Source organism: Larus michahellis, chromosome 9, assembly GCF_964199755.1.
Source record: "Larus michahellis chromosome 9, bLarMic1.1, whole genome shotgun sequence".
Taxonomy (NCBI): Eukaryota; Metazoa; Chordata; class Aves; order Charadriiformes; family Laridae; genus Larus; species Larus michahellis.
In genome coordinates, this window is record NC_133904.1 from 10,182,307 (window position 1) to 10,470,664 (window position 288,358).

A 288,358-nucleotide genomic window follows, 5' to 3' on the forward strand; every position below is an offset into this window, starting at 1 on the left:
AGTAGATGGAGCACTTAGAAAAAATGTTGTGTCCATTTTTTTTTACATATTTTCCTTATGTAAGTTCTGACCAATAATATTAGGAAGGAGAAGAAGGAAGGAACAATCTCTTTAACCAGGGAATCTGCGTACACAGTTATTAGGTTCTGGTGTTCATTTTGAAGTTGACTTGCTCAGTTTTTCTCACCAGAATTTTTTTAAAGGTTGACGTTGTCATGTTGTGAGGATGCAGTACTCGGAATCTGCTTTTCAGGACTTCTGAGCTCTAAATTGCATTTCCAATATTGGGAGCTGTGATTATGTAAAAACTCCTGTACACTAAATTTAAAAAGTATGAAAAAAACCCCAAGGCATCTGAATAAGGGGATACTTTTCCAAATTTTGTTTTTAACCTTTTGTAAATACATTAAGCAGATGCAGTACATTCCTGTTCCACATAACTGCTAAGCTTCCTGAGTGCTGGTGTATAGCAAATATCATAAATATTCCTCTACAGCCTTGAACTGTGACTCATTTACATGAATCAGCTTACCAATAAACACAGTCAAAATTATGTAATTGTCAGAGACAACATTCTTTATTCATAGTATTGGTAAATGGAGGTGACTAAAATTTAATTCTGTTATACGTAAAAAACTGCAAATTGGTAAAATACAAAGGTCCATATTTGGCTGTGTCCCCACACCGTCTGGGTCTCTCGTATGGCAAATATCAATTGTAAGAGGAATTACCCTGATGGCACAGGCCCCTGGAATGACTCTCTACTACTTGCTTAACTTTATTTTTTGAAATGCCGAGGACAAGGGAGTGGAATGGAATGTATTGGACAGGAGAATGTGTCTGACCTGAGGGCTAAGCATTTGGCTGGTCTGAGCTGTTAAGACAGTTGTGTTGTGAACTGATAGGGTGTAAAATGTCTCACTGTCAACGTACAACAGTCTGAGTGATGCAGAGCAATGCAGGCTTACACTAACAGTAAATAAAAGCATTTTATTTGAATAAGAATAGTTAAAATCAGTGTAAAAATGTCTGTCAACTGTCTTCCCTTGTTTTATTTCCAGGCAAACTCTAAAATGATTATTACTCATTGCCATACTAATCGGAGCTTAGCTGTTCCAAGGAACTTTTGGACATGGTAAGAATAATTTATAACTGGCAGGGATGTGCGTAATGATGTGCCAACATCAAGAATTACTGCAAGAAGCAAGATAGTTGCTTTAGGAATGCACTGAGGAAATGGAAAAGAACGAAGAATGCACATTCTCCTTTCTCTTATTTTATTTCTGGGCTGTAACATGTGCCTACTGTGATACTGCAGACAATCAGCTCAATTGTATTTGTTCTTTTTTTTTCTTTTAATTCATATCATATCATGCTTCTAGCCTTCTCTAGTTTCTTGGTAGTTCTCCCTTTGAGTATCTTGAGCAATTAGTTTTTTGTTTGTTTTTTTTTTTTTTTTAAGAAAAAAATTATGTACTAAGAAGTGTAAGGAGTAAGAGAACTAAGTAAAAGCACACTGCGTAAAACTGTATATTGCTTATGTCCATATGAATCAATCTCTCAAGAAATTGAAGTTAATCCAACGATTCAAGTTAATGTGCATGCATTAAATTAATATTGATTAAGCATTGTTAGAGTATACCAATTGTTTCCCATTAAATTCTGAAGATCTGACTGAGGACTTGTATCAGGTTTTTGAGAATGAAACAAGGTCTGAAAGTTTGAGGCCAAAACAGTTATTAAGTAGCCAGAAGCTTCCTCAGGCACAGAGAAATGGCGATGTGAATGGTGATGAGAACCTAACCAGCTGTACGTACTGAGTTGGTGTGTCAGTGCCTTATACTGATGGGGTTGCTTTAGCTCTGAAGCTAGAAAGGTGGCATTTCCCTTTGATTTCAAATTCCTAAATTATTCACAGGAAACAAAGTGGGCTATTGTGTTTCTTCTAAGGGTCTGATATTTGAAAGTGCATGGTGATATTTCTGAGTAAGCCAAGAGAAACACAAGAAAACTTTGAACAATTTGCAGATAATGCAGATTTGCAGAATTTCTGTATATATTAATTCCCCCTGCCTGTCCCCTGTTCTTTGACTTTGCAGGTCTTATTTTGGGAAAGAATATGAAGTAATTTGTCACACTTATCTGGACTCCCATAAAGCTGAAGAAGATAAGAATTACTGGGTAATAGTTACAGGGAATCCCAGTAATGAGGATGGTACAATGATTGATAGACCCCACCCTCACCCAAGTGGGATCAGAAAGAATGAGTTTTGTGAAGAGACATAGAATATAAAAATCCCAGACTACAGCCGACAGAGGTTGATGCAATTCCAATTCTTGATTTTTCTTTTCAAATTTTAGTTTTAGACATTTTTGTTTTAAAAAATGGAAATGGAAGTCTACTATTAGTAATATTGCATAATCTCATTAACTCATCGAGGTTATACAGTGGGCAAAAACTAATAAAACTTGATGAACTATGCACAACATCAAAAATTCTTGAATCAGGAAGGGTTCGTTTTCCCATTTTTATGTGCACTGATGGCAAAAGATGTCAGAATCCAGGAATTCTAATATATTTTCACTATATTACTAGCCTTCAGAGTGCATTTAACCAATTCTTCCAAAACCAAACCAGTGTCACACTTTTTTAAGACGATGAGTGTACGGTTTCCAAAACACTGAAAACCAAACTCACACAAGCTACCATGGGATATTTTGACATTTAAAGTTCATCTGAAAGAAAATTGGTTGTTAGTCTTGTTCCATGCTGTGTCTAGCACAATGTTGCCAATTATTAAAAAATCATGAGTGACGTCTCTATCTCAAGATTGGTTTCAGATTTATGAGAATTAATTTTAAAAGGTATAAATTGAGTTTTTTACCTTTGTCCATGTATTCTAAACATTTAAATGCCAAGTAGTCAAGAATTTGAGCACAGTGATACAGACTAGAGACTTCTGACAGCCTTATCCATGGGTCACCATGTTCCATTTGCCTCCCGCCCTCAGAATTTTTCAATCCATAATCATTTCTACCAAGTTTGACAGCAAGGTAAAATTGCCAGAGAAAATTGAGCCTCCACAAGTTTCATGAAAATAAATGCCAAAGTAGAAAAAGAATAAGAGACACTGTGAGTTTATCCAATAATAAAAAGATTGTAGTCTATGTTCATACCTAATTAGACACCAGAGAATCCACAAGAAAAAAAAAACGGTCCAAGAATGGTAAAAATTTCAGCTGGAACTCACATTTTCTTATACAACAAAATAAGAGCAGGAGATGAAAAGGCATAGAAAACAGATGTCATTATTTCATAGTTACCTGTCTTTATATGGAAGCTGAAACAGCACCACAGAGAATCTTCTTATGCGACATTCCATTGTATCCATTTAATAAAGCTACATGTATACGTATTCCATTTCTTACTGTACCACAAGAGCGGGCTCTTTCTGCACAAAGTAAGTGAATTGCATGCAGGGTCTTGAAGCAGGAGACGCATTACAGTTCTGTGACATGCAGGTTTGCTTTGGGGGAGTGTATCACAGAGGACAGTTTTTGAATCAGACTTGTGTGCAAACCTTCAAAGGTCAGTTATAGATGAGGTATTATAGAGGAAATTAGGAACTTTTCCTTTCACTTTCTACATAAAGATACAAAACCTGATGTATGGCAAATAACGGATGTTTTTATAGAGGCACTGTTATTACTCCAATTTACAGAGATTAAAATTCTGCACATTTTCACAATTGATTGACATAATTCTGCTTTTATTTGGTAGGTATTAAACTAGAAAAACTTAGGCTGTGTGAGTGCACAGCAGTGTTTGTAATTTGACCGCTGTGGACATTTATTGGTATTAGGGATAGCTATTTTGAATCTGGCAAAGTCTCTTTCCTCTTGGTTAAATGTAAGAAACAAGAAGAGGCCTTAAACCAAAACCATTACTGAAACAAAGCTTCGTGTGAACTCATGCAGGAATGAGAACTGTGTGGGCAGAGTGCCTTGCCTGGCTAATGTTATGGATAATAGTGTTTGTGTGAGTGTGTGTGCGCAGCTGTGGGGGAGAGAAGCAACACAGGCTGTACAAACCCAAGATTTGTAAAGTCTTAGAGATAAACAGATACAGAAATGAGTCTGTATGGACATCAAATGTTGGAATTACGTGCTCATTAAAAGTGGCTTGGAGACTCTTGTGTGTATTTTGATCAGTCTTTACTCATCGGAAGGGACTTCCTGAGCTGTTGGAAAATAAACAGGATTGAATCAACAATTCCTGATTCCATTATTAATTTTTCTTCTTACCTAATACTGTTTTAAACGCACAGATTTTTACATAGCTTCTTATATCATATAGTACATATTTATAATTCATCTGATTTGTGACATCAAATACAGATATTTATCTGTTACCCAGTTTTTCTTTTAAAAACTGTATTATACACTTCTTAATATTGTCCACATGATGGCACCATATTTTTCCAAACAGCACAATTATTGCTACATGTGTAAACTGACCTGAAATGTTTAAATCCAAATGAGTCTCTGATGCAATGCCACAAAAGCTAACCAAGTTAAATCAGGCTTGAATTCTGGGCTAGAAGATACCATTAATGTTTTATCCTGTTTTTTGGAAAATAAAGTTAAGCAACAAAAGTAAATAGGAGAATGTAGAACATTGTATATTGCATACAATCAACTTCTTAAAGCTAGTTGGAATATTATTTAATTTTTACCCAAAACATACTTAGAGGAAATTGTCTTTAGGAGCATTTTCTTTCACTTTGTATATAAAGATATGGAACCTGATGTGTGACAACCGATGCATGTTTTTATAGGGCAATTGTTATTGTTCCAATTCGTAGAGATTAAAATTCTGCACATTTTTCACAGTAGGTTGACATAATCCTGCTTTGATTTTGTAGGTATTAAACTAGAAAAACTTAGGCTGCGTAGAATACCCTGCAGTGTTTCTAATTTGGCCATTGGGGACATTTATTGATAAACATAAGATTTAATATCAAGAATTATGTGACTGAATATTAGCGCAGAATCTGAACAAACCTGCAACTGCCAGTTAGAGACTAGTGGATAGGGTAACGGAGATCTGAACCACACTCCAGACCTGGCCATTGCATAGCGAAGCACTAAGGCCATTGCGTAAGCTAAGCACTGTAATTTTGCTTTTCCTAGTATTGCATATCATGAAATATGAACAGTGATGCTTGCCTCATTTGCAAAGCACTTTGACATATACCAAAGAAAAGCAAAATCATATATTAAGAAAGCTTTTAATGCTTCTTCCAAATTAGACCCAGTATGGATAGCTCTACGAAGTACATTGTGGGAAGATAAAACTCACTTTGCTTCCATTCCAGGCAGCTCAAAAGCTGTTAGCATGAAGCTGATCCTGAGCTATTAGTCCTTGCTGAGGGACAGGGTGCATTAGTTCAGATTTAGTGCTGTGCTAATATAGCTTTTCATAGGCCTAAGGCACAGAGAGAACTCACATCTGCACGTTTTGTTGTGCAGATGTGTGTTAACAGCACAATATTGAAGTAAAGGTACAGAGAATTCAAAGAGTCAGCGAAGAAAAGCATCTTCCTCCTAATAAACTCACACATTCGTAACAGAGGAAAATGAAAATCCAGTTTTAAATCTGCCTTTTTTACTTTCCCTGTTTTGCATGCTTCCCCAACCTATATTTCACGTCACTTCTCCTCTGCCATGTCATCAAGCTCAAACTTACTGATTTGCCGTGGTTATAAGGTGCTCTTCTAGCACTCAGCACAAGTCCCTGTCCCCTCTGCCAAATCACATCAGTATCTTCAAAGGCTGCTTTTCTTTCCAGTGATTGTCATGAAGTATTGTTTAGTTCAGACAGCTGATCAGAGGAGGAGGCCATATGCAGGTTTAGTAACTGGAAAACAACTGAGGGGGAAAAAAGCAGCACAAAAAAAAAGCACAGAGAACATTACAATAAGAAATTCCATGCAGCGGTGGAAGAAAATACCCAAGTACTGGAAAATTTGGTGGAGTTGGCAGGTAAGAGGGTAATTTTGATAACATGTGTGCCCACTCACCCTAAATTAATATTGCATGTCTGTTGTAATTAGGGGGGGGGAGGAGGAGGAATGTTCTTTTAAAAGCATAGCTGTTGCTTTAGAAACACTTTTTAATGCATGAAAACTAAATTAAGGGGGACACAAAATAAAAATGCAGATATGAAATGCAAAATACATTAAATACAAGTGGAAATTAGAAAATCTATGCATCATTTTGTCAGCTACACCTCTCTTCTAATTCTGTTCTGGTTTAGGCTTTGTCCCTGGTCTTGCCTCCATTCTCTGCCTGACCTGCCTGATTTCCCTGCCTGTACAGAAGAGGGCAAGTTTGCTGTTTGCTGGCACAGAGGAGCCACAGTTTGCTGGCTCCTCTCTTTGTGCTGGTTTGGCTTCACTCTGGAAGCCGTAAAAGTGAATCTAATCCTCAATACTGCATTCCCCTGAGTAACAGGAGTGGAAAGACCTGTCACCTTGCTGGATGTGTGCTATTTCAGCTGGGATATGAGCAGCCATATTAATGTCAACTACATGATTTGCATGGTAGGTTAGCATTACTTATAATGAGAGAGACCACTTGCCAAGCTGACAGCTTGCCAAAGGAGACCCACCCATTTTGGTTTGTTTGGTTTTGGGTTTTTTTTTGTCAACAGTCTGTATGGAGGTTATGTAATAAAACAATTGACACTTTTCTTCAGTTTTTTTCACTGGTGGCCTTGTACAAGGCAATGTCTTTTATGCAAGAGAACAAAACCATCAGCGTTGCACTAGAAAGCATTCCTACAACAGAGTCCCTTAGCTTTCTCTAGAGAAGTCTCTATATTTTCTGGCAAGGAAGACTCAAAGCACAGTAGAATAGGCACAAACATTAAAAAATGCCTGATGACATTAATACCCACATTCGATGATGAAATTAATTCATACACATACATCTCTGCTGTGTGTTTATATGAGAAGCTCAGAGAGTTAATTTCCCAACATCTGTTAAATGCTGTTTCATACAGTACGTCAAAACAAAACTAAACAGACCATCCAGTTACAGGCCAGCTAGTATATAAGTTTCTATAATGCTGGTCTTGTTTTAATTATAGGCTCCTTGGGGCAGGGACCATATCTTCATATTATTTTTCTTAAATACGAAGAACTACAGCAGAGAAGTTCAGTAAGTAATAGCATAAAGCTGTTGTTAAAAATGATTGTAAGACAACAAGAAATTGAAGCAGATCTGGTGCAAATAAGCAGAGATACAGACACATGAAATCTGCACATAATACAGCATCATCTAGTAAACTCTTAGTGTGGGGTATGAAGATGGAGCTGCCCAAGTAATTCTGACGTTAATAGCAGTTGCTAGGAGAAGAGCCCACAAACCACAGTCCTGTCCCTGTGGGTCTGACAAACCCACAGAGGGGCATAAGAATTACACATGGCAGTATTTATTTTTATATATATATTTAGTTTTTAATTATATGGCATGCTAGTTAAAAATACCTAACCAACTGTTAGTTTAAGTCCCATTTGCGAAAGTGACACTGGTCCTGAGAAACTGAAAAGCTGTTTCTGCAGCTTGTTCACATTAAAACCATTAAGAATTAGGTTGTACGTACCTTTGGAGATCTTAGTCTGACTAAGAAAATCACTTTCAAAAACGGAATTTAGCTGTTTCTGAAAATGTTACCTGTAGAATTTACAAAAACATTGAATCCCCAAGCAAAATGAAAGCAACAAACTAGTGAATAAGCAAAGCACTGAATTAAAATTGTTACGTGAGTTATATTTCCTTTACGCGCAAAACCTCTCAACACTCCTAAAATGTTAATTAGCGTGGATTATTGTTATAGGGTCTCTAAAAGATTAAACAGCAGTTTGTGAAATCCCCATCAGACAGCAATTTCTATCCTTCCTCCCTGGTTTCCTACCACTTGTCTTGCTTGGACTTTCTGCCTCTTCTATATCCTGAAGAAACAACTGAGCAGTTGTTTGGGGAAAAGTATAAGGTTCATCAGTTTTTCCGGTCTTTTTGCTGACAATTTTGGCAGCATCAGTTTACCCAGAACACCCAAGATGTATTATAGTTTTTCAAATAATCAGTGAATTTAACTGACCATGAAAAGAGGTATATTTTGCCATATAAATACACATATACATAGAAATAAAAACGAATTGGCACTATATACACATGCACGCACTGAGTACTTTAATGCTGATGCAGAAATAACATGCAGTTCAGCATGTGCATGAGAACAATCTTTCCTCATCTGAAAATATCGTTTTCTTTTGAAACTACCTGAACTAATTAGTTCTTTCAGTGTAATATTTAGTAGTCAGGGACATATTCAGGTCTGATTATAAATGGCCCCAAGGTAGAATCATAGAATAGTTTGGGTTGGAGGACCTTAAAGATTATCTAGTTCCAGCCCCTCTGCCATGGTATCTCATAGTAATCCAGAATAACAGTCTAGCTACGCTTAATGCTTCACCATACCCCCTTTTTTCTTATCCATCGCCATTCGCCTTTCTGCTTGCTGCACAACTCTGTCCTCAAATCCAGCCGACCTAAGGTTCTACTCAGTGTTACAGGGAAACTAAGAAGTTGCGTGGAGATGTGCTATTTTATGAGCTGCGCTCTTTGTCCCTCCTAAACCAGTCAGTGTGATTGATAATTCTTTCTAGAGCATGTTGATTAGAGGACCCAGATCACTTTACTGTGTGTTCAATAATTCATAATTGTAATAAAAGCAGCTTTTAACCTCGGTGGCGTAAGTTCTGTGATAAGGTCCCAATTAGGACAAGAGGAAAAATTTTCACAATGAGAACAATCAGCCATTGGAATAATCTCCCCAGGGAAGTGGTGGATTTCTCAACATTGGAGACTTCTAAGATTCAGCTGCACAGAGTGATGGGCCACCTTGTTTAGATTGTGCTTTTGCCAAGAAAGGTTGGATCAGATGATCCTTGAGGTCCTTTGCAACCTGGTATTCTATGATTCTGTGACTCTATTTTACTGAGTTTTCTGAATTTTCTGCCAAAAGGGCTGTTGAATTCTGCTCTTCAAAACTTTCTTATTGAAACACCAGTTTTGGATCAAACCAGGAATTCTGGCGGAAGTCACCATATTGTACAGAAATATTTATTATATTAATAGAATAATTGTAATATATTGTACAGAAATATTTATGACCAATAAAACATTTTTAGGCCTTAAATTGAACAAACATTAATAATTTGAGCAGGTTGCTGTGGTATTGGTAAAACGTTTTTTGGGAGTCCCAAGCAGGCATAGTTGAATCCATGAGCATTCGAACTCTTTAACAGAATGTGCAGCTTGAAAGGTAATTAGAGAGGGCCTCCAGCCTTGTTGTCTGGAGAAGGGAAACAGGATAAAGGGGAAGGTCTGAGTACAAAATTGCAAGCCTTATAGACTTAGTGCAGTTAACTCTGGCCTAGCAAGCTCTTGAAGAAAGCGGTCAGCTATGGTAAGCCCTGAGACCAGCATCAGAGGAAGAGGCAGTCACCCAGTGATTAGGTGGTCACATAGCTGCCTGGCGTTACAAGTTCATGCTTATCCCTGTTGTGAAGTAAAATGTATAACAGATCATAATTACAAAAATGAGGGGTGCACTAATTTCTTCTGTACATGGTAAATAGGTGCAGCTCAAGTGAGGGGCAATAGCTAACTCTGTCTTGTTTTTTGGCACCATCATATATCAGTGATCATAGTACATAGAGGTAAAGAGCAATGAGATTACCCAGGCCAAAAATCCTCTGTGTTTGAACTATGTACCTCTGTTCACTGTTTCAAACAAAGACAAAACTCCTTCCATTTCCCTAGCTAAAACAGATAATGGTAATGATAATTCTGCACTTTGTCACACATGTATCATGTGCCTTTTCATTCCTCATTTATCATATCTGCGAATCAGCATCCCTCCCTGTTAAACGGGCATAGATCTTTCCTAAAGGAAGATAGTAAGAAGTATTTTAGGTACTCATAAGAACAAGACAGAAATATTACAAAGAAAATGTTATCATTGTTCTTAAGTGTCTTGGAATTCTAAAATTTACCATAAAATTTGTCTGCATATATTTGATCCGAAATGGCACCAAATTTTACAGGTTGAATTAATAAAGTTATCATTTTGATTAAGTTATTAATTTATCCCTACAAAAATCCTCTGGATCTATTATCTTTCTCCACATTCCTTTTTGAGACACAAATGACAATTTGTTTAAAAGGGATACATGTAGCTATCTCAATAATTACGATCTATGGCCTTGATACAACATAGCTTAGTGTTCTCACTGCTCACTGAAAATTTTGATGCTTCCAGAAGTACTTGTAATTCACCATTTTCCTCTGTCCCATGCTAATTAATGTCTAACTGCATATCAACTGAGTGTGCCATGTTAGGCGGTTATGGAATTTTGTCCTTAAGTGCTAACTGATTTTAAACAGTATCACACTTTGGGACTAGTGAATGGCTTCTACTGAACACTAGCCTTTATACAGCATTCAGGAACACCAACACAAATTCCTGCTTCCTGTGAAATTAGCTTAACAAGGATTTGGGGAGTAACCATTTGCACTATATGGTTGATGTGTGCAACCTTTTCATCTAAGCAATTATTTCTGAGAACAGAACATTCATTCATCACAGAAAGAATTGAGGCAAAGTCGATTTATACCACATATTTGGCCTGTTACATGACACAAACATCAGCTGTTTGGTTTTAGAAGTTAAGCTTTACATATAAGCCAAAAAGTGGTGAAGGTTTTTTCGGTCAGCCCATGTAATCTATAGCAATTTTAGGTTTTCTGCAATAATGCAAGGTTCATATTGTAAAGAAAGATGTTGTCAGAATTGGTATAAATGTGCAATAATGATTTGTCAAACGTATTTGAAGCTATTCTATGAAAGACAACTTATTAACATGCTGGGGTAGGGCAGCAACTTTTCCAAATGAGCAGTGTAATTAAGTGAGCACAATCCTCCTGTGTAACTGTCATAAAGAGAGTATTCATCACCTAGAGTTCTTGTGCCTGCAACATAACAGTATTGTTGGCTAAGACAGGCTTCCTGAGGGTGGGACAATGAAGTTGATACTGAACTGATAGGCAATGAAAGGAGTTCTTAAAGGGTTCAGAAAACACATCCATGAAAACAAAATTACAGAGAAAAAGAACACCAAAAAACCTAAAGCTGTTCAAAATATATTTAAACTTGCAGAGCTATCTGTACCTGGGGAGAATCCAATATGATATTAAGCTTCTGCAGGAAGCAGGAACATAGGTTATTTTCCCCACAGAAATAAACAATGATCATCTTTACAGTTTAGTAGTAAAATATAGCCATAGTTATATTCTTCAATAACAGTCTATGAAGTTTTGTGTTGATACTTTTCTTCCTTGTTGATCAAAGTTGAAAAATTTCAACTGAAAGAGTGTTTTAGAGATAAAAAAAAATATCTTTGCCATAGTTAAAAACAATTTGCCTCATATAGTTCCTGTTGCTGCAAAAGGATGCTGGTATGACAAAGCCACTGGTTATAGAATAAAAAGCGTATTGGGTTTACATCTCAAAATTCATTAATCTATGTAACATTTGCATGTTGAGTACAAATCAGGGCAACACCTAATAATTTATAATTAATAGCTTCACTTAGGTAAAGAAAACAAACCATTAGTGAGGTGAATCTATTTTACCTGATTTTGCCAATTACTACATTACATTCTTCCAATCCAGAAGGACATTAACGCAAAATATGAATGGCTTGGCAGACTTTTGAAAAAAGAACTAAACAGAAAAGTAGCTCCCAAACTTGGTTATGAGAGTATTAACTGTTGAAATCAGATTAGCCACTATGCCCAAAACAGTACATTGCTGCTGTGGTAAATTGAATGGAGCAGAATAAACATTCCAGGAAGTTCTAATTACCTTAATGATGAACTTTCATTTAGCCACAACTTTAAAAAAACAACCCTAAAGGAAGGGACTGGACAAGATGGCAGCTGAAATTTAGTGTAGGTAAGTGTGAGGTAATGTGTATTGAAATGAACAATTCGAACTATTCATATACACTGATGGTTTGCAAAATCACTCAAGAAAAAGATCTAGGAGTTACTGTGGACAGCTTAATGGAAACTTCTACTCAGTGCACAGTAGTGGTCAAAAAAGCAAACAAGATGTCAGACTATATTAAAGATGGATTGGAGAATAACACTGGAAATAAAAACAATACCAACAAATACATCAATAAAATATTCTTCATTTTAAGATTAGCTTATTTTGCTTTCATTATCTGAAAAGAAACAGGAATCACCTGGAAAAGGGAATGAAAAGGGATTTAGGGGCATAGACTAACTTCTATAAAATGAAAGATTTTTAAAGGGTGTCATAATCATGACATCCTTCAAATTAAGGTGTGGGGTTTTTTTTCTCTAAACAATTTCTCTGCTCCTCAGTTCATCAGTTTGTAAACAAGGATAGCGGGAGCCACTGACCTTTGTCATACCGACTGAGATGAATGAATGAAAAATGGCATACAAACTGTGGATAAGCTTCTTTTGAGCACAAGGCCTGAATGTAATTTCCCGGCTGCTCCAGAGAAAAAGGAAAAGGGTCAGTTCCTCACAAAACCTCTTCTCTGCTCCCCCCTGAGCCCAGTCTGTAGAGCCCAATCCAGCACCCTGTTTTATCCAGCTTAGGCTCAGCTGATGCCTATACCCAGCACCTTCCATTCAATCTTTACTCACTTCCTCAAATCCAGCCTAGCATCCTAATTCAAGAACTTTCCTCCTTCACATATTTCTTTCCCGCACTTACATACCTGAACTACTCTCTGCTGCTTTCAGTCTCACACCAGTTATCCCACTACTCCCCACACGGCATTAGCCCACTTTCCCCTCACGGCAGGCGCAGCTCACCAGCTTGGTTCCTTCAGTGTCTGCTGTCAGGATTATCAGCGCTGTTGGACATCCATTAATTTGCCTCCCCTGCAGTAGCTACACAGCAGGTCACTTCCCCATGTTCTACAGACGGCTGATAGAAGCGCATGATGCTGGTGACATTATCAATTACTATCCATGGTAAATGAGAAAAACTAAAATCAGAAGTTAATTTACAGCAGAGGAACACCCCCCACACACATACACACCACCCAGCCTAGGGCTATAGCTTGCCACAGTGCATATATTGCTCAGATATTAATTAAGGCAGGAGGTTTCTCTCCTAATTACTTGACATGCCAGGTTGAAAGCTGCCCCGTGGATTATGGACAATGATATACACCAACCTCTGTTTCCTAGGGTAGAGTGCTTGCTATAAATAGATGTCAGATTTGTAAATTTAACATTGTTTAGTCTGAGGATAAGTGAGGAAAATGGGAAACTCATTTGCCCAGCAGCGGGAGGGTGTGGAGTGTTGTTTTCTGCTGAGGATTTTTATTTTTATTACTAAACTCTTGAGAGTCTAGAGATGTCACAAGGTCCTTTTGCTGTTCTGGGCTGTGAAACCGGGAGGGGAAAATATGAACTGATGCAGTTTTATATAACTTACAAATGTGTTTAGCATTTTCTGTGACAGTGAAGGCAGTCAGAAAATTTAACTGTTTCCTTTGTGAACTTAATTTTATTTGTCTGGAAGTTTGCTCTGTTCCAGCAGAACTGTCAGTAGTCTTGTCCAAACCAGGGGCAGGGCACTTTCCCACATGAGCAAAATAAATTCTAATTACAATAAAAAGGGGAGGAAAAAAGAAAAATTAAAGTTATGCGGTGAAATTGCATTATTACCTCTCTAACAGGAAGCATATGGAATAGTAGCATGCACACAGGTCTGAGAGCCAGGAATAAATCAGTGCTAGTCTAGACATGCTGATTCCAGCTGTGGTCCTGAAACAAGCTGTTAGGGCTAGAATTTGATTAAGTCTAATACCCATCTGGAGAGGATGATGAACGAAGGCAGAATAACACTATCCCATCAGAGGTGTGCAAGAGGTACTTACTTTATGGCTGTGACACAGGCAGCAGAATAAGGGTCGCCCATTGTAATTCCCACTTTCTGACAGCATCTGGATCCACAGCCAGTATCAGAAATCAGGGTGGTACCTCCTATGGAACAGTGACTTATCACATAGCCCTATTCACTCCAGTATAGAAAAAGGACCAGAGGAAATGTCTTTACTCAGTCCTATTTTCCACTTCTTAGTATGGCACTCACTCATGATTTCTGTTGCGCTCTCTCCACTGTGGCTATAACATTTAATTAACTAATATTTATAAGTACCAAGAAGATGTAAAGCCTACATATTATCTATTTAGGGTGAGTAATTACCTCACAAAAAGACATAAATAAACGTTGATAAATTATATAATTTCAGAGAAAAAAGCACTAGCAGAGCCTTACAAACCCTCACAAAAATACCTTCTCCCTCCTCCACTCACTTCTCTAAAACAACGAATCCCTCTCAAGTGACCTGATGTAACATTTGCACCTCCTTTACTATTATCTTATTTTCACACAGCAAAAGGATCCTAGTTTGTGCCTGCTTTAGCTTGATTTCAGCCATTCTCAGACAAAACTCTTCCCTCCACTACACAGACTTTATTCACCAAAGAAAAACCTCCCAAAGCCCTTGCAGACCTTATGAAAGGCGTTTTCACTCACTTGGGTTAAATGAGCACTGTGTGTTTTCTTTCTTCTTCTTTTTTTTTTTTTTTTGTGCGGGGGGGGCGTGTGTCTGTAAAAAGTAATAAATGAATCATTTCAACTTTGGGCAAGAAATTTAGGTGTTGTATTTGTACCATGCAACTACATAAACACAGAACGAGCCAGTTAACCAATGAATTGCAGGAATGAGAAGCCATGAGATGATCTAAAACATTTTAACACATTTTCCATATATTAGCCCTTGGACTAGTTGTGTTTTGCTTTCTTACAACAGACACAAGTCAGTAAAAGTCCAAAAGGAAAGTCTGAGGTTTTACATTTCTGTTTGTGGTACAGGAAAAGGGTTACGATCTCAGTGGTTGATTCAGTGAAATAACATCTCTTTTATACACATCTGCCTAGCAAGTAGGGCGGTAGTTGGAAATACCCAATCTAAAGCATTAAAGATTTGCTGGCAAATAGCAAGGCATTTTCTGCAGAGGAAAAGTTGTTACATTGAGTAGTCACTTTGAATGCTTAGGAGTTACAGTCAAATATCCAAACACTGTGGAGTTACACTGCATTTATTATTTTGCCGAGTATTTAACACACTGGGAATTGACTCTGCTGCATATTTCATAACCAAGAAGGCATGATAATAGTGGACTTAAATAAGAAGATACTTGGCAACGGTAAGTGATATTTTTATAGCAAATTATTTAGGCATCATACAGTCAGCTGTGTTTGCATGTCAGTATGTATCATTTTCAACTGTTTTAATTTAAGACTTTAAAAGAAATGTGTGAACAGATCAGAGGTAAAAACAGAGGTGTTTCATCAACTATGTTTTTGTCTGTCTATTCACTGTCATTGCTGTTTTATTTTTAAATTATGTAGAAATTTGTTCAATTATCAGCATTATGACATAAAACAGAGATGCTCTACATGGAAGTACCTTAATTTAGGGCACTTACTGCTGTATAATATTTCTTCTATTTCTCCCGACACATAAAAAACCCAGCAGAGTAGACCAGAGATTTTTGTGAGCTCATAACTTTCCTCAGTTTTGAAGGCCTCTCTAAACCTGGAATATTATAAAAGGCAGAAAAGAAACAAAATCACAAATCAAATTATTCATTACTCATAAGCACTTTAAATCTATGAAATCTTTCTTACTGGCAATTAATCTTCATAAATAAGAGAAATGAATTAATTTCAAAACCAGATGGAAAGGAGAGGACACAGGAATATTTTTTTTAGCTTTTGCTAAGTCCATTTCTTTTCCAGAATTGTTTCTAAACTTTCTACTCATTTCAACTCTGCTGTGTAACTGCAGGCTATATTCTTTAAATATTTTATTTTTCTTTAAAGAAGTAATGCAAAAAATGCATTCCTCCATGAGAGCTGCATAGATGTAGCATCTAATCCTCTGAAAACACATACACATTTCAAAACCATTTTAAAATTAAACATTAATATGATTATCTACTACAGTTTCAGAGCATAATTCCAAGCAAGACATCCAACTGCACTGTTTACTTGAATCTCTGTATGAACTAGCCTATACAGGAAATCAGTAAATTGCTCCAGAGTCTCAGCCTCAAAGGGAATACGTATTTGTTTAGTCATATACTATAAATAACATCTGTAGACTTGAAACCTTGCCAGCATTATTAATGCAGTGTTCACTTAATAGTACCCGTTATGATGAGCCTCATTAGTAACTGATTCATACAGTATGAGCCCACAGACAAAACATGCAGGCTAGTATAGCACATATATGTTGATGCTATATTAACCATAATGCCAGTGTAACCTCATTTGTTGTGGAGCTGGTGTGCTCTGAGCTGAGCACATACCTCCCAGCGAGCAGCCCCTTGGGAGACGCAGTGAGCGCAGAGGCTTGTGGAGCACCCCACGCTGCTCCTCTGCAGGGGGATTGCCGTCAGGGTGGAGGTGGGGACAAAACACTCCCCTCTTCCCCCACTGTACCAGCCTGTGGCTGTGAACAGATGACATAAAGCTGTGGGGCTGTCAAATTACTTCAATTTATGCTGAAGGACTGACCCAACAGACGGTGGCCTCCTCATCACTTTTACAGCTCTTTGCTATTAGAGAGCACCAGTGAAGTGATCTGCTGGTTTTATTTGCCTAGTGCTGTTATAACATAGTATTTATGCTGTCTGTATTACAGTATGACACATTTGGCTGCCCAGAGAGGTTGTGGAGTCTCCTTCTCTGGAGACATTCAAAACCTGCCTGGATGTGTTCCTGTCCGGCCTGCTCTAGGTGAACCTGCTTTGGCAGGGGGGTTGGACTACATGATCTCCAAAGGTCCCTTCCAACCCCTACAATTCTGTGATTCTGTGATACTATACACTGTAAAATAACTTGCATGATCATATGAAATAAACTTTATATGTGATAGATTCTGCATAATATGAGATGGGTTGGTATAGGATATCATTACTTAACACCGGCAAATTCTTATTGTTTTCTAAGAGTACTTGTTAATAGTTTTGTGCATTTTCCCTTTAAAAAAACCCAACAAAACATTTAATTATCTTACAGTTCTTTTCCTCAGAGAAACCCAACCCCACACATTCAAGAAAGAAGGTGACACCCACAACTCATTTTCATTGACTAGGACAAGGGTTCAGAAGTGCGTGAAAGTAAACCTATCTAAGGTCAAAACAGAAGGTCGCTATCAGAGCTGGAAGGAGATCTCCAGACTCAATGCAGTGTTCTGTTAAAAAATGAGCTGGAGCAGATTGTTACTGCTTTATAGTGAGTGGTGTGTATTAGATGTGGTTGGTAAGGTTCAGTTATAGATAGTTTATGCCTTTGCCCAAATTAATACTGAGCCTAAACTGATATTGTCAGTATCTTAACATTTTTCCTCTACCCATTTTATGCATTTAGAGTCCTTTAAGTAAGTACCTACTATCCAGTAGCCCTGCACTACAGACACTGTGGACCTAACTGTTAATTCCCCAATGTTTAAACTGAGATCATCACAAAAACCCCAAAACAATCAAATATTAGGTCATGCAATAAAGTTCCATGACACTGCCCACCCCCCATGGTCCCCCTTTACTGATCTTCACAAAAAATGCTAGGAAAGTGATCATGGGCCTTTATTGTGCCATAACAGTAATAGTCAAGATCTTTCGGACAAATACAGAAATAATAGCAAATGAGTATCAGGACACAGTGATGTTTAAAAGAACTAGAGTTCTTTTAAACTAACTAAAAAAACTAACCAGAGTAACACTGTATCTGAGGATATAGCAAGTTTTCAAGATTGGTGAAATAATGTCTTTACATTCAAATTTGGTGCATATTTTAAAAGATGTGCTCTACCTGCAGAGGTTATTGACATCAGTGCAGGAATTACAGGTTAAATTTTTTTTCTCTTTGACAGGTCAATTAGACTAGCTAATCAGAACAACAACTCCTGGGCTTCAAACCTTTGATTCTGTAGGAAAAACAAAGTCCAAGATCAGGAAATCCTCAGCTGATTTCTCTCCGTCACTACCTCTAAGCTATTTAACATTAGATACTGCTCTGAAGGTGTAGGTTGATTTCAAAACATGGAAGAAAAGTTATCTCCCAAAGACACTGGATTCCAGACCGTTCAGTGTGCTACCGCTGACTCCAGCACCATCTATTGCACCTATGAGCATGGTGTTATCAGATCTCATGAAGTACCAGAAGCATTGTGTTTTGTGTCTTACCAGGGAGCTATTTATGTGAGAGATTATACTGTTTCACCCATAAGAAGCCTGTAAAATATAGTCTAGTCTCATTTTGGTGTCAACAATAACGCTTGTGAGTAACATACATAGTGCGCATTATGACTAAAGTTAGTGTTAAAAGCTACAGTATTGCAGAAGTTAAGAGCAAGAGAGCTGCCACTGGAGCTTTATACTGTTATCTTCAACACCACAAATAAAAATCATCCACTCAGTTTCATTCTGATTGTCACAGCCTTAGAGATAAAGTAAAGCAGCAGAAATGTGAAGGGTCCTCAAGACTTGTTAAGTGCAGCATTAAGCAGCAGCCTGTACTAAGTAGCTTTGCCTCTGCCAGGCACCAGGAAAGACAAATCCTCAGAAGTAGCTACTGTTAAAGCCTTGAAGTTGAAACTACAACTGTACTTATAAATGTGGTAAAGTCATCTTATTCAGGCATAGATATCCAAGAAAAGAGATTGCATAATTCCTCATCAATCACTGACAATGCTAATTAAAACCAGAACAAAACAAAAAACTCCACAACACCTCCCCTCAAAAACACCCCAAAACCCAAACCAGCAAACCAAGCAACGAAGACAGAACCATGCATGCTATCTATGAAATACTAAAGGATAATAAGCCCCTGACTTCAGTGAGACTGAGATCAGACTACTGTAGAAAGTGGTGCCTGTGCCAGAGCATGAAATACAGAATAAATTCTGCCACTGGTACTCAGATGGACTAAATATATTCACCTTTTCAGTACTTCCATTCATTCATATCTGGCTGTTCATGGAGATGCAGTAGCAAGGAACATGACAGAATCCACCACAGGCTCACAATAAAACGTAAAACTAGACAGGTCTAAATACACCTCTTATACTGAACTGATGAAAAATACAGAGAAAATTTTCATATGATTTTTGCATGTAGAGTAAGTTCATTTTTCTTTTGCCCTTTACTTTTTTCCTGATAAATCATAGTTTTGGCAATTGGTAATTCTCCTTTCACTCAACCTAAAGGGCCCCTTATGTCAGCCTACAGTTCAGGGGACTATAAATCAAAAGGAATGCAAAGTCAGATGAAAAAGGAACATTATGTGACTGCAAATATGGAAAGAAGAGGTAAAGTCATAACTTTTTAAAATATTTGTTTTAAATTAGAATGACACCATACAGGGGAGCTCACATAATGTTTTTACTACTCTGGTGCTGCAGTAAGTTATAAAATCCGTATTGGTCAACAGCCTTAAAATTGATGGACCTTCTCTTCAGTACCAGATATTTAGCAACTTCATAGCTGACACAAATATTCTGTAGTGTTTCTCTAAGCCCCAACATAATCGCTTACGCACAGTCTATATACCCAGTACAAAAATAGTAAAACAACAAACACAACCCACAACACTCTGTTAAAAGGGTACCATTTTTGCTATGCCTCATATACCACACTGTAGCTACAGTCAATGCCCTTTACACTGATAGTGCTGTTATTTTTTCCATCACACACTCTTAACACAATACTTATGTAGATCACATGGGCTATTTTTTTCTGTAAACAAAGCATTGTATGTATACGGTATGTATATATTGAAAGAATTGTATGTATTCTTCATAGAGTTCCAGCATACATTCTCAAGATGAGGTAAAAATACTTTTCGATGAGTGTACACTTGGTATTAGACTCTTTTCCATGGACCTATATAAGCAATACTTTACAGCTTATCTCTATGGCACTCCAACAAGTAAGGACACTAGAATAAGGTCAGTAATCATGCACAGTGTGAGTGCATGTCATGCAACACAAATGTATTTGGGAAGACAAGGTCTAGGAACTTTTATTAACTCACAGGAAGGCAATTAACTGGAAAACGGTCTAGAAGGCTGCAGAGCTGGACACCATTATGAAAGAGTCAGGTAATAAAGTTCACAAAGGGAAGTGGATTTTTAAAAAAGGATCTGAAGAAAAAGGAGGAGATCCAAACATATGAAAGCAGCATGAAGCTAAGAGAAAGGAAGGGCAGAAGAAGAAAAGATAAAAGTACGTAGCAGACAGAGGATGACATCAGTGCAGAGATCAATGAGAAAAGGATTCTATGGAGACTTGAAGATACGGATATTTTTCCTAGTACAAGAACTGAACAAATCTTAAAGGCAGTGAATTTAATACAAGGAAGTACATTTTTATGTAACACATGAAACTCATTGCCTCTGGATACTTTTGAAATCAAAAGCTTAATGTGAGCCAGAAATGGATAAATTACAGTTACATTACACAGGATTCATTTCATCTGTAGAAGAAAAAAAAATAAATAATTCCTTGTGCTTCCTGGCAAAAGTTAGGTACTAAGTGACGAAAGGAATTAGAAAGAGATTTACTTAATTTGAGATAATGTAATACTTATCCATTATGGGGTAGCTGTAGCTTCTGCTAAAACAAGACTATCCAATTGTAATGTAAAAAGCTCCAACAATTTTGGAATACTTACAAAACCTCTGAGTGCCAGCCTACCGTTACCAATAAGGTACTCAGAAAAAGCTCTTCCTGAAAGCAACCTCTCTCTTGATTCTTTTTTTTTTTTTTTTTTACAAGGTAATTCCTTTGAAGCAATTGCTGTTAGCCATTGCTGGAGAAGGATACTGGATTAACTGTGTTTAGAGGGTGATTCAATGTGCCATGTTGCTATGTTTTGACGGATGGAAGGGCAGAGTGAAAGTTGCGAAACCCAAGACAGAGATGACTAATCCAGTCCTGGCTTAGCAGCAACGAGGGGATGGATTATCCTGTGCAACATAATTGTTTTCTGGAATATGGTAACATGTGAAAATTGTGACTGTGTTTAAGGTAAAAGTAATTCATCAATTTGCTGAGCAATGTAAGGACAGGGCAAAAACTAGAGCACTACAAATTATTGGCTTTCTTTCCTATTAACATAAGCAGTATTTGGTGTTGGGTGGAGATCAGGACTGAAGCTAAGTTCCATCATTACTTAGATTTGCTTTGCCCAGTACTAATGTTCTGCTTAAATTTATGTGCTCCTTTTTGGAAAAGGTTATCACCAGTAGCAACAGGCAAAATATTTAGTACTGAATAGTCTGCGTATTTGTCCTCTAGAATCCAAACCTTTGGATATGGAAAACAATTTTGGAAAAAGAGAGATCAGCTCCTGTATCTGCCATGGTTCCAGACGCATCCTGATTTTAGTCAGGCAAAAGAGAAGAACTCTCATAAAAATTAAATACAATGGCTCCTCTACTTCCTCTTCCCACCTCCAATAGACACTAACTCCAGACATCAGAAAAGTTCCTCTATTTTATGGTAACTAGGACCCTATCCCAGAGCAGAAGTACCACTCTACCTGTGAATGGTACCATTTGACTTTTACCCTGAAGCAAGAGTTTCTGCCCCTTCTGCATGCTATTCCCTTTAACTGCAGGTATTATTTTCATCAACTCGCCTCTTAGGGTGAAATCTCTGTCCCACTGAAATCAAAGACAAAACAGCTAACTTTAAAATGCTCGTGATTCCTGCTATCTTGTTGTTCCACACGTTAATTATGCTTTAGGTTTCAAATATTTCCTTTTAGTTATTTAAACTTTGTTTTACTGCATTTTTCTTTTCCTGTCCCTTACACGAGAAGGCGGTAAAGAAACCCAGCCAATTTTCCTTAGAGTACCTATTATCTCATAAACCTTTATCAATGCAGCTCCTGTCTACAAAGGAGAGTCCACATAACTTCAATCTTTTAATACAAAATTCCTGCCTCTGATCAGTGTTGATTGCCCTTTTCCTGGTACAATACCTTTGAGCTAAGTAATGAAGATTGACCATAGTATCCAATATCAAAGCATACCATTAGCGCAACATGGCAGGCGCAGCAGAGGTTCTCTCTCTCTCTCTCCTTTTCCTTATGGCTTCTAAAAATGTGCTTTTCAGTTCACCACTGGCACTGAACAATTACTGTACAGAGAAGATGGAAAAAACTGCAAAAGGTTAGAGTGAAACAACATGAAAAAACAGCCCCTCCTTGTGATATTTATGTTACTGCTGCTGGCCCTGGCAGAAGTCCAGATTCTGAATGAACAAAACTCCCAGTGGCTTAGGGACTGCAGTATTCAGCCCATAGTCAGGAAATGCAATAGCATGTGACAATGGGAAGAAATAAAAAAAAGCTTTCCAATGCTTTTGAGCTTCCAGCTCAATCAGTTTGGATCAAAACTCACGGGCTGTTGAGATTTTGTGTGAATGAGTTCTCTATTGCTAAACAAAAACATGTGTGTGTTACAGCGTAAGACAGTTAAGTGGTAAACAGTATGTGGCTTTGCTTCCTCATTGATATTTCATTTTTACAGTACTAACACTATAAAACCCCATTTTATGTACAAGGCCACTGTCCTCTTTATTTAAATAGTGAGGAACTATTTCCCAAAACACAAAATCAGCTCCCTGTTTCTCTTCCTTTCCAGGAAAGCTAATTGATAACTGTTGTTCACTACTCAGTTTCAAATCATGGTTTTTCTACAAGACTAGAATTTAAAAGAATTGGGTAACGTTCCACGTTTATTGTCATCAGTGATCCAGGTTAAAACCATTTCCTTTACAACAGATTTCCTTTGGGGAACGAGTATCCTGAAAACTTAATTGTTGGGAAAATAATGTTAAATTCTTTCCTTTTTGTAAACACTTAAAATAGAAATTACCCACAAAGGCATTATCAGGGTCAGAGTATTTCAGTGCTCCTGCAGACACTGTACAGAGGAGAGATTTCATCTTCACTTTTTCTCCCCGTACATACATCATTCTCATGGTGCAGATGCTTGTCTCCACAGTCCATGTTTTATCCAGAAGTCACAGGACCACTAAACATGAGACCATACTAGTTTTTTTAGCAATATTTAGCTATTTTTAGCTAATATTTAGCTAAATTTTTAGCAACAGTTATTTATTTATTTATATTAAATATTTATAAATATTTAGCAATATAAAATATTTAGCAATATTTTAAACCGATTTTATAATTTCTCTCTCTTTTGCAAGTTTAGTGACAGACCAATAAAACCAGGACCTTCAAGCCACAAAACACAGAGGGCAGGAGATGTCTAAGTACTCTCTTGTTGACCATTTCCACGACCAGACAGGGCCAGGTGTAAAATTCAGGTTTCTGTTTACATTGTCCTGAAAAGTATAGGATCTATAGTTTGTGAGAACATTCCAATGAGGCCTCACTATTTCAATAAACTAGCAAAAACTGTTTCAGAGACAATTCTTTATGTTATGGAACATTTTTTTTTTAAAATTTACAAATGCCCTATGTATCTTATCACACATATCCATCAAGATAAAGTAGGGTTCTGCAGCAAGATTGTTTTTTGTCAGTGTGAGCAGGGCTGAGGGTTGACAAGTGGGGACTGACACATCGATCTGTGTGATTGATGAAAATCAAATAAGCGTGCCCAGGGATGTGGCAGAAAGGTGGCTGCCTGTTCCCACAATTGATGATAGGTGCAACTCAAGCAGTGTTTTGTGGGGGGAGTTGCCACAATAGTAGAATAGACTGTGAACCATTTACTTTGCAGCAAATGAAAGGTGTAATTGAGGCAATTTAGAATCCATGGCATAGTTCTCATTTCCCAGATGCTCTATGGAAAAAGCAACAATTTTTTGAGTCCTTGATCAGGTTGGATCACAAAGTTGCAGTCTAGCCCATAACGGTGAGAGTATTTAAGAACTTATAGGTTCAAGAGACCATGCCACTCCATGGTACCCACTACAAGGGCTTGGCATTCAAAAGTGGCTCCTATTATGTTTTGCTCCTGGAGCAGAAGTGGCCTATGAAATTCTTACTAGCTTAATGTTTAAAATATCTGCTAAAAATTATGAGAAACATGCTTGCCATCTCAGCCTCCAGCAGGAAATCCTGCACTTGATTATCACGGATTCTGGCTGTCCCCCCCCACCTCCCCTCAACTAGGTTTAACATGCCCGCACCCCATCAATCCTAGGACCAGAGAGTGATGGGTAAAAACAAATGACACAAACTCCTTAAATGGTCTTGCCTTCTCTGGGTAGCTGGGAGCCTGCTGGAAAGAGTTTCCCCAATACTGCATCCCATTGCTTTTGTTTATCTATCCTTGCTGACATTTTCTTCAATTAGGAAACAATAGCTCCGTTCCAATGTACTGAGCAGAATTACTGAAACCGAGTCACGTGACACCATGAGAGTGTGTTTTCAATTATTCACTCTGTCTTTTTTTGCCAGGCCTATGAAGAGGAACAGCATTCTGCAGGAGTCAGGTTTGTCTGCCTCGCTGTTGTAAGTTCCTCCTTTTGAATTTTTATATTACAATTAGGGATTTTTAATTTTTAAAATTTTTTAGCAGTATATTCAACTCTTCAAGAGTTTCATACTCTTTATTAGAAAACTTCCAAACCTCTAACTCTTCCTACTGCCTGGAGATCCTAGACTTCTGCAGTAGTTCAGTGCTAATACCACTGCTCAGTAATGAATCTGACAAAGATCACAAGATCTAGATTAAAATGGGATGCAAGATATCATGCTGTTAGCACTTGGTAATATAAAACTCAGCTTGTTCTTGCTAGTAAAGCAAAGTTCTATCTTTCCTACTGTCTGGTTAACAGCAGAGCATTCGCATTCAATCTGGGAGCTACACCAAATTATTTGCATCTTGTAAATACTCAGTTTAATATCCAACCAAAAATTTGAACCAAATGGGCACAGCTCAGATCATGTATTTTGTTCGCAGACTGAGTTAGGGCTTTTTAGACTTAAAGCTGGAAAAATAAAGCTTGGGGGAAAAAAAAAAAGAAACAGAGAAGGAACATTTGGTTTGCATTACAAACCACAGACAACTTCCATCAGGCATGCTGGAGGTATAAGAATGGCAAGAGAAAATGACAAGCAGTGAGTGCACTGGAAGGAGAGATAAATGGTTTGGAGAACTGACTTTGAAGTAATTGTCCATACCCACAATACCTTGAATTAAATTTAGTGGAAGATGGAAATGAATCATAAAGCTTCTCTGGCACTTGTGATATTGTTTTCTGTGTAAAATAACATTTCTGGATATTTTTATTGGAAAACTTATAGACTATGTTTTTGGTACCTCCTATATTTCTGTCACTTATGCAACCCTGAATCAGCAGCTCTGGAAAGGATGTTGCCTTAGTTAAGACTTGGGTTGTCTTAACTAAGACTCTAATACTTAGAGCAAGAGCGAGTATTTAACTGGAAGTCTTCAGGTCTACTGGGTTTATTTTCACCTCAGCCACTGGGTTGCTTTGAGCTACTAGGTAAGTCATCCAGGGTTAAACTTGGTCTTTGGAGCTGATGGAGCTCTGGTGGGGCTGGGGGAGGAGGAAATAGATAATACAGCAGGGCAAAAGAGATGTTCTCTCTGCATAAGCTAAAATTCCTCAGGAGCATTGCAGAGAGGTGGGATGGCAGAATGCACTTAAAACAATGTTTCCTTCACTGTTTCAACAGGTGCTTCTCTGTTCTCTGCATCCCAGATGCTCAGAATAATCAGAGAAGCATCTCTTGGAGCGTTTACTACTGATGGCAGTGCCCTCTCTTAAGAGCGTAGCAGCTTCAGGCAGAGTGAGAAAGGGCTCTTGCATCTCTCCATCCTTCGTTATAGTCTGCCAGTCTCGAGAGAGCTGTATTTTGACCATTAAGCTATCAAGTCCTCTGCTTACCCATGTGCTTAATAGCTCTTTTTTTAATTCTTTCTCTTTGGGGAAGTAAGAGTGCAGTAAATGTTTGTAAAACATTGAAATCCTTGAATGAAAAGTGCTATTTCTTCTAATTTTCCCCCATAGGCAAGATTGTTTGTGTCTGAATATGCAACTCAGGCTTGTTTCTGGCATACTTATTGCTAGAGTGTAATCGAGATTGCCAGAATCACAGAAGGAGCACCGGTCCCTGTTGCAGATTTTCAGGTGATGCACTTTCCACACACCTTCAGCAAGTTAGCTCTGTTGCATTCTACCCTGGTGCTGAGGGGAGGTACTTGCATAAGTTCCCGTCACCCTAGCCATCCTATTGCTTTTTCAACTCCACACTCTGCTCTAACGGGCCAAATTGTGATTTTACCTACCTTCAGACATGCAGGAAAAGCAACATCAAGCTTTACAAGATTAATTTCCTAATACACCGGGAATGTTAATAGGGATTTCCCAACTCAAAAATTGCAATTAAGTACATACCTACTATGGCAGACTAAACTTCTAGGCTTACCAAAATGCTACAAACTGACTTTTTTAAAAACAAACACACAAAATCTCCAGACCTTGAAAGCCTTTATATATTAGTAGGGATAAGTGTCAGTCAGCTTTTAACTAATATAATCAACAAAAAAAGCATATAAAAATTTGCAAATTTGTAATGCTAAATTACACCACCACCAACTACTTATTTCAGTTGTCAAAATTGTTTTTCTAATATAATTCATAGCACTTTTCTTCTCTGTACTTCAAAATAAATTACCGCATAGAGGTTTGAAAAAGTAGCTTCTCTCAGTAGTGCAGGAAAGGAGACTAGTCCTAGAGAAATAAGACACTGTGTCAACCACAAAGTCCACGTGTTAAAGCTGAGCTTCCATCTACATCATACCTTTCCCCATCCCCTCTGGCCCCCATGTCCTTACACATAGGCTTAGATGCTCTTTTATTGAGCGTGTGCTCTGTGTCACAGGAAGGGAGTGCATCTGTGCTGTTGGGCAGTCCTCCATCCACACCATGGCTGCATTCAGCCACATTTGCAAATCTTGTTATTCACAAGAAGAGAGTCTAGTCTGAAAAAAGAAAAAAGTAGAACATTCTGTGTGTTGAAGGGAAAGAAGAATATGCTAGTTCAGTTTGACCCTGAAAGCTTCCCTCATGCCACTGTGGGGAAGGCTGGGAGCCCAGTGACTTCGGTGCCAATGTCAGATTCTCCCACAGGAGCAGAAAAGATCCCAAAGACACACAGGAGAAGGGCAGAAAACACACCAGCTTTGTGGAACTTGACATGTTCTCTGGATACTTTCAAATTAAACTTTGCCCTGGAATAGCGTCCTGCTAGGAAATCTGACAAGTTCCAATACTCAGGGCACGAGTTTCTGAAGTGTTAAGGATTTTGTTTTGGAAAAGAGACGTCAGGGAGCAGAGCAATATTAGGACTGGTATGATGGAAAATAAGTTATGATGGAAGGCTATAGGAGCATTACCTATCAAAAACGCCAGGAAGGACTGCACAAATAAACATCCTTCTCCCTGGGAGATGAAGGGACCTCTTTGCTGCTCCTGAAAAAGCTATGTGCAATTTTTATTTTTTCTTTTACAAATCCAAACAAATTCAGATTCACGCTGAATGGTCTATTTCTCCAGCAAGGCCATACAGCTCCTTTAGACAGGTACTCAATGGCATAATGTTTATCATCTGGTTTTGTTTTTCCTGGTTATTTGTTTGAGAGAGAGAAAAAAAAATAGAAAGAAAAACAATCCTGCAGATTTGTTATAAGGTTAACTTGGACTTATTATATGAATCTAGCTTGGTCAGAACTTGCAGGCCCATGATTATTGTTGTGGCTGTTACGAGTCTTCAGAAAATCTGCCTTTTTCTATTCCTGTATCACCAGTGGCATTTCAGGTACAAAGTGCATACATACATACCTAATTCTGCATAGTAGCAGGGAAAAAACCCAAACCAAACCAACCAACCACCCAGTTTAGAGCACAATGTACAAACTTTTTCTCTCAATAGTATACTTGAGAAGTGCTTTTCAAATTACATTGATTTTCAATTTTGTGTATAATACCTATAGCATCTTTGATTTATGCAAATCCTTTAGTTTCAATTGGTGTTTTCTCTAGAATGGCAGCATACACTATCAATTAGGTACTGTGAAGAGAACAGAAAAGTTTGTGTAATAAATATGACAATAAAACCTAAGTGAGAAAGCCAAAGTAATTAATTTAGACTTCTTCTTACTGAATTTTCAGCACTGACATGTACCTACTAAAATATTTCTAGAAAACCTTTTCTGAGAGAAAAGGAAACAGTTTAACAAAGCTCCCCTTTGTTATCGTAACATGCTCATTACTCTACTCATTTTACAAAAGCTCCAATTTTTGCCACATTTTGATTGTATAGCATTTCTTCCATCGTCTCTTAATTTTGTATGCTGAATCATACGCTGAAACAAACCATTTCTGTAATGGGACACTTTTTGATGGATGTATTGGAGCTATATTCCTTTACAGAGTTCAATCCCTAATCAGATATTCACATCTTAAGTGCTTCACTGGATCTCTCTGTTACTGTTAAATGCACGGTCTTAAGTGAGTTCTGGTCTGCAAAAGTAGGAGTTTTATATCAGCCTGACATTCCTTACTCTCTCATGGCTAAGATCTACTTTTGCTAAACCACTTACAAATCAGATGTGCCAGGCGGAGAACTTAACCTCGACAATTTGATTAATCTTCTTTGAATTATAGTGGTTTCATGAATCAAACTTCAGAAGGAGCTTCCCCTTTCCAAATAACGTTAGAAGGATAGAATAATGCTTTTAAAGTAGCTTCCTTTTCAATTTGGGATTGCAACATGCAAATTCAGCAGAAGCCCAAAGGAAGCAGCACAATGGAAGCATCAAAAACATTTATTAAAAGCACTCTGTTGTGCTTGGGGAGCACGGGAAGAGAATGAAAAGGTGAAGGAGAATTTAGTAGAGCACTGCACAGAAACAGAATTAGCAAGTCATGAGATATCACGTGGCTGTTAGCAGACTGAAAGGCTCTGTTGATTCGATTATTCATTAGGGCTTTTCAGTAGCGTAGGTTATTAAGTGGGAGAAAGTGGGGTATATTACAACTTACTTTTTATATTTCCTTTCCTGGAGGATGTTTAGCACCAGAGAAGCGGAGAAAGTTATTGAAAGTATCATGCCGCATAAATGGGAGAATGATAGGAAAAAGAGCAGCACCACCAGCTCTTTGAAGATGGATCGAAAGAGCAATTCTGGGAACAGGAAGTCAAAAAAGTTTCGCTCCATTTCAAGATCACTTATACTTTGCAACGCCAAAAACAGTGACGATGGGTCAAGTCCTGATGAGAAATGCCCCGACCCCTTTGAGATCTCTACCAGTTGGGTTCAAGAGGATTTTGACTGCTGTCCTAGAACACAACTGCCATACACATCAGAGACAGAAGACAGCCCACCTGATCCTCCGCGTGTGATCACCAGCATGGTCCAGTCCAAAGCTGCAGCAAATGAAAACTGCAACAACATGAGAAGAAAGTTACTCACCAAGGTAGGCAACTCAGTACAGTGTATTGTAATGCTTCCCATTGCAGTAGTTCCTAAATGGATTGATATTTCTCGGGAACACAGAATTCTACTCGGCTTTTTCAGAGTCTATGAGCCTGCAGTGTTCCTGCTCTGTATAAACAGCATGAAAATGTATTAGCTTTCCTGATGCGCTCTTGCACTCTGCTGATTGACATTCTGCTGAAATCAGTGACTGCTAGGCCACTCTCCATGCTTTCAACCTATAATGTAACATTCAGGTCAGAATATAAAACTGTCACTATAATAAAGTGCATTTGTAAAGTGTGATACCATGAGATTTCACAAGCTGTGCAAGTATGAATTATATTAATACTATGAAAGACACAGGAGATTCAGCAGAGAGATGTTCTTTCTCTCCAATTCAGGAAGGAGGTAGTGATGGCTCTAAAACCACCAGAGATGTCACTTTTTCCTAGAGATGCAAAACTCTTAACAGCCTCATATTACAACATTATTGTTTAATCAAGAACTAACTACATTAACCCTAAAGAGCTGGACAATTTTTCAGTCTGAGCAATATATTTTAGATGCTTTTAAAAAGTTACTTTTCAGTGACATATCCTAATTTTTCCACTTTCTCTCTACCTGTTGGTGAGATGCGTAAAAGGGACCTCACTGCAAGTACGACACGTCTTTCGATACAGTTTGTGTCCTCCTGGGACCTCCCTTATTATATGCCTTTTACCTGGGAAAATAGTGGCTTATGTGGAACAACTGTTTCTTTCATCTGTAATATTTCTTCCTTATATACTTCCTTATATACTCTGTTTTACCTCAAACCAGGACATATACTTTATTGTATTTTGCATATCTTCAACAGAAATTGGCTAAAACTAGACCTCTACATCTAAAGATATGGCGTTACTGAAAATCAGAATCTCCCCATACCCCTTGAGTTTCTTGCTAATGATCACAGCATGCAGCCCAATATTGCAAAGACTGCAGCAGGACAGAGATCTGGATGTGAGGTGTTTCAGCCCTTGGCAAAGTCCCAGCATGAGGACAAAACCAAACCAATTTTCTGCTTCATTCTGACAGAAAATATGAATAGGTGACGCTTACCCAAGTCCCAAAATACACTCAGTCACCTGCGAAAGCACACCACCCCCTCCCTTTTGGAAACAGTCCATATGCACCCTGCGGATTTCCTTCTGTGAGTGAAGAAGGAGCTGGCCTCTGTGGACTCCCCCCCCCTTCTCTTTTAACAAGGCTGAAGCATTTTCTTAGGTGTGTGTCAGCTGCCACAGTCTACTTGATTGCGTACCTCCAAAATATGTGGGGCTCCAATAAGTGTTGTGATCCCTACCCATATGAAACTACTCAGTATCTTATTGCAGACTGTAAGTTTAGATCATTTGCTTTTATAGCTGCCAAGCAGCTCAAATAGGGATCTGGGGAACAGAGTAAGTTTCATAACTAATGCCATTGCACAGATAAAATATAACTGCTGAGGGTATAAATCCACTCTTAGGCTGGAGTGTTAGTGCCACTGAATAGGATGGGTCAGGAGCCTGGATGGATAGTGACATAAATTAGTCAGCAACGCAATCTCTTACAGCAGCATTTGGATTGCTTAGTGCCATTGTAGACAAGGGGTACAGTAAATTACCTCTCCAGAGGTCTCATAGCAATATAAACCTCTTCAGATGCTACTTGCTAATCTTCCATACCTTTCAGAGCTGTGGACCAGTAGAGTGATTCTAAAAAGTCTTATCTCCTCATGCTAAATAGGATGAACTTTGGTAACATCTACACTGACTTATCCTGTACTACTGTTGCCGAGGCTTTGCCCTATATTATGAAAGCAGTGATCTCTATCATCCATATGGCACAAGCCTGACAGAACAATCTTCCTGTACCACGTGCCTTAGAGAGTTTAAGCTTAAAACCTCTCTCTTTAAGAAAGGAGTCAACAAGCATTTTTCAAGTCCCAGCCTAACACTTACTCTCTCCATTTCCATGTGACACTTCAGAAATTCATGATGTGTGACTCAGAGCTGAAGGATCCTTGTCTTTGTTCAAGAAAATTGATTCCATTCTTTCTGTGGTGTTGCTGAGGATATTCCGCTATTATTCTGCTTTCCAGTGCCTGCAGCCCTAAGCATGACTCTGAAGGTGCTAATAACTCCCACAGAACTGAACAACTTAATTTTTGTTGCCACATTGGAAAGAGAGAAGAATGTTTAAAAGTGCTACATGATTTAATGCTCCCAGTGCATCTCTTCTCCAGAGCTAAAGGGAAACCTGGAATATCAGTATTCCAAATACCAGTTCCTCTCTCTGTTCAAAAATTTAAGTATCTCTTTGAGCCATACTCTGCTGATTGCATGGGATTCACTATTGCATAAACCACGAGCAAATCAAGCAGTGTTTCAGGACTTCTGCATATGTATTAGAGTCACATTTTCCCGATTTCAAAATCTTTAGGATTACCTACAACAAGGAAATGAGAGGCAAGAGGAGGATTTTTGAGGAGAGGGCATCTATGCATCATGACATCAATTCCTTTCACTTCAGCGTTCAATAGAAAACGCTGATGTAGACATTGAGGGAAGCACTGCAGCATGAGCACAACCTATATTAGAGTCCAGACAGTCCCCACAGAAACACTTTGTTCTTATTGCACTACCTGTAGAAAAGACTTTGAGCTGGAATTCAGATCACACTATACAACAGAGAATTTCAGAAGGCTGAAATTCTGATGATACCAGGTTTTATTCATTCTTCTTTTCACCAAAAGTTGCACAGGTTTTGGTGCCAGCAGTACTACCCTGATTGGGATGGGACCGCAATTTGATATCACTGCTCCTCTATAATCCTACTGATACCGCAATGCTAGCATGTGTGTGGGAAGGGACCACAACCTTGTATCTTGGGTAAATTTGGCTCTTGTGAGAAGTATTGCAAAGGTTGGCCCACAGATGCAAAAAAATATCGTGTACCTGTGCAGATATTTTTGTTTTTAACCAAAGCATCCATAGTCTGCATTTACACCACTAGTGAACCAAAAAGGCAGAGGACGGACATTATTTAACTGTGATGCTGCCTACCATTTTTACTGTGATGATACGTGGGTGGTACCAGATGATAGGGGTTTCAGTTCACAACTGTATCTTCTAGGCAACTTCTTTACAACAGTATGTGGCATGGTGGCACACTCAACATGTAAAACTGCAAGGATTGACCTTTCATCTGTACAAAAGTTATAAACAAGTGGAAAGAAATCAGGTTGAGAGAAGACTTAAATAGGAGCCCAACAACAACAGCTATTTAGTTGTTCATTACATTCAGAGCAAAAACCTCAGTCAGTGCTACATCTGTATGAACTATGCAGATACCTCAGACATTTGGATGACCAGATGGTCATTCAGATCCTGCTGAGACACGGCCACTCTATGTCACACAGGGCCCTGTGTAACAGTCCTTAGTGGTTATGTCCTTCTTTGACCTCAGCCTACCCTTATGCCACAGATATCTCACTACCCTGCTGGAGTCCTGTTTCCAGTCGTTTTTTGTGACAGAAAAGCTGCTGCCATGACATACAGAGAATGGAAGAAAATGGGAGACAATTTGGGAAAAGGAAGAGAGAGTGTGGAATTACAAAGACAGGAAAAGAGGAAACAGTTGACCATGGAATACTTCAAAGCAAATAAAGTGAGGGGAAGAGAAAGCAACAGTCAGGAAAAGTGAAGGAATTGTATCTGCAGCAAAGTGCATCACCTTACTACTCCCCACTTGCTATTAAGTGACACATTTTTCCTTCTTTTATTCTCTGTGTCCTCGGCACATTTTGTGCGTTGCAACAGCAGCTTCATTCATCTGCCTGTTGCTCAGCAGAAAGGCAAGTAGAGATGTTCCCACTAACGACTATTACTTCATAAACTTCCCAGCCATTTCTCTCCTTCTGCCTGGCTGATTGTACAGGAAAGCAGTAGAAGCAAATAATACATCACCATGTACACCCAGGCAAAGAAAAGCTGTATCAAAATCTTATAGCGCATAACAACTTATGCTTTATGAGTACCTAGGAAAGAACGTCTCAGTCTTATCCATTAATCTCTACATCCTCTTCAAAGTATCTCCTTTCATTATATATTCTAAATAGCAAAGATATTTTTTTTCCTTCTCTAATGTATTGTCAGCAATGATGAGAGCAGATGAACGGTCTTTTAATTCATTTGGTTTATGTGTTCCAATATTCACTCGTATTGACTATTGCTTATTGTGTCTAGAGCACCCAGGATTACTTGGGTGTCATCTGTTCAGCCAGGTCCTGGACCATTTAGCTTCAAAGATGAGGTGTGCTTAGTCTGGTATGAACAGAACTGGAGCAGCTTGTCTGTGTATAAACAAGCAGATCTCCTTTATAGTTTGCTTCTCACAAAATCAGCAACTTTCATGTGGCCTGAAAGGAAAAGAAAACAAAAAAATTGTAAGCAGTGTCTGATACCTTGTGCACTGACACAGCAAACACCGTGGAAGATGGCCTTTCCTGTTCGTATCACTACAAAGACTGAAACTATGCCAGTTGTAGAGGTAACAGACAGGACTAGGTAATATCAACTCCTATTCTTCAGAGAACAGCAGTCTCTGATGGGTTTGAGAGCTTCTTCAAGAAGCGTTCCATTACCTCTTCCCTGCACCACAAGTGCCCTGGGAAGCACAGAGAGTTACCAGCCGGAGGGGCTGCTAGCAGGACTGAAACAGCACCTAGAATAAACTGTGGCAGGAAAAGGCTGACTCGTTATACAAACATTGGATCCAAGCTGATCTGACTGCATAGCTCCATTCAGTTCTAGAAACTTCTCTTTCCTTGCTTCCTTTGGTCCCTGACCCTCTGCTTGAAGGACGAAAAAAGCAAAAGGTCATTTTTCTCCCTTGGTCATCACCAGAATATATTTTTATTAACTCGCCTTTATGCAAACACGAGTTAGTTGGCCCTTTGGTACCAGGACAAGTATTACAGCAACAGACTGTAACGTCTAAAACATGAGCCTATGGGCAGGATGGAAAAACAAAGCCAGGAAAGGAGACTGCATTTATTTAGACATTTATGTGTTCTCTTCCCTTTTCCTACTTGTTCCCTCTTTCTGTCTTCCTGGACTTCTTGCTTTTGTGACATCGGGGCCATGTTATCCCCAGAGCAAGTTGGGAAAGAGGCTGTTATATTAAGACAGTGCGTGCTGCAAGATGTGGGCCAGGGAAAAGGCTCCCAGAAAAACATACCAAAGGCCAGATGATGGGTGGAAAGGTCCGTCTGTAACATTTGATGTGCTGAATCGTCTATCTAGGGCAGAACCATAATCCCATGCCCTGCTTCTTGCATCATCCAAAGGCTTTCTAACTTCTGCCATTTTATAAATTGCAAAGGGAATATGCTGCTGGGAAAATGTATTACATCTACTATAAATATTTTGAAAAGACCAAGACATTGGCCAGGATATGTCAGAATCGGTGGAGTCATGTCAGTTTATGCCAGAGAGACTCTGGCCCTTTCTCTGTTAGAACTGATACAGAAAAAAATGCTTCTAGAAGAAAATCCCCAAAGACTCTATTCTCTTAATCTTCCACTTGGAAATCCCAGCCATTTCACAATCAGGAGGCCAGAAAAGCTAAATATTTAAATTCATTATTGTACTGTTGTTAGATTTTTTTTTTGTTTTATTTTTTTTTCTTTTTTTAAAACAGCAGTCAATCAGCTCATTGTCATACGCTTGGTTAACTCAGTCAAAGACCTTAGTTGAACTAGCCTTGTATAACACTTTACTTCATTTCAGGGACAATCTAAGTACTGTGTCTTACGTTTAAGAGTGCACAAAAGTTTTTCAGTTTTCCACAGATGCCATGGTTACCCTTATTTCTAAACAACATCTGGAATTAGATGTGTTGAGATGGGACTCTGGGCAAGAAATGTCTAATGAGAGCATGAAGGGAAAAAGAAATCTTTTAAATGTCAGATAGAAAAACATCCTCAGAAGCTTTACATTTTACATGACAAAAAAAGGGGAGCAGAAGGAGAGAGCTGGCCTGGACATGCAAATTACTTTTCCAGAACTGAACACATGAAAAATTAATCTACTCTCACCTGTGACAAAAATGCATTCAAGAAGGCTCTTGAACTCCACCTTCGATTTTTACCATCTTTCAGCCAAGCAGATTCAGTTTAAAGACAAATTTTGCGTATAATGCACTCCCACAGACTTTATTCATTTTGTTTTCACAGTGACGAGTGGATATTATAATACAGATACAAGTTTCCCCAGAGTCTTGAAGTACTTGGTGGCAAAGCCCCTTATAAGCAGAAAGATTTTATTCACTGGCAGCAAATACGCTTTTAAACGTATGTTCTAATAATAAATAGGCAAGGTTGACCTAGAATCCACCTGCCCACACACAAAACCTACCAACATTTTAGCAAATTTTCAGCATTCACTACATGCAGTGCTATAAAGCACCTTTCAAAGTGAGCAGGACACCTTAAAAAAGAGGAGGATGCAAAATAAATACTGTATTTACTCTTGGAACCATCATCAGTATTTCTATGCATAAAATAATAAGTGAGACAGGAAATAAAACATATTAAAGAAAAAAAACCAAAGCAAATTGACTGTTGGCACATGAATTGGTCAAATGTTTATTTTTCTAAAGAACAGCTTTTATTAATTTTCTGTCATGTTGCAATAACTCGGATGTGAATATAGTGATCTATATCCAGGCCCCAGAAAAGTGCAGATGCTGACAACATACAGATATTTGCCACATGTCCCTCCCTACAGACCAATAAAACCTTTTTTTTCTTTTTTTTTTTTTTTTACTTAAGTAATTCACATAAATGAATTGCAGAAACGATTAACACACAGAGCTTATTTGAAATGTAGCTCAACTTGGTAAGATGACTATAGATTTAAACAAAAATTGTTTCCAAGATTTTTTTTTGCAGTGTACAATAGATTTAACCTCTACTTTCCTTCTGACTAAGTGCATGCAACTAATTGCTCTTAGAAAGAATACTCATAAAAGTTTTTATTTGGTGTCATTTCACATGTATGTCCCAATACAACCCAGAATTTCCAGACTAGCATGTCTCCCATTGTACAAAATACAATGTCTTCCCCAAAGGACTTACATGGTGCTGCTGCAATGAAAAACCTCAGAGCCAAACCCACTGCACCCTGTGATGTCCTGTGAAACTGATGAGAGCCAAATCACTTTTGGACAATTAACTATGAAGATTTTTATAAACACCATGAACATAGCAGCTGTACACTATGAACAAGTTGCAGGAAGGGCATAAGCATGAATGTGCTCTTAACAGAGATGAGTTGGGCATAGTCTGAAAAGGCACACCATTAAGTTAAAATCAAGAACAAAATGAAGGATAAAGAACAGCTATGCAAAGTTCTGCCCGTGTGTCTGACCAGTATCTGTGAGAAGATATATAGATATTTCAAGGGAGTAGTACACAAGAGCAAAGACTCCTAAAGAAGAGAAGTTGGCAAGTCCAAACTTGAATTCTGACTACAGAAAAAAAAGGAAACTACTTTTTTTTTAACCGACTCTATAATACTATTATTCTTTCACAACAGCCCCAATCCATCATCAGCTGATGTCTCTAAATACTTTGCCAACCAGCAGAATAATTGCCAAACTTTAATAGCTATCTTGCATTTCTCACGTTTTAGAACAAGCACACTACCCCGTTGAAAACCCTCTGAGTTTAATGGATGCTTCATGTATGCAGAATCTGACTTGTAATTTCTTACTGATACCTAAAACAAAGGTCCAATACAAACAAACAGAAAAGGTAGCTCACTTTTTTTGCTACACAAGATCTGAAATTTTAAGACATCGTAATTCTAGTCTTTCTTTTGTTACCATGCCGAAGAATTCAAAGCACTGCCATAAGATAAAAAAGAACATAACATAGTCCTGATTTCAAGTACGTACTTCCCAAGATCTTTACCATTGGTGAAAAATAAATATAGGATCGCCAAAACTAATACTAGAGTTCAAATGAACTGGTTTAAAATAGAATTCTATCCATGCTTATACACTTACCTGTTACTCACTAGAAGCACTCTTCATGAACAAAACAGGCTTCGTAAAATTCAGACACTCCTCATTAATGGCAGACAATCTGGAATGTAAGCAAACCCACAGAGTTAACAAGTCAGTTAATGCAAGTATAGCCCCTACCTACTGAATTCAGCATGCAGTGACCCTAGGGCTCAAAGTTAAACACTTCATTCATTCACAGCCTTAGATTTACTCTGGCAGGTCTCAGAATGGGAGCCAGGCTTCAACAGTCAGCCTGGAAGATAATGACCTTTACTGACATTGCTGTAAAATTTGCAGTTTGTGTTTGCTGTCAGTCAGGTATGATGTGATCCCTATTGATTTGTGGTGAAAGGGCATAATGATTCTAACCCTCAGGGCCGGAGGAACTCTGCTTAGGGCAGAAATGAAGCCCTACTGATGGCGAAGAAGGTTTCCTTGTGCTGTCAGAGGACTACAGATTACTAGAAATACTTCATCCCGCTCTGACCAGAGGACCTGGGAGCAATACAGACAGTTGACCACTGCTATATTTTGTGGCCTGTCCTAACATATGAAATTTGCCTCCCCTTCAGAAATCTATACCTCAGCCATACAAATCTCTCGTGAGCAAGCCTGGATCCAGGATACACTGAGAGCCCCCTTCACTATGTGGAGTATGGAGAGGCTGTCGAGGGCAGAGGAGGTGGGTTCATGTGGGAGAAAAACGAGTGAATACTTGAATTAGGAGTTTTACTAAGCAAATGGAAAAGAAATTGTGTGCTAACTTCCCAGCTGTCCTTGTCTCTTTAAAATTTTAATTGTTCATGCATTAGTGCTGCAGGAGTGTATTTCCTAGACAAATGTGTCGTCCTTGATGTGCTTACTCAATCCATTCTTTGCTTTACTTACTCATATGATTTAAGACATTATTCTCCTTCTGTAAGTCCATATGTTAATGATTCATAACCCTATTAAAAATGTGCTTACAATTAGTCCTCCAGATGCAACACACCGACTACAGCAACCTCAACCAGTCTGGAGTGGACAAAGAATCTTCCACTGCTGCAGTCTTCTCTGCTCCCCTGCCCCCACTTAACAAGTCAGCAGCAGGGGTGGAGCTTCTAGTGTTTTGTATACACTTATTTTCCATTCAGACCTCTTCTGTTTTCCAGAGTATTTCCTTTTATGGCATATGTTTATTTTCCTGCCTGTCTTGTCTTAGCATAGGCAAACTTGTCCAGTTACTATGAAAAGTCTATTATCTGCTCTCTTCCCCTCTATGTAAAGGGGCACTCTATTCTAATACTTCCCTCTTGTAGCCAGAAGCCACTGAAGTCCTAAGGAAAACAACTTTTAAACACTGACTCTGTAATACAATTATTGTTTTACAACTGCACAGTGTTAAAGCCCTGTTCCTGTTCTACTCGGAGGCAATCTCGTTCTAAGAACAAGACCATTTTCTGCATTTCTTTAAAAGGCTCAAGATAACTGTAAGTAACTTTTAACATCCTTGGTACATTTTCTTTCATGCAACCTTTCATCTTCTGAATCAGGACAGCTGCATCTGCAGGCTGTGTACAACCACAGGGAACAGAAGCTCAGGAATCAAGCTCTCTAGGAGTCCAAACTGCACATCTCTCTGGAAAGGGTTCACGGGCAGCCAGGTGCCTGCTGGAGGTGCAGCAAACAGGTACAGCACACATGGAGTCAGCAAGCTTATTAGGGAGCCAGTTGTCTGCACGGATTTTTCAGAGAAAGGCAATGATGTTTACATTTCTTACAACACTTCCAGTTGGAGAGACAGGTCTAGATTCTAGAAAAATACAACTGTGACCATTCAGGGATCTAATGCTTCTCACTTGCACTAATGTATAAACCCTGGAAGAATGAAAGATTGAATATAACATGACATTTTCAAATGCTGTTTTCCTGGTTGCCCTATTAAAGGGCAATGTCATTAGGGTGTTACCAGCATAGCAAGGCCACTGGAAAGCAATGTGAACCAAAATTCCTGAAAGGGAGTAAAGCGTAGCCTCTGATCAACTTGCAAATGCAAGATGGTGAGAAAGGAGGAATATTTTGCCTGGCTTGGGCTATTCTATGCTGTCACTTTAGCCTGGATGTAAGCTGTATGTGGAAAGGCAGCCATTGATCGCTAGGACTTAGCAAGAAGAGAGCAGCAACAGGAAAAAATCCTGGCGGGGATGGGGTGCATCACACATCAAGACATCTCATGACAGTTCTGTTCAAAGCAAAGGGATGATTGCAGCTGACACCTCAGCTAGCAAGACGTGTAGCACAATAGTGCCATATTGTTCTTTGTAAAATTATATACAAGCATGTTCCTTTTTTCTTTTTTAAAGGGTTGGTCGCCTGAGCCCAAGGGATGAACTGTTAACACTAAATGGACAATCACTTAAAGATCCATCCAGCAGGGAGGCTGAACCTCTCATTAACCCAACAACGCGGCTGTTGAACATGATGGTGGCTAGCAAAGTAAGCATGAAAGTAGCGGTCCCCTCTCACAATGGTGGTGTGATTTGAGAACGTTTACTTGAGAGAGAAGGGGAATTTGTGCACCAGACATTTGAAGAACATGTTTTTGAGCTTCCTGATGAAATCCCAAACCTCTTGTGGTCAGACTCTGGTGACTTTCAGCATAGCTTTTTCCCAGATAAACAGAGACTATGGGGAGGCCAAGGCCCTGGGAAATTCTAGCAAGGGCTGTAAAGCCCCTCCTTTTAGAAACACATAGGCTTCCAATGTTAACTTTCCATTTGCAAGTTAAGCAAAGACAGAGGTGGATTTAAGGAAAGATTCCTTAAATCCCCAAGCTTGCAGATGACACCAAGCAATGTGGTGCAGTTGAAATGGTGGAGGGAAGGGATGCTATCCAGAGGGACCTGGAAAGGCTTGAGAGGTGGTCCCATGCAAACCTCAGTGAAGATCAACAAGGCCAAGTACAAGGTCCTACACTTGGGTCAGGGCAATCTCAAGCACAAATATAGGCTGGGCAGAGAATGGATAGAGATCAGCCCTGAGGAGGAGGACTTGGGTGTATTGGTTGATGAGAAGCTCAACATGAGCTGGCAATGTGCGACTGCAGCCTAGAAAGCCAACCACATCCTGGGCTATATCAAAAGCAGAGTGTCCAGCAGGTCAAGGGAGTTGATTCTGCCCCTCTACTCTGCTCCCATGAGACACCACCTGGAGTACTGCATCCAGCTGTGCAGCCCCCAGCATAAGAAGGACATGGATCTGTCACAGCAAGTCCAGAGGAGGGCCACAAAGAGGATCAGAGGGCTGGAGCCCCTCTGCTGTGAGGACAGGCTGAGAGAGTTGGGGTTGTTCAGCCTGGAGAAGAGAAGGCTCTGGGAAGTAGCCTTCCAGCCAGAGAGAAGGCTCTGTACTGAAGTCATTTTGTGGATCTAGGATTTATAAGCTAGAAAATTCCTATAGTGAATGTTACTGGAGTCTGCTACAGAGAGAAGGGAGGCAGCATTAACAGGTCAACAACCCCAGGTCATCACTAAATCTCTCGGTGGAAAACCCTTTTGGTCTTTCTTTCAGAGTCCATTTCATTGGATTAGTCACATTTCATTTCAGGCTTCTTGTCCTCTCATCCCCACCCCAAACTAGATGGCAACCAAATGCTTTTCACTTGCAAATTCTGGAGGAAACTTGAGGCTGATGACTAGACAGAGTTAGTCCTCTACCACACATTTACCACTTTAAAAACAAGAGACCTCAGCCAGAGATTTGTTGCAGGCTTCAGATCTTCATAATCAAGGAAAAAAGACAGTTTCTGCTTGTTATCTATGATAGGGTCACACAGAAAGCTCTGATATAATCATAGACTGAGAAAAGACCCCTGACTGGAGCCGCTATCAGGTCTGAGTAGAGTGCTCCTCTTTCTAGGATGGCACTGAACTTTCCCACCCAGACGTCTGCTGGATTCTGCCAAGATTTTTGTTTATTTTCTCTCCTTTAAATGCCTAAGTGGACGGAGATGACCTGTATTAAATATTTGTAGCATAGTACCACCCAAGAGGCAGCCAGGCAAACTGTGCATTTAAGACAAGCCTGCACCAAATTAATTAAAGGTTAATAGCAAAGGCTTTTCAAGTTAGCTATCTGGTTAAAAGAAACACTGCAAAATAATTTTCAAAATGCCCCTTTAAGGATCTTTGCATTTCTTATTCTGACAAGTTCCCTAGGGGAATGGGACTAGAAAGCCCTAGCAGGATTTTGCTACTTGGCAATACCTCCACCTGCTGTCGAAGAGGAAAATTACCATTCATTAGTTCTTGAGGTATCCCCTACAGCACTACTAAAACCAGGCTTCTGGAAGAAAGTGTTTGTCTTGGTTGGCTTCAGACGGATTAGGACATGTAGATCCTGTTCTGATGCTGCTCTTGTGGCCTTCTTAGCCCGTGGAGAATATCACTGAGCAAACCCCTTTTATATTTTGAGTTTTACTGTGTTTCAATCAGTTTCCATATGCTGTTTGTATTTAATACTATTTTTCCTTTAACGACGACTTCCTCAGGATCAACGTCATTCCCTATGTCACAACAGAAGCAGGACTTTCAGGAACAATACGCATCCAGAAATCATACCTAACATCAACTGTTACTTAGATGGGATCATTTATTTATTTTCAAACCGGTCTAAAAACCTGCATTTAGAAACCTGAGTGTTTTATGCACAAGTGTTTAAACGCTAGAATTAGCGTACATATTTTCAAAAGCAACTACAAGTTTCCAAGTTGAAGAGGATGAAGTTTTGGAAAACACTAAAGCCTAGTCCTCAAAGGTTTTTAAACACCCAGATTGTATTTTGACTACAAACTGTCCCTCTGAAATCAGGAGAAGTTAAACACCTATCCACCATTGCAAACCTGGGCTTAAGAATTTTCCTCTTGGAAATAGCACTCTTCTAAGGTGATGGAAACAGAATACCTAAAAGCACCAGTTATCCCAGAAATTAACAAGCATGGCTATAGTTTATCTATATATCAACATATGAATTTGTTTGAACCATCTGGGATGTCCAATTAGTTTTCTGTCTGTTTTGACTAAAGAGAGGACTCTATTTCTATCTTATTACTTTGGCAAGTTATAATCATGCTTATAGCAAAGTTTTTGACCTGCATTCTCCTTTATCATCCTAATTATTTAAAATAATTAATTTTGCTCCATGTTTTTTTGATTCAGGCTGAAATTAGTGCAAGTCAAATTAGGAGAAAGTTTGGTTTTGAGTTTAGATCACTTTCAAGAATTTCTTGCATAGCACTAGCTTGTTTTTTTAATTTATTTCCTTTCTTTCTTTTTGTTTTTTTTTTAGGAAACGGCAACCGGTAAGGAAAGGCCTTTGGAAATACAAAATGGCTTTTTGCACAGTAAATTTGCATGTCAACGGACTCGCAGTAACTCCACCAGTAAGTTGCAAAGAAGTAATCTTTTCTCTTGTAATATTCAGGGAGTGCACAGCACAGCACTTCACTGTGTGATGATATTGCAGTGTTGAAAGAAACTGCAATTATCGTCCAAATTTAGTCTGGGATCCTCAGTTAAGAATTGCTGATATATCAAAGCATCAGCTTTTGTATTCTCAATATCCTACAGTCAGGGGTTTTGTGCATAAGCATTCAATTTCCTGTTTTTTAAGATGTATTCTAAACAGGCCAATGCTTTTTTGGTAGGGAATGTTTGCTTTTCGCTATATTTCACGTCAATGGTCATCCCCACAGTGAGGACTGAAAAAGATCACTCCCCTCACAGAGAGATTTACAAGAGAAAAAACATTTCTAAGTAACATTTACCTCATAAAATGAATATGCAGACACATCCAACGTTTGAGAAATAACTCAGCCTCTCTTCCCCTGTCCGACAGGTGTAAACCCGTACTGGGCAGGGGAGATGGACTGCGCGGCGCCCCGGAAAGCCGTGCCCTTCAGAGACCGTCAGCCCCACGCTCTCCACACCAGCCGCAAATCTCTTTCCCAACAGCTGGACTGCTCTGGTGGGAGAACCCCAGTAAGTGCTACAGGAAATCAACCTGAAAAACAGACAAAACCATTTCCATTAAGAACCTCTCAATGACCTTGGCAGTCACTTTCCCTCCAAAACCTACCTTCCTTGCAGGCCCTGTCAGGGAAGATGGCGCATGCCTGCTTCCTCCGCTTTTTAACCACATCCCTACTCTGCAAGGAGCAGGAAAGCGGGAAAGGCTCTGCACCAGCAAAACCCCATTTCTTCAGCAGCTTCTCCCTCACGTTACCCCAGCAGGTTTTACAGTGTGTGTAAATCCTGCTGTGTGGTTCGCCCCACCTCGGTAACCACCTCAGAGCTCACCACTGAAGAGGCCCTTCCCCGGTGTCTCCCGCCGCTGGCCGTGGAGATGCTCTGTGCACATGGCCGATAAAACCCCGGCCTGAGCCTTGGGCCCCACAGCCGCAAGCCTCCCAAGTCACCTCCATTGGCCCAGCCATGGCCACAAGCAGGTATGGACTCGCCTCATGGCTGGCAGTCACTGACCCCAGCTGCCTGAGGCAGCCCCCTTTCTCCCCACAGTGAATCAGACATATTTAAACAATCCCATTAATGTAGGCTAGAGACTGTCCGTCTCTTGCTCTCCTGATGGATTTCAAGTGATTCACCAAAGGCTGGGAGAGTGGAGGTTGGGCAGGGTAGAGAGGGTGTGGGTATTTATGACTGAAGGTCCCCAGGCTCAAGCCTGGAGCAGGGAGATGGAGATGAAGCTCCTCACGCTCAGCTGCCACCTCCCGCCCTGCCTGAGGGCTGGCTGGGCATCTCGCCACTGCTCCCCTGCCTTTTGCTGGCCAGTCCCTCACCCTGCGGGCACCACAGCCTGACCTAAGGTTCTAATGGGGGTGAGGAGGTGGCAAAATGGAGCAAAAAACCCAACCAAACAACACCCGTACAGACAGACTCTGAGGGATTTGCTGGGTCTCTTCCTGCCTGAAGGTTCTGTGTGGGCAGATGCTGCCCGTTGGCAGAGGCTCTTCAGTTGCATCCTGGTTTTGGGTGTCGTTACCCACTACACGCAGAAATACAAAGTACATCCCCCCACACCCAGAAGCAAAAGAAATTTGAAAACTTCCAATTTCAGATTCAGAAGACCCACAGCAGAATAAACTGATCTGGCAGAGGTATACTTTTTGGAGAATTTGTTTTTGGTATGGAATAGACATTTCCCTCTAAACCATGTTCCCAATCCCACGTTGAAAGAATAATCTTGCTTTCATGTCAAAATCAAGACTTATTTTTTGCATATGCAGAAGCTGAAATTTTGGCTGATGTTCCATACATTTCAACACCGGTTAGTTTCACTTTGCTGCATTAAAAACAAAGTGTTGAACTCTCTTGGACTGGTAATGAGTGCAATTAACTCTGGCCCTACCGAACTTCATGTATAGTTAGCTTTAGATAATGACTTTTGTCATTGCTTAAATTAGTTTGTAATACCCAATTTCATGTTCAAATAGGAGGTTTCTCATTAAACATTTCATTAAAGGTTCATTAAAATGGGTCAAATCTCAGAAGCTGGAGTTAAGAAATCCACCATCTGTGGAACGGAGGGAGGACAAGCACTGAGAAATTGCTTGTCTTGGTTATCAAACATAAAGGATGCGCTTCACCTCTCTCAGCTGTAGGAAGAAGCCAATGTGGTGACTTAACGGATGCAGTGCAGGGTAATTCACAGTCTGAAGAGCTTTTGTGAGCACTAATTCATATTTTTGAGGAAATGCTGAAAACAGGTTCTATATGTCCCAATATAAAGTTATTTAGTGGCAAGACTGGGGAAGAAGTTAGAATTTCTTGTTTCTTAGTTCAGTTCTTAGAGGAAATTATGATAATACTTGTTTAAGACCCCTAATAGCTGCAAATGGGATTTTGACATGGAGAATCAAGTGAGAGCACAAATATATCTTTCTACACCACCGCACCACTTCAAGGGCCAACATTCTAGTTTTAATCTAGTTCGGTCACTGCAGGACAGTTTCAGTGAGCAGGTCTTCAGAGTTTGAGTCTTGAATATTTAAAGAAAGACAAAATCAGAAAAATTTATCTTCAGGCCATTAACTCCTGAATGTATCATGGAAAAAGTCTGTTTCAGCATAAAATGTCGAGACTACTCAGCACGGTCATCAGTTCTGTGCAAACTGATTGAGAGAATTGATAATTTGTTTTTAAACAGTTAGTACCATCAGTTATAAGGAGGAAAATTTGAAATAAATAAGTTGTCCTAATGTATGTCCAAGAATTTCTGGTTCTCCATTAAAACAATTTTTTTTTTATGTTTACAGGCAATTTCAAGGCCATCTAGATCACTGAGTACAGCACAGTTAGTGCACACATCCTGCGTCTCACAGGCTTCAGTAATCTCAAACATCGTATTGATGAAAGGACAAGGGAAGGTGAGGTCTCTGTTGTTTTACCATAGAGTTCTACTTCATTTCACAAATGTAATCTGCAAAGTGCAGGGAAGAGAGTACAGGTATTAAGGTTGCTACTTCTGGATTGCCAATTCATATCCAGTCTTTTCCAGGAGTGATTAGTTATCATCACTTGTTTCTTAATAAACTTCTGAATATCTCTTTGCTGAAGCACAGTCTTCAGATTCTATTAACACATCCCCATCAAGCTAGCAACACCAACACTGACATTCACTGCTACCGGTTTTGGCAGCTGGAGGTAGGCTTGAAATCATAGACTCTGTGTCATCTGTGAGCTGCACCAGCATAGAAACCTTAGAGCTTCCTCCAAGTCAGAGTTGAGCCGTAAGGACAGTTCTGTTGAGAAGGAGAACAAGAGCTACCAGGAATACACAGGACCTCAATAAAAAACAATAAACTTTTGCAAAAACCATAAGAAAGTCTAGAGAAAGACAGAAGATAGTTGCATCTACAAAAGTAATGTAATTGAAGGTGCTTAAAAAGAGAATACAGAAGTTATAAACTTAAACACATAGCTTTCGAACTTGTTGAATAAGGTTCTAAATTTGTTCATTAATAACCTTTTAAGTTAAAATATTTAATATTATAACTATTTAAGCTGTGAGATGATTCTCAGAAATTGTTCCATGAAGTGTCATCATTATTTATCAAATAATCATTTGTTGCCTGTATTTTGGGAGTCTACAAGGGTGTCATCAGCACTTTCGCTTTTCATTTGAGGGATGTGGCAGGTAGTGTTTGACTTTTATATAAGGGGAGAAAGGCCAAAGAATAAGTAGATGAGAAGTATTTCCCTACAAAGGTCTATTGGTGTTGCTGAAACTTACAATACACACTAACTCTGTTTGGTAGAGGGTAAGAGAGAGAAATCTCCATCTGTGTGCCTGAAATCAGTAGTAATATTAAGATCTTATATGGTGGCTTTTATTAATATCATTTATGGGAAAGGAAATTAAGGAGAATAGATAAATTAATCTCTCAAGGCTGCCTGTTGTTTCAAGGGGAAAAAAAAAACTAATTTAGACATCTTCCTGTGTGTTTATAATAGTGAATTAATTTATTGAAACAAACGAAAAGCAAATCGTAAGGATATTCCACTGAAATTTTCATTTGCTTTTACTACTGGCACGTGGTTGACTATTTTTTCATGGATTGTACTACTTTCTTTACTAGTACTGCTGATGTAGGTAATGCAGAAGAAACTGCAAATGAACTACTATGAGAACTGAACATGGGCTCTCACACACACTGTTTTTCTTCCATAAATTAGGGTTTGGGCTTCAGTATTGTTGGAGGGAAAGACAGCATTTATGGACCAATAGGCATCTATGTCAAAACCATCTTTCCTAGTGGAGCTGCTGCTGCTGATGGAAGGCTACAAGAAGGTGAGAAACGTCTCTTCTCTCCCTTTTCCCACTCCAGATTCCCAAAGAATGATACCTAAAAGCAGATTAAAGTGAAGCTGAAATGAGCCATAAATGACTTTTACACCTGCATTTTACATTATTGCATTTGCAAGACTCCTTTTCCGTACATGTATTGTGTAACTTATTGCACAATACAGTAATAGTAACATAGTACAATTTTTCTCTTTAAAAACAGGTGATGAAATCCTGGAACTGAATGGAGAATCCATGCATGGATTAACACATCATGATGCTTTACAAAAATTCAAGGTTACGCACACTCCTTCCAGAACAATTTATGTCTTTACACTCAATGTGCATGTGAACCCAACCTATTCATTCGTTATCTTTTCTTTCTAGCAGACCAAAAAGGGCCTTCTAACACTTACAGTCAGGACAAGCTTCAGCACGCCTCATTCTGCTTCCAGCTGTCTGTCACCCCACTTGTGTCAGTCACTGAGCTCTAGTACATGCATAACCAAAGAAAACAGCTCTTTCAGTTCAGAAAGTGCAGCATTCTCCTTAAATGCTACAAAGCCCAATGACAGGGTCATAATGGAAGTTACCCTAAACAAAGGTAAGCACTAAAATTAACTGAGCACTGTCAAACAAGGCACTGATTGACAAAACACTGCTTATTTTCTCTCTGAATGTCTTTCCTCACTAACTTGATTCTTCCTGAAATAAGTTGGGTGTTTTTTTTTTTTTTTTTAATATAGCAAATTAGATCTTGGAGTCTGCTAGTGCTAATAAGTATCTATCAACAGCAGGATTTTGAATACTATCTGTCCTCAAGAGCCAATCATTCATTTTTTTTCATGAAAACATTAGAGTCACATTCATATCCTTCATGTGAAAAAGTAAACCTCTTGGCAACAACTACCAATTATTAAGCAGATTATGCAACTCTTACCGGTATTATGCAAGCAGTTCATTTCATTCTTGAAAAGGCTTAAAACCAAATAAAATACATATCTGTATCTTCTTGTAGTTCTTTTACCTCCTCTCCAACTGTCATCTTCTATTTATAAACAACCACTGGCATAACGAAATAAACTTTTAAGTATGGGAACATCAAAGCAACAAGCAAAACAAAGTCTCTATGAGGTGACGGTATGATTTACCAAACACACAGTATGGGATCTGACGTCAGAGCGATTGTCCAGGGCAAAGAGGGTAAATTCACAAAAAATGTAAAGCTGTAGTATATAAAACAGAAAGGGGATTGAGATGTTACAGCAAACAATACCCACACATCCTTAATTTCTGATTGGGGTTTTTTTCCTCCTTAATTTTTGTTCTCCCCCCTCCTCTCTCCTTGTAAAGTCATTTGAATTCTTTTGTAATGATGGATATTTTGCAAAATAAATCTGCATTGCATTGTGTCTGTGACACACCAGTAATGAATTGCAAACAGATCGGAATTGGAACCATACAAGCACTATTGGTGTGCACTCACTTTAATCACGAGGGGGGAAAAATAGGGGAAAAAAAAGAAAAGAAAAAAGCAGTAGGAGCAGCAGTGAATATTGAACGTGAAACATTCATGAACACAAGACTTGGGTTCTGGTTTGTACAGAAAAAATAATAAAATTGAAGACATTTTTAAAAAAGGTCTCTCCAATGTTTTGTTTTGACTGCTTCTTATGTCTTTTTTAATTATTATTAATTCTTTCAGAGCCAGGTGTTGGCCTTGGAATCGGGTTATGTAGCATCCCTTACTTCCAGTGCATTTCAGGGATTTTTATTCATACCCTCTCACCAGGCTCAGTGGCGCATATGGATGGGAGACTCAGGTAGGATGAGAAAGAATGTCTGCTTTATAGCACAAGTTTTTCATTGCTCTGTTTTATGGGTTTATTATTGACCCGTTTGGGTAGGAAATCTAGTGCTTTCTGGGAGTTTGGGGTTTAAAGCATATGTGGTATTCTGAGGGTATGAGCATGCATATTTTGGATATGTGGGATTTCCAGATATATAGCAACCCAGTGAAATTATTGTCTCTTGTCCAGGCTGGGCTAGCTTTGTGGGTCTTAGACAAGCATATAGCATTCTTCCTGGAGAACATTTACAAATGATAAAGTATCTGAAAAACTCCAAACATATGGCATAATCTGGCTTGTTTGAGCACTGGTTTTCCCTGACAAACTCCTCCAATTCCATCCTGTCTTGCACAATAGAAATACAGATTTGCTGAAATGAGCTTTAGTGGGAATGTAGAGATTTACTTTGTAAGATTTATGAAATTATGATTAGTAGTGTTGAACATATTTAGAATTTTTCAGTGAAGGCTTTTCTATTTAACTTTAGGTGCCCTGTAACCCTCCTCTCTACGTGTCTAAAACTTTAGCTGGGAGAACTGTGGCCTTACGCTATTTGAAAGTTTGTATGATATGAATCAATGCCTTCAGTTGGCCTCTTAATGTGCGTGGGTATTTGCAGCAGAGTAGAGAAGGGCAGTATCAGTTTCCATGGGGGCCAAGTTTGGATTTCATCCGGAAAGATTCAGTCTAGCAGTCAGTGGGATTACAATAGTTTGTCACTAGAATTTTTCTGTTAACAAGCTATTCATATGTAGCAGAAACAGAACATCCTTTCTGACCTTAAATAACACTGGCAGATCATAAAGATGTGAAAAGTGAAGTGTTAAGTTAAAAGGACGGAAGATGTAGGTGGAAGCACAGTAGCTGAGCTGCATACAGCAGGAAGATCACAGACACAAAGTGTGCATAGCTGAACATGAAGAAAGCTCAAAGGCTGCATGCAATAAGGCAGATCTAAAAAACCTTGATGTACAACTCATTCCCATTCTATTTTCTGTAACAGAAACAGAAAGGCATAATGGTTTAATTGATGATCAAATTAGAGGTCAACAACATGAATTTGCTTTTTGTATATTTCACATGGGTGAGACAAGGTTGGGAGAAAAAGAAAATCTGTTTTGTTTACATCTTCTCTCTTTTTTAATATCTCTGTAGGTGTGGAGATGAAATTATTGAAATTAATGAAGCTTCAGTACAAAATATGACTCTTAATGAAGTTTATGCTGTGTTAAGCCATTGCGATCCTGGTGCAGTACAGATTATTATTAGCAGACACCCTGAACCACAGGTAGCACACTGTATTCTTTCCAACTTTCAATAAAGCACATATTGAGAACGAAAACTAAGTGAGGGAGCAGCGCTAATCTAAAACAGGTGGAAAAATTTTAATAACAAAGATGGTGATCTCTTTATAAGCATTGCTGCACGCAAACAAACCTAAGATAATGCACTTAAATATAACCACGTAAGATTCAAAGACCACTGGAGACAGTCTCGCATGAGTTTCTGTTCTGTGAATAAGGAAACTACAGAAATAAACTTTAAGGAATAAACCAAAACATATTTTTTATTCAAGAAAGAATTCCCAATAATAAGAAAATAAATTGAAAGTGGGAACATAGCCCCCCAAAAGAAAGAAATGTTTATACACTTGTCTTTCAGTAATTAAAATTTAGGTCTTGCACAGATAATATTCATAATTAAGTTAATATTAAAGTAAAATATTTTATTCTTGCAAGGTTTTTCTACAAAATGCTTCCTCACACCAAATACAGTATAAATTATTATCAAGTTTAAATTGTTGCATAAATTATCATAAAAAAGCAGTCTTAAATTACCTTATACTGGTAAATCCAGAACTCCACTTCTAGTGAAATACGCAAAAGAACATTTACCTTTGAAAGATTCCATTTTACCTAAACAACCAATATAAACAGCACATCCATAGATATACTTCGGCTATACTGGAATATATAAAAATATAATGGTGTGCACTTACTTAGCTTTAACTGATGTGTGATATCACTAGGTCTATTCCTTTCCATTAGAGGACTTGCGGGACTTGGAAAACTTTGTGAAAGGAATAAATGTTTCAATGTTACTCACCCCACAGCAATTTCATGAGAGTAAAATGGCATGATCATGATATTTCCTAGGTGTCTGAGCAACAGCTAAAAGAAGCTGTTGCACAAGCCGTGGAAAACAACAGATTTGGAAAGGAGAAACACCAATGGAGTACTGAAGGTAAGGGAATAAGTGCATTCATTGAGACATGGTAATTTTGACTTAAAAGATCTATAGGATGAGTACCTGCTGTATTAGAATCCTTGGTAACAGTGAAGAAACCCAGAGCAGAAAGGAAGAGGAGGAAACCTCACAGGACAGCATTGCTAACGTGCCTCCTAAGATACGTTACTAGAGTGATGAGAAAAGATCACATCTGTCTGACCGCCAGAAAAATTTTTTGTGCAAACTTCCTCTCGCTGAGATATATATATATATGTATAGGGTAAATGTAACATTATTTTGCCGTCCAAGAATGTAACTGTTGACTCTTTAATCTACAAGTCTTTAATGTATAAATCATACCTTTGCATGAACTGATGGTACTTAGCTGCAGATTTTTGAAGTGAATCTTTGAAGTGACCACTTTGCATGTATCTGATTAGACATTTTGAACATGTTCCTGATACAGGTGTTAAAAAACTAGAAATGAGCTGGCACGGAAGACACCCATGTGAAAAACACATTGAAAGGAATGCTGTGCATTGCAACCGCAGGACACAGAAGCTAATGACCCGCTCCAGCAGTGACAGCAGCTACAACCCCAGGTCCTCCTGTAATAATGGTGCTGCATACCAACTGACTGACTTGAAAGCAAGAGTACATAGCATTGATGTACCAATTACCAGACAACCTGGCCTCCTGTACTCATTGTCTGGTAATAATTCAGAGAGAAATTCCCCTCCTACTTGCAGTGAGGGAGGTCGACCTTTGCAAAACACTAAGAAATCATCAGAGATCCTCGTTAGAAAGCCTAGATCATCAAAGCCAAAACCTCCACCGAGGAAATATTTTAAGCAGGACTGTACATGTAATGACCAGTGTAACGCAGATGGAAAAGAAAACCTTGTATCAGAAGTGGCTGTATCACCTTCTGCAAGCGTTCAGGTAAGGAAAAATTTGGAAAATTTTTCTTGTATTTGCATATCTGTGAGGCAGGGGAAGGAGGATGGCTAAATGACCTTGTATGATGGCAGGAAGAAAGGCAGGAGAGAAAGAGAAAGTGTGCACAAATATGTGAGGACTGGGCAAAGGGGATGAGGCTCTTCTATTTTGAAAACAACGTATATGTCTTAGTGAAGCCAGTTTAGGTCAAAACGTGATGTTCAAAGTAAGATCAGAAGGCAGAGAAGTGCCTGAAGGAAATTTTCTTCCATATCAAGGAATCTGAGTTAAAATCTCAGTGAGAGCAGCAGCAAGAATGAATCTGAGTCCGTCACTATCATTCCTGTGAACGTGCACCACTGGTGGTGTCAGACACTCTGGTTCCAGCGTGACTGGAACAGGGATGTGCTCTGGGCTGGGACTGGAATTTGTACAGCCTCTGGTGTCAGCTTGGTATGGTTGATCCTAACCTCGACACTTACAGAGTCAATCACTTATGAAGTAGAGAAGTTGTGAAACAATTTCTGCGTTTCAGTAGTGGATTTCTATTGGAAGAAAGCACTAACTTTATGTACAGCAGGTAGTCTTGGGCTCATATACATTTCTTGAGACCAGTAGGTACTAAATAAACCCATTTAGATTGCAAGACACATACGTATTTGTGGATGACCTACAGTATTTGAAAACTGAGTGTATATTTGTACGTTACTAAATTTCAGTTCCCTGTCTTATCTAAGATAGAACCGAAAGACGGTGTTTCACATTTGCATGAGTGTGAGGGATTGTGAGATCTGCATGTTGAAACAAAGTTGTGGTTTGTTCAAAATGAAACCTCTTTCCCCTGGGTTTAGTAATATGCGAGCAGAAACGAGCAGATCTCAATGCAAAGCAAAAAAAACCCACCTCAGTTCCCAATCTGCAGAGGTGAAAATAAAAAAAGTACAGCAGAGACTGAAGGTCGTGTATAAGGTTAATACCCAAGAAAATTTAAATTTAGCACCTCATGTAAGGTCATTCTTCTACCATCCCCTAAGAAGAGAGCAGTAGAAACATATTGATCGACAGCTACTAGAAAATCACCTTTCTGAAATTAAATTCACGGAGAGAAGTACTTGTTGAACTTATCGCTGCATGTAACTTATTCTTCAGTACTCATTTATTTTAAATAATAAGGAGAAAAAAAGAAGAATCTTAATATCAATAAAGTCTAAAAAAAGTCAAACTCTGTTACTGAAGATAACTTCCTCTAGTAAGACAGTCTGTATATCTCAGGGCAATAGCTCTTTTAAGTCCCCGGGAGAAAAGGTTTCTTGTCAGAATATACTTCAGATCTTTAAGAGAAGGTTTTATTACTGGTTTTAAATTTTTTTTTAACCTTCATTCCTGAAACATTTCATATTAGTCAGTTTGAGGCCTGCATACCACATTTTTTAATGGGGGTTCTGCAGACTGTAAGGTTGCTTTTTCATAACCAAGAATGCTTAATTGATATTTTCAACTGTGTTTTAAACTGCATCAGTAAAAAGGTAGGTATAACTGCCATCAGTAAAGAGTAAGAGCAAACTGTATGTTTGCAGTGCTTCCAAATCGTCTGCTTCACTTACTGAATGTCTGATGTCCACATCTTAACAGCAACAGAACACAAGTGCAACTTTCAAGAAGGACCGTGGTAAGCAGGGGATGGAGAAAGGTTTTCCTAGAATAAGAAAGTTGCATAACAAACACCACCTCATTACAGAAAAACTAAGAAATGGTTCTATTACTGATTTTTTCGGTAATAGATCTCATTTGTTTCAAGACCTTCACACTCTGTTCCAGTTTGGTTTTGGTTCTTATTAGTAATTCTGAAGCTTAACTACAAAGCAGAGAGCACTTCCAGTGTCACAGCAGGGCAGATGTAACTTGGTGTCATTAGTTACAAAGGAACCAAGTAGTTCAAGAGCATGTGTTAATGACATTGAGAGTGGCACTTACTGAAACCTCAAACTAATCCTCTGACTCTATGTTTCCAGCCAAAACCAACAAAGGGAGAGCTCTGAAACTGCAGAAATAATTTAACATGTCTAGCTTGTGCTTAAGGGCAAAAGGCTTCAACAGAAAAGAGAATTTAATATGAAGTTTGAGGAAATTTGCTTGACTGGTTTGCAGAAGTCTACTGAATGGCTGATTTTTACAAAAATTGAAAATGATAGTAGCCAGTCTTCTAGTTTATTACTAAATTTTTGAGATGTTAATTGCATCTTTTCATAGTCTGTTTACAAGTGCAACCAAAAAGATATCATGCCAGTGCTCTTGAAATATAAAATAAATTAAGTCCCATGAGGATTACGTCCCAAGCAGAAGTGAAAGCTTTATTTCTATTCAATATTTCTTTTCAGTTTAAAACCAAATGAAACTATGGGGTTTTTTCAGATTCATATATAGGGTGGTTTGTATAATTACATTCTGACACATTTCTGTTTCCTGTTTGTTCAGCAGGAAGTTGGAGAACCAATGCTAGAGGGACATCAAACTGATGTAACCCACAGTGTCTTTACCACTTCTCCTACAGCGTGTGATACTGAACACAGAACTGCTTGTCCAGCGGGCAGAGATCAAGAAAGAAAAGCTAATTTAGGTATGTTTAATTCCATGAACTTTTTTTTTTTTTTGCAGCTGAACCTAGCATTTAGTTTGGATTCCAAAATGGGTCTCCAGCTGACTTCACCTTTCTCTTCAAATGTAGACATCAACCCATACCTGTATATTTTGGGGTGAAGAGATGAAATTTCAAACTATTGATTAATCTTTGAAAAAAAGGAGAAACTATAAGAAATCAGCATAATAGATGATTTATTGTAAAAAAGAGCTAATGGACAGGTATACTTCTGCTGTATTTCTTCAGATGAAACTGCTTATTTATATTGAAAATTTGATATTAGAGGTTAGATTTAGCATTTCTAGAGGACTTTTTTATGCATAGTTTCAAGGCTCATGTGTTGCAATGTTACAAACCACTGATAATAAGCATCTTGTTGTGCTAGACACAATTAAGGAAACTTAGTGTTAAGAAAACTAGACAATTTCAAGAGGTCTTTTATCTTACAACCTATACCGTTACATGATTCTGTAACTTCTCGCTCAGATCATTAAAAAAATAATGGTGCCTTAAAAAATATCATTTATATTTACACTGAAGCAGATAACAGTATCTGTGCAACTGAACAAACAAAAGTTTGCTGCCATTCAGCTCTACCGTGGTTAGTATTAAAATGCTTAATTTGTCTGTGATGTAAAAAATATTCTTACATTAGAATTAAGTTTTTATGTACTAGAAAAATACAACTGGAAATGCCTGCACAAATTTAAGGAAGCATGAATATTAATCAAAGATCTTCATGGAAGAGTCTTTTTAGAGCAGGATATACTTATAAAGGTAGGAAAGAAAAAATATTTTTTGAAAGAATTTACGGTAACACCACCTTTTCACTAGGCTGCAAACAACATTGCAATTTTAGCCTTCTATTTTAACTGTTATAGCCTAGGTTATGACTTCAGCACCCCAGAATTTCCGGTTACCTTTAGAAGTTGCAGGCCCTTTAGAAAAGGGATCTTGTGTATAAGTACAGAAGAGCCTTATTTTTTCAGTTAATTTAAGTGTCAAGAATAGGAACTTGTAGATCAAGAGTTCCGAATTTTAAAAAATTTTAAATTTTTAAGAAACTTTAAAAAATACCTATTGGAGGCCTGAATGAAATTGAAGTTTAATGAATTATTAGCAATGCATAGTTAAGGGATGAAGAAGGAGAATTAGAAGGAGGCCTGTTTATAATCAATGTTTCTTTAATACAGGGAATCCACTTTCATCAATACAAAGACCTATACTTAAAAGACAAGCACGGGTAGATTATAGTCTTGATACAACAACAGAAGACCCTTGGGTTAAAATTTCCGATTGCATAAAAAGCTTATTTAATCCTACCATGACTGAAGACAACGTCCACTTAGATTTGCAACCTGGCATCAACACAAACAAAGAGAATCAAAATCGAAGCAGCTCAGAGACAGTTCTGAAGAAATCAGAATCAGAAACAGTTGGTTCAAAAGTGCTAAAATCAGATGAAAATGACAGTGTGAAAAAGGGACCTCCTGTTGCACCTAAGCCAGCCTGGTTTCGCCAAAGTCTGAAAGGACTGAGGAAAGCAAATTCAGATCTAAAACCACAGACAGATCAAAGTCCTCCTGACCTTGAGAGTATTTCCAGCAAAGAACTGCAATCCAGTTTATCCCGCGGCTCTCCTAGGGGATCATCAATAAAACAAAGAATAAGCTCATTTGAATCCCTGAGTGCTCCACAGTCACCTGAAAAAATACACCGACGGTTTAGCCTGAAACCATCAGTCCAGAAAGAACACTCTCCCACTGCAACAGGGTCAGAAGTGGCTCCAGCCCATTTAAACCAAGCCTTTCTCCAGTCCTGTGAAACTAGCCAACAACAGTCAAAGTCACCTGTGGTCATGGGTACAAAGAGCCTAGATAGATCTTCCTCTCCCAGGGAGGTCCTTGCGGCTCGCTCAGAGAAAAGCAACAATGGCAACACTGAAAATTCCTCGGGTCTCTCAATTACAGAAGACATTGCAACTTCCCGTCTTGTATCGGTAGCAAAAGCACACAGCCTAAGATCACGAAGCTTCCCACTTACTGCTACTCAGTCTTGTGAGATCATGAAGGCATATGATGAAAAATGTAGCAAAATCTATTCCATCAGTAGCCAGGTGTCATCTGCTTTAATGAAATCTTTGCTTTGCCTTCCCCAGTCTCCAGTCTCTTCTGGAAACAATGCCTGGGAAGCTCTGGACACATTGTCCCAGTCCTCTGTGGAGGAAGATGGGACTTCTCCCTCACCTGCAAGTGAGAATCATCACCTGGACACTGGGTTTTCACTAAAGTAAGATACCGTATTTAAAAACCAGATTTGCAGATCAGCATTGGTGAGCATGTGTGCTGATCTGCTGACAGATTAACATTCTAAGGTAGTAGCACTCAGTAGTAAAGCACAGACTAAGAACTTTTTTTAGAGCACAAATGTTAAATGACTTGCATGACTGTTACACTTGTTTTAAATTTTTACCATATAAGTGCATGCGTATTTCAAGCTTCCTCCTACTTAAGGAGGAATATTTCTAGTATCTCCATAATAAAGGAGATTTAACTCTGTTTTTGCCAGGGGCCAAGAGATTGTGCCTATTTATGTGGTGGATCCTACTTCTGTTAGGCTAACAGGAGTAATTTACATTTGTATGTATTTATAATACTTATTATAGGAGCTACCACGCCAATTAAATGCTGGTAAGATCAAAAGATGACTGCTCCAAAATTGTCTGTACTATGCTCTTGTGCGTATGTTCTTTCATAACTCAACGTTTCTTTTTTATTCTTGTCACAATGGGACAGCCTCTCTGAGTTGAGAGAATATACTGTGAGCCTAGCAGACAATGAGAAAGAGGAAGAGAAACAGGAACACGGCTCACCTCAGGCATCCGGTGCGTCAGGGCAGTCTGTCATCTCTCTGCTTTCCCCTGAAGAGTTAGCAAAGCTTATAGAGGAAGTCAAATCGCTAGACGAGGCAACCTTAAAGGTAAATTTACTTTTTCTTTTTGTGCGTGATTTCCAGAAAGCTGTGGAGTGGATGCACCCGGTTAATCTTTGCAACTTGATTTTATAAAAAATAAAACAGTCATCTCAATATGTAGCAGTAGTAACGTTTAGCTCTTATGATCAAAAATCTTGAAGAAGTTTTCAAAGATAACTAAGCAAGAGTCATACCCATTTAACTAATGGGTCGCTGTATGCAGAAGTAGGCATTGATATTTTGGAGGCCTTTCTTTTTAGGTTGCCAGTCTGAGATACCCAATGTCTGGTTTGGGGATACTGAACTATCTTTAGTCTTACTGGATTTATCTAGAATTGCAATAAACCTCAGAGTTAGTCAAAATCAAGGTTAAGTGTGTACATTCCAGAAACGTAAAGACTTTCAAAGGCTGCTTACACTCAAAGAAAAAGCTGATAACATCCAGAGCTCTAAATTGAAAACAGTTCAGCTTCTGTTGGCAGCTACGTGGTTACTCTGTTAAGACACTCCAAGCTGTGCAAAAGCAGCATAACTGCATTAATGGACCAATGAGCCTAAGATAATACAGTTTTTGCCTCTTCACTAACTACAGTAGCACGTCTCCCAGGTTAATCCTGGTTTGTGTCTACACTGCACAGAGCCCAGGTAGCGAATTCATGTCTGCCTCTCAGAATACTAGGTAGACATATTCTCACGTCAGAGACAAACTCTTACTGACTACAGGAAACTTTGCTAGTATATTGCAACCAAAAAGCAGTTTGACAAGCAGAATTTATGGAACGCAAGTTTTGTATCAACTTGTGTTTCTTGTCAACATCCCCTGTTGATGTTTTTGTTCTGAGGTAACAGTAAAAGCTGTGTTGCGATGTTGCCCTGGATGGAACATTAGCCTCTCATATCAAGTCATCTGTTTTGCACAGAACTTTCAGGATAATCTCTGAGCAGCAAGTACCCTCTGCCTGGCTGCAGCTGGCCAGTGGATTCAATTGTGGAAGGAAACAAGACACAACATCCCATACTGAATGTGGTTGTGAAACTGTGGTCAAGAAAGCCATGTTTCCTTAGGAAACTAGGTTAAACAGGAATTGTTACCATCCTATACAAACTCATCTTTGGGATAACACAGTCAGAGACAGCTTACTCTATCTGTTACTAAAACAGTTGTTAAAAATAAGATTGAGAAACAATTTTTAAGGAGTGACACTTATATCCACATGAGTTGTATGCCAAATTCCTTTTCCACTTTTTCAATGAAAAGGTCCTCTAACATGATTTAGTAGTATTTTCTGTTTCTACAGAACATGATATCTATACTCTTTAATATAATTCAATTTATGGTCCAGATACAACTGATAATCTCTTTACCAAACCAGAACAATTTTAGACACAGAATAGCATTTTTAAAATAGATAACTGATAGGTAAATTTGATCAAAACCAAATACTAAACTCGTCTCGGTATTATGCTTATGCCACCAAGTCTCATTATAAAATGCACAAGGGATAAAAAGAAAACATGCTGATTTTCCAATCATCTTGACATATCTATTGGGAAGTTCTTGATATTATTTCTTTCTCTGCCGAGGAATTTGATGATATTCACGTTACAATTTTGCATAAAGAAGAAGATACTGGGCTTGGATTCAGCCTGGCAGGAGGCATTGATCTGGAAAACAAAGTGGTAACAGTAAGTAGCATCTTTCTTAAAGAATACTCCAACTACTCTACCTAAAAATATATAACTCACCGGTTTTCTACTACAGAGATTGGCTTTTGGCATAATCAAAGTAGGCAGCTGCACTGATAGGGTTAGAAGAATCATGGTCTTAATTGGTGAAATCTGGATCCTCCTGCACAAGCTGCCTTCTCCAGGTGACTGGCAGTGGTGTCCTGTTTCCTTGGGCACCATACTCCCCAACAGCTCTGAAAGCCAAGGCAGAACAACACACAGACCTCAGCAGGAAGTAACCAACACCTTATTTTCATGCTTATAGAAGAGCATGCAGGGTGCCCAGGAGGAATGAAGTGAGCGCATAGACACATAAGGGGTCTGGAAGTTAAGAGACTAGCTTTACACCTTCTTCCTCCCACCAGCAGAGCAGCAAGAGGGTAAGGAAGAAGCAAAGGCAAGGTACATACCATGGGCAGCAGCAAGGCCTTGGCCATCTGATACTGGGTCTTGGACATATTTCCTAGCTGCTTGAGGAGCGCTGTGCCCAGGAAAAATTTTCTGTACAAATTTATTCAGCCCTCAGTCCTGAAATGTGCTAGAAGCAACTTTTCCTGGCAAAGAATGGAAAAATACACATGATAAAAAGTATTAACTGAGTGACTTAGTGATTTGTCCTTTTTTTCCTTTTTTCCTTGTGTGTGTGTGGGGTGACTGGGCTCTTCAATAGGTTCACAAAGTGTTTCCCAATGGATTAGCATCTCAGGAAGGAACTATTCAGAAAGGAGATGAAGTACTATCCATTAATGGAAAATCTCTTAAAGGAGCAACTCACAACGATGCCTCAGCAATCATGCGACAGGCTCGACAACCCAGACAAGCCGTTGTTGTCACTAGAAAAGCTAAAGATGGGGAAAAAAATCTCAACGTTTCAATCAATTCTAGTACATCTTCAGTAGCAAGTGATGCCTCACAAGAGTCTGGTAAGTTCAGTGGCATTACCTTGCAGCCCCCACCTGCTGTTTACTCACCACCTGAAGTCCTGGGTATTCATAAAGCAGCTCAGCATTGGCTGTGTGAATCTGAGAACCGTGATTAAAGACAGTGTGGTTAAAAAAAACATTCCCGAAGCAGACATTTGGAATAATTTTGTTGAAAAGGGAAACAATTAATGGATTTCTAAGATACAGGAACCCTCTGAAAAAAACCAAGCCTGATCCTCTATCTGAATTTCTGTAGGCATAAAAAGATTATTATTGTAGTAACACATCTAATTGAAAGTATAATGACAACTCAGTGAACAGTGATTCTTTATTCTAATATTATTAGATTCTAGTTTACAAGTCTTTTTCCTCTGTGAAAGAGAATTTCTGTTTGAACAATGTGCTATTGTTTGATAGAGCAGGTGGCTACATCTGAAACATATAAAGGTCAGAAAAGTCAGATCACATTCTTAAGATATTTTTGTGTTGTGGGTTTTTTTTTATAAAAAGCATAATCTGGAGATCTGTAGCTTTATTTACGTACTGCAAATAAAGATTAGCTACTTTGCAGTGGATAACAATTTCGTAACTAACATCAAGTTAAATATGTTTACCTTAAATTTTGTTCATTGAATGGATTTTTCTAATTCTAGTAAATGTCACCACTTTTCATTTTTTTATTTCCATTCTGCCATAAATTCAAACACAACTTTCTCTCCTCAGCTTCCCAGAGGGCCTTACAATGACAAAAGGAGGAATTAAAAATTATAGGTTTGTCTTTCATTCAGCGGTTTATGGTGCCTTTGCAAACAAAACAGAAGTTCATTTTTTGTAACAGATGTTTTAGCTTTTCAGACTATGTGGTGCCCATCTGCTAACTTCCCTTTTGTTTCCAGCAACTGAAGATACAATCTGCACTGTAACTCTAGAAAAAACACCTGCTGGTTTAGGATTCAGTCTGGAAGGAGGGAAGGGCTCTATTCATGGAGATAAACCCATCGTCATCAACAGGATATTTAAAGGTAAACACACTTAAATGCATACACAGCGGTTTCTTAGCTGATACAAACTTGTGCAGTTCATAGCTGACTGCTGATTTATACCCATGAAAACAGTATTTTTTTGTAAACGCAGCATTGTCCTGTGCAGTGCCAGTAATTTGTTGCCTGCTGAGACCAGGTGGTTTATACCAAACATGCTGGTGAACCCTATTAAGTGAAAGATCCGTTAAAGACTCCTCCGCACAAAGAATTAAAGGAAATTAATTTTCTTTCCCCAGGGACTGCATTAGAACAAAGCAGCGCTGTTCAGCCTGGCGATGAGCTGTTACAAGTGCACACAACTGCCATGCAAGGACTCACTCGTTTTGAAGCATGGAATACCATCAAGGCATTACCCGATGGGCCCATCACAGCTATCATCAAGAGGAAGAATCCAAGCTCTGTTACCACCAAGTCATCTGAAACTTTGTAAGAGGAGGAATTAGACTACTGCCAATGTTACAAACAAAAAGGGATTTTATTACTTGCAGCCATTTGGCTACCACAGCCAGATACTCAGAAAGCGCATATGAGAAGTACACAGTTACAGAGCAAGCTGTCTGTGACGAAACAAGATGTGCACAAAATGCGCACGATTCTTATTTCAACATTCAGAAACAGATGTTCCAAAGTATAGAATTATAAAATAATGACTATTAATAATATACCGGCTGTAATAAAATATGTGACAGCTATAGCACTCTTCTATTTTAAGCCATTAATTAACTTAACAAATATCAGAAGCACATTCTATGGTAAGTTTTCAGTCCTGCTCTGCAAGTCTTGCTCCCTACCTTACCATCCCAGGAGGAGAGAAACGTGTCTGCAAGCCTAAGCACTGCAGCAAAGGAAAAGCCTTAGAGAATGCATAAAGGGCAGAAGAAGGGATGCAACATTATGTGTCAAAATGACAACGTGCCCTGGAAAACTCCAGCTTTTCCATTCAAACCACAGAACAGCCAGGACAGTCAAAACCTGTTTAGGGTAACTTTGTACTAGCAGTTGACCAAGCCACCTCAACTCCAGCCAGCAAACACGGGGCGGGGGGAAAAGGAGTGTCTCAGGGTCTTGCAAGGTGAGGCAGGAAGCTGAGGGTAATACAGAGGAGGTTTTTCTAACCTTCCTCTGACCAGAGGTCACAGAGGACTACAGCAGGGGAGTAACAAGGCCATTTAGAACCAACTCTTACCTTCTAACCACACACTTTTTTTGAAATGTCTTTGTGTTAATTTTGTAAGGGAAAGTACCAGTGAGAGTATTCGGGAGTTAAAAGTTCTGAATCCAAACATTTTTTCAGGAAACACCAAATAACTTGGAGATAAATCTATGCTTCAAATGCTGCTAATAGGCGTTTTGGCAGCGCTCTCTAAGCACTGTATGGAATTCTACCAGCAGCAGGCCATGTATCTATGGCGAGGTGGCCTTGTGCACCCATTTGGTCTTCTCTGACCTATTTCACTAACAGGAGAAGTGTAACATGAGGATGGAAGTAGTGACTCACCCGTTGAAAGCCAGGTGGCTGCACTGGTTATTGTCCTTGGCTGTTCACCTTCCCATAGTTGGGAATTTACTGCACACTTCTTTGGTTACTTAATTTCACCAAAGCATAAACTGCAGGAGTTCAGAAGCTATTTTCTGTGCACATAACACAATGTTACAGAAAGAGGAATAAAGGGAAGCAGGACAGACAGCAGAAGGTATTAATTGAATTCAGGCATGACTTGCTTTGGCCTTTCCTCACAAGTCAACTCTATGTTAAACCTGGAAAGAACATTCTCGATGAGCCATCTGCCCCCGCGCTTCCAAACCCCAAAGTTGTCTTTTCCAAAAACCAACCAAACCTCAAAACAAAATTTTTATGAATTGGGTAGCAACCAAAATAGGAGGAAAAATGTGAGAGGGAATCTTTTTGTACATTTTTTAACTGGTACCTACCTGAAACTCTCTGAATATTTTTTTCTTTTGGTAGAATTTCTTGTATTTAACTTAATCTGCATTATTGGTTTAGGCTTAACAAAGTCTAAGAAAAGGCCTGGTGCATATAAAAGATTCTAAAATTTTCCAGTTCTTTGCCCTACCACCAATATAGGAAATACACGAATGATTTCTATACAAAGCAGGCCTGAACTCTCTAGCATGGTTAAATCTATTTCCTGCAAAAGACAGATTACACTTTTTAGTCAGGTCCCTAACTTTAACAGACTGGAGTAGCTACAGCAATAGCACAGAACGCTTTAACTACTTCAGTGCCATCTGCTGAAGGTGTCCTCACCTGAAACAGCTATTTATCAATTTAAGAACTGACATAGAACCACCAAGACAGGTTTGATCTTGTTTGTTTCCAGCGGAACTCTTCTCACTTTCCTTCCAAAGTTTTGCAGTTTTTGCATGCCTCTGCATTTCTTGGCATCTGCCAAGATCAAAAGAAGTCAAAACGTGTTGTGTGACAGGCAGTGTGTCTCACTGGGGAGTCCTCCAACATCTTACAAGATGATCTTTGCCAAGACATTTCCATTTCTAACTTGGCAGAGCAGAAGGTTGAATTTTTAGGGCTCTTAATTCCTTCTGGATAGAACATGTTGAGCACCCAGAAAAGGGATCCTGAAATTACTCCAAGGAAGAGCCTCACCTACCATCTTTATCGCTCAGAGCAATAAAAAAAAAATAATTAAATATACAATAAGTAGCTAATTAAAAGCCCCATTGCCTGCAAAGGGTTTACTTGCAGGAATAACAAGTGATGACCCGAGCTCTACTCCTTGAACATTTTGCTAATTAAATTAATCATAATCCTGCAAAAACTTGCCAAGATACTGAACTTCATGCCTAACAACTTTAGTACATTTAGATAAACACATATGAGACTCTAAGATCAGGGCCCAAATCTCTTCTCAGCAAATTTGTTACTCTTCATTAGTACAGAAAGCAGCAATCTACATTGGGAATAAAGACCAAGGGCAAAGAAAGTGGGAGGGTGAGTGCTCTCCCCAAAACACCTTTATCCCCAGTTAGTGGGGAGCATAAATGGGAGTGAAGGCTTTTCCTTGCCTTGAATTCAGTGAGATGCTGGAGGTCCAAGTGGCTCTTATGTTTCCTTGATGGCAAAGCAAGTGCATGAGGAACCATTTTAAAGGATGATCCAGGAAAAACAGCAAGATGTAGCAGAAAAATATTTATTTCATCACACTTATACAAGTTTTTACATCTTTGTACACAAAGAAGACTAGATTAAAAACTGTTGCCTTGAAAAATCTATTCCATAGGGCGAGATTTACAGCGGGAAACTTTGTGTGCAAGTCCATGCCCTATACCAAATATAAAACAAATATTGGGACAGAAAGCAGAGCATATTAACCTTGCTAAATAATCAGGTTACAGCATTGAAATCACAACCTACATTTAAATTCCTAATTCAGCAATTAGTTTTCCTTTTGCAACTATATGTAATCCATAGTAATGTCTGACATTTCTGCAGTAACCAGCACCATAAATATCTTCTAAAGCTGGACACACCACTGCACACAAGATCAGGAGCTGATTTCCCAAGATAGTGCTGTGAGGCAAACCAATCTTAGAAAAAAAACCAACACCCTTATGGCCTGTCAAGTCAAGACTAAGCTACAGAAAAGATTATTTACCCGTTAAAACCTCTCACCACAAGAGACTGAAAAACGTTCAAGTGCAGTTAAAAATGCTCATTTCAAGCATTTTAAAAAATGCAAGTAAAGTGCTTAATCCTCTTTATTGCCACTATGTCAGTGCAGCTTGTATTATGACATTGCGGAAATCACTGTTTTTGGTACAGAGAGGAGAAAGGAAGAGCGTCTATTTGTCAGCCCACAGATCTATGAACTGATTTGCAGTGGTAGACTTTGACTTAGAAAAAAAGCACTTAAGGCATATTTACCGTTAGTACTGAAGTACTGATCCTCCACACGATACAATTTGTTCTGGCTTTTACCATTTGCTGGCTTGGACCCACTGAAGCATCTTAGCAGCTCTGAGTGCTGGCAGCAAAAGAGCTCCCTCTTCATTTGGGGAAAGAACATCGTTCCACAGGAGTCTTTGGGGAGCTTCAGAGACAAAACAGGGCTGCCCTGCACCTGGCTAACGCTGTAGTGCTAAGTGGATTCTAGCAACGTTGCTCCTCACAGAGGCGGACAGTGTGGCCAAGAACAGATCTAATGTGTGCATCCCCTCCCTGCAGACAGCCACCAGTGCTGCCTCCAGGATTCTTCCAGCCTCTGGTGTGATATTTTTCAAATTATGAAAACGAAGGATACTGTGTAAGAAAAGAATGCATTGCTTTGAATAGAGACAGGTAGAAAATGCTGTTTTAAAAATTTACTTTACTTAATCCATCATTCCCCTTTCCTAAGTATCTTTGCTGGTAGTAAAGTCCTGTAACACCAACTTCGTATTTCTACCATCAAGCTGTCAGGTTTTTTCCTGCCCTCAGCTGGCGATGTCAGCTATTGGTCTTGTCACACTTTTAATGCCTTAACAGCTTTGGTCAGGTTGCTGTAAAATGCAGCTATGCTAGCTGGAAAGAAGGAATCCACCACCGTCTGGGGAAGGTAGCCACCGAGATCAGTCTGAAAGAAACTGAGGAGCTGAGTCCTGTCTGGCTCCCTGCAAAGACAACACAAGTGATTTTCATAGCCAGTGGTTTAAAAGCATTAAGAACTTTATGACGACTCTTACATGCATTATCTGACAATAGATATTTCCAAGTACTTTTTAAAAAAAACAAACCAAAAACCAGATATTAATTCCAAATTTCAGTGAATGTGGCTATCTCCACAAGTCAAATTACAGTTAAACTAGGCCTTAACTAGGCACATGATTCTGTTTATGAATTATGCCAATGTAATAAGCAACTGAATACTCATTTACCAAAAATTAAGACCATATTTGTATGTTCTGCTGAATCTCAGTTTAAGAGGTCAGCGAGAATCCTACCATGACAACGGTTCCTGTAACATTAAAGACTTCCCTCTAGGAAATGAAAACAGAGTAATTCATTGCACAAAAAAGAGTACGGAAAGGTCACAGTCATCACGATTACCAGTCAAAAGAAGACAGAAACATGTTATTGCCAAGAGGCAACAGATCACATGGGGCCACATACACATAAACACACCACACAATGGATAAGAGGGGCTTTAGAATACATAACATTCACATATATCACTTCTTACCCTGGAAGAGGTATACAGAAACAGCCACAGGGATAATTAAAACCTCTCACGAAATTTGATTGAGGAGGACACAGTGGGTGTTCCACATTGGTGGCTATAAGAAAAAGCATTCAAGAAAAGCATCATTTTCACAGAAAGTGTCCTTGGTACTCAAAGCACCAGCTGAGAAGCAAACTCAGTATAGAATACATTTAAGAAGAATAGCAGTAAAACTTTTTCAATATGGGGCTGTGCTATACAAGTGGTCAGGAAAAAACATTAAAAGGAACCACTCTGGCCATGGAGTGGAGAAATCAAAGAAGCATTAAATTTAGAAGCAATTGTTACTAAGCTCTGAAGTAAGCATCAAGACACTTTGAGGGAGTTTCATTGAACCCATGTGGCGTGAGGGCATTGATTTTCTTGAAAGGTCATTCGAGTTACTTCCAACAAATCCATGCCACAGAGGTATATGCCACCTGACTGCTGAGAAGCCGCACTCTAGCAAGTACATAAATTCCTGGCAAGGCATTCCTGAACAGGATGGGAAAACAGGACAGCTACACAGTGGGGCAATAAAAGCACTGACTTGTAACAGTTAAGCAACAGCATAAAAGTGAAAAAACAAAGAAACATCCTTCCAGGCAGTGGCAGCCCCTTAAAAATCAGCACAGTGTTCATTTTCATAAGAACGATTAGTTCCGCATACAGGAGTGGTATGTTTATTCAATGGCTTCGCCAAAATCTAGAGGCATTGCAGAAAATGTTAAAACAGGATTTAGCCTAAACAGAACTCCTTTTAGAATTTCTGTAAATTCTTAAAAAGCAACAAAAGCACACACACAAAAAAACCAGAACTTAATAGTAAATGACATACTTATTCAATCTCAAAAGCATAGTGAGGGAAGAAACCACAGGCCAACAGTATCGTCGTTACCTGAACATTAACATGACTTATATACTCATATATATATAGCGATGTAAAGAGACCACTAGTATTTTATGTCCTGATCAAGATTAGATCAGGATTAGAATTACTAAACAGCATGTTAATTACTTTTTATTTTAAATTTATTTCCAGTATCTGCTAGTTATCTCTTAACATAATGTGAACACGTTGACAACACAAGCATCTTACCAGCAGATAGCATTGTCCCATCTTCATATTGCTTTATTAGTACCACATCCACAAATTCTCTTGGTGAAATAATCTTCATGAAAGCTGAAGGGGTTGTGGTTCTGCATACAGAGACAGTCTCGAAATCACAAAACAGAGTTACGTCAGTTAACGCTTTCAAAAGTACAGCAAAAAAATCCCTGTACTTTTTGGTACTCTTTCAGTTACACTTTATAAACTGTATCACGAAGTTCTGTTACACCCTTTGTTGAACAGAATGCAAATCAGCATAGCTAAAAGGCACTACAATACGTTGATGAAGGACAGTTTAATGGAGAAAAACAGTGATAACGCGTGGCTTCCAGGTTGTTTAAGGACAGATACTACAAGGGATGCTGAAAAGCAAATCTGGCACATCTATACTCATAGGAGAGTTAAAATACTTCTCCCTTCCAGGAAGTACCATATCACATGGAATACCACTTGATAGCGAGATTTGTTACACTGCAGAAACCTTAACACTACTATCCCCTCTATGGAGACTCTGTGGTGATAGGCTTCCCAAAACAGAGGTTTCTACCACACTGGTAAGTGCTGGCAAGTCTGATAAGGTCTATGAATTTCGAGTGGCAGGTTGCAACGTTACTAAAATTGAAGTTTGTAATGAATGCTGTAGGTCTGTAAGGTTCTCCCAAAAAGAAAAAAATATCTTCCCAGGACTTCCACAAACATCCCTGGACTGGTTGTGTTTATACCCCGTCTCCAAGCACCTACATCCACTTCAGATTTGGGGATGTAAATCCAATGCCCTTTTAAGGTTCTGACACACTTAAAAATCAAAATAAATTGGAAATTAGACTGTATAATCACAATACCAGAAATGACTGCTCGTACATAGCCCATTTCATCTGTAATGATCCAAGTGCAGCATCTGCATTTTTATGACAGAGACACTGAGGCAAAGCGCCGAGTCCCCAGGTCAGTCAGACAGCTAAAGGCAGAGCATCGCCTGCTGCCGTGGTGAAAGACGGGGCCTGAATTAATGGCTGATGACATGAACGCTTCACTGCTTAGCTAAGCCTGCGTATTCTCTATGCCTCCTCTTCTCCCGCAAACAGCTTGTTTAGAAAAATGATACTTTGCTTGATCTACAGCAGTGCTGGAATCTTTAATGGTAGAAATTTACATCTTTTTAAGTATACAGTATTTTGCCAAAAACATATTAGTAGCTCCTTTCAGAAAGATAAGCCGTTGTTAGGAGAATGTAAGCAATTCGCGAAAAAGAAAAATACGTCCAATCCCAGTATTGACAGGCTGATCCAGACAGAGAGGCTGTACAACTTCTTGAGACCTTTACCTCCCTGCAGGTAACACAGGCTGTCTCACGGGGCACCATGTCTGCGCACAGCCCAATGCTTCCAAACGCAGCGCTGCGTTAATTGCGCCAGAGCAGCTTTCAGGAACTTACATCGCTGATGGCTTCGACGACCTCGAAGTCCTTCACGTTTTGGTCCCACTTGGTCCTGGCCCCGCCGGCCACCGGCTTTATGCATTCCCAGACATCCTGGGGGCTGGCAGGCACGATCCCCTCTCCCCTGTACCTGCGGCGGGACGAAACCAAACCCAAGCCCGCTGCTCGGCCCCGCCTGGTCCCCAGCGCCCCCGCGGGGCGATCCCTCACCCCGCCGCGGCGGGAAAGGGCGGCGGGGCGCCGGCCGTACTCACGCGTTGCCCGGGAACTCCGCGGAGGGTCTCCACGAAACCGACACCTCGCTCTGCGGGGAGGAGAGGCTTCAGCCGCCCGGCCGGGACAGAACCCCCCCGCCCCTCCTCAGCCGCCCCCGCCCGCTCACCGTGCGCCGGCAGCCCCGCCAGCCGCCGGGGTCTCGCCGGTAAAGCCCCATCTTCTCGGCCGCCGCCTCGGCGAGCACCGCGTAGTCCATGGCCGGGCAGGGCGGAGCCTCCGCGCCGCCGCCGCCTATGAGGGCGCCGGGCCGCCCCGCCCCGTGGGCCGATGGCAGCACCGCCCCCTCACCTGGGGGGCCGCGGCCTCCCGCCGGCCCAGCTCGGCCGGCACCGCGGAGGCGATGGGTTGCCTTGGTTTGCTTTGCCTTGCCTTGCCTCGCCTCATGGTGGCGGAGCCGGGGTCGGCCGTGCAGCCAGCCCGGAGCCGCGGGTGGCCGTGGCCTGGCTCTCCCGGGCAGCGGGCCGCCCCTCCGGCAGCCTCCGGGCAGCAGAGCCGCCGGGCGGAAACGGCCCCGCGGCTTTCAAAGCAACAGGGAGCCATGGCGGAGGCTTTGCTGTCCTCTTACCTAAGAGGGGGCCGCCCCACTCACGCACTTGCAGCCATGGCGGCCGGGCGCACGCAGCCCTGCGAGGCCAGGGGCAGCGGCAGACATCCGTCCTCCGTCCGGCCTCCAGCCTTTAGTGGCGCGGCACAGCGCGGCTTGGTGCAGACAGCACGGTTCTGGCTAAAGCCGACAGGTCTTTTATCCCGCGTAATCCGAACAACGCACAAAAAAGGGCAATCTTCAGTACCTAAAGAAGGCGTAAAATTGCAGCGGTGTGCGAAAAAACGGGATAGAATTAAATTAGGAGTAGCGAAGGAAGTTTTTTGAAGGCCAGGAACAGAAAGTTCTCTACAGTGAAGCTTATCAGGCTGGGCTGAGTTGTCTCACCAGAAAATTAATAGAAGACCTAGGATTTCATTTAGAAGGCTGGCGTGCACTGCTGCGATCAAATAACTCCATTGCCCGTGCAGTACACTCTAAAGAAACTCAGTGTTCTCTGTAATTAACCTATTGCTGATTTGTTTGAGACACACACCATAGTCAAACTAGGCATGTCAAGATGTCATAAACTGTACTGTAAACAGCAACTCTATTCGTAGGAAGCTGATTACCTGCTGAATTTATTCAGTGTAAGCATCTTTAGCTGTGACTGTGTCAAAGAGAGCCTCATATGACATATTTTTGTACTGGTTTAATGAGAGTGCCCCAAGTACATAGCTTTTGATTTTCCAGTAGGTAGTGGTTTTGGTTTTTAACACCGTAACAGTAAGTAATAAATTGGAATAACTTTCTCTTCCAAGTTCTGCAACATATGAGTTGTGATATTAAAGCGAGGTACAGTTACAGGAAAACACGAGGCTAACTATGCTTTTCCCACCTCGAATGGCAGCATACACTGTTGTTGCAAAGACTATGTTGTAGTTACTCCGATACACCTCACACAGCAAATAGAGCAAATGCACGTACACCCGTTCAAAACACAAAAAGGTCGGGGCACTTCCTCAGACATTTGAGCATACCAGTTCGTTAGGCTCAGACACACTTAGATCAACGCTGTTTTTGGATTTCTTTTTGGTGAGTTTTGTCCCAGGTTTCGGATACTTTTCCTTGCTGTGAATGACCTGGATATACTGGTCGTTGCTGCTGTTCTGCGGATCACTGCTGGATTCAATGGAAATGGAATCAGATTCTGTTAGAGATTGCTCCACCTTTTGCTTTGATTTTGGTTTCACACGGGGCTCAGGATAGTTCAGGTGCACTTTCTTGTAGGCGTATGGAGGCCTGTCCAGGTCTAGCTCGAAACCATCATCCCAGGATTTGTAATGCATTCTGGCCAGATCTTTGCTTGTAAGAATGTGGCCATCAGCACGTTCCCCTATGTAAAATCTTGCTGGTGGGCGAAGATCAGACAGCGAGCGAGGGCGATGGGATCTGTTCATGAATTCTCTCCCAAGTTCCTCTTCATCCTCCTCATCTTCACTGGGATGAGGAGAATACATCTGGTGTGGTGTTCGAACCACGTATCGTCTGACATTGCGTGGATACAGCTCAATAACGTCTCCTGATTCATCTTTTCTGAAGTGCCTTTGGAGTCGGGAGGTAGAACGGAGCGATTTTTTGCGGGGCTCATTTTCGTTAACAACAAAATACCTGGTAGCATACGGTCTGCGTCCCACAAAAACAGGAGCTCCTGCCCCGAGGGCCTCCGGATTTACCTGCCGAATGCCTTTTCTGAAGAGTGGCTCAGAATGAACATCTTCAATGTGCTTTTTGAAAGGCACTGGTGCGTAAGGCTTTGTTTTACAGAGCTCACTTGCACTCCCATGCACAACGCTTGGGTACCTTTAGGAAGGAAAAAAAAAGAAGGAAATATCAAGAGTTACACTCATCCATCAGTCTAATTCATACATATAAAAAATTAATTGCTCTGGAAGTCAAACACTAGTTTGTAAGGGTAGAGATTATGGAATCTTCATCGTTGCAAATTTTTAGGACCAGGTTGAGAAACATACTGTAGGAGTTTTCCCTGGAAAAAGGCAGCAGACAATTGTCCTCTCAGGTTACGTTCCCATTTTGTTTTCTTATTATTCTGGGAACCGTTTAAAAATGCTCTTTGTCTCTGATCACTTGAGCAAAACCAGGTAGCTTAAAGCATTAGTCTGCTGTCTGAACCAACAAGTCCAAAAGTGGTTGTCCTACGGCTAGGCTCTACAGGCATTCTGCACAGAGTTCCTTCACTCCGACCGTGTTTGCTGTGTTCATGGAAACAGTGTCCTGCACAAACTATTTCAGTTACAAGCCTGAGGGCAAGCTTAGTATTTACCTTTGCTTGAGGTGTGTCTAAACTCCATCAACTACATCATTTCAAAAGTTTTATAATCCCCTCTCAATTAAGGGAGAGTGAAGAAGGTGGTGTCACCAGCACTCTGAATAGTACCCATGAATGCATCTGCTTTTTAAAAATTCCTCAGCTGTTTTACTGCTCCAGACAGTCTGAATACACAGCTATTTTGTAAACAAACACAGGTATGTCATGGAGCTGCTGGAAGAAACGCTGTTTCAAAACCAAAGCAGTCTTGCCTGTTTGTGATATGATCATTCCTTGGTTTCTGTACGCTTGATACTGAGGGAGCTGGCGTTAAAGAGGTGGAAGTTGTGGGAGTTGCGTTGACAGGTCTTGCAACATCAGTTGAGGGCACAGTTTGAGGCACAGACTGGGAAATGGTTTGTATTCTGGTGCCTTTGCTCGCGGGAGATTCAAAGTTCAAGACACTGCCATTCTTTCGGGGAGTTGAGGACCGAACAGAAGACTCCTGGCTCATAATATCATTTTCTTGCTCTGGTCTCTTGTCATTCCCATCCAGATTTTGGATTCTGGCTAGAAAACAGAAATTATTACAGGAACTGTCCAGGCCTCTAAATTTAGAAGTTGCCGCGTAAATGCAGCAGCTCAAATTCACCCTTCAGTCAGGGGATCCAGTGCTAACAGAACCCCACTGTGTTCAGAAAAGAGAAACTGGTGTCGCGCTGGGAGACATGGTGATAAAGTGGTGGATTAACATAATTACAGTACATGCCAGATGTAGTATTGAGGAACATACAAAAAAACACTGAACGTTGCACTGTAGGATTCCAGTATGGGCAACAATCCAATGTCTCTTTTTAAGACCCACATTTTAGTTCACAATATATACCACTACCAATACGAAGGTGGCCGAATTCAGCAAACTGGCTCCAGTGACTGTGCTCATCACAGCCAAAAGCTGAATTGGGTTTCTGTAACAAAGGAAGTCCACCTAGGACACATACCTCCTCGCCCTTAATAGTCACTCCTGATCACTGGAAGAGGGTAGATTTAGATTGGCTATGAGGAGGAAGTTCTTTACGGTAAGGATAGTGAGACATTGGAACAGGTTGCCCAGGGAAGCTGTGGCTGCCCCATCCCTGGAGGTGTTCGAGGCCAGGCTGGATGGGGCTTTGAGCAGCCTGGTCTAGTGGGAGGTGTCCCTGCCCAGGGCAGGGGGTTGGAACTAGGTGATCTTTAAGATCCCTTCCAACCTAAACCATTCTGTGATTCTGCAATACATCAGGTATTTCACCATTTATGTGTCCACTGGAAACATAAATATAAGGGGGTCACAGTAGCATCAAGATCTAACCATAAGGCTACTGAATCATGTCTTCTCCTTGGCTTGGCAAATTTTCACCTGTTCCTTTCGCTGAGAGGTATTAGAAGGACCTTTCTGTGGTTTCTCATTGCTAAAATCTGAGAAGCGGAAGGTGCAGGTTTCAAATTCCCTCAGGCAAAGTAGACAATTAAGTCTGAAAACTTTTCATTGCTGATGAAATATTCAACCATCTCAGGTTAAAGGATAGGGGCCATGCCCTTCCTCCTCTTCTGCCTGCTAGCCTCTCAATTTTATGCAAGGTCTGACATGATTTGAATCAGAGATACCTCCCAGGTCCTGTCCTGTTGGTGATAAAAGCAAGGAAACACTCAGTCCAAAGATCCCAGGAGAACTTCGGTATAAACTACACACCTCGTCTTTCAGTGCTGCGCCAAGACTAAGTCAAGCTGAGCTCGAAAACCATCTAAACGGAGGACTCTACAGGAAACAGTTTTTTTAAAAATGTAGTTGAACTTTCCTACATGTATGAGAAATCAAAATGATTTTGCATCTAAATACTTTATTAATAGTGGCGTCTCTAAAGCTCACCAACTTACCTACTGCCATCTGAACCACCTTCTTCTTATCTTCAGTTCTTTCCTAAAATACATTCAGAAGAATGAAAAGCAGTAAATTATTATGGTTTAGAGAGTAAATCCACTGCTGCATAAGGATGATAAATACAGGATTGGTTTTACATCGTGGAACACTGAAAGTCACTTCAGAGATTTAATTAAGCTAGTACTTTCCTGAAGATCTCCCCAAATTGCATGTAAAAGTGCTTTGAACTGTACTTACTGTTTGGATCTTCATTCTCAGTTGATTGTTGGTGAATTTTAATGATCTCGCAATACTTTGTAGGTAATAGATTAACATGCTAGAAGTGAAAGAGGTGATTATGAGTCACATCAGACATTCTTGACTGTTTTCTCTTTGAGGGTTCATAGGTCATCAAAATGATGTACAGGTTCAGTTGCTGCTTTGTAGCACTTTTCTTTATACCATGATAACAGATCACTGCCTTCTTTCAAGCAAACATACATGAAAGAAAGAAAGAAGTGATGCTGAAAACAGATTTAAGAGCAGTTCTAATTGTGCCTGTGTTTTTTTGCAGGTCTTTTCATTGTGCGTGTAACCCTGTGTGCATTGCTAGCTTTTTTTTTTTTGGTTTAAATTCTGGACGTGCTCAAAATGAAAATTTCTGTAAATATTTTCTCGTCTTTTTTTCCTAGTCCAAGGTTACGGAACAGGGATACCAGCATTAGAGCTGAGTTTGCACACTCATACCAGTGTAGCTTTGTTGACTGACGGGAGTAACACCTTGTTTACACTGGCAGAGCCGAGATCAGACCTGGCCAATAGGTCTACTTAAATTTGTAAATATGTTCATATTTACATGGATGGGTCCTTAGAGGAAAAAATTACAATTAGGAAGGTATTGCTTCGTTCTTTTTGATTTGTCTGGAAAGCCCACTGATGGGGCAAACTCTGCATTCGTCTGTAGTTTGCAGGGGAAAAAATGATACAAAGGTACATGCAAGACAAATGATACTTCATAGAGCAAAATTAATTTACAGCTCAAAGTAAGTATTAATTCCCAGCTGTAAATAATTATTGAGAAAGGAGAGTAAGAACGGACTTCCACTGGAAAGTCTGCAGCAAGTTATATTACATTAACACTTCAGAGCAGACCTTCATAATTGATTTATCTGGTCAGAAATCAGGATGACTGGGTAGCTGCTTTGGGTGATAGACTGAGCCCTGTTCAGAGTCATAAACTAAACTAATGACCATGAGGAAATAGAATATTAATTTCCGAGGAGCTCTTAAGAGGGAAGAAGGATCTTAAATCTTCCTGTACCCAGCAGCAGTGCAAGCCTTGACGCGATGTAGTGAACTTGAGCTAACAAGGTATCCCAGAACAAGAAATTCCTTTTGAAAATGGGATGACAGTCTTTTTAACATACTCTTATTCCCATCTGGTCCACATACCATATATTCAATAAATTGGTTGTTTTTCAGATAGGCTTAATAAAATTACAATAATGCAGCATTTGTTCCTCAGCATCAACATTTGACTCCCCAGAGATAAGGCCAGAATTAATACAACAATTTAACGTGCCTGTGAAAAACAAAGTACTTACAATAAAAGTAGCAGTGCAGGGAGGACAACCACAGGACTGCTGACGTAAGTAATCACCGTGTTGAACCATGCGGGAAAATCATTTTGAATCGTTTCAGAAACAATATCATATATTTTTTCTTGTCCACTACAAGAAGGGAGGGAAAAAAAAAGAAAGTAAAATTAAGTTGTAAGAAATCCTAAGTACATTAACTTGTTAAGCAGTGTTGCACCAAGTAAACACGGAGTTTCATCCAGAACTACTTTGAACAGTTCGGTGAAAGGAAAAAAAAAAAAAAAAAGATAAAAGCAACTTGTTCGTTATTTGCTTTTTAACCAATTTTTCCAAAGCACAAAAGCGTTGGCCAGGCTTGGAGGGTGCTTGAATTGAGCCACAGGACAGTGATGTTTGCTAGATTGCGCGGTGGCACATTACCTTACGTAAACATAAAATAGCTGAACCATGGATACAAAGCAAAATGTCAAGCCTCACTCAGGACATTGACATATTCACCTAGTTAAAGTTAAACTGGAAAACATCAGCAGCAGAAAAAGATTGTCCTGTATATAAACTTTTTTTGCCTTTTAGCGGTAATTTGGGTATTATTGAACCTGATGAATTGTTGTGAGAGGGTGAAATCAAATTTTGCCATTTTCATTAGTCCATTATAACTTACCTGAAAGGACCACAGTTTAAAGATGGTTTATATCGGGCAATAGCAAAAATTGTTGGTAACATGCATAAGAACAACATGAACAGCAACATGGCCAAGTAGAAATTATTGGACCTGCAAGAAGGCGTAACATGTTTCAGATTATCCTAATCAGAGAGAAAAACAGGCAACAAGAAAGGTGCAAGTGTATCTACCTAACAAGTTCAAGATCTACATTTCTGAAAGATCAAAATCATTCTGCTATGATTAGAAAGTCTGAACAGAACCAGTTTAAACAGACTCTTAATGACGACGTTAAGAGCAGCTCTCTGTGCTGCTTTCCAGACGCCGCTGCTGCAGGCAGGGAGCTGTTTTTAGCATCCTTCTGTAAAAACTGCCCTGACTGCCCAGTTGTGTTGGGGGACAAACAGAACAGTGGCAGAAGTTCAGAAGGCAGAAGTTTCTAACACTTCAAAACGTGTTAGAAATAACTGATTCTTAAGATTTAGAGATGCCCTAAATTATTTCAGAAAAATGGGGAATTCTGTTGTGCGATGCAACAGACAAAAGCAGATACTTTGTAGCTTTCAAAGAAAGAAACATCAAAAAATAGAACTTGCAACAGTTAACATACGTAGGTTATTGTGCTCAGAGTTGTATGGGAATAAAGCATTTATGTTATGCCACATATATTGGTCTAGGAATATTCCCTGATTTGTTTTTCAGTTCTTGCGTATCTTTAACTTTCCTGCTTTAACTATGTTTTTGTCACAGTCCTTTGCTACGAGTATTACTGTCAAATTTGATTATCAACTCTCAGAGCTAAAATCTCCTGTCATTTTCTTCCTATGCACAGAAAACATTTCCATTATTTGCATTATTTATTCTTTATCTTTTTCTCTTATTTTGACTAACCGAGACGCTCTGAAAACCTGCTGATGTGGTACATTACACGTTAACACAGCCCAGCTCCTCAGGTACATGAGTCCAATCAGCTTGAGAACATTGAATGCTGGTAAGCAGGGTGAAAAGAAAGCTCCCATCCTGGAAAAACAATATCATTTCAGTGCTCAGTGTTGCCAGAAGCAATTTTAATAGCAAAAGAACACATGAAAAAAACCAACAACAAACCACCAGAGGTAAACAACAGCTCACTATCAACAGACAATCTCTTATTATAATAAAGTATAAAGGACTGCATTACTAATATCCTGCTTGAATAGGTTTCATTGGAAATCATCAGATTGACTTAGTAATCAGCCAACAAAGGACAAGAGAAACCAATTCCAGACTATACATACCAGATCATTCCTTGGTTGTAGACCAAATGCAATACATTCTCTGCAATTTTGAATTCTCCATATTCTGGCTACAAGAAACACAATGTAGGATGAACACCTTGCCTATCTTTTTTTTTCCTGATCATTTATTAGAAGCATTTGATGGCATGAGTTCACAGACAACACGTAGCCTGAAACATCCAGACCAAATACCAGCTTTTGGCCGGCAGTGGGAGCACAGTAAAACCTACTCTGCAGCAGGGGCTTAAACAAACTAATTCCTCTCTAGTTTACTTCACTTCTTTAGTTAGACTGAGAACAGTCCTCGGCTTTTCATGCCAACAGCATCTTGCTACCCAAATATTACCCACTGTAATTTTCTTAAAGGGCTGTATGTTTTTGGTTGTTGCTTCTTGGACCACTGTCTACATTATGGGTAGAGGTTACAGCTACAGAAGAGAGGATGTGGGCAGCGACCCCATGCCCTCAGTCTCATCTTTGACTCTGGGACTGCTCCATGATCTCATTTTGGGAAAGACAAAGAGGTTTTTGCACCATGGCCATGAAAGTAGGCTTGAGAAAAACATCCTGTCTCAGAATTCGTCCCGTGCCCTCCAATTGAAACTCAGTGTTAGCTATGCCTTCATAGATGTGTGCTACCAAGAAATTCTTTATCTGTTGAAAGGCCTTAAGGAAGTTCAATACCAAGGGAAGGAGCCTAGCTATCTTCAGCATTTTAGTTTGATAAAATAAAGACCGTACTTACAAACTTGCTCTCTAGATCCCAGCACCAGCAGTCACTTAAATATCGCACACACAGTCCACGGAAAAAATCAATTAGCAGGATGCTTGCGACTGTGAAAATCATGTCGATAATTGAAAGCTTTAGCATCTCCTGGAATACATATTGTTCACACATACTGAGTCATTCTGGAAGCAAATGGGATGCATGTGGCTCTTTTGCATTTGTGATTGTATTTTGGCTTAAGCTTAGTATACTGATGAAATATGATTTGAATATATAAACTTTTTCATTTTAAGCTTTTCCTGTTTGATTTTTTCCCTCATTGGCCTTTGTTCTAGCAAAGAAAACAAATACAATCAAGCTTCCAGTGTGCCCCCTGTTTCTTGCAGCAATAAAACTCTGGTCCATCAGAACTTCAAGCTTTCTTTTTAACGACTGTTCTGAAAGTTTATCTAGATAAGCTGAAATGGGTTGGCTTTTTTCCCTGTTGTACCTAATCCGTCATTATACTAACTGCTGTAGTACAAACTTGCTAAGTGCTTCACAATGAGAAATACTTATTACTCCTACAAAACCAAACCCAGTGGCAGTAGGATCATCAAGCCATAAGAGAGACCTGTTTAGTGCTTAAAAATGAATGAGGTTATCCTATATTTAACTGAGCTTTAAAAGCATACAGTTAAATAGAAAAGATTCAGTTCCAAACATCTCTAGCCCATTCCAAAAATTTCCTGGTGCCTGTGCAATAGGAAGAGGGGCATGCAAGAAGAGAAATCAGCCTTTCACACCTAGCAAGGGACTTTTACTCCAGATGATCAAACAAGACCTTTAATACTGCTCACTCTGGAACCAGGAGCTCAGCAAGTCAGAAGCACGTTAGCATCCTTAATCTAGTGGCCTAGACATTAGTGCAACACTGACAGAGACCAAAGTACGCTGGATCACATGACACCTTTTGAATTTTGTGTGGTCAGACTTTCTCTCTGTATGTGTTAGTGCCACTGCTAGTCACTCAAAGTAAAGGCCACAAGCGATGTCTGCTTCACACGCAGGGAAACAAAAAGTGTCACATGAAGTCTGCAGATTTTCTGCAATCTGACCGTGGGAACACGCATACTGCCGCCCAACTACCTCCATGCTTATGGACTGACAGCACTTTGAAACCTTTTATTGCTCAAGAACACTTGATTCTCTAGTGATTTACCGAGGCAGAATGAATAGAGAATTCAGAGATACCGTACAGATGACCAAGCGCACAATCTCGTGCTTGGCTCGGGTCTGCATCCCCATCGGTCCAGGCAGCAGCCTGAATCTGCACAGGGCTCATGTTACTTCTAAACATTTTTATAGTCGTGTTTCTCTCCCTGAGTTCAATAGGATGCATCCTATTAAAATAGGATCTGTCTCACGCATCTGTAGATATCTGCCCGTGCAGAGCTGAAGACAGAGACCAAAGCCTGGTGAAAGAACATTTGTACAACACTAAACACGTTGTAGATACTGAACAAAGAAGAATGCTTGTATCTGGGGCCAAATCACTTGGCGTAGTCTTTACACTTTCTACACAATCCTTATCTAAATTCTGGAATTTATACAAAGAAAAGCTCTAAAATGGAACACAGCACAACATAATTGTAATTTTTATGTCAAATGTGGATTAGGAATAAGTTGGTGATGTAATAAAACAATTACGTACTTGACCAACATACGTTTCCCAGCACTGATCCTGTGGGTTCTGGGTGTTGAAGGAAACTGTTTTGTTAACCAGTGAGTCAGAGACTGTGAAGCCTTGAGCACGAGACTCTTCCAATGTGGCAATGCCATTTGTCTTAATTTGTACGTCAGGAATAGTTGTAGATAAATTGTCTTCTTTAGAAAAAGTTTTGGTCGCTGAGAAGGTGGTGGAATTACTTGCATTGTTGTTAACGTCAGAGTCCTGAAATAATAAATGTCCTGAAAGCTACTTTTTCAGCTGTACATACCTGCAGATGTCTGTACCTGCTACAACATACACACATAGAGGCATTTCTTCATGTCTTTTGAAGCAGCAGTTAAGGTGACTGTTAAGTAACTGTCAGTGTACGGAGTCAGATGGAACTTGTAAGGACAGTACTGAAAGACGATTTTAGGTAGCTGGAAACATTTGCCCTAAAGTGATGTTTTTTTTTTTTAAAAAAAATAGTAAAGTAATGCACAGAAATTTAATTATCGTGTTACATCAGCAATCAAATGAATCCAGTTATCCTAAAAACCTACAAGCAGTTGTAAATGAACACTACAAACTAAACTTAACTTTACAATTCTGTCAAACTAATGTTCTAATCAAACAAGTTTTCATCTGACTTCCTATGTATCACGATAAATGGAACTCAATCTATAAAGTCTACTAGCTTTACACATCAGAAAACACCAAGTTAAACTTACAGTGACACTCATACTGTCCACTTTATCCAGGAGAGCAATGATTAAACTGTAGAGGTTTCCCAGGTACAGAACAAGAACCCTGAGAACGAGAGTAAGATACAGGTTACTGGCATTGTTATCCCATCGGCTTCTCACACGTTCTCTGGTTTGGCTGGACTAAAACATGGGAGCAGAGCACATCTCTCCTCTTCCTCCCTTTTCTTCCCACATATTTTCTACACTGCATAAAGCCCATACCTCGCAAGCTGGAAGCGAAGAGTCGTCCTTGGATGATACATCTCCAGAGCCGCCACAAGTTCAAAAGCAGAGGGTGCGATCATCGTGATGAGTGACACAACTACGCTTACCTACGGAACAGAAAGACGCAGTCTTTTTGTGGCTTTGCGTGTGGATTTTCTGTGGTACCTTGGCTGCTGATTGAGATGCTGCTGATGCACATACAATGGTGATTGCTTTTCTTGGAGGAGATGCTGAAAAAAATCTATTATTGACTTCAGTAATAACAGTAGTTGTGATCCAGAATTATAGATCTGGAGTCTTTACTTCAGACATTCTAGCTTCAAAGTTTCTGCTTTATTAATTAAAATAAAGACTTAACACATGGGGAATATGAAGCCAGCATCTTCCCCTGAAATGGAAGAGTAGCTTCTCCATATCTATTCCCTTCCTACTCTCAGTATCCACTCATTCCACTGACGGGAAATATTCACAGAACATTCAGTATCCCCCAGCTGAAATCAGCTGTTGTCAAAGCTCGTTCCTTTCTAGTCCCTTGGCCCAGCGTTCGCTCAGCTCAATCGTGGGTGCAAAAGTAGATTTGTAAGTGACAGGAGAGTTTATGCTCTGTCCTCACGAAACAGGGGCCAGGCAGATCTGCAGTCTGCATGAAACGAGGACCTGCAGCGTCCCCCTGCCCACCGCAGCTCTGCCAACACCTCGCTGCAGAGCAGAGGCAGCAAGTGGGCAAAGAGAGATGCCGGTAACCCCCACGCTGCCCTCTCCTTCCTCATCGCTCCTGGCCGATCTCTTGCAGTTTCCACCTCAGTGCACACTATTGCTGCGGAGAGCCCCGAGACAATAATCCTGCTTCCAACACAGAGGTGACAGAAAGACGGTGTACCTCGTTTTTTTCCCAAAGAGTCAGTTCCTTTTTGGTGTGCTCTAACCTTTGGGATCGATCCACGACAAAGTATATGATGTAAATACTACCAGCAAGCGAGAGAAGCACAAGGATGTTTGCAATAATTCTTAAGCTTATAGTCACTGCCCTGGGGGAACAAAAAAAGACACAGCCAACACAGTAGGTTGTTTTATGACACCAGGGTTTTTTCTAACAAGGTTTTAGAAGTACGAGACAAGCAGATTAGCACTGCTGTCTGCATTGAAACAGTGCTCTGCAAAGTGTCTCTGGTCTTAGATACATACAAGTTTTTGCTTTTCTTCTTTTCCTGCTCTTCCAATATAGCTTCCTTGAAAGAAACACAGCGTTATCATTTTAATAGTGTTCAGCAGACACAATGCATATATCTTTCACAGAAAGTATCAAGTATACTAATAAAAAATTCCACATCCTGAAAGTGCAAGTAGACAAATACATCTCTGTCCTGCATAGTGCTTTAGGGGTGGTAAGCGAGCTTAACTCGCGAAGGAGGTTTCTGAGAAACAAATACACAGTAATCAAATATCCGGGCACTTTCAGTCATGCGTGTTCAGTGGGGTACAACCAGAGGTTTACACTACCGGATCTTTTTGGAGGACGTGCCTGTAGAATCCATGTCTCAGTAATATAATACAGAACTGTCAAAAGTTATCCTCCGTCATCGAAATAACTAAATATCATAGCTTATTAATTTATCCTTAACACAATTTGAAGTAATTTTGTTCCATGACTTAACGAGAACACGCTACATTTTGGAAATAAATTACTTTAGATGAAAAGCACATCTGTTCTTAAATTCTAAATGGAAAACATCTGTATTTAAAGCAACTTTCTAATATTGAGAGAGCTGTAAGATGTCCCTGGACCGTTTGTTACGGAGAGTTGAAATAAATGAGTGTTTTCACATTGCTAACACGAATTTGATTCTATTACTCAATGAAATTGCATTAGATCAAATTTGTTTCTAGTTATCTAACTTGTCACACATACAGTGGCATTAAAGAAAACTCTTCCGAAGAAGAACACAACGGCCTCGCTGGGATGGAATGACAGTGTCAGCAAGTGTGATGTGGCTGCAACACCACACAGAGATGCGACACCAGCCCTCCCCTAGGCAAAGAGGTCTGTAAATGAACACCAAAACCCAACAGGAAACGCAAGGGAACAAGAGGAGAGACATATATATCTTACAGATTAACAAACAAATCAACTCTAAATAATTTGAAGGTCAGTTGCTCACCCGAATGCTATTAACTATGGCAGCAGCTTTGCTCTCTGCAGCCTCAGGGTTTCCTATTAAATAGTCCCAAGCACAGAAGAGTCTCCAACAGAAAGTGTAATTTTCATCAGAGGCACTTGCTAAACTCATTCTCGAGTTCTTTGCCATTCTGTAAAAAAATATAACAAATAATCAACTGTTGTTAATGTGTGAAGATGAATATGAAGGAAATCACTGATTTGGTTCAGATGTCTATGCCTTTAGAAACGAAAAATTTGCAGCAATTAGTGTCATTGTTGGCAGCTTTCTGAAGAAAATCAAACAGGGTGAGGCTCAGAGCATGAGCTTCACTTTTGTTCTACTGCCAGAGTGACTCACTGTGGAAGGGCATTTTGATATTTACATTCTTTGTAGCTGACAAATAAAGCAAATAAATCTCACTAGAGCTGTGGACTTAACCGTATTTAAGTTTTACGATCTCCAGGTAGGATCCAGCTGGAAGATACTGTCACTATTACTGTGATTACAAGCTACTTTGGCAAAATCGTGATCATGCACAAGATCTGTTTGTTTTCTGTATTGTTTTCGCCCTCAAAATTTATGTTACTGTCAAAGAGAAAGCCAGTGCCATTTTACAGACGTTAGGAAAAAGAAAGAAAACCCCACCTACTCATCTCAGAGTGGCAAGATGGCAGAATAGTGCAAAGCGTAAGAAATGAAATGAAGATTAATAACTTATGAAAGAAAGGGCATCCAAAAGGACAACGGTAAAAGGGGAACTGTAAGCAGCTGAGCAAAGAGTCAGGGAGCTCAGTCAGAAGGGGAAGAGCTAATCGTATCCAGAAACTGCAGATGTGTAGATCAGTGTCAGACATTTGGGTGACCCTTGGCACAAACCAGCAGGTAGAATAAAAATAAGCGAAAAGGGAAGGTTCAGCTTCAAAACTGAAAGTTATTACAGGCAGCACTAAAAATGTCTCTGGACTGCACTGACACGGAGAAATAGGTATCCAGAAGGGAAGGGAAAGCAAATCAGGAGAGGACAGAGTGACCTTGCCCATCTCCAAGCATTGCACGTTCCGAGATTTATGGTCCACGCCAGCGGTCTGGTGCTCTCTGCTAAGTGACTCCTACTCCTGGCCCCTTCATCAGCAAAGAAATTAAGCTTACATTCTAACGGGATGCCATCTACCGGCTGAAACAACGCATATGGCATTACATCTAGGATGGAATTTTTATATTTGTATTTCAGTAGATGGGAATTATAACGCTGAAAGCATTACACTTAAAATACAAATTTCTGTCATTTATACCAGAAAAGAGAACAGAAAGGGCTTCCATGATTGACAGACCTAGAAACACAAAGCACACGTCATCTTCTGTGCTGCCCTCCCTTTATAGACTGGGAAACTGAAGAGAGTGCAAAGATAATTGATTGCGAGATGAAGAGCAAACTAGAATTAAACTCAGTCTGCCTCCCTGATATCAGCAGATTTGAACAGGTTAGTAGAGCTAGGCAGAATAAATACAGAGGAAAGGGGATAAATACACCATTAACGGTTGCCTGAACACACAAGCTTACGAACAGCAATAAATGCGAAGTCTTACTTTTTTAAGAGAATGATGAAGCTGTAAGCAAACACTGCCATTCCCACAAGGAAGTAGGCAAGAGGCAGCCGATATCCAGCTTTCCCAATCTTCCTGTCATGACCGTAGTAGCCATAAAACAAAACAGAGTACTGGAGGTAGCCCTGCAAAGACCAGAACCCGTAAGTAAGAGCAAGTAACTAATGATTACAACAGCACAGCGACAGTGAAACAATAAGAGTGGTTTTAGTCTTGCCCCTAGCGACCAGATGGTGTCCAGGTCTTGAGCAGATTTAATGTGATCCTTGGGGATGGTCTTGCTGACAGTGCTGCCGAACGGTGCTCCGGCCAGTAGCTGGGAAAGAGAGAGGAGGTCTCAGAAGCGGTGCGAGCCCCCCTGGCCTGGGGCTGCACCGCAGAACCCACCAAGAGCCGCCCACGCCCACGATGCCATCAGGATGGCGAGAATTGGGTCGTTCCTCGTCCTAAACTAGAAACCCCGTGAGAAATCCTGCATTCATTTTCCACTAAACAATGGGGGGTTTTTTTGCTATCTAAGGTCTACCTATGGGGAAGTTTAGCGCTCTGTGACATCTTCAAAATGGCTGAGAAATGAAGGGAGCGATCAACTGAAACCATTAACAAAACAGCTTTAAAAGTTACGTTTGTTTTAATTTAAGCATTTCTAAATTAAGTATGACAGCGTTCGATCTCAAAATGGCATTTCAAGATTAAATCTCCTTTTCCTTAAAAAAGTAAAAAATGAAAGTGAATACCTTTTTAATTTCAGTTTACTTTTTTGTTTGTTTGTTTGGTACTTACTTTTCTTTTTAGTTTAGCCAATGAGAAGAAAAATCAGATATCCCCATGTTTTCTGATAATGCTATTAAAGCACAGTTTTGGTCAGGCAAAATAATATTTACGAATAATTTAATAAAGTTAACAAATAGCCTTACTTGCGTGCACGAACTAAACAAAATTACGGCTATTCAGAAGATCTGGAAAATTATTTCTAATGGACAATAATCCAGATTCTGAAGAGGGATGTTACGTTTTTCTGCCTGTAAATGACACTAATAGGACTTGAGCATACTCAACACCAAGTACAGCTTTTAGGATTTGGTTCTCCATTTTAGTAATCGGATACAAACATATTCTGTAAAAGCATTAGTACCATGTTGACAAAATATCATCTCTAACACTAATAGCAAAATTCTCTTATCCTTTGGCGGAGAAAAAAACCTCTTAATAGTGGAATTTATTTTAAATAATTCATTTTAAATTGTACATTTCAAATTGATGTATGCCTTTAAGCGTGGCATTTGTTTAATTCAAAAAGGAAAGTGCAACAGTAAGCATTTTTCTGTAAATATTAACAACATGTTCTTACCTCTGGTAAGACTACAAATGCTCCTGTCATTATGGTAAGTACAATATTGATTCCAAACAGCCATCTCAAGAAGATGAAGTAAGAGGCAACTCCAGACCCAAAATGACCTTAAACCACAGAAAATAGTTATCTGAGCTACACAGTCTATAAAAGCTCACATAATTTATTCATGAAGCATTATTCGGCCAATAAAACAAAAGAAAAACCTTTCTTATTCATGCAGGGCATACGGCAAAGTAGAGAAAATGTTAATGTGTCAATGAGGAAATTGTAATTCCAGCACCAGCTCTGTTGGGGAAGTCTCACAATTACCAGCAGCATTTAAGGCAAGCAGCGGCAGTGCTGGCTGACACCATCCATCCATTTTCCTTTACCACCGAAGCAGAGAGGTGTGACCTGGCCGCTGACGTAACATTAAGGGCTGCTTTAATTCAGTTCAAAGACTCAAGGGCTGCTGACACAGGTTACAACCGCACTTAACCCTGGGCAGATCTCGGGATGTTGGCCCGAGGATGCTGCCCCGTGGACCGTGATAAACCAGAACCAAATCTCGCTGCGTTTTCAGAACCGCAACGGGACAAATTTGACTTTTTAAGAGTTACCCCCCACTAAGACCATAGATGAGGACCGCGCAGTGTCTGAGGAACTAGGAAAAGAAGAAAAAGCAGTTTAAAACGAAAATGTCACTGCTGAAAGTTAGCATTTAACACTCTTCCAAATATTATTTAATTCACTAAATTAAAAAATAAACCCTAAGATCTAGCATTTTAGCAAGTGCTTTACTGTTCAATACCATTAAATCTTTATACTTACTCTCGATTTTCTTTATTCTCATTTCCCATGGAATAAAGATTACCACAAAATTATATGCGAGCCGAATAAACTTCCTCCAAAGCTGAGGAAAAAAAAAAAAAGCAGAGAAATGAGAAATACGACAGTTTTACACGTTAAAAAAAAAAATAGAAATGCAGAGTGATTTGCTCATATCTTTCGTCTTGTATCACAAGAAATATTACAAGCAGTTATTACTAAGGTCTTAGAGCACGTCTGTGGGTAAGGTGGGTAAAGCAAACCGTGGTGGGTTTTTGAAACACACAGATCGTGGGGGGCACAGCAGTCCCTGACTCTGCTCACCCGCCAAACTCCGGAAAAGTGAAAAAGTGAGACAGAGTGCCCTTTATACACCTCTGAGGGGACAGCCAGGAGCAACCAATCTACGTCTTTTACACATAAAGATCGTGAGGAACCAACAGGAGGTGGCCAACAGGCACCATTCCCTGTCCCCGTCTCCACGGCTGGGGCTGTGGCGGGGAGCAGCGGCTGGGCAGTGGCTCGGGGAGCAGAAGTCATCCAAGTTGGGTACTGCCGGGACGCCTAGCCTCTCTGTAATTTGTGAGGGAATCCCGCTGCACTGCGCCTCAAAAATTTGATTTCTAGGACGAACAAGTGAACAGGCAACTAACTTCAAATTTAAAAGAAGCATAATGCCAGTTTTTCTGGAAAATTCTGGAAAATAAGCTTTCTTAGTCAACAGCAGCAAATTCAACTACTATAATCTCAGCTGTGTGTCTTACAGCTGATACCTGCAGAAAACCTGTGGTTATATTTTGTAGAGCTTTTATTCATCTTCCATTTTTCGCATGGGCAGAGGAAAGCATCTTCCTGCACAGTGGGGTGCGCATACGCACGTGGGAGAAGAAACAAAATCTGCATGTGCAAAACTAATTGCAGTTTTTGATTTGTCGAGTTAGAGCTAATAACTTTACAGTACCATCAGAAAAAATAATACTTGTATATCATGCATTATAAAGTATTCCTAGTACAGCTAGTTGTTAAAAAAAGCCCTATATTTTAGTAAGCAGCAGTGTCAATATTATATCGTGAAATCTAATCTGAAACCAAAGAGAAGTAAATAACATTTTAATGATCAAATATATCATCAATATCTTTAGGCAAAGTTAATTAAATTTTATGGTGGTATGAGTATTTTATTGCATGAAGGGGAAGTATTTTAGTTAAACAAAGAAACGGTAGATGCTGTGAATTGCATGAGAATTGCTAGGATTGCTGCTTTCATTGGAAAACAGGGTTCGCGAGGCTGAGAAAGGAATCGAGCAGCTTGTGCCAGTTGTACTGCACATGTATAAAAAAATACAGAGATGACCATGTATTTCTTAAAATTATAATTAGATAGCTATCACCTCTTTTCCTGCCTACTGTGTACCTGAACAGATAATTTATATCTTTAGAATCCAGAGTATGGGTATATGATGTTAACTGCAAACATAAAAAAAAAATACAATGCAAATATAAAATAATTGAACTGAAAAGGAAAAATGCTTTCAGTGTCAAAACAGTAAAGGGTATTTTAACTTTGATTTTCTTAAATAATGGCATGAATGTATTGTCCAATTGTGAACAGTTTATATTTTGCCAATTTAAAAAACTTATTTAAAAACGTATACGCTCACAGCTGTGTTTTGTTCTTAGCACATGTACAACTATTGAGCTCTTAATGTTGATGATGTAGTGCTTGTTTTGCTGCGCTACAGTTTTTGTCTCCTTGGTCACCATGCTATTTTCTGAGAGAATACATGAAAATGAAGTCCTTCCAGTTAAAAAAAAAAAAAAAAAAAAAAAAGGTAGCTAATTTTGTTGCATTTGCTGAATTTATCCCTGATGTAAAGGCTATATTCCCTAATTTGTGCTAGGAAAAAAGAATGCAGTTCCCCTACACATGCTGAGTGGCGCTAATTACTGCTGAATATCTTCAAGCAAATGCATGCAATACAAGCAATTAGGTTAGATACAAACTTTTATTCGTTGTGAACTCTAAGATGAAAGCCTCTGGTTTTTTTTATGGGGGGGGGAATATGAAGAAGTAATGAGCCCGATCTCTGATTTACCACCATGTATTGCAGACCCCTGGCACTTCTCTTTCTAGGTAACATCTTAGTTCCACTCGAGTCAAAGGCAAAAACCAGTATTTGTTTTAAAAGCATTTATTGCTTCCACTGCGTTTGCTGCACACGCAAAGGCAGAACAAGGAAAAACGACTCTCTCCTACCTTGGAGAGTTGTACTTTTAACCTTTGCTGTGGGGCAACGTAACAGAACAACAGACACACATACAGCCTTTCACTTGTTCACATGAATAAAATGCATGGTGTTCTATTTTACAGTTACAACCCTGCCTTTTTGAATTAAGATAAGTTCCTCATGAACAGTCTGCTGATTATGATGACAAAAATATTCTTGACTGCTTAGATGACTAAAGATCTCTTCTCTGTTGGTTGCATATGAGGGACAGTTTCCTACATGTTATTGATTTCCTGAAATTAGGGCAGGGTCTATTTTCAGTGGCGTAAATAGATTTGCTAAGATTGGATGCAAATTCTTTGAATATTATACAAGCAAAAGCCTTCTCTAACAACGTATTTACCATAAGCTATTGTAGGATTGTCTTCCAAACTAAAAGCTAGACACATTTTTCATACTAAACTATTGAACTGTGGCCCCAGCGTCTGGTAAAACAGCTCTTCAGAGAATACTGGCATCGTGTTGTCGGTATCCCGTTCCCATCACCCCCTCTAGCAGGCATCAGTATTCGTAGATTATTTGCAAGGGAAGTTTATACTGCGTTAATAGAACATCCATCCCTCAACACATCAAATTAGTCTGCAAAAATGTAATTACTAAATTCACAATAGGAAAAAAAAAAAATAAAGCAGCTTTCAACTGCTTTTTCTACCCTCTACAGAGCTCTTGAGTTGGAGATCAGCACTGCATAGCAAACACGCTTCTGTGAATGAAAATCGCAGATGATTATTGGTATAGAAAAGAGCTGTAACTGAATAAAAAGCAGCCATACCTCTGCACCAGCGGCTTGGTAACCTCTTGTTCTAGTGAGCCTCCCTTCGTACTTCAGCACGATCTCCTTCGCCTGTCTGCACGAGAAGGTGGAAGTTCATTCTACGTTGATCCTGTTACTCCGAGCCCCTTACCCTGCACAAGCAGCGACTAGCAAAGTTCTCAAATGCTCTGAAGTACAATCATGGGCCGTCTCCCCATAAAATCCTTATTCAGGCAAAGCTTGTTTCTTTTCCTATTGAGGATTTTACTGACACTTTAAAACCATTGAGAATTTTGTCTGAGAAAACTCAACATTCAAAAGTTTGACGACCGGGAGAGTTTTCTATTCCTCTAGTTATTTTCTCTGCCTGTTTGATGCAAAGTCTTTCTTATAAAATGGCACAACCAAAATGAGTAAAATAACAAGATCCCCGTTACAGTCTGGTTAATCTCATGTGTATACTAACACCTCTTCTGCAAATACGGTGTAGCGCTCCTGTAAGATGCAGAGGTGCATATTCCTCTGGTCGTACGCAGTCTTTGACCTCAGCAGAAGGTGGATGGGGACCACCAAAACCTCGTCAACAGGAGCAGCTCACAGATTCTGCCCAAGACAGAAAAATCTCTCTTTTCTTCCAAGATTACACAAGTGCCCTGCTGCTGGTAGGGATTCCTCGTGACTAAAATGCCATCCTAGCATCATACAGGGTTTTAAGAGAAAGATGCCAGATGAAAAGGAAAAATAAAGCAAGCCCCAAACAGATCACGCTGTGAACAAGCTGACACAATTTAGACAGGTGGCACAAGGAGTGAGGCACCTACTCTTTTGTTGTAAATTTGGAATTATTAATATAATAATTGCAATCTCTTAAGCTGTGAAACATATTATTACTACCCTGAATGTACCTTTTAAACCTACAAGTGTCCAGTATTTACTGCCCTTTACAATTTTTACCTGAAGATTATGACCAGCCTCTGTTCTCATACCAGGTGATCGTCAACTGCAATTACCGTGAAAACAGCAGACTGTTTCTCCTTTTTGGGACAGAGTGAAACAAGTCAGCTTAAAAAGGTATTACTGAGCATTACCAACAGCCTTTCCTCAGGCTGCTGAATAGCTGACACACTTGTTTTAGTAGTTAATAGCCAAAGCGTGGTTTCTTGCTCTCTCTTCTGTACAGTGGCTGTCTAAAGGCAGCCACAGGAGACAACTTCACCTCCAGACATCCCACCCCAAGGCTGCTGCCTTCAGCCAGCCCTCGGATCTTGTCACAGCACCCTCATGGCATGCTTTCCTGGCGGCTCTAAATCATTTCTGTGCGCAATCCCTTCCAGCTTACACTGAAAAAACTTCTGAGGCTGGAAGCACTGTCACAGTCAGTGGCCCTGAAAGCTTTCGTGCCAGCACAGTTACCTGAGCGCCCTCAGCTTCTGCCTCATCGGCCACGGCCGGCAGCGGATGTTGGACATAATCTCCTTCTGGTACTGGATGTTCTGAAAGATCTGCTCTGGGTCATGGCTCTCAGCCTTCTCTTCACCCATATCATCGTCTGAGTTGCTGGCAGCCCGGCACACACCCCACAAGAGGAAAAACAAGACAAATTATTCCCCTTCAGATCCCCAGCAAACTGTTGATTTGCACAGGATCCAACCTATTACAGCAATATAACAGCAGTGAGCTGGGGAACTCACACAACCTTATGGTTTTAAAGTCGATGAATAATTTGGATTATTCCCCCGTCTCCAGGATGCGCCTCTCTTCCTCCCCACCTCTTACTGCTCAGTCATAAATCATCCCCGCTCCCCAACAGGAATCCCAGTCTTTCCGAGCATTTCCAGGCGTACAGCTTGTACATCATGCTACCAACACACTCTGTATATTTTTCTGGAACAAAGTGCTGTCTAAACATTTCCAGCAAAAGCACTTAACGTTCATTTATTCACCGTGTGGTGTTGGCCTTTTATTTTGATTGTAATAATGATAAAGTATTTTCTTGTTAGAATGGGGGGAACAGATGCTCAGAGTTCCTGTTCCTCGTTCCTGTTCCCTGCTGAGGGGGACAGGAGTGTGGGACCTCGCAACACCAGGAATTACTCATCCCTGTATAAAGATTCATGTGCTTTGATGCAGATTCCTGTGGATGATTATTAAATCACCTTTTCTGATGCTGTCACCACCTTTGCTAACCTACAGCTCTCAATTCCCTCTTTGAAACTGGGTATTGCATAAGAAACAGCAGCAGTATCCTTCCTTGTAAAGGCCCAGGTCTAAAAACCTGTGGTGACTCTTTCCCCTGAATGAAATGACGAGATCTGAAGTACTGCAACAACCACCAGCTAGGAAGTTTTCTAACTGTATTGCCATGTACTTATTGGGAAAGTCGCCTGCAATTTTGCTGAAAAAGCAACACCTTTTAATCACTTGGAAATAAACCATAACCTAAAGCCATGCCTTGTAAGAATGTTCAAAGGACATAGCTCGTCAGACCACTGATCCATCAATCCACAGTCCTGTCCCCTCCCGTCACAGGTGACATTGGAGGGAAATGTATAACAGACAGGAAAAGTACATAGAGATTTCTTACCCTGCTGTACCCTGAACTCATTGGAGTTACACTGTTTTATGTTCAGTGTTTATGTTGCAGTATGAAACATGACTTTTGTGAAAATTTAAAAAAAAAAAAAAAAAAAAAAGAGTTTTAGAATACATCTTACTATAGAGAGAAGAGTGATTTTTCTCATGCTCCTTTTCATGTTACTACGCTGTCCAAATGAAAGCCAGAAGGCACGATCCCACTTCTGTGCTAGGCAAGGCAGATTTGCAGTTCAGGAGAGAGGAGGGTCTCTTACCTGTGGGGCGGCTCCTGGTAGGTGTAGATGCCGGCGTGTCGCTTCACCGTTCGATACTTTTTGCAGGACTTGGCAGTTTTTGCCGCAGCGGAGCCCGTTGCTGCTGCCATGGTGGCAGCTGCCGCCCGCAGCAGGTGAAACTCTGCCGCACTAGAAGGAAGCCTTCAGCTCGCCGGTCAGATGTCTCGTAAGCAGCCAAATGTTGTTAAGTGGAGAGCAGGGAGCGACTGCGAGCCCTGCCGAGCAGAGGATTGCTGCTCCAGCCCTGGAGAGGACCTCTCCTGGCAGTGCCTGCATCCCTTAAAGCGGCAGCGCGCGGCAGCCCCTGCCGGGGCGCTTCTAAGCGAGATGCCCAGAGGTGAGGTAGGGAGCAGAGTCCAAGGGTGGGCCAGCTGCGGGCCTTAATTCAAAGTCAAGTTTCCCTTGTTGCAGGGGAGGTATTCTCTCCAAGCACCATCCCACCGTACCACGCTGGCCCGCTCTGGGTGGTGTTTCCCATGGATGCACTGGATGTGCTGCTGACATCTTTGCTTCACGTGCTTGAGAATGTTCTTGCTGGGGGAAAGAGAGACAGTTTACATTTTAGCCTTCACCAACAGAGAAAAATGCGACGTCATTCTCCCGCAGGACTTCCAGATCCTCTCCCAGAGGACAGCCCGGACAGAACACATGGCTGCTGCTGTCCTGGGCCCTGGCCCCAACCTCTCCCCATGGCCTCCATTTGTTATACCTAAAATTTATGGCTTTTCTCTTGGAGGTAGTCAAAATACCTGTTATTCAGACAAGTACAGATTACCAAGCAATTAGCTTTTTCTTGCTAGTTGAAATATCTCACTTACGCTCAATTCCAGTGATTACTGTGTCATCTTTAATATTTACAATAAGCATTGACTAGATTATTGGTGATAATAATAATGCTTATTTCTAGAGCTAGAACACTGGAAAACGTTATCATCTGATGCTCATTTCCCATTTCTTCAGCTCTATTACTTAACTAATTTTAATACAAAATTAATTTAATAGATACTAAAAGTATATTTAACACTGAGAATCACTTTAAAAGACAACAAATGGACTGGTGCTGTGAATATTAAACACCTATTCTTTCTCTTACTTTCTCTATGTCCTGGGGCAAATTCTTGCACTTTTATGCCTTATTTTCCATCCTTAAATAAGGATAGTATTTCTGCATTGCACAGTAATGATGCACTCAGTGCCTATCATATGATGCTTACATATTATTACATCATTAACTAACATCACATGGGCATGAACTTCCTAATTCACTCCAAGTATTCATGTTCATGGTAAAACTGACAGCAAACCACCAGCTTTCAGTTTTGAGTGGCTCAACCATTTTGTCAATAGCTTTGACCCAGCTTACATCTACTCAAAAAGTAATCCATCCATTTCATCCAACATTAACTACTGGGCAACTGTACTTGCCGGCAGCCGTAGTTTCATGGTGGAGAGTCCCCTGACATCGTTCCTGTAGTCAGCGCCAACACCACCTCTCCACCAGCATCTCTGTGATACTGGTGTCGGGTTGTTGGGACAGCAGAGACTGCTCCGAGCTTTGCTGGGACCAGGGCAGCTGAGGAACTTGACACGTGGTCGAGTGAATTTCCAGTGCCTTTCTCCATCGTAGAAGTTGCGGATATTCTGGGTCACATTATTAAAACAGCAAAACAGACCGAGAAACCTTGATATGAATAGTTTCTCTGGCCAAAATTTGACACACAGAACGTGGGAAAGAAAACAAGAGTTTACAGAGAGTTTTCACTTGTTCCTAGCGTGGTATTTTCTCTCCTTAATAACTCTGTGCGCAATGCGGCAAGGGCTTGAGTTACGTAAATCAATGGTCTGTTGTAGTTAACTTTTATTTGCAACCTCTGACAAGAAAGAACATTAAGTTCTCCCTGCTAAATTTCCTGTAGAGAATAGCACAGGCGGCTTTTTCCCTCTGCCCTGAGTTAATCTAAAATATTGCCGCTTTCTGAGAAATTTTATTTTTTCGCAATCATGTTTCTGTCTGTTGCACTATACTTCATTTAGTTAAATAACTAAAGGGCTAAGCAGTCACAAGCCTCATTATTTATACTCTGAGAGTTACTCATATGGTTTTACAGTTTTGAAAGTCCATTTGGTGTAATTCACTCCACAGTTTTTAGATGACAAGGAAGGGTCATCTCAGATAAAGACAACTCTGCATTTCCAAAATGTAGTCAATAGCAACGCCCAGAGCCCCAGCTGTATATTGTTTGAAGCTTCCCCAGAAATCTGGGAGTTCCATTGGCACAAAAGCACCGAAATGGTAAAGAAATGCCTCTATTCAGAGTTCAGTAAAACCAGGCAGCTGCATTCTGCACCACCCCCTTCTCTCCCTCTTTTGTCACATGTGCATGACTTTTTAAACCTCATAAAAACCACTGGTGGGACCACCACTTGGCCATGTTCTACTTACTACACAGGTTTTCCCATGAACTGAACTCGCCAGTCCCAGCTCCATTCCAAGCATCTCTTGTACACACCTCCTTTAGCCACAATACAGACTTAAAGGGTGTGGGCTTCCCACAGTTTGCAGCTTCCCAAGAAGGACGGACTATAATAATTTTACTTCTTCTGTACTGCATTTTATTATTTTTCATAGAGAATCTGTAAAGTAGAGGCTGTTAGAGCTTTGGCATATCAAACTATCTGTACCATACTTAAATCCCCCAGCCTTGGAACGGCTTTCCTGTTCGGCTTCTAGATCACAGGGCAGAAGCATCATCCTACTGTCCTCGCTGTGCGTCAGACCATTCATCAAGTGAAAGCAAACAGCCAAAAGGAACGGGTATCAGCCCAGAAATATGTCTCCACTAAAAGGCTTATCATCTCTTTCCAGCTGGAAAAACAAACAGAGGAATTATCTGAATGCCAGAAACGCCCCTTTAAACCTTTGATGCTCCGTGTACTGCAAACACACCCACATCACCACTTTTTTTGACCTGCTGCAAGATATGCTTTCCATTTTACAATTTAAAAGCCATAATATGTCAGTTCAAATATATTTCCTTGGTTGTAGTTACTTCTTTGCCCTCTTGGGCACGGCCTTAGGGGCCAGATTCTGATGCCTTAGCTCACAAGAAGTGCCTCTGTAGTCGGGCCAATCTACTAAAGTCCATTAGTTTCCTGCTTATTCCAGTTATGCGCAGAAACATTAAAATCATGTTGCAGACAGACATCTCACTGAGGAAAATTCCCCTACACCCAGAGAGTAGGTTTTTGACACAGTAATGCCCTGAATCCCTCAGAGAACATAAGCTACATCTCCAAAAGCTACAGGAGAGAAGCTCAGCTGTTTCTCCCTCTGTATTACCCTTCCTACTTCCCGCTTTTCCCTCAGCTTTTGGATACCCTAGTTTTTATTTGAAGGAACCACACTGGAGAGATTAAGACTTTACATCATTGGTAGCTCCCAGAGCTTACTACGTTTCACAGATCAAGCAGTATCCTTTGATATGGTGGTGGTATAACACTACCAAAAACATTAAAATGCTGACATGAATCATTTACATAAATTTAATTAGCTAATATATCTTAACATGTCCACAAGGATATTAATTTTGTTTCTGTTTGTTAGGAGAAAGACTAAAGTCTGAAAAACAAAGGGATAATTTAAGCCTGACATTTATATAGTTCTAGTACTGCCAGTGCTGGAACCACATACATAATCTGAAGTTAGTACCGAACACTAAAAGCACAACGAGCAGCGAGAGACTCGTGAATTCAGAGCCCATCTGGAGGGCTCTGGAGGGTGCAGAGTGCTTTTAAAGAGAAAATAGAAAACAGGCTTCAAGAGCTTATCCCTGAAGTTGGTGGCATCCTCCGTCGCCCCTGAACCCTGCAATGGCCTCTTTAAACCACTCAAGCGTTAACTCAGATCACGAGGAGGGGTTTGGTTTAGCTTTTCAACTCAGCAAGCAGTTTAGCAGCCAGAACACCCAGCTGCCCATTTCAATATGCTCTATTGAAGCCAGAAACCTACTGGGGTTTGGTTTTACTCTGAATGAATACTACAGGGGTTATAGATTTGATTTCAATTGCCATTAACTGGATGTAAACCAGGACATTAACCTTCTACTGCAAAACTTATAGTGGCAGCTCTCTGCGTGTAATAGGAAGCCTCACATTTGATCCATAGGATCATTTTGCATTTTCAAACACTTACCCAGGAAAAAGCCAGGTTGGTGAACTCTGCTTACTGAAAACGCAGGCGAACAGTAGGCTATGTTCTCTATGCTCATCCGTTCCCGTGGAGTTTCAGTTTACATTTTACCCATCTTTCCAGCATTGCAGTTAAACTCGGATCTTTTCAAAATCTCCCTGCTTGGGAGGTTCACAACACTGTTGATCCCAATTCCAAGGTAAAAAATTCAGAAAGGACCAAGTTTTCCAGTCATATCTGTAAAAAGAGAATATTATCCCTCCAGATCCTTAAGTACATAAAACAGGTGGGGGAAAGTAAGTATTTGGAAACACTGAAAAAGAGACTTGTGCATCTTTAAGTGAACTAATTATCAGTAGAGCTAAAAACATTCAACCCCACAGAAATCAGTGATAGGTAATGATGCTGTACAGCGTCCAGGTTTGTGTGAAAATCCTGAAACTCCTTTTAGTTTGAGGACCATTACTTTTAGAGCTGAAAGAGCTAAGGATCAAAAGACAACGCAGTTGGACTTCAAAGAAGGATGCTCCACTCTCAGATTACAATCTCAGTTCACCTGTTCAGCCCCCAAAAGATATTAAAGATGTGCAGCTGGACGTAAGAGCAGTTACGGGATTTCCAGGATAACAATTCCAAAGCCATCATCTTCACTTACTGAGAGTGAAATTGATCTGCTGAACTCCGTTAAATCATTGTCTCCCCTTAAGATTGTTTGGACAGTTTAATTTCATACAGTAGGTTTCGCCCTTCAATTTCAGCATGTTCATAACTCTTGCTGACATTTATCAGACTTGGATCAAGGGGAATACTCCCATCGTGGTTCAATTTTCTTTGTGAATTCACATCCCACATAAAAAAATATTCCATTTAAAAAGCCCTTCCTGTGCAGTTAACCGATCTTACATCATAAGATGACTGGTTTTATTCATTAGATGAGTATCATGACTACTAAAATATACATTCCCGTGACAGTACAATCCACAACAGAATCCACTGAATTCAGAAAATTGTCAGCGTTTTAGAGCCTAATGCTACGCAGTGGCTAAGGACAAACAGAAGGGGAGCAGAGAGGGGCTGAGGAGAAACAGAAGCAGCCACATGCCAAGCCAAGCGCCCGTGGTGGGGCAGAGCAGGCCCCTCCAGCTTTTACAGCCAGTTCAACTGAGGCACATGGCTCGCAGCACTGCCCTGTGTGCACGACACTGCCCCCGTGACTCACACCTCTCTACTTTTGGGTGGCCAGAAAGTAATGAGGCACCGTAAGAAAATTTATTTTTCGGGTGTCATAGGCTGTAGCTACTTCTGCTACGAGGGAACCTGGATTTTGCACCGCTTTGTCTATCCAGCAGTATGTTGAGCATCCTACAGACATATTCATTTCACCAGAGACCTTTCTGAAAGCACTGTAACCAAATTATTTTTCAGACTTACATGAGTTGTTACAAGCCAGACCTAGGAAAACGAAGAAGATAATGTCAGGACATTTAAAAATAAATAAATAAAAAGAAATTGCCCATTTTAGAAGAAAAGAGGAAATGTTCAAGGAATTCACAATGGTAGAAAGTAACTGAATAATCAGGGCTGGGGGTTGGTTTTGCATTTTTGACTGAGATGAAAACCTTGAATTTGCACTACTATTTTTAAGGGCCTTTTGGGAACACATTCTTCCATGGGATTGTCTCATTTTGGCCCGTGGTGAGGAAGCAAAGAACTGTCAACATTTGAAATGCAGAAAGTTTGGGACTGGTTCAATTTAAGTTGGTTTTAATTGCCCTTCAAACATCAGAATGTTGTTTTGCACCATTTCTGATATTCGCCAAAACCACACCTTCAGCGTCACTTTGAAATGCACGTGGTGAAGTTCTTAAGCTAAGGAGAACTGAAACAGCAGTCAGCAGTTTTTTAAGCCAAGACAAGGGCTTCTGAGCACCAATAACGAAGACCCTCAACTACCTCCTGATCTCTCAGAGCTTGATTTTGCACTGCTCAAGTTCTTTAGGCACTCCCTGTTCTTCCCCAGATCTTCTACCATCCATGAGGGCTGAGGTGCTACATGTTTATTCCAAGACCGCAAAAAGTTTTATCCCACATGCCTAGCGTGGAACAACAGAGTTACCACAACAATTTCATTTAAAGGAATATAAAAAAGATTATGATAATTTTGTCCAGTACCCTAATGTTGAAAGCAGGCACTGAGGAGGTACAAGACCTGAATACCATCTGTGTCTCAAATGAAAGGAATTCAGAAAAATCATACTTTTCCCCTTCTAAAATAATGCTTAGGCTATATCAGCTAGTTATAGAGTGGGAAGAAAAAAGTGACACTGTCACTTAATGTGTCGCGTATTAAATACAAGAAACAGTTCTGATAGACTAAAAATTTATGGAGTGATGATACTTAGGAAAGTCTTACAGGTCAAAAACCTGGGAGAAGTGGGGTGTGGCTGGAGCAGACATCCATAAAAATGTACGTTCTAGTTCCCTTGCTTTTTGTAACATCCGCTCAATTTCACAGCCTAAAATTGCGCCCCAATTTTAGAGGGCCTTTGGCACTGAAATAAGATTAGTTCGCCTGCATTTGTTGTCTAACCTCTTCACAAACCAGATATTCACAAAAAATGGGAGAGGAAATCCGGATCAGCTTAATTCAATGCATAACGAATGTTACTAATTCTATTGTTGCATCACCTAGGAGGTTGTTTAGATACACAACAGTTAACTCATTAGCAACCAACGATCATCATTTGTCCAAGGAAAAAACCCAAACACAGCTACTGAAATTATTGTTTGCAAAGAGATGTGCTTGTTCCGCTTGCTCTCCAGGATATCGCAACAACGCAGTAGTTAGAAAAGCTAGCTGTACCGGGCTGTGCGTATATCATCACTTGAATTCAACACCTCTGCATAATAGTTCTGACAATCCCCTGCTCTCCCAGCTGCCCAGATTAGTTTTCAGCCGATCAGTTCTTTGATTCGGCTACCATTCAGCAGCATGACCCTTGCTGTGAGCACAAGAGAGGTGGTGGGAGCGAACAAGGAGGATGCAGGAAGTCGGGTAGGTTCATCCCTTTCAACAGTAGCATGGATTTGTGTCAAAGGTGCCATGTAACAAGAGCCTGAGAGTTTTTAAGGGCCACAAGATCCCCCCACAGTAGTTCATTCACAGCCCGTACCTTTTAGAGGATGTTTCCTCCAAGCTCTGGCTGGTCCGCTCCTCTCCTCCCTTGCTTGGAAATGTACCTTCTTCCTCTGTTAAACTTGTCTCCTTGTTTCCTTATTCAGTCCCCAAACTCCTTTAATCTTCCCAAGATGAGACTTCAAAGCTTCACCAAAATCCATCACTTTTGTTCTCTGGGGGAAGTTGCTCCCTGTAGTTTTCCCACAGGGAATTTGAAGCACGCTTTCTCTCTCTTTAGACCAAGGATGTGAAGCAAATCAAATGTTGCTTTCAGTGGCCAACATGCTCATTGGAAGTTGCCTTGTGGCCCATTTCTGTTTCTTAGCATGTGATATATATGGTAAGAATGTAATGGAAGACAGCCAAGCATATACAGAGTTTGCAGCATTAAAACAGGATTCAGAAATTCTACCTAAACTAAGTCCACAAACCCTCAGAATCAACAGTGCAGAATAAATATATACAATATCTTGAGCCTGGAAAACAAATCCAGTTGATTGTCCCTAGATGTAATGTAGACCAGGCGGGTGATGAGAGGAACTGGCAGCATAACGGTAGCTACAAGAGTTTTTTAAAGGGAAAAAAGAAAAATTGGCATTAAGAAAACACATTAGTTAAAAATACATCTTGTGCCATCAAGAAACTGCCAAGAGGAAAACTTTGAAAGCGTGATAAAACAAAATAGCAAAGCTTTAGAGACTTCAAAACATTATGCCCTGGCACAAAACTACTCTTTATATTCTTCACACAAAGCGTGCTAGTGGCTAAATGCCACAGTAACTCAACACAGTAAGATTTGGCATTTCTTCATACTCTACCCATAAGACACACCTCAATTTCTAGGAATAATGATGTTAAGATTGATGTTTATTAGAAGTAGCAAAATGTTTTTATTTTATATAGTCTCAAAAGCACTGTGCTGCCTGAGCTCACTTTGTGTTGGATGACCTTGAAAGTGCCTGAGTCATGGGCAATTCCAGCTGCAATCTAAACAACCATCTTAAATCTTATACATTGTCGTGTTCTCATTATCTTGACTTTGTACTTTCCTACCATGGAAGGATTTTCACATAAATTATACAGGAAATGAAGCAAAATGTAATTACAGCGTCCAACAGCTCCAAGGCAGATAGATAGCACAAGGCATGGAACACAGTTCAAGAGTAAGCTTTCAATAAATGTCACCTATTAGGAAGAATCTAAATGAAACGTATATCACTAAGCCACCCACTTCTAAATTATATCATCCCATCACAGGATTAAAGAGTTATAAGGTTACAGCAATTTCAAATAATCAGCTTTCAGGCAGATTTCTCAAAGGGACTTTCATTCTTTGCTTTTACACATTACCATTTGGACTTTAACATATACTCGAAAATTCTATTATACTGTATTAAATTGAGTTATCCCAATGAAAACATCTCTAGTAAGGTTAACCCAGACATTTAATAATCCATTAGCACCCTCGCTTTTTCAGCATAACAGATTTTCTCATAATAGCTTTTTAGTCTCAAAAGGAAAAGACACAGCTATAGAGCTTTTGAGTATTCTAAATTGATGCGATTCAGCTGAACAGAAGTGAACATCACAATGGTGAATAAAATAACATTTTTGCCCCTGACTTCAGCAGATGGTAAGTCAGACCCCCAGCCTTTGCACTAAACGCTCATAGCCTAGCTTTTAGAAGACAGCACAGACCACTCACATCTTCAAGGGAAGATCTTTTCTTAACCCATTTTTGCAGAGTAAGGATCCTGGATTTTTTTGCTTGCTTGGATTTGGGGGGCTTTTGTGTGTGCTATCCTCAGTGCAAAAGGATTATAAAAACAATGCAAAAAATGCAAGATATAGTTTACAAACACTAAGGAAATACTAACAAAATTGCAGTGTCTCTGTATTTCAAATAGTCTTCTTTCCAAGGACCTCATGGTGCAAATACGTAAGCCTTACTCTGATGCTGGATTAAATGTTATCATCGAGGTTATGGAAGTGGAGCTTTTGAGCCCCAAAAGTTAGAAGAAAAACTTCAAATTATATAAGCAACGTAGAGACTTCCTCAGATGCTGTGGTAACGATTGTCTCTTTCCTGCCAGCACCCATCAAACCCGGGCTGGTTTTCCTAAGTTTGTCTGTTGTGTTCACTGGTCTCGTGGTATTTTTATATGCGTTGTAGGTGGAATGCTTGGAGAGAGCCCTATAATAGACAGTATGGGCTTAGCTAAATTAACTCATCTAAGATTTGGTATGTGCTACGAAGATGCATATGGGCAGCCTCTAAGGCTCAGCTCATGCAAAGCGGTTTAAGCCTTGATAACAGCATCATGGATCACAACCTAACGTTAATATTTAGCTTTTCATAAATGTTGCACAACAAAATTAAACTGATCAGCTTCATGTTTTGCTCCCCTTTCTTGTCTTTCCCTGATTACAGTCGCTTTCTCTTCTAAAGACAAAATTGAATTTTCACACATTTTAAAAAAACCAAAAACATATATTCTTCTCAAGGTTTTAAGATAGGTCATTCTTTTCACAATTTAAAAATGTTTCCAAGGTGAAACCTAAATGCAGAATTTCTATCAATGGAATCAAATCATTTTTTGCAGGTTTAATTAAGCAAGTGCAATCTCTTTGTGTACTCATAAATCATCTTAGCTGTAACTAATACTGATTTGTTTAATTGCATAAGTGGTTTAAAAGCCTAAATAATTAAACCGAACTAACTCCAAGTTAGGAAATTATTTAATTCGGTGTGTGCAATTTGTACGTATGAACAGACCTTTACATTTGTATTCTAATTCAAAGCACACACGAGTGGGAGAACAGAACCACTGAAAGTATCATTGTACGATCTAATGATGAGTTCTTTCAAGATGAGCACTCATTTCTAAAGGGATGACATATCTACCAATAGGTAAGAAAAGGCGGGGGGAGAGGAAGAAAGGAAAAAAAGAACACTAGTGAAAGTTCTTATAAAAAGTCTTACTTTGATCAGTGAAAAGATTTTCCTTTGAGGCTTCGTTTCTATTATCACACAATGAATCTTCTGCCATCACAAACACAGACGTTCCCTTAAGTCTACACAAATGCCAAAAGCTCTTTGTCTTAATATCCACTCTGGAAGGACTTCTTTGTTAATGAGGATGGATTAGCAATTTATTAAGTAATGTTCCTGCATCTGCTGCTGGTCCTTAGCCTTTCCTTTCAATGCGATCCAAGTCAAGTACTATACAACATGAGCCTGGAGGAAGGCAAAGTGTATAATGAGCTCCATCTAGGCAGAAGAGCAGTGAGGAAACAGGGTGAGGATAGTATACTGCTTTTATTGGTAAAGTAAATGTATATGTATGATGAATTTTTATGTATCTAGGGATGATGAATAGGCTGCATGTGGCAGTAGGTTGAGTGCAACCATAACACTGGAAATAAACAGGAATTTGCGGGTCTGAATGAAATGCATTGGTAATTAATTTCACTACTAGACACAGTTTCCAGACCTGGGGCGGGGGAGAAAACAAAGCAAATATCCACACCTCTCCTTGCAGATATAAGCATAAATCACCCTAAAGAACGGTATTTCTAGGAGAACTTAAGGACTTAGTATCTCCCTCTGGAGGATTCTGGCCGAGTCAGCCGGCTCTTTTGACCATCCTTTCCCGCAGCGAGAGCAGAAAGCTCCACCGTGTGGCCAAGTTGCTTCCCTGGATATGGCTTGCTGTCGAGTTAACGGGTTCCTCTGGTAAATGAGTTTTATTCTTAATAAAATTTACGTTAGCTCTTGGGAAAGCAAATAAAACATTCAAAAGAAGATATTTTCCTCTAAACACGGAAAAAAGGTGGGTGTTTTATTAGGGCGTACTCTGACCTGAATATTTCTTTTCAACCATCGCAATTTCATTGGGAAGACTGGGAATGTTTTTCTTGGCTGTTTGACTAGCAACTCTACCACTGTTCTTGAACTAGTAATTGGTACAATCTGGGACGTCAGATGTATGGTCCGTTCAAATAGCAATAACCTTAACTCATACCATTTCTCTTTTTTTATATATTATTCCCCCTTGTTCTTTTATACTAACTTCCTTGCAGTACACTTACAACAAAACACTTCTGGCTGAAAAAAAACTCCAGATACAGTTGTGCATATCTATTTTAATTGCACAGTGTAAGGTGGCACTAGGAATCTGAGATGAGCCCAAGAATACTAAAGTCACAGGAAACTGATGTGAAAAACTAGAAACAATTAAATCCCCATTTGAAATCCAGGTAAGCATTTTAAACTAAAGACTGTTCTTTGGATTCGTTAATAAGAAAGAGTGAGCAATTAATTAGGAACAAAAAAAGACCCTATGTAACATGCAAGATACTTTTATTATCCTTCCTTCCTGTGAGATATATGGACTGCATCACTTTTTCATTTAGGGTTGGTTTTTTTTCTTTACTTTCAATATCAGAAACATTAAAAATATATATTATTTTTGTTACTTTATCCTTTTTGTTTAAGTCTTTAGTGAACTTTTTAAGCACTAATTCAGTATAGCATAAATATTCAATGCCATGGTAATTGCTTAATACCTGCAGATGACTAGAGAAATAAGTATTACTGTTATTAACATTTATCAACGGGAAACCTAAATGAAGGGATATTTAGGCTACAATTCAAAGCTTACTGAAGGTTTTTCAGTAGTTTTTCCAGTGCTTTCTAAGGGCTTTGAAAATGCTATAGTGCAAGCAAGGATTCCACTTATAAAGACCTTGAAAACACTCTTTCTGTAGGATGAGGACTCCACCTTCAATTAATTTCCCATCATGGAGCAGCTGAAAATGTGGGAATGCAATACAGCTTTCTTCAAAGTCTGGTCCCACACCCTCTGACCTAGAACAGGTTCATACATTTACAGAAACAGCACCTTCTGCTGAAAGGTGAAGCTCTCATAAGTAATTAGATGCTTTTGATCAAAAGAGAGATGTCTGATTCAGATGAGTAGTGTGTTTCCTAGAAATGTGACTCCGTTGTCTAAGTGTCATAGAACAAATTTCTTTCTTCTCGTAATGATGAATAATAAAATCAATATACTGTAAGTGCCAGGTCATAAAACAAGTTTGGAGTGCAGATCACATGATATGTCATGTTCATAAGAGTTTTTGGAGAATGTGAATGAATCTTGCAGTGGGAACAGCAGTGACATTTCAGCTGCCAGAGAATTCTTCTGAAAATTACTTTCTCAGGCTCTTAGTTTAATCCACTGCTTGCTTACTATGGAAAGTCTCCTTGAAATAAAATTAAGCAGGTGATCCATCCAGTACTGAGTGCTCTGCTGCTCCTGCACACCCAGAGTAGACAAATTCTGTAAAATATGAATTCTTAAGTACCGGGTCTAGACATTTAAGCTATTCTGTTTAAGAACAAGAAACTAATCTGATTTTGTTGTAATCTGATTTGGAATTTGTAACATGACCTAATATGAAGGAACCAGATCAATGAGATTAGGAACTTGCACTTCTCTGCGGAAAAAAGCCAACAGAATAATTCCACAGACATACACAGAGACAAAACAACTGGAATCTGAGATGAATGTAGCTAAACAAGATTCTCTCATTTGAGATGACACGCACTAATTTCCTGGACCATTTAACGTTAACGTGATTTGCTATAGATCAATTAGGAACCAAGAATACCTGAAAGGGAAAGGTTCAAGTCACCGGATGACAAATTTCCATTCTAGAAATTGAAAATTCTCCTGCACCTATTCTTCATGGTAATGTTCTCGCTCTGGCCTATTCTCATTCAGCACCTAGCAGGAAATTCCGTAATGGAAAGAAAAGGCATAAAAGCAATGCCTAAAGCGTTTGTCTCCTGATTAGAGGAAGTGTCCACAAGATACAATTTTATAGACACGGGAAATGTAGCAGGGCATCAGCCACCAGACCACGGCAGGAAGAATCGGAGGGGAACAGGCTGCATGAGACCCAATGCTGGAGCTCAGTTATTCAGGACGCTATGACTCACCATGTCCAAACCAACCTGAAAGGAATTCCTCTGCGAGACTGGTATGATAAACAGCGTGTCATCTCCAAATGTGCCACAAAGTTCAGATCTCAGAATATCTAAAAGATCAATTAGCAATGAGTTTCAATGATAGTTCGTGAACCATCCGTGTTTCAACAAATAATATGAGTAACATATGAAGATGAGTTATCAGGTTAGGACAAAATCGTGAGACATTCCTAGGAACAGAACTTACAGGGGAAACATTGAGATGTCTGAAGATTTTCTTTTAGTAACAAACATCTTTCAAAACCCGGATAGGCATGTCAATAATTATTACGCTCTTGGTAATTACACTTTGATTTAGCTCTCACATCTCATCCCACATCTCAGATCTGGTTGACAACTGCTTAATCAATTTATGTTGCTTTTTACCCACACGTAGGTGGTTCAGCTGTTTAATCCTTTTCATTGCAAGATCATCTGTTGGGGATAGTAGTCTCTGAGCATTTAAATGAGTACTACAAGAAAAATTTTTTTTTTTTTTTTTTAATAATTTTTTGTGTGCACATTTCTGACGCACAGTTGACAGAGCTACCTTCAGTGGTGGTCAAAAGCCAGAGGAACCTCAGGAGGATGCAGAGGCTGCAGCCTCTCCAACTACTCAGCTCTTCAGAAAGCTTTGGAGCTGAGCTTCTCATGGCAGCCTTTTGCCATGGCCTCCCAAAACACCAAGAAACCATTTCCACACTGCCCACCGAGTGAAGGAAACAAGGTCATCAGGAGACAAACCTGAGGAGTGGAATCCTCCTGCAGGCAAGTGGATGGTTAAACAAGGCCAGGTGGGGGTAGGCCAGTTTGACAGAGATCTTCAGGAAGCTCCCCTAAGGAATTCAAAGGAAAATGATAGTCAGTGTTACGAATGTATTTCTACCTGGCTGGGTTAACAGCCCCTACCTTTCTGACCCAAGCTGCTGAAGAAGCACTAGAGGCAGAAAGGAAAGCTTCACTGGAATATGTAACAGCACATGCTGTGGCAAAAGTCTGACTGCTGGCAGCAGTACAGAAGCAGGACACAGGGATAAGCATCGTCAAAAGGCATTAAGAGTCCTTAGAGAAGAATTTGTGAACTGAACGGTCTGTACCTCCATCACTTGATCCCGTCAGGAATAATCTGTTTCTGAAGGAATCGTAGAATCATGGAATCTTCATGGTTGGAAAGGACCTTTGAGATCATTGAGTCCAACCATACACACACACAAAAAAAAACCCCCTACAATCTCTGCCACTAGAGCATGCCCTGAAGTGCCAAATCTAGACATTTCTTAAATACCTCTAGGGATGGTGACTCAACCACCTCCCTGGGCAGGCTGTTCCAGTGCCTCACCACTCTTTCAGTAACATAATTCTTCCTAATATCTAATCTAAACCTCCCCTGCTGCAACTTCAGACCATTTCCTCTGGTCCTGTCATGATTCACCTGGGAGAAGAGGCCAACGCCCACCTCTCTCCAACCTCCTTTCAGGGAGCTGTAGAGGGCAATGAGGTCTCCCCTCAGCCTCCTCTTCTCCAAACTAAACATGCCCAGCTCCCTCAGCCTCTCCTCATATGACCTGGTCTCCAGACCCCTCACCAGCCTGGTCGCTCTCCTCTGGACACGCTCCAGCGCTTCAATGTCCCTCTTGTACAGAGGGGCCCAGAACTGAACACAGTACTCGAGGTGAGGCCTCACCAGTGCCGAGTACAGAGGCACGATCACTTCCCTGCTCCTGCTGGCCACGCTATTCCTGACACAAGCCAGAATGCTGTTGGCCTTCTTGGCCACCTGGGCACACTGCTGGCTCATGTTGAGCTGTCCGTCCACCAGCACCCCCAGGTCCTTTTCTGCTGGGCAGCTTTCCAGCCACTCTTCCCCAAGCCTGTAGCGTTGCTTGGGGTTATTGTGACCGAAATGCAGGACCTGGCACTTGGCCTCATTAAACCTCATACAACTGGCCTTGGCCCATCGATCCAGCCTGTCCAGGTCCCTCTGTAGAGCCTTCCTACCCTCAAGCAGATCAACTCTCCCACCTAGTTAGCAAGCTAGGAAGCTTGCTTGGGCTCTGCCTTCCTATAAGCTGAATCCACAAAATCCTCAGTAAAATGATTGCTGTTTCTAGTGAAGTGAGCATCCTTTGTTTCACTGGTTTGCAGAGCAAAGAACTGCCAGGAAGACATAGAGGGAAAGACAGTAAAGCAGTTATGAAAAGAAAGGGAATACTGTCGCCAAGTCGAATTTGGGTGGTTGAGTTGGCAGGATGGGAACACTAAGGGTATAATCAGAGAGAACGGGAAAATAGAAGGCATCTCAGTTGATGGAAGGAGGAAACAGAACTGGACCGCTCAGCCTTTCAGCCTGTCGGCACAGCTAACCCTTCCAAGGCTCCTTAGGGAAGTCAGCAGCAACTCTGATGATTCCTGTGCCATAACACGATAGATTTAGCTTCAGCATGAAAGGGACCTTCAGCTGCTCTACAGTCGGTGCCCCAAACGCTGCATACTTACTCTTATAGTAAGTTTATGGTGATTAGGGGAGGGGAAAAAAGCAGGATTTAAACGTAAAGGAGAAATCGTCTACCAGCATGTAGAGTCACTAATTCACTGACGTGTGCCGTAGGAGCGTCCCTCTCTGGCTCTGCCCGAGCGAAGAGGCGCAGCCTCCCCGCGAGGTGGCTGCAGAGACTGCGACATGGGAGCTGAGGGCTGTCGGAGGGCTCCAAAGTATTTCAAACGCACATGGACACTCCAAAAAGTTGCTTCTTTCAAAATGCGAATCCAAAGGCAAAGGATGAAAAGGATGGAAAAAAAAATAATCATCAATACCCCCTTTTTTGGAGGTGTTGGTGTTTTTTTTCCTTCCTGTTTTTCATTTTGTTGTTCTCATTCAGGTTTTGGTTATATGCTGCACATGATTCAAATCATCAGCATCAGATTAGTTTTTCTTTCTGCTTTTTTTGAAATAAATGTTTTTTCGGGAGATCTTTTGAAGCCACTACATTTCTGTCTTCTGCAGTTATGCTTTTTCTGTTGGTTATGCTGATTGTCAGTCCTTTCATCTTCCCTGTGCTTGGCTGTCATTCAGCTGTTTCGACTACTGTTCACAGTGCCTGGGTCACGACACCACCTATCCCTTTTCATTTTGTATTTTTTGATAGTTGGCCTTTCCATGTCTTAGCTCAACACTGGCTGTGGGTCTTACGCTTTTATTCAGCCAAACATACTCATAAATCCAAACATAAGCTTGAGTAGGAAAAGCTTGGGCAGTCACCTAGCCCTGGAAACCTTGCCGTGACAAGGAATCTCAACACCACCTAAACAGAAATCGAAGCTGAGGACTCCTACTCGCGCTCTGTCTTACTGTGAACAGCTGCAACCCAAATTCTACCTCATCCTACCTGAAACAGTTTTAGCATGGGCAACGCAAAAACTGTCATCCAGGGAGATCTACATGCCCTTGCCCTAGCTGTAATTTTCTGAGGTCTGAAGGACATAGCATTGATTTTAGCCTGGGAACCTCTTCTGCAACAGATATTAAATGTTGACACAGCCCCTGATCCCTTTTTTAGCCTGTATCTAATTACAGCCTTAGTTTGGAAAGTCCCACAGAGAAACCCTACAGAAGATTTTTCCAAAATACATCTCTATCCCTCTCTTTGTTGAAATCTAGCACTTATCAGGTTTCTCTGCCATTCAGAATGCTTAAACTTATTCAAATCCATTTGATATGCCTATATTGGAGCAAATTTTTGTCTAAACAGTAAACCAAAGCCTACCTATTTCTACCCAGTCAGGCTTTAGGCATGATTACTTACAGATTTACATCCGCTTCTTACCATACACCCATTTTTCAGACTGATTCTTCTGAAGTTTAGTCAAAGTATTGATGCCAACCTCAGCCACAACCTTAGCTTGGAAGCCAGCTACTGTTGCTGACTTTGATTTTCATCTAGGTCTAACGAGAAACCCTATTGTTATCCTTTAAATGTGCCGAACCGTCAGCCAAAATAATCTACCCTCACACACATACTTGGTACCTTTGTTTTTCTCCTCAAACCAGACAATATCCCTCTTCCTGCCCCAGTAGTGAACAAAATGATTCAGTGTCAGACGTCCACGGACCTCGTTCAGCAGAAGAAAAACCTCTGATCCAACTTTCCAACATAAATCAAACTTCACGGCCTCATCTAAAACCAGTCCCTTAATTTTCATTATTACAGTGTATGCAAAGTAACGTGAGTCACACAGATATCCGCTTGGATAAGGCCATAAAGACTTTGTTCTCTAAGCCCCGAATGTGCCCACGTAACCTTCTGAAATCAATTTATATAGCCATTACTAGCTGTTGTTTCGTGCTTGTGGATTTGAGGCTTTGCTCTTATTGAAGAGTGGATTGATTAATTTCAACATTGCAGAAACCTCATTTAGCTAGGGGGACATTTCTGGAGGTTAACTTTCTAACTGAAAAACAACCATGAGAGTACCATTAAAATTATCTAATTTTGAAACTCTGAACTTTTCATGAGAATTTGTATTTGGACGTATTTCTCATTTGTTTTTTTAAAATACTTTCAGTCATTGTGTCACTGAAATTAGACACATGTATAACTTTTTCCCTTTTTCTTATTATAGAATCTGAAGGAGATTCTGTTGTAGCCTCCTTGCAATTTACAACCTCTAAAAAGTGCGAGAATTAAGACAGAGAGAGTTAAGACATCCCAAAACAAGGTCCAGAACATACCATGTATAGGCTGAGGTCCCAGACCTGTACATAAATATGTAAGAGACAAATGCTGAACTAGGCAAAGTTATTTATTTTAGAAATATCTAAAATATTACAGGACAGTTAATCACTTTGTTTCTGTTTCCCTGGGAAACCGTTCCATTAATGGAATTTCCCACCAAGAAAAATTTACACTGTATTAATGCTTTATTTGAAATTAAATCAAGTTATGATCATTTGAAGAAAGTAATAATTACAATTTAGTTCCTTTTCCATTTTCCTTTCTAATTTAATTCAGTATGTGATAAAGAATGTCAAAATGGGAGGGGACATCTTTTTATATCTACACTTGACAGTTGTGAGAAAAGGGTGGGTAGCAGTAGTAAATATTTGGGGAAACTTTAAATCTTAAAAAAACAACATGAAAACACGGAATGCTTTCATGTACAATTCACAAACCAGCCTTTGAGGTGAAACAAAGTGCGCTGCAATATTCTAAGATTTTTAAAAGAAGTGATAATTTTTATCCAAGCTCGGGAACAAAGGAAATTGAAAAAGAAAGATTCCTCAATGAATACACAAATATGAAGAAATTGGATCATCACATAAAGTATGAAAAGAGAGTTACTTTCCCTGCTCAACAAATTACTGTTTTCTCCCTTTCACAGAAGTCTGTGAAACATCTCACTGGAGATGTTAAAAAAATCCTGGGTAGAAACAGTCTTATAATATATATCAATTAATACATAACAAGCATTGTCAATCAGAGATGAACTCTAATTTTTTTGAACGTTTTACATTCTGAAGTAGGATTAAAATTAATGCATCATCATTTGGAAAAAAACGCTAGTAATAAATTATCGTCAAACTATATTCTGAATATAAACATTACCTTTATCCTGCATGTATTTAATTTTTCCTATAATACTACATACAGATGAATATCTATGTATATCTCATAAAATTATGGAAACAAATGGAATATTACAATTCGCATGAAATTGTATGCGTTCAGACCACTTACATCTGCTGTCTGAAAAGGCCACATTGGTTATATTCGGTAGAATAATCAAGTGCCATAAGCTTTGTAATTATGCAGCAAAACAAGTGACACAAAGAATAAGTATACTTTAAATGGCTTTATAATATCTGATATTGGTGGTTTTATCGATCCCACTTACTCCTCTCTCCAGAACCTGTTTGCTTTTTTAACTCTGCTGATTCCACAGTTGCTCAATGCCATGCAGTTTTTCCTCAGTTGAGAGGCTCACCTTTTCTTTACTAGAAATGCCCTTCTATACAGTCTTATGATTCTGCACAATTAGACCACCTCAATGCATGTTTGACTTAACTGCACCTTTCAGGAGGCACAAAACCACTGAAGAATGCTTACGGATGCCCATGAAAAACATCCCTTACAGAAAGGTCACTTCATGTCCAAGAGAAATAGACTTATTTGTCCGTCCATACCCATGAGGTTATAGACAAAATAGTGAGATGTCTTGGGAAAAGCCTAGCTGCTTAAAAGAAAACTAAGTGGTGAACAAAAGACAAAACACTTTAACTAGAAATGAATCTTGTCCACTTGAGAAAACTTACCCATTGAGAGTAATTTCTTCCCAGAACAGAAACCTAAACTAACTTTCGGACAACGAGCTGTCTCAGGAATCCCAATCTTGGGGCAATTCTGGTAGGGTAGCTGTGTTGTGGGTGAGAAGTATGGGATGTGTTCTACGGCAATTATCTCCTGTCAATGTTGTTTAAGAAACCAACATCTAGCTCTTCCTCTTACATCGACAGCAGTGCCCTAGAGGTGGCTAACTCATACGATCCAAGAAAGAGCTGTACATGAAACAGAAGCACAGTCCATCCCTTATTTGGCTAATTAAGCAGAAAACCAGTATTAGCAGCTTTGAGAAAATCCAAGACAAGTGTAAGCATCTGGTATTTTCCCCTCATCTCTTAACTTGGGCTTTCTTGGCATATGAGCTGTCTTTTGGCTGGTTTCCACTGCAAGCAGAGAGCTTACATTATAGGAGAAGTCAAGAAGAGTCCTCACTTTCCCACCATCCGTCCTCAATCTTTTCCAAAAAAACAGTGATAAGGCCAAAGTAATCTCTTTGGGCATCCCAGGCATAGTGAGACACGTGACTTCTAAAAAATTTATAGCATATACAGTTGCAATATTTTTGACATATTTTTCCCTACACATCAAATTACTTGGGGAGTCTTGATGGCCCTTTTGGCAACTTCTTCTCTTGCTGCCTCCTCTGCTACAAAAGACTGTTTTTCTTGTCAATCCTAGCTGCATTTTGAAAAAAAAATAGCAAGACAAGATCACAAACAAATCAACCAAAGAAGAAAAAAACTTCTAACTCTCTTCCTCCTTAAATATTTTTATGTATCCCCGTTCTGTACAAACTGTATGTTCCCACGTTTACCAGGGGCTGCAATCATTACTGAAAAAAGGAAAATTTCATGTTACTAATCTTCAAAATGTTGGTGCTTGAAAAACATTCAGTCTCTTAGCTGAGCTTATTTGACTTCACTCTATCAGGAATACAAGTTTACGATAGCTGGTGTCCAAAACAATTAAAACCTGTTTCTTGCACATGACGAATACAGGTCTTGCACACATTCCCTCTAAACACTTCCAGCTTTGGTCCAAGCAAGACTACAGTGAAATGCAGTTTCGGGTCACATGTATAACACCAGAAAGAAATCAGAGCAATATAAATTACAATTTGATCTCCAGCATAGACAGTTTAATAGGCCATGATTTAGCAAAGCATTTAAGCAAATGTTTAAATCCCATTGATTTAAGTGGGATTTAAGTACATATTAAGTACTTAGTTGAATTGGGGCCATACTGTGAAGGGGCTCTTAGAACAGGGAAAGCACAGTAGGCTTTGGGGATCTTTATTTACAGCTCAGATGTTTAACTTAACAAATTTGGCTTAGGAACCTGTATAATGCAAAAGGAGCCAAGGACAGACTGCAAGAACATTTGGCTGCCCAGGGTCACTTCAGGATAATGCAACATACCAATACGGGATAGATTTAGTTTCTGAAATAATTTTATCTTGTAATTTACCACATGTAATTTATAATGAAGGTGGTTGGCCTTAATGTGTCATTCCGCACTTCACTGTACATACAGATTTCTGATGCTGCCAAATTTCTCGTGCTCTGATTTATTCCTGTCCCATCCTTCCCTCCCACTTTTAACCCCAACCTTCTGGTTACAGGGTGAGGAGGAGGCATATGACATTTGCCGTTTGTCAGTCAACACTCACTGCATAACTAGAAACAAAAAGAAGCCGAGCAACAAGTACATCATCCTGGAACATGAAGACATGGTTCTCCAAGAGGGGATCAAACCAGACATTTCATCGCAGTTAAAGGAGTTCGGTTAAAATGACATAATTTCTCTTGTAGGTTTCCTGAAGCGATATCAAAACTACGTTTAGTCTATACGTACTTTCCTAAATATTGTAGCTGTCACAAAGTATTGTATTGCCTATAGGATGACTTTTAATTATTCCCTTATCTTTTCTTCTTGACTCCAGATATTATATAAGTTATGTAACTCTACTGACACTATTGCAGATGGTTGAACTATTTCTATTTATCTTGCAGAGTAGGAGTTAGGTTTTGGGGACATTAATAATTCTTGTTGTCAGCTTTTCTTTTTGGGAATAAGCCTATTTCTAGGGAGGTCTGGGAAGCTTGGTTTTCTAGGTCTAAGAATAGCCCAACAGGAAACAGAACATTATCTCATACCCAAGTACTGCCATTTGCAGTGAAATTAAGACTCAAGGCTTTAAGAAAGCACCTAATCATATTTTAAAACAGTTTTGAGACTAAGTCTTATTTAGCATTATGCTCTGAGACTTAGTAGGAACCTCTTTCTTGCTATTCATGGCAGGTCCAAATTTAAATGTGGCCAAATTTTAGACATCTAAAAAATCCCTGCCTTTATTTAATTGCTCAGGCTTATTTCTAACAAGCATTGACTTGTATTGATAATGCTGTATAAATCAATAATATCAAAAATTCCCATAAATAGAGAATAAGGATTATTTTCTGTTAGACAAGAAAGATGAGCAGTGTTTTCCAGGCATTTAATTTGGTGCGGGGAAGGAATCCTAACAAAACTAATCCTTGATTTACACATATAGTTTGCAGATTTGCACCGAACAAGTTTGTGATAGTGCTAGAAGTTAATCTCACCTTTCCTCACTCTTGCCAGATGGTAATTATTCAGAAAACCATGTTTCATTCCAGGGAAGATACATGAATCCATTTACAGTACAGACACTACAATGAAAGAACATACAATTATTCACCTAGCTCAAGAACATCTCTCAAAACCCATGCATGACCAAATTTAATTACATGATAAACTGGCTTTTCTTGTCATCGCATGCACTTTATTTCTGGTAATTAAGCCCTGCTAGGGAAGTTGCATTAACCAGTGAAAATCCTGCCCTTTATGTGTTCAGGTGTAGATGAGTACACACAACCCTACGCATACAAACAGTCAGCCCTACTTGTTCTCACCTCAGTGTGTGCAAAATGCTCTAATTCCATTACATAAAATTGCTCTGTACCATGTTAACCCATGCTTGAAATTTAGGACACAACAGTCTCTGAACTGGGGTCAAACGTGTTCCTAACGATTAGCAGATAAATTAGGAAAATATTCAGCCCATTAAAATGAGCAGACTCGGGAAATCAATGGGATAGTGAATTAAATCATTCCTTTCACACTGATTAAAACAACAGAGTGGCAGGATGGTTCGTGCTCTGAAAGTGTATTACCTGACATTTCATACAGTCTGTCAGAAAACAAAGAAGGCCTAACAAAGTTTTAGCAACACCATTCAGAACCTTATGACTACTTAAAGAGCGGTCAGTGTTCCCACTGTAAACACGTATCCCAAAGTGAATTTTTGCACTACCTGACAGGTAAGTATTTACAGTGGAAAGAGGCTTAATTTTAATTCATTGTCAATTATGACAACACGCATTGGTTTCATTTACCTCCTCAGTTGAATCAAATCTTTTTGGTAGCAATATAACATGGCTACAAAAATCTGTGACAAAAGATTTAAGTGAACAACTAAATAAGAGCGGTATTTTTTTCAATACACAGCAGAAGTTTCCAATACTTTTTGTTTTCATTTGCAGACTTTGCAAACAGTCTAAACTCCTAAGCAGTAGAAAGCAAATAACTTGCGTAGCACAGTAATACAGTGGTTTTCTGCTGGCGGGGGAAAAATAAAGATTTTTCAGCAAGCTTTCTGTTCAATATATTACTACACTGAGCTGATGTCAGTTTTTCAGAATTTATGTTGCATGTTGTCTATCTTAACAAAATAAATGCTGAAGAGGGACTGTTCTCATTCAGAAAATACAAATTCATGTCCCATTTCAATTAATTGTGAAGTAGAAAACTCAGAAGTCACAGTTGACCTTAGAATCTTGTGTCTGTGGAGTTAAAATGTTCTCAAAAGACCCAAGATGTCTTTAATTTTTATCATTCCATGTGATAAAAAAATATATATAGTATATAATACATAGTATACCAAAGACAGTGATTAAATAGCTAAACCATCTGATTGACATCAGCGTCCCCTCAAAATAAAATATGTGCATGGAAAAAAATCCCTACAACTGAAATTATAAAAAAATGTCAAAGCTGGGGATAAATCAGTCACATCAATAGGACAATTCTCAAGAGGAGGAAAGAAAAAAAAGAAGGGGACGGGGGAGTGAACCTAGATTTTTCAAAGGGAAAAAAATTGTTAATATTTGTAGGCCAGGGTTTGCATCCTTTATAGGAAAGTGAAAGCAAGATCACCGTGAAAGTGCTTAATGATTTAAGGACAACTGTAAGCGTCTCCGTTCTAGAGAGGATACAGTCTGGGACTGATGAGCTACAACCAGAGCAACTGCACTTGGTTTGAGTCCTTCTGAAAGGCTCAGAAAACGCAGCCACCAAGGTCCACCGCTGCGTTCTATCCTCTGCCTCATTACAGAGCCGCCAGCCCCATGAATGAAGAGCTAAAGCAGCATTTATAGGATGTGTCTTTTTTCAGACCGCAGGAATCCTGAAGTACTCCAGCAAATGCTGCACAGGCCTGCTTGAGTCTTGGAAGCCATCCAGCAGTCGCAATGGAGAGATCAGGAGAGATTAATTTCATCTACTGCTTAAGTGAAATATCCTGCTTTAGGGTAAAATAGCACTTTTTGACCTCATCCTGGTGAGATTAGACTGTTGCTGGTACCGGAGTTATTTTAACACAGGGAAGGGCTTCATTGCAGGTTTCAGAGAAGGCAGATTGCTCTTTTCATTTCCTTGGGTTTGTGACTATCAGTTTAAAACTGTATTCATACCTCCTACAGTAACATATACGAGGAATGCACAAGGTAGGAACATCACCGCAGGCTGCCGGCAAGCCACTGTCAACAGCATGGCACGAGTGAAGAGACAGCACGTTGCCTGGCAGGCAAGGAGGCACAGTTTCACCACCCCGACACTTTGCTAGACGAAGACATCTATTGGGACTCATCCAGTGATGAGACTTTAAAGGAACGTGGTGAAAACCCAACTTGGCCTGGGGAATTTATTGAGGAATCATCCCAGATGAGGAGGGAATTTACTGAAGGAATTATCCAAATGAGGCTGGAAGGCACTAAACAATCTGATAGGTCTTGTTTATTGCTAGCGTCTAGGGGGTAAATTATCCCTCAGACGGAAACTAAACCCATAAGACGGGAAAGTTATTTGGTAAATTCATTACAATAAACCAGAAAGAGTCATCGTATCTTCAAAAGCAAAGCTATTTTCAGGCCAACAAAGAGATAAGGATTTAAAATACTCACCTATAAAAATTAAAAATCTTCCAAGAAGCACTTTGAGATCCCCTTAGACATGGCCAAAAGCACAGATCTTCCAGCTATTCCTGCTTCGGCGATGTTGTCATCAGGTGATATTCTACAATTTTCCACTGAAATCTTTGTCTTGTCCTCCCACAGCTTATGACCCCTGTAAGGCTACTGAGGAAAAATGCCACAGAAAATAGTTTTTCTATAGCTTTCCTCCATTTTATACATTATCTTTTGTCGTTTGAATGTAGTGAGGTAGACTTAAAAGGCAATTATTTATTCCATGTCCTACAAATTTTATAGCAGAGCTACAATTCTATTATACAGACATTGCTGCTGCATCTCAGTGCAAGCTGTAGCTTACTTGCAGATAATAGAGTGTGTCCATATGAATTCCTGCTAATAGTTACTTAGGAATGTAAAGCAACTAAATTAAACAGCTATCCCTATAATCAAAACCACAGTAATCTCTATAATTAGTTCTTTTTCTCTTTTTCATTTTTTTTTCCCCATAATAAAGCAGCAAAAGGTCAGGGCTTCTAGCATGCAAACAAGAATCAAGAACAGAGAATAAGATCAAATATCTTCATTTTACCAACAATTTTTAGGCTCAGAGACTAGCAAGTCTGTAGAAAAGTCAACATACAGAACTTGTGGGTACCATTATATCATTTCCTGTTGTTTTTCCAAGAGTCCCGTGATCATTTAATGTGGCATTTGCAGGAAATACATAAAAAGGAGCATTGAAGACAGCACTACAGCAGTGTGGGGACATCAAATGCAAATACACAGCATCCAAAAATTATTCCCAAGAATTTTATTAAAAATAATCAGCTCCATGAATTCTGGGAGCCTAAAATTGGTGTGCCTAACACACACCCAAGTACTTCTCTGGAAGACCACTGCCAGCAGTCAGATTACAGAAGGCAGAATCCAATAAATTAGGTCATTCTTTTGAAGAAATGCTAAGGTTGACATATAACCAGTATCCGAAGAACTACCCAAATCCTAGGAAGGCAACGTGAGTACTGAAAAGAGTACACAACCACGAAAAGGTAGCGGGCTTTAGGTTTCCAGAGGACTGGGGAGACACCTATTTGTTCAGCTGTGGTAGGCACAAAACATATATTCTTCCTTTGTGCCAGTTCTTCTACAGAGCAATAGTCTTGAGGCCTTACACCTTCAAAGTTTTACTTGCATTTGGGCATTAATGAATGGCACCTCTGTATCTCACCCCAGCGTATCCCCTGCACCAGTCAGGAGGGTCTAGAAGCTGGTTGTACTGGCTTGGCACACACTGCAGAAACTCCCAGGTCAAGAAGCTGAGAGAGATCACCGATATCTGCTGCAGCAGAAAGTGGGGTGGAAAATCCAGCTCGGGCTGTTTTCATCAGGGTTTAATTTAACCCTGTGCTAGAACAGTTTAAACTGTGTTAGTGTCAGCTGCTACTATGAGATTTATCAGAAAGGAGTGCAAATGGCACCTTAAAACAGTACCCTTTGTTTGGAAGAGGAAAATACTTGGGATTGCTAATATTGTGCCCAAATACGCTCAAGACTCTAAAATGGGCTACGGAGAGTAGATTTTATCAGAACCAAATTTTAGCAGCTTATTTTTAGTATATGTCAAGCACTCAGTGGAGGGGAAGAGATCCCCCACCAAGTATTCAATTAGTAACAATGATCTCACAACAATATTCCTGCTGCCTGGGACACTGATTACTCATAAAATACTGAGTTCTGAATACTGGCTGAAAAGACTGTCACCAAGTGTGAAATAAGGCTGTGGGGAGAGAATAGGGAATAATACAAAAAAAGACTTCTAAAAGTTATAAAAAGAAGTCTGAACATTACAAAGTAGAAAGCAGGGGGTGTTGGAAAAATGCCCACATAGGAAGACCTCAGACTTCTACTTTTTATGCCATCTATTCCAAGGGACTTTGAAATACGTAGAATTTCTTTAGTATGTAGTTAGGATCATAGGAACCACAATACCTGATCTGCCCTATCTTACTCATTTTCAGAAGGTGGCGAAAAATTTCTGAAGGGCAATTATAGGACAAAGAGAATGATATTAAAATATCTGCATAACAGATAGCGCTTTCAGTATTTCTCTGTCCCCCTGCAAATATCCTCTAAACTCTCATTAGCTCCTCTCACCAACACAACCAGTGGTGTCTGCGTGATGCACGTATCCAAGAATTCCTTTCCAAGAAGTTTCCAAGCTCAGTTCCTTTCCAAGAACCTTATTTCTGCCACTGCTTGCAACAAATTTCCACTAACATCACACTGCCTCGGTGTTCTGCTTCAACTCTTGCTATAGTTTGTCACGATGTGTATAATCCCAATTAAACTAAACAATGCTGTTTCTCTTATACCTGATGACTGGAGAGGGCTCTAGTCATCACGAGTGGAACTCTATTTTTGCTTCGTTGCTATAAGTGTTACGCCCCAACTTGAATTTTCTGTTGAAGAAGACAAGAGACTCAAGATGGCAATAGAGAGCTGGAAAAAGCGTATTTCAGGAAAGTACTATAAATAACCCTTTTGTTGCTTAATGTGTTGATAAACCTCTTGCTAGAGAGGCCTCTAGTGTTAATCTGCCCATCAGTCTCTCAACAATTCCCATCTAAAATTATCAACAAATAGTTTTGTCAGTGGAGAATGTTTATTTGCAGTTGCACAAGTCTGAGTTTGCAGAATATTAGCTGCTTAAAACATAAGCAAGCAGCCACAGTCTAGAAAAGCCAGTACTGTGAAAATTAATTCATAACCTTATTTAGCAGTAAATTTAGCGTTCCGAGATTTAGCAACATTTAGCATATTTCAGACAGATCAAGTGCCGTAAGGGCAAACATTTTATTAGAATTTTTTAAAATGGTGCTCAGTTAAAAATATGATTTTCACATGATTTTGGAAAACAAACATACATTTTTATAAAGAAGAGGCTTCTACTTCCCCTTGCATGGAATCGCCCTACAATGCAAACTGGACGCGGTTTCTGCATGTGCCTGGAGGCTGCCGTGCAGCACCGCTGCGTGCTCCTTGACAGCTGCTGCCTTCCATCCCAGAGGTGGCAGCCTATAAATGATGAACGAACCTATTCATATAGTCTGTAGCTATCTGAGCGTAAGAGGTATGCCTACTATGCGTTACGTGCATAAGCTAAATTTGGGTTAGTGGCATTGAAAAGCCTCCCAAAAGTAAGGAATTGTAGAATTATCACTTACCAGTATTTCCCGTGTTGAATTTGTCAAAAAAAGTAACATTTTCTACAAGATTATCCTTAATTAGCATTTGTCCCTTGAAGATCTTGTAACAGTACGCCTCATTGAGCCTAAGCGACTCTACTGGCCAAAGAACTTGCTGTATTAAGGGCTGGGCCAGAGCTGATAAGGGTTTATCCCTTTACTTCAGTGGACTTCAGATCAAGCCTATGGCTCCTGCCAGGGGAGAAAAAAATGGTTTTTATAAATAGGAAAGACTAATTTATGCCTAAGCTCCTGTTTCTGATCAGAGCAAATGTTGAAGGCTTTAAGGCTTTAAAGCTGATTACAAATTAAAATATCTGTGTCCCCAAATGCTTGCCTAACTTCAAACAATCGGCTGCCGCTGTCTGCTGAGCTGGAGCTGCAGGGACAGGTGTGCCCAGAGCTGACACCTACTGCAAGATCAGAAGAGGGCACTAGGGTTTAAGCTATGTTCAGAATAATCCGAGACAAAGAGGGGGAAAAAAAAATGTGAAGCGTGTTAGAAATAGTCTTTTGTTATTCTGCTGGTTCTCTCATATAAAGTGAGAAAACACAAGCAGGGCTGGAGGCCCGCGGGACCAGGTGCCGTGGCAGCTCCAGCACAGCTCAAGGGGCACGTTCAGTCACCAACATTTACGCCAGCGTCTCCAAACTGCGGTAGCCTCACCCCACCTACTGCAGAGTCCTCCCCTCTGTCCCACCCTGCACGGGCAAATCTTCGCACATTGTTTCTCTGTTGGGCTCTCGGCTTGGGACTGTGCCGGCAGCAAACGGGGTACACCACCAGAATGAGGGCTCTTCACGGCCCCGCTGAGCTGCCCAATCCACCATGCTGAGCAGCAGTCGGAAGGGTCAAGAGGTGTCCCTCGGGGCCTTGAGAGAGGCAGCGAATTTTACACTGCAGCTTAATAGCGATAAAAAGCCATGTGCACCCAACAAAAAGCCTCATTGTGTCTTGTTCTCCTTGTAGCTATGAAACAGTGTAATTGCATTATGATGTTATTCTCTGTTAAATCTGATGTGGTGTTTTGACACAGCACAACACAAACTTTTGTTACACAGGACTTGCCACCGATTTTGCATGTTCTGTGTTAAGGGCGTACATTCAGTGGCGATGGACACGCTGGAGTCAGGAGAAACCACTCAACACTATGCGGCTTATATCAGCCAGCTCAGCTGTTTTATCTCCCTCTGTTGTCAGCGGATAGAGGATTGCCCAGAAAAAAAAGAACCCAAGCTAGGATTTTTCTCCGAAACACCTTCTGCAGGAATATTTTGGTCCCCATTGGCTCTACAGGGGATTTAGGAAGAACTATACCACATACTGGCTAAACCGGACGTGTAAATATCCACTATGTATCAATAAATCCATAGAAATCTTAGTGCAAGACATAAGAACAGCTGTACTAGGTTAAGACAAATTATCCTGTGTAATAGAAGATAAATGCAGAAGACTGTAATAGGAGAGTAAACGATACTTTCCCAGGTGTCCTCTCCCAGCTTCCAGCAATTTCTGGTTCAGAGATTTGTCTTTTTGTTAAATACCCCTTGGTGGATTTTTCCTGCATGGATTTCCTCCACCTTCCTCCAGAGATGAAACAAAGGCCTAGAAGACAATACAGTGAGTTAATTTTCCTGACATTCATTTACGTTATCATCAGAAACCGGCTTCAGGATTCATCCCTACCGCACATTGAAATCAGATCTATGCAGGGCTGCTAAAGCGGTACCTATTGGCTATGACTGCCTTAGGGGCATAAGACAAGCATTTTGCCTATAACGCCACTCTACTCATTATGTCCATTCCTTACTGCTGAATGAAACACGTGAATGGCCCTCTGGAAAGCCCACATTCACCTAAACCAGCCTAATGGAAGCGTTTAAGTTTCCAGGAAATCAGAGGCCAGAAAGCCCTTTTAAGAGAAAACCCTTTAAAGAAGCACATCAAACGCAATCGCTGTTTAAAAATATTTACATTTTATTAAAATGGAAAAGTTAGGTACAGCGCCAGTGTTGGGAAACACTATTTGCAAAGCCAGTGGGATAGATACGTACGTGTAGCTGGCTTCACACCACCGACATCGGCTACCCTACAATCAGTGTAGGATCACTACATTGTACCCTTCCTCCCAAGGGCATTAACTGCAGCATATATTGAAATGTTGGAGGACGCATTTGCTGGGAAAGTTGCATCCTGAGAACGTTTTCTGTGAATTTTTAATTGTAAAAGAGTTATTTGATTCTATACACTAAAGTAACCTGAATAATCTACGTGACTGCCCAGTATAGATTGTATTAGGATTTCTTACTGTTACCTTGCAATATATGTACATGTATTCAATGTCTATATTTAAAAGGCATCTCACAGTGAGCAAAAAACCATGCATCAATATTATATTATCTAGTGTATATTCCTCTGTAAGCTAGAGGGGAAAAAATTGGGCTTATGCCTAGAAAAAAGACGTTCCAAACCAACTGAGAGTAATTCAAATTGAAGTATAATAACAAGGAATTTTGAGTGCGAGAGGCCATCAGTCTTTGGGTTTTTAAATGTTGCCTGTGAAAACGCAAGATCCCTAACGTGAGTTTATTTTCTATTTAAAAACTAATAATTATTGTGTTGTACTGAAAAGTAAGTGAGGAAAAACCGCATTTCTCATGCTGCTTCTAAGATAGACAGGAGCAGAAGGGGACTGGCACATTTATGTGTAAATTCGGGAGTAAATTTAACAAAGTAATTAATACATTGGGTAGAACGCAGAAAAAAAAATAAATTAAAAATCAGGGTTTCTGAGGCAGCCTGTGTCCGGAGAGAGACTCCACCAGCCTATACAGTGCAGCGCCTTCCTACAGACTGACCCTCTAAAAGCTTATTAATAAGCAATTTTCCAAAGTTTTTGAGACTAGCATATCTTTTTCAGTGGGAGTCAAATCTTCTGGGATGACTTGACACTGGTCTAGCCTCTCCCTTGGACTAAGACTTTTAAGCCTTATTATTGTGCAGCTTTTAAATCATCTTCCCAACCTGTTGTGACCCAGACAGGTATCTCCTCTGTTCTAGTGAGAAGATGCGAATACTAGTCTTCTAAAACCTTAGAAAAAGATACACGTCACTGGTACAAATATCAGCACACAAAGAATCCACATGAACTTGAGAGCAAAGGAAGGAAAAGGCTAAATTAGAGCTTTACAGTGAGGTAAAGCCGTTGTACATGCTGTACAAACGGGCTTTGCCAGGAGACCTAAACAACCTATGTTGTTCAGCTGATGAAAATGTGTGTGTATGTATAATATCAATTACAAATCAACAACAGAACATGCAGAATTCCTAAAATATAAAACTTGTTAACAGGAAATTGTCAGATTTATTTTTTTTTTTAAACTCCTTTCAATTGACTCACGCCACCAATGAAGTTTTCTTGACTAATATCACAGATTGGCTATCACTTCTCTCCAAAACTATCTCCTTTTGTTTTTTGTCTTTGCTTTTCAAACTCAGAGTTGACTGAATAAGCTAAAAATGCAGATTATCAAACACAAACAATATTGTTTTTCATATAGTCCATCACATCCTTATGGAATGCATGATATTTTTGTCCAAAGACCAAAATAAGAACCTGTATCTTGTCAGGTTATTCTTGTAGTCAGTAGTCACACCTCAAAATTAGCAAAGTCACAAGTATATGTCACTGGAATGTATTATGTTACTGGGCAGCTATTCTTTTCATCACAGTCACATACGTGACAGAGGAGAGTCTGGGTGCATGGATTAAAGATACGATCTGCCACAAAGAATGAAAAAGGCAGTAATACCCACAAAAATGTACTACAGTTACGATTCAGGCTCAGACCACCATTGTCTTGGAATGTCTGGATGTTTTACCATAGACAGCACAGGGGGCTTAGACTATCAGAAATATCCAAAGGTTTTCCATTAGCCAAGAAAGAGTAAGAGAATCCTTTAAGAGGTGATATTCTTGACTGTGAAGAAGATCATACTGAGGTGCAGCTCTTAAAATGTTGAAATTTTTCTCCCTGCTCCTCTGGTGTAAGGCTGGCTACGAGAGAACGATTCTTGACAGCACCTTGGGAGAACTGGGAGCTGAATTGGAGCTCAAGTAATGAGCTATATATGGCTAACGCCAGCTAATGGTAGCAGCAAAAGTGCATGTTTATGACAAAGGTTAAAAACTTCGAGGGCAAACATTCACGAAGGTGGGAGTCAATAATGCCTTAATAAAGCTGGAAAGTAAAGGGACATAAATGAGTATTAATGTTATTTTTAAAAGGGAGAAGACCAAAATCATATTAATGCAGATGTGGAATAAGAAACACTCACAGCAAATGGAAAAATAATTAGCATAAAAAGTGTGGCAGCTTAGTGGGATTGATTTGCTCTTTGAAAGTTAATAATGAAAGGCACTGCCTTTGGAAGGAAAAACAAGTCTGCTAAACGGCAAGCACTCGTTGCTGTTATAAATAAAAACCTGCAAAATAATCAGGAAAAGTTGAAAGCTAGGGGTGTATTTTGGGGAAATATAGCACGTTCTAGAAGTGAAAGGGAATAAAGACCAAATAGCAGCAAAAAGTGATTTCAGACTAAGACTTTTAGAGAGATGAGGTACATGTTGTAGGAATTGGCCCTTTTCTTGGAAAGGGGACAATGATTTTATAGAGCTTTCTTTAAATTTAGACCTTTGGTATTTTCAAGTATTGAACGTACCATCAGGAAGGGTTAGGAGCAATATGCCAGCTCCACTGATATCATCCATTTCTGTCTGATCAAGCCAGTAACAGATTGGACACAGATTGATCCAGATAAATTTGTATGGAGATCAGCTCTCCCTGGAAGAAAGTTAAACATGGTTTCATGGTATTATGAAAAAATGATGAAAACAGAACAGAAAAGCAGAGGAGTATTTTGACACTCCCAGAATTTGTAAGTGAAAGACCTTCTAAAGGAAGTGATAAAAATTATGCAGGAATTGTCCTAACACATAACTGAGTTTTTCTGAGCAGACTCTGTCACCTAATGGGAGGGCACTTCTATATTGATTGCTGTAGGATAGCTGAACATGCATGTATTATTATTCCCCAGAAATCCTCATAGCTCTTATTAAGGCAAGCCAGGAGACACGAGGAGATATCATGCTTCTGTTTGTATTCTCCTCCTCTTGGAGCACAGTGGGGATTTGTGTTGAGGGTTTAGTTTAGTTCCAGCTTGTGCACAGCTCTCCCTAATAACCATCCAAGTGACCAGACCATCCCAGTACTGTGCCCTTTCGATTACAAAAAATGCTTTTATGAAGACAAAAGAACCACCATCTACTTGCACCCAAACCCCAAACAGACTAAAACCTTGGAGAATTTAGAAATTAAAATAAAGTAAAAACATAGCTAATTTCTAACAGATCAATGCTCTACCTTTTCAATCAAGTTTTGTCTAGCAACACATCGTTCACTTCACTTTGATTTTATTTTTACATTATAGTTTACACCATTGTAATTACCTCTCTAAAGAGAGATCCCAAAAGGATTCAGAAAGGTGTCAGTTATTGTGGCCATATTTATAATGCGTTGACTATGCTTATTTATGTGATTAGAGTAGTAGAATAATTTGCATGACAGCTATTAAGATAGTCTACAGCCAATTTATAATCTTATATTTTCATGGCATTTATAACGACCGTCTTCATGAAGGGAGGCTGATTTATTTCATCACATGCATTTTTAGTTTGGGGGATAACGACATTACTTTTTAAAATCTCAGCTGAAGACACCTGAAGACCTCAGAAAAGATTCTTCATCATACAAGATGCATCACCTATATTCCAACATTTAATGCAGCTGTACATAAAAAACCAAAATGTGAAAATGCTTAAGGAAACGAAGTGCTTTGCCTGGGTATGAATCACATTAAACATCTAATACAACTACATGCACAAGGCCTCCATGCATAGCTGAACGTGCAAAGTGCAAAAATGCTGATGCCCAGCGACCCCATGGGAGTTGTTGAAATGCAACTAATGACAGCATCTGTTCTTACCTCTTCTGCATTTGTATTTTTGGAGAGAAAAACCCTCCCAACTTCTGCTTCTCTGTGGTAGATATTGAGAAATATGACATTTACGCTGCAACAGTCACAAGCGTGCAGACCTGTTCCTCATGCCCAGCATACACAAAATAGCATTTCACGCGATTGAAGAGAGCATGGAGACTTGCTCAATATGCTTCTTCCTTTAACCACAGAATTTACTGCATGTTACAATGGCTAACAACATTGTAAAATATGGTTTTACTGAAATGTATAGCTAACCAACAATTCTCCTGTAAGAAAAACTGAGCACACAAAGCTATAAAGTATTGCAGTGTAACAATGCACACACTTAAGATCTAAAAATTTTCAGATAAATGAGTAATTAGGAAATTTCACCAAGACCCTGGCAGAATTAAGACAACTTTTACAAACTGAGGAGCCAGCCCAGAGACTGGGACCAAGTTTCTCCAGTGGGAAGGCAGTACGTAGGACTGGCTTTGTAAGGCAATGGTCATCCATAGCTCAGGAAAAGTTTTTGGTGATCCTCATGGGTCAGAGACTGCTCCTTCCACCCTGCAGGCTAAAATTCTTAGGTTTCACGCATGGCTCACAGTGACCATAAGGGAAACTATTAAAAAAATAATTTAAAAAAAGGTCTGTTTTCCCACCCCATAGATTCCTGCAGTAACCTCCACAGCTCTGGATGCATGGAAGAAGTGGTAGTTTCCTACAGGAGACAAGCAGTCACAAGAACATTATGGGCTAAATTAATGTAACATGAATAATAGCAACTTACTCCTTAACTAAATGCTAACATTACCCTGCGGCCTCATGAGACGCTGGCAACACCTGTGCAAGTTAGACGTCAAAACTTAGATAAAGTCACCATATGTTTGTTCCCTAGAAGGAAGAGTCACCTTTAAAAAAATATAACTGCTCTTTCTTTACTGTGGTATTTTCTTTTGATACTGGTAAACAGAACATGAAAAATACGCCCGCAATGTAAATCTCCTGAAGGTGAAAATCATTGCTACACTAAACCTCATATATATTGTCTGCATGGCACTTTGTTTTACGTTTGTAATGAGATACTGTGAAAACACAAGCAAATTTGACCTTACCCTCATCTTTGGACTTGCAAAATGATCTCTGCTTGAAACTTCCTCACATTTCCTTTCATGTGCCAGATCAAGACTGAGACCAATCAGATAAAGCAGCGTGTCTTGAAGGCCTGACTCACAGCTATCCAGACAGTTAACCTTAGCTAGGGAAGGAAAAAAAATAAAAAAAAAAAATCAAACAATCTGTTTTCTTTGCAGCCTTACAACCGCTGTATCACATGATGTGACACTAATTTCCCAACAGTGTATATTTTGAAGCTGACAAGTGTTAAGCCATGATTAAAAATTCCAAATGAATGTAAGCACTTGTCACTCAGGTGGGTCCCTCGCATTGGTGACCACAGGAAAACAACCCCGAATCCATCTGCCCCTTTCTGTAGGAGGAAGGTGTTGCAGAGACCTAATTATAGGGTGAATCACCTAACTTTCTCAGCAGCTGTAGATCGGATACAGAGTCGACTCACCATCAGCCTAAATTAAATGCAGTTAGTTTTTAGTTTTCCATTAGGATCAAGGATAATGCAGTAGACCAAAAAAAAACAAAACAAAAAAAACCCAAAAACAAAACCAACCCCCCAAAAAACACTATGGGAAATTTTGCATACTTGCTTCCAAAAACTCACAGGCCTACTGTGATCAGTTTTCCTAACTGGCTCAGAAAAATAGCTGTTTTATCAATTAATTGAAACATGCATCCACGAAACAGCTGTACCAAGAATACACTAATTGTAATAAATAATAAGAAGTGTAATTGGATAACTTCAGTACCTGCAAGGGAAATTGCAACTTTTGAAGTAACCTTATGCCAGAAAAAAAAAAAGTCAGCTTTTTACAGATGGTATGTCTTTGGTAAGTGTACCACAGCTTATTGTATGGGCTTTAAATATGCATTTACAATTAAACAAATATGCAGAGCCTTGTTAGCAGGAAAGAAGTTTAAGCTATTTTTGCTTCTTTGATAAATCACTCATTCCAGAACATTTTTTGAGTAATAAATTCACTTTAAGTAAAACGCAGCTAACTGTAGAGGTTGTTAAATTGTAATAAACAGATATTATAAACGTTAAATACCAAGTGAAAACACTAAGTAGGAACACTACAGATGATTTAAATCAAGAAATAAAAGCTCAGAAATGAATAGAAAAATTCAAAACATTTTCAATAATTAATAGTTACGACAAATATTCAAAACAGTTGTTTAGTCTAGATTAAATCCTTATTTGGGACATATTAGACTAAAAATGCCTTCTGATGTTCATGTGCTGGCTTTCTTTCATGAAGGAACAGGAGGAACGTGGGAGAGGAACACTGACATTTTGGCTCTCAAACACTTGTGTATGAGTAATTTTACCATATGAAGAGTCCTGTTGAGTTTACCAGGACTGTTCATGTAAGGAGCTCCTCATGGGCGTGATTGTTCACAGAATTTAAGCCATTAAAGGCTATTAACTCTCCTCCCTGGAAATAACATTATTTGCATATTTCTTCTCAATGAACAGGGCCAGTCATTAAGAGAAAATAAGGAAAATATTTCACTGGAAAATACATTTCTCAAAAGTACCACTATTTAAATTATAGATGTTCAAAGACGCTATCAAGCAAAGAGGCAAGAAAATCAGAAGTTTGGAAATCAGTTTAGACTTCAGAAGCACTTTTTTTTAAACACTTACTTTTAAAAAAATCTCCCCGAAAGAGAGAGGGAAAAAATCCAGCCTGACACAGTAAACATCTGTAACTTATGAACGCCCTCCTTTGACTACAGAGCAGAAGCTTCCAGTGCCAAACAGTTCCTTCTCCCTTACCCACACTGGGAAAAGTGACACTCAGAAAAAAGTAACAAAACTGACTCCTCTCTCCCTTGTTCTGGCTTACAAAGGTCCATATTAATTTTGATGAAAGCAGGAGCTAAACAGCATAGCAGTTCACCCTTAAATTTGTAGGAAATAGCAGCCCCTTTTCACTAACTTTCATAACAATTTTCTTAAGTCGCTCTCAATATTCAGGGTGCTGTGGGCATATGTTTCTCTACAGGGGACCTCTGTGTTGCGTGCATGCAGCGCCCTGGTAAAGTCCAGGACTCTCATACAGCAGTGAAGAAAACAGTGGTTTAAAACCCTTGTAATCACACAGCCTCAGGGCTCTCTATGTATTACACACATCACATCCCCGCTTCTGAAAATTTTTCAGTGTCCCCACTCCTTTTCGCTTAAGTTGGGAGAAGTCAATGTTAGCATTGGATGCCCCCTTGGATTCCGCTTTCCCTGTGCAATCCCCACAACTGTTTTCCAAAAAGGGGTAGTGATGGCATGGCACTCTGGTAGGTAGGTCAATACAGGCTCACAGTTATCTGATTTGCACGTCCACCTACAGTAACTTCTCTTGCCTTTACAAACCTTTTTCTGCCGCTGAAAGTGATATTTGTCTCCCCCGAGAGCGATGGGCTCTGAGATACACAGTTATACCAGTTCCAAAACTACTCACAACAAGAAATTAATATCTTGTTAGAAGCATGACACTGAAATGATGGTATTATAATCACTGAAAGATTTAAGCGGACATGATTACAGTCATTTATATCTTGATGTGATTACAGTAATTTGTATCTATTAATTAACACACATTTTAAATCTCTTGCCAAGTTAACTTTTTTAAGGAAATGATACACTTCAACTTAATGACATGAAATCCACCCCAAATATATTACTTCTTTCTTTTCAATTTTGTTGCACAACTACAACACAATCACAAAACAAAAAGTACCAGCTACAGAAGTGTTAAGTTACCTAAATGTGATCAGAAGGTATTTCTACCAGTGTCGGTGAAGATTTTTTTTTGAAAGGTCTTCACTGTGACATAACTGTTCTCTTCTCTTGACTTCACCTGTCACGTAAATACAGCATTAAAGGAACATATCAATATATCTTCTACCCGTATCAGTATATCCCCAATCAGATTTTGCTTGTATGTCATTCAGATCCATCCACATTTCCAAGCTGCAGGGGACAGAGGATTTCTGAAGAATAAATATATTGAGCAATTAAAATGAATGCCAAGAGTAGAATCTTGCTGGGATAATAATAGATAAGTTAATAACAGATAAGCAAAAATACCTCGTACTTTACGTGTTGAATGGAATTTGAACACATGAATCACTCACCTGAGCAGCAGCTGGGTGGATGTGCTTTTGCTATGATACAGCTGAGGAAGATGAGAACAGAAACTTCTGGAAGAAGGACAAAAGCGATGCACGGAAAGAATAAGAGTAAGCACAATTTTTCAGACAGTGAAGTGAAACTCTCAATAGACTTCTCTTCCTTCTTTTCTCTCATGTCTCCCTGTGACATGAAGGCTCTCCAAGCTGCCACTTAACTGTCTTCAAAAACTGGAAAAAAGCTGGTGTTGACCAGCTTTTCGGTCTACTTACTTTTAACCCACTAGCTGATGTTTAGCTCTCAGTCCTGGCCAAGCATTTTCTCCTGGATTTGGATGATGATCCCTACCTTTGGAGTAGGATGTGTAAGCAGTGGCAAGTGCTCAGGTTAGACGATGAGGGTAATGAAAGAAAATAAGTAACAAACCCCAGAAACAAGTTAGTTAAAAAGGTCACAAACCAAACAGTGCCAAAGTATAGTGAATTTGGCAGACGGGAAAAGAGAGGGGAGGAAAAACAGTGCCAAAACCAAAATTACCACTTATTAGCACCATCTAGAGCAATCCCTTCCTTCCTCGGGCAATCAAATGCTATTGATCTCCCCTAAATATTCTTGCAGATTTCAGACAGAGGAGAATCAAGTTTCACAAAAAAACTCCCAAACAAACAAATCAGGCCCCAGAGTCATAATACATATTTCTGCCTCCTTTACCTCTTAGGTCTTTGAATTTTCTGGGCAGGATTGAATTCCGTCCACTTCTCATTAATCAGCGTTTTAATGTTTTACATTTACAGTAGCAAGCCAGAGCCAGCAGCAGTTTTGCTTGTATCTTAAACTGGCATAATTTCAAAATGTTGTGCCATAATTTCACAAAACAGGCTGGGGACACACTTAATTTGTATTTACTGTTGGCAGAAATTTATACCAAAGAGGCACTGTGTCAGGACGCTAAAATATTTTTTAAAAATCCAGGCGAGTGCTCCATACAGCATACCTTGTTGTAGTTAGTTCCGAGCAACCCATGTATAACGTTGTTACACTGCTGTCTTGTAAGGACTGACCAACGAAGCTGAGCTTTGTTATAGGCTGACTTGAATATGAGTCATGAACACGTGTATTTTTAACTTAAAAGTTAAACCAGAAGGAGTACTTGACTCCAGATACAGCATTCAAATAAATCTACAGAGCTGCTAAAACCAGTTCTAGAAATTATGTGAGGACACACAAGGAGGAAAGCGCAAAAGTTGGCTTATATTAAAATTCACGTCAAATCGGCTGTTCTTTTAATTTAAAAAATACAAAGTTTTTCATTTGTTAATTTGGTAAAAATACATGTTTAAAAAAGCCCACTCCTACCAGATATTGTTTTTATACGGCTTACTTTGTACAGTTCACATAAAACACCTGTATGGTTTATATAATTCTTTTTTGTAAGCTTTCAGGGATTTCAGAAAATCCTTTAACAAGTTGTCAAAAAATTTAAGTTGGTCCCTTTAGAAGAAAGGGCAGACAACACACTTATTAATGAATTAATAGGTGTTGGTCCAATACCCAACACCTCCAACTTTCATTGCAAAAATGGCCCTGATATTTAGCTGTGTTCCCAGCTGCCCAGCTTCCCCTAATTCATTCTAGAATTTCTTGCCACCTCTGCCTACATTATTTATGACGGTAATACCTTCCCTGAAGCACAGACTTTGATTTCTTATAAATGTATACAATAACTAGAACAAAGGGGACCTAAACTAATAACAGAGGGTTTAATCACAGTAAATCAAGTAAATATTATGGAACACATTTTACAACGAGGTAAACTAAACTGAATTGGCCATGGTGATGGAACAAAGTAACAGCAGACTTGGAAATCAAAGCAAGAAATCTTATCTCACTATTTATTTTAACTAAGCCCACCGGATATAAGCAGCACACATACGACACAGTCTTCAGTGCCTGCCTTCCCCATGCAGCAGATGTTTCTAAGAGAAAGCGGCTCACTGCCGTCCAGGGCGCTACTTGTTGCTTAATTTTAACTGCCGACAAAAAAGTCACCTCCCTCAATGGAAATAATGACAACGCAACAGAAGAGGGGCCACATACACTATAGGTTCCTGCCATCCCATCTTTTTGAAGAAGAAAGTGTTGCGTTACCTTTGAAATTTAGATGGAAGAATATGCCTGTATGGTGACAGATAACCCCACCAAAGAGGCTGCTTTGGCTGTTTTTCTATTTTGTCATCTGTTCAGCTATTAAATGGCCATACCGTAATATGTCGCAGAATTTTAGTCGTCAAAACAAACAAACAAAAAAGTACAAGGAGCCTATAGTACTGGGATAAGTATTTTCTTTCCTTTTTTTTTTTTTTTTGAATAACTGACCATTGCTAACTCTTGAAATAGCAGTATATAACATAAGACAAGAAATTACCTCTAGCTTCATATTTCAAGATGTCCCCCTCTCCCAGCTCTCAACTCATCTGTGCCGCATCACTTACAAATTCCTTATGAAGGTGATACTGAGACCCCTTTCTTCTCCCACTTACAGCGTGAGACCAATCAATGCCAATAGACTTCCATTAATGACTGTAAAAGGTTCACAGTCTGTCCCTAATAGAATAATTGAATAAAAAATGACAAAGACAGAAAAAATTCTGTGATGTTACCCTCACTTTCCCCAAGGAAGGCAGGCAGGAAGGCAGGCAGGCAGGAAGACTGCTTGACTTGATGCACTAAAGAATGCATTTAAATTAAAACCTCATTATTGTCATCATACATTTATACTTAGAAACCCCAATGATTAACTGAAGAGAAAGACAAAAGAAATGAAGTGTGACCTACAATGGAATTGCGGAGGCAGCATTCTTTAGTTAGCTGAAAATGCAGATATCTCTATGTAAAACTGCTAGCAGATTTTTGTTTGACTGGGTTTTTTTGGTTGTGTTTGTTTTATGTTTTCTGTTTTTCAAAAGACTTCATGAATTATATGTGAAATCTAATTTCAGTACTAATTAGTTTCTGTAGCTTAATGAAAAAATATATGCATAGTAATGCAGATTTCATGTGTTTAAATTTCATTTGAATATCTAATGAAGAAAACGCAGACAAAAAAAATGATTGTGCTTCACCAGGTTGAATGGAAATCAACTAATGTTACTGTAACAGAATTTATTGCTGGACAGATTTCATAGACATTTCTAATCCGTCTGCAACTTCCTGAGCAGGTGGAATGTGTTTGAAATAGGAGCAATCTGAGCTTTGCAGCACTAATTCTATAAATGGGAAATGCAGGCATTTTCTCTGGGAATTTGCAGGCGTCTTTATCACCACCAGTGACGCCACTAACATTTTGACTAAAACAGTGACATATTTGTCAGTGTTGCGTTAATATTATCTTTTATTAAAATGGAATCATTCGTTCATTCATTTATTCATTGTTCATTTGGGAATGTTTCTTTAAATTTTCTGTATATGTTATTTTTTTAAAAAAAGCCTACACTTGGACATTTATTTTAATAAATTCTTCTTTCCAGGTAGGCTGACTAATATTTCTCGCTGACACTTCAACTTAAATCAGAACTGAGTCTCTAGAAAGATGGAATGACCAAAAGAGAAGTACTAAAATTCTGGAGTTAAAAAATAAGTGGCAGGCCAACTTCTCAGCTGCATATAAAATATACTGAAAGAATTAAATGATATAGGAAATTCTACTTGCTGTGATAACACACAACCATCATAACACATATTTTCCGCTCCTAAAAGGTTTTTCTTTGAAGGAATCATGAACAGTCATTATGGTTCTCTTACTTCATACCTTTAGACTAAAAGACATATTACAATACACTAACATATCTCCATTTTATTATACATTATAAAACCCCCAAGATTTTGTTGAAAAAGTCTGAGAAAAGATGTGGCACACGGAAGAACAAAGAGGACTGGAAACAAATCCCACTCTTGTTCAAAGTAACAAAAGTGTTTTGTGAGCCAAGGACATCATTCACACAGAGACAGACCCTGCTTCTCTCACCTAAAACCTTGCAATGTGGTGGTTAGTGGTGGTTTAGTACATCTAGCCTAAACAGAGCTATCATAGCTCAGCAATGCGCTACTTGAAAAGAAAACCACAGACCAGATTGAAGACTTTTCATGGGTCTCATGAAGCCCACACAGCAGCCAAGACTCCAGGAAGGCTTGCTTCACTACTGTCCTCGTGGGACCACTCAAATGGGTTTGAAGGCTTGGGTAGGTGTGACACTGTGTTTTAGCCATTACAATCTGGAAAGGAGGAGAAAAGAGAGAACTCGATGTTCCTCAAACACTAGCACAAAATTCTTGACTTCAATGCATCTATCATCATATCTGAAGTCAGAAAAAGCACTAAGCTAGAGCTGCAATTGAAACTAAGATGACAGTAGTCAAATATCAACCACTGTCATTTCTTATGATGTAAGCTGTCACAGACAAATATTTCTCTAAAATCATGCAATACTACATACCTTAACTGTATTTTTTACTACGTATCTCTCCCAATATATAAGAAAAGACTCAAGGCTTAATATATTTTTTTGTGTCAAACATTCTGGTGTTTTAAACCTGCAGTCAATAGTCTACACGATGAATACTAGCATTTTAACGTAAATGAAAAAATGTTGATTTATTAGTATTTTATCATTAAATAAATAGGGGCTCCAGGGGTTTTCATAAACCCCCCCCCAATTTAATAAAGCAGTAGCAGAGGAAAATTGAGCATCAATGTACTTCTGAATTTGGAAAGTCTAAAAAAGTTAGTAAACATCCTTATTCCCGTACTTGCTGCTAAGGGTCACTCCAGACATTTGCCCCGTGTAGGGAAAAGACCCTCTTTCAATGGGTCAGTGCTCACTGACTTCCGCACACTCTTCCAGATTCTCTCTCTCTTTCCACATTTTCGTACTTTTTTTTCTCTAACTTGAAAAGTGCATCCTCAGTCTACCCTGAACGACGAAGAAAACAAAGGGACCCTGTTCACACACCATGTCTCAGCAACTCCCGTGGCTACTGTGGTTTGGACTTCCATGGTGAAACCAGGAACGTTGTGTGGGCAGAGTTTGATTTCCTTCTTTGTATATTGAAAAGAATTGCTCTTCTCTGCAACAGCAAACAGGACTGGTTTATTTTCAATGCGAACGAGGAACCCTAGGAACCTCAGACAACCCGTGAAGCCTAGTAACATCTCTGCGAAATACTGTGATGATAAAAATTAAATCCAGCGGCCTCTACAGAGAGGATACAGGGGGGAAACTAAGTAATAAAGCCCTAACCTTTTCCTTTATTGTCAATGTCTTTTAGGGCATTTTGTCCACCTGCTTGAAAAAAATTCTCCTACATCAATGAATGTCTTACAGTTCAAGAATTGTTATTGTCCAGTTAAAGTCTCATTAATGTTGAATGTAACTACAATACGTTCCTCTGAATTCCATTGCCCACAAGTAAAGGACAATAAAAAGTATGAAGCATGGTAATAAAACAAACACACACACACACAAAAAAAATAGATATTAATGTGCTTAATACTATTATTTCCTCCTTGGAAATGACTGTCCTTTGCCTTTTTAATAAAAAGCAGAAGCATTGTAAAATATATATGAAAAGAAATCATCACCAACAGATAAAAAGGATTCCGGTAAGTAGCACTCCCAATTTTGCAGGTTACAAAGGCATAGAGTTGTTTGAAGTTGGAGACGGACGCAGATGACGAGCTGCTTTCGAGCACCAGTACTAGCCCGTCTCCTCACTCCCTGGCTGCCTTTTTTGGGACTTCTTCTCTAAATGTGACAAGATCTGAGGCTGCCAAGATCACCGATTAAAACACTTCAGGTTCTGCTGTCTACTAGGAGAATCATTTGGCCACAAAATTTCATCATTCTAGATGTTTTGACCATTAAGTCATGGATAGCATCAGCCTGGGAGTCCTATTTATAGATCTTATGCTTCATTGTAAGGTCTCAAATTGAAGGTAAAAGATTACTTCAGTTCTTTTACACACAGAAAAAAACTTGTTGAAATAAAGTCAGTTCAATTGAATTCTCAGAGCAAAAGGAAATCAAGCATTCATGGTGCTGCCTTTGAACAGTGAAAGGAGCTTTTATTCTTTTTATAAATATCATATTTTATATGAGGTTTATAAATATACTTGGCAAAGAAGTTTCATCCAAATGTTAGCAATTTCATATCTTTCATTTACAGGATATTGACCCAGTTGATTTGTAATTAATTGCAGACTTTTTTCTCATTAGCTTATCGATTGAGGAGTCTGCAATGCATTCTTGACTGTATTATAAATTACAGCCTTGGTTCCAGGGTACATTTGGTTGCAGTTAATTCCGGTTGTCTACATTTTTCACATTATAAGAGTTACCTGCTGTACATCATGCCAAACTATATCCTTTACAGTAGAGAACTACAGGTCCTTTGTTATTGTAGATCCACTTCTATGAGTAATAAATCCAATTTTCTACTTATTCAGATTTAAGAATGCAACAGTGAAAACCAAAAAAGCCTTCATTCTCGTGCTCTCAAGCATAAGAAAATGCCAAAGCTCAAGAAACCTGCTGGAGGTTTTCCATTGATTTCAGAGAGCTTTGGATCAGCCTCCCAAGTGAGTAGGTTGTTGCAAAAGGAGCCTTCAAGATCATACTTCTTTAAAAATAAATAGAACTGTAAAATGAGGAGGTGTGGGGGGGGAATAACCTTCAAATCATTATTACAAAAAATAAATCCTTTACTAGAAGTCCAGTAAACCTAGCAACACTGTAAATCTTAAAACCTTATGTAAAATAAAAGCAAAAAAGTCCAGGGATTCCAGATTCATTCAAATAGATGCAGGCATTAGGCAATAGAATTTGTGAATGCTTGTTGTTCAGTAAAGGTAAGTTCTCTTATTAAAAATGCCAAACAAACGAACCCAGTGCTTGAAGGGCACTTACCTGATTTCACGTTAGCGGAGTTCAGTAATACGCATTAAAGTTAGCATGTCATCAAGATTCTGAACCACCTTTAGTACCTATGCAAGAAAAAACAAACACAGTAAGAAATGAATTTAAAGGAAACTAATTTAGTCTACATTGTGGCAGGAGAGAACAATGTCATGCCCTAAATTTCATTTAAAATAAGCAAGCCTGGAGCAGCTCTCATCGCAAAAATTAGAGCCATTTCTTTTCCTGTTCCAGAAGGTGCAGTTCTGAGTATCTGTTCTAGCCACAGATGCACATCCTGAGCAGTACCACTGTCAAATACAGCCTCAGCAGCCCACAATTCCATTTCAGTGTTTTAGGGTTTAAGCTAGATGGCTGCTTTCCCCAAAATGCGTCTCCTTGGCGCCAAAAACACACATCCTGAAAATGAAAGGAATTCGCTGTTTCTTAAGTGCCTAAATTACTGACAGTCATTACCAAGAGGAAATGTTCCTCAGAGCAGTGGAATTATGGTCCATTCTGGCAAACACTGAAGCACTGCATTTCCACCAAAAGTGGAAAGGCCTCCGAGGCCAGTCACATTTTAGAGCTCCATCTCCTCTCTCTTGACCTTCTCAGCAGGATTTCTACTGACTAGAAACCCAACTATGGGGGAGAAACTAATGTCTTGCTTTTCTGTAAAGATTTTCCAGCAAATGAGATAGAATTCAAGTACAGAGGTTAAACACAGCTGACAAAAAGCGCCTGCCTCTGCAAGACTTTCCGTGCCAGTATAGGCTAGACCTGTTGCTAAAACAGAAGACGGTTCAACACCAGAGAGTTATTTCACCATGTTTCTTTCAGGGTCTTTGCCAATAGGGCTGTATCAGGCTTAGGCTCACTTGCTTTGTGTCCTGTGCAGCACAGCTACATTGGTGAAAACGGTGAAGCGTTGGCTGAGGTGGTGCCAGCAACGCTCCGCAGGCAGGTCAATGCCACGGCAGGAGGAGGGTCAAGGTCTCCTACGTGCAAATGCCTTTTAAACTGACAAAACTGCATTTGCACCACTGAGCGTATTCAGGGCCGTTTATTGCTCACTCCTGCCAAGCAAGTACGCACAGCAGAGCCAGAAAAACTGCATCTGCTCCGAGGGTTTCTCCTTACACAAATCTGCCTGACAGGGATCAAACTCCTTATCAAACCTGGCTTGACATAGCCCTGCCAGCAAACATCTGTGGCATAGGCATGGCCTAAAAGCCACCGCTTTAAAGGGAAAGGCCACCAGCTGAGCCTTGCTTTCTCTTTGATCTTTTTGAATGCTTTTATCAAAGCAATCCAAAGGGCCTCTACTGAAATGATTGTTACTGAACTGAAAAGGCAAAAATGGAGACACAAGAGGAGAAGGATGCTGTACACACACACAAAAAAAAAAGACCTTCAAAATGGGGTCTTGGCAATATTAACTTTATTGTGGAGGCCTGTAACTGGATATCTAAAGACCTACCATGCTGCTTATATTAAAAAAAAAAAGGCTGAATGCATCTGGCCAGAGATTACATGTCCATATGTGCAACCAAATCATTAATTAAATAACTTCTTTCTTTTCTGCCACTCATCCAATTTCTTTCAGAATGGTATCAGTTATAGTGTTTGCACAGACGGAGGCTTCCACCAGCAAAGAATAAATATCATATACTCAAGACATGCAGTGTAAAACTGCCACGGCAGTGCATTATTTTAATCTATACACCTAATTCTTTCAAGCTCTTGAAAAAGGTTACTGTTCAAACCATTATTTATGAATGGTCTCGGAGTAATCAGTGACTGCAGCCAGCACAAAGCCATTGATCAGCCTGAATCCATTGGCCTGGTTTTGACAGAGGCTGAGGTGCTGCGTGACGGGCTGGTGCACAGCTTCTCCCTCCCTGGCTGGAAATTCCAGACCCTCTCAAGTGTCTGCTCATTTTCCAGGGTACTAGCTGAGATCGGACAAAGATATGTTGAGACGTGTTCTCACACAGCCTAAAGCAACTTGAAATATGGATTCTGAATATGCGTGAATGTCAGCTCACGATCACTCAGGGATTTTTGTTTACCTAGAGAACCTCACCCCTTTCTCCAAGGCAACCCAGCCAGCCCAAGGCAGCGTCACCTTAACCCACTTTAATTTGACAGAGCTACCATCCCTGCCGTTATTCCCTAGAGGAAACAGACAGGGCTGACCAGAGTTCCTCAGGGGATGGTGGGTGTCTCAGCAGTGCCCTTGGAAAGACAAAATTTGCAACTGCCAAAATAGCAAAAAGAGGTCTTTCAGAAAGCCAAAGAGCAGACTGATTGGGTAATTTCTCTTCCCCTCCACAATACACTGGAGGATGAGGCAAACTCCAGCTGTCTCACTGGGGGAGGGTAGAAACTCATAATCCTTTAAAGCAAATAGTTAGAAAAACAGAAAGCCCCAAAGGAGTTATCTTGTACACATTTATTAGCAAGACTAATCCTGGCCTCTTAGCTCCCTGATTATGCTTTCAAAGACTAAGGAAGAGGGTTTTAGCTTTCCTGGCAACCCCACTGTAAACTGCCAAGATGAGGAACAACTAAGAAAGGCCATTTTAATGCCTAGAGTAGATGACAGAGGCAGACTTCCAAAAAGTAAGACAGAGATAATGTAAAACGAAGTGTGCTGGAGAGAGGTAATTCCCTCAATAAACTATAAAAGAAGGCTGGTCCAAATCCAGCTCTGAGTCTTGTTGCTTCTCATCCATCCCGTGTTCCCTTCCATCTTTGTTCCTCACCAAGCTAGTTTTCTCTTTGACCCTGCTCTTGGCCATTCCCATTTAGTCACGCCTGGCTCTGAAATATAGATATACATATTCATACGTACACACACACCCTGGACTACCAACCACACACCTTGCTCTGATCTATTGACTCTTGCTTGCCCCCAAAATCCACTTTTTTCAAATTGACTTTGTAATGTGGACTTGTGTGCACCACAGAAACCAAACCAGGCTTACCTACTCCTAGACATCCTATCTTGGATCAGTTATTAGAGGTTAACTTAACTCACATTTGAGAATGAAATGTCCTTAGATAGCTCATAAATGGTTATTTTTGTAATGAGCTTTTTATTTACGGTATCCCTACTGAAATCCTCAATGTTGCCCTTCTGCGCATAAACAGCAAATCATTTTTCTCCACTTATTGTTTCCATGCAGACAAGCTGGCTACTGATCAGCAACATTAAGCCCGGCTTCTCAGTGGTTTAACATGTATTAAGATGAAATCACAGTTGCATGGGTTTTGGTTTACAATTATGCTGCATTGGGTGAGGGGAAGGAGGAATTAGACTTAGTTTCAAGAGACATTAACTGAAAGGATTGCAAACATAGTGCACTAGGTCAAATACACAATTACTAACTAGAAAGTAAGTGCTTATACCTTTTGTGTGCTCACAAAATCAGTCTAATGGACTGCTTCAGCAGCAACAGTCTTATTTATGCACAGAGCGCACCACAAAGGATACTGTTATAGTGCCCAGTTTTGATGGAAAAGCTCCTTAAAAAGGCTGGAGGTGCAGACTGTGTTTACAGACAGCTTACAGCAATGTTTACCTTGGGCTGGTCAATCACAAAAGCATAAACTATAGTAAAACTTCCTTTAGCAATTTACCTTAATCTATTAACTGCATAATATGTCCTAAAATATTTATCATCTGGCTTTACTGCACCTACAAGAACAAGCATTTAAACAGGTTGTGTTGGTTTAACTGAATGGATTTTATGCAAAATTTTAGTGAAATTCATGCATCTGGACAAGATGCTTCTGTTTACAACCATGACCCAAAGACACTATGATACCGCATTCCCTAATAAAGTGATTTAACTGGCTTCCATTCTAATTTGTCATTTGATCAGAGACAGAGAAATGAAAGAAAAGGGTGGAAAGAAAGAAAAAGGAAAGGAGGGGGGAAAAAAGGAAACCTCTTCCAGAGAGTGGAGCACAGTTTATGTTTTCGTTTTATTAACCTAGACATATGATTAAGCTACATCCAGTAGAGCTGGAAAGTCAACACACAGCATTCATATCACCAGCTACATGTGCCTCACTTCTCTAGTGGATGATTAAATGGGTGTAAATATCCATCGGGCAATTTTTCAGTGTGACATTTCCGCATGACTTTATCCAAAACACAGCTATGGGGAAAAGTGCTGCTTTCTAACACAAAGGCTTCAAAAAGACTCTGTGGCATTCCAGATAGAGCAGGAATTTCAGCGATAGTTTGAGCGCGTAGCGTGATCCATGGGGTTTTCATTCCATTGGAACCATATCATCAGTGAACAGTGTCAGAGTTGAACATGCTACGAAAGACAGAGCCAGTCCGCAAACACAGACTGATCGGGGCTTTTCTTCGCACGTGCCCCGCACAGCCAACCATCTGTATATTCAATGAGAGGAAAACATAAAATGGCTGATCGTAGGCAGATCCTCTCACTGCAGAAGGTGGAAAAAAAAATAAATATTACCAAGGCAGCCGAAGCTGAGGATTTCAGTTCATTAGATTTGTATTATTATATTCTTAAATGATTCCCAGAGCAGTGGTAAAACAGGGAAAATCATGAGAGGCAAAGCCTGACTGCCATGCACAGAAATCTAAGACGGTTTAACCGCATCTGACCTGTCTGGCATGTTTTTTGTGGCAACAGGTATCAATAAGTCACCTTAATGCCAGGACTTTTTTCAGATGAGTGGATTAATCGCTTGAATGGGATGATGTTTCTATTAGGAAAACCTGTAGTCTATAAAATGATTAATTAATGTGACTAATGTCATCAAGCTTAAGAGTCTACATATCAAAGACAAACTGATCATACCTTCAATTTGCCGCATAATGTATTTATGGTCTTGTGCAGAGGAGGAAAACATTCAATAGAGGTGAATACTATAAATGCTAATGGGCAAGCAACAATAGCATTTTTTTTTTTTTACTAAGATAAAATAATAGTTTTAGCAGTTAATACTGGAATTGGCAATATACTTTAAGAGAAAGGGAAAAAAAAAAAGAGGGGAGAAAAGAAAAAAAGCTTCTCAACTCCCACTTTATCATGAGCAAAGCTGACCTTTGGGGAGAAAATGCTAGTTCTCCTAGAAGGGGACCAGCCTGAAAATTTTATCATACCATTGGCAGTGTGGTGACGGTGGGTTTTTTTTGTTTGGTTGGTTGTTTTTTTTGTTTGGGTTTGTTTTTTTTTTTAATGGTAAAACATTGTGATTTTTGAAAAAAAAAAATCCTGCTGTTCCATCACAACGGCCATTCTTAGTAAGATATTTTTAAAATTACTTTTGACATTAGAAAGCTGTGCTGATGAATGATCATGATTTGCTGGGCTACCAAATTCAGTGTTTTTGTGATCGGAGCACAGTGTACTTTGCAAACATATTTCCTTCAGCAAAATAATCTAACGGAGTAAAATTGATACCCCAAGCACATTCATTGTTTGACCCTCCTTGCAAAGCAAAATGACGTTCTTGTTTCTTAATGGCAGGCTTTTGCAAACTCCTGTAAGGACACAGGAAGAACTCGAACCCAGCAGTGACTGGATTTTTAAGGGGTTAGAACTCTTCGTGTTGGTTGCGTAGCAGCAAGCAGTTAGTCGTGCAATGCGCGACTATGCAAGTCGTTCGCAATCTCTGCCTCGTCACACTATATGTTCCTGAAAAAAAAACCAAAACAGCACAAGAACTTGGAAGCGTGGAATACAAAACACTACAGCAAAACTTTCGCACACACCCTGTTCAGTCAGGAACAGTGCAGAAAATTTAAATAAGAAGCATTTTGGTAGTGTGGTGATTGCAGCTAAAAACCTTATCTAAAACTCAGCAAAGAAGTGTTTTGCGCACTGCCCAGGGCTGAAAATTCATAATGTACCTCTGGAACAGAATTTTTCCACAAAGAGATCTGAGAACGGTATCCAAAAGAGGCTCCCTTCTGAGTCCTGATATCTCGGAAATCTCACCACTGCTTGAGGACAATTTGTAGTTGGAAGGACCATGCCTTTATAAGAAGCTATTAAAATAGACAGTACCGTATTGGATTTTGCTGAAAAGCAAGTGAATTTGATAACCAATTTAAAAGTGTATCCACAATTGCTATTTGATATTTACATAGAGCCTTTCACCAATTCAAAAAAATTAATCCTACACAGAACAAAAAGCTTTTATATCAGCTTCACAGAAGCATATGACATGTTCTCATCATGCACATGAACAAACAGGAAAGAACGGATTTATTGTGAACTGGGATTTTTGCTATAAATTAAAAGGCCATTCCCTTTTATATGTCATGTGTATTTAATTTCACTCCATAGGGTACTCCGCTGAGAATTCAGAGTGCCAAGATCTACTTTCCCCATTCCTTTTATTTCCTTAGGCAAATATCTAGAATTAGAGACAGAGAAAAGATGAAAAAAGGGAAGGCCAAGGGAAATACAGAGGTCCAAGAAAGAAAGTAAGACCAGTCTAAACAAGGATTTTTCCTGGCCTGTGCAAGCAGCACCGATTATTTATAACAGGCAAAGGCATCTGTCTTTGATTATGATTTCATGTATACTGTGGCTGGTGGTGAGCTTACTGTGTGCCAGAGAAGACTGTCGTCCTGCAGTATGAAATTCCAGTGAGAAAAACTAATCTTTCTCTCAGGGAGAGACTTCTACCTTTGACTAACTGAAGGGCAGACGGAAAGAGCTTTTATGCCTGGAGGAAGAAAACTGCAAGCTATTACAGAATGTAAGGAAATCAGATTTAATTTACAAACAAAAGATAGAGTCAAAGTGCATACATTTTAAATGAGTATACTTGAAAGCGTATCTGTTCAAAGGCATTTCAACCGGTTTAAATTTTGCAAAAGTTAAGAATGCATACAAAGGGAAAGATCAACTTTTTTTCCTACAAACCTTTAGTTGGTAGGCTACAAATAGCCTTTCGTTTTGTCTCCTAAGTGGCCTTAGGGAGTAAAAGCAGCTTATGGGCCCAAAAAGGCGCCAGGTAAGTACAGCACCAGGATGCATGCAGGACACACGCAAATCTGCAGTTAACTGAGAAAGGCACTCTACCATCTCTCAACGCATGGCAAGATGCTTCAGTCTAACAATCTATTAAGCTGGCATGTAAAACATTAAACCTGCCGAATCTCTGTATTATATTCCCTTTCAATGAAAACTAGAAACAGCTGAACCTCTCCAGCCAAGCCAATTCACAAGAAGTGGAGATAATAGCGACCAGAAGTACCTCGCAAGCAGAGGATTTTCTCAGATGGGAAAATGGGTGCTATTTCTGTGCTGTCCCTCTTGAAATAGTAGAAAATTACATACTACAGTGACAGCAGTAAGAGTCATCAAGATATATGACATGTCGTAGTCGAACAAGCTCTCTAAGCTTTTGTTTCCTTTCCTAGGGCTGAGGGAAGCAGCTTCCAATTAGCCATTCTTGTCATTCAGGGCACCCCGTCCGCATCTGAAATCAAATGAGCAAAGCATGAAAGTCTTGAGGGCTTCCTTCTTCTCATTGCCAGATACATCAGAAAGAAGCTTCGCTTGCTCATCTCTACTCCATCAAGACCACATCTTAGGCCTCAGTTACAATCAGAATCTCTTTCCTGCCTTTAAAAAAAGCCACCAACCAACCTAACTGCACTACCGATAGTGCCAAAGAGGACATCTGCTGATTTGATGGACAAGCTACGGTTCAGAGTAGTCTGAAATCTGTACAGCTTGTCAAGAGGCAAGGAGCTGACAGCATTTTGTTGACACATTTCTTCAGAGTAATGTGCAGACTTACGGATTTGATTTTGAAATATTCTGCATTTGAACGTTGCCAAGTGATAACAACATGTCACAGGCACTGAAACTCCATCTTACCAGTTTCTCATCAGCTTGAACAAGCTAGAAGGAAGAAGTCTAGATATTTTTTAATTGTGGTGGCAGGATAATTATGGAAGGTCATCCACTGGAGCAGAATGCTGTCCAAGAAAAGCTGTTTTACTGATTGAGTGGCTACATCTGGTAACATATCATATCAAAACTCTAAAATCACATTAAACTATTTTTCTCATAGCTACTATTTTACAGCTCCTCATTTAGCACACTCCATTAAAAACCAGAACATAAATCCCTGGTACAATAACAGAACTACGGTCACTAATCACCACTGGATTTCTTTAAATAATGGACCGTCAGGCCTGAGCCCATACAGTTGATGTGACTGGGATTTTTGCCATTTCAGTGCCAGTGGCGTGGGATCAGACTCAGAGTTGGTTAGCTATAATGATAATGAATGATAATTTCTAGCAGGCAGCCTGGGTTAGCAGGGAAGGCTGTCACATTTCTTTATGTACCTGACATTGTGCTGAGAAATTACTATCACTGCACACGCTGACTGAGGGCAAGCATCGCAAAAGAAAATGTCAAACCGAATCCAAACTATTTTCCTATTCTCCCACTTCACCTCCCTCTTTAAGAGCTTACTTAACCCCTTTGATTTTATTTTCAGACCACATTATTTCCTAGCCCCAACACCCCTCCCATTTTCCAGACCACTCCCAACGTTTCTGGCTTTTAATTCTGAAAACAGAGGAGGAAACTGCTTAGAAGATTCATAAGGGACAGGGCATAAATACTGAAGCCAATATTTAATTATTTATTTATTATCATCAGTGATTTCTGTGAAGGATGTGACACACCCAGAAACCCCAGTTTGTCAAGAAAGGCCGGTCAGCATTTTAAGACTGTTAGGCTCCTTGAAGTGCCTCAAATGGGGCACTTTAAGACTAAGGCCACAAAATTCCTAATGGCATTTAAGTATTTTACAGAATGCCCAGTGTAAGCGCATTGGGTTTGCTTTGCACATTTTCAAAATCTTGGCTTTATATTACCTTACTCATTGATTTCTGTGTGTGAGGAGAAACCAAATGAAGCATCTGTTTCCTTCTTCAACACAAAGTCCCAGCAGGAGAAATACAGCATTCGTTTTTTGGAAGGTTTTTATCCTTTTGGGTATATAAAAAGATCTTTTCTCAGAGGACATAGATAAAATTTCAAAAGCAGCAGCACTGGCTTCTTGGATAATAACGAACATCCCCAGCTACCCCAAGAATTCAGTCTGCTACAGACTGCTGTGTATAGCAAAACTAAGTACAAACACAGCTTCCAGATCGAAAACCTGTGGCTGAACAACTTAGAGGTTAAATGTCGGTCTCTAGAGAAAGCAAAAGGCTTAACAGCGGTGGAGTACCTTACTCGTGGCCAAAGTGCAATAATAAGGCTGCTGAAAAAAGGAGAAATACTAAGCAACGTTATCAAATGCACCCCCATTTAACAAGGAGCAGGCAGATAAAGTTTCTCACGCTTGTACTTTTACATTGCTAATTCCTTTATTTATTGGTTCCTTTGTAATCTCCGATACTCAAAAACGTTTAAGACTCAATAATGTAGTGAGGCAAACATGACAAAAGCTAGGAATTTAAAAGCTGATATTTTGCAGGATGGGTTAAATGCCCTAACCTTTCAGCCAGCACCAAGAGTCAGTCCTGGCCTAGGTCTCTAGGGAAAACATATTTGCCATCTCTCTGTACACAAACACATTTCAGAGTACCACAGCACACAGCAATCACGGTAGTCTTGGGGTAACAAGAGCCAAGGAACAGAGTACCAAGAGCATTGTTGGTCAGGATGGTGGCAAGAGTAAAGAAAACATTTTGAGAGTTGTAGAAGACATCCCCGGGCAGAGGCAGAGGTAGCCACTGCTGCCCAGATGCCATAAACAGAGGCTTTTCTAGTACAAACTCCACTGCTGTGCTTTCTGTTTGACCACAACTGCAACTCCTTCGGTGATGGACCAAGTGATTTGTTACCTGTTGTGGCTATAAAAGCCAACACCTGGGCCCTGGAGAAGCTGAAGTTCACTCCTTGCTCACCCTGCCTGTTTAGTTACCCGGGGTGGGGGGTAACAGGAACTACGATCTCTGCTCCCCTTCTGCCACTGCCTCCAGCCTGCACCAGTGGGCATCAAAGCTCATGACCAGCAACCACGAGGCAAATTTTGTAACCTGGAATAAAAAACAGAGCAAAACCCAACACCAGAGACCACGCTAGGAGATAAAAGTGTTTCCGGTTACCACCAGTCTAATCTAGATCAGAAGCTGTGACTCCACACTTGATCTCTGTGCACTCCTGCAGGTTTCTCTGTGGTATGCTGTGTTAATGAAGAGCCTGGCACCCATCCGCTTCTTAAGAGTGGTGATCCCACCATGAAAATTTGGGCCTGGCAAGAAAGGTATGGTTGTCTCAATAAATTAGATGCCCCCATTTTTTTTTTCTCTCTCTCAAGTAGAGTGTTGCTTAAGTGAAATCTCTCACGTATTTTCTTAAATGCAAAAGTTTGGAGATATTCCATGGGCAAAGGTGAAATAAATGTAAACTTGGATTCAAAACTAGTATTCATTGTTACTCACAGAAACTTAAACAAAAAAAAATCACACATCTTTATATGATCATTTATTGTTATATATTTACATGAGCAGGAATGTCACCAGACTCAGCAAGAGGTAACCACTTGATCTGAAGTGATGCTTTTGATCACTGCAGTTTTAAGGAGTGTGTTTGCATTTCCGCTCAACTGAACACTTAAGAAAAATTATTTTTTAAAATGCTGTTTGCTATACCAGTCTCACTAGAATGGAAGCTGCAGCGATAAAATTTCCATTATGCTTAGAGGCATCAGCAATCAGTCAACGGGACAGAAGAACGGGGAACTACATTTTTAAGCAACATATCTCAGTTATTTCTCATAGTCTTTAATGCAGATTTTGCACAGGAGAGTTAAGAATGTGGTTTCAGCATCACAGAGAAACCTGGCTTGGAGTTACAGAAATACAAAATAAACATCTAGTCACTCAATCAATTTTAAACTAAACAACCCCACGTCTTTTAGAAATGACTAACTGCATTTAGTAAAATATCATTCAAGTTTGACTATACTATAACATTCAAAATTGTGTGAATTTTTATAAAATTGGGTGAATATTTGTGCATGACTCATAAAACCCCTGCAAATCAAAGCTAGCTACGGAAACAGTGACATAGCTACACCAGCATTTCAGTTTCACCGTTACCATAATGAGCTTTAATTATGTAATTATTTCCCACTTCAGCTGATTTGCACATGTTGTTCATGATCCTAACAGCCACAAGAAGTAACACATGAGGAACGATAAGGCTCTGTCCTCAAAGCTAGACATCTGCAAGTTGGAGGAAGAACAGGAAAATCTTTAGGAATCGTGTCAGAGTTGAAACATCGTTTTCCTGCAGGATCATAACAATTCTTACCAGGCTCAGTCTTGCACTTTCTGGATATCCCTTTTAACAAGATGCACCCCTGCTGAGGCCTGAGCTAGATTAGTTCTCCACACTAAGATTTACTGAACTGTTAGGATTAAAACTGGTGTTACTGAAAGCTGGAAGCCCGTAGACAGAGGAACCCAATTTGAGGTTTAGCAACGAACAGAAAACAAGGAGGAGATGCTTTTCATCGCATTAGGCGTATTGAAGACTGAAGATTTACTGCATACACACACACTCTCTGGAAATGATCAGTTATTCTACTTAGGTTTAAAAAATTGCAATTGTCTTTGCAAAACAAATCATTAGATTTGCATACAATCATACTGTGTAGCCACATGAAAATAAATTATATTTTCTGCTTGCATTTCTGTTGCAGATTTAATTGATGTAACAGTGCAGAAAACTGAGACAAAATTTTATTTCTTCTGCCTTTTAATTACCATCTGCTAACATAAGATTACATTTCTTAAAGTGACTAGGTCTACCTGCCAGCTGAATTTTTCGCCTGATTTCCTCAAGCTCTGGCAGCTGCCTTCATTATTGGTGAAAATGGCATGGCAAAGCTAGCATGAAAAATGAGGCTAAGCACCTGTCACTTCATTTTTCTGCAAAGAAACAAAGAAAACACATGAAACTATGCTCTGCGCCATCTATACTCAGCAACGATTTGCTGCAAAAAGAATAAAGCATCAGTTTGTTCTTGCACAGAGTAAGAAGCATGACATATAAAAGCACTTCTAGCAACCTACATATTTATGATAATCAGAAAAGATAAATCTCCAAATAAGCAATACAAGGAAATAAAACAAAGAAAGCGTGCATAAAATCCCCCCCCAATCACTGAATTTCTTCTATAAATAGAATCATCCCCAAAATAGGGGCTGTTTGGGGATAAGAGTGTTACTAGCGAACTTCACCTAACGAGCAATAAAGTCAAGCCTCTTATTAATTTCCTCTACAGCCCAAAAAGCCTCCTATTAACACATGAATCAGCCAGGTACTAAGCACACTAAGCCCATGAGTAATCTCACTGCAGTCACAAGTGTTTGGATGCCTTAATGTTTTTTCTAGAATTGAGCCCTTGATCCCCATGGAAGATAGCTAAGATTTGGTGCCTTTCAAGACAATGCTTGCCAGAAAAGGTAGCTGTCTCATCAGAACCAGCTATTTGAGCATCCTTTGAAACCTCGACTTTCATGAGTGGGAGAACTCACCTGAAGAGAACCCAAGAATGGAAACTATGGAGAAAGGCAAAGAAAAAGGCATAAAAAGCACATTATAACAGCTCATTTCTACCAAATGTTCTGCTTCATCACAAAATAAAAATGGTTATGTCACCTACTCTTTTCCCAATGCAAAATGACCAGTTCAGGATGCCTGAAGCAATGCTGATATAGTTAAGCTAAAAATAGGGCTACACTAGAGCCTAAACAACGTATTTACCCAGGACTCCCAAGCTCAGGGTGAGAATTTTGGCTAATTTGTCACCGTGGTCTCCTCTGCACCTTCCTTAAAGTACAGTGGCTCTGATAGCCTGGAAGGAACAAGAGTGGATCCATGAGATAATTCCTTCCAATGACTGCAAAAATAAGGTGAAGAAATACGGGTAGATTCTGATACGGTTAAGTCATAACCTGCTTTGTCCAGCACGTGGAGTATCCAGAACAACCTGCCCACTTAGAATAACTTTTAGCTCTACTTCAAGTACACCAATTGCAAACTTAATGGCTCTTTAAAAAAAGCACTGCACAATACAAATGAACATGTAACTACTGAAATAGAAAGAATTTTCCAGGCAAGACTTCCCAGTATTGCTAGACCATAGAGGTAACTAAATTGTGACACAAGGTCTTGCTGATTTTTTGTCAGGCTGGACGCGTAGAACAGCACTGCTTACTTTGCACAATGACAGTTAAATTCTGCCAATGTTAAAAAAAAAAAAAGGCAGTAGAATACAGATTTCCTGCTTCTGCAGTTGTTTTTTTTTTTTCCTACATGTTCTTCCCCCTTTCATGCCCATTATCTTATTTTCTGCCAAATTTTGAGGGAGTGTCTGCAAAAGATTTTGCTGAAGTATGACAGGAGCTATGAATGATCTTCATTTTACAAATGGTCCAGCAACTGCCTAAAGGAAAGACCTCGAGTTGTCAGATGCTTGTTTATACAAGGTCACGAAAGGACTGTGATCCAAATCTAAGCAAACACTTTTCAAGAATTCTCAAATTCAATTTTTCCCATCAGAAAGACTCTCATTGCTCCTATTTTAATCTTTATTTCAGTTTCTCTTTTTTTCTAGCAGAGGCATGTAAAACATAAAGCCTTATATTCTGGAGACAATTGGGTTAGTTCCATGAAGTTCCTATAGCCATCCTCTAATCCAAATGATCCATGTGAAGCCAAATTACCAACTTCACACAAAATTTCGAAGTTCTATTTGAAAGGCATCCAAAATACTCATTCTGCGTGATTCAGGTTTTGTACAAAACCAAAGTTGTCCCGTTTTCCTTTGGAAATGAACATGCACATGTCCAAAGATGGAATTTTTTCCCTTTGCTTTGCCAAAACAAAGAGTTTAGAAGGAAAAACCATAAAGAGTTCTGCAATTTCAGTCATGCTGGAATGAATATAAAAGTTTATGGGATAAATATATACTTTATTTTCATCCATATTTACGGAAGGATAATTGAAATTTTTTGCATGAGAGACTGATGAAGTGCACTTGAGCATCTAGCGGGAAGCATGAGGAGTTTTATTGGTTTAATTCTTTTTAAAGACATTTCTAATTTTTATGAGACTAAGACTGAAATATTGTGTCAATTATTAGCATATTTCCAAAGAAATCATTAGCAGTATATTTTAGCACTTACAGAAGTGAAGAGTTCAAGTCAGGGTCAGATAATAGTAATGCTACGTGGGCTGTTATTAACTTCACTTTTATTGCAATCTCTTATAATTAGTATGTTAAAATACAAGTTCCAATGCCCACACTGAAAAAAAAAATAATAAAGAAAATCTGTTCGCAAGTGCCACGCTGCAGTAATCTCATCCAGATTTGCAACATTATATATGGCTGTGTCACATAAAAGCCTTGATCCTCGCACATTTCTTACAATAAACAGGACAGGATTTAGTCACTGTTTTGGGTGAGAACCTGGCAAATACAGATGTTGCAGGAAACAGAATTGGTAGTTCAGTAGGTGGCACTCTTCCCTTGGAGGTGGTACTGAATCAAAGCAACCAGCCTGTTATTAAGCACCGGAGATGTTATATGATGAAGTAGGTGCTAAAGAGAGACCTTTAATCACACAAGGTCAAAGATCTCAAAGTACCTTTTCCAGAATATTAGCGGTAATCATAGCCTCCTGTTCAAGTGTCCCTTTTGGTAGTCACAACCCATCAGATTTCTTCTTGACACTTCAGTAGGGTAAGGAATTGTGTGGTTTGTGTGGCCCAATGCTGCAAAAAACAAAAGGGTTGAGTTCCCTGAGCAGGAGACCCCTGCAGTTCAGGTTGCTCAAACCAGGACAAGACCAGTGCATGCCTCCTGGAAGCAATGTAACCGCTTCCAAAGCTTCAAGGCTTGCTAGATGAAACCCTTAGTGAAAAGAAACTATTTCTTATGAGTGAACACATCCCTGAGTGGATTCTTTAACTTATCCCTTATGGCATGACATATATTAATTTTTCATTTTGAAAGGAAAATAAAACCAACATATTATTCAGAAAAAACTCCACTTGGTCTCTGAAAAGAGAGTCCAGATAATTTTAAAGGAGTAGTAACTCACTATCTTTTCATAAAGAAATATGAAAATTTTCAAACTTCTGTCACCACACAGAAGACAGAAGCATGCAGTTGGGAAATGCATGTGGTTCTTTATCCTAATGTACAAGGTGGTCTTATGCATTCAAAAAGTTATACACCATGGACCAAGTCACCACCTGTAGACTTCTGCCAATCTTTAAACCAATTTCAATATGGCAGCTTTTTATCTGTAAACTTCTATTCAGAAACCCTCAATCTTCCTGTACAAACCAAAATAAAATTAATGAACAGTCAATTAACCCTTTTAAGGAAAAGTTAATATGAAAATTTAAAATATATATGTGGTATGTGTACTTAATTCAAATCAGAGGAAAAATAGCAATCAAGTTTTCTTTGTGCTAGCTAACATGAAGGTAAGCAAACACCTCCTGCTTCCTGTAGTTAAGGTCCAGCAAAGCTGTGACACATATAAATATTATCTGGAGGCTCCACTACGTGAGTTTAGGCAAGGAAGCCCCAGATTACTTTGTGCATTGCAGATCTTTGATAAGTATACAGTCAAAGCAACTACAGTGGGGAAAAAAAAAAAAAGCAGATGAGGTTACTACTTGAATATTAGCAAGAAAAACTGTGGTTCCACTAGAACGATTTTCTGAATGAGAAATGTAGCTTTTTAAAAAAAAATAATTTTTTTTTCCCCACTTATTTTTCCACAGTGGCTTCCCAACCATGAAAAAAATACCACTAAGTGTTAAGGCCTACATTTTTGTTTTGTTTCATTTTTAGGTGTTTTGACTTGGCATTTTGCAAGTCTTTTTCAGTTTTTTTAAGAATATGATGTCTGAGGACTCCAAATATGGCTATCTACAAGACAAAGAAAAAACAAAAAACAGTTCTTCAGTTGATAAAGCAGATCCTCTGGGAAATGAGTAGTCATATGCTTGAAGCCAGAAGGGACAATTCCTATCATCTAGTCTAATCACTCTATACCACCAGCCAAGGATCCTCTTCCAATTATTTCTGGATCAGGCCCATAGTTTCAGACTGAGCTATGGTAGCTTCTTCATAAGGATGCTCAGGCTTTATTGAGGGAAGTCATTCAGCACACTATTTACAAAACTCTGTTGCTGCCCCTAACACCAAGGTTCATTCCAGTCTTAACTATAGCCCTCTATATCCCACACGCCGCAGAGCAAACCTCCAACCTCTTGCTTACATTTCCATCCTGTTACTACTGCTGGGCTTTCATTATCCACTGCTAAACCATTTCTTTTGTATGACCACTTTTACCCTAATACTGGCTGAGGCCTACTGCAAAACTACAAGGCTCCAAAAATAGGAGAAACTATACTCTTCTCAGTTATATAGACCTTTATTCCACACAGCATACTTAAAATCTCAACATAGATTACCTTTGTTGATAGTATCTCTAAGTCCTTTGACTAGATCTGTGGTTTAATATATAAATGAGCTTAAGATGAGTTCAGTATCAGTGGATACTGAAGGACTGACCCACCACACTGGTAGCTGACATAGCTCTCCTGACCTCCCTTTCCCAACCCTAACATTAACCAGGGTTTTGGCATTCCCTGATGCTTTCCTGACTACGTTCATGTTTTTGTGGAGGTACAGCTCAGAGTCTGGGCTAGCAATGCAAGAGAACAGAAAGCCAAGCTTTTGCTTTCCCCAGAGGATGACCTGAGCATTCTTTAACTCTCTTTCTGGAAGATAACAAAGTCAAGACTTTGCTATTTTGAGATACATTAGAGGGCCTCCTTGTTTGAATATCAGAGGGTATATATCACCACTTTCTCTAACCAAGCCTCTAAATTGCAATAACTGACCTAAAACATTTCACTGAGACACCAAGGGAAAGCTGACCAACTTTCTGACACGTATCAGGTGCAGTCCTTTTGGTCAGATAAGAAATGTTCAGATATATTTGCAGAACGTGCTGAAAGTGCAGTGTGAATCTCAAAAAGCTGAGGAGGTCTTTTAAGTCATTTGCTGTCCATATGCAACATCATTATCTAATATCAATCCAGTCTTTCCCAGAAAAATCAATATTAGACTGTGTGCTCTGTTCATATTTTATTAACTACCCCATAAGAGCAGAAAGTGCATGTGTTCAACGAAACTCAACTATTTAACGTTATTTAAAGGCGGTGAAATCTTTAGATCCAAAAATCTCTCAGCATGCTACAATTTTACACCAACTATGGGAGAGATATTGATAAAAAGGGTAGAGGGAAGATACAAGATTGCCCAGGTAACCTGAGAGGATATTATTTCAAACGTATTTTCTGCTTTCATAACATATGTGACATCATGAAAAGATGCAGAAAGCAGGTCTTATTTATGCCCTGTTACGCTGATAATCTGTGTTACAGCCCAGTACCATGCGTAAGAAAATAGTCTGTCTCAAGCAGCATAGCTATAAAACTTTGAGTGGCAAACTGCATTTAGTAGACTGCTGGGAGGTCTGTGTAAACAATAATAATTTATGTCAGGACTTATGTTAAGGGTCACTGTGGTTTTTTAGCGTAACGATGTTAAACAGTTTGACTTTCTTATTAGTAGATAATATATTAGCAATATTTAATAACTAGTTATATTGTAGTCCTATGACAAATTCATCACTGGGAAAAAAAACCTCCACAATTGTCTAAGATTTCCAGCCAGCTCATTTATAGAAAAAGTACTTCGGGAATAAAGCAACTTCTGTGGTAATTCAGTCTACAGCACACTATACTGCGTATTAAGGTGTGTATCAGGAATTTGCAGAAAGCTGTACACAGATGCTCATGTCCCAGCAAATCAAAGTGAGATCGCCTTCTAAAACCAAGTCTTTTCAGAAGTTGAGTGAAAGCCAGCAAAGACCAACCAACCAGTTGGCAATTTTTGGAGCAGAACTCCTGTTCAAAAAAGAGATCCATTTACTCTTTCTTGATACCTTCCTTATTAGATATTCTCCTACTGTGATAACTTCATTTTTTGCCACGCCGTTTTTTCCAAATACTTCTGACCACGAACCACCCTATGACATATGCTTTTCATGTAAAATCAGTTATTGACTCAGTCTCATGGAACACAAGCACAGAAACACCTCAGGCTGCAACCTACATGCAGTTAATAGAGGTTAGCAATGAGAAGAGCCACCAACAGAGCATCACCAGGAGCATGCCTAATGTCCCACAACAGTTTGACAGGATCAGTGCAAGAGTTGTCAAATTTTGGCTTGCAGCTTTGTTGCCGTGATGGGTCTTCATATTTTCAGCTGACAGAGAAAATAAAAGTGAGACAATCCACTTTTCCATAAAAGCCAAAATATGCATTCCCTTAATGTAGCTATACCCTATTTGTACTCCTCCCATCCAAATCAAGCTTTTAAGGTGATGCATACTGCAAATCCAAAAAAATGGCAGAATCCTAAAATTCACCATCAACTTTTGAAGACACAACACATTATTTTCACTTTTTAAAGTATTGAACTGTTAGATTTGCTCACAGTAGTTGGATTGTATCTTGTCAGTAGTCTTGCTCTACTTCTAAAAACTGTTGATTGGAAGGGGAAGACTCAGTTTTACTACTTCATTAAAGACCACATTTTAACAAAGCAAAACCAGGATAAAATCCCATAATGGGGAATTCTACTTTCCTTTTGCATTGCTGGATACCACAGCTTGGGAGAAATGCGAAAAGTCCCATGTCCTGGATGGAAGACTTGAATCAACCTGGGAGTAAACACACAATGACCAGGTCATCTCACCACACTCCCATGTTTTTATTTCCCATGCCCCCCCACCTCCTGAAGGCTTACCACTATTTTCCATATTGTCACTATGACTCTTGCTCAGACCAGAATTAATTTTATCTAAAACTACCCTTTAAAGCTGCCTTTTAAATTTTTTTCTTCCTTCATGCAGCTTAATCATACTTTCCCTTCAAAGACCCTCAGTCTGTTTGTGATCAGGCAGATGCTATTATGCTATTGTAAGATTTTTACCTTTCCACCCTTATGTTATTTCTCCTGTAACAAATTTAGAACCATGATGTTCAATCCTGATCATACAAATTCCTGTAATGCAAAATACTATTTAACACAAAGTTTCATTGCTCTATACATAGGAAGCTTTATGCTTCTGCTGTTGACTCTTAATAGAAGTTAACACAAACCTATTCCATACACCCTTCAAGTCTCTTCTAATAGAATCGCTCTGTATTTATACTACTACTGCTTTTAATTTACAGGTCTGTCTTCTCTCACTCAAATCCAACCTCTGCCTTGCTTGCTATCTATATGCAAGTCACTTTACACAGTTCTGTAAAGCATTATCTCATTATTCAGTCTCTCACTGTTGAGCATTTTCAGACCCTCTGTGTGAAAGATGAGATATAAAAATAAATTGAATTGGAATACATGATGCTAAGTCCTGAACTTAAACAGACTACACTCACGGTGCATATGTAATTTGACAGCTACAGGCTATACTTTCATGACATACATCAAAAGGATTAATGCAAGGGAATTAAAGTTCTAACAATTCTGGGTAGTCTGACCTAGACATTAAACTCATGGCCAAGTAATTCCATGTTGTTATTAACCAATCTGACAAAGAAAAGCTGGGGTGATTTTAACAATGATTACTAGTTACACAAAATGCTAAAACCTACCTACAAAGTTCAACACTTCTGTAAACGTTCATGTCTTCTGTCCAACAAATCCAGGTAGCACCCAGGCAGCTGCTTTAGCTGCCTTCATTAATACAACACGAGAAAGCGTTTGTAAACTTACAGATTTTTGTCAGACAAAAAAAAAATCATACAGGAAAAAGGCCCCCACAAAACACCACCACCCCAACAGGATGTTGTGGAGCATTTCGAAACAGGAAAGCGGTATAGTATGGAGCTTTGGGTATCAGCTTTAACAAAGCTGGATTCAGTAAGGGAGAAACCCTTAGTTAAAAGTTAAAATTTTAATTCTAAGGAGAAACAGGAAAGATGGAAATACTGAAGATATAATTTGACATAAGGAAAAGGGAAAAAAGTCCTGTGTAGACTGTGTAGGTCTTCAAAAGTCCACAGAATTTTCTCATCTGCTTGTTTTCCACTGATATTACAAGTTACTTGAAATAGGGAGGATAGAGATGTAAGAACCTTCATGCATTTAATCCTGTAAATACGATTACTTGAACATTAGAAGAACAGAAAATATTACATCTCATATCATTTTTTACAGATTTAAGATTTATAATTGTTTCACTTTGAGGCAAAGCAATAAAAGAACACATCATAGAATCAATAGAAGTCATTCCAATTGCTCTAACTTTAGTCAAGTCTCTCTGTGCAAAAGCTGTGGCTTGGAAACTGCATTCCTCCGTGTGGTATTTAATCACAAAAGTAAAATAGTACTAAACCGAGATGAAGAATAAATGATGAACATGTTATTTTTCAATTACAAATATATAAATTATTGTGATCTGAATCCTTCTGATCAAAATTAAATCTGAAATATCTATTGTGGCTTTTATTTTTTTAAAATCAAATAATAAAAGAAAAGTTAAAACTGCTCAGATTTTAAGTTGCGGACATCGAAGACTCTCAGATACTAAGGCCTTTGTGAATGTTCAGTTTCACAGTACACCTTCTCCTGCACTGGCTGTAATGAGGTTTAAACTTGCGTGCCTTCTTATTAGTCTGCTAGAAATTCAGGCCCCGAGATCTACATTAATTCTTGAGTAGAGAGAAAATTATTTTTGACTGTAACAAAGCTCAAAAATTTAACTATGCAAGGATGTTTTTTATTTTTAAACACTGTGGAAAAACAATATTAAGAAAGCCTTTGTGTGTTCCTTCATAGAGATGAGGCACATATTGTATTTCCCCAAACCAAACAGCCTTATGGGTCTAATGACATGTTGCACATGATCCGGTCCGTCATTTCATGTAGATTAAAAAGTATGATCAGGACTTATTCCATTTCAAGATTCAGGTTGTAAAATATAGATGGTTTTATGCAGAAAAAACACCTGTTTCCACTTCTTTTTTCTTACTCAAGACAGCATCAGAAAGTAATGTTTTGGTTTTTTCTCCCTCTGGACTCCCGCTACTTAATATTGGTATTAAAGCTGTCTAATAATGTAGGAGGAATTTAGCTAAGAGCAACAGCTGTTTTGAAGTGGATTCGATCCTTTCATTCAATCTCCTTTAAAAATAAATTTAACTCAGGTAAAACTTGACATTTTACCTCAAGCCTTTGTTTAGAGTTATTACGCACAAGCACATAGATTTGAAATCCTCATGGTATATATTGTACACTCCGAAATAGAATAAATGTTTTTAAAGAGAAACAAAGGAAGATTGTGTACAAGATGGAAAGTAGAAACACTCTAGGAAAATTTATTGTAATTATCAGCCAATTTTATATTTTAATGATCTAGCTTTAAATTAGAGAGAAGCATAAAATGCATGCTATAAAGAAGCAATTCCACTTATTCCACTAATAAATTGCAACCTGTTTCCGTTTTATGGGCATGCACATAAATGTATTCAGTTAACATGAATTATGTATGCATGCCTGAATGTTCATGAACCATTCCTAATAGCTTCAGGTTATTGCAAACCTGATAACCCAAAAGTAACTTATCCATAAGTATGTATGGAAGCAGCTAACTCAGCCCTGTACCACGTTTGTCTCTTTCTGCTTAAGAGCGCCGAGGAGAAGCAATTTGAAACTTCAATTCTGGCGCTGCAAATGGGTGGCCTTTTAGTTTGCCCAAGGGTTGCTGGAAGCGAGATGGGATCCTGTCTTCAGAGTCATGAGTGCCACTGAAAAACTCGTCCTGCCTGGGGGATTTACATCACTGTCTGACAGTTTCCCAGAGAGAGATGGAAGAATCTGGGGACCTTTAGATAAGAAGGAAAGATGGTCTGCGGAAGGAACATGATAAAAGAGCACTATGCTGCTTGGACAAATTATGTTAAAATATGCTTGGGATTTGTAAATCACGAAGCACAACCTGGACTAGTTAGTTTCCAGACACAACATATGATTATCAGCATCTCCCTTTTTAAAATTCTGGCTCATTTATTTTGTAACCTCAGTGATGAAAAGAGAAAGTTTAAGAAATTAATCTCATTAATAAGCATTCGAGACAACATATACATATTCCCGGTCCTCTACAGTGTCTTGGGGGATAGCCCTAGCCTAAGTTTTGCTCTGTGCTGCACGCACCTTTCTCCCATCCAGTAGAGCTGCTGTCTTTACAAGTAGTCCAAACCAGAGGAATGCTATTTAACAATAAAGGTATTAACAAAAGGCAAATTGACCTAGATGATACATAGAAGCTATATCTGCATGAATACAGGAATGACAGTAAATTACCCTGACTTACACCCAACCTGTGGCCAAGCCACCCCTTCCTGGGAGTAACATCTCCAACCCCTGGCGACTCCCCACTGCAGAAGATGGGCAAGACTCAGCTCCCCATCTCTCCTCCCAGCCCAGACGCACTTGCTGGTACCGGTCAGCGATCAATTACTACTCCCATGAACAAGACTGAAGGAGGGAAAGACTTCAGTCAGAGACATTTTTCTGGCTACAAGTATTTCTGGACCTTGACCTAAAGTCACAGCCTCTCCCTTCGTGTTTATTATTTCACACCCTGATGGGATGAATAGCAGAGTGTTTTCTCAAAGCTAAGAAACACCCACTCACTCTCAGACAATGATGAATACAGATGCTAAGCTCAAAAATTACCAAACAAACATTTCCCATTGCAATCCTCCTTGCGCTTCCAAAAACATGGGCATGGGGAGTGTCCTGCTTCTAGAACTTTTCTGCACAAGAGATCTATTTTCTTAGGGCTTGCCCACATAATATCAAACAAATTTTGTCATTCTTAAAGAAAAGCAATAACAGTAGAGAACAGACCACTGGAGATGCTGTTGTAACCAATATACTTCCTTTAAAACACAAGAGTCAAACTTCTTTATATATGTATTTAAAAAAAATAAAAATCAAAAGCCTTGATCCTAACATACAGCTTGTCACAGGCCAAAACAAGAATATAAAAGAACAGTCAGGAATTTGAATTATGCAAAAGATTATTTGACTGGTGTGTGGGTGTGACAAAAAGGACAACAGAAACCCCACAGACAGGCAGAATTTTAGAAAGAAAATCCAGATGCAGGCTGGGCAAATGTGGGATGCGGCACTGACAAAATCCTAGACAGAGCTTTTGAGTCTGAGTACCAGCTGAAAACAATCTCCTGTTGTTTGATCCTCCTATGCTCAAGGAAAAGGTACTTGGCACATCTTTTTAAATAAACAGGATTACATGAAAAGACATTTGTCTCCAACATTGAACTCTCCTTCTAACTGGAAGAAACTTGTGAGACTGAATGCTTGACTAACTCAAAAACAGTTATAATGTTTTTTTGAAAAGCCTTTCAGTATTCTCATTAACAACATATGCACCCTGGCAATTAGGTGGTCACTGTGTTTTAACAGTTCAAAAAATAAAATTTCAAATTACAGTTTTATCAGGAAGCTGTAAAAGCACCCATTCTGAAAGTAGCCATAAAGTTTGATAACCCATTACACTAAATAACATTTCTGAGGGCTAATCCACGCTGATGACTCAAGACATACAATCTCTTTCCTAAAAACCTGATTTCTGGCACAGGAAATAACTGCACAGCTGTGGGATATGCTGACTCCAGTGTTAAATATCAAGAACTTTGAACACAAGATCTCAGTTCTAATCAAGCAGCTCTGTACGTTTAATGTAATTCTATCACTCTAAAGCACAATCTCTCCTTTCTTTGAGGAACCTGGATGAAAGCCAGATACAGAGCTATGTACTAAGGAACAACCTGCAATACTTCTGTATAACACGATGAATTATACAACAAGAATTCTGAATTTATTGATCACATAATATGAAAAAAGCAAGCATATTTAAGGTCATGGACTTTTCCTGACAGGTCAACTAACCAGCAAAATATGCTGGCAGGGACGTTTTACTACATAGAGAATTTCTCCAACCATCGAGCTGCTATATTTAATCACTGTTACATGCATATGAATGAAGACAAGTGTAAGAATTAATATCAGCAATGCTTATACCTGGGAGAAGACTTGGCTCTACGCATTTTCAGACAAAACATGAGTAAGTCGGCGGCGGCAGCAGCAATGCCAAACTTTGTCAGTTTATGAGGGCAAGACCGGAACTGCCTGGCTGAATAATACCAAAGGTTCATCTAATTCATCTTCAATGACCAACTAGGCCCATGATGAGATGCTCTGGAGGAAAGGATGAGTATCCTGGCTGATTTACTTTCATGTTAAATCTCATCTGCGTGTCAAGTAATACCCAAGAGGAGTGGCAGTGCCCGCACCATATGTACCTTCCCTGCTGGGCAGCCAGGGTCCTCATTACACTTTCCAATAGCTAAGCCGGACTGCAGTCCACACAGCTGCACACATTCCTTCCTTTTTCTCAGCCTCATATTTCTTATTTGATTTTGTTGACTCCATGGAAATGGAGCCAAATTTTCTGCCAGTTTTAATGGATCTCACCCTGAAATCAATAGAAAAATGCCCATCTAGAAGAGCTGCTAATTTCGTTCCTAATCTGTATTATGCCAGACAGGAAATTTCTTTGGCTCTCTTACTTTGAGGGAAACAGTAAGAAACACAGAAATGAAAAAGGGCAAGATTTATCTAGGAGGTGGCAGCAGCTAAACTACTTCGGCTAATGCAGCTGCTGACATTTGCAGCCATTCAGTGCATTCCTCCCTAGAGAGAATAAAGCTGAAAGAAACTACTTAGTATGAAACTACTGGATGTCCATTAAAAATCATTCTAGTGGTGAAGATGAAGAGGCTCATTGGCAAAATACTCCTTGTATAAATCTAAAAACAACATTAAAAACCATCCAAAAAGCAGGCAGTTAAATAGATTCTTTCACACTGAGAAACATCAGTATGGGAGACTAAAATGGATTCTAGGAAAAAAAATTACTTTTGATTTAAACCACTGATAAAGAGATTTCCCAGTCAATGTCTGTGTAATGCTGAAGAGAATGATTTTTTTGCACAAACCCCCATGAGATGCTAGAAAATATGATTCAAAGAAGAGCTTTAGAAGCAGAATTCAAAGAATTTGTGGGGATGGCAGATCACTTTCTTGTATTACCACCTGTTCTACAGGATAACAGAAAGAAAAAAAAGAAGAGTTTTATTCTAATGAAGGATGGGATTTAAAGGTTTTCTGTCTACTCAAACATTATGGAAATTCTGGGATCTGGGATGGTAGCAACATCTGAGGAAAATGAACATACTAAGGAATTAATGGAGCCATTGTGATTTAAACTAATCCAGAATGAAATTTCCTCAAAATATTTTGAAAATAATTAACCTATGAAACATGGTAGGTAGTCATTCCCTTGGGAACATTTAGTAGTAATTCCGTAATCCTTTTATACACACAACACTTCTGTACGGTCACCCCTCAGGATCCAAATCAAGGCCAACAGTTCAGTACAAAACAGCGACAATTCCTGTCCCCAGAACTCCAAACTGGCAAGCATAGCGATCTATTAGTCTTGTTTGCAGTTTAGCTCTGGGAACGGGCAAAGACTCCATGAAATCGGAATGGACAAATGCTCCACAGAAGTCCTATTTTACCTTCAAAGCAGATACGTTCATCAACTCTATATGTTTTCTCCCCTCTAGGTATTACAGCAAGGCAATACATTCCCTGATGTAACAGATTTTCTAAGGGCATGGCTTTTCTGTGGTGCTCACCAACTTCCCTCTTCATATGAGTTCACTGTATGTAGTAAGCTCATGTGAACATCACTGTTAGATTTAACTCTTTTGTTTCAGATTCATCTCCTCGGTTCACCACCTCCATAGCTGGACAGAAAGCCAAGACTTTTAGCTCATTATAAAAGCTGGAAAGAAAGATAAGTCTTTTACCTTGTTACATAAGCCTAAAGTGAAAAGCCAAAGGAAACATAAAAACTAAGTGGGAATCTTTGTCAACTTCTGTGCATGCCATTTAAGAGAACCGAACAGAAAATGGATGTATGCGTAGAAGGTGGCTAAGGAAAACATTTCAATTCATTTTCAGCAAATCTGGTTTTCTACTTTTCTGTTGAAATGAAAGCACAAGTGGCAGCAACTCCATGCCTACGCTTGTTATTGCCTACTCAAGAATCAAGTGCTCTTTCAGTCAAGACTTGATTGTTGGAAAGAAAATAAACTGTCAACTGGTGAGGCTTGTTATCAAGCTGCAAAGTGAGAAAGGGTTGCTTGCTGCTGCTAGTTTTGGGATTTCATCAAAATGGCTTTTAGGAGCACATTCTTTTGGTGTAATCCTTGAAGTAGTTCTCTTAGAGGAATAGCATGCAATGAGGTCAGAGTCAAAGAGCACCCCAGGCTTCGTTTTCTTAGTCTTCTCATCCCTGTAATTGAGACAACATGGTCCAACAGAGAAAAAAAATGGGATTCCAGAAGCTTCAGTTCTTCCCTCAGCTCTGTCCGTGCCCTGTTTTTACACCATAGGAAAGTCACTTAATCTTTCTGTTCTTCGGTTTTCCCGTCTGTAAGACATGACTGATACTACCCTTTTAATGACACACTAGGAGGTCTCAGATGATGTCTTTTTACACAAGCTAACTTGCAACAAATTAATTTGGCATTTGATCAAACCTCATGTTCTCTGTCCCCTGCAAACAGCCTTCTCTGAGCTGTAACCCACTTCTGTTCTCTGGGCAACAGCTGCTCTCAGTGTTTTTCACAGCACCTATCTCTAGAATAGGATAAATGAAAAGACGGTTTGGATTTTTTTTGTATCTCAGCTTTTCAGGTATCACCATATTTGTAGCATTATACAAACATTACAAATGTCCCTGATTTTTCTTCCACTTTGCAGCTTTAAAGACTTTGTGAGGTTTTCCTACATGTTCAGAAAAGATTGTACAAGAAGTGTTTGCTTTGGTTGGCAGCATTCCAAGATTTTCAAAAGCAAATGCTAAATATGAGTGTTAAATAATGTCTAGGTAAGACCCTTCCATGTTTCCAGAGGTGATGTGGGGAGGGCAATACACACGCTAAAACAAAACAAAAAATGCAGAAAATCCTAATTTCCACAGTTAAAGCACAACCTTGGTCCTGCAAAGTGAGCTTGTGCAAGTGGCTGTCCCCACCTTAACAGACTGAAAGGAGACGAGATAAACACAAGTACAGGCAGCTCCTGCAGTCACTCATGAAACTGCTAACAAGAGTAATTAGCCTCAGTAATCATCTGAGTTACCTTTTAAAAACTGAATGCCTTCAATCGCTGCAATTTCTTCTGTAATAACACAGATCAAAGAAGCACACAAAAGACATCAGAGCCATTACCTTCCTGTAGCATCAGTTCACAGCATTTACTTTCACAGGAAATAAGTTAGAAAGAAGAGGAAACGGAGGGAAAGGGAGAAGGGAATGAAATGGTAATAATCCCAGAATGAAGAATATATTCACCTTCTTTGATGTCTGAATTAGAGCTGGTTAGGGAATTCTAACAGGACATGTTGTTGTTGGAAGGTGCCAATTTGTTGAAATAAGAGTATGTCATGGAAACATCTATTTCAAGAAATCTCTACTGCACGACAAGCAGACACAATGGAAGAGTGCCTGATTTCCTGCCAGGCTACCGCTCCGAGCGCTGCAAAAGCTTGGGTTTCCATGGCCTTAAACTCTGGGATTGCCTAATTCTGCAAACAGTGCTACGCTTGTAGACCCTTACAGACCTTTGGGCCAAACACCAGGAAGCTGGGTGCTCTGGGAGCTTCAGATCGATATGGGATTCACTCATGCCAAACAATGATGGACTATTACTTTGATTCCTCAAGGATTTTCATGCTTTGCAGACTCCGGGGACACAGAGTTCCCAAGAAGTCAGGATAGCTAATTATTCCTTTGAAAAAGTTAAATATTTTAATTTTATTTCTTGTGTTTTCAAGACATTGGAATCTGCATCCCTATCAAAAGAAATGTAAATTTCTGCACATTTTGAGTTGCTTGTAAACAACCCATTAAATGTATCTAATGCAGTAAATACACCTGTATAACTCCAGGTTTGTATGAGCAATTCTCCAAAAGGATTCACATTAGAAATAAAAAGTTAAAAGCATATCGGCAGGACTAATTAACTTTGCACCAGCGGAACTGCTAACCCATATATACTAAACATACGTAGGGAAGGGCAGATATTCCCCAATGTATAACATTCAGAGGAAATACCACCCAAACTTTAGGCGAAAGATCAGTTTGGATGCTAAACGTTAAACCAAAGCTTCTTGGCCTGCTAGTGACTGTCACACGGGTATGAAAATCTTCTTAGGGTAAACCCTGGAAAAGCTACAGAATGCATACAGCCTCCCACTGTGCGTACCACGTAGTTCTGGCTCTCTCAGCAGTACTTCAGCAGGAGACTACAAATATTACCAATCTAAAGGCGGCAGAGCACTGGGGCTTGACCAGAAACTATTTTGAGTGATGCAACTAATAACTTCAAAAAGATAGTAACAGTTCCATTATACTTCACTTAGTTGCCTGCGGAACAGCTCTCAATGAGACCCCCTATACATGAGGGTCTACATATTAGTTAATAATTTTCCAAGGTTGCACAAACACTAAAAAGAAGTCTTCTAGATAATGAAAGGCAATTGACCCAGGTCAGTATTATTATTAAGCAGCTATGGTGAAATACCAAAAGACGATTTGCATAGACCAGATTAACACACATAACATAAACCAACAGCAACATAATAGGATACGTAGAACACGTTGCAGGACAGCACACTGGGAACAAGGAGAGGAGACATACTTGTACCACTAGATTAGAAACCAATCTAATTGGGCTAAAGCATGTGATTAAATAATACTGTAAATGAAAGAAAAAATATATGCAGAAGTTAGAAATCTCAGAGCTAAATTGAATCCAGTCTACAGTGTAGATACTCAGTGCAGACCTCTATTGCGTGGGTTAGCAGGAAGAAAGCCATACAGCGGGTTACACCAAAGATTCATTTAGCCTGGTATCCTCTCTCTAATAACAGCCAAAATGAGTGCTTAAGGAAAGGGTATGAGCACAGGACAAGCACAGGGTATGCCCTGCCAATTCTCAGCAAACCTGCAGTTTAGAAACTTCCTGAGCTGGAGGCTGGCCCTATATCAGTGTCTTTAATGGCTCTTTATGAACTGTTCTTCCATGAGTTTATCTAATCATTTTAAGAAACCATTTGTATTTTGGCATCTCCAACATCCTGTAGCAATAGCTTCCACAATTTAATTATGTGTTGCCTGATCATTTCACTTGGTTTTTTGTCAAGCGAGAAATAATAAATAATTGCTATCTTTTTGCTTTCCTTGTGTCACTGCTGACTTTATGTAGTTTATATATCTTGCTTCCCCCTTATTAGTCACCTTCTCTCAAAACTAGGGAGACCTAGGTTACTGAATCCTCCCTTGCACGGAAGCTGTCACATCCCTCTGATCATGTCACTTTCTTTTATGCTTCTGCAACTTCCATCATATTCTTGAGATGGGACAGCTGGAATTGCACAAAGTGTTCAAAATGAGGCTGCACCATTTGTTTTATTCTAAATGTGGAAAACATTAAGAACATCATTTATAACCCTTAATGCATTTTATAGCATGCCCCAATTCCCCCTAATCAACTGGCAGAGTATTTCTGTTATGTCTTTAGTCCTCAGCACAGCTCTATATTTTCTATCATCCCTTCACCTACGCTGACAGCACCACATCTTTCTCCTTCTCCCCAGTTTCTTCTGACCTCAGACATTAGACAGCAAGTTCTCTGACCCATATTCTCTGCAAAACTGGAGGATTTATGGTGTCTCTCCCCATATCTGAGCTTTGCGCACTTCCCAGACTTACATGTTGCATAATATCTATTGCTGATTTCCTTTATCCTGCCCCTCCCTGCCTTAGTTTAGTGGCTGAAGTCAGAATTTTAGCTGGCTTCGTTCTCTGCACACTTTTTCAGACGTTTTAAGACAAGTTTTTATATATCAAAATACCACAAGGTTTTTTGATTAAAGAAGTAAAGCTAAGACATACATGTACAGTCTTAAACATAGCTACATAAATTAGGCATGCACATCGCGAGGTAGTCATGAGCACTTCTCACAACCATACCGGCAAAAGTTAGCTTCAGGGCAAGTTCAGCTCACGCAGGGGTCAAATTACCCTTCGGAGATGCTTATCTCACATTGACTATATTGAGAATCTAGGACACCTATGATCCTAAATTTAACATCTCAGTTAAGAGAGATGACTCTGGGATTTCACATTTCTAGGACAAAACAACCGGGGGTTATATGAAAACAGAAGAGCAGTTAAAAATCCAAGCCAGACTCCCTCCACCACAATATCCTAAAACCCTACAAGCAATAGCCAAGGTATTAAAAGCACTTTTTCCTAGGTAGGTTTTGCATAGCTAAAGTCAGGTCATGTAAAAATTTTAGCGGCCTGTGCCAAGCAAAATTCCCAGGGTGTTGGTTTCTGTTGGGAATAATTGCCAAATGGGGCAATTCATTGAAACTTCAGCTATTAGGTTTCTTGCTTTCACCTACAAACTTTTACAAAATGGGCATTTCAAAATGGTCTAGTTCATATCCAAAAACACCTTTTCACAGCATTTCTTTTCAGCAACACGCCGTTGGAGATCCAGGAATAAGCAGCAAAGCCACGGCATCTGCAAACTCTCTCTGAATGCTGAGCAGTCCTTACATTAGAGTTTCGTTGCTTTTCTTGGTTTCTCAAGTCTTCTAGTGTTACTTTAATGCAATTGCCTAGTTGTTAGCAGAACAGGAATTGCCAACCGTTTCCTTGAACCAGATTCATGCTTCAGATTGACACAATAAAACCAAACCTCAAGACTCTCTCTCACACACAAATGTGCGCAGACCAATTGGCTCTGGTTAGTGCTTGTTTCATTTTTATTTTCATGTCATTTTTTCATCATGACTGTAAACCAAAATAAACCAAACAAAAGGAGTGAAACCACAAACAGCAATGTTCACATAACACTTCAGCTGAAGTCTCCAAGAAGCAAAACTACTCAGTTTCTCAGGGGAGCCTAATCTTTCACCCACATCTCTCTAATCCCATGACAGCAGAGAAAGCGTTTGCTTGCAGAATTTTATCTATGGATCTACAGTATTAGTTCCTGTATAAGGGTGAGGCTCCACAGGAAAATTAAGAGAAACTGTTTATCTCTCCCCTGTAAACAGGGAATAACTGGAAAAGGATGTAAAAAAGAAGTCTACACTGGTCAAAGCAGGAGTCAAGGAGCTTAGCATTGCAATGCTCTATCTGGGAGCACAACAGTATTCAGCAAAACTTAAAATCAAAGATGCTCATTCAAATTGTATCGATCATCCAAAATGCTTCCAGGCAAATGCTACACGAGAATGTTTAATTTTCTTGTATTTTGGATAAGGATGGACAGTTAATTTTTCTCCTGAGCTACTCTAGACTACCCTTACCCATCTGCTACTTGTTTATATTGTAGGTCTTCTTGCCATTACCATGTGCTACACCTGATTTACTCAAAGATAATTACCATCCATCGCAAAACTTAATTCAAGAAAAAAAAACACTTTTAATGTTTATCCATGTTCCTTTCCCAAAAGGATTTAGTTATTTTTTTATTCTACTATTGCTTTTTGCCGAAGGAAATTTGTACTAGAAATGTGTATAGAAAAGCCTGAATTATTCAGTTTACGCAGGGGGTGAGCAATTGCAGTGCAAGCTTAGCCACTACACCAGTTCTGTGAAGGCATTTCCTTCAGTGCTTCTTCAACTACCCTGATTGTTGTGACAACAAATGGTGGTTCTTGTGACAGGTGCAAATGTTTACGAGAATTTAATTCAAACACATCGCATCATGTTGCATATTAAAGAGCAAGAAAGGCAACACTGCTGGAAAGCTTTACCCAAAGCAATTATATATTTATTAATGTTGCCATGTCATCAGACATAAAAGAGGATAAGTTTTTCAGACATAAAAGATAAGTTTTTCAATCATTTGAAAAGACATTATTTGCTTTGCTAACTAAACCACTGCCACAAGGGCATTTATTTTAGAATAACAAATATGATCAGGAGAGCAACATGAAAGTGGGACTCCAGATTTGTTCTGCATTAGTCAGAATGGTGAACACAGAGACCAAATGCCAGAGAAATAAAACACTACAGGCTCACAATAAAGGCCAGCTATAGCACGACTTGGAACAGGCAGTCAGTTCTTTGTTGTAGAGCTTGTGTGAGGTAATCAAACCTGTGATTTTTACAATCAAGCCAGAAATGCATCAATACGCTGAACAGGTAGCCCTGGGGCCTGTATTCAGAGGGGCAAGCAACGAGAACTTGTTCTGGGTGCTGAGATGAACAATGCCCATAAGCAACAGCAGAGAAGCTAAGAATGTCTCTAGACAAAAGTATTGCCTGAAGTGGTTCTTTTAGCAGCAGAAAAAAAATAATCGCTTCACACAATAATTGTCAGCACATATTCTTCCCAAGTAATATCTGTGTATGGTCTTGCCTCTTGGACTCTTGCCTTCACACTGGACAAGAGGGCACTGGGATCACAAAGCAAAACAGGAATGGTTTGCCCTTTTGTGAAGGTTGTTCTTGTGTTTTGTTTTTTTTTAACCTTGATAAGTAAATAATAATAATAGAAGAAAAATCATAATCCCATCCATTCCAGTTTGGACAATTCAAAGACTTGGCAGAGCTATCCTAAGTTGCAAAGCATGCTATTTTATGGGTCTTTCTTCCCGTCCTATGCCATCACTGATAGCCTCTCTATTTTAAGGTATTCTTTCTCACTTAGTTTTTCAAAGCCAGAAGAACTCTCCTCCTTGCTATTCCCTGAGGCCTCTAGTCCCATTATACCAAAATCTGGGGAATAAGCTTTCTTTTCCCTCAACCATTCTTGACAGGTTGGCAACATTTTAGTCTGTTTAGCTTTCGACAAACAGAATATATTCTTCCTGTTTGCCACTTTGGAAAGGGCTGTTTATTTGAAGGAATATAGCCGGAGATGGTCTTTTATGAAATGTCTGCTCACAAGGCTGTGGTATAAATGGTTCCTTCCTTTATTTATGGACTTCCTCCAATCCCAGTGTAACTGGCTAAACAGATTTGGACACGGCTCAACAGGTCTCTGCGTTAGTGCTGCTCAGCGTTACGTAAGTCTCACTCCTCCCAAAACAAGCCCAGCAAACTCATTTCTCTGTACTCCGAGCCCCTTCGGGGAGAAGAACAAAGGTCTAGGCTGAAAACACAAACTCTGACACACAGCCTGATGTGCTGCTCTCGCAAACTCAGTCCTCTCTCATCACCACACATCACTTGACAAAAGCTGGATTCCTGACTGAAAACATAAATATGTTTTCAACTCCCTTCCCCATCTACCCCATCTATACTGACTCAACCGTCTAAATTTAGATTTGAAAAAGCTTCTCAAAAAGAAGTAATGAAAATTATGTGATTTTTTTTACACAATCTATTAATTTGCTCTCTTTTTATTAAGAGACTGTTTCAAAAATGGCTAGGGGCTAAATTCCAAGAAATATAAAATCCTACACTAGAAGATATGTAAAGAGAGCACAAGACATCTTCTATAAAAAGATTTATAATTGAGAAGGTAAATGCGTCCATTTACCAAACTGACTAAGCTTGCAGATAGAAAGGCCTTGCTAAAATAATTGAAAATGTAAGCAGCACGATAGAGTTTGGAGCAGAGCTTTGGACACACACTCTCTACAATGATTACAGCCGTGGAACTGTGCCCATCATAACAATAACTGAAGTCGGATGAGGGATGCATGTAGACAGGCTTGCTTGTACAGTCTGGCTCTTGCACACTGCGCTAGATATTCATTCTGATCTCAGCGGGAAAGCATGTGTTTGCAGAGCTGGCTTGGGCTGCACAAAGTTAAACTCTTTATTAAATTTTCTAGTTGGCAGTAGTCAGCAACAACTTTCAAGCATGCTAAAAAAGTTTATTTTTGAAATCCAGATTTATACAGTGGAGTGCAGCACATGTTTTCTGAATCAATGTTTCCCCCTCCTCCTTCCCTGTGGAGATCAGGGCTGCAGTTTTTCCAGCACTGATTAAGACTGTGGCCCCCCTTTCAGAAATTCCCATTTTTAACTGGCTATGATTCCTGCAGTGTAACCATTTACTACTACTGGCACTGCTCTTAATCTAAGTTTTTGGTTTAGATCAATTCACGGTCAAGTGATACTTCTAATCCTGGATGAAGAGGTGCTAGTTCAGAAAGGAAAGGTGCAAGCAAAGATTTGAGGCTAAAGCCTGCGCTACTTAAGTGCAGACTGCTATAGATAATTATACCTACAGAAACGTTAATTGCTCCACATCACAAGTCATTTTACATCAGACAAACATCTAACTGAATTTCATTAGAAGAGGGCATTTGCATGACAGATGTTGAAGTTGCAATGCTCAGCCCACAGTCCTCTTGAAATTGCCATGTGGAGTAAGGGAGTGCACAGGCATTGCCTCTCCCTGACGCCAATCTTTATATCATTTCAGTGTCAAAGCAACACAGCTGAGAGAAGATCTGGCTGGTGACATATCACTGCAGCTACTTCCTTTATTATGCTTGAAAAAAGTTGCCACTCCACACAACAAAAGGCACCGATACCCCCAAACAGTGGCTGAGAAACGAGCAGCCAGAGCGAGGGGAGGCTCCGATCCTGCTCCTTCGCTCACCCTCCCCGAGGACCTGCATGGCAAATAAAGCCACGCTGGTTATAGTCCACGTGGCCTGAAGGCACGGGAACTAATCACAGCTTAACAGGTTACCTCTTTAGCTCAGATTTAAATGAATCGATTTTGCAATTTGTTTTAAACCATGTAAATTTGATCTTATTTGGAAATAACCAGAACTTTCACAATCATTGTGCCCACCTTGAAAGCAGCTCTTTTTCAAATACCTGAAACCCACAAAATTTTAAACTATTCTTAAATATCAAATTCACATTTTAAAAAAGTAAATAAATCCAAAACGTAGTTACCTTACTAACTGGATTAATCAGTAAAAGTGTAAAGCTGGCTCTTATGACATATAAAACCCACGGGATGCATGACTTTATAAAATACGGTGGTGATTTAACTAGCTATTGTCTAACTGCAACACACTTCACATCAATAAAGCCAAGTTCTGCCACAAAAGCAGGGGCATGCACATACAAGTTAACATGTAAATCTTTGGCAACAGCGCATCTTAAAAAACACTGCCATGCAATTTTTAAACAAGCTAAATTAAAAATAAATCTCAGAAAACTTGTCAGCACCTACAAACATAGAAAAATTGACCTCTCCACCACCCCCTGCACACATTCTTGCCACAAGAAAATTACACACAAAAATGAAACAACTTTCAAACCTATCTGCCAAACCCACAAGGGGAATTCAGATCACTATTTTCTATCTATAAATGTCCATTTTAGCAACGAAAGCAGGAGCTCCAAATATAGAACATTTAATGCCAGTGTCAACTTTTAAAATCAACTCCATAATTTAAAAACTCTCTCACTCCACTGCTCAATTACATATTGCAACCAAATCCATTTTCAGCTGAAACCCTGTGCATCAGACTGACTCTTTTTTGTCAGGCTGGGGCACTGAGGCATTCCTACTAGAGAAAAAAAAAGGAAGGACCATTGCTGGAGTAGAACAAAGCACCTATAGCAAGCAATAAATTTAATTTCCACACTATAATTTCGTAAGACAGAAGCGTTGTCTTAAAACACTCAGCTTATGTTTGCAGTTCGATCAATCATGAAATGACAAAATATATTGACAAGATTTTCAAGAAATCACTTTTCATAGCTGTGCCCTACTGGGTTACACAACATAGTGACACAGTGTGAAGAGCTATAAACTTTACAACCTTTTAGGTTGAATGCCTTCTGCCAAGCACAGCAGCAGCCACACCAGTATACCAGAGAACAGAAAGAATTATTCCTGCTGCTTGTACAATGCTAGTGTCTCTGTCTGGAACAGTGAATCTCCTCTGTGTCTCCCCTTTCTTCCATCACGAGGAGTGTGATTAGATTAGTATTATGCGCAATCATGTACCTGACAACTTAAATCTCACATTCATTGTACTCCATGCTCCTTAGGGTGAGTTTATGGCTAACCTATGTAAAAGAATGCTCTTCTCGTGTGGAAATTGCTTTATGCAATACACAGACTTTACTGATGCACTGAGAAACAACTGAAGAGTGAGACACTTGAGAGGATACTTCATCGCCCTCCCAAGCACCATGGAAAGGACAATTTACTGGTTTCTTCGACAGTGCTGATACATTTCCTGCTCAATATAAAACAAACCAAGGGCCCAGCCCCTTACTTTCAATCTGGACATCCTTTAGTCTGCACTAAGGAAAAAAAACAAACAACCACAGGTATAAATTATGAGCCATATTAAATCAGTTCACAGTTGGAATTTGTTTATGGTGACATAATCAGTGCAAACGGGGGAAACTATGAAGCTGCCGAGAGCGCAATTCAACAACCTTCATTTGAAGAAAAAAAATCACAAACTTGGAAACCTCCTCCAAATTATTTCAACTGTAGATGTTTTAAATTTTTACATGGAAAAAAAAATAAAATCAGATAATAATTCCAAAGGAATTCTTCCAAAAAGAGGAAATTAAAAAATTAAGTACAATTAAGACATTACTGAATTAAGTATAATTGTAGCAACGAATCATGAGAAAGAAGAACAATAGGTTTTATATTGTAAAATTTGCTTGGTTTAAAACAATGTAACACTCATGTAGCTACAATGGAATGCTACTCCCACTGGACTCCCATTGCACTTCTGCGAATTCACATGGGTAGATACACAAAACAGGAGATTCTTGGATGGAAAATATATTTTTCAGTTAGAGAAACTGTGGTTGTCCATAAAAGTAAAGAGCTTCCATGTAAAAAGGTTTAAATAGCACAAAAACATGCAGCTGAACTTAGCATGCCACCAGGTCCTTCCTGGTTTGGGAGCGCAGACACCAACTTGAACAAACCCAGATCCTTGCTCTTGCTCCAGCCCTCAGAGGAGGGCTGAATCTGCAGAGACATTCAGATGTCAAAAAAGCTAAGAAGGCCTACCAAAAGTCTACCACTTGTAATGTGTATTTCCTGGTTAAAACTAGACAATTGACATTACAAGTAAGAATCATGTCCTCGTCGAGAACAGTCAGCACCTCAAAATCAGCAGGGATGATTATCTAGCAAATAATAACGCACTGAATGCAGAAGGAGGAAAAGGAGGACAAACCAGAAGAACATGTAACACCATTATCTTAAAACCTTCTTTGCTGCGTGGGAGATGACTGTGGACTGAACTTTGAGGAACACCCTGGGATTCACAGCTCGTTCATCTTTTGTTGCCTTACATCATACTTGAGAACCAGGAATGTTTTATTTGCAATGTCTTCACTTGAGATCATCTGTCTGCACGTACCCCTGCAACGCAGCTATTTCCAGGACTCTGCCAGCACTCTCCACAGCTAACTCTTTTCAGACTAAGTAGATTTTCTCATGTAGTATATCTCATCTTTACAAATAATTTTTCAAAATTCACGGAAAAAAAGCACACACCACACACTATGCAGACAGATTGCAATTAAGCCAGTGGGTGCAGATAAGGGCAACAAGCAATTAATGATACAAAGTATCCAGGCACCAGGTTCCATATTTTCCCCTAAAAGAAGGAAGCGGAGAGGTTAAAGAGAAAACATATAAACCTTTAGTCAAATACACGTTATGCCAGCCCATTTATCCTAGTGTGAGTAACTGTTCATAGAGATACAAATACTGTAATGTTTAGGCACATTTTCTTCCTTGGCACAGGTGGCTGCTGGAAATTAATCAAGTAACGAAATGTTCCAAGTTCTGCTGCCATTCTGGGGGTTCAATTCTTTCATTTTTCCCTTGCCCTTAATATGTACTTTAAAAAAAATTAGTCCAACAATTTTGAACTAACACGCATCCACAAAACAAACTCTAGAGTTGGCTCATAAGTAAACCACTCCAATTATCCCAGTGAAATAAGTTATTAAATTTCTCATGTCATATTTGAAATATAATAAAAACATTTTTCTCTGAAAACGTGCAGCGCCCTACTTTCAAGAGAGGAAGGCAGTTCTTGGAAACCCTGACTTTTGTTGGTTATACATAGGCAGATCCAACAAAAACCAAAGAGACTCCTAAACACGGCGGTCTATCTGCTTCTTACAGAGCAACTTTTGGGATGAGGGCAAACAGTGGGAAAGACGGATGGAAGAAGTATAACCTATCAGCAAAGATATAGCTGATCAGAGGCACATATCTCACTATCACTGTCAGGCTGGGAACCCCTGTCACAAACAAATGAGTATGACCTAAACATTTCAGGATCAGAGGTGGGATGACAACATTCTGGAAGCTCACGAATTCTGAGTAGGGAAGCGAGGAGTTCAGGTCTGGGTACAGTGCCATTGCTTGGTAAATAAGATGTAAACTTCCTTAAACCATTCAAGTTTCTTCCAATTGCCAAATTCAACTGGAAGTTTTACAAGGAAAGACTTTCCAGTGTTGCTGACATCAGAGACCAACTTCTTTAACGCTCGAATAAGGGTGGTGATGAGCAGGCTGTAAAACCTGAGAAAGTATTAGATAGGCCAGTCTTGCGTGACTAATAACAAAACTTCCTTTAATTCAGTGCCAAAACCAAGAGAATCTGAGGACCAACACAGTCAGGAATATCACAAGAAACAACATTTCCAGAAGGAAAACAGACCCTTTACTTCTCATTAAAACCTAACATCTACAAAAAGAAGTATTACAGCATTATTTCCTAAAAGAGCACCTAAGACTGCAGACCGTCGTTTCCTTTTAAATGGTTTTACCTCTTTGGTCCTCCGAGACTTCTAGACATATTGATAAACGAAACCGGTCTGACTACTCTGGCATCTTGGCATGTAGTCATTTAAAACAGAGACACTTTCTAACTTGTGCAAAATTGAAACATTTGTTTGAGAATAATTAGTGCCTTAGCCCAACAATGCTTGGCAGACTTTTCTAATTAGTCGAGAAAAATGATTGAGGCAGGCAAGCAAGCAAGCAGACTTTGTCAGGCATTCTGTGAAAATAATTTGGACCACACACTTGGCTGCAGAGCTAGATAACGTATGTCATTCTTTGCTATCTTAACAGGTAGGATTTAAAAAAAAAATACAACAAGAACAAGAAACAACCATCTGGTGCATGAAAACTGAATTGAGAGCACTTTTCACATTTCCTACTGCAGCTCTTCTGTGTAAGCCACAATGATCAAGGCACACTGTGTTAGGCCCAAGGAAATTACTTATTTTCTTTTGTATTTCCTATTGTACAGTCAGAACGAGAGCTGAAAATATTCATTGTGAGTCACAGGCTATGCAGGTCCCAGAACAATATTTGCAGAGTATTCACGCTGGGATAGCCAACTGTGCTTTCCTTCTCCAGAGATGCTTTAATGTGCAGAACATGTTCAAGGCAAACTAGGATCAGGACAATATCAAATCACCAGATGCTTTTGTAGGCTGTACAACTTCCAGACATGTTTCCTTTATGAGGTCCTTCCAGAAATTAGCCTATTAGCAAATGAAGACAAAACTCAAGGTGCCACGTAACTTAACTACACCAAACTAAATTTCACATAATTAATTTAATAAATATGACAATTTAACTATTTGCTATTTCAAGGTAAGCATTCATACATTAGCGCAACTAAATTAGGCATATGATATAGTTAAAAGCTTTTTGACACCCAGGCATATCAAGAACTTCTCATGTGTTTAAGAGTCGTTTAGATGTGGTTTTAGGGGATATGGTGTAAGGGAGAACTTCGTAGAGTGGGGTTGGACTCGATGATCCCAAGGGTCTTTTCCAACCTAAATGATTCTATGGTTCTATGTCTGTATTTTACATTTTTTCAGTTTAGGGAGCAATCAAAGGAAAGCAAATTTCAAGTTTTAAACATTGATTCTACATGAACCTGTAAAACAAATCAGCTGGTCAAACCATTAGATGTAAATGGATATGTTGCAATTTCTGAACTTAAATTTATGAAATAATTACATTTGCCAGCAACATTTACTATTTCCCATGTCTGCAGCCTTCAAGTGGTAGCCATTTGGCCTATTATGCTTAGATAACCACCTGGAACTCCTTCCTGGGAAAGTTCCCAAGTCTAGACACTAGAAATCACATATGTTTCCAATTATAAAAAACTATTACTATAGGCCAATATAAATCTCCTACATCAACAATCAGTTGCCAATTATATCACATTCCACAATAAGCCTTCTTACTATAACTAATTTATGGAATGCTTGGCTTAGAAAAATCAATAAAATTAAGAGAAAGGGAGAGGTAAAAATAATCAGACCTTGACATCAGAGTGAACATTTGAACCCAAATATTTGGTGAGGCGAAAAAGCTGCAATGAACTGGATCAGCAGAACTATAAATTGTACAACAACATAAAAAGCTTCATTGTGCAAACAAGGATGGCTGTGTATTCACCACACTCACTCCCGCATCATGTGTACAAGATTGTGTGAAAAGATCTAAAAAAGATATTACTAAGTGTTTTCGTCTTGTTGTGCTACACATGAGACCAAAACTGCAGTAAGGCTTTCTGAACAGTGCAACAAAATCCAGTGGTTTGTGTTCCACTTTCTGTCCGTACCTTTTAAACATTTTTGCCATGTGATGGTGAACAGCAACTGTCTAAAAATCAGCTGATTCTTAGAAAGTTCTAGAAAACAAAGATGATTCAAAAATGAGATGAGTGGGAAAACGGCCTTTACCAAAACCAAATTGCATATAAGAAAAAAGAATCACATTTTATACACATGTACAGAAAGAGATATCACACTTAAAAGGACTAGTGAAAATACTTGAAAGTCACCTAAACTAGTAGAGCATTTTTCCTTTGCATTTTCCACTGAGTGGATTGATTGTATTCATCAGCTTTCTATAACCAAGCAATATTAGCTTAGCGTTTATGGATATAACTATACTAATTTAAGTACAATTTAGAATATTGTTAAATGTCAAATTGTTAAGTGTTTAAATAGAAACATTATCATTTCCAGTTTTAAATTGTGAATTTCTTCTGAAAATTACCATTTCCCTCAGTATACAGATGAGAAAAAATATCCAGCAATACAAGGATTAAAATCTTTGTTTCCAGAACTAGTGACTTCTGAAGTTTACAGCCTCCCTTCCCAGGCAAATCAACATTTTCAGGTTAGCAGTTTTCAAATATGTTGATCTGTTTAGTTGACAATATCTCATAAACAAAGCATTAAATGCAAGCAATATAAAACACTGCTCTATTTCTACTAGTCATTTGACATTGTGTTTTGTTCTGACTAGTAAAGTTGACCAAGAATTTTTGCATAGTCTATGAGTTCTGAAAGGAAATTCCCAGATCCAGCCCAGACATTTTCATGGCAATATTAATTTCAGCAAAGTCTAGTAGAGATTTTGTCTAAACGTGAGCAAGAGCTTCAAGTCCCTCTTTTGCTGGATTCAGATTCTTTTCGTTGAGACTTGCATAATGGTTTCTACCGGAATGTTTCCCTTTGCATAAACAACCAATATTCAAAAATAGGTCTAACTACATAAACCAGGGAGCCATTGCAATCACCTTGGATATGGGAAGCCAAGGCTAAATTACTGACTGAGTTGCTATTTACAGAGTGCCACATCCTAGCAGAACGGCAGAAAGCCAGGCTCAGACTCCATCAGCCAGTAGGTAGGATGCTTAAGCCACCTACCTGTGCAACAGAAGTCCACACGAGAACCCTGGTCAACAGGACACTAACTAACCAAATTCTCCATTTTCCAACTGAAGCACTCTTCCAATACTTTTGTCCTACTAAAGTTTGGAACAAATTAATTTCTGATATTTAGAAACCTGCAGAACATGAACACAACTCCTCTCTCAGAGCTTTCCTAATGCTAGAGAGATAGCCATTTTGGCATATGCCGAGCTCAGTAATTTCTAATTTATCATGCTGTTTTGCCATAAAGGACTGCTTTTTAGGATCGCCTCCACAATACAATTACAAAGATGTAGACGACAGTGCGTAGACCTGTAATTGAAGGGAAAATATGACAAAGGTTAAAAACTTGAACAATCGTTTGATATCTAAATGAGCCTATTCCTGTGTTTTCCTCTAGACCCCTGCTGCTGTAGTACCTCAGCATCCACAGTTCTCATTACTTGTATAAAAATAAAAGAATAAGGAGAGCAAAACATTATAAAGCTGTCTCCTGAAATTACCGGAAAAAAAGTTTAATACGTGATTGCATTTATTTAAGTTCAACAGATTCTTGGCATTCCTATGACCGTACAACATTCTAGGAAAAAAATTTATACTGTCTAAATTGCCTGAAGTATTTTTTCCTCAATACCGTGAATTGAAGTGAAAGTTGGTTAGAATTTTAATTCCAGCAACAGTTGGGATTCAGAAATACTTCTATTAGACAGAAAATAAAGCATTAAGACAAGTTTTTCTCCCTCCCACTCATTAGAAGAAGTTTGCTCCTTGGAACAAAGGAGTGCCTATAATAACACATTGGCTAGGAATTACCTGGCACAAGACTTGAAGTCATAGTACCATGAGGAATATTATCTTTCAGTATAGGATTTTTCACAAGGTAATATATGCAGCAAAGCACACTAGTGAGAGAAAAAGGAAATTTTGGCACAGGAGACTCAAGGTCAGTCTCTATTTCTCCGTATTTGAGGTCTTTAATCTTCAGAGCATGGAGGTGTCAGCACATACATTTGAAAGGTCCATCAACAGTAAAATACGGAGAGCAGTTATCCCCTTTCATACCTCAGAACTGATCCACATTCCAAAGAATTCTGAACAGCTCAAACGTTACTGAGACTACAATAGTAATGCGGTTAGATAGATTGTGCAACCCTTAACTTTGGAACAGCGCGCATTCAACTTGGTCTTCCTTTTGAAATGGAGTAGTTATCTTCCATGCTAATGTATCTAGTTGCACAAGTCAGTGGCTCATTCAAAGATTAGCAAAAAATCCCTAGAAAAGCATAGATGCAAATGAATCGTGCCAAACAAATTAGAGTTTTCCCCCAAAGAAAGGACGGTTTAAAAAGCCACAGCTTCTCAGTATTATTGTCAAATTAAACTAGATATAATTGCAAACAAAACAATTATCAGAATGATAATTTAATGAACAGCACATTAATTCATCTCTTCTCATTTCTTAATTACTCACCTTATAACACCAAGTTATATTACTGTTTACCTTTAAGCAATTCCCGAAAATAACATTGTGTGAGGCAGAGGTACTTTGAGGTGGTTTTATCTTCAAAGAGTAAAGACTTGGCTCAGTACCGAAAAAGAGGGAAATTAATGCTTAGCCTGGAAAAAAAATAATTTGGATTTAGATTAATCACTCAAAAGCAAAAAAAACACCTGTTTTTTTATCTTCTTAAGAACTTTATATGCCTGATAGTTTTGCATTAATGTGCCTCATTCTGTGAGGAACTTAAAACTTTATATACTTTGAGTCATTCCAATTAACTTTTCTCAGGTTTGGGTTCTAGAGAAAATCCCCTAAACATCTAGACAAAACACACTGTTCTGACAAGTGGCCTGGTATTTCAGAATGATTTTTTTTTTCATAGATATATAGTGCTTAATACTAATATAAAATCACTAATAGCTAAATCCCATTGACTTCCAGTTAAATTCAGACTTCCCATCTACCATAGTTACTTTTGAAAGTATACAAATATCCAAAAACACAGATCAGTACCCGGCTGGATTTTCAAAAGTACATAGTGGTTTAGGCCCTGGTTTTGATACATTTCAACAGAAGCTAGACACTTTACCTGGTTAGACCCTTCTGAAAATCCTAGAAGATGCCTGCCTGCATGTAGGAATTTTAATCCTTATGCTTCCTACCCCTGAGTGCTTGACTCTACATGCAACCATGAGCACCATTACTCATTTTTGAGCATTTAAATTTGTAATTCTACAGTATAGATATCTATGTATACTGTATTACTGCTGTACTATCTACATGCAGTTGATTATTTTTTAATGTATATGAAGAATTAGGTCATGACATACAAATAAAGCAGCAAAATCTCAAAAGCTTTCATTGACTTGACAGAAAGAACTTTTGAAGGCAATCAGATCAACAGTCCTTAAATTAAAATTCACAAATAGGCCATGACATAATACATACTATCAATTGAATAAGGCAATCCACTGACCTGGGTCAAACAGTCTATGGATTAAGGATCCCTAGCCACTGTACGTTATGATGACAGACAGAAACAATGTGTAACACAGCTATAATTGCAGCAACATTTCCTAACACATGACAGTATCCAACTGGTCATGACTACAGGGAACTTCTTTTTTCCCAGGATGTCAGAGACAGGTTTAATTATAAAGCAGCAGTGAAATCAACAAAAAATGAAGATAAATATAATAGACTAAGAATAATATAGGCATATTAGCTAGGATTTGATGTCTTTGTGTATTACACATGGCCTGTACTGCAGTTGGTAATTTAATTGAGATCAGATTGTCTCATACATTGAAGAACTACAAGCAATCCCATAATTTAGTCTTTGAGATGCTAGCATTACAAGGCCTATCGTTACAGCTCAAACACAGATCTCTGAGAACTTGTTATTTAAGCATGTTACATCCATACAAATGCCATGAGTTCTCATTTGTGTATGCAAACGATAGGAAAGAAAAGCTGAGAATAAGAGGTTGTAGCAATCTGGTCACTGTGATGCGTTACTTGAGGAACAGGGAGCTCCTGATGACACAGAGAAATCGCACAAAGTAGTAAGGATACTTACCGTGAAATGCAGAATGATTTTTCTTTTCCTGAAGGAGGTTCCATCCCCATTACATCTGTTATTGAACAGTTTTGTTTCTTGCTTTGGTCTCAAGAGTAAAGCCCATAATTTTATTGAAAAAACCAATACAATAAAAAAGACCTAAAAAATTGGGGAAAGAAAGAATGAGAACTGTTTTACCTTTGTCGCCTTCAGAGCAGCAAGGGCAATCAGTAACCTTGGCATCTTGTCAAATGCTTTTTAAACTCATATTAAAAGAAAACAGAATAACTAATAGACAACAGCTAAGGCAAGGCATGGAAATACAGTAGCGAAGGAAAGTTCTCATACTCACACTGTTTCACTGTCATTGAAATGTCACAACACTGCCACAAAAATCTTTTCCAGATAGTTTTGAGTGACAACAGTAATACTTCATCCTCTGCTTCAGGCCACAGTTATGAAAAACTGGAAGTACTTGAAACCTCCTTTCAAGAGTTTAGGGGGATGGAGAGCCACACAAATCTGAGTGATTATGTAGGAGCAGAACTCTTTAGCCAGATACTTCTTCTAAGGTTTCCATAAACATCCAGACCCTTCAAGCTGCAGGCAACCACCTCAAGGCTGAGGTCACTGGGCCAACTCAGCTTATCCCACTATCTTCCCTCTTCTTACTTCCTATATTTCCCCCTAATTTATAGCATCCTTGGACTTAAAATAAACCAAGGTTCCCACATAATTCATCCACCAGGAGCTGTGATGACCACAAAATAAAAGTCATCCCCACACCCCACGAGCATACACAACAGAAAGGTAGTGGGTATCGTTTTGTGTAGTTTGTCAGATGAAGAGGCAAACGTGGTTGGAAAAGGGAAGGGAGAAACACAGGGAAAGATGTTGGAGCTGAACAGCACTGATCTTGGAAACAAAACCTGTCCTTTCATGTAGGGGGTTACTTTGCCCACTGCATCTCTAGAAACTGAGACACAAACCAACAGCAGGAAGAAAAGAAGTCATGCAAATCCAACAGATCTCTCCTCCTTCCCTTTATCAGTCAGTTATCAGTTAAATAGCAGTTCCAAACTGACACCTGAAGGCAAATAAGGTTTGAATGTTAATCTTCAGAACCAATTGTTATATTCAAGACACAAAATTATGTATTTTATGTTAGCTATATTATGTCACCCCAAATATGCTACCAAAACCAGCACAAAATCCAGAAGCAGACTGGCACGTTTTAAAACTTGGGCCACATCTTTCACTTAATTCAACAACAGCATACAATAGCAGTAACCTCATTCAACGTATTAATCATCGCCTACCATAACTTAGAATAGATTTTTTGACTTAGCTTTTTAATAAAAAGAACAAAAGCATTTGCTGAATGTAGTATTCACAGAGCAAACCGTGATTCTCACAACGCACAAACGTAAAGCATACCTTAACAACCTACCGTGGAGATTTGTTTGCCTGATTATGAAGTTAAACTATGAAATACATAGAAACTGGGAAGCCCTAAGAGGTTAAAAACTAGACTTAAGATAAGACGACCACACAGATTTGATAAAGGATAATAATAATAATAAAAAAAAATTCTACAAGAAGCAATTACAATTCTACAATTTTTCTACAAGAAAAATGCAGAGGAGATAAATGCATTGTGGAATCCTCTGCAGACTTGAGCTACTTTTGCTCTAATTGTATTTTTACACTATGCCTTAAAAAGGAGACATTGACGTGATTTCTGTATCTAACTCATGTTGGGAGGCTGGGGGAAGGTGGTTGTTTTGATTTTCTGAACCCACAGAAATGCAATATTTGGCAACATTTAGCATGGGACAATTACCTTGGCAGTATTACCAGGAACTGCAAACATGCCCATACGCCACCCATTGTGTCATACAACACACACGGCTCTCCATCCTCACGACCTCAGACAGAGAGAACGGTAAGGATTGATCCCGCGCCCCGTGGAAGCATCAAGGATTTTGCCACTGAATTACATGTAGAAGAAACATTAATTGGGTTACCTGCCAGAGAGAGGATAACAGCTGTTAAAAAGAAAGGTGGGATGAAATAAAAACGACAGCACTGATGCAACAGTAACCATAACACAATGAGGGATAATTTGTGACCTAAATGAGAAACAGAGATAGGGACATAAATTTTTGAAGTGCTATATGAAACATCAGATGTGCACCTTATTAAAGATGATGGGATTTGTGTCTCTAATTTGGCCTGAAGTGCACAAATCGTCCTGTCCTTAAATATTTCCTCAAGTATGTTTTTCAAGCTCTCAGCAAGGGAAGAAGAGGAGGAGTGCTGATTATGTGGCCTGGGGTGAAATGAGCCATTCATCAATAAATAGAGCATCAGCAGGAAAAGAGACGTTAGCCAGAACAGAGCACAACTGGCAAGTAAAAAGGTAGAAAAAGGCAGAAAGGTGATGGCAAAGATACAGAGTTAACCCAAGACAACGTGAGTGATAAATACAGTGAGGTACGGACTGTAGAAAGGAACGTGCCATTCAACAGCAGTGACACACTAACACACATTTCCAGGAAGGACAGACTCAAGGATCAGATGAGGCTCAAGGGGCAGCTGCATGCGTATGTTACTGACAAAACAGACAGACTTCATAGAGATGACAAACGAATATCGTGTCTCAGTATCAACAGGGATGAAGAGATGACTGATTCCTAAAATAGCACCGTATCTTCCAGAAGAAGAAACTGAAATGCTATGGGAACTTCGACTCATATAGTTGCAGATGCTGTTTTATTCTAAGAAAATATATGACACCCTAAATTCTCAACAAGAAAGAAATTACCTTCCAAACTTGTCAGAAATTAAGCTGGAGAAGCAAACAGATATTAACGTTCCTGGTTAGACATGGACACACCTCGGATGACAGTGGTAGTGAGGCATGGAGAAGCTCCTATTTCCTAGAGCCATATCCCAACTGAAGACAGACACATCACACTTACTTCAGACACCTGCTTTGATCCAGCAAGGAGAACAAACTTCTACTCTTTGCAAAAAAATAAAACGCTAATGGAAAAAGGTAAACTCCAACTCTTCTAGTTTTCCATGACCCGCAAGTAAACCTTAACACCTAGGCTACTAAGACTCTCACCCCTGAGGCACTCCTGTCGCTCTTCTGCAATGCTCATCGAGCCAGCAGAAAACTTAATTGAAGAAAGTGAGAAATGCCCCATCCCGCAGAAAGCAGTAGGAGCTGAGCACAGACAGCCCCCAATTTGCTAACATGACAGGGGTGAGAGAGAAGGGGACTTTGAACGACTTCCAGTTGGTGAAACTAGCATCCAGAGACCACCGTCACCCAGACTCGGATTCGGCAATGATTTCAAGAAGGGCACAAAGCTTTCTGAGTGGGTAAGACACGCCTTATCTTCCATGTAAAATAAAGAGGCAGGCAGACCCTTTTAACTGGCACTGTTCAATTTTAGCAGTGGGCTATCAGGCTACACTTAGAGAAGGGGCAAGGGGAAAACCAAAGACAACAGCCAACCACCCAGAGCAAACAATGCCCACAGTAAGAAAAGCTGAACTCCAGAGATGGATCGATTTTCACCTGCCTTCCTCAAAAAGCAGTTGTGCAGCTGGGAGAAAAGCAGCATTCTGAACAGGAAAGAAGCCCCAGAATGGGTGCCACTTGGTAAAAAAGAAGCTAGGGAACTATAGTATGTCTGACCTTTGTTGACAAGCGAGGTCAGACAGAGTTTAATAAAAGATGAGATCACAAACCTGCTGGAGAAGTGGCCTGATAAAATTAGCTTCAAATGGTTTAAGAAAGCAAATGTTCTCACAAACATAATGAGATTATTATTTTATTTCGTTTTATCTAGACAATTGTCTGAACAGGCAAAAGCAAAGCTATGAGCATAATGCTCAGTTTCAAAAGGTATATGAATTTACTGTAAAGATAATAAGACTTGGGAGACAAGATGGATGCCATCTTTGATTGGAATTTGTGGGATGAAAGAAAGCTGTTTCCAACTACTAAATGTACCAGACAGTTCAAAGGAAAATTAAATGTGTGTTCAGTAAAAAAGCACTAGAGCACCACATCAGAGAGCTCAGAGAATAAAATTCTCCTGTTGCTGAGGAAGTTTGAGGTGGGGCCTCATACCAAATACAGCTATTCCCCCCGGGCACCAGCCTCCCTGCTTCCCCAGGCATCAGCTGGAACTATTGCCCCACTTCCTGACAGCGAAGACTGATCTTGGGTGACTGACACAAAGGTCCCCCCAAAACTCCTCTAGCCACCGAGTCCCCAGGTGGCTTTCTGAGAATGAAGGGCAATCCATACATGTATACGAAGAGCAGAAAGATGGGGGTATTTTTAGGACACTATAAGGAAACATTGAAAAGGAGAAGGGGAAATCATGGAGGAAAATTGGATTTTGTTAGGTCTAACTTTGATATCAAAATATAGACTTACATTTTAATCACCAGTGAGAGGTACAAATTTGAGACCACATGCAAGCGCATGGTTTTTACAACGTAGTGAATCTTCCAATGCCCATTTCAATTGTTTTCATTGTAGTGCAGAAAATTCCACAGACTCCAATGGAGGACAGGTTCACCTCTCAGGTTACTATAAATGGAAAAAAAATAAATCACCCTGTTTCAAACACCTTATTAGTCTAAGGAAGAAGAGAAACAGGCAAACAACAAGGAGCACAAACCGATGCACCAAGCAGAGTAACTTCCCGAGAGAAATGCAGCAGATTGCACCTCTCCCCTTCCAGGGATAAAGCCTAAGAAGTCCCACCTTCCAACTCAGGAAACTGCCACTTCCACTAGATCAAACAGACATTCTTGACATGCTCTGTATTATTCATAGCCTGATTAGAAAACTTCTGGGAAGAGACATGTATATCATTTGTCCGTGAGATCCCTCGGAGACTTGGGTGCTGACTGGAGGATAACCCTGCACAGAGGACTCAGCATTGGCACATGGGCTGGCAGACTAAAAAGGGTGGAAAAGCAAACGACACGAGGTGAAAGGACCTCATTCAAATGTGCTTTGTCAGGTTAAGGCTCAGATGTGCATTCATGCAGTTCTGAGACAGGAGTGCAAACATCTGTTAGACACAACAGGCTCAACTCACTGGCGCGAGGGAGCTTCTTTAAACTATTCCAACAGTGCAAAACAGTTTCCAGACAAGCTTCAACTCTTCTAGGAGAAGTCCCCAAGGGTGGAGAAACCATTGCATGACATGGCATAGCATTACATCAGCAATTTGCTCATCCTTGTCTGGCATACAGGAGGGTAACACAGGAGTCAAAACTTCAGTATGTGAATGATACCTCCAAAAGCTAGAAACACATTAGAGCAGCTTTTAATCAGCTCTATTTTTTCACCAGGATGAGGCTTGGCCTGTATTTAGTTGAGTATAAAATGGCTTACAGCATGTTTTTCATTCTAAACTTCTACGTGCTGGGGAGTCTGGACTGAAGATAGAACAGATATTAAAGTAGTACAGTGCAGGCATGTTCTTTAGACAGCGTGCACCTATTATTCACAGGAATTTGTTAACATTTCAAAGCTCAGGATGGGCCCTGTAAGAATTCTCGACATCTGGATATGTCTGAGAGTCCTAACATCACTGAGGTCTCAGCCACTGGGATTTTCACAAAGCAGCTGCAAAGTTTTGTCTGGCTGCCCTCCAGCTACCGAGACTCCGAGGACTGTGTCTGGCAGGAGAGAAGAGGCAATGTATCTTTACAAAAGTGTGCTGTAATTATGAGAAATCACTCACAAGGTAGCAACGTAAGAGAAACATGGGAAGACATGCAGGACAACAGTGAGTTTCAGGGCCATGTGAAGACATTCATCAGCATAAGAAATGAGCTTCAGAGTTAGTACAAACAAAAAACCAAACTAGTCAGATTATAGCAGGAAAAGAATCATTTCAGCTGCTGTAACGAACTTAGTAACACCTCTGAGGTTATAATCATGGTTGAACAGCTTTTGATGTCAGCTGTTACACACATCTCTTCAGATGAAGAGTTTCTCATCTCATGTGTTCCTGTTTTAGGGATACGTGTCAATAAATTGTGGAAAACATTTTCATATTTCATCTTGTTTTTAAGCACACCTGAAAGGCCAGTAAAGCTAAAATTCAAAACAAAGAATATAGAAACAGCCATTTTTACTCTAAATTTTACCTGCCAAATCTATGTCTAAAACTAATGTGTCCACCAACATCTGTTTAATCTTTGGCATTAAAAAAGCTTCTGCAATTTTAATTACTAACATTTGAAAAATCGATGACAGAGAACCAGACACTTTAATTTACCCATGGATGCGAGTAATGGGCAACAACGTGAAGTAATTTATTTCCAGCTTAATCCTAGGGGAAGAATTTATATGAAAAAGAACAAAAAACATAAATCTTAAATTACTGATATTTACTAGTGAGGCAATACAATTTTAAAAAGTTTAAAAAATAGACTGAAAAATATCTTGACAACCATGAGGAATTCAAAACATTTTTTCAAAGGTACACGAGCTCAATCGTAATTAGCAATAAAAAAAAAATTGGCTGAACAAGTACACTAGTAAAATATATAAAAGATAAATTACCTTGTCAGCCTTGCTCTAAAACTAAAGCAAGAAGGTGGCTCCTGGCTTCACCAAAGGGGGAAGGCCAGAAAACTGCTGCCCACGTGGCGCAGTTTGCCCTCGCGGCACGGTTTGCCCTCGCACAGACAGTGCTCTGGGCAGTGGCACGGGTCCCCACGCGACTGTTGAAGGCTGAACTTCCAGGAGACACAAACACCGTGGGACAGCAAAGGCCCTGCACCTTTTCCGTGCCAACTTGAGAGAGAGTATTTTTTTTGAAAATGGAGGCAGTGGGTTTTGCCACAAGGACTGGCAGTTAAATAAAGTGGAGTTGGTGTTGCCCAGTCATATTTGCTTTAAAAATCACTAATGGTAACCAATATCAGGAACAGGTTTGCATACCTAGTTCAGTTTAATTTCATGTTTCCATATCTGTTTTTTTCTTCTATCGCTGTTAATAATTACATCCTTGAGCATATTCTTGACAGGAAAGTGGTTTTGCCTTATTGCTCATCTCCTTTTGGCCAGGGAATGTAGCAGTAAATTTCTTACGCTTGGCTTGTGCTATTATGGCCTTTCCTGGGGCATCTCTCCATTGACAACAGATTCCTGCTGTCTCTCAGCCTGAGCAGGCTTCCTTGCAGGCCGTGGGAGGAAAAGGCAAAGCAGTATAGTGAAAAGAAACAGTACCCTTTGCAGTAGAAGTAGCAGAAGACAACTTACTGGCAAGATGAACTGATCTCCTTTTATTTGGGGGCAAAATGCTCCTACAAAACAAGCAAAACAATTTCTGCTTAAATGAGCAAATGTGTAACATGAGGTGTGTTTTAGAAACACAGACTGCCTGATAGGTAAGCATTGAAGTCACCAGGCCTATAGATTTCTTGCTAGAACCTCAGTTCTGCGGGTGTAACGGAACTGTAGTGACTCGCATTTCCTCAAAAGATCGATGCTAAAAATCAGATCCTTTTGTGAAAGATCTGGACTTGGCCAACCCCTGCAACACCTGACACGGCTGAAATACTTAATGTTTATTGGCTGGTTGGTTTTTGCCAATAAGATGCAATGCAAGCATTTTCTAAACATTTCTAATGTGTGCTATTTCCAAGAGACCCTTTGCTTCAAATGGAAACACAAAATCAATTAAAATAAAGCAGAAAAATAATTTCCTATACCATTTGAAAATTATTCTGATCCTTGCTATTTACCACAATAGTTAGGACAGATGTTCCAGTTTTCCTGGGGGACACTTTTTAGTGTGTGTGAGGGTTTGGGTTTGGTTTTTTTTGTTGTATTCGGGTTTTTTAAACAAGTTTTGCCTTAAAAGCAGATCTGGTTGGTTCCCTATGCCAGAGAGGTTATTTCTATCTTGTGCATGCCTATGCACAAGATAGAACTAACTTTATTAATCACATGGTATTACTGCAGTTTACTCACGTTGTAGGATGCAGGCAAGAAACGTCATAACAATCCTCGGAATCAGTTTACCAAAGTACCATTTCATCTAACATACATTAAACATCACCTACTGAACATAAGTTCATGCTAATTTCAAATTAATTGGGATCACAATGCAAATGCCAGCTCCTCTACCTTGCTACAGGCCTTCTAGCTGCAAAATAAAAGCTGCAGACAAGTATGCTTGATTAAGCAAATACACCACAGGAGAAGAACAAATACAAATGGGTCCTACTCTGCCCAGAGCTCTACATGGGTAAGTCCCTGCTGAAGATAACAAGGGCTGTAATTACCTGGCAGATGATGAAATTTGGCTCAATGAACCATCCCTCCAAGGTTTTACGTATAACTGGATAGACAGCTTCCAGGTAACTGGAGGCAGGATTAAAGCACACTGGAACATCTTCATCTGACATAGTCACGTTGCAATTTTCTTGGTGTTTTTCTGATTTAGTGTGGAGCTGGTGCAGCGCATCAAGGTCAATTCACACAACTGGAATTTGAAGGAAAATATTCTGAAATACTCCGGTGGTATTAAAAATGAACACTGATTCATAATTCATTTAAGTAAACATTAGTTTAGAAATAAAAATATATTTAACATCTCAATCTAATTACAAAATTAATGAATTAAACATATGAAGTATGTTTGGAACTTCTCTAGGTTTTAATAATATATTTCTTAGACTCTGTATAAACTCTCTCACCCAGGAAAGCTGAAAACATTGCACACAAGGTGAGAATAACAGGTCAAAAGTGTCTCAAAAATCAGGGTCAAATATTAATTTAGTACCAAGTATAGCATCACAGAGTAACATCAAATTCAATTTACCCTCTATGTAAATAAGCCGAAAGGAAGAGACACTAAAACTGCATCACTGAACAATATGATCTGCATATATCGCACAAGTCAGTCAGCAATAAACTCAGACCTATATTGATTAATAATAATTCATAATAATAGTGGGCAGGAGCTGACCTATCAGGATCCACCTTAGAAAAATTCACATCCACCTAAAGCAGATGGTTCTGGTTTCCTTTGCCTGTACTGATGTATGAATGCTGTGAACTGTCCCCGCAGACACAGCGAACCGCAATAGCAACCGAGCTGACCTCCTGCCGCCCACCCCAGCTGAATAAAACCTCCTGAAAGAGAAAATTCAAACAATCCCCAGGAATTTCCAGGCACACTTTCAAAAGCTTCTGTGATCAGGCCTTTGGCCTGCTGGTGGTGGCGATTTGTGATATTAATGCCTGAGACTTAGTGTAAATCATTGCGTTCGTGACCTGGCACAAGTGCTCCTTTGTGACCAACTCCAAACCAGTGGCAATCTTAAGGAGTTACACTGGGTGCCGTCTGAAAGAGTAACAGCGCAAAGATAAAATGAAGTACGTTTTATGGTGCATTAATAACTATGATCCAGTAGTTAATCCCTTATAACACAGTCATATGCGCTAGCCACTGCTTTCCGGCATACTTGCCAAAGAAACTAAGTGTTAGTAATAGGCTATTTCACTATTGACTCTGGTTTAAACCATTACTGAGAGGCAGAAGGAAGCTTCTAATTTTTTTTTTCTTTTCATGAATTATAAAATCTGCAAATTATTAGAGTGCAAATTAACAAGTTTCTACTGTGTCTAGTTTATGTACATTTAAATCCTACTTTATTGGCTCTTAATTAAATACATATAAGGAACCTCAGTTTGAAACTCTACCACACTCTCCTAATCCCCTCATTATTTTCTCTTCACAGTCCTTTTCTGATTTCCTATTTCAAATTATTTCCTCTGTAAGCATTTTAAAACTAGTTTTTACTATTCTTACTTAAAACTAGTAAAGGGCATTTCTTATTACAAGCACTCCAAGATATTAATTTATCCTACTACCAATAGAACTCCTTTTTTGCAAGTATTGTTTTTAAGTACACGAGACCTAAGGTGAAAGACAGACAGAGCTTGTTATACACCATTAAAGAAAATTGCATCAGAAGCAGAAAAGAGCACAAATGGGAAGGGAGGTTTTTTTGGTGGTTTTTTTTTGGTTTTTTTTGTTTTTTTTTTTTTTTTTGTTTTGTTTTTTTTTTTTTTTTTTGGTTTGGAGAAGGAAATGAGTTTCTAAGCTATAAAAATAATTTTCAAATCAGTCATAAACCATGGATATAATTTAGTTCAAATTCAACAGATACCTTTGGCTGAAGAAAAACAATGAAGAAAAAAGCTCAGAAATGTCATAATCATTATTTCTGAAACACCTGCATTCTTTCAGGCTAGATTGACACATAGATGTTGGTCCCTTTTGTATAATAGAAGGCCTTCCTGCACTCTGCACTGATTGCCCAGACGCTCCAAGGGCATCTCTAAGCAGGGTTATACTCTGTGCCAGGATGCACATCCCGCCATTTCTCCTCTTACTGGTTATTTACTTGGCATGACAAGACTTAACCCATTCACTGGGTCAGAGCCAAAGTGATGGACACCCACCATTTTTTTACTCCAGCCATAACTGTCCCTTCAGATCTGCTAGCAAAACGGCTCATATACGCAATCTCTTAAACAATTTAAATAACACGACTTTGCCAATCCATTCACTTTGTCGGAAATGGATTGAGGAGTGGCTTCATGGGAGCAATTCCAGCAGCTCTAAAAAAGGGATAATGTCCAGGGCAGGGGTAAGGGACAAGCAGCTGGAAGCAATAACCATTTCAACCAGCAGAGCTGCAACTGCGGGAGGATGTTCGAGGACGTTCACCTACAGCTTAGGTACCACTGCACGGATCAGCGCAGAGGGGAGCGGACTCGGAGATACATAATCTATTTGCAGGCCGTGTCCTAATGAATGCATACTTTATTTTCTGAAATAGCAACGTCTAAGTTTGGCAAATCTGTACGTCACAACTATTTTTTCCTTGCATTTCACGGAATTGTTTTTTAAGCTGGAGAAGATGAGTTATTTCATGAATTAAAGCATTCTTCTATTCCTAAATTATCTATAAACAGACTGATTTTTATAAACTCATGGATTATTCATGCATAAAAATCCTGTGTTCAAATATATTACTGCCTACAGTCTGTTTGTTTACTACACGCTGCTTTTACAGCTTCAACTATTTATGTCATATACAATTGTAAATCACATGGTATTGTTTCTGATCCAGGGCTGGATGAATGAAAATGTCACAGAGGAGAAGAAAAATGAGAGACTTTACAACGAAGATGAAGCATTTTCAGAACCCACCTATCAGAGAAACTGCACACTTGAAGTCTCATACATGCAAATATAACTCAAGAGAAAGCCTAAGGTAGGGTAAGAAATCCTCAATCATTCAGACAGCATAATATTTAAATTGTTGCAGTATTCATTTAGGTCCAACCATTTTGCTTCTTGCTAGCAGGGAACATATATGTTGAAGCAAGCATAGTAAAACCTAGGTCCCTAGAGCTCAAATTTAAACCCTTTACAAACAACGAAAATAACAGAAAGACAGAAATGGGAAAACTGCAATCTGTTCTTGGTTTGCAAAAGCTTCTGTTCAATTCATTTACCAAACAGTGAATCTTCTGCACTACAGCATTAATGAGAACAGACACAAAAAGCTTTCAAACTTAAACAAAGAAATGGCTGCTACTTTAGGGTATTTTCAAGCATTTTCCAGAGATTAACGTATGAGGCAGATGCTGGAATACCAGCACACAATGCTTTAATTTAGTTCAGCATCTCTGCAGGCAGTGGCTTCTCTATTACGGTTAGTTCCCAGAACACAAGAGAATGTTATTGCAGGGCACTTTTAGATTAAAATCCCCAAATAAGCTGTTAGACTTTACACACATCAATCTTTTGTAAGTACAATAAGGCAGATTTAATTAGTTTTACTTTCATTTTATAAGAAATGTTATTATCTATTATATAAGAAAGCTATTTAAAAAAAGACCCATGAAAAGGATTAGGAAAGCAATTCCACAAGCGATAAAGTAGGGGCAGAGAGTTATTATGGAGGAATGTCAGCAAGTGCATAGCTAAAGTTGTTTACTCGATGCCAAATAATCATCTTTGGAAGCTGAAATAATATAAACTTAAATAGTTTCAAATTAAGGCTTGCAAGAAATTGAGGAGTTATTGAAGAAGCAGAGGAAATTGGAAACCCCATAAAATGAACCCACATAACCAATATTAACATGCTGATGACGAATGTTTTATCTAAGCTGGTGAGGATGAATAATGCCTGGCCAATAACTTGGCTGGCCTGGATCTGCAAAGCTCAGAATGGAAACCAGATTCATGGAAAACAAGGTATTTCAACACATGGTGCCAGTTTGAACCCATCAAGCCTGAAAAAACATTTACAAGCTGGTCTTCTGTGAACACCAGCTTCAGATGTTGTGAATTTCTAGAGTTAGAAAGGATGTTTGACAATGTGGATGAGTGAACATGGAGAACATTCAATCTTATTTACAGCTGTGCTGTTATTCAAGACTATTCAACACAGAGCTTTATCCTGTTGTACTGCTAATGCCCAATGCGGGCTGTATTTGTAACAATACCCACACATCTATGTATAAAAATACTTCAGTTCAAAGCCTCAAGCACTTCAGCTAAGGAAGAAGGTCTGTCACCTCTAAGCGACCTGTCCTTTTCCCCAGAGGGTGGAACAATGTGTGGGCAGATATTGTTAGAAGGTTTTTGACCTTTTGATGAGCTTCGCTGTCAGTTACAAGTTCTGAGAACATTTTTAAGTGGGAAGATATTAATTTAACAAAAAAAAACAAAAAACCCAACCACAAACCAAACACCCCAACCTGTGTTAAAAACAAAACCATATAAAAAAAGAATGTACATATCAACATCTTTCTACCAGAAGGTTTTCCAGCTCTCTGGCAGGACTTCTAGTCAGGTCCAGAAAGTGCATGCAGGCGACAAGACCTGAAAATCTGAGAGTTTAATTCAGTAAAGAAGTTTCCACAAAATTCTATTTCACATAATTGTAGAGTTTAGGCCCAATGTGGAACAAATTAACACAGCTCTGTAACTTATGGGACAGATGACCTTCCAGTGACCTACCAGAGCAATATAGTTTCCAGAGTGACATTTTCTGCACTCAGAGATCCATAAAAAATAAGTTCTATTCAGAATGCTTCATTTACCTCTGTCCACTCTGTACCTGAAATTCTGACAATATTTTTTATTTTTCACCTTCTGAAGGCTAACAGAAGTCTTGCTCTCTGACTTCTGTGTCTCTGGCATGTTCCTCTCCCCAGCCAAGTGGGTTGCCTCCTCCGCCTTCTTGCAGAGCTTACAAAGTTGTCTGTGCACACTCTTCCTACCTCTTTGGCAGTTCTGCTGGCTTTCATTACCACGGCAGGAAACTCACCTCGCTAATAAATCAAAGAGCTCTGGAATAGGTGACTCATCACCTTCCTGTAAGTGGTTAATGTAAAAATGGACTATGGTCATTTCTGTGGTCTCCGCTTCTCTGCGCTTTAAGCTTTACTCCCCCTACCCCCATGCTGTAGATTTTATCATCTCCCTGAGTTATTTTCAGCTTTTAGTACAACATATTAAATCTTTTCTGCTTGTCTTTGTCATGTCCTTTGATCGTTCTTCCCCCTTATGTGCTGCATTCACTGGTCTTCTGTGTCATTAAGAGTCTCTTCCTTTATTACTCTCTGACCACAGGTCACATCATGGAATGGAATGTCACCTGGAATGTCCCTCTTTATTCAGATGACCAGATTTGGATGTTTTATGCAATAAAACCCAAACATTCCCAATACATAATGAATTTTCTTCCAGCCTTATGGCAGGAATGCATATGCTTCCGAATGTGAGCCTATCATCTCCAAAGTACATTTTGATCATATGAAAGGTATGAATGAAACCATAGCAGGCTTTCAGTGCTGTACCATTACGTGTATGTGCAGATGCATGTTATGATCAAACCGTCACGCAGCTACAGGAACAGAACTGCCTTTTGGTCACAGTATAGGCACAGGGTGTATCGTCTACCCCTTCAGGACTTCCAGAAAAGGTTGTTTAGCTGCAGGCAAAGAGGGCAGGCACAATTGTTTAACAGAAACAAAAAAACAGCTCTGCAAATAGAGTTATGTTTATGAAAAATAACTTCCAAATTTAAAATAGAAAGCAACTCCTTTTTCTTTTTTTTCTTTTTTTTTAAATACAGCAAACCAGCAGATTTAACAAACCACCTTCATCCTGTATTGACAATGCAGACTCCTGAGCTGCTTTGCTTGCTATTTAATGGCTCCAAATTCTCTCAGAGTAAAGCTCTGCTACTACAATACCATCTGCTAGTGCAGATATACCACAAAAATTCCCCAGGAAATTAGCAGAGCTACCTCCAAGCACAAATCTCTGCACTGGTGGATTTCCGTGCAGAGCGCAGTCTAAGTTTGCACTGTGCCGCATACAGGAACATTGATGCACTTTCTCATGGGGTCAGGCTCAGAAGAGGAACAACATCAATTCATTTTCAGAATCTAGACCCTATGGTTAAAGCATAACCAAAAAAACTCCAGCATATAAAGAGGGAAGTTTACAACAGCACAGCAAAAATTTTCTGCTTGTTTGTTTTTACTGAACTGAGAGGAGTATTCTGAAGTTGAAATATTGTTTTTCAATGAATGAAAGCCAAGCCAGGCAGAAGAGATGTTCTTAACAACAGAAGTTATGGGCCAAATCCTTAATTCTTCTTGGGTCTGGCTTCCCTGAAAGGCCTCAGCCCCACCTTACTCAATTTAGCCAGGACATCACTACCCTTACGTGTCTCTGTTTCCAAACAGAAAGCATGACTGCGCTGCACATAGTGGTCTCAAAAGACACGGTGGTTTCCAGGGACCAGAGGACAACAATGCAGCTTAAGCAGGCCTGGAACCGTACTAGGTGCCCTGGGACTGACATGTGGCCCCAAAGCCAAGGTCACAGAAAATGAACATGGAGGTATACCTGTGCCCATCATCGGGCACTGCAAACTCCCTGTTCAACCCGGGATCTGCCTCTCAGCATCCAGTCCTGAACACTGTTGCTCCATCCAGGTTCTCTTTGCTCTGGGAATTTAGCCAGCCCTCTAACATTTCTTTGATTCGGGATTCTAAAGCGATACCTTAACATTCCTTTCCATCTTTCCAGATTTGCAGGGTTTATATTATTTATCTTTTCCACTTGATTAACCAGTTGAAAAATCAATAGCAGTGCATTTTATCATAGTTTCAGAGGAGCCCTCTGTTGTACTGTGCTGCTATTTTAGGAACTAGAGCAGTTTGTGAATCTATACAAGTAGTTTGGCAACCTGCTCTTTCTCCTTTTGCCCTCTCTTTTGTTTTGGACACAACACAGGAATCTTTCTGTGGTTCTGCATGGTGAAAATTGATATAAAACAGCTTTGGTCGATTTTATATACTTTTTTTTTCTGTTAAGAAAGTTAATACCACGGAAAAAACTGGTCAGGAGGATCAAATGTTTATGCAGGACGTCATGCTGCTTTGCTGTGCCAACTCTCCAAGAGTCTATAAGGAAGCCAGCCAGACGGGCTCTGAAGCCTGCACCCTGACCCCAGTGACCTCTTAATTTTTCAAAGTTTATCTAGCCGCATCCCAGCAGTACTTGCATTGAAACCGATCCCTCTGCTCCTGGATTTTTGGCAGAAGGGGACTTCCTTCATATGGAAAAGTGTTTAATACCAATTTAATGGTCTGTCTAGCCACTGTAAACCCCCAACCCCCTCCCCGAGTCTCCCACTGGCAAGAAACAGTGAAATAATATGCTTGAAATAGCCCTAATTCTTATCCTCAGTGTGATAGTTGTTTTTCTAATAAGCAATTTTTTGAAAAAGCCATAGAAGAGAAACTCGCAGCTACAGAGTTGAATGACATCTTTAAAAAAATTCCGTTTTTTCCCCCCTAAAAAAAAAAAAAAATTTTTTTTTTTCCCATTATCTCCTCACTTATACATTTGGGCAGTCAGAAATGGGCACCAGCAGAACCAAAAAGGTTTCCATTTTAAGACATCAGACTTGCTAGCACCAGAAAAAGAAATCACATTTGTGCAAATCCACTTCTATGCCAAAAAAAGTCTAAGTAACGAGTTTATCTTTGGTTGTAAAAAGGCAGACCTACTTCGCACAATGCCAACAAAAATGCTAACAAAGAAGCTAATAAAAAGGAAATTGAGAGGTGCCATAGTTTTCCTAAAGCAATCAGTTTCTTTGTTACTGTGAGAAAGGTGTGGGTTCAGAGCAAGCTGGGACTGTCCTTTGAGATAAGGAAAGGTCTGAAACTTTGCAGCAGAATGGCTGTGTCAGGGGACAAAGCGCAGTCTCATGCATCCCCTAGTGTCAGGATGGGGAGAATTTCAGCTGTGGAGCAAAATGGCAGGCCAGAACCAAGTGACAGATGTAATAAGGTAGCTTAGCATGACAAATCTTTGAAGAGCTCTATCATCATCCTTTTAGTCATTGCATTAGAACACCATACCCTTAACGCACTTCGTGGATGCAGTAACAACAACAACTTGTTGTAATAGTGATTTGATTTGCTTTCTATCTTAAAAAAAAAAAAAATCCATTCCCCAATTCTACACTCCTTCAAAGATGAAAAGCCTGTGGATATCAGCTACTTCCTGTGCCTTAACGAGAAATATCTGAAAAGTCCACCTCAGAAAACACAAAGGAACGTTCTAGTCTGCACTCTACACATACTCCCATTTGGACTTAAAACAATTAATTTTCCAGGAAGCGGGATGCACATTTAGACAGGAACATTGAACAAAACCCCATAGTTTAATGGCAACAAACTGCACTGTGTTATGCTGAAATGCCACAGGGCAACATTTTGTCTAGAGCTGTGAAGGATTCAATGTCTTGCACTGCTGCAAAAGGTAACCTCCTTTACCCGTCTGCAGCAATACAACGTACAGAAAACAGTAGAAGGAAGAATGAAAACATTGATATGGATTCTGTTTATAACATCATTTAAGTTAACATTTTCTTGAGTGAATATAAAAAACAAAACTAACTGAAAAGTTAATCTAGAGAGACTGCTGTTTTTTCTCTCTCTAGAAATACCAATATATTCTAATAACTTAAAAAGTCCAAGAGTGTGGCGCTGCCAGTCAAATAACAGCAAAGGATCTCAGACAAAGGCTTACAATTCCCATCATCACCTATATTATCACTCCACTAACATCTACGGCATCTTCCTGCAGTGGACAAAATCCCATGAGGTTGACCAGATTAAATCGTTGCACTCTAAAAATATGATGTTGTGCCAGCTTTTGGGCAGTGGTCAAGAGGGAACAGTGCCATATTGGCCTGTTCCATAGCAGTCCCAGGACTGACTCCCGCCCATTGGCCTTCAGTCCCAGTCCCAGTCTCAGATCAAAGCCCAGCAATCAAAATAAATGTTATTCTCTTTACATGGCTGCCAGAGGGGAGAACATTTTCAGCAGTGAAGAAATGAGAGGTGGGGAAGGGAGGAGAGCACGAAGAAACACAAAATGGAGCATTCCTGGACTTTCTGATGCCTCCAGAGGACATATTCTGCACAGCCCTGGGGAAGGCCAGTCTTCACTGTAAGATACACTGCTCTGTCTCATGGTTTTGAGCTCTCAAGCAGTACCAACACACCAGGAACCATAGCTTTCAGGAAGGAATTCAGCTTTTATTTCTTTGGCAACAAACAATATGCTCATCCCTAATTCCCTTTCTACATACCACATGGTGGCACTAGCCTGGAATTACATCACTCTCAACACACCATGTGTGCCGTTAAACATGGCACAGCTCACACGCTCTGTAACCACAAAGGACCTAAAGAGATGAGTGAGTGACCTTTTCTCAAAAACGGTTCCAAAGGATCAAAGAAAATCAAAGTTTCTTCGGAAAGAACAGGTTATGATACATCATGATACAAGTTATCCAAGACTATGAAAACACCCAATCAACTCTAGTTGTGCAACTGGTTTTTTTTACAATTTCTCTAAATCCATTGCATTGGGTAACTAATGAAACAGGAAGGGATGAAACATTACGCATGAGGCTGGTTTGGAAGTTTACCAAAAAAAAGTGTGCAATTAGTTATTATATATTTGTTCAATACTTCTGAAACATGGTTATGGTACTATGTAACCATAACTACTATGCTCGCTTCTTTGGGGTCCTTCAATTTAGCTTACAAAGAGTTCAGCTGGACAGTTTTCCCCACTCCCATCCTTTCACTGTTAAGTGCTCTTTTCTTACCCCCAGAGATCAAAGAGATGTTTTTGTGGTTTGCTGTTCCATCCACATTCCCACTCCCTCCTCTCTTCCTTCCTTCCTCTGCCCTCCCTACAGCACATCACCCAGCAGCCTCAGGCATGAATCACTCACACGCGCACACACACAACAGCCGCCACGATTCGGATGAACTCATGGAGCTCGTATCCTCTTCTGGACATTGCCTTGCGTTTCAACAGCTCCCTGGCTCTCACTTTTGGTGCACTGACTTCACTACCAGCTTGGCAATTAGTGCCTCAGCATTTGTCTAATTTTAATGTCCGATTTTGATTCTGAATGAAATCAAGTACCTTTGAGTACTTGATACAACAAGTAGGTAGATGATAATTTAGGGAAAAATCTCCAGATTGCTTTTTTCCTGGACCCTGCTGCCACCTCATTCCCACATTGCCTTGGCAAGGCTGAAGGTACTTGTATGATCAGGACAGGACAACAGTTTTCTTTTCCAAATGAGAGGATTCTGGTACAGCTGGGGAATAAGAGGACAGACTTCATTTTACAGGGGCATCAAATACAAAAAACGCTTTTCAGAGTGGAATATCCTCCCCTTAAGGCCACTTCAGGGAAAGTTTTACCAAACACTTTAAAATAAATGAGTTATAGCTTTTTTCCTGGCACATTACTGGATAATGGACAACTGAGAGCTTGGATAAAGACTAGCTACAGCAGATCATGACAGATCTCACCTATTGCTTGCTTTCTTTTTATCCTATCACACAAAACAGGCTTGCACGCTTAAAGGTTCCCTCACAAGCATTTGTTTTCCATGCATTAATATATAAACATCTTCTCCACTGTTTTGCCTGTGGGGCTAGCCAGTCAAAAAATAACTTATAGGCTAAGTAAAACCTGCATTGATATTCGTCTGCCTTTTCGGGCAGGTTCAATGATTTTTTGAAAGGCATGATTAAAAATTACTGGTGAACCATTCCATAAATAATCCTTGCACACAGTGCATTGCAGTTTTGAATATTCAAATTCCCTGCTATTCTGTCTGGACCCTCAGGTACATGGTAAGTCCTGGGCTTCCTGGAGGATAAGCAAAACCTTCCTCTCCATTGTGAATATTCACCCCCATGTATTTCAAATTCACTGTCACAAATAAGTCTGTTATATAATGCAGTTGAAATTGTTGTCAAAGCAAACAACCCTGTCAAGATCTTCCCTTGCATTTATTTATGTAAAATAAGCTTTGAAGAAGGAAATAAAGGAACCAAGTTAAACAGAGTTAACAGTCAAAAATATATTTTTTTAAATCTCAGATTTTTTTTTTCAGCTTTGCATTAAAAATGCCAGAAAACTACAGCACGTATGAAGACAAGGACAAATGACTCAAAGTATTGTGAATAAATCAACAACTGAGCGTGTGTAAACATTACCTTTCAGTCCATGTGGAGAATACATGGCTATATTTGATGTGAAAAGGCGTATTTGAGAATGCACTGTCACTTCCATAGGAAGTCCCCCAATTCCTGCTTCAGGATTTTTCTTTCTATAGCACATGTGGATGGCATTGTCCTGCTCTTCAGCTTGCTTGAAATTGTTTACAGTGTATTATTACTTCACTGGTAATAAAGGACACAGTACAAGAGCACTGCCAAACAATATTTGTGGTGGAGCAGAATAGGTCTTAATTACAAACACATGAGCTAAAGAAAAAAGTGTGGAATAAAAAAAACTGCCAAGGGACAGGTTTATTTTCCCAAAGGAACATCTGTTGCTAACATATCTCTTGAAAATACATACATTAAACCATAAGTCCAAAACAGAACCTGTCTTCAAACACTGCTCAATAAAAGTCTACGATCCCTGGAAAACCTCTTTAAAATCCCCAGCAACCCATAGGCTTGAAGAGAACCGTTTCCTCTGTATACAGTGCAGCTCTTCAGAACTGCAGCCATTTGGCAGCGAGTTTGCAAAGCCACAAAAGGATGGGAATTAGCCATGTCAGCATCTTCCCCGGCTGCAGAATGTAGCTCAATCCTTCGCTCTGCCAAAAATCAGTTGTAAAAGCCAGCATGACAGCCTGGAGTAAGGTAATCCTCGCCAGCTGTTTCCAGCTGGAGCCAACCACATCGGTAGCACAGCAAGCACCAACATGCATCAGCTAAGAAGCTACCTGAGAAGTGGTAAAGATGGAGTCTGATTCCAGGATCAATAAAATGCCTCCAGGATGCTGACACTACGTAGTTCACTTCAGCTAGCTGTTTCAATAGGGATTGCTACACTGTGCTGGCCACACATGGCAGCAGGTTATCAAGGACTTCAGTAATTGATGAAAAATTCTCATCAATCCATCATCTTTGGAGAGTGAAGAAAAAGCCTAACTATTCTTACACAGAACTGCTAACCAGAGTAGCACAGCCTAAAGTGACTAATAACTAGATTTTATTAATAGATAGGCAAAAAGTTTTTTATTTCCCTTCTCTTCAGTGTGTCTCAGCTACTACCTACCCACATGCTATGAGGCGCGTGCAGCCTGTAGAGAAATGCTGAGGCACAATTCACCAATAATTCACACTGTGTTCAGTTAAACTCGGGGGGGACTGAGACCAAACAGCCTGTCTTGTCTTTCCAGTTCTTTTGCTGATAGTAACTTTAAGCATGTCAGATCTGTTCTTACTTGTTCATCTTAACTTCTTCCTTTACACGTACTGAAACAAAAAAAGAGTTCTGTAACATATGTGTAGAAATGATGAAGGCTTACAGCTGTCATCTAAATATTTTTATTGAAACTATAATTAACTGTTTCTAAGAGCTTGGCTTTACTACAAAGATAGTAAGCCAGAACAAGAGTATTAAGTTTCCTCTGTTATCAATCAGCGATTTCTGTTCTACTGCCGCAAAGCGTACCTTTGAGGCACCCTCTCTTCTTACTGCTGTTTTGCTCAAGGGAAAAAGTGATGGCTTTTTCTTCTGTTATACACCATTACACAACACAGCTTAAGCTACATGCTTATGCTAAATGCACCATTCTGCTAATCTACGCAGATAACTAAATTTAATTGCATTAATAATTGTTGTGGTTTAGTATGGTGCCAAAATTTACCTCTTAGCTTGTTAGACCTGCAATTTAATTAGTAGCAGTGAATACAACCTTAAATGAGTGATATTATCTAAACAATCATTTAAGGGGTTTTGCTGTTGTTGTTTCTGCACCACCTAAACAAATTGAGCTACTTTCACTGCACTGGTGAGAACCAAAGCTGTAGCTCATGACACGAGGAGAAGATCACTTTGGATCCACTGACAATTGTCTTGAGGGCCAGCTACAGTAATACAGTAATTTCAATAAGTCCCACCATTCAGGATTCCTAGAAGTTTTATCTGATTTGCACTAAATCCACATAGTCCTTATACCACAGACAGCCTCAGACCAGGACCTTATATTTACCAACCCCCTCTCACCTTGAGCTTTTTGTTTCTGACACAGGACAGACAGAAGCCTCTGTGAGGTTCTCTCCTCCCTAACATAAGCAAATCCGAATGTCCTTAATTTGTTTGAATTCAAACTAAATCCTCTTTATCTCAGACATGAAGATGGCAATAAATGCTTGTCATCCTCTTGCAATCGACACACCCTTAAGCTTGAGAAAGCCTTGATTTTAGCTAACTGGTAATCTCTATTCATTCCTTTACATTTATTTTAACCATATTAGCCATGATCCATAAATGTCACCTTTATAGCCAGGAGGGAAAAAAATAAAAAAATAATAATAAAAAAAAACCCACACAAAAGAACCCCCACAACAGCAAAAAAACCCACTCTACACCAAACCCACAAAGTTCCTTAATCTCATCAGTCACTGGGTTTTGTTGTTGTTTGGAGGGGGGTTGGTTGGTTGTTGGGGGTTTTTTTTGTTGGTTTTTTTTTTTTGGGGGGTGGGGGAGAGGAGGGGTGTTGGCAGGAGAGAGGTACCCCTATTGTATCTTACAGACCTGTGAACAACATAACATCTTCCAGGTGAAAAGATATCTGTTCAAAATGTTTACCAATCATCCTTATGGTACTACTTCATGCTTAGGAATGTTTTCAGTTTTGCAGAAGGAATAGTCTGTAGAATCAATAAAGCAATCCACCATGAAGCTTAATTAACTCTCTCTCATAACTGCATTTATAACAACATCTATGCACCAGAAAAATGAGACTAAACAAAAAAATCAGCCTCAAATGGTCACACCAAAATGTATAGGAATGGTGAATTACAGTAAAGTACAGAAATAGTATTCTAGATATGGAAAAAATAGATTAGGAATTGTTTGCTATGCTTAAAAAGGAAATGTGTTGGAAAACAAATAAATATTACAAAATTAGCTATAAACTCTCCACTAGTACGTGTAGGTGACATATGCCTGAACCAGACCGTTAATGTCTCTCCTGTAAGCGTGCTTGTTTGATTCCTGCAGAGCTACCTCAGTTTGTTTCTCAAAGTGAGACCTAATAGGAAATAAAAGGAAGCAGGAAAAATGTTCTTTGCCAGAGAACAGTTGTGACTTCTCACTCTGCCAACATCACATTATTAGCTAATATTACTCCAAGTGGCTTTTCAGTTCTTCATTAGCATTACTATATGTCTGACAATAGAAAAATAATAGAAAACAAAGCCTGAAGCCCATACATGGCAAGAAGTCATCTTACTCTAGCCAAAAGGAGGCACGCACACCAAATTAACATCTTGCTCTGCCTCAGCTGCAAGTGGTATGGCATTTCTGGGGGCATTTTAAATATATGCAACTTGCACAATGGTTGTTGGAGAGCACAGCTACTGCGCTTTTTGCCTCATATCCCACTATGACCCATGCAACAAGGCTGTCTGGATTGCTAAATAAAATAATGACAAGGATATCGAACATCTGGAAGACTGCAGGCCTGGCGGAGGGTTGACATATTTTACATTTCAAGATAATGACCTGCAGTTTTATGTGCTATCTTACGGCCACTACCTAATTGCTAAAGACAGAAATACGCCATCACCCAACATGCCTCATCAGTTGCGATTACAGGAGGATTTCTCAAGGAGAATGTCTTAAGAACAACAACATGATTTATTCAGTAATTACAATAGAAAGTAGTCTCCCTATTTTCACAAGTGAATTCAACAATGTGTTATTTCTTAGTAGTGAACAGATCTCAATTTGCCTTGAAGTAACAAACTTTTAATTTATCTCAAAAGTTGAGCAACCAAATACTACTAGGTGTTTCTGAAAATCTTGTTTCAGTTTTCTGATCACACTGATAATCACTCACATCCATTCGATACCCCATAGCATGTAAACAAAGTCTTCATTAGTAAAATATATGTCTCAAATCAAAACTGATCGGAAGAATTCTTCTTATAAAAGTAAACCAACACATCAGACCGTACACTTCTGGTATTGGTTATGCAAAAACTGGCAACTGAGTTAAAAAAAAAGGCTGAAATTTGATGTGCCTGAATAATTTACATGTTAGAATCTGGGGATTTATTTGAGCTGCAACTTGCGTGAAAAGGTGAAGGAATGCAAAACCACTCAGGTACCAACTGCAGGATGAGTTTCAAACAGGTCTCTGAAAAATAACGTTACTAGAGTGAATCATTGCCTCAAGCATACCACTGAAGACAGGGCAAAAGGTAACCCATGAATCAGTAAATCTCATTTTAATGCCAATTCCATACACCTGGTCCAACTCCTACGTTGTTTCTGAAAAGGAAGGGAGGTTTATATGTAATTGCAGCCACTGTACAGTATCTCACAGGCTTATCCCCAGACACGTGCTCTGAGTAGAGAGGCTCACTCCACAGTAAACATACAGCTGTGGGTACTAAGCCTGTCCTTTACCACAAAAGCTCAGCTCAACTAAAATGCATTAAAGGGAAGCAAAAATCCAAACGCAGATATATCCAAATTTAATCCTAATGTGCTTAAAAAGTGCCTGTTGAATGTTCTTGGAATCCAGATGTGCAAACACATGTAGGAAATCCAAATTTTGCATTTTTGCATGGTCTTAAGTCCATTTACCAACATAAAAATTTATACAAAGGCTTCTCAGAGCTCTGCACCACACTGTAAAACATCGAATCCTGAAATGTTTAGGAAAATATTCAGTATAAAATTCAGGTTAAGCAGCTACAACTCATTTAATTAAAGGAATTTCTTCTCTTACAAAAAAACTAAGGTCTGTCTGTATTGTTTGGACAGATTATTCCATACCCCCATAACATTAAATTAGAATAGCTTTCACTGCTTTAAGTGTGCCATTTACCTCACGGGGTTATATAAATCAACCAACACACTATTTAATTAACAAGTTTTCATTACGTGTGCCTTGTTTAAATTGAAAGTAAAGCCAATGTAATGAGGATCAGCTACTTCTCACTCCACTTAGCAGGTTTTGTGGACACCATTTTTGTACTGGTTCCTGCATCATATTGTAACACTGCAGAGCTCAGATACATGCAGGTAATGTGCAACTGCCAATATTCTCAGCATTAGTACAGGGATAAAATTGCTATTCAAGTGTTTCTCAATAAAGGCCGAACAAAGAGATGATTTTGACTGTATACTGCTTAATTAGAATTGGCTCTCCCAAGGGAAAGTACAATCCCCGACATTTCACCTGAAGGCAAATTCCAGGATCCTGTACGGAAAAGCTCATCAGGGGAAATGAGGCACATCCTGTTTACTTTTCAGCTCACTTAGCTCATTAACAGCTACACACAGACACCTCACCAAGTTTGGGGCATTTTATGCATTTCTGTAATACAGGTTTGTAGCCATATAACTTTTGGGGGTGTCAGGGTGCTCTTTGGCGTTTTTGGTTTGTTTTTGGAGTTTAATGCCTATGCTTTTAAATTAAGTTTTTGTCTCAAAAGAATATTTGATTGTTATTCAATAAAACGTTTGGCCCACAGATGAAGTGAGGAACTCAGAGAAGTGAAGTGGATGTTATAACACAGCCCTCTTTCTAATATCCCTCTAGACACCACTGACAATAAATGCCTTGCTTGTACCAAGAATTTCAGCTCTGTTTGTTTTTAAATAGTGATCACATGTTTTTTTTTTTCTTAGTGTTTCCTGAAGAGGAACCTAAGAAACTAGAATGCTTTAAACATCACGTTATTTAACGCAACAAGTCTTGATTACATTCCATTTCAAAGTCAATGACTAGCCCAAGATCTGACACAAAAAAACCCCAAACCCTATGAGAAAGATGGTTTATTGTGTCTTTTCTCCAAAAGCAGTAGCCCCCTTTAACGTGTTGCTCTTGATCTGAATGTGGACAAAAAAAAAAAAACAAACCACAAAAAAAACCCCACCCTTTCCAAAAGGCAAACATAGCAAACACATAAATTTTAATTAGTATTACAGAACTAACACTCAGTATTTGAGCACCAGCAGTTTGGAGAGTATGTGTTCCTGGACCATACCTCAATCCCCTCTCTCTTTTCCCTTCTTGTAGCCCTAGTGCTCTAATGAAACATGTATCATCACGGAACCAAACATAGTCATCATTTTCATTTTTCCATCAGAAATGAACTATGCAACTGGAATCACTACACTGCTTCACCAGTCCAGCTGACACGGACTCTTACATTAAGCCCAGCTGGCACGTTAGAGCCTTGGGGGAATGAGCTGCCTGCGTCAGGGTCACCGAGACAGCTGACAGTAACATGCAGTGCAGTGCTGTGAATAACAGGTTTTGTAAACTGGTGAATAAATCCATTTGCTAATCTGCGACCATGTACATTTTTCTCAAAGCTGAATGAAGAGATGCTTTGCGTTCCCTTTCCATCAAGTTTTATTTTGCTGAGGCCCATAGCATATTCACTAGAGTCCCGTCAACAGCTGTTTTTTCTTTCAAGCTTGCCTTGTCACTTTGGGATCTGAATTTTTGCTGATAAAGTGTAATAGAAGCTGCTTCCTGCTACAGCACAGCAAAACAGATGTTGTAAAAGGTGTGGTAGCCCTAAAGCTGGTCTCTGTAGCAAAATCTGCTTCAGACTAACTTTTCTTCTGTCACAAAACACACAATATACTTGTTTTCCTGCTAGTTGACTGAAATAGGCATCAAAAAAACATTTTAACTGAGATTTTTTTGGGTAAGCGGGGCCCCAGAAAGCAGCACTGTGAGAATGAAAATACAACCTGCATATCAAAGAAACTAGGACGGGAAGGCACTCAAGCAGTCCCCGAGTTCACCTTACTACTCCCAGGCACAGGCATCACTGCCTATGGCACTCCTGGCAGATGTTTGTCAAGCCTGTTCTTACAAAGCTGAAGTGATTGCACAGCAGCCCTAAGCAATCTATTCCAGTGACTAATTATCCTTACAATTGCAAAGTTTTCCCTCATATCTAACTTCTGATCTCCTTTGCTTTAATTTAAACTCATCAGTCCTTGTCCTGTCCCCAGCGGACACAAAAAACTAGATTATTCTCTTCCTCCAAACAGCAGACTTTTGCCTACATCTCCTCAGCCTTCTTTACTTAACCTCTAGACTAAACAAACCAAATTCTTTCAGTTTGCTTTCATAGCTTATGTTTTCTTTTATCATCCTTAATGCTTGTCTCTGCTCTCTCTCCATGTGATGTATGTCTTTTTTGCTGGGTAGCATTCAGGGTTGGACATGCAGTCTGGTTGACATATCAACCACCAAGTAGAGTAAGAAGCTTTCCTCTTGTATTTAACATGCAATACTTATGAAACCTACATTTTTACAAATGATGCTTTTTGGGTTTTTTCCACAATTTCCATTTGGACACAACTAGTTCAGGATTATGAAGCTAGCTGAACCACTTAGCTTTGACATGCGGCTGAGTCAGAGCCTCAGCGAATAGTCCTGCTCTCGCTGCAGATCCAAGAAGCTCGTGGACCACACCATATACACTGTAAGTTTGAGGGTCCTAAAAATCTCCAAGCAATGCTGAATAGTAATGAAATTATTCTCTGTGCACATGCTTTTATACATATTTCAATTCTCTTTAACGTGTTTTGCACTGTTCTGTTCCAGCACTGGAAACAGCCTTAGTGCACTCCTGCAACCTGCAAAAATAACCACCATTCCTGTATTCCAGAGCCCTAGTCCTCAAGGGAGCTCAGCCATCCCAGCTTCTTAGTGTGCAACTGCACGTGTATGCTCAGTACGGATGTAAAACTTTTGACTATGGCTTCACATAGGCAGATACCTTCTCACACATTGATGAGTTCTGTTTATTAGCATACATTATTTTTCCTAGCATACATTATTTTTCCTAGTTCACCCACTTTGGGAGGATTCCTACTAAATAATTCCCTGATATCTCAACAGCTGGTGAGCTGATACTACCAGTGTTTTTTCCTTACCCATTCCCCTGTGTTTGCAGTACTCTTGAGTTTTCTACTCCTATTTCCAGTCACTTTATCTTCCCACATAGTATTCCACAGTAGCCAATGAGGTTAGACTGTCATGGTTTGACTTTTCCTTACCTTTGTCCTACTCCTTCCTAAATTTCTCTCTAAAATGAAAGGCTATCACATACCAGGTTGCACGTCCTTGTACCCTTCATGTCCTCTGCTTCACATTTCCCACTGTTATAGTAAGGTCGTCTGGATCAAACGTATTATTTAGGTCCATATCCACACTAGACCTTGTGGGCATAATTTTAAGAAATCTTGCAAGTTCTACATGGAAAACAAAGGAAGGACCTCATAACAAGAGGTTTCCTTACAGAAGCAAAATAGCAGCCAGAGCCACAGCAGCTGTCCACTCAGAGCGACCAGCTCTCCTTACCCAAGCAGAGGAACAGCAAGCATCACTATGAGAGCAAGACTCCCATTTGGGATCCACTATGCCAACCAGCCAAAGTGGATGCCTGCCTGACCCACTAAAACAAAGGAAGCTATTGAGCAGTATGGTAACAATTCATGCAGCCACAGAATCCTTGTTTTAGTTGAGAGAGAGACAAACTCTTAACATATAGTCTAAATGCTGGAATAAATAGACATACAGAGCTGAACATCATGGGAAAAGCTCAATTTCTCAGTGCTATCTTAGTATGGCTTCAGGATGAAGCCCCTCGACTTAGCTTGAGGTGACATACAAAATCAGAGGATACTAAACAGGTACATGGCGCATTTGTTGTTTTTCTGTCATTTATATCAGCACAGATGCCCCAGGAGAAAAAAGGTGCGTAACAGTGTGCATTTGGTATATACTGAGTCATGAACCAGGAAGGAAAGGACTGCATAATTTCATCCTGAGACAGAAATGGAAAGTGGACTAGTCAACATAAAGAAATTCCTAAATTTTAATTCAGGACCCAAAATGATATTTAATGTCTGATTGGAGAGATCAGAAAGGAGGAAAAAATACAGCTTATCCTAGAAGTGGGAGAGCCAGCTGAGGTAGACAGACAGCTTCAAAAGACCCTCAAGAATCATCTCTGTCTCCCTGTGCATCTGTTTCCCTGTCTCTCTCCATGTTCACCGTTCTTGTACTAGAGTCTTACAGGTAAACCCCTTAACCCATGTATGTGGGACTTAAAAAGGGAGGCTGCATTTCCATTATTGGCATATTTTCCACATACTTTCTCAAACCGTGGCATGAATAAGCTTCTTGCAATCTTTTACTGTTAAGAAAATTCATTTCCCTTTATAACCAAGAAAGCAAAACAAGAATTATTCATCTGCTTTCACATGCCAGAAAAAATGTTTCGGTAAGATATCCATCTGCATGAATAAAAATGGAGATTCTTTGAAGACTTACTATAAAAGTCTGCATCATATCACACTACAGCTAAGCGTAAGGCTTCTAAGACATTGTTACCACTTTTGAAAAAATATTTCTATTACAAAAAGTCAGTTACCTAGTACAACGTTCCCACCACATACTTATATTGAAACAGCCACCCTTACAGGAAATAAACAATTATATACATCTAAGGATAAGGCAAACAAGTCCTTAATCTAATCTGTTGACATAAAAGATAATATGAACAAAAATGACAAGATTTATAGTTCATAACTTAAAACACATTTTTACAAAATACTATGCTTCTCTATACAGCGAGGCCGCAATCCACCCCCTGCGAAGTCATCAAACAGCTTCCATTGACTTTTGCTGGTGCAGAAGTTCACTCCCAATGAGCTGCTGAAGAAATGGGAGAGACTAGACCAGAGGCAAAACCGAGAAAGCAGCTGCACATTAGAAGACAGTTCTCAATCCAGAAAGGAAAACACAGAACCTCAGAAAGGAGGGACCCCTGTGTTCTGCAGGTGACCCTGACAGCAAGCCCCAAGCACATTCCACACTGGTAAAAAAAAATAAAATAAAATAAATCAATATATATACACACATATCCATTATTTTGTCTTAAAACTTCTTATACCTCTTCTGTAACCAACACAGAAAGCAATTGGCTTTTTGTAACCCTGACAACTGAGGGAAACTGAATTTTAAACTCCAAGAGCTCACTCACAAAGTGCACCGTTTTCCAGCCCGAGGTAGCAGAGGCTGGGGATGGAGATCAGCGCTGCCTCAAGAAGATTATGGCAAGCTGGGCAATGAGGTCCCATTTTTATGAAAATGAATAGACAGTCTGTGACCTGCGAGCATACTAGAGGAACCAAAGTGCCTGTCTTCCCTACTTTTCAACAACAGGAATTGTAAAACACCCAGAGGCTGTATGGCAGGAGGTAACCAGAGCAGCCTGGTGAGCGTCCAGCTGGGGGGAATATTCCCCAGCTGTGTGACAATATGTCTTTATAAATGACAGCCTTTCATGAAGCAATTATAGCTAAAATCTTCTAGTCTTGCTGGAACAGGCTACCACTGCAGTAATTCCCAAGTAAGATGAAGAGCACTAACTCTACTTATCACTGACATTAAAACCCTGGTCTAATTAGAACAGACGAACTAACACAGATTAATACAATTGGATCAAACTGATCCTAAAAGGCCTTGCTTTCCGCAGAGGTGACACATGGTTCACTTCTAGGGAACAGCATGGAGATAGACATAGCACAGTAATACTGCTAATTTTTTTTCATTACAAGAGAGTTCTGGATTAAGCACAATACAATTTTCATGTACACAGGAAGAAAAAGAGGGGTTTCTCAGGATATTTACTGCTATAGTTTGTGTACATAATTTCTTTCCCAGGTCCTTAGTTAGTTTAAACGATAACTGTATGTTTCAAGAAAGTTTCAAAGGAGGCCACTTAAAAATAAATAAAGTTAGTTTTCCTCTCTTAAATGGATCATGGTTTACTTTTTTTTAAATATACAGTAAAACTGTTTTAGCTGCAGCAGGGTAGGTCTAGGCTGGACATTCGGAAAAAATTCTTCACAGAAAGAGTGGTCAGACACTGGAACAGGCTGCCCAGGGAGGTGGTGGAGTCACCATCCCTGATTGTGTTTAAGAGTCGTTTAGATGTAGTGTTAAGGGATATGGTGTAAGGGAGAGCTTTGTAGAGTAGAGTTGATGGTTGGACTCGATGATCCCAAGGGTCTTTTCCAACCTAAATGATTCTATGATTTAAAACTGTACACAGAGTGAAAAAAAAAAAAAAGATCAAGAACATCAAGTCATTTTGGTCAGACTTTGCAAGGGTAGATTTGCCAAGAGATATGACCTACTTTCCAATTTTTATTTTTAATTAACGATTCACATTTATTCCTGACATCACACGGTTCACTTGAAAGTCATTGGGATTACCATCGGACATTAACTTGGGCAAGCAGAAGTAAAGAGGCTGATTATCAATTTTTTCAGTTTTTAAATACCAAGGAAAATCAGAGTTGTTACATTCTGAGATCTCCACACCCACAGGGAGACCTGTCAACCTTAACAGAGTTTTGCACAGTGGGAAGAGGAAAAAGTGCTCTTCTCGGCACAGCCAATTCCAAGTTTGCATCCCAAGAAATGACAAGTTTTTGAAAAGAGTGATTCTGCTCAGACCTGCTGTGCTTTTTTGTCTTCCTGCTCACTTTAAATTGCACTAAAAATTTTAGCTCTGGTTAAACAATAAAACAAAAACCACCGTTATTCCTAAATAATGTGGACAATTTCGCTCATTATAAGCGTGGTAGTCTAGTACAGGCAATGGCAGCCAGGCATAGCACAAACAGGCAGGTGCTGAACAAATTTCCTACCACAGGCAGCTTTGCCAGCATCTATCTGGCCTGCAGCACGCTTGCTATTTCTGTCCTGGATATCTCTGGAGAAATGACTGCCAAGTGAAAAGTACCGTACCAATTTGTGGGGTGGTTTTGTGATGTGCATAAATGAGTTCTTGGATAGGCTTAAATTCATACTGACTTGTGATTTAAGTGCAAATTTAAATTCCGGTATGTCTAAAGGGGAAAGGTTCGCGCGCTGCTATGCGAGTCTGCCAGCTGGCTTCCACCGTGACTTTGTTCCTTCGCTTTTAAAACTAAAACATGAAGCTTAAAACAGTTGTTTTAATATTCAGCATTATAGAAGGTCATGTTCATACCAGGGCCCGGGAGAGAGAAGCTTTTGAGTCACTAAAAGTCAGTATACATAGGACACATCAGTTGCATTACTTTTATATCTCACCTCCAGTGACAATGCACTGGGAACTATCAGGCTTGGCCAAGGACTGATAAAGAAAAACTGATACAGAAAATGAATTTAAACATTAGATATTAGGTTGAGTATATGAGTATTCTTTGATAAAAGAAAGAGTGAATAAGACAGAAGTGGTCTCTTCTAGCTTTAAAATGCTAGGGTTATGTTAAGGTGGAAATTCAGTTCCACATGCCAAACACCTGATGCTTGTAACTGCACAGTTCCAGGGTCCTGTTACTGATAACTAGTCAAGTCTCTAGATACTAGGTAACACATACTTTGCACTTACTATACTGGATACTTATCTCCCAAATCTAGTCTTACAAGTTTTTTCCTTCATCAACTGTCTGTCATCTACTGCTTAAAACTTCTCATTCTACTTTTTTTTGCCAGCATTAGACCTCAGTTACTTCATTTATGCTAATGTGGCTTTGTGACCACCACAACTAGATGGAAAATTCCTTCAATCCCCATGTGAACACACATCACACTACGTTACTATAATGCCCTAGTTGATGATCCTGCAAAAATTCAGAAACATTAGCCCAAGTTTCCCCGTAAAGCTGATTTAATAGCCACCTGTGAAGAAAAAAAAAAGACGACACATAGCAGGATAAAATAGAAGCCAGCTGAACTTTCACTCGATATTTCTGAAGATGAGTAAAGCACACAAGAATCATTATCCTGTCCAAATATTGTATAAGATGTTAGAAGGCTTTAAAATCAAAGGCGCTTGTTTTAAAGTGTATTTAAATATTTACTGTGTATATGTTGTGACCTCTCAACTTGGTGCTTGGCTTGCAGCTCCTGTAACAGCTACAGTACGCTTACGCTCTTGGTACATCTGCCAGAGCCCTGGTTCTCCACTCTCATTGAAAGGAAGAGAAGTTAGAACAAAACCGCTCCACTTGGTCCGTGTTCAGAATCATTCAGTCAGCCTATTCCTTCCATAAACTTCTATTAGCTGTAAGAAATAAGAAGCAATTAACTATTCCCCACTACCGGAAATTTTTAGTTATTAGTTTATTTGGGAATTGGAGTCTCATTTTCTCTCTCAATAAACCAGGAACAGGTTAAATTTCTTCCCAAAATTCCACCCAGGTGTAATGCACTCTCCATGTACTAAATTAGCATGACGAACTATCTTTGTTATGGGGCATGTTGACAGAAATGTCTATATGCTTGCTTAGTAATGAAAACGTGCCCTTACTGTTGTTCTAATAATCAGAAATTCCATCTTTTCCTAGCCAGCTGCCAAATTTCTTCTTTCCTTAAAATAAATAACACGTATACTATACTCGTATATTATACTTCTAGATCCATGCCAAACAAAGTTCATGTCACAAAGGCCTTGTGATTTAAACGCATCATGTGAGACACAGCAGAGTAACAAATCAAATAGAGCAGGAGAACAGGCTGGAACACGATAACATAACAAACAGTTGTTTAAGAAAGGTTTGGAAGAGGATTAGGAAACACACACTGTTGCTCGAGCAAGAGCCTCTGTTGCCTTCAGCTGCAGTGGCTATTTCTGATTTGTTCCACTGTGCAAAGAAACATTGAAAAAAAAGCAACGTTATTAAAATACAGATGTGTGGAGGGAGCTTAATTCCTTCTAAATGTGTCAACATAGTCTAAGCTATGCCATCTTTCTCACAGCCATCAAGAAGGCTGGCTACGCAGCATTCATGCAGAAATAGCTTCTGCCCTACATACGGGGGAGAAGCATTACAATTTTACTGAGCGCAAGATAATCTGTGCTTATCCAGAAACTTGATAAATGTAATTGATCACTTGAAAATGTGAAAAACACAAATTTAGCAAAGATTTATTTCCCCTGCTGATCCACTGGTAACAGCTCCAAGCAAAAATCCTCCTCACTCAAACATAGATATGTAGCAGTCTTCTAAGAAAACAATCCTGTAACCACAGGTGCTCAGGCTGACAGGGAGTGGCTGATGACAGGTAATGGGAATACTGGTGAACAAGGCGGCGAGTTATTTCTGCGCTTGGCTCAGCATATCCAGGACACAGTTATTTTGTCTCCACAGAGTTTTAGCATGCAACACAAGCTGCGAAGAAAGAAGGCTATGATTTTAAGTATCTTTTCCACTTAAGCACAGAACATTATAGTTATTTGCAAGGCCATATAATTTGCAAGATATTGCAACACCTTCCTCAGGCATTGAAATGCTAAACACAACCAATTTACTTTTGGAAAATATTGTTGATAGTTCAGTAGCACAGCACACTTCATAGGTAATTGGTTTATACATACAAACACAAGGAGATTGTTCATATTATTAACAGTCGGTGCTATCACACCTATTCCTCAAAGATAATTGTGGAGACACAAGAACAAAGACTTGGGTCACTAGTGCTGTGTCAGAATCAGGTAGGTGCACATGGCGGTTACAGAAACCCTACTCAAACTACCACATGGCTCAGCGCTGTTAGCCTGTCATACGAGTGTTACGAAGCACATGTAATCCGATGTTCCCTTACTCCACAGGACAGTCACGGGTGGTATGGAGCGTACAGAGCCACTTTGACAACCCCAGACCTGGGCTCTACTACAGTCACCATCTTTTGTGGAAGTGATTCATGCACAAAAAGCAGGTTTGTTCTACTGATGTAGGCTTCTTCGTATCACAAGTGTTTCTCCTTCTCAGAATGAACCCATGCTTCAGGTATTCTCCAGCAGGCGACACAACAGCCTGCCGCCTCCAGAGTGAAGCCCCACGGTCAGCAACTGGTAGCACTCCTGTTGGACTGTCCCCAGCAGAAGCTGAGCAGACCTGCGAGTCCTTGCTGGTGAACTGTGGAAAAGACCCTCACAGAACGATAAAAACCACTGGAGGACAATCAGCTTTCCAACAGCTAACCCTGTTTCACTGCCACCTAAATGAACTGTCAGCCTAGGTATCTCTCATTTCTTCTCCCCAGCACCTCTAAATGGGAAGAAAAAAAACATTAAGTTCCTCAGCGAGAGTTAAGGACTGACTGTTCTGAATTAAAAATCCTGGCTGGTATTTAAGAGCAGAAACTTAAGTTACCAGCTGAACGCATGAAACAATGACATACAGAGAAATACAAGTCTTAGTGAAATATAACACAAGTAAGAAGAAATACTTCAATTTAGTTTGTTGCTTTTCTATTTCACAAATAGTTGGTGAGTCAAAAGAGCCAACAAATCAAGCCAGAGAATGATCTAAAGCCCAACCAGAGTTACTAAAAATTACTAGTAGGAAAAAACCCTAAATCCTTTAAAAGGCCAGAGCTGTTTTTAACATCCCTTTTAAAATACACATCTGCCTCCAGTGCTCAGGTATCAAATGCTTCTTTTCCATTTTCTTTTATCTAACCTGCCACGCACTTTTCTTTCCTACCATCCACAATCATAACCACAGGAATACCCAGTGGGATACTGGGTGATACGCTCACTCTCCCCTAAAGCACAGAGCCCCGACTTTGAAACAAAGCAAAAATCTGATTTACAGAACACACCAACAGCATTTCAGATGTCAAATATCCTCATGCTAAAATATGTATATCCTTGACAAACTAATTGTTTTTCTGTGGCACTGTGACCTAGACAAAGTCTGAACCTGCTCTGAAGTCCTGATCAGGGGGCTGACAGCAAGAAGAGTGATGGATGGCAAAGGCAGCCACTTGCTCTGGCTGAGCAAGCTCCACTGTACCTCCCATCCATCACTCTGACAGCTAAAGAAATTCTGTACAAATTTATCTACAGGGCACTAAGCAGGCAGAAGGCAGAGCATATATCCCACCAGCTGAAAGGGTAGATAACCAGGGAGGAACATTAGGCCATTTAGTTTCCAGAAGTAAATTGGTAAATCCCATTTGGCTCCACCAGCTAGGCAAATGAGAATAAGCCAGGAAGAAACGCCATGGAATTACAACTGTGAAAATGATAATGATGTAATAAAAATAAAAAAATAAAGTTGCTGGAAAGAGATTTTCCCCTCTCTACTTTTATTTCAAGAAAAGAGCACAAGGAAAGAATAAGACAAAAAATAATTAAGAGGAGCCTGGGCACGATGTGTGCTGCAAAGAGGAAAAAGATGAAAGGTCATAACATAATTGAGTCCTTGAATACTGACAGCCGGAGCTTTAAATCAGAACCTGACTGACACAAAGATTTAACTGTCTCTGTCAGTTTCTTAAGCCATAAGTAAAGCAATACTCTGCATTATTTTGCTGAGAGTGATGACAATATTCTCTCTGCACATACACTTCTTCCCAAGCTGCCACAGCATGCGCTTGCATCAGATCTGTCACACCGCTCTCTCGTTAAGGCAATTCACCAGAATAAACTTTGCCTCATCTAATAATAATACATCTTAATGTTCACTATCTAGGGATCAAACAAAACTGACACTTCTGGTTTATACATACAGGGGAAACCGATTTGGCTGTGGTAGAAGAAAGGATGCATTTTAAAATTAAGCTGTAGTCAAGACAGAGTTGGGCAGAAGAAATTTAGACCCCCTCAAAGATGTTCCTTTTATTGCTTCTGCCTTTCACTTTTCATTTGAAGGGCAGCAGACTGCAGCCCGATTGTACCAAAATATGTCATTGGGTATAAATCTTGAGAACTTCCTGCAGGTAATACAGTGATTTTCTGTAGTTTTGAAGATTAGAGAATAATTGAACAGTCTTATTAATTAAACAACCGCCTTTCAGATTCTCAAATGTTTTCCTGCAATAATTGCCCAAACTGCTTTGTTTGCTTTGCAAATGAACATCCTGCTTTAATCAATTGACACTCTAATTAGTAAACTGGTGATCCGAACAACATCTCTTGCTTTATTTTAATAAACTCCTGTAATTTCTGGTACCGCACTCATATGCTCTGCTAAGTAAAAGTTGTAAGGGTGTTCTCAGAAATATCTGATCATTTTACCATTACACAGGCACTGACTTCCAAGTTAACTGCTCTTAAAATAAGTGTTATGTTGTTTCTAAGCATTTGCTTTCAATTCAATGAGACATATATTTTAAAAAAAAAACAAAACAAAAATCAGCCAAACCTATGCTGCTCACACACACACACACTACTCTTCTTCATTTCTGCATCATAATTTGTGAACTTTTAAACACATTCTTTGACAATGCAAGAACACAGACCCTGGTAACTCATCTCATAAAGCCACCACTCACGTTTGAAACAGCAAAATTCCCACTGGCACTGGAAGTAGTGTTATCGGGGACAGAAAGAGTGACCAATCCAGCATTACAGTAGCTGTAACAATGACATGCACATCTAAAACCAAGATATCAGTTTTATATTTGAGTACTTAAATACCTGGGGTAGGCAGTTTAGAGAATAAATGACTGCAAAAACCTTTTAACTCTTCTGGTGGCTGATTGCTAAATCCAGAGAGTCACTGGTTACTTTTTAGTGAAATTAATTCAAGAAGTTAAAAAAAAAAACACAACAACACAATTTAATTTACCCAAAGAACTTCAGGTCCTCTTTAGAAGCAAAATTAGCATTTCTGCCCCATGCTCCTTGAAAGCTCCAATCCTACTGTGATCTCACTTTTGTAATTTCCCCTGAAAAAGGAAGTAGTAAATCAGAGTGTTATTAAGGCAACCTTACTAAAATTTCTGAAGCCTTTGTAGGTCAAACTTCATTTAATTGAATTATTTGATTTCCATTCTTAAGTTCAATGTTATTATTCAAAATAATCCTTACTATTATATTAGTAACACCAAAGAAGTCACGCCATGCAAAAAGCATTTGGTTTAGGAAGAGGTTTTGACCATGAAGAAGGGTAATCAAAGAAGTGCAGTGGCATTCAAGAGACAACGTAAAGAATAGACGACTCTTTAATAGTGCTTAAACTGTCTGCTCCAGATCACAATGCTGGTCTTGTTCTTGCTTGGCTGACCATATGGAAATTAAGCTTTTCCCCTGTTCTTCACTGCTGTTTTCCTAATGTTGGCTTCTGAGCCATTTAATTACACTCTGTCATAAAACTGGGTGCTCAGTCTGACAGGAACAAGGATCACCTAACTGCTATTGTGATCACCGGAGCACTTGTATAGGCAATGGAGGTGAAAACTTTTACACTTCAGAAAGAGAAGAAAATGCGTTTCATCAGTCACAACACAATGCCTCTCCTAAGCCTAAACAATTGCAAATGTACAGGCTCTCGGACATTGCCATATTCACAATAAGGCCATTCACGTAGACTTTGCTGAGGCAAGTTAGGGCAAAAGGGTCAGAGGGCTACGAACTTTGATCTATGGTTTCAAATTTGGCAGGCCTTAAAAAACCTCCTGCTTCAGTAAGTTTCTTGATTAACCTAATAAGAATTACACAAGAAGTGCTGTGATCTTAGCACTGCATCGGATTAGCTGCCTAGACGGTGCTCTGTGAAGCCTAAAAATCTCATCAAGAAGCATAATGAGAAATAGACGATAGAAGCGTTGAAAAAAAGGTCTCAAGTTTGTATTTTAATTATGCAGGCAAGGAATTGAAATGAAAGTTACCTGAGAGCTGCATTTTCTGAAGAAGCAGAGTATTTGTCTGTAGAAACATATTATTTTTTAAGCTCTGAGGAAAATATAATTAACAAAAATGAAAGCTCAGAAGTGTTTTCAAGATGAACCTTCAGTAATTCAGAAACACTTTTTCCTTTTGTCATCTATCACATGGAACAGAATCTAATACCAGTATTCATATTTACGATAAAGTCTACAAGTTAGTTCAACAAAGATGCAACCATAAGCATTAAGAATATCTACAGCTACCTTATTAAAACCATGTCAAAGAAGGAAGAAATCTGAATTGTTAAAGGCTTAGCAATTAATTCCTGAATTAGGCCATTAGTATATTAAGATTTTTGTCCATTTAATTAACTACTACTGTGTTAGACCATTTTAGATTATATTACAATATAATTTAATTTATTAAAATAATCAAATATAACTTGTCTTTCCATTATCAGGATAATTCTTTCGCTAGGCATATGTTTTGAAAGACTTAGTTGCTCAACATGGAAATCCAAGTTGCCACAGCAAGTCAACTTTTCAGAAATATTAAGAATTTCATGAAAAGAACTAGATAATTAAAAAAAAAAAAACAACACACTACGGCATATTTAGCCCATCCTTACAACAGATCTGCAGACTAGAAAATCATCAAGTGATCAAGTTTTGGTGTCCTAGTTTATAGTGGCTCACATAGACGTAAGGAAAGAGTCAGGCACAGAAGCTGACTAGTGCAGGATCGTTCTCTGTCTGCTCGCTCTGGATCAAGCACCAGCAAAGGCAATTGGGTCCATGCCTTTAGAAGGAATGGGAGAAATAAGTCTTCAGCTACACTATTAAAAACCAAATAGAACAAAACAAAACCCAATACACCACCTTGCTGTTCTTTTTTAAAAGACTTCTGGTCCCATTTATAAGGTGCCAAGTGCCCATTTAATAGAAAGTGCTACCCAGGATCAGGCCCCCAGGTTTCCATGCTCACTAAAGACTGTATTTTAAAAATGCAGAAATAATAATATCTTTGAGCATCACACAGCTCCAGGGATGGGAGCTGTTCAGAAGGACACAAAGCACTCCTATAAAAGTCACGATGCGCTACAAAGTGACTGTGTAGCAGGGCTAGGCAGCTGCATTAATCATTATGCTAATACTTAGCCACAAGTTTTGATATATCTTTAGCATCTTGCACTGTATGCTCACACATCAACAGCACAATGTTCCTCAGGAAACATTCCAAAATTTTTTCTTTGAAAAGTAAAGTTCATTTGTGGGTCAATGGGGTAATTACGGAAGAATGAGCCTGCCTAGCTCCAACAACAGTTTCACATTTCAACAGCACTCCTTCCCATCATCTCGAGCAACTAATTTCTCCTATTCCATGTGCTTCTCCCTTTTATGAAAATAATAACAATAAAAGAAAGCTAATCAGTACTATCAATTAGGAATCATCTCAAAGAACAGGATTATACTCTGAAATTGAAAAACATTTTAAGTCTTCATTGTACTCACTAACATTCATATTTGTATTGCTCTTCTGTCTAAATGCTCCTATGTCACTTATCTGTTGTGAAGGAAGTTGCAAAAATACACAATGAAAAAGTGTGGTTTTGAGACGTCTTATAATTCTCCATCATCATGGAGTTTTCTGTGGAAGAATTTGAAAGAACACAATATGGTATCTTGTCTACATATGAAGGAGCCAGGAGAACCAGGAGGGTAACTCCTCCAAGAAGCTTCTAAGATGCAGTAAAATAAAACGTGGTGCCAAGTCAAAAGAAACATGTTGAGTGGAGTTGCTGAACTTGCTAGGAAGCCGTTTACGTGTACAAGCCACACTAATTGCAAGATAAGAAGTTTATCTTCAATTAAGCAAACCTCATAGAATAAGCTTACATGTCATTTGTGCTATCTTGCACATGTTTTTTTGTTACCGTTACAAGAACATTCTTCCAATCAAGCACATTAACAGCAAAACTAAAAGGTATCATGAGTTAACTACTCTTTAGAGTCAATAAAAAAGAAAGCACTTGAAGAAAGGAAGTACTAGTGATTAAAAAAAAACCATGGCACATTGAAAAGACATAAGATATCTGTGTAGTTTAACGGATGGAGCAGTAATGCCAGCTCTCTATTTGCTGTGCACAGAAACAGAAAGCTATGACCAGCACAAACACACACAAAGGCAGAGTGGTGGCCCTGCATGGCAGTCCTCTTTAGTCTCTTGTGACAAGGAAGAGAGTCAGGGGAGAGCTCTGGAGCACACAGTAACAAACACAAAGAAGTCTTAAAAAATAATAATTTACTGCCATGGTAGCAGAAACCCCACATTCAGAGCTTGGAGTCCTGCTTGACTTTTCACCTGTGTTTTCAGCTCACCGGGTCACCCCCGAGGTGGAAGCTGCCCTACAGAGCCCTGTAGGCTCCACATCACTGCTAGCAGTGGGTAGAACAAGCTCATAGCAGCTGCACCCAACCATGTAGAAAGGCCCTCGCAGTGCCTGATCATGACTTCTCCCTGGGGGTTATCAACTTCCACACTACCGGAGCTGAATTTTTTGACCCCCAAAAGACAGGACCACATGCATTGGCAATAAATAGCCCAGGACTTCATAAGTTTGATCATTACTTATGACATAGATATATTTGCCTTCTAGTTTGTTAGACAAATATTTAGTTCATTAGCAAGTCTGAGCTAATTCTAGACAATTAACTACACGAATGATGTTTAAAACTCAGTTTGATGTTACAGCTCAGCTGCCACAAGCAGAGAACAATAGGTCAGAGACATGAACTACCACACAGGTATAGAACAATGTCTACAAGAGAAATAGTTTCAGTAAGTTTTCCGTACACCTAGGACCATCGTACTTACAAGCCTCTATAAACTTGTACACCAGGGAGAAAGTTACCAATGCGGTAGAAGAGATCAGCATCAGCTGCAGCTTTAGCTGAAACTAGTAGTGTTCTGCCAAATCTCTGGCCTCAACCTTAAAAACCTTAAAGGCCTTAAAACTGGTCCTGTCTCCTACTGAAAAAGTATAGACACACTGTAAACCGACAGTAAACTAGTTCAGCCAAACCAACAGCACACAAACTTGCTTTCTGGGTTAACTGGGAACACTCAAATGCAAGGAATGGTGATATTTTTTAATGATGTGGGGTTTTTTAACAAGCAACTAGAAAATAGAAACTTTTTTTTAAAAGCCAGCATGGTGTTGTGGGAGGTACATGCTCACTGATTAGGCTATGGCTTGGCCCCCCAGTCACACGTGCATTTGCACAGGAGTGCTGCATGGAGCTTCCCAGGCCAGCCATTGTCAGGCTGGGGCTGGACCTGGCATTAGCGTGGCTGCCACAGCGCAGAGCTAAGGCTGAGCCGAGTCTCATCGAGAGGCACAGCCCCATGGAAACACAGCTTTTCTGCTTCCAGACATGACCTGTGTATATACTGTACTGTGCAGAAATGCTAGCTTTAGGTAGAGCTTGCAGGGGAGAGCCGTCTTGGTAGCATCCTCCACATATAATTTGACTTTAAGGTAGCTTAGATATTTTCAATAAAACTGAAGAAAATAATACAACTTTAGAGCAGTGAAGAGAGCTTTGCAAAGCTTTCTGACAAGCATGGGGTAAACATTAACCATGGAATTAACATGTTATTGCTACTTAACAATATGCTCACTGCCCAACAATAAGTTTAGTATTTAGGCCTGCTTATAAATTTGATTCAAAAGCAAGTAACTGCCTGACACTCTGACGGGTGCTGCACTTTTCATTATCAATGAGAAAAGAAAAGAGATTCAAGAGGTGAAAATACATCTAAAAACATTTTGTCTTGCAAAACAAACGCACAGCAAGTAATAAAACTTTAATATATATTTTGAAATTCGAAAACTCCTTTTTGAAAAGATCTATCTACATACTATCACCTAACGGAAAACATTTGCTTAAACTCTCTATCAAGCAGCACTGCAAATTACTCGGAAAGGTTCAATGTCATTTAGCTGTAGAATCATCTAAAATGCCTTCAGGAGAAACCACTGTGAAGATCTTTAACCAGAAATTCAGACCAGAATCCTTTCCTTCTTCCATGCACGTACAAAAAAACGCCATCGATTTAGAAAATAACAAAGCTTATATTCACTGGTTTCACTTCTGTTATGACAGTGCTTCCAGATTTATAACAACTGACCTGTTGACTAAACTGCTTTTGCTTCCTCCTTCACTAATACTTTAGCCTAATCTTATAGTGCCTTCACAGAACTGACACCCCGCCAAGCAGCCAAGTACAATGTCTCCTAAATCAAGATTAATCTTCAAATAAGTGAGCATAAGGAACAAATGTGACTACAGCATCCCAACATCCTTACGAGAACAATTCAAACACATTCGGCACATTAGGTTAAACTGTCTTGGTAGTGGGTCTGTACCGCATCCCCAAGGCAAATGCATCAGTCATGAAAACTAACACGTTATACCTATTTACCTAGAAACACCCCAATTTTATACCTAATGGCCTAACAGGATGGCAGGAGATACGGCTGATAAACAGGCAGACAATTTGATTCTGAAAACAGAACAAAAATCTAGTTCAAGATTTGCTTGCTTTTTTTCTTTTTTTCTTCCTTAAAGACAGGGATTTTGCAAAGATTACATAGTCATCTAACTTGTGAAAACTACATGATGTAGCAAGACTGATTTATTGCATTAGCACTAAGCTTCACACGGGCTCCTTAGGAGTGTTACTAAATAAAGATGGATCTCAGTTTTGGCATGAGAAATGCAGCTCCCGAGCAGCAAAACATGCATTTATCAACAGTTAAGCTTATCTGAAAATATTACTCTGTTGGAAAAGACTATTTCTATCATTTGCACATACTATATATTTAAATTTTCAGCCACTTCAATTGCCTACGCTATTCATGATTATTCTTATTGTTTGTGTTATCTCTCAACCTGGCGATCCTAGCCATGAGCTAAGAAATGCATGAATCCGGAACAAAAAGTACCCTTGCTAAAAAGCTCAAATCTAGACTAGGATCAAGAGGCTATAGATCGTACAGGCAGACAGACAACATAAAAACACATCAGCAACCAAAATCAGTGCTCGTTTTCTGTCAGCATCTGGGAAATTCCCATTTGAATTTTGAAATGGACTTCCCATTTGAAATTTTCCTTTAAATCTTTGAAAAGAAAGTTATTGCCCATATGCATATTTTCCATTAATACTTCATATATATATATAAAGACAAGCACATTTATTAGTATTATCACACATTTCTAAGTATAATTGTGAAATTGTTTAAGAAAAGATGGAGACAATACGAAAATATAAGTAGAAGGGCATGTTGAAAGCAACTTCCTCTTCTGCTGGATTTCTATGAATGCATTCAAAGAGGTATACACCTAGTGCCGTGCTGGCCAGACAGGCTTTCCAACAGCTGATTTCTAAAAGAGGTTACAACACAAAAGCTTCAGTTTAATTTTACTCAGTGTTAAGAGGCGAGATAAAACATAATTCACAAATTCAAAAAGATCAAGTAGGGAGGACGATCAATATGAAGGGAATTAGCGCGTAAGTTTTCAGATAGATGTGCCAGCATGTTGCTTGGATTTATAATTATAAAGCAATTATTACTTAGCTCAATAATAAATTATTAGCTGCCATGGCAACTACCGAAATACAAGGCAAGCTATTAAAGGCAACGAGATGGTCTGCAGGAGACAAAGGAAGAAGGCAGTTTATTCATCGGGCAGACTGTGCTCTTTCTCCAACTTCTTTGGGCTATCACATACCACTTTGGGATCGCTAAAGGAAAAATTGCAAGATGCCTGGACTCATACAGAGCCAATCATCAGGGTTTAGCAGGGTTTTTTTTTTCCATTAAGAAGATAATTTGATTATAGAGTCAGATATTTTTTCTGGTGTAATCCTAGGGATATCACGCATCTCTCTTTACCTAAGCAACTAGTTGAAGCAATGGTTAGCAGTTATTTCTGAGCATTTGTGGGGGGACAGGCAAGGCCATTGAAAAGCAGAAAATGATAGAGTTAATGTCTATTATCAAAAAGGATAAATTGAGGAGCAAGAAAATTATAGGCTAGGCATCTTAACTGCAGTTTCCTGGAAAAATTCTGGAACAAACAAATCATTTGTAACCACCTGGAATATAACAAGTAGATTATGAGCAGCCAACATGGATCTGTCCAAAACAAATTATATCAAACCAGTCTAATTTCTTTCTGTAACAAAATAAAAAGCTCTGACTTAAGGCATTTAACCCTGCCATGATGTCCTCATATGCAAACTGGGGAAGTTTGGGCTATGTCAAACTACTATATGACAGAAGCAAAATTATGACTGCAGAGTAGTGACCCACATGTTGCTGAAGTAGAGAGGCATATCAAACAGGGTTGCACAGAAGACTCTTTAGATACCATTGCCCTTAAAAACTGTCACTGATGACTCGCTGGTGGAAGAGACTGTGCTATTATGTGCAAGTGACAGTGAAGAGAGAGAGTCTACTTTGGAAGACGGGATTAAAATTCAGAAATCTTATACTGGATCCCAAGATAAACATGAATCAATGATGCTATTCTGCAGGGAGGGGGAAGGGGGCAAATATGACACCTAAAACATAAACAGGCTTCAAGATACATCGATATGTGAAGCAGAGGTTTAGATCCATCCCCCTCTCCCTTTCTATTTTTTTTGTCATCTTTTTTGTGTGCCTGACTTCAAGACAGATAGAGCTGGACAAAGGAAAGAGAAGCTATTAGAATAATCAAGCACTGGAAAATGTGATCTATGAAAACAGGTTGAAAGAATTAGTTAGACTTAGACTTTAGGAAAAAAAGCTTTCTAAATTGAGGACAGTTAAACATGGGAATGAGTTGTCCAGGGAAGTTCTATCTAGAGAACATTTTCCTGGAGGTCTTTCAGAACAGGTTACAGAAATGTTAATTAGGAACATCATAGGTGTACCTAACATCATTTTCCATCAAGGAGGCATAACAGGTAATATCTTCATACCTCCTGCAGTCTTATTTTTTAAGTGTTTACAATATTTTGTGTGTGTGTGTGTGTCTCTCCGTCCCCTTTCTAATCTCATCTGGATGAATTGTAAGGAATTTGTCTGGGGTTTCCAGACATGAGGTAGCCTTTTCCTGGCAAAAACCCTAGACTGACTGCAGACATGCTATACCCTCACAGGGCACATATGCAATATATTGAATGCTTCTGCCAAGGACTGTTCTATATCCAGAAATTAACAGCACATGTGTAATAATCCATCACTTTTGGGAAGAGTCAGGCTTTATTGAACACACGCTAGAACAACAGTGCAATATTCAGGAAAACTGGCACAGGATTACTGGAGTCCCAGAAATCCTTCTACTCCTTGAACACAATAGGAATGAAACAACAGGAGAAATATTCTTTGGTCACAACTCTAGGCCACCACTTCACCAAACTCAAGTGCTTACTCCCTCAGCTACGTATTTCCCTTATGGTTTTGCAACTAGCACTTGACTGGCTGCATCTACAATTCCTTTACGTCTCTGAAACAAAAAATTCCAACAATCTATGCCCCAATTCCTCTGTTTACTACTCTCCAGAATAATTTCTTACAACACACAGCTGAACTCTAACACTTAATTATTAGCATTCATAACAGAGCATGCAATGTGATGGGGTGGTATTTTTTTCCAATTTACCTTAAAAACAAAGGAGAGGTGTTATGTTCTCCACTTTCAGGAATACTTCTACCAGCATAACAGTATTTTCTTTAATGCTCATGTAGTTCACAAAAGCAATGATCTGCACCAGAAAAAGCCATAGAGGAATTTATCCTAAACAAAAAAAAAATTAAGGAATGTTGATTGCCACAGGACAGGAACTGTGCAATTAGTTATAAGAATAAAGAAAGAATTCAAAGACGGTAAAGTCACTGAAAAGTTGCTTTCAAGGCTAGGTTGGATTCAAGGCCAGGCTGGATGGGACTTTAGGCAACCTGGTGTAGTGGAAGGTGTCCCTGCCCACGGCAGGGTGATTGGAACTAGGTGATCTTTAAGGTCCCTTCTAACCTGAACCATTCTATGAAAATTCATCCTGAATTGTTTAGTTCAGAGCAGACAATCAAATCAGCATATTTGTTCAAATTACAGTCCTACCCTAGCAACAAATGTATTAGGTGACAATTCACACTCAGACAGCAGGCAGCAGTTATATCATTGCTTTTGCCATGCTAAGCAAAAGCATCAGAAAGGTCTGTCACTAATTCCAGTAAATATGGTATCTTAAAATGAATGTAAACACCCCCACTAGTAATACAATACAAAAGAATCAATAATAGAAGCTTCTGAGAGAAGCTTCCAATTATACTAATCCCAAATCTACCAGCAGAAACGAGTAGGCAGTTCTGCATTCCGGTCTATAGGCAATGGTGATGCACGCTTGTACATAGCACCCCTGAATTCTCTGGTCCCATAAATTCTCAGAAAAGGATAGGATCTAAGTTAATATAGTCCCATCATACACCTAAGCCTGAATGTTTTTGGTTTTATTTTTTAAAAAATATGCTTCCCGTCAAGATATCTTGTCCGGCATGAACAATTCCTCCTAGAATTAAAACAAGCAACCTTCCTATATACTTGCCAAAGGCCTTCATCAACTGCTTATAGTCAGTAAAGGCCATGTTTGTTTACTTCACTTATTCTTTTCCTCCTTTTATGCCAGGCATCTGAGTTTCAAAACAAAACCAACAAAACCCAAAGACAACTCACCTTGTTGCCCTGCAACAGCAGGAATTACCTTTGTATGAAGCTCTACCTGCAGAGCCTCATCACAACTGCTTTCTGCTTCTCACAACCGAGACAGGCAGTATTGCTCTCCACAAATAACTCAAATGCTCACCTGCACGTATAATGCAAGCTAATGCTTCAAAACAACACAAATATTTTGAAATAGGGAATCCCCAGCCCTGTGGCTTCTCTCCTATTCTCTGCCTTATGGCTTTTTCCCCCAAAGCAAATATCAGGGTACTGTATAAGGTCCAAACACAAGGAAATGTACAAAACACAAGGAAAGCTACCAAAAGGGCTGGTGCATTTCTACCATCAGGGTGCTTTGGTTCAACATGGCTAGTTTCCACATGTGATTGTTGTGCCATCCAACAGCAAGCATGAGCCCAAGTGAAGCCATAGGTGGGCTGGCAATGGCTGGTAGCCCCAACCCTAACCACAAAGTGAAATTCCTCACAGTTAGTGCAAACTCACTGTATGGTTACCTTCAACATGGAAAAAAGCATAAGAGAAAAGATAACCGAGCAGAAGGGACATCTCTGTCTTTCAGAAGTTCCTTTTTTTCCTGGTTATTAAATCAAATCTGACCATCTCCTAAATTCATTTTACCATCTTTTATTGAATTTTTATATAGCGTTTTCCATGGCCATATTACTTCAAATTTTTCATTATTGCTGCCCTATTTTTAACCTCAGTCTTCCCAGAACTTGGCTTTCAGATGTAATGCATAAATCACAAGGCTACTCTGGCTAATCTTGTAACAAAAATGTCATTTATAATGCTTTGCATAGAAAACAACAACATTTTCCACAAATGCTTTAGCACTGAAATTTTAACAGTCAAAAGATGTGGAAAAAGCATGTATCTTATCACACTCCTAGTTTGCTATGTGACTTTGGAAAGACCATGGTTTCCCCCAGACTCCAGCCTCTCCAGGCATGAAAAATATTTACTCACTTCAAGGGAAGTACTGTGCAGCTTGATTCATTAACATATTTCTGGTGAAGGTATATAACATAGATATGCTAGGATGTAGATATACGATAGATGAAACACTTTAAAGATTCAGTGTTGATTTGCTAGGTTAGCAGATGACCGGTCCTCATAAATCAAATAAAATTCAAGCAAGAGATAAGAAGACAGTCCAAAGAGTTACTCTCGCTATTTCTTACTGAACTCGTTATTTCACATTCAGTTCAAAGGACTATTACTCTAGCAGAACCCTATTGTACCAGGTTCCAAGTTCAAGTCAGAAAAAGATGCCAGATGTCCACAAACCGGCTGACACAATAAACAAAGAAGGTGCTGAGCACTTTACCAGATCCGGATGTTAGTTGTCGTCTTTTGGCTCCTACAGACATCATTTGACAACTACATTCCTTTTATCTGAAACCATGAAAAGGAGGTAAGAGGAAGAACATAGCTCAAGTTGCTACATTAAATAATGCTTTGTGCCTCTAGGAAAGAAGTGATAATATTGGACAATTCTGAAAACATTCTATCCTATCATCACGAGACACAGCTAATTCAGACAAATAATTAGCAACCTTGCATTTACACTGTCATTCCAGAATTGCTTTATCTCAACAGCAAGAGAAACAACCTCACTAAAGCCTTTACGAGACACCAATACTCTGATTTGCACTGCTGTCTGTTTCACAAGCAGGTCAGCTTTCTTAAGCCACGTTTTTTATAAAACTGTACTTTTTTTGACAAGCATTGGGTAATGTCTGTAACACATTCTTGATGTGAAAGCTGCTAAGCATCGCGATTCATTGCCCTCCTCCCGCCAGCCCCAGTAGGAGTGAGAGATCTCCGAGCTGATGCATGAGCTCGGGTTACGTTTCGTTTCATTACACAGCATAATAGGCCAATATACACAGTCCCAACAGGCCCAGGCCAGGAAATTCAAAGTGCTGCTGCTTATTAAATATCGTGCCATCAAATCACCTTAGAAGCATTAAAATGTAAATAAATATGGTTGGGTCACTGTTTAGACTTCTCCTTAGTTCTTCTTTAAAGTGGTTTGAGAAATCTTTTTGCAAAATACCTCAGTGAAGCAGCAAAGGTTCTTTAAAGATATTTGCCTTTGTAGATCCAGCTGCAACAAGATTAAATTTACTTTTGCAGCAGTCTGCGGTTACCAAAAAAAACATCCTCTCAATCGAGAGGTGTATGATACCTACAGCACATCCTAACAATTTTCAAATCACTGGAGCCAAAGGCAACCATCTAAGTCTGTATGCCAAGGAGGAGAAAAAAAAAAAAATAAAATGAAAAGTTGAAGAAAAAAAAAAAAGTGACAACAGCTCTGAGGTCCTCCCGGTGTCCATCCTATACACAGAAAGGGTTGAAGAAAACATATATTCCAGTTTCAGCTCTGCTACCTTCAGGGAGCGGGGGGTTCGGTACCCTCTCCCCAGGACGCATTGGAGTGTGGGAGCGAGGGGTGTTTATTTTTTTCATATATTTGCATACCTTAGACATAACAATCTATGCCTTAAATTTAGCCTTATTCCAAATGAATTCACTAATACGTCATAATTTTTGTTTATATTTTTTTATTTACAGAAATCCAAGCCCAGGGCTGTGTGTAGGCAAATATCCAAGTGAGTGGGAAGCAGGGGAATCATTCCTCTGAGGTTAAAAGTCTCTTGAAGATAATTATGCCCTGTCCTTTCACAAAGGGAAGGGATCTGATGGCAGAAGCATGGATCCTGTGACAGGTACTCAACAGATTTGCACATTTTAAGGTGCAGAGAGCCTTTAATAAAGTACAGAATGGATGTATTTGAATGACACAAATGTTTGTGCTTTGTGCTGTTGTTTTACCTACAGGTTTTTTACCTGGCAAGCACAGCGTTGGGCAGGCTTTCCAAGGCTACACACACACACACGGGAGAGTTTGGTAGTGAGGTTTGCGCAGCACTGTGAAATCTTCATGATTATTAAGCTACAGTAACTGCACTTTACCTAATGCTAAGGGCTGTGTGAGTGTGTTTCCAAAGGTGCACGCTACATTTAGCCTCTGCATAAGATTACAGTAAAACAACTTAACCACGTATTCTGGGGTCAAAGAAATACATTCTGACAATGTAGCAATTATTTCACGTACCCTTTAAAGCATCTATAATACATTCATTCTCACATTTAAAGAGAGGTTTTAATAACAATTTCATTATGCCTCATTGTACCTCTGAGATTAATATATCTGGAAAAGCTTAGAAAAGCGCAGGAATGTTATTTTCATTTATTTAGCGCATTCCTCAAAATAAGATATTGCAGCTCTCTGTGAAGTGACTTAATAATTAGGTAAAGAAAATGGACCAGAAGGAAACAGAAAAAGCTCAAAATATTAAGCCAATACCCAAAAAGTCAAAGAGAGTCTTTCATCAACCATAATGGTCTTCAGATCAAACTCTGGAAAGAGCTCCGTGCCTCCACAATGTAAGCTCAAGGTTCACACGGAGTGAAGGAAAACCATGGATCCCTATAAATTAAGATAGCTGTATTTGATCTTTACCTGGATGTCATGGAGAAGTGAACAGCTCCTTGTTTTCTACTGTAGAAGATTTCATGCTAATAAATAAATGGGGTACCAGCAGGTCAAAATAAAATGTAAACTTCTTTGTAGTGTATTCTCAGATATGTGTGTTTGGACAGGGACAAAAACATCTTGAGAACTAGGCTGAAATGAGCAAAATCTTTGCATCTGAGGTCTGGAATATAATTTTATCAACACCTGAAAAAGTTTTTGACATTTGGCAATGCTTTTTTCCTACCAGTAGGACACTTGGTATTTGACATTCAGCTCTGGTAGGTAATTGCACGTGATTTCAGAATTTGCTTTCCATTAACATTAATGCCGATTCAGAAGCATAAATGTTTATAAAGGGAAATCAGGCACAACCACGTCAAGTCACTTGAAAGGCAAGCATGTATGTATTCAAACTGCTTTTACAATCTCGAAGCTATTTTTCTTTTCACCAATCCACTTTTGAGTGACTGTACTTATCTGTTACTACAGGTACTCACGTTTTATTTTTCTATCACTATTAGCATCCCTGTTAAGAATTAACAATTTTAAAGGCTCTGTAATGAAATTTTCATCTTGAACATGTTAAACCACAGCTGCAGAAGTCAGCATGACTAAATCCAGTACAGTGGGGTTTCAGTCACAGCCAAGAAGCTTTAAACAGTATGAAAGACAGAAGCTTAGAGGTTCAAAGCCAGCTGTAAAAATTCTCATTTGACTTCTCAATACAAAGTTAAACAGACCTACTATAAAGAAATACCCTGCTGCCTCAGATTTCAAGTAGCCTCAATTTCCACAGTGTATTCTCTGCTATCACAATGCTTTTCCCTTACAAATGGTCTCGGTAATCCTACGCCTCAACCAGATGATGATGGTGCAGACGGAGAGAAGGAGCCATACAGATGTGTCTGTTGTAAGCTCCATGTACTGAACTATAAATTTAGGAATCCAGAGCTTTTTTTGAGGTACACTCTGTAAAGCAAACAACATACTTCTGTGAGGAAAGCTAATCTGGGAACAGATGCACAGAATGTAGAGATTAACTTTAATTACGCTAATAACATTCTGAAAAAAATTCTTACAAAAGACAAATACAGCAAAAACTGCCTGATGATTGGCTTAAGCAAAAGTATTTATTTAGCCATTTAATGCTTTTCACATAAGAATTTTTCATAAGAGTTCATTTCTAGATGCACAGCAAAGATGGTTACTTGTTCAAAGGAAAACAGAAATAGAAGTAGAGAAAAATATGAGAGAGTTGCCCCAAGCAACACAATGGTGAAACCACAAGGAAAAAATAATAATCTATAGAAACCTGTTCCTATTAAATCAAAAGGATTTTTAAGTTGACTTAAGTGAAGCCTGGGCTTTACTCGGGACACCATGATTCTTACAGATTTATAATCCTTACACCGCTATTTTTCAGGAAAACTTGAGGTAGTTTGTTTGAGCCACAAAGACCAAGACTAAACCCTCTCAGATTTCCCCCCTCTTGCTTCCATCCCAAATTGCCTCTATGTTTAGATCTGATTTGTGACACAAAATCGTAAAAGTAACCTGCAGGAAGACTTGTAATATTAAGAAAGATTCCCTGCTATTATTGTAACCATTTGACTGCAGAAACTCATAGGGTTGTCTCTTTTTAAGTCTGTCTCAAGTTCCAGCATTTGCAAAACCATAAACCACCCAGCTCACAAATCTAAAGGAGTTAGAAGCCTTGGAAGTAATCCCTCGTATATTCAATACAGTTCATGATCCTTTTATGCATGTTTATTCATTTGTTCCTAGTTTTGCAATGGTAATGAAAACCAAACCCAAGCAAGTTTTATTAGATTTTCATTGCAAATATTTGCAACTGAGATGTGGTTAATTAAAATTAAAACAACCAAAAAAAATATACCTTACAGAGCATGTTCAGTATAGAAAACTATTTATGTACATTTTTCCTTGATCTCTTTGGCAAGGTCTGCGTTAAATCAGGACTTCAGAAGACGCAACTGAAATCATTTAGGACAAAACCACAAATTGGAACCTTGCTTGAAATTTTCATCATATTGTGGATAAAAGAGATCAACTCTAAATGAAAATTTAAGACATTTGTTTGTTTTCCCAATCCAGAATCTACTTTAGCTGAAACACGAAACTTGTGTAAAAAGTTCCTTATCAGGAACCAATAGCAGACGACACCATACTACTGCCACAATAACATTGTTTATTCCTACAGAGATAGTACTTGCATACTAACAAAAACATTGGCATTTAATAATTAAACACAAAATTGCTTGCAGCAAAGGAATTCTATTCTTTTTTCTTTCTGAAGGTGTTGATCACAAGAAAGCTTATTTCAGCAGAATTGCATATTCATGTTTATTATCTGCTTACCGCTTTATCTCATAAAATAAAGCTGTGTACACCTGTACTTGTCATCTTATTCTTATTGATGGTATGTAAGGAGATTAAAAGACCACAAAAGACCTAAGCCTAGTTCATTCTTTGTAAAGGAGAGGTACTCTGGGAGAGGATCAAGTCACAGCTCACAACCAAGTTACAAAGGGGCATATTTGTTTATGTCCCTAAAATGTGGATTGCTGATCGGAACTAGCTGCACCTACAGAAACACATTGCTGCGGCTTTGAAGAGAGTTTGCCTGCACGCACACAGCATGCCCAGTACTCCAGCACAGCCTCCCTCCCAGCAAAACAGCTTGGCCTTTAAAGGCACTTGTCCTAAACCCAAGAGCCACACGAGGGTGGCACACCTGCGATGGGGTGCTGCTGAATAAACCTCCACGCTGAGGGAAATATAAAAACATAGCTTACCTATTTGGGAAGTTCTGGGGGGCAGCCATAATTTAAGCTTAAAAATACTGACTTCTTGGAACACAGGGAGGCACGGCATGTTTTTGCCATGCTGTCGCCACCAGCAGCTGTTGTCATCTCTTCCTTCTGTTCTCACCCAGTGGAGAACATGTGGGAAGTGAGGAGGCAGAGGTACCACCAGCTGCCTGCTTAGCGACATCAGTGGATGTCAACAGGCCATTTGTTGGCCTTGCTTGGTCCCCAGTGTTTCATTCGGGTTTTGGAATGTCCAAAAGAGATGCCAAAGGTCTATTTAAAAGAGCTTTCTGCTGCTTCTGTCTATTCAGGGAATCTATACAAGCCAGGCATGATTTGGACCAAAAAAAAAAAAAAATTTCTCTTTTCTGTTATTTTTGAAAAACAGCCACCTAACTTCTATCAATTGTCTATAAGCTTGATGCTGACAATATTCTATCCTCAAACTTCTCAAATTTAATCTTAATTACTCTTATTTTTCTTGCTTTGGATCCATAAGGACAGATGCATTTGCACTAACACAAAAACCTTTTCTTGCAGCTAGAGATGTCTTCAGAAATCTTAATATTTCTTCTATCACTCGTGAAGCACCTTTAATACAGCATAGCAAATCCAGCCTTGTTGGCTGTAGTGTATTGCTTTTTTTGGTAAAGTGGTGAGAGGCCTCCAGAGTACCACATTTAATTGGTGTTTTTTCACAGGCTGTGTAGGACAAGTAAAAGTAAAGTTTTAAGCTCAAACAAAAAGACTGATTTAAAGTATTTTCTCCTTTGATATCAAACTGGGATCACTTCATAGGAATACGATTATTTTGAGAAGAGGCTGACTCATATTTTAATTTCTTTAAAGAAAATCACTAGAATGAAACTTTATGGCACCATTTTAAAGCAATTTTAAGGGTGAGATTAGCTAAGAGAAAATACTAACATCTGTTAAAAACCTTCCAAAATTAAATGAAAACTTTAATTTACTGCACTTAGAGTTACATATCTGTTCTTTCACACAGATCCAAAAATCTAGTGGACCTAATTATAATACTCTGTCAATTAATATGGGCTTTACTTATGGACGATATTTAGCTATTTAAAATTTAATAGCATTATAAGTTTCAGGGAAAATGGCAGGATCTGTGGAGCAGCATAATATAATAGCAGTTCAATTTATTTTTAAATGTTTGGTTAGGGCTGACTCTCAGAAATAGCCAGACTGTAAGCCCATGTAAATGCAATCCACTGGTGCCTTTACCACACCTAGAAAGGCAAAGCCTGATTCAGAACAACTGCTTCTAAAAGTGCCATCATCTGCCCAGGAGGATAAAATAACAAATAAAATCAGGGCTTGCCCTCTGAAATTATGGAAGGTACCCTTAATTTCACCAGGTGGTTTGGGTTGGATTTTTGGGGGTGGGTGTTTTGTCGTTGTTAATATATCTTACAAGTCACATCTATCCAGCAGAATATCTGCAGGGGATTTATTTGCCTGCAATATCTTTTCTTTAGTGTTTTGCTCCCATTTGGTTTAATATATTTTCTCTCTGCTACTAAAAGTCAAGGTGCCATTTTAGGACCTGACCGTGCTAAAAAGAAAGTGAAGCATACCAGGTAGCTTAGCAAAAATCATTTGCTACCGTGTGATGCATCTGTTACAGGTTTTCTCCTGGGTTGAGATAAGGTTGGAGCCGATTCATCTACAGATGAATTCCAGAAAGTTTAAATTGGAAGAAGGGATTAGAAAGAATTTCTTGGTTAATCAAAAATATCCTTAGGCCTTTAAGTGATGAACTGAAAACGAGATATGCCTCTTGAGTGACTTTAAGGTTTTACAGTAATCAGGATATCCTCCAAATAACAACCTTTCAGTGTCCCCTTTTTACTGGAGGAAATTGCTATTGGCCAAAGACCCATACCGCAGACTGCGGACCACTCCACCTTCCAGGAGGATGCCTTGGCCCCGCTGTCAGCATCTAACAAGGTACTGGAGCTGCTGCCTCTTACCAGAAGCTCCTCCTCTCTTTGTAAGAGCGAGCCTCTCACTTGTACAGAATTCAGGTAATCTGGTCACAAAAGTCACACTTGAACAGACTTCAGGAGGAGCCATGGTCTGGGAGGAAAAACTATAAAAAACAGCAAGCTTGGCTGTCTCCACTTGGAGATTTACCTCTACTACAGGACAGAAATCTCCCTGCTGAGGTACTTGCAGAGTCAGGAATACCCCTGTGCCCCACCTTGCTTGTGGCTCATGCTCCCATGTCCCTCACCTGACATGCCCAAAGGTGGTAGTAGCCCACATGTTCCTGCAGGGTTAAACATCACTGTGTTTGTCAAGAGAGGGAATGACGCCCCAATCAGGACGAACTATAAGTCAGTAGGACATAAGGCAAGCTCCGAAATTAACCTCTGACCGTCTTATTCTGCCAGCTATCAGAGCAGCACATCACCACCACCATCTCAATGCTTATGTTTTATCTGGCAGTAGATACAGAGACTGAGCTATTCCTCAAGGTATTTTCAGAAGCATTTATTATTAGCTCCTGGGTTTTCTTGCTCTTCCCCTAAGAGTCTTCAACTCTAGAGACTGAGGGAAATGCTTACAATTATGCTTTACTAAAAGCATGAAACCCTGTGCTCTTGCAGCTCAAGCCACTCTTTATTTGAAACAGACTTTTCCTAATAAGTTCCCAGAAAAAAATATTGCAGTTGCAGAAAATGGAAAGCCTGTGCTGCTCATCCCATCTCTGGATTCCATAGTGTATCCTGGTGCTATCTTTTGCACTTCAGTTCTAAAGACGCTCTACTCAGAACTCTGTACCAACCCCACCAAACCACTAAGCTGCATCGTCTCCAAAAGGATGATGCAATTTTGTCCATATTGTACAGCTCCATGTGTACTACTGTTACTGAGATCACATTTACTTTTAAATATATGTATACTTCCTAAGAAAGATGGCTAAAATGTTTAAAAATTTGGCGCAATTTTCTTGAAGATTAGTCATAATAAAGGAATGTATTTCTCTTAATACTACCAATAAAGGTTCAATGAGTCGCTGTCCTGTAGGTGTCTGGGAGGCAACAACCAGCAGGAATAACTGTTTTTACAGTAAACCATAAAAATGCATGAAGTTTCAGAAGTAAATATTAGCTAAAATGTTGAATTATACACCTCGTGCTGAAGTATTCATAATGGTACGATCCCCTGAGAGTTTACCTCTTGAGTTAGAGCTTAGATGTGAAATTACAAAAAAAGAACTAGGCACTGCAGAAATAAGTTGTAAATTGAGGCATAATTCTGCAACTTAAACAGCATTTACCAGTCACAAGAATAAAGATTATTCCACGTAACTGATACAGAATCAGCCTCTCAGCAGGGGATATGATAACTTATGAATCAGTAACAAAGCACTACCAGAGAAAAGTATTAAGGGATAACATTTGCGACTTCATCTGAATAATGACATACTAAACAACACAATATTCCATCATCCTTTGCTGTTACGTTCATCATCAAGTCCACCACTGATTCCCTAGACTTCTTCTGGAGGCTTCATTTAGGTCTTTCTATCATAGACTGCTCTGCAACGTTTTTGAGTTGCTTTTACAGTAACAAGGTTCCATCACAGAGGTAAAGGAAGTGGTGCCTCTGGTAGGGATTTAACCAGTGTATATGGTTCAGAAAATACTTGTAAAAAAAATCCCACCCCACTGGCTCCTACTTTGAATTGTCTATTTCATAACACACAGAATCACTAGAGCAAAATTAGCAGGGTCCAGCAAAATATCTTGGATTATTTTATTCTGCTTCTCTGGCAGCTTGCTGAACTCCTTCATAACATAGTCATAATCTGCTCTCGAGTCACTGAATATTACTCTGCTACTTCTTCTGGCAAGCTATTCAATCCTCAAGAGCAAGAAGCTATCTCCAAAGAAGGCCACTCATAAATTTAAAGAAAACTTCACTCAAAAAAAAAAACCAAACCAGATTTCCTTATTTACTGAAGTTGCTAATTGACACTATATATATATATATATATATAAAGCCATCTTGACATTTACAGGACAATTGGTATCTTTTAAAGAGACAGGCCTTGGACTGCATGTTGGCTGCTGGGCTCTGAAAACACAACTCAGCTGCACAGATATCATCATTTCAGCACAATTTTACAGGAACTGATAATTTCTTTTCATATTGTGCTGAAGTTCACCTACAAACACTGTCTTTTGACTGATGGTTGACCAGAAAGCTGCAGTGGCAGAGGTAGTCTCAGAGACAAAGCAAAACCAAGGACTGGAAGTTACTGTAAATAAGTTTAAGCCAACTGCACAACCCTGGAACACCATTGTTTTAGAAGTCATCAATTGCGTATTAAACTCTATTAAATCGCCATAAAAGTATGTCTAAAGTTAAAAAAAAAAAGCCACAGATAAAAGTGGCTTCTTGCTTTAGATAAGATTTCTGCACAGTAGAGAAAAACACCTTGAGCAAACAAAAGAGATGGTATGTGATTCGAATTACACCTGTACACAGAAATAATTAAAAAAAAAACACCCTTATTTTTCCTAGAAGAATGACTTGCAATCCAGTGAATTCAATTCTAAATTATAAAGCTCAATTTTGTTATGAACTCTTTCTCTTTGCTACAGCTATGACTATCTATTTATACCCCCTACTCCTAAACTATTACTTTTAAAACATAAGAAGTAGTAAAGGTATTTCATGCTAGCTACTTTTCCACCAAGAAATGCTTCTAAAAAAAACTCTTACCTTTGCATCTCACAACAATAAACAAGTCAGAAGGTTCCCCTCCTGACAAATTTATTGATTATGACTTGCAGGGATCAAAGCCTAATGTATTTCCCAGAAAAGGAACAATTATGTTTTGACAGTAGTTAAGCATTTACAGGTATTAAGACAGCAACGTCTCAGAGGTGTTTGTAAGTCTTTGTCACAACAGGGCAGAAAATGCACGCATACAACTCTACAGATCACAACTTTGCTCTCACTTGTGTCATTCTTACCAGTGCATTTTCCATCTTCCTGCTATTAAATCATAAAATGCGTATGTAGATCTAACAGAAGCATAACGCATTTTCACCTCAGCCTAATGACATTCTGCTGGGACACCTGCAGCCTCCGACACATGCCCCTCTCCTGCATTTTGAGGCTGTGCTTATGGCTGTGCCTCGGCATCTCTGCCACACCACCACACTCTCCCCAGGCAGCCACAGCTGGAGGACAGGCTCCTAAAGCAAGGGACACCTGCACCATAAGGCCTGTCCAGCAAGAGCCTGTGAGCAACATCTGTGAGCCCTGGAAGACGTGCTTCCATCTGGCAGCAACATCAGGTAAGAAAATCTGTCAAAGCGGAAATTTCATTCCTTGGGACTAAGGTTTATTGACAGATACCCGGCTTTTCCTTGACTATTTTGTGTTGAAGGCTGGTTGACCTTGGAAGATTATGCGGTAACTGGAGAGCTAATATATGAAATTACAGAAGGAAAGACAGTGGGCAGCAACTAACTGATTAGGAAGAGGACTCGGTGACTGCCTCAAGCTTCAATGTTTTTCTTAACCCTAAATCAACTTTATTAAAGACGTTACCTTTTTTCCTTTTTTGTTTTTAAATAAAAATAAATTCATCCTTGCATTTCAGTGACTAGGTGACAATTCACGCTATTTATCTATTTACTGTCATTACTGCAGTGCCTCTGCCAGGCTTCTTCGCACGAATGCTGGGTCTAGCTGAGGTGGACTTAATTTTCCCCATAGCAGCCCTCGTCGTGCTGTGCTTTGTGTTGGTAGCTGGAAAGGTGTTGATAACACACCAGTGTTTTGGCTACTGCCCACCAGCACTCACACAGCATTCAGGCTGCCTCTCCAGCATTCCCACACACGCCAGTAGGGCTGGGGATGGGCAAAATCTTCGGAGGGGACATAGCCAGGACAGCTGACCCAAAAGGACCAGAAGGATCTTCCATACCGTATGACACTTGGTCAGCAATAAAAGCTAAGAGAAAAGAGGAGGAAGGAAAGGGCGGGGGAGACATTTGTTATTTATGGTATTTGTCTTCCAGATCAACTGGTATGCATACTGAATCTCTGCTTCTTGGGGAGTAGCTGGACATCACCTGCTGATGAGAAGTAGAGAATAAAATCTTTTATTTTCCTTTGCTTCTGTGCACAGCCTTCACTTTTGCTTTATTAAACTGCCTTTATCTTGACCCATGAGGCTTTTTTCCATCTTATTTCCCCCCGCTTCCCGTCCTGCTGAGGAGGGGAGTGATAGAAAGGCTTAGTGGGCACCTGGCATCCAGCCAAGGTCAACCCACCACAACATATGTAAGACTTCCCATGCCGGGTTGCTATCCAACAGGCAGACATCTGGGATAGCAATTATAGATTTAGGAGGGATCATCATACTGCTGTTACTGCCAAGAGATGCATCTTCTGCTGAGTCCCACCGAGAGGTTTCAGAAAGCCTGTTTGCTTACTCCAGCTGCATTAAGTCACCTAACACCACACTTCACCTTCTCCAAAGGACTGTACTTCTCTCAGATGCTCACAGCCACATTATTGCCTTGAGACTAGCAAAAAATTCCAGCCAGCAAAAACCTGCCTGGCTAAATAGGAGCAGACCCAGAAGTAGACTGAAGGCATTTCTTCTTAACAGCTTTAAACTTTTACCTTCTCCTTCCTCATTCACAAGTTGTACTGTGAGAAAGACAATGGAATCCTTCTTCCATATCTGTGTAAAATTACTTTACTCATTTAAACATTTTATGAATGAAATAATTTAGGAAATCATTACACTTTGCCTTTGGGTAAATAGGCTAGCAAACTTGAATGAATGTAATTACTTGCCTGTTAGTTATTCTTCAAGATGGATAAAGGTTTCTGGAAAACCATGACATTATGTGGGAGGAACAATGAGATCTACCCTTCACCTCTTCCATGACTTCGTACAGAATTTTCCCCCTATTACTTTAACCCCAGGAAAACCAGCTTTCTTCCTCCAAGATTTCCCACCCGGCAACCATGGCAGCAACAGTAAGCTCACCAAAGCTACCCCAGGCACAGTGGTAACTGTAATAACTGCAGTGTTGCTAAGCACCACTCAAACTTTTTATAACAGGGTTAGCAACTGCCAGCATTAGGTACCTGGAGCAGTGCTTGACATTCCGAATTTCCTCATTCAAACTGCTGAAGCAGAGCAGCCATGTTAGCAAAGCATTTCAGCTTGGCTTCTCCAGAAAAGTACAAGTTACAATTGTACAAGAATACAAAACCCTAGTTGGAAAGCTCTTTAATTGGCTGGTTTTTTTATAAAAACAATTTTATCTAGGCAAGCAGTTTATAAACATTCCTTTTGTCTACTACTTGGGTTGTTATATTTTTCTTTTCTTGAAAGAATTCAGCTCCTTAGATAGACAAACTCAAATCGAAATTAAAAAAAAAAAGAAAAAAAAAAAAGAAACACACCAACCTGGTTTCTGCTTAAATTAGCACTTGCATTAGAAAACTTTCTTTTCAACTTTTTTTTTCCCCAAAAGCCATAAAACAAAATAAAAATCATGACAGCATTTTTAAGAAGTCTAATTCATTATTTTTTGTTCAGTTTATATGAAATCCAGACAATTCCTTATGGTGAGCTATACTACAATAGTTCAGTCAGTGCACTTTTGGAAAAGGACAAAAAAATTGTGGTTTTATTTAAAAATTGTGCACTAAAGTATTTCAAGTTGGATAAATTCTAACTTAATGCAGCAAACACTTGAACATACATTTAAATTTCCTCACAAGATCCCAGGAAGACAAACTGTAAAAGTAAAGTAAATCTCCTATGTGTTTGCAATATTGTAGCTTTGCGCCTTTAACCACCCAAACATGTATGCACACTAAAATGACCACACACTAAGCAAAAGCACAGGAAAGACCAGTGAAACCAGATCTAATCTCACACACGTGAATTATTATAAGCCCTGAGTTAACACTGTGAACAGTTATATTTGAATTCATAACCCAAATTTATTCTTAATGCACTGGTTTGAAACACACGCTACTCAATTTGAGGCAACATAATGTAGTGGGAAGCATAAATTAAACAGAGAAAGCTGTTATGCATATCCTGTATGCCTAATGTTGCTTGCAGGAAATCAAACTAATATGTTAAATATCAATAGCACTTCAGCACATTACATCATCTTCCCCCAGAGACAAAGGGGAGCACACTTACATGGCCTATATTGCTGTAGTTCATCACAGTTACACAATGCCTAGCAGTGACCATGTTGGAACGAAACACAGGTTTCCTTCCTTGTGCTCTTTACAGAAGAAAGGAAAAAGAAAATGGAAAGGTGAAAGAAGAAACTGCTTTTGAACAAAGGTTGTTGGAGTTAATGCCCGTTGTTATATTTCAGCACCCATACAAATGTCTTTCAAAACTGAATAGAAGGAATTCATGAGGATACTCCGGCATAACTGCATCTGTTCATGAACTTAAAGCAACAGTGAATGTATTTTAACTTCTGTTCATTCATGGTCAGGTTTAAAATTTCTCTTGCTTTTGAAAACAAAGACAGAGAAACACAGAACAGATTTAAAGCAACTTTACAAGTCTTTAAAAAAAAGGTAGTGCTCTTTTCTTCGTGTATACACTCTTTACTCTTCGTAAACAATTTATATATGCAAGAAATTATTGCGGCTGGTTATGATTAAGTTCCTTGGCCCAACAACAACATTGTATTTTTAATAACGAAGAAATAAACCTCTATAGATATGAAAGGACCAAATCCAAGACCCAGATTTATAAAGCACACAGAGCAACTGGAAAGCTACCATATAGCAAGCAGCCAAGAACCACCAGTAACAAAAGACTTCAAGGGACTAAAGCCAAAGGACCTTCTATAATGCACAGGACCTACTATCTCACTGTTTACTTGGGAACATTTTCACCACCAGTTCAGCTCATTGTTTCTAGCCGCTGGCTGCATTTTGTTACTGAAAGTGATTTCTTTGTAGACAGACAACAAAAATAGGAGCTTTTCTTATCTGGTTCATATAATTACTTTTACTGCCTGCAGAAACCACGTATCTGTTGGTTGTTGGTCAAGCTCTAAAAGGAGAAGAGCATAAGAAAGTAGGTTAATTCATTACCTTCTCCTTGGATTTTCTTCTTGTATACTCCAAAACAATTATAGTGGTGCTATTTTGCTTCTTGCTTAACATAAAGCCACTTAAAAAGTGTCAGTTGTAAATAGAAAACTATTGTTTATAAATCAAGTATTGATATAAACAGTAAAGTGAAATACATCAAAGAAACATGTGGAAAAAAATGTGTTTTGGTTACATATTAAAGAGGTGCAATATTTTCAGTCATGGGGCTTCCAGGATTATATTTTAGAAGTGCTATCACTGTAGCTTGATGTAGTTCAAAATGTCAACTTTCCAACTGGCATCTCAAAAGGTTCACAGATACACTGTCTTACAGCAAACTAAACCGAGGAATATTTGTCCTCCTGCAGATGCCCCGAAAGAAATAACCTAAATCCTTTATTTGGCCTAGAAACACGATAACGCATATAAGACAGTCTCCAAAAGTGCTCTTTCAACTTCCCAGGGTCTAAAAGCTCTATTTAATCCTACTATCTCTCCAGTGCACCAAGAGCTGGAAGCAGACCAGCCTTCTGGCTACAACAACAATTATTCCTATTTACGGAACACCAACAGCATGCATGGTGCTTAACGATACCATGGTAATAACTTTGAGTATAGGAAATAAATGGATCAAGATCTGGCCCATAAAAGGTTGCTTGGATGACAGATTGCCCCTGCTTAATCAGGTTTTGTGCCATAATGTTACTCATTCTTTGCTGAAGACTACAATAGAGGCTACAGAGAACAAAGATTAGTCTTGTTTTCGCTTTTTTTTTCCTTGTGTCTAATTTTCTTTTGCTTTTAAACAAATTGGTCTTTCTTGTAAATCTTCAAGCAATGCAACGACTTTTTCCTCCTCCTTTGGTTTAACTTTAGAATGGATATATCAGACAAAAAACACCACCAGCTGTGGGTATTGATTTCTTCAAAACTCTTCCTGCTCTGACCAAGCTCCAGGACACCTGAAAAAAATATCTCCTCTTATATTAAGCTGTAGCATTATATGTTCAGCACACACCACTAACCTTGCTGAACTGCTGAGCAACAATCTTCATACTGCAAAGGGCTGCTACGTCCCTTCCCAAGGTGGCGGGGGAGTTCATAAAAGTCAGCAGCTGTGCAACCTCATTCATACTGGATTAATCTCTTTTTCTTTTAGAATAAGTGTCTGCTTCAGTATAACATTTTAATAAAATACATACCTTCCCCAAAGTTAATAACTGAATGGAAATATTGTTTCTCCACACCTCTCAGTGGGTATCAACCTCAGCTGAACCTTTTATGATTCACTGTTGTCCAGCGAACACAACCAGAGACAACACAAGTCATCCACTACTCCTTTTTCTCAAGCCCATGGAGTAGTACATTTTATTACCTACCTGCCTAAGCAAAAGGTGGTTCAGTAGTTGCACTTGTTTTTAAGCTACATCTTTCACACAATTGGTAAGAGAACAGCAGCAAGAAGGTACCACCAATTCAGCATGGCTCTCCTCCCCGCTCCTTTTGCCAGGTTGGCTCTCACACACGCATTAGGAGTGGTATGCTTGCTACAACGACTCCCTCAACTGTTGAAAGGCACACCAAGAAACATACCAGCCCTATCTCGCCATTGTCCTCATGTTTGAGAGGCAGAAGTGACAAGGCCCTATGTGGTCTGGGACCTGTTTGTCTACCAACAGACTTTAGTTACCAACCATCTGGAATAAAAGAGAAGGGACCACTGTAAGCTATTTCCTGAACAGGCCCTGTACCAAGCTGTACCTGTTGGTCCACCATGTTCCAAGCTTGTCAACCATCAATGCTCCATCACTCCTGTAAACTGAACTCTTGAGACCTAGAAAACTAAAAGCTTCCAAGTCACTCATTTGTATTTCATAGCTGCAGTGAAAGGCTGTAATGATCATCTTTACTGGTATAGTATTTCTCCAGGCTTTCAAGACACTTGCAGCCTTGATCCTGTAAACACAAAGATACGTGTGTGTGTGTGCTTAGCATTAAATATGAGAATAAGCCACATACATACACACATACAGGACCGTGGCTCAAGTTGGGTATGGAACACTCATCCAAATTGTATTGATGGGGATTGTCCACCATAACATGAGTTACGTAATCATGCTCTCCACAACTTCCCACAGCCCCAGCTGGGCATGCAAGGCTGAACTTTACTTATTTATAGCTCTCAGAAGCTTCATCCATCCCAATCCTATGCCCAAGACGACGACATTCCTTACAAATGTGATCTCCCAATAAACCTCTTGTCCCTAGTTTGGGCTCCAAAACATCTAGGGAGGTTCTCCCATAGGATGTACTTTCAGGGAGTTGTTTCTGTTGTATTTATGGCCACTTAATGTTATTATAACAGAGTAAAAAACAAAAACAAAAAAAGAAAAAATCCTTAGCATACCTGAAAAACAGACCTATTACACTGGAGAGTTTTTAATATTCACCCAGGGAAGCGAAAGCAAACAAAACAAGAGGCTAAGAGCAAAGATCCAACACTCTGAATGCACTGTGAGGAAAAAGTTATTTTCTTTGTCATTTTATAAGATTTTTTTCCCCATTTTGTGGCAATTCACAAATAAATCAAACATATGCAGAGAGCACTGAAGAATGCTAAAGTCAACGTTATGAAAACTAAATGCCTAGCAGTAACTTTTAAACTGGAAAGAGATGTAGACATTTTAAACATCTTATACAAGATTGAGAGTTTACCAAATAAGGAAGAACCCCCTGCAGTTAAGGGGATTTGCCGGGTTTACTGCATTAACTGTATTGTTTAAGTAGTGCTCTTATACCAATAAACTGAAAGTGGTGTGAGTGCTTCCATCTATGCTTTAATTTCCACATTTTAAAACTACTATTAAAATGAAATACTTCAAGTTGGACCTAGACTAACAAGTTTCTTTTGTTTGTTTGGGGGGTTTTGTTTGTTTTTTGTTTGGTTGGTTTTAATCCTTTTTATGGTGGCTTGGCTCCATATATTCCAGGGCAGTGTAAAATAATTTATTTCAACTGAGTTTTCTTCCTTTCTTTTCCGTTTAATGCTCATAGACATTTATGAGTTTTAATTTGAACATTTACAGTCATCTCCCTTTTTCTACTGAAAAAGGTGAACTGCCATTAGCATGCAATGCCACATGACTTCAGCCTTTTAAAATAGCTTGTAGTCTGATCCACTCCAACAACAAGCTCTTGTGTTAATTTTTAAGCCTAGGAATCCAGGACAAAAGCGATCACACTTCTCCCATCCCTGTAATTGCTCAGCACCTTGGAAAATCAGGCCGCTTTCACTGAGATGTCTAAATATAGTTTTAGATACTTAACTTTAGGAACTCAGATTTTTTTATAAAAAAAAAAATGAGGTCAAAATGATTAAACTATGTCTCATTACCTTTGACATTCATAATTAAATTAATATTAAAATGGAAGTAGGTGCTTAAGACTGTTGTATTTCTTTCTGACAACACTCAGTTCTGAGTATTTTTTCTTATTTCTGTTATTTTATGGCTTTACGACCATGTCAGCTTGCCCTCAGCGTCTGAAATACAGTGGTACATTCCAGCAGGTTTGCAAGCTAAAAAGCACCATTCTGCCACCTCTCCGATATAAATGAGAGCATTATGAGTGCTTGATATGGCTCAGCAGGAGCTGCAGAGGCAGTATTCCAGCAGGTGCACTAATTTGCTGAAACACAAGGCAAATTGCCCCCGTACCACAACAGGAAATGATAGGAAAAGGAAACCTCAGTCATGAAAAGCTACAGAGTGGCAGCATCTTTCTTCTGTGCGATTAGAGAGATCCCTATTCCTACTCTGCGTTTTGCTCTGCAGGAGCCAGAGCACTGTTTCTAAGAAGGTGTGATACTACTGATCAGCTGATGGATGGTACCCCATCCTGTCCAGACTCCTGAGAAGTCTGAAGGCATACCTTCCTTTCTTTTTCTTCCCTTGCATTAAGTCATAGCTCACACTTTTGACAGCTCAATTGACACAATCATAGAATCATTTAGGTTGGAAAAGACCCTTGGGATCTCCAAGTCCAACCATCAAACTAAGAGTAAACTTGTCTTGCTCAGTGTCACCAGAACAAGAAAAATAATATACCTGCAGTTCAATAGCTGGGCAGCAAAAGTGTGACCATTCAGGTTTACGGAATCCACTGCACATAAGAAAAGCACTGCCACTGACTTATTTACTTATTTATTTAATCACACAGCAATTCTCTGCAGTTACTCCCACTGTTAGGATGATTCCAACAAAGATCATTCTATGTGCACATTCTGGTAAAGAGCAGTACAATGCCCACAGAGTCATCTGTAAAATGCAATCCCTAATATATAGCAGATGAAGGAAAAATTGCATTTTTTCCCCCTCTGCTTTGGATCTACTTGTGGTTAGTCTGGAAATCTCAACCCAATTTTCCTAACTGACATTACATTACACTGCAGTTATGTGCTTGCACTTTAATGTTTGTCTCATAAATCTTGAGCCATGCGCTTTGGTCATGTCTGTGGAATATGTGATGTAATCTCACTAGATGTGTGTAAGTAGAAAGATATAATCAAAAACGGTAACCCAAAGGAGGACCTTTTCTTTTCCAGAGTTTAAATTCACAAGCAATGTTGAAAACAGTTTGTAATTTGATCCCCGTATGCAGCACATCACTGAAGTATACAATGCATAAACTGAAAGCACTTTGTTTGCTGAGAGGAAAAAAAAAAAAAAAAAAACCACAACCAAAAACCAAACAGAAAAAAAGCTTCACAATGCTCTTCAGTGTCTAAAGCATGTGGAGAACCACCATACCTGACCAGGTTCTACAGAAACAGATTGCAGTTCCCCCTGCACATCTACAGGACCTGAAGGAACGTGTCTACTTCTTATTACTATTACTCGAGAACAAAGTGCTTAAGTTCAAAACACCACCACAAAACTAGGGGTAAAAACTTCTTTCACATTGTAATTAGAAGATCAAAATATCATTAAAATATACAGTAATCTCAGTGGTTGATAATTGCTATAACTAATAGTAAAGGGATTAAATGAAGGGGAAAAATGTTTGGTCTGGGTATAAGGAAAGAATTCCCAAGGGTAAGATCTGCAGTGCACAACCCCACAACCCTGAAGACTACATTACCCACTCGCTGGGAGCTGGGCCTAATTTGCATATAAATTTATAGCAAGTTTTCATCAGAGATAAATGTGCAAGGCTTTATTTATTTATTTACGCTGCTAAACATACACAATGCTCTTCAAAAATACACAGGGAGACAAAATGCAGCTCAAGAGCTTCAAAGGAAAGCTTTATCAGCTGAAAGACTGGCACTGCTTCTCTGAAACCAGCTTCTTAATGTCCAACTTTATCTACAATGAGGCCACCCGCAGCCCAGAACGTGCTGGAGCCGCGCACGAGGGCGGCCCGCAGGATTCGTTCAAGTCCCTGCTCCCAAGGAGGCTCGCGAAAACGGCAGCCATCACATGCAGGCAGCAAAGACAGATCTGAACAAAGTTTAACCCCTGCTGAAAAATCTTGTTTGAAATTGATTTTAATGAAAAATGTCCTTTTTTCTTTCTGAGCAATTCCAGAGAACCGTTTCATTCAAAATGGAAAAATAAAAGTGGGTTCACTGTGAAAACAAGAGGAATTACAGTGATGGAAATACATTTCAACTTTGAAAATGTTGGAAGTTCCATGATTTACCAAATCTTTTCTTCTAAATTTTAATTGCTGGCTGACCCTTGTGGAGAAGAGTACCAAAAAAAAAGTAAGTATGAACATATATACTTTTGCCCAGTGAAGTTTAATGAATTACCTTGAGCTATTCCTCTGTTCCCAAAGGTGGCAGGTCAGGGACCTGTCTGGCAGCATCCAGACAACTGGATCTGGGAACCAGCTCCCTCGGTAGCAGACAGCCAGCAGATTATTCCTCCCCCAAGAATACAGCTATCACATCTTTTGCAATTCAGCAGCATCAAAAAGAAATTAATCGCAAATACTTTCCTAATAACGCTTTATCCACATCCTGCACAACACAAGGCAAACGTGTGCAAGAGACATTTTGAAATTTATGGATGGCTGTTGTATTCCTTATTTTATTTTAAGGCTCCTGAAGAAAAATAAGTGTTCTGAGCAGCTGAATTAGTTAACTCATGCTTTGACTATGAATTGCATCATCCCCTTTTACGAGTGACATGGTCACTTCTTAATAAGTATGTCGTATGAGATGTTTTACAACACATTAGTATCAGCTTCTCAACTACCAGTCATCTTATTAAATTCTCAGCATATTCTCACTTTGGAGCCATCCAGATAATACAGACAGCAACATTAACAGCAATAAAGACATTGCTAGATGTAATGTAGTATCTAATTAACAGTGATCTCAGTGGGGCAAGGCCAGAAGAGGACAATTGAATAAAAATCATCTGCATTATTTAAAGTTATTGGAATATACAATTAATGGCAGCAGCACTAGTTTTAATTAAAACTTAGAGGTGGTGATCCAAATTGGCTAAATCTGACACAGAAGTAATGGCCCCAATCGGGTTTAAAGCAGTTAGCCAATCTCTAGCCATCCTTCTCTTGTCTTTTCTACTTATTTATGGTTTAATGTCTATTAAAGCCCACCGCCTCCATCTGGAGCAACACACTTTCCTTGCTGCCACAGTCATCACCAGCCACGCCAATTCACTCCAGCTCAAAGAGGTCTCCCAGCTCTTACACCCCACTCCCTTTTGTTTCTTCCAACTGATAAAATGGGGATAAGAGTTAGCACTTCTGTGAGCTGCTTGTTTAAGACACTCTGGGCATTGTCAGGATGAGCAGAAGGTAGTAAGTTCTACGGCTGGCAAAGTCTCAGGGTTTTCGAGAAATACAATGGTTGCACAGGAGCCCAACATTGAATGAGATGAAGCCATTTGTTAACATATGTCTCTTTATTTCAATCTCCTGTTCTTCAGTGCCAAACAGTGCTTTTACTCCAAACCGTAACACAAACCACTTTGTTTCCAAACTTGCTATATGCTGCCTCATGGGTGTTTTCCAAATACTTTCACCTGTTTCTCTCATCATTTTTGTAACACACAATGGCAAAGAGGAATGTTTTCTATATTAGTATGGGGGGAGTGTTTCTGCAAGTTCACAAGTTTCCATGATTGTAGATGTTGATCTACTTTCACTAAAGCCTCCCCAAGCCACTGAATTTTGTAACCTGCTCTCAAGCAAGAATTCAAATTGAATGATCAATTTTTTTTTTTTCTCTGTTCTGAAGGGTTTCCAGAGTAACACTTCCCCCTCAACTTGTGAATTATTTCAGGTCTCATCTTCTGTCTCTCACAGCGTGTCAGTTCCAATGCTCTGTTTTAATGAGAGACTTGGCAAGCCTGTACCTTTTTTTCCACCTGTATTTTTTTTTAAACTAATTTAGTATCTTCTCATGCAACACATTCCCTTATAGCCCACATCAAGATAACGCTTCAGCCATATGCGGATAAAAGCCTCTCCCCTCCCTGACACAGCCAATCCAAGTGCAGGCAACCACTCCCACAAAGCCACTGCTAATCACATCTTTCCTCAATTTCCTTTTTCAGTTTTTCTTTTCCATTCATTCTCCTAAACAGGATATTGAAAGGTTTCTGAACTGTATAAAGGTCGTTGCATTAATAGACAGCAAATCCTTCCCTCAGCCTTGATATTTTCTTACTTCTCACAATTTCGAACTTCAGTATAAACTCTTTAGCTAATTAAAAGCTTCTTGCAGAGAGACTCTTTCCAAAATATCTTTCCCAAAGTTTTTGCATTCATCTCCACTTATTTAATCACCAAGAAACAACTATTGTTCACTACTTTGCTATTTATTTCTTCATTCCCCAAGTAGACACATCTACTGTCTATCACTCAACACACACACATATATCCCTAACTCACTGCTCCATTGTCAGACATCAAAAGTGAATCTTGCGCAAACTGGTTAGCCCAGTATGACACAAAGTACCAGCTAGAAATGATTCATCATCATGGCTGTTCATTCAGACGTGCACTATATAGTGTTATAAGTGGGAACTGTTATTTTTAATGGCAACATACTTAACGGGCATTGTCAACATACTATGTATTTCATTTGAAGGATGCTTTGATTTCTTGCACAACACATGCCATGATTTCCCCAAGTGGTGGACTGAATTTGAGCTGGAACTTTTCCGATTTTGTTTTTTCTTGTTTTCATCAGTTTTTTCTTGGTATTTAGTAGGTTTTATGTTTTGCACAATTTGTCAAACAGCTGAATACAGTGCATTACTTACAAGATTAATTTTTTACTTGAGACTTCTACCTGATCTTGTTTAGAAATTAAAAGACAATTCACGTACAGAAAAATCACTTTTAAAATGTCTTGATTTGTTGAAATGCTTCTTTCAAATGCATGTATTATTTTAAGTAATGAAAGCTCTCACTTAAAACAACAAAACAAGTAAGGCTGTAGTTAGTGAGCTTGAAAAAAAGTGTTTAGATCAACTGAACCAAATTTTTACTTGGGAATTGGAAAAGGGGCTTTTTCCTAGTTTTACAGGCTCAAACTGGTTTCTAAACAGAGTATACGCTATTTAACAGAGCTAAACTAGGAAAAATAAATGAAATATTCTTTCCACAACTGCCAATATTAATCAAAGACTGATTTATGACTTTAACAAAGCTTGGTGTCTAGATAAATCATGGCAGTTTAGCTTTCCCTGAGACTTTTTTTGGCAAAATCCAACTCCTTTAATTTTAAATTGCATTTTAGTTTCTACATCCTTTCATATATTGAAGCCCACTAACATCCTAATAGAGGGGAAAACCCAAGAAGTTGGGGAGAGGAGTTTGAAAAAAGATAATCAGCACAAAGTTTAAATTTTACTATTCATTTCATGATTTTAATTGTTTGCTGTGTTTTCATTTCATGCCAATTTCTATCATCTTTAATGCTGAAACTGAGCACTGTCAGACTTTGTTTAAACTTTTTAAAACTTTGATGTTTTAACGCTTACAAAAAAATAAAAAAAAAAAAGCACATTTCTAAGCACTTGAAGAGGCAAAATGAAAGAGGCCAGAGCTTAGGCAGCGTCAGGGCTCAGCTTCTGCCAAGACCTGCAGCCTCTAGGACTGAAAAGCTAATGCCAAATATTGCACTCCCAAGTCCCGCTGTGATATTCCTCCTTTCTGAGTCTTTCACTGATGTACACTAAGCCAGTATCAGGTTTGACTCACACACACCAAAAGTCGTCTAAAGGATGAAACGTGAGGAAGTGATCTCATTCTGAATCCCGCAGATCTTTTATTGCCTAATCGTGGATGTGGGAATTTCCTGCTGCTTCTGTAACAGAGTTTTTCTGCGGTACTCTCAAGACTGCATTACAGAACAGATGACCAAGTACAGAATTGTCAAACCATAGCAGGACGGTGTGCCAGAGTTCACAGATGTTTAATGAATGATTTGCTGAAGAAACACTTCACCATATACAAGATAACGCCCAAAACATTATGGAAAATCTGATGCTTAAAGCAGTCCCAGACTCAGCACACATCTGATGTTACACTGCAACACTACAAACTTATATCCCACGTTCAGGCCCCTAATCAAAGGGCAACAGCAAGCGAATTGCCCTCTAGACTGTACACAAAACCTCCCTTTTGGAAGTGATACCTAATCGCTCCAACTACCTCTAAGAACACAGTTAACTCCAAGCAATATATTATTTCTGAGAATTGCTCCTATCAAAGCCCACTGCTACTAAATTAAACTACGAGCCTTCCCCAAATAAAATGAAAGCTCAGAACATCAATTTCCACCTCATAATCCTTTGAGACGTTTATAATGACAGACGGCCACAATGCAACCACATGAAAATAGGTTGTCTTCTTCCAGCCCTGTATACTACAGGCGTATGGTTTCTAAAAGTCAAATTAAAACCAGTATTACTTGTTGTCTTTTTGAACAAGAAAACCACTGAACTGAGGCTTACATCTAAGTTTGAATTTAAATATCTCTACTTTTGATGCATATATTGAGAAAATTCTTCACTCCCTGTTGAACTGCCCTGTTTGCCATCACTTTTGTCACTGACAAGCTTACTACCACCCTTGCTCAGACCATATAGCCAAGAACCACTTTTGTAACCATTCTTGTGTCCACTGCTCACCAGTGAACCTGAAGATGAGGAAAGAAAAGCTATAAGGCAAACAGGAGAAAGGAAAAGAGGATCTGCAGAAATAGTGAGCAGCACATAAGCATTTTGTGTTTTCCTAGTCACCTGCCTCTTGTTACCCAAGTGCAGCTTTACCTACACCTAAAAGCAGCTACACTTAAAGTTAGATGAAAAAATACCATGGTTTACATTTGTTCTTTCTTTCCTCCAAGATGAATACAATAGTCTCTATTGTACTAAAAATGGCTTTATGCACTGCTTTGTTAGTAAAATGAAATCACAGTAAATGAATAAGAATTCCATTCTGAACTGACATGCTGAGAATATAAATTATGTTTTATAAAGCCATCGTACATAACTGCAATCTAGATGGGCGCTGCTCGCATGAGCTATTAGACAACACTTTAAAAGCTGCAGTCTAGTTTAGCGGAGATAATTTTAATTGACTCAAGGGTGTATCTCAATGGTCCTGAAATTGTTAGGAAAATGTATTGCAGGGAAAGAGCATTCCCTCAGCTGCGGGGAGCAGAGTCAATGCAATCTAATAATGCTCTGGGTTTCCAACTGCTAGATGCATTTTGCGATTGGAAGTGATTGCATCAAGGATGTGGATGGGCCACATAAATGGAAGCTTTTATCGCTGGTTAGCATAATTACTGCGACTGTCTGCACTGTGTTTGCATCTGCTGGAGCTTGGTTAAGATTTTTGAAGAGTCACATAATGGGAGAACAGTTTTCACAATGAGATGTTTCAGAGGCTATTTACGCAAAATGCTGACTTTCACCTTCTTGGGGTTTTCTGTTTGTCTTCTGAAGAGGACGAGACACATGAAATGGGCAGGCTTCTAACACCCCACTACACGAGCAGCCACATTAAACTGTTTCAAATCCCTGATGAACAAAGAGCTCAAACCCCATTACAATGAGGCATCCCGCCATACTCATGAACACTATCTGGGAATCTAGTTAAATGAGAAATAGAACACTTAAAAAAAAGAATATCTGTTCCTTTCTACTGACTCCCTAGCTTGGGAGTACTTAGCATCTTGAAAGAGGTTTCAAGTCAGAAATCCCAAACTAGAGACAGAATTTCTAAATCAGTCACCACCTTTCTCTCTCTCTCCCTGTTTTTGTGGGGTTTTTTTTGTTTGTTTGTTTTTTGTTTGAAACCATTCTTACTCCTGCACTTCCCCTCTCGTTCAATTTTGAAGCAATAAACAGTTCCTTGATTTTAAATCAACTCATGTCAGTGCAGTGCTCCACATCTGATTTTCTGATTGAATTTAAAGGGGTTTTGTTGTGTCATTCAGTTAAGTAAACCTCTGCTCATTTTATACTACTGCCCATATTATTGCCATAGATTCACTGGGAGTCATCGGGAGCACATCATGCAGGGCTCCAGGCGTTATGCTGAAAACTACCCTTTCAAGGCAAAGTCAAATCCAAAGTTTCAGTCCTAATCTTCAAAGCCTTCCTGAAGGTTGTCCTCAGCCACTCATAAGGTAGGCCCCCTTCCTGCAGTACTGCCTTCCTGTGACACTCAGCTGCTCAGTGGGGTCATCCCACAGCTGAGATCCACAGCCATGGGAAATCACGCTCTCGGCAGCTGGCCTGCAACTGGGACATTTAGGTCTGCAAGGGATTATTAGCTTGGGCTGTGATTCTTACCGCTGTCAGAACAAAGAGTAGAACTCATGCTTTTGCTTTTACCACCTAGTTTTCAAAATAAATCAATAAGGGGGAGGAGAGAAAGAACTAGAAAGAGCAATTGCTTTAACAGAGGATTTTTCATATGCTTTGAACTACAATCAGTAGTATCAAGAGATTGCCTCAGCTGAAAGCCCCTCAGTGTGCATATTGCATTTCCCTTTCCTTTAAGGGACACACATATAAGAATCATTTTGCCTTTGATTTTGCCTGATACCCAGAGAGAGCATAAGTAACTAGAGGCCTCTGACAGGTTGTTGGCCTTGGTCTATATGCCCGCAAAACAGCTCAGACCTTATCGTGGCTGAGCCAGACACCATCGCACCCCCGGAAGGGCCGCAGGGCCCTGAAATGGCAGTCTCACTTGTTGAGCCAAATCCGATCTTTCAGCTTTGAGTCACGTCAGTGCTGGAACATGAATGGTGCTAAACTAAAGCTACTTATCTAGTTCATTCGTAACCAAAGATATATATTTTTTTTTTTTTTTTTTTTTTTTTTAAGATCAACTAGTCCACCATTGCTACAGCGAAAGATTTAATTGGTCTTGAAACAGCAAGACTACCATAAATCAGGATGTAGCAATTTCATATTAGCCCCAGGAGACACAGCACCTACTTTTACAGCAGCAAGTAAGGGAATTTGGAAGCCTTTGATTACATTAACACAGATGATTTCAAGTGAAACAAATATTCCACTCACCCTGAAGGTTGGGACACTTGCACAGCAGGTGCTCTACAGCTGGTGTGCTGCTGTTACCTTCGGCATGACAGATTAAGCCATGCAGATCTAGTTTTCCAGTCTATAGGTCTAATATATTAAAAGGATTATTTTTTTATACTAGGTTCCCATGCATACAATTGCAGTTCATTGAAAAATTAAAGTAGCCATCCTAATTCATAACACTATCCCACTGTGTTTTCTGCCACGTTGAAAGAACAGAGGGGGAAGCAGGAATTCAGTTTTTTCATTCCAGTTTTAGTTCACTTGAAACTGGTTATTTATAGCCAGTCTTCTCTAAATGAGTAAAATTCCCCTCTTATCCAGCAGACAGGTCCTGCTGATATAAATTTTGTGGAGCTTCTCTGATGGCACCATTGAAGAACCCAGTTTCCATGGGCACACATCTGTGACACAGCACGGCTCACGGCGTGGGACAGGATGGGGGCACCTACCCTCGCTGTCGGGCTCTATGGGCACCAGCCCCGTCTGCTTCTGGGGCAGCCCTGTGCCTGCAGCTGGGACGCTCCGCAACTGGATGCCTCTTTCAGTGCTCATGACTAAATTAAGTTAGCAGGACTTAGTATCTGTGGTTTCATACAAATTGAAAAATATTGAAAAAAGTATTCTCCTGGTTTGGGTTTGGTTCCTCCCTCCTGCTACCCTCCTCCACTGTCATCACCAGTGATGGATGTTGGGCTGATATCAGGCAGGTTGGTATGTCACAGCTACAATAACAGTGGTACCCAGCAGTAATTAAAGCTACTTGAGTTCACATAGGTGACATAACTGTTGTGGGGTTTTTTTTCTCCCCTTACTGAAACCAGCAAGTTAGTCTGAATATTAGAGATGCTTATCATCAACTGCCAAAAAAAAATTTTCTACTTGGATTTCTTCAAAACTGTCTCAGCAAGAACTGTAAAAACAACCACCAAGATCCTAGGAAATTTCTTTTGAATTTGCAGTTCTTCAACTGACCATTCTCATTGAGAAATTCTGGCATGTTGATTTTTTTTTTTTCTCAATCTAGCCAGTCAAAAATGGCTTAAAATACACTGTAGTCCTAAACCCTAGGATTTGGGCTGCAGCACGCTGTAAGTGCTTCATGACATATAGGCTACCAAAGTAACAAGTAAAGCTTTTGTGTAAGAGCATGTAGTAAACATCAGTCTTTAACCTAACACAGTAAATGCTTTCTGAAAAACTGAAAGAGAATCTCTCTTGGGTACTAATTGCTCCACTTTCCACAGAGCTAGAAACACATTTTGCAGACAGTAATATACTTTTCAAGAATGTTTGGTGCATTAACCACAGAATTACATATAAATAGTTCTAACTAAAGCTTGCTTTTAGGTACCAGTACAAAGTGTGCCAGGAGGAGACAAAACGTACTTAAAGACCTATTCAAATTTTATTTGAAGAATAAAAATGAGCTTCAGTTAAGACTTTTTTCATTGCTACATCAATGCCAAATCCTTATTTGCAATATGTAGAGCTAAAGTGAACAGAGGGATCTATCAGTTCAAATCCTGGTCCTTGGATACTCTATTATTATTAACTACAATCTTTTAACTGAATACAAAATTACTGTCACTCAAGATAGTTAAGTTCCAACGTGTAACTTGATAAATCCATCATCATTATTACCTTGCATTTTTTCCTCTTCCAATGCAATTGCATGATATTGGCTACCATAAATTAATTGTTACTTTAATAGGGTAAGACCAATTTAATGAATTCAAATATGAAAAAGTCTAAATTGATTATTTTTTTGCCCTCTTCTTTTATCAACCTGGACCACAATCCCTGTCATAAAAGTACAGGCTCTTCAAAAATAATTGTTCAGGACCCAATTTAAAAGCTTCAGTGAGAGCTTAATTTGATCTTCTATCTAGCCCCCAATTAAAAGAAATACAGTATAAAAATAAAGTTGTTTCAAGATAGTGATGACAGCACTGAATTTAATATATTTATTTTAAACCATAGAAAGGTAAGTTAAAAGCAAGATGTATAAACCAAAGAAAAAAAATGTTTGATTTTATGCAGAACATTCTTCCAGATTTTCTAAATAAGTGGCAATATCGTGCTGTACTGATCTTTAGAATTACAGGTTAACATTTGGTTCATCTCCAAAGTAGTCACCTTTATGAAAGCAAAGTGGAAATCACTATTTTTGTTTTTAAAAACATATAAGTGCCAAAGACTGTCTATTTCCAGCTTTGCTTTGTACGCCTATGCACAGATCGCTATATATTGTGTATCCAGACATTAATGCACAAGGAAGCTTGAAAACCTGAGTGTAACCATCTGACCAACAACCAGCCCAAAGTTCAAACATGTGTCTTTCTGATAACATGGTATATAATACTTGCATATGTACAGATTAGTCATGCCCCTACAACGGCTTCTTTAAAATTAAAGAAATTAACATTATTTCTTTTGTAGTATAAATGGTCTCCCTTCCACAGCTGAGGAGAGCTATGGAAGCTCCCCTCAAGTTTTAAGGTAAACTTTTTAGCTACATACTACATCTATAAGCTGTGGCTTGTGGTTGAACATACTGTCTCTAAAAGGGATTGTTTAGATGATAGGATTATTGGATTTAAGTATTCAAATCATCTTCTCTTCACCTGAAAGCACCACTTCCATTCTCTTGCTTAGCACCTACAGTCTAGATAGCTCCTGAGAATATTTTTCAATTTCTATACCCTATTCTTTGTTTTTTACCAGCAGATTGATTCCAGGTCAGAAGTAAAAAATAACTCACTGCAGTTGGTAAGGATAGCTGACTCCTTGTCTAGCTACATGGTTATTTTGAGCATCCTACAATGCTAATTTGGGGAGACAGGAAAAGAAAAAAGTATAGAAGTGGGAAAACAGCAAAAAGCAAGACCATTTTCAACCAAGAAATTTTATTTTTTCCAACTGCACTCAGAATCATAAGCCAACATGAACAACATTAGCATTAAATACTAACACCACTAACTGAATCCCTAGCAATTTTCATAGCTCTATCTTTTTGTCTGCTACTAAAGAAACTATTAGATTTCTTTCTCTCACTATGTCTTTTTCTCTATTCCTTTCTCTCAGAGTCTAGGATAGTGTATAGTCTCTAAGACTAAACTCACAGTGAAGACAGAATGGCTTGCACTTTTTGATTTTGTGGTTTTTTAAGTGAAGATTCATCATTCCACTTTAACTTAAATCATTGAGTCTTAACATCATCCAACGATCAGAGGAATCATTAGACAGCATTGTTCTGACATATTAATAGTATACCCCACTGCATCATATTGCCTTTTGACATTAGACTGAGATACAGGATTATCTCTGGCTGATATTCTTGTGGTTATAGTAATCTTTTCTTAGAAAACAAAAATCAAAGAGTTTATTTGATGATGCACTGACTCAGCCCGTGCTGAAACTGGCTATCTGTAAATGCTGGCTGGAGAGGATCATTTTTATTCCATGTTACATAAATTGTCTGCCCGAGATGTTCAGAGAAACCTACACATTTTTGTTGATGACAGTGCACTTTTGTATCTAAACAAATTACAGCAACTATACCAAGCAGTTGAGGTAACGTAACAGAAAGCATGCAATGACAAAAGAGAGACTTGATTATATTAAATCATTCTACATTAGTTGCACAACTGACATCTATCATGAAGGGAAGTTATCTATTGACCTATTAAAACATATTCTTATCATATGCACATTACTCCATTTGGCCTTTGGGGATGTTACCAAGGAATGTGACCAGAGCAGCCCAAATACCAAAACTCCCACCTCTCCTAATACTGTAGTTTAAGATGGAAACTAGCTATAAATTGGCTAGATACTTAAAAATAAGAAAAAGTAACCAGCAATTGATTGTTTTTTATTTTTTTTCTTACATAATAAAATTTAGCCAATTCAGCTAATCAACAATGATTTTAGAGATTAGGAAAATGGGGTGGTGTCTGTTCAGAATACTTTTGTTACATGGCAGAAGTTCTTGTAGGAATATGTTCTAGTCTGGCTATTCAAAGCCTTCAACCATATGGTATATATTTATGCAGTTCTACTGGTATGCTGGATGGGTCTGCAGGGACCGTAATCTACAGCTAGTTTTTCACTGAGCAAACTACAGCACAATATCAGAAACAGACACACTTTTATTCCTGAGCTGCACCACATTACAATCTAGGATCTGTGCTTTCATTAGGAAAGTATTCCCTGCATGACCTCAAGTACAGCATTCCCGTCAACTTCAGCTTGGGGCAGCCAAAGGAGAAAAATTCAAACCAAGCAATTCAGCTAGATGATGCAATAAGTAACGCTGTAGAATGTTGTCAAAAATAAATAATAATAAAAAAAACCACTCCTCCAGCATGGACCAGACTGACTTAATCACATGAGCCTTTATGAAAATCTCAAAACATACTGAGATTTTCGCAAAAGTCTTCCGAGCTGACAAGTCTGCTAAAGACAGTCAATCTCATCCCTTTACTGAAGATGTTTCTTTTTTCTGTGTTGTTTTGATATGAAATAAACCCATTCAGACAAAAAGTATATAGCTGCTTTTTATTTTAGCCAAACAAAAAAGATATTCTAATATTATACAGTATCCCCAATTTACTTTAAACTCAAACTCAACACTGAGTCATTGCTAAGTGGTGAAATTAGAAAATTCTTCCTCAGCCAGTTCTCCAAGATAACTCGCCAATGCAGGAGAGCTTTGCTGAAGTCATTTGCAAAAAATTCACTGCTAAATTTTCCTGAAAGCAGTCCTTCAGTTACTGCATCTTTTAAACTTTGCACTGCATAAAAAGGATGACCTGTGGGTGGCCCAGATATCAATTTTGCATTCTAAAGCAAAAGCCTCACAAACTTATTCATGGGATGATTCACAACTTATTATACAATGTGTTTCACTAGCACTTCTCCGCCCACTGTTGATTTCCTAAAGCTCATGAGCTTACCACAGCAATTACTTACACAGAAAAGTAATACACTACATTATAGAAGTAACATATGTTTTAGCAACCTATACACAGAAGAGGAGTCAGCGTCATGTAAGCAGTCAGGTTCTTCATGGACCACCAGCAATTCACAGATTATGCTGTTTTGTTGCTTGGTTGGTTCTTAATAGAGAAAGGCAATTAATCCCACCAAGATTTCTATTGAAGCGTGGACACTTTCCATAGGCAATGCCCACCGCTCTCATATGGAGGAGTGTGAAATAGTGTTACTTGGAAAATTCCTCCAATTTTGCAAATAAATCTTAGTTAAGATGCCAATGGTCTGTTAGAAACCAAATTTTCCCCAAACAGCAACCTACTAGAATCCCAAGAAAACAAACCAAACAAGAGAAGGCATTCTGGCCCTTTCGAAGAGCAAACTGAAAATGCAAGCGAGGGCAGAGAGGAGAGGAGGGGAAATTACCAAGGGTGACACTAGTGCTTTAACATAGCTCTGCATTTTTCCCTCGAGGGAAATGCCTGGGAAGCTCTGAAAGGTCAGAGTCTTCCACTGCCTATCCCAGCACCAGCCCCGCTGGGCACCTCTGATGGGCTGTGGGAGTACTGCGGGTGTAATGGCATAAAGCAAGTGATGTAACGAAAAGGAAAGACAAAAGGAGTTGGCTATTGGGTTAACTAACATCCTTTTCTTCCTACATAATGAGACAATAACCCCTGACCGTAAACACCTCTTCCTCTTAACCAGAGCTCTGTAAAAACAATTGCTCCAACATTTTGCCTGGTCTAGTGGGAGGTGTCCCTGCCCAGGGCAGGGGGGTTGGAACTAGATGATCTTTAAGGTCCCTTCCAACCTGAACCATTCTGTGATTTTAAAAGTCAAATTCTCACTGTGGACCAGGATATCATTTCAGGAAAATAAAATAAAAAAAAATTAGTGAGGTCACAGAAGCTAATGAGTTTTCCCAGCACACATTCGAAAATACTCTGTGCTACATATAAAATCTGTGAGAGATTATTCTGAAGCCCTCAAGTTTAAGTTAGCTCCAAGGGCATGTAAACTCCATACGAGGTAGAACAAGGGCCATAGGAAGAAGCTAGGTAAACAGTGGAATCTTGCTCTCACGTAAATTCCCTACAATTTTTCCTGGGTGTTTTTATACTCATAGCCAAGGATGTGCTGGAATCAACAAGGAAACAAAGACTTTGTATCAATTGCTTGAGGTCATCCTGCCACTGGGAGTCTTTCAACATCAGAAGCTGATTTGGGTGCCTGAGCTATTTTCACATCACTACTGCCAATCAACTGAAGGAGAAAGGTGATCTCATCTGATTGATTTTCATTGCCCACAGCTAAAAATCTCTTTCTTAATGGAAGTAGCAAACTTGTCATCACACAGCACTGTATTTTCCTTACAGAAGTGTACACACAGTGAAATACTAGAGACATGCACTGGTCTCAGCCAGCATTTTTTCCAGGGGAAGAATGTCAAAATCAGAAAGTACATTAACTCTTTTATTCTGTTATTCCTCTGGAATGTTTAACAATCCTTATACTGTGTCAAGCTCCTAAATGAAAGTTTTGGGCCCCAATAATTAATTTCCCACTAGGTTTTAGTCTGTTGAAATGGAGAGGAAATAAAATTAATCCCCAAACAGCCTGTGTAAAAATATTTCATGTACTTTCAACTTAATGGAAAACATCAGTAAAGGCAAATCTTTAAGAGATATTAAAAAATAAAAGCTTTGCTTCATTTATACATACTTGGCTGTTTCACCTTGACTAAAAGCAAATTATGTTTTATTATTCCTACTTTCTAGACAGTTCTACTCGCACATACAGTACCTCAGTTTCCCTGAGAGAAACTGGTTGGTCTAAAGAACAAAAGAGCTGCTGTCATCATACTACGGATAGGGCATTATTTTCTGTTTGTTTTTAAGTCATTCAGGATTTTCATCATCATCATCTTTTCCTGTATGGAAGCTTTCAGACTTTCAGTCATGTAACACAATGGGTTACCTTCTGCAACCCAAAAGCGTGGAGGAAAGGCAGCTAAATTTCGAGCAGCAAGCTCATGTCATTGATTGTCAGTGAGCTGTGTCCAAACACACATACTCAGATGAAAACTTGGCCCTGCAAACACTATCCATCCCAATGCTCCAGGGAATCCACTGATCATTTGGGTTGGAGATGAAATTTCTTTCCTCTCTTGACCAGAGCTTCACAAAGAGCAGATGTTTTCAATGATGTATCCCTAATGATGCCAAGATGGGTTTTTTTTCCCTGAACAGTTAATTTCACATCCAGCAACGTGTGCAAGTAATTTAAAGTTGTTCCTTCTGAAGCAAGATACCTCACACTTGTCTATACCGACTTTCATCTGCTGTCAAGCTGTCTGAGCTAGATACAGCTACACAGACAACAGTGACTGCAGTGCTGGGCACAGAAGAGCAGTGCAGCATCTCCCCTGTTACACAGCCCAGAGCATGCACTGGCACCCAGAGGTGCTAAAGGAGAAAGTTGAACTTTCATTACCATTCTCCTCCACATTAGATGCAACCTTAGCCTTGTTGCCTGGTTTGGTTAAGTTCTCCTGAACTCCCTCCTAGTCTACATTAACATCAATTAAACTAAATACTTGACACCCATTTATTTTACAAATCTTGAAGTGATTAATAACTATATTAACATTACTGTCTTTCTATAGAAGCTTAAAACAAACACACTTTCTATTATTGGAAGCAGATTCATTCCTGGTCTAATCTAAAAGCCTGTCCACAGAAGTGCAATCAAAAGGAACAACACAATTATGTCCACACATTCAGCAATGATGTAACTTCAGAATTTGAGTGCTCTGTTTCGATTTATCTAGCAACTTCAAGTGTAAAGGGATACCGCACAGCCACAATCATGCCAGCAGCTTACCCGTTTAGGTTTCAACGGTACAGTTCAAGCATTAGGACCCTGGCAGCTTGGGCTACCAGAGCTGCGTCTGTGCTGGTAGCCGAGCCCAATTTGATACTACGTTCAGCATCTTTGTGCTATACTGCAAAAATGCAGCTCCTGTGTAACCCTGCCCTCTTACAGCCAGTAGTCGTAGGAGCTATGGGATTTATCAAAGGTTTCCTGCTCTATGACCATATAAGAATACAATGGCAGCACTGGACGAGGTTGCCTAGCAGTGCTCACTCTTCCCATTTTCATGCTTGCTATGGATATATTCAACTTGGAGAAGGTTTGAAACATTTGTCCAACATGTACTATACAAAATCTTTTCTTACTGTCAAAAGCAAGAGTACGCAGAGCCAGGCAAGAACACGTCCAGGACGCAGTGTGTTTTGAATATCCTAACTGGCATCTAGTCCCTTGGGAACCACTGCCAGCAGAAGCAGATGAGCTACTCTGTGCTGAGAAGGTACAATAAATACGGCAGTTTTCAGCAGCTCCCTGACACCTCCACCATCTGCTACGATGAGATCTCGGTGTGAAACAAGAGTCATGCAAGACTGAATGCAGGGACTTGGTCTTAGAGTACAGTGAAATGAAACTTATGTTAACCAAAATGGGGTGTAATAGCACAACTCTGCACTGGGAAACACCCTTCAGTGGGGCTGCCTGTCTGATGGCTGTGGACAACCCTTGTAAGGACAAACCTCTGTTTCATAAACAATTTTTTGCTTTTTTTAAAGGCTGAATTTTCATTCTTGTTAATTTCAGGGTTCATTAATCACTGCAGCACACGCAAGGTAATTGTAAGGGATGGATAACGGAGGATCAAAATGCAGGATCCATGCCTTAATGGAACTAGTGAAACCAAGGTGGCTTGTCACAACATCCTGGAAGTCTATCTGAAATTTCCACAAAGTACCTGGAGAGGAAATACATTTCAGACCAACAGTATGACAAAACCACGTCAAGTAATTGCTATGGCTTCTTGGAAAGTAATGGAGATGTTTTGGCACTCACACTGCTCCTTACTGCTCTCATCATGTTTCTAGCTTATTAGAAATCAATGCAAAACAAACTAAATCTGGGTAGCAGATGCTAACCGCCCTCCAGAAATGTTTTACTCCCTCTATATTAAGACAGAAAAGGACCAAGGCACAAGTCCAGCTTCCTTATGGTAACAACTGGGGAACTGGTTCCCCAACAGCCGGTTCTTAACAAGCTTTGCTGTCCACAAAGCATCTAAAAAATGGAAGAACTTTTGCAAGCAATTAAAAAAAAAAAAACACAAACTAAAACATTCTTTCCAATCAATCCCCTGACTGTATGCGGGCCTTCCTGCAACAAGGAAAGGAGCCCTGTCAAAAAATTAATTCCAACACCATTTGAACCTCAGCTAAGATGGTTATCTACTCCATATTTTACCTCATGTTTGGGTTGCCTGACACACCTAATCAAATCCATAGCTTTGGTCCCTTTGCAGCCTCCTCACTGCCTCTCCCTGCTTCAGATGCAAGACAATGTACAAAATGCATTTCAGATGGAATGATTCAATATGGAAAACATACAGTTCATCCAGAAGGAAAGATTTCAGATATGAAAAGGCTCCACACTTCTGCGTATCAGGGATCTCTATGCTATTTGTCATTTTTTCTTTATGGACATTCTCATTATAGAGAGATAAGAAATTCACCTTCAATTTCATAATATGAAAGTTTCCTATCAATACTGCTTAATAGTTAGCATCGCCGAGGAAGAGTCTCAGTATACATCAGCCTTTTGATAAGAAATATGAAAAGGCAATGTAACATTTCGATGATCTGGTAGGTCTTTGGAATTTGGAAAACAACAAGTGCCACTGTTTAGAGAAAGTCCCTCTGGTCTTTAAATATCTTTCAGATTCCTTTTTAAAAACTAAAAGGAATTGAAAGCAGGAAATATTGTGTTCTATATCTCATATCACAAGTTTATTTTAAGAGCAAACTGTACATTACCGGTCTTATTGTCAATATGATTTAGAACCTCACACTCCAGACAGCTATGCTAATGGTTTTATTTGCAAAAACTGTAGAGGAGCAACACAGGAGCCTGGCAGGTTGGTGTTCTGGACCTCTGACTGCTTTGTCACAGGTTTTAAGTCACCAGCTTCACTTTGTGCAATAGGTTGAAGCTTTCCAAGGCACTTGAAAGGGAAACGTAAGACTATCCACTAGCCACTGCTTCTGGATGCTGAGAGGTTCTTGGCAGAAGGTGTGTTCTTGTTTGTGATCTGGCTTTGCAGTCCAGAAGTGCTTGTGGCTGTTGTACCCTGCTTTTCCTAACAGCAGTCAAGATATTTTAAAATTAAAACATTAAATAAAGATAAAATGAAAATAAAGATAAAATAAAGACAAAAATGAATAGCAAAGAAGTGGTGTGAGCAAATGTTAGAAGGCTACAGTGAAGGGCTGCATTTAGTTGAACTTGCAGAGAATGAGATCTTTGCCTTAAAGCTTCTGATCTGGTTCAGAACAAAACAGGTAGCAAAGCCTCATATTTTCCCATCTATATAAGCTCACAAGCCTGAAGTTCAACCAATGCTCTTTTCCAGCAGAAATAATACAGGTGAGTAGAATCCTTATTATCTGCCGGCAGCCACACAAAGCAAAAGCAAGTAATAATATCCGGATCTTCTCCCAGGGGAAACTGTATTTTAAAAGGCTGTTCCCTATAGCAGGCACACCAATTCATATATCCACACCTATAGTTACAGTCCCATGGAGTTCTCTTACTTGAAAAGCATACTGTTTCCAGTTTGGATGGCAATGGCTATTTAGCTATATGACAGAAATCACAAGCAACACCTTCACACAGGAGCTTGCTAATGTATCACAATAAAGCTCTCTCCATCTTTTATGATTTCTTTCCAATTGCTCTTCTTATTCTTCATACTTCTAAGCTATTCCAAGATCAAGGCACCAGAGCACCCATTCTCCACATAGCTCTGGGATTTACCGAATCCCATGCACAGATGTGTTAGCAGAATGGTCTAGTATTTCACTATTGATAACCATATTCCACCTTCTGACTCACTTATTCTCTTACCTACTCACACGCTTGTGAGCCTAAAACTGTTATTGTGCTAAAAGTTGAAGAAATAAACTGTATTAAAACGTTCCCTGAATAAACCCTCTGCAATATCAGGAAGGGAGCCATACTACTAGACCACACATAGCTTAAATATTTCCTATGATTCTGTTTGACCAGAAGGCATCCACTGCCTTGTTATAGAGCTCCGCAGTTGGACCCCATGGAAATATCTTGGCATTCCCCTGAAGTCATGAAATGCAGATGTAGCAGTTTGCACTGAGCTGATGCTTTGGAGATGTGCCATCACACAAACTCAACACATTAATAATCTGGTCACAATTTCCATTTAAACTCAATGACACTTAAAATGATATGTTTTTACATTTAAATTATAGATAGGCTTGGAAATATTTTAATCAGTAATCAATTTCTTACCCCACCCAAAACCAGATGGTAAAATATTTCAGTTAATAGCAGGAATGTATGAAGGAAAAGGCTTAGAAAGTAATAATACTAAGCAACACAAAGAATCTTTAAGAAATGGGCCAAAGCCTGAGCTCATGGAGTCGAGCAAAAATACTGTCTGCTCTTTGATTAAGTCAGTGTTGGGGCACTCTGGCATATGGTGGTATTTGCTTATTTTCAGCATATGCTGTCTACTTCCGGCGGATGCTTTCAAATGAAGTATTAAAAAAAATAAAGTATTTCCCACTTGTTAAAAGTAACAAGTGTTACCACTTTCTTATTAATAGTGATAAATACTTTTTTCCAATCAAAAATTAAAAACATATACTGGGATTATCAGTGGAAATATATTCAATACAAAAATCTTCCCAAGGGCAGTCATAAAAATACAGCAACGGTGTCACTGATTTTTATTTTTTTTTTTCCCCAAAAATATATGGCCGCTGCCCCTGCCATTATATACAAATCGTGTGAGCGATGGTTGTAAAGAAACAGTACACCATCTAGTTATCTGGTTAAAAACTCCTGTTCTAGCTCCAGTGGGACTATGAGGAATAACAATTAACACGTACCAGTCAGCTCAGTGTTTGTAAGCTCTAGTGATAACTAGACTTTGAAGGCAAACTGCTCATTCATGCTGAGGTAGTAAATTGAAGATCAAGTTTTCGTTGAACAAAGCTTACGTTTCTAGGTGCACTCAAAGTTTTGCCAGATTCTAGTAGGTTTGTGTAGGAAGAAACACATCCTGTACTGTCAAAAGAAGATCCTATAACTGGCCTGATAAAAATCTGTTTTCTAAATAAAATATTTGGAAGATGATTGTTTTAAAGGGATAAAGGATTTTATTTTTTTACAACCATCATTCCTGGACATGACTACATTGGTGCAAACGAAAGAAAACCTTAACATTAAGCGTGGAGAAGTTCACCCCAAAAACTAGTATTCAGTGAAGTTATGAACTAAAACGAGTATCTTACGGAAAAGAGTGCTGAGCAACACTGGCAAATGGCACTGTCACAGAGCCACCTGTAACACAGCCAGCCAAAAGCACCCACAACCTGACCTCTGGCTGTAGCTTCATTCACCTTTCCTTCTTAAGTGAGAATGTAACATTCCGGAGACACACACAGTTGGCTTAACTTCAAACTGTGTTTCCTTCTTAACCTGATGGATCTTTGCTACACCCTACTTTGCAACAGAGCAGCCAAAATCATTGCATAGCCTGACAAGCTGCCTTGTTGCAGCTTTTTTGCTTGCTGAAGGGAAGGAGCAGTTGTAAGACGAAAGTTAACACATGCCATCACTGTACAGAAAGAAAGATACCAGAGAACACCTATTCTTTCTTCTAGACAGGTTCACTTTCTGGGAAATCGGAAACTCATTTTCAAGCCACTCTATTCCAACGTGGTGCTGTCTGATGAATCTTTCTAGCCCAACCTCCAGACTATTATTTACCTCACAGTTCTCAATCATGTAATCTATCCATCACCAGAACAACTCTTTTTTAAAAGTTTTGCAGGATCAAGACTTTTCTTTAGCAACCACTGCATAAACCCAAAAGGCTTACTGCTCATCTCCCAGAAAAGCTGTTTTCTGGTATTTGCTCATTTGCAAGATACTTGCAAAAGTTACCACGAAAATAGCATTTAATGCAGCCTAGACTAATGCTGCTGTGGTTTCTGCAGCATTCCCTGTACTTATAAGGAAAATATTTCAAAAGCCACAATACATACACACACCATGGCTAATACTGTCTCTAATAATGTTTTTTACTACCTTCTGCTGATGACTTTTTCAAGGCATGCTGTTTTATGTGATTAAACTAGACTAAAGCAAAAAACAATGTTGCAAAAAATACTTTTAAAAATGAAATAAAACATGGAGTAATTATACACTTTGGCGTAGTTTACCACTGGATACCTGAGCAGAGAGTCAAAAGAGGAAAGGCAAGAAGCACTTCAACATAAGCGCTTCAGGCACACTGTTCCACTTTAGCTCTGAAGAAGCTACCAGAAAGTACAGCAGTGAACAAGAGTGACTGATGTCTTTTCTGTCCCAAAAATATTGGTCACAGCTAGCCAATTATTTATTTTTATTACACCATCATTGTGAGCATCTCTTTTTCCCTTCTTAAAGCAGCTTGCTCCTTTCCCAAAATGGTAGGGAAAATCGTAATAATAATTAAAGATTAAATAAAAAAGGGAAAGAAATCAGCCATCTGTACCTCCCCGTCTTGAATTACAAGGATACAAGGGGCTACTCACATACAGCAAAATGTCTCAGGCTCATCAACACACCCCAAAGAGGCCACAGTTAAAATTTTGGTACTCCTTTGAAAAATCTTATGGTAAACAGAGTAAAGTGATCAACTGCACGCTCTTCAAAAAGTTTTCTTATTCAAAATACCCAAAAGAAGACAAAAATGTCCTAAGAAGTGTTTCACAACAAAGTAATACTTTCAGAGGGTAATAGGTTTTACAGGCAACATCGTCCCTTAAGAGTTTAAAAATATTCTCTGCACTTTCAGAGGCAGAGAAAGGGAAAAATATCACTCTCCATGACACCACTGACATTTGAGATCCTGTTAAGAATGCATAATTAGGCAAGACCAGGATTAGCATACTACTTTAGCGGTTAAGATCAGGAAATGGGCTGCACTTTGTAATAACATTTTTCACGTATGTGAATTTCTGAATGAGAACCCAAAGCACGTGGCATATGCTGTAAGTTTGTTTAGAATGCAATATTTTTTCCAGAGCAAGCAGGTATATTCCAGTCCCTCTGTAGTTAAACATGGATGTAAAGAGAGGCTTAAACCAAAATGAGAGAGAGAAAAAAAATTCCATAATTGGCTATCACAGATTTCTTTTCTAAGTCCTTGGTCACAGAGAGCAAATTTTTGTCCACATCATCTGTCAGCATCAATATTTCTCCAACACAGAACTCAGTCCATGCACAAAATGGAGCAACAAAAAAGCAAATACCTGTAACCCTCTTCCTTACAATTTATACATGCTACTTACAGAGATCTCAGTGCAGCTGTTTGTGATGGAAATATTAAAGTTATACATAATTCATAACTATGCCTTTAAACATATTTTCTAATTACTTTCATTACTACTTTTTGTACTCTATGCTTTCCAAAATTCTGGGACTGCTGCCGCCTTAGAGACATGATCGGATCAAATATACCACCATGCAATCACCACTTCAATACTCAATGAAACAACAGCCTGTATATTTTACAACTGAAGATCATTATTGTCATACTGACCTAACTAAAACTGTGACACAACGAAAGAGCGTGCTTTCAGTGAAGTTCAAAAGCAACAAGATTTAGTTAAGAAGCTGTCTACAGTCCTTGGACTTAATCTGCAGAAATCTAAATTAAATGGACGTAAAACCTATTTATGGCTTTTCCAGTTCTCCAAAAAATACGCTCCAAGAACTGATTTTATTCATTACATGTAAAGACGACAACTAGTCTTGTCACCTGCAACAGCTCCCTCAGAAGTAAATCTGAACACAGAACACAGGACTAGGTGATTCTTACAGAAGAACTTGGACAGCATGCACAATCTAGTGATTCCTGTCACAAGACTGCAGTCACACTGGTTATTAATACTTCAGTGACTTCAATAACCCAAAACCTAGAGGACTGAGCAGCACTATGCTGGGAACACTGGATAATACTTGAATTAGTAGCAAAGGAGGAAAAAAAAAATGTGGTTAGTAATCAGCTATAGGTCCATAGCACAAGTTTCAAGGCATTTTATTTTACCAATTCACAAATGACTTCTGCCTCCACGTTCTTTACTCTGTTTTCTAAGCTGCCTGTAGGATCCTTCCTTAATGTGTTTTTACAGTCACTGCGGCCTAGGATAAGAGTTATGTTATAAATGGAGCACTAACGTTAATCTCCACTCTGTTCATGTTTGCAATGAATTGCAGGATGGTCACTGAAGAAAGCAATAGGATGCAGCATAATTTCATTGATCTCTCAAGGGGACATGACATTTCCACAAAGGTTGCATGCAGAAACAAAGCCAGTAGCTTTGAAGCTGCATAAATAACACTATTTCTCAGGGTCAGAGTCAGTGCTAGGTCAGTTGCTGGACTAGGAACCCACAAATGACCTCTTCCTGATTGTTTCAGTTTACAAGATGTCTTCAAGAGATTTGGGATTTCAGCTGAATCTTTATTTGCTTTCTGTTCATTAGATCATTAACATTAAAAAAAACGTTCTACCTTATGAAGCACCAAAAGACTCAAACTTAATCAACAGTCTGGCATTAAGTGGTCTAGTTCAAGCCGCTGCCCTACCTCCTTGGTGCTCAGCAGGAGTCCAGCTGGTCTCCCCACCACCTTCTGCCTCCAAAATTGTTACAGATGAATCCCTACACTAGAACGGGATCCTCCAGTCGCTCCGAGGGGACTCCAGTGAACTGCACAGATCTAGGCAAGAAAAGCAGATGCATCCAAGCATCAACCTTCTGAGAGGATTTATAAATCACTCCCAGATTACCTAGTCTACCACGCAGTGATTTACATCTTCAAGTGCTGTAATGTTTTGGTTTTTTTTAAAATGAGCAAGTTCTATCATTACTCCTGTGCAGTGGCAAAATATAAGAAATTATGACGTGGTAAGAGTATTACATATGCATGAATTGATCTTGCTTGCTAGGATAACACTGTACATGATGGTTGGAATTAATTTTCCAACTAGAAGACAATGCTGTTAATAAAGTGTGGCAGGAAAAAAAAAAATCAAACATGTTGATTTAAAAAAAAAATTCAAGTAATGTCTTTGTGTAGCAATCAGATACAACTTCAATAACGAGTGTGTTATCATAGCCTAGGAGAGATGAGTAGGCATTTTCAGTGTAACAGTGAAAGAAACCTTTCTTGACTCAGGCAAGTAAATCAAGTGGGATTTTCAGAAACAGTCAATTGATTCTCAGCAAGGCAAATTCTCAGGGAGAGCAATAGGGCTTCACAGCCTCACACTCAGAAGAGTCTCTGAAACAATAACATCTGCCTATTTTGGTCCACAACTTGCTTTCCTGAAGAGAAACACCAAGATTTCTCGCCAAGGCTAGGACCAAAGACTTTTTGCTAGTTCAATCAACCGTGAAGAACGTGACTTCTCCTTAAGCCAGTCTGTACATGGGCAACCCAATACCGTTTAATGACCCATTTAATCCCAGCACAAAGGCTGTATGCAAATACTATAAGAAGGTTGAACAGGGGAGAATGAAAGCAAGGGAAAGAGGTAATATCATCTAGTCCAGCATTCACACCACACAAGTTGCTGATGACTTCTAATAGGAGCAGCACAAACAAGAAGGGATGGATAGCATACGTGGGTTTCAGTTTCCAAAGGTTGAAACAGGAAAGAGAGCTAACTGCTGAGGATCAGGGACTGACAGAAGAGAAAACTTACTAGGGAATCAGTTACAGAACTACCTCTGTACAGACTGACTACACATTTTTCTGAACACCACAAAGAGGTGGAGGCAAACACAGTTGATCGTTGCTACACGGTGCTATTCCTGAAAGAAAAATCGCATGCACACACCCCCCATATAGCATCCCACGCTCCCTTCCCTTTCTTCCTGCACACAGAGGGATGGACATCTAGTTGCACCCATGCCTATCCCACCCTTCAAGACAGTCACAATTTCTCCTTCGGTTCCTCCAGTGAAACTATCTCAATATATTTATCGGCTACCCAAGCCTTCCTTTCCTCCCACATTCCTCTTGTCCTTCATTTCAGCATCCAGGCCAGACATCTCTGAGGCAAATATCCACTCCAGCTCCAAGCATCTGTTCCACACATCCCTGCTTAGGCAGTTCTCAGCTCCCACTTTCTCTGGTTACCGTTTCTCCTCCTCTTCCTTTGCCCACTCTCACATCCACAGCCAACCTCTCGCTTCCCCTCTTCTTTTAGCATGGTTCAGTTCATCTGCCCATTTGGCTTGTGTAGAAACCGCCACTCACACGCTCCCAGTTCCCCAAAGGCACAGACAGACATGAAGGAACAGCTTTAAATAGAGCAAAGCAAAAGGTTTTGGTCTAGTCCTGAAGTATTAGAAGTCTGCAGTGCTGCAATTATTTTAAAGCACCTTAAAATACATTCCGAGCAAAAGACATACATTACTGAACATCCTAAATGCAGCTTTTAGACTTTTAAAATTCCCAATAGCTAGCATGTATCTACAACCGTACGCGTGTGTCTGATTTTTTAATAGTTAATACTATTAAGCTCCTAGGTACCCACCAGGCTATTAAGTCATTAGCCATACCCTTACAGCCTGAGATGCAATTGAACATGGTGGGGAGGGAAAGATAAGAGTCTTTCAGATAATTCTGAAAACTATTTCCAAAAGAATCATCCACACAGTATGCTCCAAAAGGTGCTCTACTAAAGGAATCTTTAATAAACAATGCAGAAAAATCATTTACTGTGTGACTGTCATCAGAAACCGCTGTGCACTTCAGGGTGGGCAGACATCTGTTACATCTGTTTCAATGAAAACCCCCAAGGAATATTCTGCAGTTTGGCACTGCAGTTGAATGTTATAATGTCAAATATGAAGAGCATAACACAGCAGGGTGTCCAGGGACAGGGAAAGGCAATCCAAAGGACTGCCCTAGTTTCTGTTAAAAATAGGTCAAAGAGCCGGTATCATCAAAGTCTGGCAGTGCATACTAATTACTGACAGCATGTCTTACACTTGCATTGACTGGAAGAAACCCGTACACAATCTTATTAGCTAAATACACAAGAAGCGTTTTTAGATATTTAATATTTGAAACAAAAACATAGATTTCCTATCACTGCAAGAAATTGGTTTTATTCTGGATGACCTGTCAGATTAATTTCCAGTTAAATCAATAACTAATAGAGACATACTTTCCACATAATGATTTAAAATTCATTAATGTATATTTGCTGAACTAATAAACCAATATGTTACACTATGAATCTTAAATAGGTTGTAGATGTTGTTAATCACAGGACATGAGATTGCTGCACAAGTGCATACAAAACCGCCCACAATAGCACTGGTAGAGAGGAAATGGAATAAAGCAGAGAGAAGAATTTGCACATTTTTAAAGGTAAAATTCGGTAATTAAATAAAAAAGGTAGGTCTCCACACCTAAAAATTAATACATGTTCTCAACATTGTATTTAAGGTTGATCAGCAGCTTTACAATTCCTTTTAGTTTGTGGAGAAAGTAGCACAGGAGGAAAAAAAAAACCAAACAAATGTATCCCTGAGATAGAACATCACTAGTTCAGCTTCAACCACAAATTTTTCTGCATACCCGTGTTTTTTGAGTTGACAAGGATATCAGAAAAGGGAAAAAGGCTGAGAATTTCGTTTTTCAGTTTATATTAAAACAATAAATGAACTGACCTGTTTGTTAAACAAAGACTCATTCCAGAGACCTCAAGCGTTCTCACAAAATTCTCCTAAATGAACACCTATAATGAAACAAAGAAAAATAATCTTGATCTGAAAGTGATGTGATATGATAATGATTTCACAGTTAGATACATACATAACTTGCACATGGCAACATTATTGACTTGGCTGTATCACCTCTCCTCTTTGATCTGTTCACCCTACCAGAAAAATCTGAAGTAGCAATAATATATTTACTAGGCAATGAGATTATGGGTCTCTGAAGCCTAAGTAAGAATTGCAAACAAATGCTCTCAGAAAATTATTTTTCTTGAGGACTATTGCTCCATTTTCAAGTGGAGGAATGGGAACCCAGACAGGCGACCACAGAATATATTTATATTTTTCTACATCGCTATTGAATTAGCAAAATTTTAGCCAAACGACAAATGTGTTTGGAAAGCTTATTTAGTTGTGAACAAAGAAAAGGTTCCCTCTTCCTGCTCCAATGCAAACATTTTGGATACAGCTAATGCACAAAACTTGTTAATAGCAATTTGCTACTTGCACAGTAGAGCAAGTTTAAAAGCCAGAAAATGCAATTGTCCCTGAAAACGAATGGATTTTCCAATTATAGTAGAAGACACATTCAGCAACACAAAGAAACTTTCTACTTTTCTCAAATAGTTTTAAATAAGGAACAAGAATCTCATTTACTTATAATCTTTATAAAGGTTTTAGGTTTTTTTAATGATTGGATAATTCTGTCCCTTAAGTTGAAACAAACTCCTGTCTCAGCAAAGGTCTCGTGGAGAAGAGCATTGTTCATTGTGTTTTGCAATCAGTAATGAAGAAAGAGCTGGCTGGAGCATTATTTGCCCAAGAGCACATAACTGAGCATGACTTGTCAAGAAATTACTGCATTAATTTAGGGCATTTAAATTGGATATCCTAGAATTAATGACTGTGTTTTTCAAAGTTTATTTGTCCTGTGGTATTAGATACTTGCAAGTTATATGTGAAAATACTAGTGTAGGAAGTTATACATGCACAGGGGTAAAAGGGTACTGTAAGTACTTGGCTCTCTAAGCACATAGCAAATTCAGACCTTCAGTTTTCACTGGCACTAAATATTTTTGTACTAATTTCATCCTGTACAAAGTTATATCAAAGCAGCAAGACATTTTAAAGCTTCTGAACCAAGAATTATTGCTTCCAACTAAGGTTCTTCTGACAAACACATCAGTCCTGAAAATCCATTCATCCCTCCAGCAGGATTTTGCTGACAACATATTCAGACGCATGGGTAAAGAATACCCTTATTATAAAATAAGTAGAATCATAGAATCTTCATGGTTGGAAAGGACCTTTGAGATCATAGAGTCCAACCATACACACACAAAAAAACCCCAAAACCCACAAATAAACAACCTACAATTCTCTGTCACTAGAGCATGCCCTGAAGTGCCAAATCTAGACATTTCTTAAATACCTCTAGGGATGGTGACTCAACCACCTCCCTGGGCAGGCTGTTCCAGTGCCTCACCACTCTTTCAGTAAAGTAATTCTTCCTAATATCTAATCTAAACCTCCCCTGCCACAACTTCAGACCATTTCCTCTGGTCCACTCATTATTCACCTGGGAGAAGAGGCCAACACCCACCTCTCTCCAACCTCCTTTCAGGGAGCTGTAGAGGGCAATGAGGTCTCCCCTCAGTCTCCTCTTCTCCAAACTAAACATGCCCAGCTCCCTCAGCTTCTCCTCATATGGCCTGGTCTCCAGACCCCTCACCAGCCTGGTCGCTCTCCTCTGGACACGCTCCAGCGCTTCATTGTCCCTCTTGTACAGAGGGGCCCAGAACTGAACACAGTACTCGAGGTGAGGCCTCACCAGTGTTGAGTACAGAGGCACGATCACTTCCCTGCTCCTGCTGGCCACGCTATTCCTGACACAAGCCAGAATGCTGTTGGCCTTCTTGGCCACCTGGGCACACTGCTGGCTCATGTTAAGTTGGCCATCCACCAGCACCCCCAGATCCTTTTCTGTTGGCAGTGCATACTAATTACTGTATTGTACTAGATGTATATGGATGGAGTAGGTACATTGAGAAATTTTATGGAAGTGTCTGCAAGAAAACTATAAGTTTAGCAGATAATCAATATAAAAAAAAATAATCTGCAAAGTCATCAGAGAACATGTGAAGTTCGTAAAAAATCTGTTTAGACTTGGCTTTCTCCTTTTCTTCTACGAAGGCTCCCATGATTACTTTTGAATTACATAATTTCCAACCAGTTTAATAAATCTAGATAACCTGAAGGAATGAGAGACAGGCAGTGAAAGACATAAGAGCATGGCATGGCACAAAGGCTATGATCAGCCGCATTTACTGTATTAGATGGTAGGTCACAGAAGATATTGGAGTGCTAAAAAAGTCTAGAGGAATACTGATGAAAATACTCTGCATTTCAGAAGCAGTGAAAGAAATTTGAGATGGTTAATTCTGCTGTATAAATAATGGCAGCCTCTTCAATTTTCTCATGACAGCATCGATCCTGGGAGGCAGGATCAGTAAGAGATTGATTAGTGAAGCATTACAGTTACACACCAATCTATCATTTAATAGAGGTTATCTAATGCTTATGGTTGCTAGTCTGTTGAAACCAGCCACCCAGATAGTAACTACTCTCAGTTCCACACGGACAAACTGGTCTGTAACAAGTCACTTGTGAACAGTACTGAAGTTCCTGTCAAAGACAGCAACTACCCTAATTGCTCACCTCCATGCTTTCAAGGCAAGATGTCCTTTACCATTATTTAATTGCACGTTGTAAGAAAGATGGAGGATGGAGGAGGAAATCACATTACAGTCAGATTTTGGCAGTACTCTTGGAATAGAGGATTCTTTCATGAACTGTATATTGTGAACGGTTAGGAGTCCATTGAAGCACTATATCAGTACACATGCAAGCTCAGAAAGCCCCATCACTCACACATTGCTGTTTCTCTTGATCTTAGCCACAGACTTATGAATTCTCTGCCAGCACAGCGCAGCTCATATAATAAAGCCTCATGGTTAAGGGAAAAAAGAAATATCTTAAAGCCAGTCTCACACCTGACCAGTCCACCACAGCTGAACACTGCATGCAAAAAATTGTGTAAACAGTTTAGTTTATTACTTTTTAAGAGATAACTAGACCTGATATCTGGTGAAAACAACTGTCAGGCATTGCTAAGTACAAATACTAATTAAGAACCCCACGGCACTCTTCACTTTTTTCCCCATTATTATAGCCTAGAAATTGCCACAAATGTTTTCTTTTTTCAAAAAATTGGAAACAATAGTTGTGTCCCATAACTAAGATTATAGGAAACTAGTCTCCGCTTTGATACTCATTAATGCTAAATGAAGTTTCATGCATACACGATGAGCAGACATAAGCATTCTTTATGTGAAAGCTTCTGTCCGAAGCAGATTTTTCTGTCCAATTTCCCCAAAGAAATAAGTCTTGGGGATTCATACTATACATGTGCGCTCATCCAGCTATCTGTCCTCCCAGCAGCTTTTCAACACACTGACCAATTTGCGCTCCATTTGCTCTTCAAAAGTATTACAATTCTACGGGTTCCAGGGAAATTGGCAGCTATGCAAAAGGAGATGAGGAAAGAGACACAGATGCATAATTTGATTTTCAGACATTTAACTCATTCCCCTGCCAAAAACCACTCCCCTACACAAGCACCTGGAAAGCCTGTACCCCGCTAGCCCGTGGACAACAGGCACACAAAGCCAGGCTCAGGGCAGCCATCAAGCTGCTGGCCAGGTCCAGGAGCAACGTCCCTGCAGCTGTCCCAGCTCACCGCTCCCTCACCAATCCCCCACGTCACCCTTGATTTCCCCGGGGTTCCCCCCTTCAGCTCTGCTTAGACACCTAAAGGAGAACCCAGCTCCCCCAGGCTGATCTTGGCTTATTAGTACCTACCAATAGGTGCCTGTCTTAAAAATAAGATATTTTCTTTCAGGAATCTGAAAAAACAGGCAGGCACGAAGTATTTCTTACGTTATTTTTGAGATCTTGTTTGTATATTTTAATTGACATGCAAAAATAAAAATCCACAAACCCTTCTCCAAGTGGTGTAGATATTCATAAAAATTAATATCAGCAGAAAAATTCTGAACCTGGTTCCATTTACAAATTTTAACTACATTTTCAGAACTCCCAAGCGTGCCAAGCTTCCCTTCTTTCAATGCATTGCTTACTTTGTGCCCTGCTTTATTAATTTCTGAGACCTACTTAAGCAAAACTTTTTGGTTTGGCTCTATCATTTGAACAATGTTCCCTTCAAATGTCAAATGCAGAGCAATGCTTCAGTTATGATATGCCTGTTAAAATTCACTCACTTTTCAAGCAGGGCTGAGTAAAAATCATCAAAGTACAGCCTTAAGACAATACCTGAAGTGGCACACAAAATATTGAAATTTTGATAATGTAAGTTTTAAAATAAAAATCTGATGTCTCATAATAAGTCATGAGACCTCATCGGCTCACTACAACAGTCTTGGTGCTTCCCCTAAAAGCCAGGCTGTCTCCGGGGAGCCATCTTGCTAATATTTCTCAGTAGAACGTAGTCTGAGCACAATTGCTGCTAATTTTACTTACCTCATTTGCTTGGTATCTCGGAGTTTTATAATGGCTGGCACTTCTGATGTATTTTAATATGGTTTAAAAAGAAATCAGGCTGAATAAAGAGAAGAAAATGCTATTGTCTCCTTTTCCTGTGTAGCCGAAATCTAATTGCAAGCATTTTCCCATTTTTCTGGCAGAGCTACACCAGTTTTTCACACAGGTCTTATTCCTAAAGTTGTACATTGCAGTTCAGTACAAGGAATTAACTGGTACCAGAGCACAGTGTACACTAGCAATTTTTCAAAAGCACAGACAGACCCTGGACTGCCGGTGGGTAGATGCTTGTGGAGAGGAGAGAAGATAAGATCTCTCACCACTGAGGGCAAGGAAGACCCCGCATCCGTAACTGGGAGGCAGGTGGGAGCAGGCAAGAACAGGTCCCAGTCTCTTAAGGGATGCTGTAAACACAACCTGGAAAGTTGCACAGGGAGGCAGCTGTAGATGGACAGAACCACCACGGCAGAAGCACCAGCTCAGAGTGCAGGACACAGCACAGAGGACCACAAAAGGCACATAAGGGGGAAAAAAAAAAATGTGCATAATGGACACTTCTGTTTTTTCCCCTCCCAGCAGCCATCAGCCCCTCTCCACTTGATGTTCCTGCTCTCGCAGTAATGGCTGTGACCTCTGCAGGCTGTTCATTGTGCTCACAAAACCGCAGGATTCAAAATTAGCAAATGAATATTTAATCAATTAATATCAGGCAAGTGTGACAGCCTCAGATAAGCCAGTCTTTTCCACAGCGGGAAATCACCAACATTTCATTAAACAGAGCATATTTCCATGCATACCTCATGTAAAACAGAAGTAATAAAGCAAAAGGAAAAATAAGCCAGTTTCCACAAACTCCTCTAAAGAATTTTTTTATTTAATGTATAACGCAACTCTGCGTCAAGCCTTTGGTAGCTATTTAAGAAATAAAAATGGCAATCTACAAAATTATTTTAGTTTCAGATTCGCTTTTACCCCGTGCTTGCCATGTTTTTTCCAAAAGTGTCATGAGTTCAGATAATCGTCTCCACCTCATTCCTCTGGGTAACTCTTCTCCTGCTGTCACTGACAGCAGCAGCAGGCACTCTAAAACTGTACAGCTGCCTCACCCCACAGAAAATGCTCTGTACCTGTACAAAGAAGCAGCAACTTCCTTACCTGGGCAGAATTGGCTGCCCCTGCCTAGTACACTTGCTCTGTTTAATACCCTGGGTTGGGAACCTCTGGTCAAGGCACTTATACTACCCAAAGTGGGCATCTCCACCAGGCTCTCTATTTTCTCCACAACCCTTTCCAGGAGCCAGATTTTCCAGAAGCCAGATTTTCCAGAAGCCCCTCATCCTTCCCTGGGAGCTGCATTGGGTTCCGAATGCTCCGGCATGGCCCTTGGAGAGGGTGGGTGTCTGTTGCAGGCTGTGAACAGCTTTCTTCATTCACAGAGATCAAGGAGGGGAAAAAAAATAAATAAAATCTATATTACAGAAATCGTAGAGGCTTCTGTTGACACACATATGCACACTCTGCAGGCACAACAATTACTGAATCAGAAGTAGCATTGATGCGTTTTTCAGTGGAAGACAAAAAAATTAATCGGCTATGGTTTTACACACCAAAGTTTCCACAGAGCTCTCAATGAGGTTAAGTTACAGGCTATAGAAACAGGTACAGGTGGCCCGTCATGGCCATGTTTTCAAGAGTTTTCAAAAAGGGTACAGACCCTTATGCAACAGTTACCGGTGAGCACTTCTTTTCACTCAAGTGCTCAGGGCTTTTAGCTTTTCAGAGATGATAATGGGCTCTGTTCCCTAGAGTCGATTTATGTATGCACATTTTTATGTATCATTTTTTATTCGTGACAGTAATTGTTGTCCCTCCCTGTGTAGAGTTTTCACCTTACGCAGCATTAGAAAGACTGTGCTGCTGTTAAGTGTGAATGGCGAGGCATTGATTTCCCAGACCACCACCTTGCTAGCTCCAAACCCCACATCTCAAAACTTCTTGCCGATCATGAGCTCACACAGACCACCAGCCACCTGTGAGTAGTCTCATCTCCCTAATTTACAGTAGAGGGACACATCCTGCCTAAGGAAAACATCTGAATACTCCCTTTCCAGCACTAGTTGAAATTAATAACATTCAACATCAGTACCAGCAACTTTGGGGATAGTGAATGGGCACTTTGTCAAGATTTTCCTGCCTTGTCATTCTCCAACCATATCTAAAGCAACACCAGGGCTGTCAAAAAAGCTCTCAGTGCAACAAAGCTGTCTTATTTCAGTTCCTTAGGAGTGTCCTCTATGGGATTCCTTGGTTAAAAAGGTAGGGCACAGCGGGAGGTGAAGAAAAATATGTTCAGCTTTGCTTTTTCATCCTCTAGGAAAAAAAAAATAAAATCCACCACACACTTCACACCCTTATCTTGTCTATTGGCATGCTCCTTTTCTCCTAAGAAAAATACAACCCTATATTTAAAATACCATAACAATCAAGCCAACTGTCCTCTAAGGCTTTACAAATACTTTAAATCCCTCACAGAATGAGACTTTTTTTTTTTTTTTTTTCTTCTTTTAAATGGGAATTTGCAACCTGTGTCTGGATCCTGCCAAAATGTGCAGACTTGTCCCCTTCGGTTTGCATACAATGATAAGCCTTTTATTTGGGGATGAGATTCCTCTTAGTATGTGTGTAATTAAGAAAATGTCTATTTTAGAGCAGGATGGCTGCCCTGCAGGTTATGCGTCGAAATTCCTCTACTGCACAGCTGGTAGACAAGTAGGTTTCTTTTAATAAAATCTAACTTTGCCTTTAGCCTTCCTATAAATGAAGTATTTACCTTATGTTAACGGTCTTTCAGCAATGATAATAAATGCACTGCAGACAGAAAATAAATACAATTCTATACGGTGGTATATCTGTATGACAAAATACTAGAACCACATTCTTCTGTGCAGTAGCATCTGCCAAGTCTGATAAGCAACTGCAAGAAAACACTTTTTTAATGTATAAATCATGATCCATGTATAACACAGAGGAAAAATTGAATTGTCTGAACAAAAAAACTGAACAATGCAATGCTCTGGAATTAAATCCTCGGTTGTTACTTACTTACATGCCTTGCAGTGGACATAGCACCACCTCCAAATATAGTCTTTGACTCAAAAAAAAAAAATCCAAACAAAACCCCAAATCCACAAATAAAGAAAAAACTTCTTAAATCTGAGGTTGTGCACAACCTTTCACTCTCAGCAAATAAGTTTCTATCTTCCAAATAAATATTTGCACACAAATATTTTCCACGCAGGAAATTGTCATACACTTATCTTGATACAAATATTAAAACAAATAGCCTAGAACCCACCACATTACACTTCAAATAGCAGAATTTCATTGAAGGTGCAAAGAAACACCTTCTTGACTGCACTCAAAATCACGGTCAAATCCTCCAGACTGGACTATGTAGAGTTTATAATTGAGAGAAAAATATGCCATGATACCACCCTTAAAATAAGGGCAAGAATGTTTAAGACAGAAGAAACTGTTGGCAAAATACATTATTACCCCTGTGCCAAGCCATAGCAAGCTGTGGTGTCTTGAAGGTTATTCAGCAAGGGGAGCTCTCTCTGATGTAGACTTTGGTTTCTCCCTCTCTTATAGAAAAACCTTTAGACCTATTATGTGAACGAACAGCAGCTGACCCTCACCCTCTCTTTTTGGACCCTTCTTGCCCAAGAAAGAGAAGAGAATAGAAAGGGTAGATTCCTCTAGTAAGTGGGCAAAGTGCCATGCCTGAGGGCCCACACTGGTCTTTTCAGCCCTAGGAGGAGTAGCTTCACCCACTAACTGAAAAATAATTAGCAACAAGCACAAAAGAAACCTCAGAATTTTGTGGGCATACGACTTCTCAGGATGAATGTTAGCATTTTTAATTTTGGGGGGTGGTAACACTAATCCTACTACTTAAACCTCTGAGTACTTCTGAATGGTCATTAGCATAAGCATCCAACAGGTGTATACACTGAAAACAAATACTTAAACAAGCATAAAATCAGCCAAAAGGGCTCTGCTCATTTACATAATTTGCCAGTACCTCTGAAGTGTGCACTTGCAAGCTGTAGAAATGTCAGAATATACTTTCAGTAGATGAAGCTGAATATTTGGATCCTGGCTCTTTAAATCCAGAATACATTTAATTTAGAAATACAGTACATAAGGCAAATGCCCCTTTCAGCTAAACATATTCAAAATATATGGGAAGTTTAGAATTTTAAAAAAATATATTTATGGGAATACAGCATTAAAAAGATCTTAACTATTACCCCAAACTCCTGTGCCTGCACTTTTATTGAAAACATGAAGTTGGAGGTACCCTGGTTATACATTTATATATGAAAGATACGCTGATCCCTCAAGATAGCTGTTGCAAAATCAGCTGTTCTACAGAAAATTCAAAACTAGGAAGACTAAAGAGTTCAAACTAAAACAATCAAGTAGATGATCAGTGATGACCATTTCATTCTTTAGGGTATTGCTTTTGAAAGGCCAACAAGTGCTTCCCCGTTATTCAACTCTCTTGTAGTTCATGTTCAATCCTATCAGATGCTCCCACTTTAATATTTATGACCCAGTCACAGGAGACTGGTGCTCAGCTGGCCATTTCTTTTCAAGTTCCTTCGTTGTCACTGCCAAAACACCGCTAGCGGTATGGCAATGCTTCCTTATCTACCTCGCCATTAGGTGGCAATGCAGCAACATGCATCACACGCCTAATGTCATGGTGGCTGAGAGCCCACTTGTATTGCTGGCAAAATTAACAGGAATGGAACATTTTGAACATGCCTAACTGAAAAATATGTATATATTGTTTTTCTCTCCCTTGCATACCATCTAAGTTTCTAAGAAATTTGATCTACGGTTCTGTCCCAAATTTTTAAAGTCCATATTCCTGTTTTGGTCTGATAAAGATTCCTTCTGAAACTTCATTTTGCTCAAAAGAATAGCTATCAAGCAAGGACACTCTGACAAGGGCAGACAAGAGTTTGGAAGGTCAAACAGGTACCAGACAGCTGGTGGGACCCAGTTCTCCTGCAAACCATGGAAACATGAGGAGTTGCATCTGTACAAAACTGATCAGTACAAAACTGGGGCAGCGGCCCCACTTACAACTTAAATCTCTTCGCACTCCACCACATACACTTGGAGAAGGCTTATTGTAAAGCAAGGAACAGAGGCCGCCGTACATAACAAGTTTCATCACAGGCTAAGCATTCACTCACTGC

The 288,358-nt window shown here is 39.4% G+C and overlaps 4 protein-coding genes and 2 long non-coding RNA genes across 11 annotated transcripts in view; 2 read left to right on the forward strand and 4 right to left on the reverse strand.

Annotated features, from left to right (window-relative positions):
* Window positions 1-4,183, forward strand: part of CFAP161 (cilia and flagella associated protein 161) — a 7,389-nt gene extending 3,206 nt beyond the window's left edge. Inside the window, exons 6-7 of the mRNA XM_074600332.1 lie at window positions 1,062-1,135; window positions 2,100-4,183. Of these exons, the coding sequence (XP_074456433.1) occupies window positions 1,062-1,135; window positions 2,100-2,286 (261 nt within the window). The 3' untranslated portion in view covers window positions 2,287-4,183. The remainder of the gene's footprint in view (window positions 1-1,061; window positions 1,136-2,099) is intronic.
* Window positions 4,184-24,707: 20,524 nt separating this feature from the next.
* IL16 (interleukin 16) lies at window positions 24,708-62,707 on the forward strand. 3 transcript variants are annotated; one of them, XM_074601489.1, is made up of 21 exons: window positions 24,708-24,757; window positions 29,343-29,754; window positions 39,383-39,519; window positions 40,193-40,325; window positions 43,176-43,269; window positions 43,725-43,867; window positions 46,162-46,272; window positions 47,582-47,696; window positions 47,914-47,987; window positions 48,078-48,294; window positions 49,396-49,513; window positions 50,696-50,828; window positions 51,697-51,784; window positions 52,236-52,711; window positions 55,184-55,325; window positions 56,540-57,635; window positions 58,142-58,325; window positions 59,904-60,005; window positions 60,718-60,970; window positions 61,867-61,992; window positions 62,250-62,707. In XM_074601489.1, exons 1-21 carry the CDS (start codon window positions 24,708-24,710, stop codon window positions 62,441-62,443), a joined length of 4,398 nt encoding a protein of 1,465 aa, XP_074457590.1. In that variant the 3' UTR covers window positions 62,444-62,707. The 3 variants fall into 3 exon arrangements, with proteins under 3 accessions (XP_074457590.1, XP_074457591.1, XP_074457592.1); XM_074601490.1 differs by having other exon boundaries at window positions 40,193-40,313; window positions 48,081-48,294; window positions 55,187-55,325; XM_074601491.1 differs by lacking the exon at window positions 24,708-24,757 and having other exon boundaries at window positions 29,428-29,754; window positions 43,176-43,266; window positions 43,719-43,867.
* A 2,460-nt stretch (window positions 62,708-65,167) lies between these two features.
* STARD5 (StAR related lipid transfer domain containing 5) lies at window positions 65,168-70,281 on the reverse strand. The gene is made up of 6 exons (XM_074601483.1): window positions 70,161-70,281; window positions 70,033-70,082; window positions 69,776-69,908; window positions 68,329-68,446; window positions 67,212-67,305; window positions 65,168-66,642 (listed from the first exon to the last, which is right to left on the reverse strand). The coding sequence occupies exons 1-6, from the start codon at window positions 70,248-70,250 to the stop codon at window positions 66,495-66,497; spliced, it is 633 nt and encodes a 210-aa protein (XP_074457584.1). The 5' UTR covers window positions 70,251-70,281; the 3' UTR covers window positions 65,168-66,494.
* A 913-nt stretch (window positions 70,282-71,194) lies between these two features.
* TMC3 (transmembrane channel like 3) lies at window positions 71,195-134,702 on the reverse strand. 4 transcript variants are annotated; one of them, XM_074601033.1, is made up of 37 exons: window positions 134,557-134,702; window positions 131,763-131,859; window positions 128,980-129,122; window positions 127,868-128,058; window positions 126,545-126,666; window positions 123,300-123,427; window positions 121,801-122,013; window positions 118,568-118,741; window positions 115,910-115,996; window positions 107,710-107,801; window positions 106,939-107,036; window positions 100,930-101,492; window positions 99,188-99,208; window positions 97,760-97,993; window positions 94,993-96,433; window positions 93,547-94,101; window positions 92,111-92,254; window positions 90,716-90,791; window positions 87,659-87,740; window positions 86,846-86,952; window positions 85,712-85,810; window positions 85,477-85,619; window positions 83,890-84,037; window positions 82,916-82,959; window positions 82,611-82,758; window positions 81,728-81,837; window positions 81,491-81,569; window positions 80,763-81,002; window positions 79,088-79,216; window positions 78,343-78,410; window positions 77,957-78,085; window positions 77,066-77,176; window positions 76,411-76,536; window positions 75,065-75,143; window positions 74,824-74,866; window positions 73,179-73,476; window positions 71,195-72,440 (listed from the first exon to the last, which is right to left on the reverse strand). In XM_074601033.1, the coding sequence occupies exons 16-37, from the start codon at window positions 93,654-93,656 to the stop codon at window positions 71,600-71,602; spliced, it is 3,354 nt and encodes a 1,117-aa protein (XP_074457134.1). In that variant the 5' UTR covers window positions 93,657-94,101; window positions 94,993-96,433; window positions 97,760-97,993; window positions 99,188-99,208; window positions 100,930-101,492; window positions 106,939-107,036; window positions 107,710-107,801; window positions 115,910-115,996; window positions 118,568-118,741; window positions 121,801-122,013; window positions 123,300-123,427; window positions 126,545-126,666; window positions 127,868-128,058; window positions 128,980-129,122; window positions 131,763-131,859; window positions 134,557-134,702; the 3' UTR covers window positions 71,195-71,599. The 4 variants fall into 4 exon arrangements, with proteins under 4 accessions (XP_074457134.1, XP_074457132.1, XP_074457133.1 ...); XM_074601031.1 differs by lacking the exons at window positions 127,868-128,058; window positions 131,763-131,859; window positions 134,557-134,702 and having other exon boundaries at window positions 128,980-129,714; XM_074601032.1 differs by lacking the exons at window positions 126,545-126,666; window positions 127,868-128,058; window positions 131,763-131,859; window positions 134,557-134,702 and having other exon boundaries at window positions 128,980-129,714.
* A 1,481-nt stretch (window positions 134,703-136,183) lies between these two features.
* On the reverse strand, window positions 136,184-181,540 carry LOC141749012 (uncharacterized). The gene is made up of 4 exons (XR_012589195.1): window positions 181,154-181,540; window positions 180,058-180,126; window positions 139,094-139,170; window positions 136,184-136,403 (listed from the first exon to the last, which is right to left on the reverse strand). It is a non-coding gene; the product is annotated as an uncharacterized LOC141749012 (long non-coding RNA).
* A 648-nt stretch (window positions 181,541-182,188) lies between these two features.
* LOC141748647 (uncharacterized) lies at window positions 182,189-192,745 on the reverse strand. The gene is made up of 5 exons (XR_012589068.1): window positions 192,565-192,745; window positions 191,537-191,580; window positions 188,684-188,839; window positions 184,240-184,380; window positions 182,189-182,776 (listed from the first exon to the last, which is right to left on the reverse strand). It is a non-coding gene; the product is annotated as an uncharacterized LOC141748647 (long non-coding RNA).
* Between the last annotated feature and the right edge of the window lie 95,613 nt (window positions 192,746-288,358).

What these genes read in the sequence shown, in the direction of transcription:
- IL16 (XM_074601489.1), top strand. Translation starts at nt 24,708, where the DNA reads ATGAAGAGGAACAGCATTCTGCAGGAGTCAGGTTTGTCTGCCTCGCTG. An exon ending in GACTCGCAGTAACTCCACCA is followed by an intron (nt 43,270 to 43,724) that starts GTAAGTTGCAAA and finishes CCTGTCCGACAG; the next exon opens with GTGTAAACCCGTACTGGGCA. An exon ending in TAGACGAGGCAACCTTAAAG is followed by an intron (nt 58,326 to 59,903) that starts GTAAATTTACTT and finishes TTCTCTGCCGAG; the next exon opens with GAATTTGATGATATTCACGT.
- STARD5 (XM_074601483.1), bottom strand. Translation starts at nt 70,250, where the DNA reads ATGGACTACGCGGTGCTCGCCGAGGCGGCGGCCGAGAAGATGGGGCTT. An exon ending in GGCGGGGCTGCCGGCGCACG is followed by an intron (nt 70,083 to 70,160) that starts GTGAGCGGGCGG and finishes TCCTCCCCGCAG; the next exon opens with AGCGAGGTGTCGGTTTCGTG. An exon ending in TTCTGTATACCTCTTCCAGG is followed by an intron (nt 66,643 to 67,211) that starts GTAAGAAGTGAT and finishes TTGTCTTTGCAG; the next exon opens with GGAGCCAGACAGGACTCAGC.
- TMC3 (XM_074601033.1), bottom strand. Translation starts at nt 93,656, where the DNA reads ATGGCAGCAGCAACGGGCTCCGCTGCGGCAAAAACTGCCAAGTCCTGC. An exon ending in CATTTGTAGTCTTACCAGAG is followed by an intron (nt 85,811 to 86,845) that starts GTAAGAACATGT and finishes TCTCTTTCCCAG; the next exon opens with CTACTGGCCGGAGCACCGTT. An exon ending in AATGATCATATCACAAACAG is followed by an intron (nt 72,441 to 73,178) that starts GCAAGACTGCTT and finishes TCCTTCCTAAAG; the next exon opens with GTACCCAAGCGTTGTGCATG.